Consider the following 285,986-nt stretch of genomic DNA (forward strand, 5'->3'; position numbering starts at 1 on the left):
TAGAGAAGATGGTTGGAGACTTTCTAACACTTGGGATCCACTTATTAAAAATTTAAAATCCCAAATCCAACAGACTGCAAGACCTAAAGATACAGTTAGTGCCTTCTGCGTGCAACCGGAACGCTACTCAAGATACCAATTAAGAAATCGTTGGCGGTAGTTGTAAATAATATTTCTTTTTAATTCGAACAGACAAATGTCCCCTTAGTCTGCCCGTGACCACGAACACTGCAAAGTGCTCGAAACGTCGGGATGTTAAAATAATTAATATACGCGATTAAATCCGTTAAAAACTAGTTTTATTTCAATGTGTAATAATCGCGAAAATCTAAGACAACATTAAATGGACTCCATTACCTTGGAGAACAAGGGGTGATGGCTATAGGCCTATAATTGGACGGGTCTGAGCGGTTACCCTTTTTAGGAATCGGATGCACCAAAGCAGTCTTCCAGGAGACCGGGGCGACGCCTAATGCATAGATTGCTGGAAAAGACGCGTTAAGACCGGTGCCAACTCGGGAGCATATGTCCGTAGCACGATTGAAGGGATGGCATCGGGTCCACTCGATTTATGAATGTTCAAGGAAAAGAGTGCTTTACGAACTGCACTTTGCCGGAATTTAACCTCCGGCATCGTGATATCACATCGCGGGATTGTTGGTGGTACTTGAGTACTTTCCTCAGTAGCGTTCCATCGATAGCGTTAAAAGATCAAGATAATTCAGTGGTGCTTGCGGGATTTGTATTCGCAATTTTTGGTAAAAATTGACGTGTTCTAACCCCCAAGGCATCTCCACTTCAGGTTGAAATATACTTCGTACTAAATTTAATCAAAACCCGTGTAGCCGTTAAAGCTTAACAGATATACAAATAGAGTTACTTTCGCATTTGTAATATTTGTAAATAGATAAAAGATTTATATTTAATGTAATCATGAATTTTGATAGTAACGTAAGTATTTGAATGTACATATGTACGTATGTGTATACTGGCGACATGTATATTTATATTTGTAGGTACGTTATATAAATTTCCTATACTTGCATAGCCATGCTCTACGATGACTAGCTCAAAGGACACACAAGAACTTAAAACCACTTAGTGGGCCACTTAAGCTTACCGACTGCCTACTCGCTAGTTACTACTACAATGCAGGTACTTAATTGAAAATGTTATGCAACTAAATTATCACTTAAGTGATTAGAAGTCTAGTCATCTGACGAAAACTAGTATACATTCTGAAATTCTGAATTCACGAAATATATGTCTTGCTGTAGTACTTTTAATGGAATGACTTTAATAAATTAACTGATACTGATGATGTGGTTCTGACATGCTTCAGATAATGCTCACGTCGGCCAGTCTCGACGGAGAGTGGCAAAGTGCCCAACCGCGCGAGACATAGACGCAATGTATTCTCCCTCTTTGATAATCCAAAATTAGGCAATCCAAGACAACTAGACTTCAGGTGCACCACCAATGGCTTGCCGTGCTTGTCGAAGCACGGAAGTGTTAACACTGCTAACTTCTAAGCTTTGAGCTACTTCTTCACCTTTTTTGACAGACAAACTCAATAAAATATTTTTGGCCCGACTTGGGGTTTGAATCCAAAACTTAGAGATCCACAGCCTTCTAAATAGCTATATAAACGAAGCAATCAATGAACCCCCTATTGAAATTATTACGTGTAAATAAATAAAGGAAAAAGGAAATATATAAATTAAATAAATGTTGAAAAGCATTTTTTATTTTTAACATAATTAAAATATAAATCTTGTAAAATTTTCGAATAAAATGTTTAACAATATACATATACAACACATATATATTTAACTAATCAGTAAATACATACAATTTCATCGAAGCTTAAAAGCCTTCCTTTCAATCAATACAATCTTATAATATATTTTTAAAAAACCTACATACATTTCACTAATGGCATCTCCCACACTAACATAATATTATATATTTCAACTTACGAAATAAAAATTTAACTCGGTAACAATCAACAAGGTATAAATAATTATATGCATCTATAGAGTAAATGATTATAACATTATGTAACTGATGCTTTTACATATAATTTGTAAATTGTAAAGTTACAAGAAACTTGGTAACTAAATAAATATATTATCTGTATATCATAGACACTTAACATTATATCAATTTGGCACAAATTACCAAAAAGATCGATATACAACTATGAAATATTTGTTTTATTTACCACACTTAACTAATGTGTATACTGAATCTTCATAATTTATTGCCTACGGAAAATACTGTTGGTGATAAAAATATGTAAGAGACCTATAAAATTTTTGACTGTTTTTTATAAAAACATTTTTTGTAATACCTCAATCTGCATAATTATCTTAATACTGCGATTTTGTTTCGTTATTTATGGAATCTCATAAATACGTCGTAGAATAAATCACTTACAAAATTGGAAATATTTTTTGAAACAGTTTTCAAGTTTTCTATTCTGTGACTATTACTCCATTAACATCAATATCATCTTAAAATAACTTACATCACCTAGACGATAGTAAAAACTTTTAGTATATTCTGGAGCACCATTAAGAGCTATTCTTAACTACAGCTCCACTGTGTCTGCACCTTCATCATTTATATGTAATATCTATTTTGGAGAGATCTAGTTTCCCTTGCAATATGCAAGCATAATCTTTAATTTTAAATAGTTTCAGTTTATAATAGTTTAAATATATTAATTCTAATATCATAAGGCTCACTTAAAATACAATGGTATTTCTTTATAATAATTTAGTTGTTTCTAATAGTTCGGTATTTAAAAATTTTATATAAAAATATTATTCAAGGCACAAATTTTCGTGAATTAAAATCTAAGGCACACAATTTGATGAGATTAATTTCGCTGGCCGTGACTGGTCCACATGTGTTCTTTGAATGTTTCCCTCATTGTGAATGATCGGGGACATAAATAACAACAGAGCCTATTTGTTAAATCCGAGTGCATTAACCTTACATGATACTTCAGAGCAGATTGATTTGAATATTTCATTCCACAATGTGGACAATCCCCACATATAGCTGCATGATTCGATTGCTGATGAGAAGTCATTGTTTGAGAAGTTGAAGCACCACCTGTTAAGCCTGTAACTGTTGACATTCCAGCCAATAATAATAATGCATGGGACTGTTCTTGAGTGTATGTTTCTGAGTCAGTCCCCTCATTATGTTCTGATAACAATACCTCTGGTTCATAATCTAGGTCAGATTTTGGTGATGGTTTCTCAGTCTTAACTAGTGAATCTTCATTAGGTGATATTTTGACAGGGCTTTTAGACAAGGTAGGAAAATTAACTGGATCAATGCTTGAATCTTTTGGTCGAATAATATTTTGTATATCTGATACATTTGGCACTTTTTTCAAGGTTGGACTGGCACATACATCACTTTTTGAAGGGTTGATTCCTTAAATACAGATAAAATAATAAATTATTTTACATAGCTAAAAAAGTAACAATACCCTATTGCTGGCCTAAGGTCTCCTCTTCCTTGTTGAAAAGAACATAATAATAACATGACTAGCAGTATAAGTTAATAATAAAATTGCTAATTTGGTTAAATTGATATTTAAAAAAAGAAGATTTAGAAGAGCCGAGATGGCCCAGTGGTTAGAACGCGTGCATCTTAACCGATGATTTCGGCAGGCAGGCACCACTGAAATTTCATGTGCTTAATTTGTGTTTATAACTCATCTCGTGCTCGGCGGTGAAGGAAAACATCGTGAGGAAACCTGCATGTGTCTAATTTCAACGAAATTCAGCCACATGTGTATTCCGCCAACCCGCATTGGAGCAGCGTGGTGGAATATGCTCCAAACCTTCTCCTCAAAGGGAGAGGAGGCCTTTATCCCAGCAGTGGGACATTTACGGGCTGCTTATGTTTATGTTATGATATTTAAAAAACCTTACCTGAGATTAAAGATCTGGCAAGCATACTGTTCTCATAGTCAGGTAGACTATCGTCATTCTCAGAGTTAATTGTTTGTGTGGGAATAGGTGAGGCATTTTCCTCATCCCATTCTGTTTTTATAGTAATTGGAATGTCATCTTGTACCTAAAATGAAATTGAAAGTGATTGTTTACCATTGATGGCCTTTTTGCACAATTGCCTATTTCATAATAAAGAAGATATATTAAACTGTTTCAGTGATGTCTTCAATAATAAATATTAAATTATACTATATTTTTCAACATTACCTTGGAATATACATATTACATTGTGTAATTAAAAAGTTTCAAAGACATAAACAATATAACTGTATAGCTATCATATATGTTGTCTGCAAATACAATTGCCTCCTAAATATCAGGTATCATAACTTATACATATAAATACATATAAATACTTCAATAATATTTAGAAATTGAATATATGTATATAAATAAACCAATAAGAATCTTATTAATTTTTATTAACTAAAATTACCTGGGTTGCATTTTTTCCATTAGTTGTCATATAATGTTCGTTTTTTCCCTCATTTTTCTTATCTATGTTATTTTCTGGTACAAACAAGTTGTCAACCTTCGTAGTTTGGGAACCATTATTTTTGCAGTACACATCACTTGTTTCTTGAACTTTAATCTTTTTGTTTCCATCCCCAAAAGACACATCATTCGGTTTATCAGATGTACTACTCCTTCTTTTCTTCAGTGCAGGGATTTTAGTTTCTTTATGAGCTACATGCAATTGTGGCTTTGCAGAAATTGTTAATTGAGTATACAGTTTGTTTGTTGCACTAGTTGTGAAGAAACTGTCACTCTAAAAAAATTTAAAATTTTACATTTATAAAAACTTCCACATTTAATGTTAACACATTGTAGAAAAATTAAACCTTAACAATTTACTTAATTCTACTAGAGTTTACTCCCTGGTTACTTAAGACCAAAGAGACACAATTGTCAACTGATAAATACTAGCACTTAAGCACTATGTATAGTATGAGACATTCTAAATACACCTTTAAATACTATACATAACATTATATATAATATTATACTTGCCTGTTGTGTCACTCCTGTCAAGCCTTTGACTTGTAGCAAAGCTGCTGTGTGCAGAAAGGATGATAACTTACTTTCTTCTATAAAAACTTCCCCTTGGTACATATATGACAACAAACTAAGAATATCATCAGCTGACACATCTTTTAAAATTATTACCGGATGTTGACATGGATTCTCCTGAAAATAAAATCAAATTAGTATATAATCTATTAATAACTTTTAAACATCCTTCAGGCAGTACTAGTGTTATAAACGTGAAGGTTATAATGTCCCAAGTCATTCACCTTGAACACATTCCTAAAGTACGGGCTGCATGCTGACAGTATTACTTTGTGGGCCTTGATATTTCTGCCTTCACAGGTTAACGTAACATCGACCAGATCTTCAGAGCACTTTAATGAATCCAATGCACTAACTATATTAGTCTGGAAGTTATTCCACCGTAAACAAAACTGGTCTGCCATAACTATATTGTGTTCGTTAGATAAATCTGAAAAACAAAAATACATTCGCTGCTTTTACTAACGATTGTAAGCAAACAACACTAAAAAAAGTTATAATGACTTTTACACACCAATTCACACATAACTTTACAAAACGCAGAAAGTTTTAATTTATGTATTTCAATTTTTATAACAGCAATAACTTTATAGAGACAATTTTACATGAATAAAAATAAAGTGCATGACCTCCAATGACACAGTCTTCTTTCACTTTTTGGGCCATAGACAAATTAATGTTTTTAAATGCAGTTTGCAACCATGCACTTTTATAAGGTATTCGGATACTCAACAAGAGACTAATGATAAGTGACCATAGAACATTTACAAGATTCGTCCAATCCTTTAAATAATTTACTTTTTTATTTTTAAATAGTAGTAATAGTCCTTATGTCATTGAAACATAACAAATCTTGATGATAAATAAAAATCGTTTTGTAAATACTCATAAATAAATAAAATACGTGTGTCTCGGGACGCTCGACATAAAGTGTTTTATCTTAAAAAAAAAACGTAGCGATGTTGGTTTGAGTGAGAGAGGAGTAGCCTGCCTACCGCTGACATATAATGTGTAAGAGAAAGGGAAGCTAGACAGACTGACACCGCAGCGTGCCGCGCTGTAACGCGTTACAGAACGAAGCGGCTTAGCCTCCTATAAGAAATTATTAATTCAAAACTAATCCATATTTGTTGATACAAATTTTACATGATTGAAACTAGAAAAATGGTATATTTGGTATTAAAAAATATTAACAAAAAAAATCTAAATTTTCACCTGTGGTGAATAATTCTCTTAATATAAATTTAGTAAATTTATATTATAAAAAGTCTAAAACAATAAACTATAAGAATAAAAGTACGTGTAAAATAATTAACTAGAATAAATAATATAATATTTTTTTCACCAAAATACTTATAATCGATAAAATGAAAATCAAAAGGGGGGCCAAATCAAATTTTATGTAGGTTAGATTAAAGAGGTGTCTTAGATAATTCTGGGGATCTAGACCCGAGAGAAGAGTATTTGGAATTGTTAAAAGTAATATCCAAATAGTAAATTATATAAATCTCAACTTACGAAAAGATATTGCAATTTTATCTCTTTTGATTAATATAATTTTAATTTCCTTAAATAACATTTTAAATTATTACTTACCGTAAATTCTAATCTAGAACGTTTTAGGATTAATAAGATTTGATCAGATCTTATATCATCCAATATTTTATTTTATTAGTGATGGCAATTATAGTCTGCCGGTAACTTCGTTTTGTTGGTGTTGCTGTTGACTGTTGTGTATCTAAAGAAACGTGCGCATGAATTGCATTTTAATATTAGATTTATAAGGTAGCGATAAAGTAGTATACGTAATAGTGTTCGTCGTTTTAGAAAGAAAAGACTCAATATAAAAAATGAGTAACGATCCCGAAAAGTTTGATTCCATGCTTCTTGCAATGGCACAACAACATGAAGGTGGTGTAAAGGATGTAAGTTGAACCTTATTTATAAATCGGTTTGGTCCAAATTTTAAAAGAATCTTCTAGAAAAACAATGCTGGTTTGTATTGATCCAATATGGAATTTAATAAATGGCAGTATTAAGTCCGTTTTTGTTTTTTTAGCCAGCTAATTAATCAATACTGATTGTAAAATAAAGAAATCGGAACTTAAGTCTGTAAAATACGAAAACACATGTACAGTTTAATTATGTTCTAATATAATGAACTTTGGTTTACTTTCAGTTATTGGGGACAATAGTTAGTTTCTTAGCAAGAAAAACAGATTTCTTTACTGGAGGAAAAGATGGAGAGTGGGAGAAGGTATGTTATTGTCTTTTATACATAACTATTCTCATTGTTATACTCGATTTTGATAATTTCTATTGAATGATATAGATTTACAGATTCCGTTGTATTTGATGTAAAACAAAAATATTATTTTGAAATATCAGTAAACTTGAAAAGAGAAATTAAGTGAAAACTGTGATTTATTTTTTAATAACAAATACATATGTAATAATAAAACATTTCCAGATAGTGAAAGACACATTTTATAAACATGCAAAGAAGGCGCAAGAGGAGGCGGATAAAATTAAGAAAGAGAAAGAAGAAGCTGATAGACGGCTTAAGGATATTCAGCAGAAAAAAGAACAGGAACGTTTAGCTCGAGACTTTGAACCGGCTACTGTGAAGGAACTTACAGAAGAAGAAGCTGTTGAGTTACAAGAAGATATTGATAAAGATGCAAAGAATAGTAAGTGTACTATCCCTCTTCCTTAACTATTTACTGGTGTATGTATGCTTCATTCTTCTTTCCTTAGATTTAATTTTAATTTATAAATCTTTATGACCATCACTCCTACCATGTAAACTGATTTACTAGTGAAAATGTTTGCTTAGTAATAATAACCTCTTGTTTAGTTTTTTATTCTCAGCCATGGTGAGAATTAACAGTAACAAATAAATATTTCATATTGCTCATATATTCATCATATGGACATTAGACATTTTACAACCTTTTCTTCTTTCTCTAATAAAATATATCAGTTTGATATTTTTGGTAAATTGTTTTCTATATTGCCACAATGAAAATTAACCTATAATGGTTAAGAACTTATCTACTAAATAATTATTAAATCTCACTGTTCAGCCATCAACTAATCAGATATTTTACTACGAACAGCAATTTTGGGAATGAAAAAATCAGAGTAACACTTGATGGTGGGTATATTGTCGTGGTAGGTTGCATAGTTGATCATGTTGTCGTTGTAAGAAATAGGTAATTTTTGTTAAAATCAATGGAGGAGATAATCTCTGGTTCTCAGGTCATATATAGACTGTCTGCCTGCTTATTAAAATTAATTAAAGTGAGTCAATCAGAACACTACCAATCGCAACGTCTTCACAAAGCTGGTGTCCTCTCCTATCTATCTTCTGTTTAATAGTTTAGTTCTACAATATATATATATTTGTTAATTTTATTTAATGAATTAAGTAATAAGTAAATTATAGTAAATATTTCTTTAATGTATAAAAAATATACGTTACTTTTTTATATAAATCAGATTAGTTAATACCTAAATATTATTATATTTAAGCTTTAATCCTATTTTCATATAGAATTCAACCTTTAAACAGAGATTTTCAAAAGGTTTTTTTGGAAAGATAAGATGTTTATGGATTGCTCATATTCATTGTTTTAGAAAACGAAAATGGCAGTGGTGATGTTGCAGCTACTGACGCCGAAATGGCAGATGCAGCTGAGGAGGATGATCCTAAAGAAAAAGGCAAACTAAAGCCGAATTCTGGCAACGGCTGTGATCTTGAACATTATAGGTGGACCCAAACCTTGGAAGAAGTTGAGGTAAGCTCTTTTATTATCCTGAAATAAACTGATTCGAAATGGTTTTGTTATGTATATAATAATTGTATTGTCTAACTATCTCTAAGTATTGTTGAAGGATTAAATTTATTTGCAAATTTCAATACCAGGACTTCCGAGTATGATATATACAAATTTAGGGTTAAAAACCAGATATTGCAAGACATTGAAATTATTTTTCAATATGGTATTTGCTCTAGTACACAGCCAAAGTTTAAAGTACTGGCACAGGAAATTGATCCAAGATTTCTTAAAAAAGTAAAATGTAATTGTAATGAAAAGTACAATTACATTTTCCTTTGATAAGAAAGAAATATTTTGAATTTCAACTATTTTAATTCTCAAATATAATTGTGCTAGTTATTAATATGCTAATATGGTACTTATTCCACTAGAAGCATTTTCAATTCTTGAGTTTTCATGCTGTGTCTGCCCTTGCAAGCAATTTTTTGACATCCCTAGTGCCGTGGACATCTTATAAGCTTATTTTTCCAAATTGTCATTTAATTTTGATTATTATCTATTTTTTTAAATTATTAACATGAAATCCTTTAATATACAAAAATATGAATTTAAAATAGTTACTCAATAAACCTTAATTGTATGAAATGCTGGCAAGAATGCTAGCAGTATTTCGCCATTGAATTGCAATTCCAATAGTCCAGGCAAAAAACGAACCAGCCCTCCTGTCACCAGTGCATGCAATAAATGATATTCTACTAATGTAATTATATTATTATGATATGATATAAGAATTAAATGATTGATGCGAATTTTGTGCATTAAAATAATTACATATTTTAAGAATCACATCTCCAAGAATCTAAATGATAAAAGTGTATAGCATAATTATATAGCCAATTAGCCAATCAGACCTTCGGTACATGGTTGCCTGGTTGTATGCGAAATATTTCTACCATTACAATTATCAGTGTTATAAATGCTTTTTCTTGCCACAATTAGTTTCAATTGTTTTGTGCTGCCTTAAAAAAATATCATGGCGAAAGTTAGGGTTTTATGCAAGCTTGTCAGTGTGAATACTTCTCAATTATTCTACCACCAAACATCAACTTTGCTTATTCTCGTGTTCAAATTTAGAGCATGAGTGAGCCTACGTAATTACAGGTACATGAAATCTATCATCCTATTGTTGGCAGTGCACTGACAGTGGTTTATTATACTTTTGCCAGTACCAGTGTCTATGGGCGAAGGTCCATCTAGAAATATTTATCATCATTGCTGCATTTGCTTGTCTATTTTATTAATATAATGCAATACATGTGGTGATGACTAGGTATATCTAAGAAATTATTACAGGACTGAGTCGAGTCAAGTAGTTATTACAATACTCCTAACTGAAAAACCTGACCGAACACAAGACCGCATTGAATATTAGAACTTATAAACTAAAAGTTTGCTCATAAAAACTATAATATTTACGACTAAACTATTTAGGAATGTTTTTACAAACCTCAAAGTATATTCAATGGTTGTTTTGCTTATCTAAATAGATAAATATAAATAAAAAACATGTCTTAATCCGTCAACCAATATTAAAATAAAAAACAGTTTATTTTTTTCAAGTCATTTAATTATCACAGGTTTACGTTATTACACCACATTCAATTAAATTAATTTATTCAATTATATCTTAAATATATCATTTACATTCTGATAAAAACAATAACATGCTATTGGTTTTTTTACAATTACTGTTTAATGTGTATGCAAATAATACTATACATAATAAATATACAATACTCAAAATTAACAAAAAGTCATACAAAAATAACAAAGAAAGTTCTTACTTCGTTTGTTAAATTCTGATTTTTATCATGTTTACTAAAGATGTATATATGCAAAACTGCGTTAATGCTTTACCACGCGCGTTTAAATATAAATAACAAGTGATTTTGACTATAATTTTACAAATAAACATTTTTCAAGTCTATTCGTAAAATTATATTTATACAATTTAGAAGAGGCAAAATAATATGGTAATACGAATTCAGTCTAAAATTTATAAAACAATCAAATAAAATTCATATTAAGCAAATAACTTTCTTTAAAGTTGCAAAATAATTGTTATTTTATTTGAAAAAAAATTGACGTAATCTTTAATTGTTTGCACATAGCATTTTTGGATTATTTTTAATTGTGTACTAACAATAAATAATGAATAACTAAAACTAATCGTACATTTGACTAATTATTACTAACTTGATATAGAAACAGTTATTATTGCACTATAAATAGTTGACAGATTTTACACATCCGTACGAATTCAATTATAATTGGGAAAAGAAAATCTAAACTTTGTAAACAAAGACGTATTGGATTTTATTTTCGATTTAAATTAATGTAAACTACCTAAAATAAATAAAATTAGCTAAATAGCAATGCTGATTTTGATATTTATATTTGGAATGCACAACTATGTTACACAAATATGACGTAACCACGACTTCTGTAGTCCTTCAGATCTAACTAGCAGTACTGGTTTACGTATTTTAAATTGCAATATTTAAATATATGTCTATTGCAATTCAGTTTACGATACAAAAAGTTTCTAGACATGTGAAAAATGTTTTTTTTTTGTCATAATTGAAATTCAAATTTCGAAAAAGGAGTTGCTACTAATTTTCTCGTATATTATATTCCATATTTCAGTTTTGTTACACATAAAAAAATAAGGAATTTATAATTACGCACTTATTATAATAATGTATGGGGTTAATATTGTGTTGTCCTTTTCGTTTTCTGTTTCTTCTTAGGAGTACTTGTACATACCAGTCTCTCTGCGCATTCGCACTGAAATTAAAATGTGTATTATGAATTATCAATATTTATGAATTTGATTTTAGTAATGATTTTTGTTAGTATATTAACTATTGTGGGGCTGGACTGCTTCTTAAAATAATCCTTTGTTTTTCGAACTATAAAATAGTATAAGTATTTTATGATATTGTCTGTTACACTAGACCAGACAGACTAAAAGACAATGTTTGTAAATATAATTTCATTCAGCCTTTTAATTGATAATGTCCAAATTAAGTTTTAAAAAAATATTACCATCCATTAAGTTTAAAGAAATTGTTTACAAACTACTCTTAGTCAATTATATATTATAATTTATTCACATGTGCTGTGGATCTTTTTTTTTTTTAAATAGTGTTAGAAAATTTATTAAGTATATTACGTATTCTAAAGGTTAATTTGATTAGATAATAAAAAAAATAGCAGGTACATACTTTCCACAAAACAAATAGCTGCCAGTATACAGGCGGAAAACAAAATTGTCATTGATATAACGAGGACCGTAATCTGGTGGGAATGATCGCAGCAGCACGACTTCGGCTCCTTACTGGGACGTTGCTTCGTAAATCCATTCACGACGGTAAAATGAGTTGAGCTAGCGACCGACATCGCATCTGGTCCAGCCATTGATCCTCTTTTTACGTCTGACCAAAACGTGTCAGTTGCCTCACGTTCCTCGGGTATTGAGACAACTGTTTTAGACATCGTCGGTTGCTTTACCAAATTAATCGATTGCTGTTGACTTTGGTAATACTCGCATTCCTCTTGCACTGAATTTCTGCCGTTCATCCGAGCTAAGTTAGCTGCACTCAACAACAATGACCCTGAAGACACGCTCTGAAAACGAGAACATTACAATAGACGCTTTAATATACAATGTTCAACAATAGTTTACTTTTCGACTTCATTGCATACATCTAAAGAGTTTACACGAGCACAAGAAGTGGGAATTTCCGGGTCGTACATCTGAAGTAGTGTGAATACTTCGGTAATTTATTGCGTGACAAATAGATTTTTTTTATCTGGTTATTTTCATTACGTAACACACGAAATTCAAAGGTTTACATCCGTGTTTACATTGTTGTTATGCTTAACATCCGTATCATTGTTCTTGATACTCTGCATTCTACAAGGATTTGCGTGATATTATTGCTGCTTATCCACAGTAATAGAATATATCCTTCTAAAAAATTTCCATATAAAGTGATTGGGTTTTTTGTTATAAAGCTAGAGAACAATTAATTCAAAAACACAAGTGAATAAAGTTCATTACAGTTTTCATTTAAAATGTAATGATTTTTTTTTCCAAATATTTATGAAATAATGATATTCGTGTTGTGTTGTTCATGTTGGGTTCGATACCCATTTATTGCGAAAGGGATAAGGGTTATATTACATTACGCTATACTCACGAGGATCGCGTAGTTACCGTCTTTAATAAAAGCGGTACTAATTTCGTATAATTCGTATTAATTTATCAAATATTTATTTCTTGAGATAAATTTAAAAGATTATAAGGGCATCTATTAAAGAAGTAATTTATGATGTAGTGGGATATTAATGAGACAATCATGATCAGCTTCTTACGTGTGTGCTGTGATTACTTGATGAGCCTTGGCTGGAGGCGGAGCCGCCGCGTGAACGCGTGTCATTGATGCTTCCATTATTACTCGCCAGCGATGGTCGCGGTATATGCCATTCCTTAGTTGGAATCTGAAATCAAATATTGTATATGAGAAGATCATCCATACGCCTTACTTTGATTTCTACAAAATTGTAACGACGTTATTCATTCCCCATATTGCCTAAGTGAGAACAAGCACGACTGACGAAACCAGAACATTAGTAGTCCAAACTGCGACATGGACTGAGTTGATTGATTTGTACGTAAAAGAAAAGCTTCGACTGTTTTATTCAAATAGTTCAGGCAGCAGACAGATGCTGTAATTGTTGCGTAATTCGATTCTGTTGGTGTAATGAATATCTACAGACATCAAGGATTACTTAAAAAAATTATGCTGCAAAAGAATAAAATGATCACATGAACACAAAATCTCATATTATACATTAAAATACCCTTAAAAATTTTATAAAGTACCACATCTTTAAATATGTAAGGCTATATTAGTCATATGTTAAGTTTTTGTGCTTACAACAAATTACATAACAAGCTAATTTCGCCGTGGGCGCATTGCTGTTGTGCAAATTATACATCGTATAAAAACTCTTTGACAAGTCACTTCATAGTAAAGTAAATAGTAAAGGTCAGGTAACACTGTTACAGACACATGTAAGTAAGTACGAGAAATATCGTGTCTTTTTTTGTATATTACTATTGTCGGGTAAGTTTCATCAATTTTAATTTTAGGTCAAGTTTTGTTCCGAGTCTGATTGATTTTGTCAGATACAGTGTTCAAGGTTCGCGTTCTCTTTATTTGCGGTCTTGTTTCGCCGACCTCTGGCGCAACAAATCTCGGATTTGCTTTCGGCCTCATAGTCCATTTTGTTACTTTGATAAGATGATGGATAGGCGTTTATGGTAAAACTATATGTCACAATAATTTTCCTTTATGGTGTTTACAAGGACGTTTTTATTTTATATATTAAAAAAAAATGCCACCACGCAATGTAATAGTAAACATATAATTAGTTACTTTTAATGATATGATTATGTTGACATATATCAACTGCTTAATATTAAAGATTGGATATACCTTAAAGCACTTTGGGCATATTGCAAAATGTTTTACTAAGTACGAAGAACCGGTTCTATTTCTGGTTAGCTATGGTTGTACCGCAGAGTAAATGCCTTTGCTAAAAGTACGTTATCACTTTCGCTTTTTATACAATCTTATTTAAATCAATTGTTCATTGACATTATATTATAGTTTAATCTTTTTAAGTCAGCCAATGTAAACGTTTCTTTTAAACCTATAGATAATTTCAATGACTTAATTGTTTTATATGTATACCTTGAGATACAGCACGAGAAGCACGTGCTAGATAAAGGATGTGCGCAAATGCAACTTAACTTTTAATTGCCACAAACACGTGTAGTTAACACACATGGGAGTTCCCATGCGAACAATTTGCAATTTACCATGCTTAAATACCTATTATGCAGTACGCATGTGATCTAGCACGTGAATTACTGAATATTTATTATTAATATTTATGATGTTGCAAATAGATTATATCTGTGTAGTCATTTTTATTTATTAAACTAATAATTTATTAGTCATGCTTACGATTACTGCGATGTTATCAAAAATAGATAAATATATATAACATTAAAACTGGCAATTGAACTGTGTTTGACTTTAACGGTGATGATCCAGTTAAGAATGTAATGGCAGGTGTATAGTTGTGTAACATGTCTGGTTCATCGAGTCACCAATTATGCAATAGCGGTAATCTCGACTAGTCTAATTGAATGTGCCCAATGCGTGTCAATAACGGTGCATTGTGATCAAGGAATACATCAGAGCCACAAGCACGTTTCATAACTATTTTGGATTAATTGTCCGTATCGCAAACGTTAACGCAACATATTCAACGAAGAAAATTATATTATATAATCCATCATAAAAAATTGCGTCGATAAATTTGCCGTAGCTAATTAATCATGCGCTTTTGTAACGCTTTTTTTTTAATTATTTCATTGCGTCTGCTTTCTTTGTTTCATATTTTTATTATAAAAATGTTGCGAGTAATTAAGCGTGTCTTAAGTTAGACTTAGTGCTCGACGCATAAACAATGCTATACTTACCATGATAATCAGTTAACGACCATCTAGATTGTTCCCCTTTGGAAGAGAAAGTGTGCTGTTCCATGTCTCTTCTTGGAACACTTTCGGTAATGCAAATGTCACAATGGATAACGGATTTTAGTTCACCACTTCAATGCGTTTAATTTTTTGAATATCTTCCACTCGTAATGATTTGTACAAGACATTGCATTACATATTCTCGGAACGAAAGTCTAACGGTTAAGGGGGACACGATTACTATAAGATTAATTTGAGAGTCGTTTTTGCTAAAGTTATTGATTTGTAAAAAAAAAAAACGACTAAATGTTATTGGTTAAGTATCCATAAACAAACGTGCAAAATTAGTATGTCATTATTTGATATGCTAATTTTACGCGAATAAATATGCTATTTAAGTTTAACGTAAAAAAGCGAAATATTTTAAACATCCAATTATCATATTTTATACGCGATTGCATGAGGACACCGTAACATAACTCATTGTTCACGCTGGTCACAAACACTGACATGATGCTTATTGTCGTCCTTGAACTCAATCGTCTGTATTTATGAAGCTAACAGGAATCGTGTCAATGCAAATTGCTTTGGAAGCTGCCTGACTACTGTCTGACAATGAAGAAGGTCTACCTAATGCATGGTTAAATTTGCTTCGCTATTTTTTTATTTTCCATCTAATAATGTATAAATACCGATAATCTTTCGCCTCCGGCTCGAGGTCCACCTGTATGAATGTGGTCTTGACCGAATATCTATTGAAATAAAGATCGCAGTATATTGTTCTCTAAGTTTCAGGTCTTTGTAACCGAATCAATTTTTATATTAGGTTTTTTAAAAAAGGCCAAATGATTCGTTCAAGTTATATTCTTAACATTTCATCGGTAATTTTCTGTTTTATTAGTGGATACAATTAGTGTTATTTAAAAGTAATTTGAAGCGGGATAAAACGACGGAAAAAAGTGGCCATGAATCAGGTTATTTATCCGGATTCTTTTATAAACTTTATTATGACATCATTCGTTAACGTCTTCAATTTACTTTTATAGTACTTTTCGTAATAATCGTGCTTAATTTGTTTCCTAGTGTTGTGTAATATTTTACTTGTTGATTAGCTTTGAGTGATACTATGATATCTGTCACATTCGTTGCTGCTCAAGTTACTGATATGTTTTGTCATTACAAATAAATACAAAGGAACCACGGATACCAAAGCGGATTGGAACTTTGTAAAACTTGGTTTACCTACCACAACACTTCCTGCCTGCGGTGTTAACTAGTTGATAAATATCATGTTGTCGTGTATAACTTGTGTAAATTGAGATTAAGGTCACTGTCATCAGATTTTCATTTATATAGCCACGTTAACTTATAGACAATTTTAGCTTAAATACATTCAGCTCTAATTAATTGGAGATCCTTATGTAACACGATGAAAGCTTGTTTTGTATATTTAGGTAACAAGCAACGTAACATTATGTTAGACAATGTTTTGTTGTCATTTCAATAATATCCCGCTTTAAGAGGTCAGTGAGCCAGTGTAATTATAGACACAGTGGACATAACTTCTTCCTAAGGTTGGTGGCAAATTGGCGACCCATGGTAACCCATTTGCCTCCTGGAAATAAATAAATAAATAATCGTATCGAAAATCACGGTACTCGATTCTCTTGTACGTACCACGACACGATCGAGGTAGACAAAGGTCGCCATAATCAACGGATACTTACTATTTGCGCAATTATGTTGGCGAAGTAACGAATAATATAATTGCAAGGTTTTATTCGCTGTAGAAAAAAATACTTAAATAAATTCAGATTCATAAATCTGGAATACAATTTTTTACTAATTTTCCGCTCGAGTTTAAACGTTTGCTACGAATTAAAGTTGTAAAGGTAGAATTATACATTACATTCATTTCACAGATCTATTATAGATTAGGCAAGAACATTTCAACATATTTTAGGGCTTGCAGAAACATAAGATAATAGGGACATTTTTGTCTAAATCTTTACATGAGATATGAATATGACATGATACCAAAAGCCCTTTGGAATTTGGAATGCGGATACATATTATAATTAAACAGAATATAAAAAAAACTACAAGCTTTGTATTGAGTAACGACCTCCTTTTTTAATTTGGTTATAAATAAATGAAATTAGATTCCAACATCAGATGTATCTCTTGCATATATCCAAAATATCCAATTGAATATAAAGTTAAGTCAGATATTTTACTGCGTTTGTTTGATTTCCGCGTTCCATTCATATTTCAAATTAACGAAAGAACGGATTACGCATGTGTATTTAATACTTTGCTGTTCATGTGTTCATAAAGTTTATGATAATGATGCGGAATCAAATTCGAAGAAAAATTCAGGCCGATGCATGTATCTATGCAATAAAAGTACGACCTTTTAATCTAGGTACAAATATTGATGAGTCATTCGTCTAAACGAGCAGATGCCATCATTTTTTTTTGACACAGGAACCAGAAGTTAATTTGCCTGTTATCTAAAGACAATACTTGAATTTTTATATTATTATAAATTTATATGGACGTACAAAAAATATTCGCAGTCAACTAGTTTAATTAGCCTTTTATTTAAAAGCTTAGCCATTTTATTAAACCGCGACGTTCAACCAGCCTGAATGATTTTCAGCAAGTACATGTTCCATTCATAAGTTAGTTTATATGCTAGGCTGTTAATTGAATGGCTAATTATACTATTTGTGTGCGTCATAATATATATAATATGTAATCGTTGGTTCGTCTCTTTCTGTTTCCTGAGTTGAGTTACTTCCGAAGAACTGTAGGTGCTGTTTGAAATTATTCACACAATAAAATAAATATTTATTTTATTTGTTTTGTCGAGGTAACGGCTGATAATTAGGATTCGGTGGGTAGCGCTGTAGTCAAGTTATTAAAAATGTATTTAAATAGACCAAAATGACGCATTCTCAATGTTATTTCGGATTTAGTGAAAAAAGTGACGCTTCGATTTTTAATACATTTTATTTTTCTCTAATATTTTCGTAGGCGAAGCCTCGACGTGGTCTGCTACTTATTTTTATAATCAAGTAAAATTATTATGAAATAAAATATTCTTCAAATAATATATATATAATAGTAACAGAAATGTCCAAAATTTTATTTATTTTAAGGCTTAACGTTATTATCTACATTAAATATACAATACTAGTTCGCTCATATTATTAAAAAGTCAACTACTAAAATAAATACTTTATTCATAGTAGCATTAAAAATCAGTTTTGAAAATCTGTGCCAGTTGTACGTGAAGCGACTACCGGTTCGGAATGTGGTATTTTATCAAATATTGCCAGTGAGAAGTAGCTAGTTTTTTTTCTTGGACTTATAGTTAAATTATTATCAAATATCCTGTGATAAAACATATCATATGATATGATGAAATTATGAGTCTTAGACTGACTGCTAACTATTGAACTTTTACTTTATTGTTACTTGTCCAAATCCTGAAGTCTTGAGTTTTAACCCTGAGAAAATAAAAAAAAGGCGCAGGATCGATCCTGACCACTTGGGCTATTGTCATTCCTACTCCTAACACAAGTGATAAGCTTAAAAGGAGGAGTAATAAGAACATTAGAATTCCTTACTATTTGGCATTGCCACTATTAAAAAAAAATAAAAAATTGTTGATTTTCTCTGTCTATATAAAATTATAGTAGCTTAATCTTGCTCGTGATATCTCCGGTTATGTTCCGGATTATGAGAGCGAAGGATTAAACAATATCTTTGCGCTTTCCCTTCGTACTTATACATATGTTATATTTTATATTCTTTTATTTACCCAGTCGGCTATTGTCTGTTGAGAATGGCAGTCGTGAAAGAAATCGATCAGGAGGAAATCATCGTCATGCTATGTCTGATAATTATGTTTTAAACATAATATTAGTACTTCAAATATGAATATGATTTTATTATGTTTGCATTGATAGTTACCTATGTACATTAATCTTGTCGGAAACTAGTATTAGTTTATCTTTACTCCTTAAGCTTATGTAACGATTGTCATTTGTATTATCCTACTGAAAATAATATTGTTACTATATTATTATTTAAAATACTTGTACACGTACATAATTGCAAAATTTTAAATTATGCCAAAATAAAATAAAATATGTGTTACAATGTAGGTTATGTACTATAATACTTTAATTTATATTTCAAACATTGCTCTTAAATAAAATAATAATACAATTTTGCGTAATGTCTTAATTGCGACCCAGTTATTACCAATAGTATCTCACTCTCTAAACATATGCAATAGGGCTATTGGTACATACACCATTTGAAATGTTTCTGAACAATTATTGTCTATGACAATATACAACGTTCAGAAAAATTTACATATATTTCGTCACAACAAATTTGTTTTGGCAAGAGGTTCACGAAACTGCCTTACCTTAGAGTAAATCTTTAACGAAATGTCAGTTACGATGTTTACGTTATGTTACGCTTTGAGTAAGCCCGTCTGGGTTGATACCACATATCAGCCATAAGTAGTAGGTATTCTTATGTTCCGGTTTTAAAGGTGGTTTTAACATCTCAGTTCGTTAGGCTGGTGGTGCATTGATTTTGTAAGAAATAGTTAAAAATTCTTACGGCGCCAATGTCTATTGGCAGGGGGGAACCAACTGGTCACCGCTACCTTGGTTCACCTGATGGTAACTAGTAACTACCATCAGGTGAAGAACTATTCTAAAATGCATATAATTTATATTCTTATTTGTTTTTAAATCATTTTAATATAAAAATACCAGTTTTAAGTTATTTAACATCAATCGGCTCCAATTTTCCGGATGACCTTATAATAAATCATTTATCATAGTTTACCGCTTTGGAAAAATACTATACAAAAAAATTATACATACCGAATATTCAAGTGTCCTAAAGTAACAGTTATGAATAATTAATTAATTATTTTTATTGAAAGTCATTGTAGTGGCCATTTCAAAAGTTACGTAGCGTATGATACAATGATACAAGCAGCATTGCAAATCTGAACACCGACCCTGAACTAGCAGGTAAACTATATTAATTCAATGCTATTGACACTGATAGATCATGAATTTTAAATATGTCATTGAAGTATTTCGAAACAAAACGATAACAAACATTTTCAAACTAAAAATAATATTCCCATTCAATGTACGATGTGGCGAGGCGTAGACGATCGCAGTTGACTTTATATTTTTTTTCGTCCCTCGCTTTTGTTTAACCAAGCGAAGTGCACCGTCCGGTGATCTGGTTTGATGTTCATTTAAGTCCGGGTGTTGTGAAATGTGAAGGCCGTCCGTCGAAACCAACTTAGTTCAGTCCCTGTGCCATTTCATTTGGAACTAACTAGCGTTATTTAGCCGGTTCCGTAGCCTTGCCTTTAAATTGCGGCTCTAAAAAAGACATCTATCTCGTAAGGATACTAGAATATTAGTCATTTCTTATTGTTCAGATGTAGCAAATGGCGGCTTAAGTTTTTTTTTATTAACAATCCGCTTTGTCTATATTAAGCTAAAATAATTAATCGGTTCATAAATGTTATAAATAATGTATTATGTTCATTTGCATTAATATATTTTTGTTGTTCGGAAACAATACGAAAAAAACAAATCCTCTCGTCTGATGGAATCTATTACAAATGTATGCGGATCTAATCAAATATGGTCGCTGATAATATTCATAATTCTTCCATTTGGTCCGGATCCACCGATTATAAGGTTTTTTTTTTTTATAAATAAAAACAAAATTCCTTATATTTCATTTTTGCATGTTAATGAGATTAGTCATATGATGTTAGCTAAATGTATTCATAAATAAAGCTTTATTAGCTTTGTTCATCATTATCATCATTGTGTCGACTTTCTACACTTAATTGAAAATCGTTCAACTTTATTTAAATATTAGGCAATAAAAACGGTGTTATATAAATACGAATTTAATGTCATTTGTTTCAGTTAATTACCATCTCAGATAGAATTATAATTATTTCGCAATTTTATGTGACATTTCATTTGAACGAATTAATAAATTATTATAGAACTAATGCAATGTTAATACTTCGTTTCTAATAGTAAATTCGCGTTGTGCTGAAGTTCAATGATCTTAATCGGCTTTTAGGTAACCGTTTTATGACGAAATAATGAAAGGTTAAAGAGAACAAACACCTGACATATCATAACATAACCTTTCAAAAATATGTATTACGGTACATGTTTTTCCTTATTTAATTGTACCGAATATCTTCATGAAAATTATAAGAATATATTTAAATTAATTCATAAATTAAATGACACTGGTCTCGTTACAGCTAAAAAAATTAATCGACCTCGAAGTTAGAGCTATTAATAGACAACTCCGATCAGCTGATTATTTAATTCATTATTTTAAATGACAGTACTGTCATAGTCCCAGATGGTAGCGAATGTTACTGGTAAAAAAAAATCTGTAGGTTTGATACTTCTACTAGTTATTTATCTAAATATGTATTTATAAAATAATTTATCTTGATTCCTGATATTTATCAAACATATTTTATAACGTTAGGTTTATTTTATAACGTATGTATTCGCTTCTTTTATTTTACTTTAACATTGTATGAATTTTTGAAAATAATATCAGTAATGACCCATTTAAAAAGAATAGTAATATTCCTATTTACCCCTCAAATTAAGCTTAAAGCTTGTGCTAGGAGTTGATGGCAACAGCTCAAGGGGTCGAACCTGCGACTATATCAAAATGCGGTCCGTCAACCATTGCGCTATTGGCGCTTTAACCCTTCAAAGTCAGGACGCTTAGTTAGTTGCATCTTAATTTCAAATATATTTGTAATATACAAAGTAATGTTATATCAGATTTTTTAACATCATCAAGCTTAATTATATAAATATAATAACTAGGGTGTATTCGATTGTATCCTCAAGTCACAAACTTGCCGGCAGCGGCGGAACTATCGTAGATGTAACGTCTGATATGCGTGGGTAACAACTATAATCTTAAGTTAAATAAAAGTAATTCATCCATTCTACTTTTTCACCGAACAAATTTATAATATACAACTTATAATTATATGAATTTTACGGTATGAAAGTGGATAAGAAATAAATATCTTTACAGACAATATATATCAAGGATAGAATATTCTCTTTGTATATATTATTTGTAAAAAAATATATAAGTAGTTTTATTTGATAGGACTGATAGGTTTTTGCAAAGTATAAATTTACATCTAAGTTATCCTTCGTTTGTTTTAACTGCATTGTTAATGGTAAAGGCATACATCACTTACCGAGCCTTTGACATCCATGATTTTCGTATTGTTAACTTCACGAATGTTTTGGTAAATTGCACTTATTACGTCACTGAACACTGCATTCACTTGGTCCACATGACTACCAGATTTGCTTTGGCTCTTCAGTGAATATAATTCAGGCTCTCTCGCCCTCTCCGTGTGGCCGGCAACGTCAAACGCGCCTGTTCCAAGCGGCAAAGCGACTAGAGTCGTACTGAGAGTGTTGCAACAATCTCCAAGGCTTATATATGAGATTGTACGCTGCCGGTCCAAAGATGTTTTTATTTATTGAATAAAAAATATGAAAATAAAATGGAATACAAAAAATTAAAATAATAAATATATATATTTAGTTTAATTTATTGTTTTGATTTTTAAGTATATTTATTTATACAAATCAACAGATTACTGCAAGGTCTATATATTATTAAATATGTTTAATGTCGTTTAATTTATTTTAATGCTAAAATCTGAGATTAACAATTTTAATATAAAATTACTTCTCTGACATAATATTCGCTCAAGACATTTCATAATAAAGTTCACGTAATATTAGCATTTAATTCCGTTAATACAAACGTCGCCTCTCGGTGGCCAAGTCAACCCAAGTCACTTGGCTACAGGAAAATAAGATGATTCTTCAACAAATACAGTAGGTAAGTCACGTTACACCGTGGGACAGTGGGTCGTGACGCACCCTTTACTCCACCGGTGGTTGTGCAAGAACAAGCAAGGACATATCGTCTATGTATTGAATCATACGGGATCGGAAGGTAACGATTACGATTCAAAACGTTACGCCGATTAAAAGGATGTACGTGCCCCGTCCAAGTTCAATGTTGTATGTTATCAAAAACTTTGCCTTCAATTCTTATTATTTGGTTTAAGTTCAAACAATTAGACGTACACTTTTATTTACAAATTACATATCTATATTTATATAATAATATCATTAGTTGTATATATCGTACGAAACTAAAAATATACATTTACGAAGTATACAAATAATTCAATAAGGAAGATCTTTTTATAAAATTTTGTTTCCAAATTCAATATATTTATTTAATAATCGAATATCGAATATGCTTCATAGAAACCTTGAAAATAATAACTTATTGTAAGTATAATGTTCAAAATAGTAAACAAGACGCCGAATTTTTTTAGAAAAGGTTAATAGTATTTTAGAATTAGTTGTCTAATTTTAACAATATCTAAGTAACTATTACAAAATATTTATATAAAATTAAATTTTAAATTAGCATTTGGAAGACAACGTCTAGACGGCAAACAATAATAATTAGACCAGCTAATCCGTAAGACGGTTTAGACACGTACAGGTGATAAAATATAGATAAAAAATACATTTAAATAAATTTAATGTTATGTTTATAAATAAGAGTACTTTATTATAAACGAATTTTCGTGCTCGGGTGGCAGAATCATATACCTAATGATTGTAATTTTGACTGACAATATAATTAATACTCATGTCGACCGCAGGTTGCCTTTTATTTTTTCTAAAGTTTCTTGACACCGATGAACGTGTATATAAAAATAGATACCGAGAATTGTCAAAAATATTTAACTAAATATTTGTTTTCTAAATTACATTGTACATATGTAAAGATTATCTTTTAAATTAACCGTACGTACGTGGTTGTGTGAGAAGAGAATAAGAGATATAAAAACATAAATCTTTGAATAATTTAGAAATCGTTATTTCGTGATATACTTTAATTAAATTTATATGATATTAATCAGCTTACTTATAAAAATATCCAAGCGCCCTAAGTCTATGGTTGCCATTGTAACACGTCGGTAATCGGCGTGTAATCGTGTGAAGGTGGTATAACACAACGCTATTGAGCGCAGTTACAACAAGGTTTTATAAAAAATAATAATCTAAAGTAACAAAAGATTGAAGGTTTGCTTTATACTTAATTTCTCAGTCGCACGCTCAGCTTCATCGTTATATGGATTGTACACTCGTAGTAAGTATCAATTTGTCACTGCCCAATATCACTTATTTCTTATCAAAAGTCTTTTAAGACCAACGTCAGGTTTTTATTGTTCTCAAATGTATATTGAACATGTTTTTATATTGCAGTCTGCACGTTATTAATGACGGATAATATATTTTTTCTTTGTCTAAATATTAATCTCTCTTTTAATTATCAAAATTAAAATTAAAATTATTAATTTGTTTATTTTTTACGATGTACATAATTTCATATATATACAATCGGTAAGTGTACAATCGTCAAGCTTATTGAATTCGCATATGTGATATGGATCAAGTTTTTATTTATTTATATTCCTAATTCTTATTATAGTATTTTTAATCTAATATTAAAAACCTAACAATAATACCTGTAAATCTAAATTTCCCGTTATAAAACACCCTTATAATCTTAACGATCTTACAAATGTTTTATTATTTTAAGTTGCGAAGATAAAATTTGAATTCCCCTTTGAAACAATACAAAAGCAGTGTGAACTTTATTAAGATAAATATGACATAATACAGCTTAACATTATAAACAGTTTTAATTACATTACATCCTCGCTGTCGGTGTGATCTGGCTGTTAATATAATATCGTTCAATTCCTAGTATTCAATCGCGCCTTCTACATGGAATCCCCCCAAAAAACCCAATGTGAACATTGCATTACGTTTATATAAATACATTGTCGTGTTCGCAAACATAGCGGGATGACCTGACAACACTCTGGAAAATCAAAATACGAATAAGATAGTTTGTATTGGATGAAATTATTACAAAATAATATTTATTGGAAAAACTGAAGTAATCGCCTTTAAATCTCCCAATTTTTGGCTCCTCTTTGCGGGGAGGTTTGTTTTCTTAAGAATATATTTTTTCTTGAAGAACAAAACTTGAAAACATTTAAACATCGCTTCTTAGTTAGTTTTACATCACAAAAATGAATTAAATGGAGTAGGTAAGTTATGTTGCAATAGTAATATAGTATAATTAAAGGGCGAGGTTGTTTCAACTTGATCGAAACAATCATCGTATGTGAAAGGTATTCTGCTCTCAGTAATATCTGTAATGCCAAGACAAAAATATTATAATTCTTATGCCTCTTATACGTCATAGATATTATTTAATGAGTCCTTACATAAATATGTTTTTTTTTTTAATAAACCTTCAGATCGATCGGCAAAGCAAGATGCAACATTACAGCATACTGTTTCTGACATCGCTTATGCGAGAAACCGCTAATACGAAATTCGTCAATTTAATGACGTATAAAATATAATACCCCGGTCCGGTTCAGTTGTCTATAAATTCATATAAATATCGTCCTTGCGAGGAATGCGAGGTCATCACGCCTTCGTAGTCGGTCGTGTTCTTTCGAGGCGCTCCTCTTGTGAAACATAATAATCGTCGTTTTAGACTTGGATCATTCCGTATTCTATGCATGTCATTATGATTGCGACCCGCACCTTGTTCTCGCGGACACAATCGACTCGAAAGGATAATAACTGCAATGACATTCGATAGGAATATACTAGAGTGAGTTTGTATAAAATAAGATCCTAAACGTCATGTTAATAGCAAAATTAATTCAGTTCCTTTTATCGAGAGTGTATGAGTATTGAACAGACGCTCTTGACTTTTTGTTCGATTGACGTATACGTTGTATAGCACATGCGCACATGATGATGAAATTATCTAATGATTCACGGAAGTGATCTCTCAATGGATATTAGATACAGTCGATCACTCTTAATGCAATTCTGGACTTCAATTTTTCGCGGAAACACAAATATTAGGAAACATTAAAATATTATCAAGTTATATCGGCGCATACTTATTTGTCAATTTTACTAGGCTCATAAAAGCACTTTTGAATCGTCGTGTTAGTGTCGAATTAAATGTAACGCTGCCTGCCACTGGTTCCGAAAGTAGCTTCTACAGAGAAGCTTCTACAGGGAAGGCAACTCAGTATTTAATCTTTACTTAGTTACTTGACTCTGAGAGTATAAAATGTAGTCTCTTCAAAACCTAGACGTTATTGAGGACTATTATCATAAGCTTCCACATAAATAGTACGGCTATTTCTAGTTACGGCTAGTTTTTACATGATATTATTAAAATCACCTGTTACTGAACTTTAAACCAGTTTCACGCAGTCGATTAAAATGAAATTTTCCATGCCATTTTAGTGCTGACCAAAAAATACACGGAGGTATTGATTATCTTAATTTTATTCGTGTTATTACAAACTAGCGACGAGCCCCGGCTTCACATGGGTGAAATACTGATACTAAGTATACTACAGAATGACTTTATATACAACGTTCACAGCTTTTTTTGTCATTAGACAATAAAAACCGCTATGTCCCTGCATTTTAGATCTGTCATATTTTCGAAAATATTCATTAAATTACATGCTGGTAAAGGCCATCTTAACTATTATTAAATGCATAATGTATTTAAGGTACTTAATTAGATAAGGATTAATGCTACATTGCTTAAAATCGCTTCGTAAGTAAGCCATTATTTCTCGTAAAAAGGAAAACCTTTAGGTTCAAAAATGGTTATTGTTGGTTATGCCTAAGAGATAGACATATACCGTAATTGACTTTTTTGTAGACCTTTTTAAGGTGTACAATACTGTAGTACATTATTTTGATCTATCTCGTAGGGTTCAGCCAGTGTTGGCAATGTAAGCTCAAAAAATGGGTTTATTTACGACATCACATTAGAAAATTATCGATGTTTATCTACTATATTATGCATGTATTATACATATACACCTTCCTCTTGAATCACTCCATCTCTCCATCTTAAAAAAAAACCGCACCAAAATCCTTTGCGTAGTTTTAAAAATCTAAGCATTCGTCGGGACACAGACAGCGGGATACGATTTTGTTTAATACTATGTAGTGATATAAATAAATTAATATTGACTTTATAAAGGACTAAATATTAGTACATTATAACATATTTTATACCAACTAAAGTACATTTGTATAACATAGGAACTTCAAAATAATTATGTACAAAATATGACGTCACACAAGATAATTTCGAAGCTTAATCCCATTTACTGGGAAACAATTTCTGAGACCGTTAACGTTACACACGCATTATACGTATCTTATAACCTTTAATATGAGTGTTATTGCGAAGTAAACCTTGTTTTTAAAACAATATTTAGTTATATCCGTATACGTTAAAAAGGATAATTATGATTTATTATGCATCTTTTCATAAAGTGTTGTTGTAATAATATTATGTGGTCATATGTTTAATGTGTAAAAAGCAAAATAAAGTACATGTCGTGACTTTTGTATCCATGCAAATTAAAAACGAGAATTATATTACTAGGTTTGAATTATATCGTCTAAAATAAGAGAATTATTCTTTTTCTTAAGAAGAAGTGTTAATACTCCGACAGATATAGATTTCCAACACAATTTTTCTTTTACAATTGCGAAAAGAAACATAAATATTAATGGAACACGAGATGAACTACAAAAATGAATAGGTATATTATACATTTAACTAAACTAAGAACAAACAGATTTTGTTCACTTCTACAAAAAAGGATATTGTCAAGTCATTTCGGCATTATGCTTATAACGCTGCAGATCTCCTAGATATTGCTCTATTTATTAGATCATATCACTATCTAAACATTTTAAATTAAAAAATAAGTTAATTTTTTAATAATAATATTATATATAAATAAGTATATTTTATTATGCTAATAATAGTTAAGGTTTACTGAATAAAAATATATAATTAACATAAAATTTACAAAATATATATAATATTTTGAATAATTAGCAAACGAGTATTTAAGTAATTGTAGACATTTCGAGTTTGAAAAAAAGCATAAGTTTTTAAGCATAGAAAAAAAAACGAAAAAAAAAAATAATGTTTGACTCATTATACATTTTGTTTCTCGCAGTTACGTGTACCATTACGTCAAGTTCTTCGTCCTCGTGACCTGACGGTGATTATTAATAAGCGGCACCTCAAAGTGGGAATTAAAGGGCAACCGCTCATCATCGATGGGGAATTGGATGCCGATGTCAAAATAGAAGAATCCACATGGGTGCTGCAGGATGGACGTAATTTACTCGTCAATTTGGAAAAGGTGATTTATATTGATACTTCAACCTCGAGTATCTAATAAACTTAATAACCTGTATTTACAACTATTGGACCTGTTTTTATACGAAACAAAAGATTTTTATTTCATTGTACTTCTAAACTCTCTGTATTCTGAATGTATGATAGCTAAGATTTGTATTGAAATTATTTCATTTTGTTTTTTTTTTTTTTGCATAAGGTTAACAAAATGAATTGGTGGAGCCGCCTCGTCTCGACCGATCCCGAAATATCCACAAGGAAAATCAATCCAGGTAAAATTGTTATTAACTTTTGTTGATCAGCATATACATTAATGAGTTAATCTTTCGTATTATGTTATAAAAAATATTCTCGTTATACGTATTGAGACTATAACAGAAATATTTTAACCGCGTACACGGAGATGCATTTAAAGATGGATCAACGACGATTAGTTATTAAAATAATATTTCATCTAGCTCCTCTACACGCCGCGCTGGGGCCAAAAGTAACGGCGAAACGTAGCTTTGTCATTTATAGAAATCAGAATTAAAATATTCAACAAAAGTAGTGGCTATATTAATTTTGTCTAAAATATATTTTTATAAAGAGAAATTAAAGTAAAAATACAAAGTTTAACTTTTGTGTCTCGATTTGTCTCTTTAATTGCAGACAATGCAAAACATTTCAATGAATTCATTTCTTGAATATAAAAGTATAAGCTAAACGACTAGTAACGAAAAATATTTCTAAAATTAGGGTCATATCTATAACAAACTAGCAGTAGGTCAACAATTATAAGGTAAATGTAAAAGTAGGTCTTGAGATTAAATTAATCATCGATTTGTGTCACGACGATACATTATTAATACATTTTATTTAAATTCCAAATTCTAAAACATTGAATAAATGAGAAAGTTTAGTTATAGCGATTCTGTAATAAGAAACTCGGAACTCATCACAGAATACGAGCGTTAAATGTATGTAACATGTTTTGACTATAATAATCATTATTAGGATACACGTATCAAAATTGCGTATCGCCTTAAGTCGGTTGTCAACATTTCACGAGTGTTAAACGAAGAGAATTCTTACAGAATCGCACGAAGTGTCTACAAACTTTTAAAGTCAAGGTTTCACGAAATTCAATAAGTTGACGTTATAACAGGAAAAAACATCCCTACTAATATAATAAGTACTCCAAAGTGGAACGATTTAGATGAAATTTGTTATGAAAATAGTTTGGTCAGTTTTTTCGGATATATTCAATTAAGAGTGTGAAAAGTGGGTAAATGATTGTTTGTTTGGCGAATCTATAATTTCTTAAGTAACGACTATGAAAATCATTATAATTTAACTTTTTGTTAATTCATATAATGTCTGTGTAATAACTCAACTTCCCCGAACAACAAGAAAGAACAAAGATTACCTAAAATAAACTTCACTTAGAGCCAATTAACACATGGATGAAGACTATTTTGTTATAATAAATTTCTAGCTAAACTTAATAATTCAATGTTTGATAGAGTTTTGCGATCATTACTTTAATTATAAATTTATCTTAAATGCATTCTGTAATGATAGAGCCTTCCGTTCGGATTTCCTACATTACCTAGTATATAAACATTCAAGGATGTCAAGATGTCTTTCTAAGTTTTAAAACTCGTGAGAATTAAATAAATACTATAATTACTTTGTATACTTTAACGGTAAACGACAATGCCACGTGATCAATTGATTGCTAGTGTATTATTTTTCTATCACGACATATATGTATGTATAACAATAATATACAAATAATTGTTTGTTTACATACATTAAAGAATTAAAAAAAGAATAATTTAAATGAAAGCATAAATATTTGTGATATTTAAAGAAAATACATTCAAAACTAAGTAAAATGCAAATCTGTATAAATACTAGATTGATATACGACAGAGCAGTAATATTCTGCTAAAAAGATACTACGTGTCTTGGCTGTCTAGTTATAAAATAAAGTAACATAGATTATTTATGATAAAAAGTGTGGAGTTAACATTTGTTTTTCATTTCGAATAAACAGTGTAATTTATCTTGTTGGCTTTTCCCGGTGGAATCTAAATCTTCCCGGTAGAACCGGTGGTAACTTCGCTTGATTTTGTAAAATAATGATTCAAAAGAGATCCTACACAAATAAAGTATATTTTGATTGATATTACATTAAGTAATATGTATTGAACCCTCTGAAAATGTTATACTTCTTTTAATAAATATATAGAATTCGCCTTGTTGGTTTACTTTTAAAATTTAAATAGAAACTTCATTGTCTCCCAAATAGCAATCGTATAGAAACATACTAGGCCAAGATTTATTGTATAGAAAGTTTTTGCCAATCATATTCGCAAACTTTTGTTTTAATGATTCGCACAATAAGTACTAGTTCTATTATTAATTGTACTTTCACACTATCACGGCTCGTACTTTCAGAACGGAAACAATCTGTAAAATATATTTTTATTTAAGCCAACCAATTCAAGCTAACAGCTAATTCATTGGGTTGTTTTAGTTTGTGTATGTTGCGCGATATATTCGAGGATTGTGAAACTATTTTGACTTATTTCATAAATGGATAGTTTCAATTGATTTTAATGTAATAAATATGAGTGGTAAATTAGGGAATTTAATACTTGCAATTTACTTAGGTATTTGGTGTTTTAATTTAAACATCGATTTTTCATATACAAACTACAAAAATCACTTATTTACTAAAAATAAATACAAACAAGACTAAAATTGTGTGTGTTGTGTGTATTTTTTAAATTTTGTATGGACCGTGGGAGTTGAAAAATATAATTTTATTAATATTATAAATGTAAATTATGATTGTTTGGATGTTTGTCCTTCAATCACGATCGAACGGTTGGACGGGCTGAAATTTAATAGCGAAATCAATTACCTCGTAGCATTTGATATGAGATATATTCATTATTTATTTATTTTTCATGAATATAATAGCATGTATTAAATTCGTAAGTAAGACACAAAAAAAGCACTGAGCGTATCAGACGTGTTACCATGGAGCGACAGCCAGCTGAGTGCGGGCGGATTAAGAATCAAATGCTATTATTCGTTTAGATTTTTTATTAATAATATACATAATCATCATAAAATCAAAAAGTCTCAAACATTCTGTCGATTGAACTAGTTGTTGTTATTTAAAGTATTTATTGTATTCTTCTAATATAAACTTCTATAAAATGTATCGATTACAAATATTTTTATTATAAATGCTACATAAACGCAATGAGTGGATACTGCCAATAATCGGATAAAGTACGAACATATAAAAATATTTAAATACTATTAAATCTACTTTAAAATCGATTAACCGTCTATGATTGTTCATATTATACTATAATGATGTAAAAATATTAAGTAAAGGAGAGAAGAGAATTCCGCGGATAAGCCATAAAGCGAATAATCCGCCTACAGATAATCGGAAGTTACTATAACCATATTGTACTTAAATCAACAGTTTTATCAAAATAAATCCATAAGTTGCAATACATATTGTTATAATTTTAATATTTTATTCCAGAACCATCAAAGTTATCGGATTTAGACGGAGAGACAAGAGGCCTAGTTGAGAAAATGATGTACGATCAAAGACAAAAAGAAAGGGGACTACCCACCAGCGAGGAACAGAAGAAACAGGACGTACTTAAGAAGTAAGCGATATATATTATTAACTATGGTCTTAGTCAATTTTTTTTTGCTTTATGAGAAATCCATCGGAAATTTGAGATAGAACTACAGGCTTGTACAAATTTTACAAATAAAAAATAAAATAAAAATGAAATCCACTCGTATACCCAATCGATGGAGTAAAGATAAACAACAACCTTATATTTTGAGTATCGACGTGATTTGCTAATAACTCAGTTATATTATCACGAAACAGTTGCTGTTAAATATATCTTTATTTAAATATTCTATTTAACCTCTTATATCCACTTTAATTTGATTTCAAAGTTCCCATAATAACTTCGCTGACATTCAAAAGGCAATTTTCGCTAATCATTAATAAAAACTATAGATTATTCAAAATTTCGATCAAAGTTATCACGTCAATTCAATGTCAAAGCAGTTTAATTGTCTTTACTGCTCCTGTAGTTGGAATAGGCTTGGTCTATACAAAAGCGTATAGGGCTATATTTATTATAAATACTTCGAACCTATAACATATAATTATATTTATACCATACGACTACAAAACAAAAAAGTACCTGTCTCTCGGACTTAAAAAATAATTTTTAAAAATAGTACCTATATATTTAAAAATTCAATTAAAGTATATTATACATAATAGTTATTTTTTGTGTAGCTTTGTATTTTTGTACTTCTGATTCGTGTTATTTAAAAAAAAAAAAAACATCATAGCTTCTAAAGTTAGCCAATACAATTATTGCGTCAACTCTAATAATAAAGTCAAATGTATGTATTTAAATTACACTTGTAAGTATTAACTAGAATAAAACAGCCTCACATAACCGTTTTCCTCATTCCTCTTTACGTGATCAATAAAGGTAGAATCATATTATTGGGCGGAAATGGAGACTTCTACATGCAATACATATAAAAGTACTTTATTAAATCGCCAAAAAGTAAAACTTATTATTCAACCTCTTATGTCAATACATTTCGCCTTGAAAACGAACATTTAACTTTTTCCGCAAACCACTGCCCAGACTTCAACGGAATATTTTTTTCATGAGATAAATAATATCCTATTTTTTTTTTACAGATTTATGGAACAACATCCGGAAATGGATTTCTCGAAGTGTAAATTTAATTAAAGATGATTAAAAACTTATCCAATTCTTCGATGTCGATAGCTCGCTTTATTAAAATAGGAGCTGATTATTGAGTAAACGTTGCATGTCGATTACATTACTTATAAATTAATGGTCGAGCAAACAAGTTGTCTGTCCTAAAACTTATTGAATTTTTAGATCTTACTAATCCATGTAAACCATTTATCTCGACTTAGGTAAAAGTTAATTTAAACTCGTTTACTAGTCAATAGTAACATTTCAAACGATTTGTTAATGGCTACTTGATTTGCTTGATAAAAATATTATTATGTTGTTTATATAATAAACAAATAAATGATTTTCTTTTATCGTTTCATTTTAATCCATTAAGTTAATTCTACTTTATAAACTTTTTAAACAGAACAAGTTTTTGTCTTGGTTAATATAAATTAATGCAATAATGCATTGAATGATAAACTACTTAAAATTTTTATTTACTTCTTTATATTGTATTTACTCTATGTTTATTTTCAAGGTCCTGGGTTCAAAACCCATATTGGAATATTGGATTTTTGTGTGGAGAAATTCTCAATTGCAGATCGGAGTATAGCAGTTGGCAATGTTTGCTTGTGCCCGTACCTGTAGCAAGTACGCGAAGCAGGTGGTCCGGCACCGGAAGTCCGTTTACATGTATAAAAATGTATGGCAACCTGGATGGCCAACTATTTTGAAATCATGTCCACTTTATGTTGTTACTAAAATGGTTATTTAACCTTTTATTTGTTAACTAGAGGTGTTCCCGATAATATATTCCTTATACAGAAACGACATTTATTTTCTATTTTTGGTTATAATGAATTCGTGATGTTATAATGAGTTTGGTTATAATGAAAATGGTTTGGTTTTAATGAATTCAACGAAACACCTCATTTGAAGCCTTTTATTTATTTAAGGAAACTGTCAAAAAAACAAAACTTACTAAAATATTAGAATTCAAAAGATTTACAAAATTTCGGTTAAAATCAATGCCGGATTTAACCTTAGCGCAATGCAGTTGACCCCTGTGCACTGTAAAAAATGTTACCCAATTATTTAAACTTCGCATAAAATTGATAATCATTACATATATATATATATGTTATACTTCTGTTGGCACGTTGTGGAAAAAATAATGACAGTTTTATGAAGCTCTCATGGATTGACAAGAACTACATAATTAAAATTGTAATCGCTAGCTAAACCAGCAATTATGTGTCAGGCGCAAAGTTTTCCCGCCAATATTTTCTTTTTTTTATAATGTTGCCCGTTTCAAAAATTGTAGCAATAACAGTAATAATTATTATTTTATTGAAATTAATTATTTGCAGACAATTAAAAACTATTTTTAATTATGTTGTAGCAGTATTTCTATATCTTTGAAATTTGAAAGATAAGACAAGCATATTTGATAACGAGTCGTTCTTGTCTTCCTAAATTTGCCTACCCAGCCCAGAAAGTATTGTAATTCCTGGATTAGTAAAAATAGTTGAATTAAATTATGAATAAAACACAATTTCACATAAGTGTAAAAGTCGATTCGATTTTTATTTTATTGCGGCGCTTGATCTTGTCGCAAAATTGTCATAATAGAAGCTATACCTATGTATTATTTAGAGTTTTCGTTATGTATAACGCGTTTTTGTCAGGAAACAGTAATAATAAACACCGTTGAATAGTTGGATTCTGAAACCGAGTCAGTGAATGAAATATTCCGATTAAATAATCTAAAGTTATCGTGAATTCTCTGTACCGTATGCAAGCTGAAAGCAGGGTTTTATTTTTATTTCTTGTATTAAAAGTATATATGTGTCTGAAAGATGATATGGTTTGTAAGAATGTTACTTGTGAGATGACGTCCGACAGATAAGTTTGGAAGAAAAAGACATACTGCGCCGACCCCAAGTAAAATTGGAATAAGAGCAGGAGAATGATGTATTAAAAGTATATATATTAGCTTTTATGGAATATTTTTGTATATTCTTCCGTTGAAATATTATATTACCATAAATATATTGTGAAGCAGCCAATACACCTATTTATTTAAATGTTTCGTGTAATGGCCTCCTAGAACTAATTTCATAAATAGTTCGGAGAGTTCGTTTCCGCAGGATAAATACAATTTCAATATATGACATGAGACTATGCAATATATAAACTAGCAATAATCTGTATGTGAGTTTGTGATTGCTTAAATGGAACTACTAAGTCTTCCTGCTAGGGCATACAAATAGGTGTCCCACTGAAAAGAGAGAACAGAGTTGTTTATTGTCCTGTTAAGTTTAAAAATGAGAGATATAATTATATCATCTGCAAACAGTACAATGCCGCAATTCTTATAAACATAATGGTTTACATATATTAATAACAACAGCAATATAAATCCTGTGGTACACCGTTTTTAACCTTCAAATCTCTTCATTAAGGTAGGAGGAAATAAATTGTCTCTCCTGTAGAGTTCCTTTTTATGCAGATTAATGTAGAACAGTTCTCGGTAGAACCTATTTTCCGAACCGGAGGTGAAGTGGCTTTACATTTAATTCAATACTGTAATATGAGAATTCAAAAGTAACTTTTAAGTCTACTTGAATAAAGAATATTTTGATATGATTCAGATAAAAAGGACTTGAACGACAGAAATGCACCTAACACTAAATTTAAAAGAAAACATTTAAAAAAATATATTCAGTCTTGCGTATCGAGAATTATGAACAGTGATTAATAAAGAAATGTTCGTAGATGTAGCTGAACCATTAGAAAATCGCATAGAATGTGTAAATGGTATATTATTATAGGATTATTACTTTGCAAATTTCACATAGCACGGACAATTTGTCAAGACATGAAAAATCACATTTTATTCTACCACTGTGTTTCTTTCAATTATTGACATTTTGTCATTTTACAAACATATGTAAGATTGTCAAGTTTCAACTGTCAATTGTGAAGTTTGAAGCATCAAATTGTCGAATGTCGCCTGTCGCCACGACATAACAAAATAAATAAATGATAGTATCTTTTTAAATATAAATATCATATAATTTTGCAAAATGGTCAGGACTGTGTATTCTCCCGAGCATTGTCTTCAATATTTAGAGCAATATGCAACTCAAGAAAACTTTGTATTAGGTTTAATATTAGGCCAGGTAATATATCTCTATTTCGGTATTTTTTTTTTCGTTATTAATTGCAAGTTAATTAAGATAAAATTCACCTATTAACAGATAACCGATGCACGTGAAAATATAATTCACTTAGCCCGTACACCCGACGACAAAACTGCTGATACAGTTTCAGAGGAAACTTACGATTCACAAAAAACGGAATCCGTACGAAATTTACTAGGAGTGTCAGAAGCATGGGTTGCGGATCATGCAAAACATGTAACACGTATGTTACCAGGAGGAATGTTTGTTCAAGGTATGCATTGCTTTTAATATTAAAATGAATTAATTGATAAAGTATACAAACTTTAAATAACTTGTAATTTTAATAAACTTAAGCCAGATAATATTATTTTATGTGATCTCAACTTGATTTTTATAGGTATTTTTATCACAAGTGATGAAGATGTCTTTGAAGATCCTAACCATTTTAGTAAAATTAAAGCTGTCCTCAATTTCATACATAAAACTTTAAGTAGCAATCAGTATATGTTTGGAAACTATCCTCATATGAATGAGAGACTCATACTTCATATGTCTACTAGTACTAAAGTACTGACATGTAAAAGTATTGAGGTGGGGTCAAGTAAAACTATGTCAATGAAGCCAGTTGAGTGGAAATTTTTGCCCAAGATGCAGCAATGGCAAAGACTAGACTGCTATTATGAATTTGATGATGTTTATCCAGTCATTGTCAAGAAAAGTGGTATATCAGTAAAGCAACAATTTCAGGTATGGCATAATACAAAAAAAAACATATTTAGTGTGGGCTAAGTTTATTTATTGCATAGGTATTTTCTTATTTTTTTTTACGAATACTTTATGATTGATCTGTGTTTTCACCTTATTACCTCTATCACTAGGAAAACTTATAAGCTTTTTTTTACTTCAAATGCCATATACCTATATTGCTTGAGAATGGCCTTTTTAATTTAAATAAAATATAGATGTTTGATGACTAATTCCCAATTTTAATTACTTTCAGCAAATACTGGAAGTTGCATACAAAACAATACAATCAAGTGTGATGTTTATTGATGGAGAGTTAAAAGATGGTTCTGATGCTTTGGAACAACTCATAAAGAAAAAAAGACTAAAGAGTAGTACAAAGACTACACAAGATGCTCCAAAATCAATGCATGTTTCGTTATTTGTGCCTTTTGTAAGTAATTAATAAAATAGACAACTTGATGATTAGATAATTATCTTGATCAATAAAATTATTGTTATAGTTAGATTTATTCATTGATTAAACAATTAATTTACCTTTATAAATAATTATTTTACATTTTTATGAGTGTTATTATGCAAACAATGCTTAAGATCATATTGCTCTTACATAACAAACTTATTGACAAAATATCTGTTTTTTTTTATTGTAGGAAAACAGCCTTCCAGAAACAGTAGAATATCTAGAATGTGATGGTAACATACATTTTAGTGGGGTTGTATCCTCCAGTGTGTTTATGTACCCAAAAGCAACAGTCAGTGAAGCTATCGCTGCAGTTAAACAAGATATCATCCGTTCCCTAGCTTCCCGTTTCACAATGCATTGTGATGCTTTGATTGACGATAATTTGTTGCCAGAAGGTAAGGTTATTTTTCATTTATATCTTGCAAAGTAAACTCAAATTATTACCATTACAACTATATTATGTACAAGCATTATCTACTTATACTAGTTACTATAAAATTCATCTAGCTTAGAATTTAAGCTAAACAAATGATTTGACTACTATAGTTTAATCAAAACCTGTCTGGTTTTTTTAAATATAAAATTATATAAAAATCCTAGTCTTAAATTAGACACACTTGCATTTCACAAAAAATAACCTACCAAAAATTTGATAGGAAAATATTTCTTTTTTTTTTCCTTAATCTAATTTAAAGTGAATATAACAACATAGATATTAATTTCTATAACAATTGTTTGATAATTTTAGTGATATTCTTTAAAATAAAAATAATTATAAGTCTTAAATTCATAATAGTAAGTTCTATGTATTACAGAGAAAGTGTGTTTTAATGAGCCTCCACGTCGAGTCTTGGTGCCTGTGGGTTCACTTTATCTTTGTGACTATCTCTTTCCTGGTGAAGCACCAGCTGAAGCCTTGTTGTCTGTTAAAGAGCTCCTCGACTTACAAATTACTGAAGGCGATGTAGTGTGTGATGTTGAAACACCTGCAGGTATTGTATTATATCCCAGTTATATATTAATTAATAATGATGTATTTTCTTGAGCTATAAGGTGTTTTTCTATATCTCAGGGACTACTTAGCAGATTTGCATATTGTTGAAAGCAATGCAAGCACATATGGTTTTTGTGGTACTAGTTGTAAGTACCTCATTGGTTTAGTTCAAATCAGGAAGCATGTAAAGCCATTGGTAATATGCCTGAACTCTTCCCGGTTGTGTTGGATTTGATTTGGATTGATGAGAGTGAGGAAATAGAGATTACACCTGTGTTTGCGAGCACACTTGTGCACTATATGTCCTGTGTAATTGGCTGATCTCCCTTGAGATGAGTCGCCGTGACGGAAATCTGTCAAGACGACATATTTCAGTTGTGCCGTGCAGTGTTACCTCCATTCAATTCACCTACAATCTACTTGCTTACTTGTTTCATAAAGTTAGCCATGTTGGTTGATGTTTATGGATGGATTATATATTTACTACTTTACTCTTTAGGATCGTAACTTAAAATTGTATCACTACATAGTATGAAACAAAGTCGCTTCCCGTCTCTCTGTCTGTCCATATGTATGTTCAGAACTTTAAAACTATGCAACGGATTTTGATGCAGTTTGTTTTAATAGAGTGATTGGAGGTTTCTAATGTGATGTCGTAAATAAATACATTTTTGCGCTTATAAGCACTGGCTATACCCAACGAGATAGATCAAAATAATGTAATATAGTATTGTACACCTTAAAAAGGTCTTCTAAAAAGTCCGTGATGGTATATGTCTATCTCTTAGGGATAACCCACAATACCCATTTTTTATCCTTTACTTTTTACAAGAAATAATGACTTATTTATGAAGCGATTTTAAGCAATACAGAATTAATCCTTATCCAACTAAGTACATTGTGCATTTAATAATCACTATGACACTGAATTGATTGAATAAGGTTGTATATAAAGACATTCTGTAGTATATTTAGTATCGGCATGGCACCCTTGCAAAGCCGAGGGGGTCGCTAGTAGGTGAGGTAGGTAGGTAAGCGAGGTAGGTAATGTGATATTGTAATTATTGAATGTAATGGTAATATTATTATTTTTAGATACTTCCGAGTTTGACGCTTTGGATCGCGATACAAGCAGTGAAGAACTTCTGGCAACACCACAGGAAGCTAGTCAGTTCATGTACATCACCGGCATTTGCTTTGCTATGTTTGTCTTAATAGTGTCGATATTCATACATTATTATGACGCAATTGTACAATTCATGGGCAAACTACTCACAAGGTCTTGAATTTGAATTTAGTATACTAAATATTATAAGCCTTATTTGTTATTATTTGTAAAAAATTGTTTACTGACTACATTATTGATGTAATAATAATTTTAAATATATAAAACATGATATGCACCTGTTTTGTACAGACTTTGCTGTGTAATTTAGTATTTAATTTTCCATAAATATATAATTATTTTTTCTACAATATTTTTATTTATATTCTTAACATCTCAACAACTTATTACATAATATATTGAGCCTTATTTTTATAAAGTCGAAATGAGAGACTGAGGTACCAGGATGTTGTTCATATAACTTTTACATAGAACTAAAAACGGCTCGTACAGCTTTTGAAAATATAAATAATATTATAGTGTTTTGCAGCTTTTAAAAATATAGATAATAATTTTGTAGTGTTACTTGCACTTATAAATTTAAATAATCCTTATTAAGCGCTTAGGTACTACAATAATTTAGTTATGACTTGTTATTGGTAGAATCTACATTCCGAACCGGTAGTAGCTTTACTTAAAATAGTTTGTTAAATGACGATTCAAAAGTGCTTGTAAAAGCCTACATGAATAAAGTATATTTTGATTTTGATTGCATCGAATATGAATAAAATCGATTAAATGTTTGAAATAAATTTAACCGAATCGAATATTTCAAGAATTTTGCGCGAATGATTAAGATGTTACAATTCAGTCTTCAGTGCAGGTTGATACATTCGAAGAGCAACATTTTGTATATGCTTTAAATAGGATAATCGCTAACAAGTGAGAAGTATCAAACGATTGGAAAAATAAATAAAAATAAAATGAAATATTATTGCTTTTTAGAGGCGAAAAATAATTTAATGAATTATAAGAGTTAATAAGATTTCTATTTTAGCTTTAAGCAACCAGTTGAAGTTACATATATATACATAGATATCATTATAAAATAGTTACATAATATTGTCCAGCCTAGCGAGTACAATATGTAGATCAATACCAAAAGTCGCAGTATTTTGGGCATGGGCAAGCACCACTGAATTTTCATGTGCTTAATTTGTGAAAATGGCGGAAAATGGAAACCTTGTTTCGGATTTATTATTCTACCGAACTCTCAAATACTCGCGAACATGAAAGATCGGTAACTCAGCCGAATACGCAAGTGTCGAATTCGTCGTGACTTGCGATATACGAATTTAACAAAAAACAAATATTTAAACAAGAACGTCATTTAAAATAATCATTGGATTTACAGCGCCATCTAGTGGCGAACTATAGAGTAAAATAAACATTCAATAATCCAATAGATGGCAGCCAATGAGATGATGTTGTAATGCTATCAATGAGAATTTCATACTTAACACATGTTTTTGTTTCATACGAGTAGTCATATGCTCAAAAGTAAACTTCGAGAGTGACAGAGAGATCCGATACCATACAATAGTATTTCGATACTACATTAATCGGTCGTATCGCATTATCAAATATGATAGTGAGAAACGACAAGTGCTGCCTTTAATGTGTGACTATACAAGTACACACGCTGATTTCTAATAGAGGACTAGTAATATTCAACAAATCGTCAACATGTCGCGCATGTAGTGTTGTTATTTATTTATTTAATGTTTGTGGTTTTTAACTGTTTGTGGATCTTTGTGTTACTATAATGAAGTTTACGAGGCAATGATTAATGAACATTAAAGAATAATGAAATGAGTTATTTATGTGTACGGCTGATTATACGAAAAACCGGTTTAGATACAAGTTTTCTGTGAAATAAAACTGAGACCGACTTTGTTTACAATGGCGTTTTCAATAAATAAACTTAAAAATATTTTGAATATAAATAAAGACAGTCAGTTAACGGGTAGTGGTAGCTTGGACCCGGAAATTGGTTTCAAATTAGCGTTACATCCAGTTAATAAAAATTTGTACGTGACTGTTATCGGCGCCCGGCATCTCCCATCCTTGTTTGGACTTAGTCGAGCTCATGGATACCTCGTTAAGGTACTCAACTTTGTTTTTATTTTTCGACAAAATATGTAAATTTCATTTGGAAATGTATTTTATTAAAACTAGAATACTTACAAGAGGTAGAGGTACTTACAGATAAAGATATCGTTAAGTAAGGTAAGTACAACACGCATAGTAAATCATCATGTTTTTTCACATTAAAAATTACTATTAAATGAGAAATTACTGAATATAATGAAACTCATAAAGTATTCACGGAGTTTAAATATCGCCTCTTGTCTAATAGATTTTCTCATTAGGGCTATTTTACATTCCATAATTTATAAGTATTAAGTTAGGTGTATAGGTACCTAGGTGCGGGCAAACGATAAGCGTTTCTATAAATGGATGTTATGACATAATATTAGTATTTACAAATAAATCGTTACTATTTCTTTACGCTAAATGACTGCTCAATAACATAAAAATCTTATCATTACAGCTGACTGCATAATCGCATTACACATTTGGAATCAGTAAATTTGAAGTACCTATTTCTAGCATTAATATCAATATAAGATAAGCGAAATTGTAATTTTTATGAAACTACATATTATCGCTTGCTTTGCTCGTTTTTTTATTTAACACAAAGTACTCCTTTCGGGCAAAGGTTTGCTTTCCTATGGAAACTTGGACATGGTTTGTTCTACCACGTTGCTTTATTGCGCTAATAAACACTTAATTTATGTATGTAGTAGGGAACGCTGATAAAAAAATACATTTTTTTGTAATTTTTTTTGTTCGGTATTGTATAGGTATCTTAAAAGTCTTATAACATAACATATTCGAGTTTAATTAGTGTTCCACATCAATTGTACTTATTCGAAATGCTCTTTTGATTCTATTTTTATATTATTACAAAATAATTAAATTAAATAAAACAATTCTTATTAAGGATATTTTGCGCTTTTAAATGTAAATGAATAACCTGTTCACTGCATGTCTCAGGTCTCCTCTCATTTTGAGGAGGTTTCGAGGTTATCAATGCCTACAGGATTGAAAATTCAAAATTGCTTGCCCAGGCTTTTGTTCACAATCTATTGTCATCTCTAAGTAATATAAAACAAAGTAGCTCCCCGCCGTTTTTTAAATACGCAGCGGATTTTAATGCGGTTTTCAACAATAAACAGGTATTCAATGTGAAGGTTTATATGTATAATACCTGCATATTATGGTAGAGAAAATCCGAGAATTTCAAATTTTATAGCCTTCTTCCTAGCGGAAAAATATGAAAATTTTATTTTTATGTTTGTTCTTCAATCTAAATTTTGTGTATAGACAGTACACAACATATCACCACTTATTCCTTTTTGCATGCAAATTAAAAGAAGTAGGTAGTATGATTAAAACAAAAGTAATTAAAGTGTATAAATGTACACCTTTGCTTGTGATTGTAATTATCGTCGTGCTGTACGCTTGATCATATATTATTTATTTAATCAATGTATAAAATTGGAATGTGTTCCGAAAATAGTACGAGGAACAGTTAAATGAAACCAAATATATGCTAAAAACGTAATTAAACAGTTACATGAACCAACACGCAGTACGTAGTAACGTTTTATTAACGTCGAGTTCAAATACCAAACAATTAGTCGACACATGCTAATTTACTGCTTAACTAATTTTAAAAACGCTATGTATAAATGCGGTGCGTATGTAGATTGTAGGTAATTAACTAAGCTTATTTCTACATTTTATTGTTTGTTTTGTAAATCAATTCTAATGATTTCCATTTTTCACATATATATATTTTAATAGTTCATATGATTTTAAACGTGTTTTACCAAATTTAAATAAGGCAAACACTTTAAATATCTATTTAATTTATGTCGGAATAAGTTATACGTAATCGAAAACAGTTTTTTTTAAAATAATTTACCATCATTCACAACTATGTATATGTCATGCATGCTTAATAAGCGATTATTGTTTTTTCGCTATCAGAAAATGTTCTACGTCATATCTATAATTTATCTTACCCGCACCATCGGCAACGTATTACGTAGCCCAACTTTGTTTCCCTATATATATTGTTTTACCTACCTGAACCAAAATATTTCATTAACATTTTAATTTCAAATTTTGAGGACTATAATAGGACCTAGCTACTGAACGGTATCCGTAAAACACCACTAAAATGTTATTAACATATTTATGGTAATAATTCTAATGTAATTAGGTACAATCAAGCGTTATTATGCGGATCCTTACCTTGCGTGTGGAATTTTGTTCGATCGTAAATTGAACGTTTAAGGAAATTTGTATTTTAATTACTGACGAGGCACAATATACATAATATTACAAGTTATTCAAAAACTATTCTTTAAAATTAACCCACAAAAATATGTGCGTATAAAATTTTTGGATGTTTGCTTAAACTATTAATAAATGTAAAAAAAAGAAAACTCTATTACTTTATTATAATAAAATGTATGTACTCTGTAGGTAATGTTTATTTGATTTTAGTCACTTGAATTTAAGTAAGATTCAATTAAATGTAATGAACATTAATTTAATAAAATTATTTTCATTTCGAAAGAATTATTTAATTGGAATAATTATTGTAATTCTCTTTGACTATAAAAAAATGAATCACGGTGCATTTTTGTTTTATTCGTCATTAGTAGACGGCGTCGAAAACCACCCAGTAATAAGGTAATTTCGAACCACATCGAAATATTTAATGAAAAATCTATCTATATATCGGTCATATGTAGCGTAGATACGCTACAAAATTAATTTTACTTTCAAAGTTCCGCTAACAGTTTCACCGACATTCAAACGCCCTTTTTTCCATAATGAATATAACAGATTATTTGAGCTCTCGACCAATAATTTTGCATCTATTCGATGTCAAATATTGTTTATTTGTGTTTTTTCCCTCTTGTGGTTGGAATGGCCTATGGTTTTTTTTGGCATCGGTGCTGTTAGTAATATTAACCATTCCTTACTTCGCCAATGATCCACCAACCTTGGGAACTATGACGTTATCTCCCTTCTGCCTGTTGTTACACTGACTTACTCACTCTTCAAACCGGAACACAACAATACTTATTGCTGCTTAACAGCAGGATATCTGATTGGGTGGTACCTACCCAGACGAAGAGAAGGGTTTGCACAAAGCCCTACCACCAAGTTACATGTAATGCAAATGTTTTATTGTTTATTTGTTTACTTGACGAGTGATGATGAAATGTCTCAAGTTAATATACTTGGAGATAGTGACTTAAAATTTCAATCAATTTTCAACTCGCTCTGTTACGAGTATAGCGACGCTTCAGGTATCAAATTACGTATTTAATGAGACGAAAATTATTGTCGTCGCACTGATCGGGCCGTTATCGTTGGACGATTAATTGAACTTGCCGGATAAATTATGAGTTCCGAGTTGACGATTTGTCGCACAGATCCGGTATTTTCCGGTTTAAAATCTTATCTGGGCCTATATTTTTAAATTTGTTAAGTGATTATTTTGTTATATAAAAATCAAAACAATGTATTAGTTTTCATAAATGTACCTTTAAAGTAAGGTTAAACGCTTTTGAAATAGGAATTGTGTTCAAATTTAAGATTTGTTATAGTACATTCACCATCGTACTAAATGTAAACCCACTTAGTGCCGGACGTAATTTATGAAGTCGTGATTATCAAGTACGTTTCACGGAAATTAAATTCTCGGAGGCACAACGGCAAATATTATTATATAGATGGATGTACAACTTCAACACCTCCTCTTCCCCGTTAGGAGTTGTTATTATTTTATTAAACGTTTAATGTAGATTTACATATGCACGTATATTGTTTACTTCGTTTTAAGTGCGTACTGTACGGTATTATAATAAACCTTCGAAGTCGTAGCCTCTGGAAGTTGCACTTCCAAAATATCTTGAAAATTTTTTGGAACACCAATTATTAAATCAAAATGATAATGAATAAGTGCATGTCGTAATCTTTACTATTACTATAAATGCGAAAGTAACTCTGTCTGTCTGTTTTTCTTTTTCTGCTAAACCACTGAACCAAACGACTAACCTAATCAAATAGATTAAAATAGGTATTAAGCAAGCTTGAGCCCCAAGGCCTTCCTTGGGGTCGGTGATCGGCCTGTATGATTGATATATTAATAAATAGTTTTCCCCCGCGCCTATGAAAGGCTTATCTCCTTAAATAGGCTAATTTTATACCTAAAACCTACGACCGCCACCTAAAGAAGTAAAATAACCTTCTAATCTAATATTGACGGTGTACTGAACTATTATCTGATAAGCCGTTTGACCTACGTAAGAATGATGGTTTGAGATAAATTAAAAAAAAAAATAGCATTACGAATTGATAAAATAGTATGCTTAAAGATTCGAAGTAGCATATTAGGTTATTAAAAATTGTTATCTTTACTTTATGAATGTTATCTGATATGCGGTAACAGTCATGCTGCTAGCTTAACATCATGTTCTGCGAAGCGTAAAGGCAGAGGCATGTAAGTGAAGGTCACCGTTTCGGTTCTTATACTAAATGGTCTAGCTTTTTTATAATCTTTGCTTTGCGCGTTCACGTTAATTAGAGGTGGTTTGTTTTGTGATTTCAAAAAATTCCAGATTATACATATTAACGTGATCCCTGATTATATTGCTGACTTCCGTTACCGTAACCGTATCTGATGAAAAATATAGAATAGCTTTATCTATCTTTTTTAAGCAAATTGCTTATATATCAAATAATAACTTCAAATAAACTTATTACCTTATTATTTTAATTCCACTTTCCTAATACCTAAACAATTTTATATCCTTTAATAAAACTATCCGAAACAGTACGATAATACAAAATGATTTCCTATTCCTGGTAATAACAAGGGCCGGATTAACCATGTCGAGTCCCCTAGGCAATGCCGATCTCGAGAAGAAAGGTCCCAGGAGCAATATTTGGCTTTCACAATTTCGTTAACAATTAATATTTAAATTAAATTTTAGCCTACCGATGAGCCGCAAGGCACACAAAATTTTAAAAACTTTAACATTCATTCTGCGAAAAAATAATTAATATTTTCTTAATTAAACTAAATAAGAAATGACAAACGAGTGTTATTTTTATTACCTTTTTGAACCAAGGAATTCATATTTTGTGTTGATTTAGAAATTAACCCTTATCTCTACTTAACTAAGTAACTAACTACAAAACTTGAATGAATTGTATAAAAAGTCTACTGTAAGAATAATATGTTCGTAACAAATATCTCAGAAACGAATAGGTACTTTGGTATATCTCAATCGGACTCTTTATACTAATATCGGACATTTAAACCATTTTCTCAAGAGATATGGAAAAGTTGACTTTCTCTTAATGTTTGTAATCGATTTCGCAGCTACGTTAGATATTGGGGATATTTTTAAACACAAAGTATGTAATAAGATTTACCTTTTGCTATGTCAGCTGTGTATGCGTAGAACAAACAATGAATAGAATTCAAGTTAAACTGGGCGGAGACGTATTTGTCTGTGTGGTTCAAAAAATATTGATTAACAAATTAATTTATTTTTGAATTTAATAAATCTTACATATTAAGATGATTTGGTTTTAAACATATTTTATATCCATTTTACTCTTCAATTATTTATATATAATAAATAAATAAATTAAATACTTGCATTTAGGCCTTAGGTAAATAAAAATTTCGTAGGTAATATTAAGTATCGCTTTGCTTTGTGAGTAGTTTAACATGTTTGTAAAATAGCTTATTTGTACATTTTTGGCAAAACTACGGTTTAAACGGCGTCACGATTTGATGGCGAATTTGTACAGATCCCGACGATATAAGAATACAATTTTTCGCCGAGGGCTAGGCTCCGCGCTCGTAAAGAAACAACCTAGGGGTAAGAACGACTTAAGAAAAACAGACCACATAGTTTCCGGAGTTAACAGAGTTTTCTTTGTCAATTTTCTGAAAAAACATCCACACATATGGATCTTTCACAAAATATATCATGTTACTCGGATTTTTGCATGACAAATGTTTCACGGCTTTCTTTTTTTTTTCAAAAGCAAATTTAGATTAGAAAAAAAATTTAAACTGTTTTTTTTTTTCTTTTTAAATTCGAGTACAAAGACATATCGAAAATCGTATTATTAGTTTTCATCTTTATTTGACGTGATCTATAAAATTCTCCTTCAAATCGTGTCGCCGTAGGAACCGTATAATCCCCCATATTTTAAGAAACTAGCCATAAAGATACTTAAATTAATTTAATTTTTATTAGTCAGTATCGGTCTTATAAATCTGAAAAACTTCTCAGAAAATCTCAGATTGATTTATACACACAGATACACTAGTTTTTTTTCCAATTTTATAACCATCCCTGAATTCCCAACAACATTTCGCTATGTTTTGGAAGTCACATTCTAAAATCTGGGAAATATTTTAGGTACATAATTGTTTCTGATTATATTAAATATATATATATATAAGGCAATAAAAGATACCTGAAAATGAAAATAATGTATTAAAATAACAATTAATTTTATGTGACCACGCAGTGATGGTTATAATTTTTTTATTTATATGAATATATACTATTCCACTTAACTACTTATCCACTCCAGTTCTACTTAAAAAAATCTTATAATAAATTCGGCAAAATTTAAAACGCATTTTTTTTAATTCATATTTTATATAATAGATTATTAAAGATCTAGACACGCGGTAGCGTGTCAGCCAAGTTCTAGTAACAGAACTGGCGAGCAGCACCGTGTGTAATATCAAAGATATCGCGCCAATTCAATGACGAAGTCGTTTATTTTTTTGGAATATATAACATATTCTCTATCTCTCGTATTCTTTATATATATATATATTTACAAGTTATAGTCTTGCTATAGTAACAAGTAAATAAACATATTATCAACGGCAGCGTCTACAAAATGTTTATGTAGTACTAGTTTAGCGTTATTTCGGAAAATCCTAAAGAAATTGACGACCTCTGTGGTCGAGTAGTATGTACACCGGTTTTCATGGGTAAGCCACTCCGACGTCCCGGGTTTGGTTCCTGGCCGAGTCGATGTAGAAAAAGTTAGTCTATGTTGTCTTGGGTCTGGGTGCTTGTGGTACCGTCGTTACTTCTGATTTCCATAACACAAGTGCTTTAGGTACTTACATTGGGATCAGAGTAATGTATGTGATGTTGCCAATATTTATTATATTAATAAACACCCTTAGGTGCTTTATTAATAAGATTTTTAAAATTAAGAATTATTAATATTTTTGTTGAGTACAACAAAAATAAAAATATTATAAAGTTTACCAATAAAATTATAAAGTTTTATTGGTAAACTCTAGCTGGTATATTAGAGCCGAAGGCTTAATAACTTGGTTCGACGATAACCATGTTATGCTTAAGTAGGGTATGATATTGCCAATGTTTATGAGTAAAGACGACCATTTATCATCATGGCCTATCTCAGTTATACCTATTATTATAGGCTTTACCCTGTATCATCATAAACATAAACAGCGGTTATAAAAAAATTACAACGCTGAGGCGATTGTTATCTTCTACCGAAAATAATAAAAATGATCAATTTTAGTCTTAGAAGGTACATACTGATATAATATGTACGTCAATACGACATAATTGACCGGCACAACTAAAAGCCATTAAACTAAGAATTGAATTGAATTGACATAATTGACGACCTCCTTGGTCTAGTAGTGTGTTCACCGGTTTTATGGGTACGCCACTCCGAGGTCCCGGATTCGATTCGATGTAGAAAAAGTTCATTAGTTTTCTATGTTATCTTGGGTCTGGGGTCTGGGTGTTTGCGGTACCGTCGTTATTTCTGATTTTACATAACACAAGTTCTTTAGCTACTTACATTGGGATCAGAGTAATCTATGTGATGTTGTACAATATTTATATTTATAATATCGTACATGTACGTTTCCAGTTTTCGTAAATATACTTATTTTAATTGAAACATAAAATAAAATTACTTTATTATATTTCAGGTCAAAATGTTTCCCGGCGATAATAAGTACGAAACTACGTTACAAGAAAGTTCATGGCCTATTTGGAACGAAGATTTTAAATTTCAATTAAAACAAAAGGATGTGAAGAAAGCAACTGATAAAATTGATCTTCAGAATTTAGTTGCCGGACATTTTATATCACTCACTATTTATGCATTATTAGAACCAACAAAAGCTGATGTGGATAGAAGAAAAAGTGCCAAAACTTTAGATTCGAAGACATCTAAACCAATGACTGAAGATGAACAAAAAACAAAACCGGGTAATCTATTTGGGAAAACATTTAACAGTTTCAAATCTACAAGGACTGAAGCGATTGCACAAAAGTCTATATTAGAAAAAAGACGAACTGTTGGGGCAGCTACATGGAATTTCGATTCGAAATTATTTCAAAACGATCTCAAGAATGGTTTAATTGGCACTCCCGATATTTGGAGGCCGATAAATGCGATTGCTAGCGGATTGTCAGCCGCTGATTCTAGAGTAAGTATTATAATATTTTTACCATAGCAAATAACAGAACGTTTTTAACCAAATTTGAGGAAAGAGAAAATTTTTCCTCTCTTCTATTTTGTTTATTGATGGCATTTAAAGTTCGGTAATAACAATAAAAAAAATAATCGGTCAACAAACGGGAAAAAAGAGTACTAAACTGTTTTGTCGCCTATTTACAATAAATATGTATATTAAACAATATTATAATAGAAAAAGTATCAAATCCAGCGACGTCTCACTCGTATTTCCCTACGGGTCAACTCGCGCCTAATTTTTCTGATGGGTTTTATTTAGGCTCCAAAATTTCAAAAACTTAATATATTGATACAGTTTAAATATAGTCTGTCAACGTTTGTTTGGAACTCGTACGGGACGTCATTATTTCTTGTTGATAAAATAAATTGTATGTATCAAATAATATCACTTATTAATATATTATGGTATAACTTGTATGTCCTGAAACTAGAAACTAAAATAAAATAAAATTTCCATATAAATATTGGGAATATATTTTGACTGAATTCGAAATAAAACAAACAAAACCGTCTCTTCTAACTCCTCTTCCTGTCCACTCCACTCCACCTATGTCTTTATTATTTCGTATGATTTGTGTTATTTTTACATAATATTTAATGTACTGCTTATTAGTAGATTTGAATATTATTGTTCATTTGTACGTTAATATTATTCACTCGTTAACTTTTAATAGCTCTATAAAGCATTGTTTTTGTTATGAATGACATCATCATTAACATTGTTGAATTCACATTTTTTTATGGCAATTCTGACTAAATACCTATTTTTTTACAGCAGAAGTTGTCTCTTGCGGTTTTATCCGCGTTTAGCATACCTCCTTCGCTCCCGTAGCCTCAGGAAGTTAGATATCAAATATCAAATTTTTCTACGGTTACTACCAGAAATAAGCGTTTCGAACCAAATAATAATAAACTCATCAGTTTTATTACATTAACAAAGATAATAATATAATTTAAGACACGTCTTGAGAATTAATTGAATTAAACATATGCAAATAAAATAAAACTACTTGTACGGTTACGTAAATTAGTTATTTAATATGTCATAGTTACTCGTATGTAAATGATATAGTTTTATCTTACATAAAACGTCAGTTGTTATAGAAGAACATAAATCCAATTAATGTATGATTCATCGGATTGGTTGACTTTTATATTCTCGCTTCTTTAGTGTATCTGACAATAGAATAGATTTGACCTCGACCGATCCCAGTTAGAACATGTACCCTATCATCATTACGCTGACGCAAGACGTCGACCTCGATTCATTTATTTTTTTATAAGATGCTTACATTTTACAGCAATTATGTAATTAATGTCTGGTTTAAATCCAGGCATACAGCTAAACTACGAACTATTGTAGATGTATAATGTTATAAAAATAAATATATCAATAGATAGATTAAATATGATTATATAGATAAAGAGCCATACATAATTGCACTGGGGCAGACCTTTTCATGTTTGATATCCTTTTACCTATTTTGGCCGAGGTAGCATTTCTCCTGGGATGTTAAACATCTGCGCAGATCATATTATAAATGCATAAGTGCCTGCGCAAACACACGTGACCTCTAATTTTTTAATCTGATAGAACGGAAAATCCGAACCAACGGCTTCCCGTGCTTTCCGAGGCATGACATTGACAACATTACGGATGACTGTTATGACGGAAAACTCAATGACTTTTTTACTGACCCGACTCGAGGTTGGAGCCCAGGATCTCGGGGTCAGCGGCCTCTTTATTTGTTTAAGCATCACCAATTGGCGTTTAATAAAGACCGTTATCATTTACCTACATCGATATCCTGGCTTATCATATTGTAAATTATATTTAATGGAAACGAAAACGTTCTCAAGGCTTAGAAATAAATTTATGCGATTACTGACATCGAAGGGAGTCACCGGCTCGCTTAAAACAAAATAAACAATTTCGGTTGAATATTGTTCGCGAGTTGTTTCTGTAATAATACAGTTATTTTCTTGATTTTTAAGATTATGTTTTTAGCCGCAAGATATTTATTACTTTGTGTTGTTTATTGAAATTGAATACGAATGTTACTACATAGTTAGATTTTCATCGTGATGAACTAATTATACCTTTATTAAACATGAAGGAATATAAAAAAAAAAAATCTTACTTATGTATGGTGATTTTTAAAAATAATAAACATATTGAAATTCTAAAATCTACAATAAATACTTAAAATTTGAGAAACATATTTAGTTGAACAATAAAATGAAGAGTAAATGCCAGTAATATTGTCTTTTATGAATATTTTAGCTGTTCCAAACATTAAAGGTTTTGTTTGTATTGAGCACTTTGTGAATTCTCTTTGTAGAATTTTCGACATAATATAGAACATTAAGATGATTCAGAACAAATAATCGAGGCTAAAATATTAGTAAATTAATATTATTATTATATAGAATCAAAGATAATATCGAAATTCAAAGAAAGATAAAATCACAATGTATTTTATTTAACAATACAATCAATAGTATTTATACGCCTCAGCATAACAACTGTGTTTTACATTGAGAAATGTATCGATTTCTCATAGTGCCAATGTCGATAGGTGGTGACCACATATGACCAGATGACCATTAGCCCGTCCGTGTCTATCTACTTTATATAAAAAAAAAACTGCTGAACATCTGGTCGAATAAAATCTAATTGTATCCATTTGCGGTAGTATTATAGGTTTAGACTTTTGTTAAAGAGATACAATTTTAGCTTTGAGCAATCAGCTCAAAGAAACGTCCTGATCAAATCTGATTTGCGGAATTATGTCTTCACAAATCACGCATTTACATATATATATATATATATATATATATGTGAACATGACGGAAAAATATCGTAAAACAAACGTAGCATTTGAAAATTTTGTACTATTCACTGTATATTTCATAAGAAAAATATCAAAATAAAATTATCCGTTAGTATGAAAAATAAATTTAATACTAAGTACTTTAATTTTGATGCTGTTAAATTTTATGACAGTTGCCAATAAGTAGATGTATGTACATTATTTAATCTTATATTTGACTAGCTGTTATCTGTCCGCTTTGCAACAAATAAAAAAAAGGAGCTGGTTCAAAGGAATTCAAAATTGAACAGCCCGTAACTATTTACGGTTCGCATCGATTTGTCATAACTCATACTCGACAGTTGTTACAAACGTATGTCAATGGAACGAATGAACGGAAAAATATATTATATGTATATATTAAATATAATTTGTTAATAAATAAGATATCTTATATAAACAATTATTTGATGCATACACTAAGAACGAAACGACGTGTAAATGTTATTTTTAGTGGTACCCGTTTTTTATTTATTTCGCCATCTGTTTTTCATATTAAATCGAAATTTAAGCATTAACTTTCGAGAAACTTAATTTATTGCATATTCTTAAACAATAAACCATTGAACGAAACGAAATAAAATAAGTATTAAGTATAATTTTAATTCTGTTCAAAAAGCATTGTTCATTCCAAATTATAAATATACAATATACATGTATGAATTATATTTTTTGTCTACAGAGAGAAAATAAGAAAGGGCAGCTCGAAGTTACATTACTGTACACGGCAAGTGAAGACGGACTAAATGATACGGTGCAGTTGACTGTAAACAGACTCAGGTGTTCAGTCCAAACTATGCAAGAGCAAGAACAATACAAAGGTAGGTACAGATACAATTAGAATAAGTCGTTTGTAAGCAATACTAATAGCTTGCATATGATATGCTGTTTGGATATTAATTATGTCAATGTTAAGTCTGGTTATATAAGGTGTCGTTTTGTTTTGTTGATAAGGTAAAGTGATTTAAATAAACCAGTGTTCGCTCAGTGGTCGAAATTCGACCATAATTATTTGAGGAAAGCATTGATAGTTTTGTTTGTTACGTACATTTTATTAAAGATCTTAAAATTAATATTTGGAACGCGGCTCACCAGACATGTCCCCCTAAATCTTTTTCTCTCTATCTGTTTCTATTACTCACGATTTTATATAACGTTATTTAACATGTTTCATTAGAAAATATTTAATTTTATTCAATTATTGTTAAACGATGTTAATTAGGTCTGTTATTTAATACAGGGAATATAGCGAAAGGAACTTCGTTTCAACCTTGTCTTCCAAGACACTTCTCTCTATTTTATTGATAACGATAAAGCTCGTCAATAGCTATCTTAATAAAAATGAAAATTGGTTGACAAACGAAGGTTTGAACTGGTTATTAAACTGTTTTGTTGTTGTTTTGTAAAATATATAGCTTTTGGTATTCTGTTGTTTCGAGAAGAATCTAGATTGAGGATTGATTCAGTATGAGAGATTTTTCTCATGATTTCGTAGACAGTGGACTCTGTTATAATTTTTAGAAAACAATAAGATACTGACTCAGTTTCGCTAAATAACCATTATTTATCCTTAAAACCAGGAACACAAAATTAGGATAAAAATGTAAATTATAATTTTGACATCGATAAAGATTTTTCCTAATTAAAATAATGTTATATCAACAAGTACGGTGTCATTTATTTTGTCAATAGGAATATTCAAATAACTATAAATAGATTACAAGTGCTGTTTCTTGTTAGCGCAGTTTGGAAAACGAAAAGTTGATAAACGGATTACTCCAGTTAAGCTTTGCATTAAAACTTTGAATCTTAGTTGATGTAAATCTTTATCGTTTCGTTGCTCTTCAAAGTTCGAGAAGTAAACAAAGTTTTAGCTATGAATATAAACTTGACGTGAAATAAAAACACGTTGCGATTTAGTCTTCTGTAGACCAGCTGTTAAGAATCTCTTCATCGGGCGTTACAGGATGAACTTTTCGAAGGCATTTACTTTCATTGACGTTCATTAAACACTTTTTCTTTCACTTTTGTATCGAATTTAATATGTAAGCAAATGTAATATAAGTAAGCAATCGATTAAATAATAAGTCGCTTTTCTGTATTGTTTAATACAATAATTTTGCACTTTCAAAGCAAAATCAAACCAAAAAGGTTGAGCTATGAATGAAATAATTTTCTATAAAGGTAATACGAAGGGACGTTCCTTTTTCACATTTAATATTCATGTTCTATTTGCAATCCAAGCTGGCTATAAGTTTAATTACAGATTTGAATTATCTTCATCGAACATTTTCATTCGTAAATAAAAAATAAATAATAAAGGTTCGAAAAGAGACAGATTCAAGTGATTTGAGATTTATTCATAAGTAGACATAAAGTAATACAATACGTAGAAAAAATTTAATTCCTATAAAGGCTATAGCTATAATCGGTAATTTTTTATTGGTTTAGTCGTGGCTTCCATATTATGTCTGCGCCAAACCTTACATGTTTAAGAATGGATTGCATTATCAGACGGACCAGTGGGCCGTGTAATGCTATTTGCTTATTAAAGAAGAGAGAGTAGGCTGGCGATGCTGGTGTTGAATTATAAACAGCAAGGTGATCGCAGCCTACTGACATACGTCGCAACGCGATGTAATGTATGCAAATTGCAAATACCTTGTCCTTTTTGTGATCGATGGATGCTTTGGAAGAGATAAATTAAGCCGAGATTGTATTTTAACTGAATTAAAAAAGATGCCCTACTATTATACTGAACTGTGTTTTATATAATAAAATCAAATCAATACCCTACCGCGATTTGTTTTTCGTTTGCAGAGATACTTTCTCAGTGTTTGTCACATTCATATTGGTTACGTTATATTATATAAATTGACATCTAGCTCCGTAGCTCAAACCCCTATTAAAATAAAATAAATTAGACTGTTAGGGTTATTTATGTTTAATAATAATAATCATCAATTATTTGGTCCTTGGACCGTACCCAGGATAGATCACATATAAATTATAAACACATAAGTTAATGTAATATACAAATTAAATTATTTAGTTATTTCCATGAACATGATAAATATTATTTAATAAAAAGAATTAAAACAGACTTAATTTGCTTGGCCTGAACTTAAAAAATAATATTGCTTTTACGTGGAAGTTTGTAAGAACAGTATAATTGTATTGGTATTTAAATAACTAAAATTTTACGTTATTTTTTGTTTTTGTCATGATTTTGTTTTGCAATCATAAATTGATCAATACAAGAAATAATTTAAGCATATATAAACTTATGGTCATCTAGTGGAGAGGACTCAAATATACAACTCAACATAAATTGTGTAGATCTAATAGTCCGATGTTTTGCGAAGTTTGAGTTTTATGTGGTATTTTAAAAACAATATAATTTATGTAAATCTACTTAATGAACAACCTACCCAGTTATTATTTTAATCTTATTTTTTATTGAGTTGTCTGGAAGAAAAAACTAATTAGCCGTAAGACTGCCACTTGTACATTTCTCATGGTGCTCAATAAAGTGTAAATAAATAAAAATAATTTACTTATAGTTTTGAATCTTAGCACTTGAAAAACGTATTACTACCATTTGGGATTTTAAACCGCGAATTTCGACTCTGGCGATTGATAATTTATTAAATTATTTTTTTTTGTATTAAACATTTTAATCTGGCAATACATTATTTTTTTTCAGCTCCCTTGTACCTGAAAGCGACTATATTAGAAGCTAATAAAGCAGAATGCTATTGGAAAAGTGATAGATTTGTCCCAACAATATCCGCCAGATGGGATCCGAAGTCGGCAACGGTGAAGTTAACGGTATTCAAAGCTAGTTTGAATAAAGTTAGCATTTATATTAGCCTCGGGTGTAAGACTAAAATGGCGAAGAAGGAAATGTTAGGGAAGGCCCATATTGATGAGAAATCTCCTTACTCGGACAGTTGGAGTGAATGTTTGAGGCAGCCGGGGATACCGAAAACGTTTTGGGTCAACTTCGAGTGATTTAATATCCTTCCATATAAAGTTACAAATATCTTTGAACGTTATAATAAAACAAACGACTTTGCACATTTAACCGTAAGGCTGCATTCACACAGTGGTCTGTTTTGCCGGATACGTTTTTATTTGGCTATGGGGTATGTATTGGTTCACGAATTCACACACGACAGTATTCCGGAACCAATAAAACACAACTCCAGTAGTGACGAATGCGTTAAAAACTACCCTGAAAATACGGACCTTCTGTGTGAATATGCATTTATGTTACATCTATGTGTGCATTGTTTGGAATTTAATGTAATTTTGAAATTCAAACAATATTAATGAATATTTGGAAATTAATGTATACATTCCCTTTGTTTAAATTCGGGGCATGTTACATAACAAAAAAGTATTGACAATATAAATTAACAATATAACCTCATATTTTTATACTTTATTTTAGTTAATGTTACTATTGTATAATGTAGCTGATAATTACGAAATGATTATATGTGATATAAATATTTATACTATAAGTGACTAAAAAATTTACTATAAACTTGCTATTATAATTAATCTGCAGCTATTTTTCCTTTAATAAATAAAATATATTAGTTTGTATGCATACATTATAAGTTAAATTGACACAAATTAAAAGACTTAGTAATGAGTATTTTGATAACCTAATATTTAACAAATATATTGATTATTTTTTCATTGTAAATTAGTTTTATTTTTCGATTTTCTTTCATTGTAGTTCATTGGCTAGTACTAGGCATTGTTTTCGACGTTTATGGCAACATTATGTTCCTCGTTGTAGGGTCAGTAGCAAAAGCAACGTCTGTACTCGTTATTAGAAAGGGAAGTATAGGAGAATACCTAACATTGCTTACTTTACTTACTTACTTTATACTTTTATTGTACACCACATAGAGAAAATAAATAAATACAGCATCGATCAAGCCTTAATAAAAGAATAAAAGAGGTGTACAATTTTGGCAACCTTATCGCTACATAGCGATCTCTCCAGGCAACAAACGGTGTGGGTTAGGTTAGCTCATGGAATATGAGGTGGGTGGTGCTGTAATAAAGAAAAAAACATGAATCTATTATTACTAGAACTAATAAATGCTTAGCTCTGTACTAAAATTATCTTAACAGAAAAACTTGTTGTAAAGTCTTATAATCGTTGCCTATGAAAAGGTTATACATTTTATTGGATACTAATAATTTTAGGATCACCAAACTATAATCTATAATACATTATATTATCTATTTCAGTCAGAGCGAGGCTATTTGCCACCTTTGACCAAAACATTTTATTGTGGACTAGTAGAAAATGAATTGGGCGGACAAATCGAATGGACTTAATTAACCTAATTAAAATCCCCAACCTTTCGTAAATCGACATTGATACTGATTGAACCCAGCTGCGTACGGGCGATAAATGTCTTTCAAGTTGTCTTCGTCAGCAAGGAATAAGGAAAGTTTGTAATTAACTTACTAAATCATTAGTCACCCGAAATTTAGTTTATCTCGTTCAGCGATTTAATAAAAATATACATTTTATTTAGATATATTTGTCTAATAAACAGGTAGAGTTGTTTATCATTAAAATTATATTTAATAATAAATAGCACAGATTATATACAAAACAAATGATGGAGCTCGAGGGACATTATTCCGCATGATCGGGAATATAGATTCCTGGCGGCACGAAACGACCCGTCTTTTTATTAATACGTTACTAATTAAAGTGACAACGCCTTTTTTGTTTTAATTTTAGATAAATCTGTGTCCTGTAGATACAGTTAAAATTTATTAAACTAAGAATTATTTGATAATAATCTGCTAATCCATCTATTTTATTATAGGCTCTTATTAAACTTCTCTTTTTGGCGTGTCAAATATGTTTATTACTGAATTTTAAACTAGTTAGTGATTCAACGGAATTACCTGATTATATACCTTTTGACGTTGATGATAATTATACCAAACAGAAACTGAGTATTACGATTTGTTTAAAATATCGGGCAAATAAAAGTATTTTTTAATTTATATATTTGTATTATTTTAAATTTAACAATTGCTTAAGAAAAATGAAATATATGTATAGATCAATTTTGTTTGAATAATTATTAGAAAGAACACTAAAATTTTGCGTGAACAAGGTGTTTGGGTAATGCGTGCGATTGAACCTCAACAAGATCACAGTGAATTTACAATTAAAACTAAACATTTAAACATGTCTTTATCTCATCTATACTCCTAATTCTCGTAAATGACGAGACGTTTCCTAGTAAAATTTCCTAAGAAGCGTTGTGATTTGAAACTCGATAAAGAAACGAAAAAAAAAAATTATTGTGCTTAACTTCTACCGGGTGTGATTGCACACACATTATTACAAAATCTATTACAACGATTTGTAATAATAAAAAATACTAAATTAGTATGCATAAAACTTAATCGGAGGCTTTAGTATTTAGTATAATGGCTTGATATAGGGCCGCAGATCCCGAGGTCTAGAGTTGAAACGCAGTATCGAGTCAACAAGTTATTGTGTTTTTCTGTCCAAAAATCGTGTCGGTTTTCCGTTCCATCGGATGATGAGATTAAGGGAATAAGGAGTACACTGGTGTACTGGTCTAATGTCATGTGCTAATCTCCTTTGAGATAGGTTGCCGTGGCCAAAATCGGTCAGGCTGACACCATCGTAAGTGACTGCGCTACGCCGTTTAATACGCTTTACTATTGACGTGATCAGCTTAAATCTGATATAAGTTAACGCTAAACGTAGTTAATTAAGTTACCCATGTGTTCTCTTTTTCCGTTCTGGCAGTCCTTAAATATCCCAATTCCCATTACTTATTAATCAAATCTTTTGAAAGGAGTTTAGAATATAGACTGCAGTCAAGGGAAAAATTAACTGTCAACATTTTCACTATAAATAAAACAGTGTTATCCGGTTTGGAAACCGCGATCTTTTGTTAATATTCGTATTCTATCAATATTCTAGAGAATTTCAGCAAACTATCGTAATCATTTTTGTATGAAACATCTATAAGCGCGCCTAGGGGTAAGACTGTCTCATCCGTGACTGCGAACGGCATGTCTAACAAAATAATCCATATTTGATTGCATATTTCTTTCATATTAGTTAAATACAATTAAAAGTAGGTATAATAATATGTCTTGCCTGGAATTTATGAAACGGCAAAGTTAAAAATGTCTGCGGAATTTTATTATAGAAACGGATACCTTGCTCCAAGAAGGATTTATTGACTTTGCGGTGTCGGAAACTTGTCGGTATGAGCTTATCCATACTTCTTGTACACATACAATGATTATCACCGATTTTATCAAAGTAATCAATGTTACTGTGAATATACCTACACAATATTCCTTTAAATATATTGTGACACAACAGTGAGTATTCCTACTTTGATAAAAACATCCCGAAAAGAGACTTTAACTCCAAAATTATAAATAGACCAGATTTGCTCTCTTTTGTAAAATAAAAACAGATTCAATATCTGCAGCATTACCCCAAAGTAATATGCCATATGACACAATACTGTGAAAATAACCAAAATATACTAGACGAGCGGTATCAATATCAGTTAGTTGTCTAACTTTTCTAACCGCGTATGCTGCTGAGCTGAGTCTTCCTGTCAGGGACGATAAATGAGGAATCCCCTGAAGCTTAGAATCCAATGTTATTCCTAAAATCACTGTAGTATTAACATTGGGTAGGGTAAAAACTACACATTTTGTTTTTGAGCATTCAAAACTACATTATTTACTGTAAACCAATCGTGTATCTGTGATAATGCATCGTTCATATCGTCATAGTCAGTTTTTTACCTGTCGAAATTAAAAAAATAATCGTACCCTACAGAATAAATAAATATTCGTTAGTTTTTAAGTAATGTTATAATTACATTATTATTGTAATCGAACTATTTATTTATTTTTATAGTTACATTTCATTTGAATTTTTACGACGTGCATGCACAAGCGACATTAGAAATACATGATGAAGTAGCATGTAAACCGTAAATTATATGTTAAACCGTCAAGTAGCCTTATATTTTTTTACAATATATTATTTTATTACAAATTTAAATGGAAATGTTTAAATTTTTGTTTCATTGTTATAGTAGAGGTGAAAAAATAAGAAAGTACATTTGTTATAATAATAATTATTACTAATCACTTTTTTTTATTATTGCGATGATCAAAGGAATATCATCGTTCACCGAAGTGACTATTCGTCCGATAAAATCGGATAATTGATTATATTCATCTTATCTTTATTTTTGTTATGTTATGTTTGAAAATTAAATGTTATTTTTATATCAAAACCAAGGCTATTTAAAGTGTTCACTTTAAATAGCGTAATACAGTAGAAAACAAGCTCTAATATTTAAAGAGTCACGTAGCAGTTTCGTTGAAGTAGCTATACCGTAAACGATGTTATGTGAGTACCTCCTCACATCACACTTGTAAATAAAAATGTTTCGTTTGTATTTACCGTCTCGATACAAAAATATCTTTTAATATTTTAAGTTACATTGTAATATTATAAGGTTTTATTTATGGTAAGCTTGTACTATATTTGCATGTATTTTAATATGTACCAAATATTTTTGTGACATAAAATCAAAATAATAAAGAATGCCAATCAAAGTCGTATAGAAAATTGTCGGTGTGGTTTTTATTTTAGAATTAGCAGCTCACCGCTATTAAAATGACTTTCACATACGAGCCTCGATATCACTTAGCACGATACTGATAATATTGTTAATTTATTTTATTTTATTTGATTACTTAACCATTTGTATGTGTTGGTCAAATCTCGCAACTAAATTGTATACCATTGCCACCAATCTGATTCCGTTCTTGCTGAAATTTTGCACTTACTTCTTGGGAGTGTCACAATATTAGTGTTCAAAAATGTATTCATTTGAGTAAAAAATTATCTTAATACACATAGACATATCTTAATATATAATTATATATTATACATTAATATTGTTAAACAACACAACAATACATATAGTATTGTTGTGTCGAAATACATGGTGTGAAGGGTGAGTGAGTCTGTGTAAATAAAGGTACAAGGGACATAACATCTTAGCACCCAAGGTTGGAGGCGCAATGATACTTGAAGGATTGGATAATATTTCTTATGGCGCTTATGTCTATGAGCGGTTGGACCACCTACCGTCGGCTAGCCCATTAGCCCGTTTATCTATTTATTGATTTAAAATCACATACCTATCCATATAACTATTACATATAAAGCAAATAATTCGCGCTAAATTATAGTTTATATTTTATTAGGACCAAAATTTATATCGAATAAGCTAATTACATTAAAATCTATAGTATCATAATTCATACATAGTGTTTGCACAAGTTGGTTTGATAGTGTGGTCTACATTACGATATTATCGTGATTCGCTTTGTTAACAAACAAGTCGATTTTGTCTCGATAAATAAATTATATATCCAATTACTTACTCGTATTTGTTTGATCACATATTTTAACATTATAGTTAATTTAATTCGATATGTTGGTCCGTATGTATGTATGTATGTATGTATGGTTTGTGATCAAGACCAATAGTTACTGGAGAAGTAATTAACTGTCTCTAATCCGAAGTAAGAAAATTTGTTCGGTAAATCCTAGTAATTACTACAAGATGTAATCCCCGCATTGCAGTCGAGAATTGCACGTGGTCTTTTAAACGATTAGACAAACCAATGTCGGAGAGTCGTTCGATTTTTAAATAAACACTAGTGGGACGCACGCGAAACTTCGCGTTTATTCAACAGACTTTTACAAATTTCGAAATCTCTGACAGGATTTGTTTTGATTTAATTTTATTTTAAACTGACGACGTCTGCACGTTTTACATTTATTTTATTTTTTTTTTACAGCCATAGCGCCGCACTCCTCCACCCTGCCAGTGACTATTTCGGCTTTCTAAAATTAATTCTTTGTTAAATCGTAACAATTTAGTAAATTGCTATCAAGAAACCACTTTAATTTTCTGTACATCTAAGGCTGAAGCTCTTCAAAATAAGACCATAACCGATGTTTTATGTGCAGCGATAATCCCATAATCACTGGGACAAAAATCGATTTTATAAGATTTATATTTATAAGATTTTTAAAGAATGAATATCTTCCAGAAAATATATAAGTAAAACTATTTTCGAATATCGACAGTGTATTAAAAATAGACTTTATAATAAAACTTGCATGAGGAATGAAAAATGAAAGCTGTATCGAATAACTGGCCCGCGCCGAGATAGGATATATTTAGCTTATATTACCTGCGGCACGTGATGCCGATAAGCGCGTTATATTCTGTCCTGGTTCCTGACATCCAACATAATTACACATCAGTTTTTGCGTTAACTTGACACTGGACATATTATTTTATAAGTCAAATTGGGTTCGAATTCTTGATCGAGCCTACGAAAAAAATATAATGTTCTGTCAAAAAAATTCAGAGTCTTCAGAGTTAATACTCAATAAAATAATAATAATTAGGAATCTGCTGCTGTGATAATTAGTTCACTGTAAAGTTTAAACTCATTACTGTGCCGTCTGACTAAGAGAATGAGTGCACCTGTTTTTTTATGCTCAAAACTTTTTCATCTCATCAAGTAGCAGTAGTAGTAATTAGTACCATCGTCTTGTGTCTAGTTTATGTACTCGTTTAAATATCAGTATTGTGTTTTTAGTCTTCAGTTACTATTTACAATATATTTTGATTATTACTATAGAGTTCCCTAGCATAGACCCTTTATATTTTAATTTTTTTATAATACCTCTTTTTTTTCAATCAGTAAAAACATTCAGAAAGGCACCCGGGCCAATGGGGTGGAAGTGTGTTATGTGGGATTCTTACCCACTAAAACCACTGAGATGGTCGTCTTCAGCACGGACTGGAGAGGCTTCGGGAACGATATAACGTATCCGCGGCCTCTCCCGTGCTGTGCTCCGCTCGTGGCTCAACGTAGCTTTCTCAAGGGGCGAAAGTGATCTCGCTCCCCGCATTAATTACTAGTGCGTTCGGCAGCAAGAGGCCATTGCGGCTGCGTCCATGGCCATTTAAGCCCCGGGCGTCGGGGCTGTGGAATGGCTGAGATGACATATTCGTCGTTTCCACCAAGAGGGATCACTCTAACATTACCTTCTGGTGAAATTATATCTAATTAGATACAATTAGATTAAGAAATAGACAATATTTCTAATTTTTACTGATATTCCAAACAGTTTATTCTTGTCATAATTGAGTACGCCCTTGTACAAGAATAGATTTGTTAAGTACTCCTCGTTAAATAGATTAATTTTAGTATAGATACGATGTTGGGCCTATACAATTAATATCTTCTAATATACTATCGCACAATAGGTACATACCTATAGAATTTATGCCAATCTACGTAATGTATTTTGTACGGCTAGTATCAATTTTGATGGCTAGTAACAACAGATTGTTAAAAATAAGGATGATTTTATGTTTTTGTGCACTTATAACTACAAGCCTAAAACGCGTCGCGTGTCCTCATTTAATCATCCACTTTTAGTTATGTCAGCCTTTTAACCTAAAACTGATAAGATAAGGGTGGTTGAGGCGTATCGGTGTTCGATTGATGGATGCGTTTAGCAAAAAATTTCAGAACATACTGTTACGACACCCTTGGGTTGAGCTGATGAGGTGGGCATCAGCACATTGGCAATATTCTTGTCAGCAAATTTAGCTGGAAACTATACTGCACAAAAAATGTTTGAAAAAAGGTGATGTGTTACCGAAAAACTATATGGAGCTGTTTTATGGCGTTATATATTATGAGGTGTTTTTTGAAATGTTGCTTGTAATCTGTCCACCATTCCACACGGACATGGTTTGAACAGTAACTATTTTTCATTTTTATTTGTATATAAGTAAGATATTATATTGTTTATTTGATAATGTATAGCCAATTAAGCTGACATACTCGTATAAGATTTTTTTATTGATGCGATGCGATAGTCGTAGTACAACTATTTATCATATAAGTAAATGTAATATACTTTTATATTTTGGTTTGAAGTTTGACCCCTTTGGCTCTTTTTTGATGAATTATTTTTCGGAAAATTTCACCGTGTATTAATTGTATGTTGATTAAGAATGAGATTAAATACCACCATATTTTTATGAATAGTTTATTGACAAGTATGGAAACAGAAGATTGTATTGTGTTATGATAATGATTTTACGAGTCTAGCTGATTTCATATCTTCGCATGAAAGTGAACCTCTATACTAGTGTTGTTAAGATGTTATAAAATATAAATGATGGGTTCATACATTTATTCATATAAAGAATGTACTAATTTGTGAGAATTTTATACGGGTTAGTGGTTATTCGGAGTTACTTTAAGGCGAGCAGCCACTTGCCATCAAATTATTGAGCTATACCTATCAATTTGTTATATAAAAGTAAGTAAGTACTTCAAATCTGGGAGCAAGTCACCGTAATTACCGCCATAACTAAGTTCCCTCATTTGGCAATGCACAGTCCCAATCCATAATGTCTTAATTGCTAATGTCTGTGACAATTTAAATTGACCGCCTGCTGATTATTACCCAAAAAAAACTATTATATGTGCCTTATAATTAGGCCTTAGCAAAGTCACTGGTAGAAAATTTGCCTATTAGGCAATATGTAAGGATTGTAAAATAGATAAGGTTAACAAAAGACGGGTCTCATACTCTTAAAGACTCATTAGTTAAGGCGGAGTTTTCAAACCTTTTTCTATAATGCTCAGAATTCATGCTAAAAATCAAACAATTATTCAGAACCTATAATATGTTCACACCAACAAAACTAAGTTCACATTTTGCTACTAATTCTTATTTTTACTTACTCAAGTAATTTAATAAAACTACACATTGTGTGCGGGGCTGGTAGTGCTACTTGATACGTGTAAATATTTCCAAGGTTAAATAAGCAACCACCGAATGAATCAATATGATTGTTTATTTATTTTTTCATAATATTATTTCATATTTAGATTTTGAAATAATTATATGAGAATGTCTTGACCTATTATGATCCCAATAGCTATTTTCTCTGTTCACTCCCTAAAAACAAAAACTTATTATCTTAAGATTTTAATTAAAGAATATTTATGTAACTCGCTTAGAAACCAATACTTTCGACTGATAAGTACAGTAAAAATATAAAACCATTAAGTCACAGATGTTAAGTGTAGGTGGAAAGTGTTCATAAATATACTCTCACTGATTTAAATACAAATTTAGAAGATTTTTAATCGTTTAATTGTTTAATAATTATGTATCACCAAAATAGAATATAAATAATGAAGATCTAATATGTCTTTATTTATTAAAGAGAATATTGTTAAATTTAAAAATATTGCTAGTTTTTTGTTTTACATTTGTCAAAGAACTTTTAATATTTTACAATTCGAGGTTTGTGTGAGTGATTTGCATCATTATACGTATGTTCTATTACATTAATAATAATAATTTTGGTAGAGTGCACGTTGGAAGAGTTCACCTTAATGTATCAAACTTGAATTTTAAATCGTCAAAAATATTCTTCTATTGAATTTTAGACGTCGTATTATTTTAGGCAAATCTCATTTACTTAACAGGAATATAGAAAGTTTTTTTACTAAACTATATTATATGAGTGTTAATAGTGAGTACCTACGCCTCCATTAATTTTGTTACTTCCAAGTAATTGGTGGTAGGGCTTTGTGCAAGCCCCTCTGAGTATGTACGCACCTATTCATTATATAGCATTATTGATTGAAGAAATGGTTAATATTTCTTACAGCGCCATTGTTTATGACCCATTTGCTCGTCCGTTAACCTATAATATAAAAAAAATTGAATAAAGTTATACGATATTTTTTTTATATTTTCATCTGTTTAAGCGTGTTCGCGTATTATTACACGCGACGCGTTTTAGGCTTCGAGTTTGGTGAACCCGTAAATACGTATATTTGTCCAATGGTCTAAAATCACGGATAACTCAAATATGTATCATAATTACTGCAAAATCTGTGCATCATTGCTGAGTGATACAAGTGAGGACTGTAAACACGGTTCATACCTTTTATGTGTAATTAATTATTTAAATATTTGTGCAAATGAAGTACATATAATAAGTCCTTTAAATTGTACACGTGTATCAATATCATATTCGAAAAATTATTATTACATTCCTTTTTCGGTATTTTTTTATTTTTTTTGTGTTTGTGTTTTCTAATTATGGAATAACAATTATTCGGTTTTAAGACATTGTCCACTGATGCGTCATAAGGGCTCCAGGGTTGAGCTAAAAGCCTCCATTAAGCACTTGAGAAATTTAGAATGAATTATGATATTTTACCAAGAGATTTCAGGATATATTTGTATGATATTATACATTCACCTTGGCCGGATTTCAATGCTAAATACGGTTAATTTATAAAGCATATTGTTTTGGGCAAACAATGTATTTTATTGTTCAAGTCTTAAGTGCCCTGAATGATTTTAAGCTTTTGAATGAAATAACTTATTTGTTTGTCATTTTACTGCTTAAACTTGCTTAAAAGATGTTTAATAATATTTTAGTAAGAAAGTACTTTATATAAATATTATATTATATTTTACTTTATATTTATTTTTTTACTTTTATCTTTTGGCTCAACAAAGTCAGAAGTAATAAATAAAACAACGATTTATTAGTGTGATAACGAATTCATTGTTTCAAACCACGAATAGCTACTTATGTAAATTATTAACAAGTCCTAGAAGGAGTTTGCTATGATAAGATGTTTCGCAAGCTCAAGGAAGTTTAAGCGAATTAAGTAGATTCAAAGTTTGTTCGTGGGTCCCTACTCTATTTCTAACTTATTACCTTCGCGACATAAAATACTTCGCACCCACGCCTATACCAAGTAAATAGTTTTGCAACAAAACTAGAAATCACCGAGAAGAAAAACACAACAAAAATTTGTTATAGAGGATTTTAACAGATGTTTTATTTTGAATCATCATGAATACTAACATAACTAAGTATTTAGTTATTACCTTTAGCGATGTGTCGGGTTTTAGTTTGAAGGTGAAGGCATTGACGCATAACTCGTCAGCTTATAATTCGTGGGGCATACGGTAAGACTTGTGTCTTATCGTCTGGACGTAAGATAATGTACTCGTAGGACAATGTCTTGGCTATATTTTGTTTTCTTTTTAAATGCTACGCGTCAGTGTCACTACAGAAACAATGGACATAATATCTGAACTCTAATCCTTTAAGCCTTGAGTTATAACATATATTGGAATCGTTAGAATTCTAAATATTTCATACGATTCATATGTGAAAATCATAAAAAATAATTTAAAATTTTCTATAAAATAAAACTATAAATGTACTCATTAAAATACTCTTACATCTAACACAGTAATATTTTTTACGATACTATTCATTTTCATTTAAAATTTTTATCTAGCATGCTGCTAAAATATACTATATATAAATATATAGTAAGTAAACAACGGCACATTGTATTCAAAATTTTTCATAGTAGATGTAATAAATAAAGACTACCCAATATAATTCAGACTGCTAAATAAGACCAGCCAGAAACAATTTGTACGTAAGTACGTACGTTGTATTTAATTTCCCTAGATCCTTAATTAATGGATATATAATCAAACGTTCACAAGGAAAACGTGATTTAATCTCTTCAACATTAAACGTCGAAAACGTCGAAGGCATTTAGATAAATTATTGCAAACTGGTGAACGTGCCACAGGTAATCAACGATTATGGAATTTGACGCATTTATTTCATATACATATTATATAATCGCCAACGATTATATGTCACGAAGACGTGACATGATTTCACCATAAATCAATAGCTTGTAATTGTCCCACTGTTGGGCTAAGGCCTTCTCTCTGTGTCTATCTGAGGATAGGTTAGGAGCTTATTCCACCACGCTATCCCAATCGTATCCCTCCGCGTTTTCATTTACCCAGAGTACAAGAGATTTATATACACAAATTAATCTCAAAAAAATCAGTGATGCTTGACGGGTTCGTACCCACAATCTGCAGTTAAGATTCAGGTGCACTAACTTTCACTATAAGAGTCCCGAATATACAATAATAATTAATGAGAGTTCCATTTTCAAATTGTCGGGAGTGCGGAGGGGGTTGGGTGGCGGAGTAGGTTATAGATATAAAAAGTAACCTATGAGTCTAAAATATATCTCTGTACCACATTTTCTTCACACCTGTTTAGCGTCTGTCGTGATTAAGTATCAAACATCTATCCATCCAAACTTTCACATTTATAATATTAGTAAGATCAAAGTAAGATACGATAAGTTTTGTTGATCCGTTGTTGGCCCTTACATTATTAATGTTATTTTTTTCCTTTTATTTAAAACAGACAAAGTTCGTTCTATATTAATCAAATTGTTTTTGTAACAGGTCACATTTAACTCCAAAAAAATCCTAAGAAGAAAATAAGTAGGACAATTCTGTGGAATTCATTACAGATTGCTGTTGAAGTTGTTTTTATTATAGCGTTATATTCACCGAAAAGTGTTAATGATCACGATGTTCATACTTAAGAAATAAGTAGATTGTATATAATTTTCTTCTTTTAATACCATTTCCTTTGGCATTATTTCTAAATGTTCATGAGTGTACATATAACATTTCTGTACTTTTATTATTATAATCCAAAATAGAGTAAATTTATTACAGATTACATTTAGTTTTTTTTTTATATATAATAATTTGTGCTTTATTTGAATTTAAATAATAAAAATGAACACGACCAAACAGATTTGCATATTCCAATTGAAACTTAATGTAACGATTGTTACCTACGACATACTTATACGATCAACTGATTTTTTGTGGCAAGGTATTCGAATTAATTTACAAATATGTATTACTGTATATAATATATTAATATAATCATATTTAGAATCTCATAGCATAATTTTGTAGATATTTTTACATTTGCAAAATAAGTATTTAGTTCATATTAATAAAAATCTCTTTAAAAGATAACACACGTTACTTTTTGCGTAATATATATTCTGCACAAGATTTAGATGGTATCCTTTTAAATATTGCCTTGAATATTTTCTTGGCGATTTTATTTATACCTGCGATCAAATTAGTAAATTAATTGAGATTAGCGCGTTACTTTTACTGTTATCGTTTATAAATGACTAATGATTATTTGAGTAAGAAAATTTGCGTCTATAACCCGAGGCGGCTTACAAATGAGATCCTTCGGTATGACGGATTTATAACGGTATCTATTGGGCTTTGAACTCTCTCGTTAATTTACAATGAGGATTCCGTGAAGTTAATTCAAATTGTATTGTAGAATTTTAACGAAACAATAAACAGTATTTATGCATACGTACATTTATTGAAATAACTTTATATGAGCAACGTGTAATGAAAAAATACTTTTTTTTTTAATTTATGTTATTATTATTTCTAGAATTCCCCATTTTGACAATAAATTGAATGAATGAAAAAATGAAATTAAACATAAAGCTTATGCTAGAAGTGGGAACAACAATAGCGCATTTACAGGTACTATCAACACTGAAAACTAAATTAATTAATAATATTTGTTGTATATTTAGATACGGCCAGGATCTGTCATTCCATAAAACGATTGCAAGAAAGGGGATAAACGGTTGCTTATGATAGTTGATGGATAGATTATTTACGATATTAGGGAAGAGTTCTTTCCTCCTATCATCGCCCGGGATCTACCGCCTTGGGCGATTGTTCTTTGGAATATACGTTACTGTTCACTTAAATAGATACCACACGGACATTGTCACATTCATTTATTTGTATGAGAAAAACTTTTTGACGTTTTATCGCGATCATTAAAGATTTTTAATCGCTTTCCTAATTTAAATAAAAACAAATGCCTATTTTAATAAATAATAAAAATCTAATTAAACTTAATATTTTATAAAGTCATTGTAAATATTGTTTAAGTAGCTCTTTCTTTTCAAATTGAGATTAGGGCCATATTTAATAGGGCTATATTTGTATTACCAAACTCTTAATAGATAATATTATCAGTCCTAACATAGATCCTATTAACCCAATTTTCGTTTTGGATAACGCAACTATTTTTAGTTTATATTTGTTAATCAGTAAGTTGTATTAGAATGAAAACATTACTATGTAAGATAAAATTGAGTACCTATCTACATTTTTTTTGTGTGAGAGTAACTAGTGAAGATTTGGATAGTCGGCGCGCGCGCAGTTCTGTATTGCTCTCGTTAGAAGCGTGTTGCGTCCATGTCTATGAAGTATCGTAGTGTGCATATCACTGGCTGATCGACCGAGAGACGATTGATTTAAAGTGTATTTATGAAATAAACGTCCAATTTATTGGGGTAAGCTAAACTTTAATTCAAATAATTTCTTAAACGTTTAAAAAATAATTCACAAAATAAATTAATTGTACACTTTAAATTTAGATATTTGAATAGTATATGAAGTTACAATAGAAAAGTAGCAGTATATTATAATTACAATGTAGTCTAAACACGATACGAGCACTATTTTCGACATTGAAAAATTGTTGAAATTAAAGTTCAGCTTGTTTAATGAAAGATATAAAAGCGATGTTTATGAAATGTGTATATACGTTTTATTTGAAAGTGATAAAAATTTAAATGTATGCAATACATTGTACATTTTGTTCAAATTAATAATAGCATCGCTTAAAAAAAGATATAATGAAACAATCTAGCATAATGATTATTGTATTACCGTTGATATTTTACCGTATAGGATAATGTGGTATAAAGAGAAAGAGAGAACTATTAATATTTGACATATATTAAGTTTAAGCATGTTTTTTAAGGTTTACACTTTTTTAACCTGCTAAATATTAATTGTCACGCTAACAAGACACATTATTTTTTTTAATTAATTACATAAATTATACAATTTATGCTATATTATATATCAAACAAGATATATAATATAGCATAAATTGTATTATGTACTTTGCAAACGTATTTTAATACCATATACATATATTGTATTGTGCTATAAAAGTGTTCATGAAAATGCAAAATCAGTAAAAACTTTTTTAAGTAACCTAGAACTAGAAAATCCGTATTTACTTACAAAAGTTGTACAACTTAATTATGTAAAGCAAATAAATATCCCTAGAGAGGTACTTACTAAGGTATTGAATAAATATATGTTAGACTTCGACGTTAACGCAGTCCTGTGCTTGCTCAATATCATTACCATTTTCAACAGAGATAAAACTCTATCGGTTCGTAAATTTTATTTGCGTATATTTTTCGGAAAAAACCTTTATAATAAAAAAAAATCTTAAAATCATTTTATGTTCAGTTTTGATGCAATCTAAATTAAATAATTTACAAATGGGCTTGTTAAGTAATTGTAAAGTTCGACGTTCGAGGTAGCCTCGAGCTTGCTTAACAAGATAGGTGGTCTCCATTTCACGGGTATTTGTTGATAATGCACAGATAATTATCCATACAAATGTTATATAATTGAATTGAGTAGATATTAGATTTTTTTTTACGTAATAAATATAATTTGATTTCATTTAAAGGATAATATTGCTATAGGTGGTTTATATTTTTGAGATGGTGTCGCATTAAGTAATACTATACTATACTATATGTTTTTTTTTTGGATACTTTCTTTCTACCGCGTGAGCACATATTCATTCATTTATTCATATATAAATGTATATATAATTAGTTAATATTAGATTGCCTTTGCATTTCTGTACCATTCGGTAGAGTTAAAACTTTTTACAGACATAATACATTACCGTCAAAGTAACATATAAAATTAAAATCAATAGGTATTAAAATCAACGGACGCCAGGCCAGCTAGCTAAATATAAAAAACGGTAATCGTATTCAAAAGCTTAATATGTATATATTTATAAAATATAATAGAATAACGTAAATATTTAATTATTACTTGGTTCGTTAAGAATATTATCGATATAAATCATAAAAAATATAAGCAAACCTTTTTTTTGGTAAATATTAGGCTTAGAGCGAATGTTACCAACATTCTCAACATCCTGTAGTTAAGAGAAAACGAATGATGATTACCAGAAGATTTATGGAATGTTTGATTATGAACTTGAAATAACGTTTTCAGTTCTTATTTTAAAATCCATTGTTTGGTATTTTTAAAATTGATGAAGTGCTTGCTCTTGACATTGATATTGAAAATCGTTAAATCGATGACCTATAATTATTTTAGGCATTTTATCCGGTAATATACGATTTAACGTTTTACAAAGTACATAAATTTTACTAATGTAATCAATAGGTAAATTTTGTTTATTCGTTTTTCGTGTTCAAAACTTCTAATACGATTGGAATGGAATTTTGAATTAATAATTGTTTCAGAACAGATGTAGGTAATATTTTATGATTATAATATGTTATATATTTTTTGAGATATAGCTTACTATGTCAACGTCTTCGGCGCACACATATTGATATCTTATTGAGGAAAGATAGATTATTCATTTTATTTAAAAAATATATAAATTATAAACTAACTTAATAATGCGCTTTGATTAAATTTATTTAGCACACAATAATAACCTTTATCAAAATAATTAATATACGTATTTATTATAGTATAAGTATTAGCCAGTAAACTAGGGGGAGAAGGTTTAGAGTTCATTATTAGCTTGACAGAATTTCATCCGACACATGCCGGCTTCCTCACGATGTTTTGCTTCGCCATCGAGGACGAGCACAAATTAAATGCATGTAAATTCAGTGGTGTTCGTTTAGTTTCGAACCCTTAATCTTCGCTTATGATTCACGTTTTCAAGCCACTGATTCATCAAGGCTCTTAATCTTAGGCATTCTGCTTATATTGCAGCTTAAACTGTAAACTGCAGCAGACTGCTAGGCGTCAAAAATGCAAAGTTTTTAGATATATTATAAGATATCCAAATAAAATCACTACTGAAGACTTGCTTGTAATATATACGGTCATCCTTACCTTCCATTGATTAAAACAATTGTCAAATATTTTTACAACTTCAGTCTCGTCAAACAATGTTATCGAGAAAATCCAAATGTATTTAACCTGGTTTTTATCTCTAGACGTTTGCTAGGTTGAGTCATTGAGAATATGTAGTAGATTAGCTCTTACACCTTAATTAATGTTCATTGGTTAAACATAACGACTCATAAATTTTCTCTCACTATTTCTGTCTTCCTCAAGGTTAATCAGATCACTGTATCGACGTTTGTCAGTTTTTTTTTAAGTATTTGTAAAAATATTTTACTTTGAATTCTAACAGAAGGACAATCACAATCAATCTAGATCAGTAACCGTCGTAAATATCTCAATATCCCTACTCTCCTGTTAAGGAGAAGCGGTTGAACGGTTTTTCTTCTTTTTCTTGTTTAGTGTTATCAATAAAAAAATGAAAATATATAGTGCATTATTAAATTTTATAAATGCATTATTTTTATTTTTAATAATAATTCGAATGAGTTATACATAAAATGTAAATGAAAACTCAATGGAATTCAAATTTCATTTATATGTTTGCCTGAAATTGCTTCAACTATAAAGTAAATTTGCCTACCGCCTGACAATATTGAAAACTTTTTTATGAAATATTTATTGAAATGATTAATGTTTTTGTGAATTATTACTTTTATCTATTAACATATATTATATTATATATTTTATAATGTATACCTATATACATATAGTCCTCGTATATTATATTTTTTAATTGTTTGGAAACTTCATACGATGCTGTATGTATTCCGGATGGATTCCATTGTAACAAGACGCGGGCGTGGTTATTGATAAAAAAGTTAAAAATCTATCTCCAAGGTTAAACTTTATACGAAACGAGTCACGGTCATAGCTTATATTGCAATTAAATTTTGTATATTCCATAACATATTATATGACAAACGATTACAATGCTTTGAAATAAAGTGTCTGAAACGAAATACTTGCGGTAAACTAACGCAAATCTAACATGTGTTATTATAAACCAACATAAATGCCTGTTACGTAGTTTACAAAAGTTTTATGTAACGTACAGCTAAAAATAATACACCTAAGATAATATGAAAATTTCCGGCAGTGTTGCTATAGCATCAAAAGTTTAAATTACGAGTTTATTATTTTTTGGTCTTGTATAGATTGCGAAATTGTTATCCATTTATTAGACAAATTGGTTTTTCTATTATATTACCTATATAAATAAAGCTATCGACATTCCACTGTTTTTTTTAAAATAAGGCATTCGTGTATTGAGCAAAAGAAACTTCATCAACTATTAAAATATTATTAGTAATATCGTAACCAACGATGCGGATGATAGTTCGCAATTTTATGGTCATAAATTAATTTTCGTGGATACGCAGTTTTTATGTTTGAAGCCAATAAAGTTAATTAATGGTTAATTTATGCAAGTGACGAATAGTATTTTGTCCAAGGTTGGTCGTGGTTGGGCGAAGATGCGTAGATTTACGATCGCGTCCAACGATCCGCGACCGATCGTTGCGTTAGAGACATACCGATAGTTAAATTAAAAGTTTCCGGCAAGTGTGTGATTAATTGCTGCATTTCATAATAGTATAATAATGTTAAACGAACCAATGTTTTTATTCAAAAATGGCATATTTTATTGTCGTATTAGAAGGTTGTCTTTGAAGCTTGAAATAAATTAATTTGTGGACATTTGATATCTTGGTATAGCAGGTATATTTCTGGGGTAAGAACCTTAGTTTAGGTTATTTATAAATTAATAAAAGTGAGAAAGTTTTTGATTTATTTTAGGAATTTCCATAATTTGTTTGTGGATACAGGACTTTTATATTAATATACTAGTTTTTATACAAATATAATGTGAGCTCGTGACTTCGTGCGCGATTGAATTTAACAAAAAAGTTATTTTTGTAGCTTAAGTTACTCTTTATTACATCAGCTTTCTACCAGTGAAAATCCCGTCAAAATCAGTCCAGCCGTTCAAGCGATTAGCCGGAACACACAGACAGATAAAAATTTAAAAAAATGTTATTTTGGTATAAGTACCGTGTGAACATACATATTCATTTAGTAAAAAGCGGTTATTTTAATAATACAAACAGACAATCCAATTTTATTATAAATTGAATTTCATTGGGTATCAAGATCTTTACATACCTTAGTAGGATTTGTTACAAATATTTCTTGTACAAACGGGTGATTATGGTGATGGTGATCTTATCCGCTAATTTCGGCAAAAGCGGTCTATATCAGGAGGGACTAGCCAAGTATACAGTTTACAGTTTACTCTACGAGTGAGCACAAAAGGTGCACTCACAAAATTCGATGGGACTTCGAATTTGTCACATGTGCTTTTCGAGGAACGAAAGGTATGAGTACCAAAATCCAAATTCGGAGCTGCCATTAATAATTTAATTTAGAAAAAGCCCTAATAAGTACCCAATAGCTAGACCAACTTGTCATACTTTTAAAGTATTATACATGTATTTAACCCGTGTGGATTGCTTATTTATGTAAAAATGCGTAAAATATGCCTCTAAAACAATGAGGTATTCAAAACGTGTAACGTAACAGCTTAATCAAATATAGCAACATTTGTTACTGTTACCACGACAGTTGCGCTACAAATGATTTATAACTGTTTGCTTAAATTATATTATAATTTAAATCTGAAATTCATATTCAAATTCAATTCGTACCTATAATTGAATGAAGCATTATAATCTACAAAGCTAAACATAAATGATTTAGCCCTTAAATTACCTTACGGTTGTTAAAGACAAGATAAATAAATAGAAAAGATCAGATTTTTTATATTATTAACGTTACCATGTTGCCTAGCCACGTGACATAATTTTATTTCATTTAGAATTCGAAAAATATGTGAATACACAAACAATCACAAACGTGAAATACTCCTGGCGGCTTTAATATATAAAGATAAAGAATCTTGAATGGTGATTTATGATATTTGATTAAATCACTTTTGCATAAATATAATAGTTTTTTATTGTTTTCTTCGATATCTTCGACGTCTTTACGTATTGGTGTCTGTAGCTGCACTGGTTACCTGTAGACGATCATACAAGAGCAGACTAAATATCCAGTGTTTTTTCACCGCCTATAAAAAGAAACCAAGGTTACAGTAAATTGCAATATGTGGATGTTAATTGACATATTCTTTGATGTTTATTTAATTTCGACGAATTATACTTTTTAAATCGACTTCTGCCCACATTTATTCTTGCATAAAAACTTTTATTTATCTAGATTGGAATTAATGAAAACTAAATTTCGATTAATTAAAAACGTTACATCATTTTTTCAAAGTACGGTTTCCGTAACTAATTAAATTAAAAGTTATGAGAGCGAAATTATTCTCTTTTGCGATGCGATTTTAGAACAAGAACCCAGAAAGCGTTAAGGCTGCTTCTTTTGGTAATTAAAAAATAAATAAAAAATGTATAGAAATGTTTGTGTTATAAAGGTTAGGCTATTATAAATTTGTGTGTCCGTGGGTAATAGAAAACTTTGGAAATGAAATGCATTCAATTCAAATGTAAAAAATAATCCAAGAAAAAGAACGCTGCGTATATTTTGCTGTTTCTTCTAAGGTCCAAAAAAGGGGCCCCTTTTTTCCGAACCGGTGGTAGTTTTTACTTCGACTACCAATAAATAAGTGGCATACTTCTGTACTAAATAAATTAATTTGAATTTGTCCGTAGTAAAAAGTGATTTCTTTTTAAATGTATCTAATCTCTATGTAAAAACATGGATCTGCTCATACATTACAAGGAAACGTAAAAAACCCATGTACAAAATCAATAAGCATTCCTCATTTTCATAACTTATTTTATATTTGTTTATTAATATTTTATACGAGTATAAGTATGCAGTTACAGATTTAATATTTTCACTTCACCCTTTTAAGTATAGACGCGTGGCAAACCCTTTATATCCCTTGACCTATCGATAATATTCGTAAACCAAATTTTCGTAGCCTCGTAACCCTATTCTTCTTAGTAACCTTTAGTCGCGCCCACCGCCCATAAAGATTGAAATTTGGTACTATATCTGATACCTTACACAATCATTATCTCTGTCACCTTTTTTTTGTTTTTGCGAAAAAACGCATTTACTGGTTTCATATTACCGTGATGACCACGACAAACACACACGGGGAGAACAAGTGCATAGCGCCGCCGCCATCTACCCGGTCTTCTTCAAAAGAGCATGACGTTTATCAGACTCGGCAGCGAAAGGCCTTCGACGATAATTGCCGCCAAATAATGCCACTGGAGTTTCCACCAAAATCCATCAGAGTATGGCGCGTCGTGTCTAGAAGCGAACCGTATTCATGGCAGTAGGGCGACACCTTCCGCCTGGCTATTACAATGCAGGTACTTACCGATTCAACCGTAGCTGGTACGCACCTGCGTCTCACTGTTAAAGGGACCTCATAACCCTGCTCCGTCGCCGCTTGTTCTCGCCTCTACTCGGAATCAGTACACTTCCGGGAATACCTAGGGCTGATGGATGCCTGTGACAAATCTCACGAATGTAAAGTGTCACAGCCGTCCAGGACAGTTTCTGGTTCTCCTATTTTGGATAGCAGGGTGACCTAAGGCGGCAGCGGCGTTGAGGAATCTAGGGCCGATTTAGACAAAATGCTCTTCGAAGTTCCGTCTTTTGTCCTGGACCAGACCCAGATATCAACTGGGCTTGCACCTAATCACCGCCCCCCTGGGGGCCCCGACGTGGAATTGTGCCCGCCGCCTATGGTAACTAAGACTTTACTTTGTGTAAGGAGATAGAATAGAATAATCGTGTAGGAGAATAATTAATGACACTTTATTTTGTACCACCAACGTCAATAGTTATTATTTAACCGCTTGCTATTCTCTTATTCTAAGAACTAAGGTTACATAAATACACTATTGACAGTTAAATGGTATTTGATGTAGTGCTAAGTAAATAACTAAGTTAAGTAACTTTGTAGGTACCTCACTCGTGAAATGTTGAAAACCGACTTACGATGATACATTGATCATTGATCGATTGATGACATATTGGCGCGTGTATCCTTTAAGTTTTAAATTAATTTTGGTCAATGTCGCATATCGCCTTCTAACATTTCTCGTACGTACTTTGCGGTGAGTTTCGAGTGTGCTCTTACATAATAGTTCGTTCATATATAATAGTAGAAAAGTATCGCGTTACTTAAACGTTTACGTAACGCAATTTATTTGCGACAAAAAAAACAGAAAGATAAAATATCGTATACAACTTAAATCGCCTAAACTGACTAATTATTCTATATAAATATGAACTTTTTTTAATTCCTATACAAATATTTTTTTGGGTACTATATACCTACTTGTAATAACTACAGGATAAGGCTTTGTGCAACCTCGTCCAGGTAGATACGGCCCGTTATCACATATTTTGATGATAAACGGCAATACTTGTATTGTTGTGAGTGAGTCAGTATTTATAGTGTTGTCTTAGATTTTCGCGATTATTACACATTGAAATAAAACTAGTTTTTTAACGGATTTAATCGCGTATATTAATTATTTTATTTTAACATCCCGACGTTTCGAGCACTTTGCAGTGTTCGTGGTCACGGGCAGACTGAAAACGACGACGAAACGTCGGGATGTTAAAATAAAATAATTAATATACGCGATTAAATCCGTTAAAAAACTAGTTTTATTTCAATCAGTATTTATAGTGTTTAAAATGTTTGAGTGAACCACTGGGAACATAACATCTTAATTCCCAAGGTAACATTCCCAAGGCACATTGGCGATGTAAGGTATGATTAATATTTCTTTTGGCGTAAATTTCAAAGGCGGTGGCGACTTCTTGACTTTGATCAATCCTCATCGAAAATTTGATTCATCAAATTAACAATTTTGAAGGATTTAAAGTAACCGCATAAACTCATAATACATTTGTATTCACAAAAAATACTTTTATATTATTAATTACGGGAAACGTTAAAAACTACAATGTCATTTATTTGAATCTTATCGGAATTTAAGGAAGTAACAAGTTAAATAGAAAAAGATAATAGCGCACAATTATACTTCACAAGAATAAGGCTTCCAAAAATTCGAGATCTGGTACAGAAATGATTTGGGTTCATTTTTCATTACCCTGGGGCCTCCGAACTGGGTAATATGATCTTGTATTTTTATAATGTATTTCCACTAAATAAAAGTCATTCGATTTTTGCAGCAATCTATCAGCTGTATTTTTTATAAAATATCAATTAAATTAATAGAAATTTAATCTGAAAAAATATTAGATAAGAAGTTCCAATTAAATTAATCATTTTGGCAAATGGCCTTAAACATTATGCAAGAACATCAAGTCATTTATGCACACGAGCAAGATAAGTACTGCATGACAAGTAACTTTCAGTTTTTTAAGTATACATGTTTGTATGTATATATATAATATCTTATATATAATTTTTCTATATTATTTATTTATCAGTCCTTGAAGCTTAATGTTTGTTCTCCGCGAGAGCTTCAGTAGTTAAAAAGAAATATGTGATAAACTTCAAATCTGTTGGTGATTGTTTTTTTAAGGCAGAATAAATGCATCCAAAAATATTAATCGAATATATGGATATCGGGGATATTCTGAGCGTGGCATCTGTCGCCTCACATGCGGTCAAACTGACCTTATGTACAAGCGGCGCCGCGCACTTCATTTATTCGCTTCTGTTATCGATTGACTTACATATTACAAAATATAAAAAATCGAATCGATCTGATGTTATTTATGAAAAAAAGGACAGTCACTATGAATATAAATATGTCGTTTTTCATTTGCTTCCCTTTTTTTTTCTCTCGCTGGAAGAACGCTTTACGCGCTTCCCCCAAGTGATGGTAAGGGGGGGGGGGTACTCCCCGGAGCCCTGGACACCCAGTGCGCCCAGGTACGCCGGGTTTAATTGATTGAAAAAGACTTGCTACACTTGGACACTAAATACTACGCAATTATGGCATATCTCTCAAATATATATGGTTATAGACATGTATACGTTGCAATTTTTTTATACGTAAAGATATTTTGTGGTTGTTGTTATTTGTCTTGGTAGTCAAATGGCTAGCTTATACTGTCTACGACTTGCAAAACTCGAGGTATTGTGTTCAAACCACAGCCTCAATAAAAAATAATTGTTTTTCATTTCGCAATTTTCTCAAAAGTAGCCCTAGGTCGGAGGCCTGAGTTGGCAGTACTAGCACATCCCCACGTTTTGCCTTCCCATGAAATGAGTGAGGGAATAGAGAATTCATAAATGGTCACACATACTTATATACACACAACTATTTTATTCTAGAGGCTAGACTCCCTCTCACCGTTGTCAAAATCCGTCAATCAGACATCACTATTATATACCTTCTCATTCGAAAATCAAACTGGAATACAGCAATACCAATTATTGCTGTTCCGAGGTAGTACCGTGCATACCAGAGGCCGGTCCCAACCAAGTAATAAGTTTACATTAAGACGTATTTCTGTTTCTTTTGATGATGCTTCAACATTCAATATTTATATATTACGGTACAATTTAATTGCCCGTAAAAAATTGCAGAAAACGTTTCACTTTTTGTAACATTAAAACACCTTTACTCTGATTTTTTAATGTAACACAGATGGAATGTAATTTTTATTGATTTGTTTTCGCTACGTATACTTACGTAACTTTATATTAAATTTTTTATACAGTCAAAATAATTTTTTTTCAAGTAATCCGTTCACAGGTACGTTTTATTTGGAAGACAAGATCTTCTTTGAAAAACTATAAAAAAACAATATTAGACATATTTTTTAAAGAATTATATGTGTTATTACAGTCAGGCAGTTAATTAAATTCAATTACGAAGAAATTGCCGAAAGCGAGTCAGTAAATACGTGGAAATATATTTTATTTATATTTTATTAAAAATGGAATTTGTAGAAAATACAGCCTGTACAAATTTAATGAATAAAAATACCAAGATTTTATACCGTAATATTGTCAGAAAAATCCGCAGTTCAATTTATTCGAAAAGTATGTATCCTTATCAAAATAAAGATCATTTACATTTTCAATATTTTGTAAATACTAATAATAACTGTGTTCTATTCTTAATTTATATTATAAATTTTAGAGATTTTTTTATAAGCTATATCAATACAAGACTAAGACAAGTTATGTGATAGTTTTTGTATGTTGGCACTCGGCATTCGAACCGTTTAAGCTAAAGACTCAATGCTGATTCCTAGACTATTTATAGTACTATTTTGGTTTTAATATTTATCTCTTTATTGGCTCGTTGCTGGTTGGTTGCTGACTGCAGATGCTGAACTGAGTTTTTCATTTTTTAATTATTTGCTATTATATCAGATTATGAGAGTAGATCTCCGTGACCGAAACCTGTTCCGAAGACATTACCATCAACTTATTATTATATTATATATAAATCATAAATCTTAACCAAATTATTCAAAAGATTAATTATCAATAAAATTTTATTAGATTACAATGTCCCAGGGAAGAATGTATTTACTTGGGGAAATAAGTTTTATCCATAATTTTTAAATTTTATAGTAATAGAATAACAGTATCGCTATAGATTCTTTTGATTTGAATATAATCAATTTGTCATATGTCATAATACACATCCATCATCATATATAACAGAGTTTTAACGAAAAGTGTAAAATCAAAGCCCGTCTGGGTAGATAACAACATCACATATTATACCACTAAATAGTTAGTATTCCGGTGTTCCGCTAGCTCGTTGACGACGTAAGTAAAATTTTATGCCATCCGGAAAATAAATTCTTAAATTGCAAATATCTATAGCAACTGTATATATATGACACGTCGCTGGACTGCCACCTACTTAGAATAAAAAAAATAATAAGAAAGTTATTATTTTCAGGTACATGTCACGAAAATAATCAGAATTTGGTATTCTCCTTATAACACCCATGTCGACTGTAACGGGACACTTATGGTACGTACAAAATATTTTATGGTTAGACAATTTTCTTCTTGACCCACATCGCTATTTTTGGCTAATATAATTTGTCTGTCTATGCTATTGTGAATAAAATTATGACACGATGCCATATAAATGTCATCTACAAATGGTAAACTTGAATAAGAGGTGTCAACGAGTAACTAGCGGTTACTAATTGCATTGTTCTTGGTGAACACACCAAGAACATCTAGATGCTAGACGCAATAACAGACATTTAAATCGAGGCTAATCTTTCCTTTTTAATATTTTTACAGTTCTTTATTCTTAAAAAAGTATTTATAAATAATAAAATTAAAAGAAACTTTAGAAAAATATTGAATTATTTGAATAAGCATTTGAGATGTTCTTTTTTTTAAATTACAATATTTTTGGACTTTAATATAGTAACGAAAGGAAACTGTAAATCAAAATTCGTTTTGTTGAAATAATGATCACCACAAATAATGTTTTAACTTAATAATGATTTTAAACACAACTTTAACTATACTTTAGCTATTTTTCGTACGATCAAACAGATTTTTTTCATATTTAAAAGGCGCAAAATGTTGCACAACACGACGTCAATTTATTACCACTTTTTGTAAATTATGTTTATTATTTATAACATGAATTAATAATATTTATTTAACACGTGTGTAATTGTTACATGCCAGTATTTTAACGCATTAAACATTTTATTAAAAAAACTTACATTACCATAAATAAGGTTAATAAATTCAATTTGACATGATACGATAAACAATCATAAGACTCTAATTAATTTCACAACGAAAGTAGACATCTTGAATGGGTGTCATAAAATCTTTACGATGTCGTACAGATGTTTGAGTAATACATATATCTGAAATAAATAATATATAATAATTTTATTTATTGGCATAACCTAATGTGACTAACATTTTTATTAAATGTATTAATGTTTTACAATAGAACGAAATCGAATATATTTACCGAATTGTTTCTTTTACTTTTATAAATGCAAAAATAACTAAAAAAAAATGTCTGTCTGTTACGTTTTTACGGCTTAACTACTACTGAACTGTATTTGATGATTTCATAGCTAACGTCTGATAATCAACCTCTAAAACGCAATCGAAGCCGCCGGCGACATCTAGTTTCTTATAAATAAATTACTAATTTTTCAATGTTGATTAATCATTTTTAGGGCCTAATTTATTTAAAAAAAAAACTCAGTCAGTACTTACTTTGATAATCAACAAATTGTGTGGACAATCTTATTAAAGAAATGTAGTTAAGACTTTATCCCTTCTAATTGTCTACTAGTGTTGCACTCGCCGCCTGTAAATTCTAGATAATTGCTTAACAGTAGAACGATCTTATTTAACTTCGCAACTATTATTGAAACTGGATGATGTAAATAATTTCCTCGTTTCTCTTCCGTACTGGTTATTTCAAAGTTGCTTGTTGTTTAACAGATGTTGAGTCCTGACTCTATAGAAATAATTAGATATGATGTGGATTCATATTATGTTAATATTGTCTCTGATCATCGACAAGGAATTATCTCGAGGACATCGTGTGAGTATGACCTTATTTAAATGGCCTATTTGAATTTGATATCCTATTGTTATTTGTTATCTCAGTAATGTACAAAAGTTAATAAAATTTTAAAAGGACCATTGTTGACATTGCAAGTGGCATTGCATTTCCACAAAAATCAAATGGCGTTCTGCCAAATTGAAATATGTGTTGCTTGTTCAATATAAACCATTGCAACCATTGTGTGGTAAATACATGTTTAAAAATCGTTGACCCAGTTAACTAAACGTCATATTGTTAACGTGTGCTTTTATATCGATTGAATTACATCGACTAGATTTTACAATACGTTTTCAGATAGAACCTGAATTCCAAATGAATGCAAAATTAGAGAGTTCAAATAAAGAATACGTTGTGGAAAATGGTACGATATATATTTTTTTTACTATCTTCAATAATATGAATGTAAGAGTTTTCATTTTGCAGCGCTTTAAATTTTAATGCTTCCAATTTTCTCACGAAATAGTCTGTGGGTTAAACGCGGTTATCTTTTATAGTCTCATTTCACTTGAAGGTTTAAAAAAGTCTTCGTATTCTGAATGGGCGCGTTGGAGTGCATGCCTCGGTGGTCACAAAACGAGGCGGCGGCACTGCTTACATCGGCACATTTGTGGAGATTCGCTCCGAATACAAGTCGCAAGGTATTCTTATAGCAGAAGCGTACTGCTCACATTAATATATATTTTTTTTATTGTAACAGATATATTCTATATTAAGCAATACTTTTATTTTATTATATAGATTGTTACTTTCTTAGGTGGAGCCCGTTACATTTAAAATAAGTCAATAATGTTATTTTATACGTAATAGTAAAGTAACAACACATAAAAGTACCACTGCTGATCTAAGGCCTCCTCTTCTATCGAGAAGAAGGCTTGAAGCTTATTACACCAAATTTGGTAGATACGTAGGTGGCAGGATTCTATTCCACACATGCAGATTTTCTCACAATTACTGGGCCGGTTTTAAACCCGCTTTTTCCAAGCGAAGATACGCCCGTTTTAGCCACTGTACTATCTCGGTTCTTCTTAATAAGGAATCTAGTATTGTTTGTAAATAAACTAATATATATTAATGTGTACAGATTAGTCTGATTAATGTTTACAGTTGCGGTGTCTTACGTCGGACGCACAAGCCGAGCAAAATGCAAGGAAATGACAAACAACATATACTTATGGTAAATTAATATATCCTAATTATGGACGACTAGTACTTATATTGTATAGTCGAAATCTTATTACCTATATAAATACAAATTATTTTAGGCGAGAAAACTCAATTTTAAAGTTTACATGAAGTATTTTCTGTGAAAAAATCTCGTAACGGATTATATTTAAAAGAGGATCAACAAGGGATTTATTAAAATTAATATTTTGTAATGAATAATTTTGGCTGTTATCACTAAGTATAATTAAAATTTCGTCATGCGAATCTTTTTAAGAATGGAAATAAAAGCAAATGTATTTATATCTACAATTTTCTAAAATTAAGCTGTAATTTTACGTATCATGACATGATTTTAATATATTCTATATATTATTATATAAAATTAAATTATTCGAAATAACGTCAACGAAATATATTTGGTTTGATGATATATATTTGTATTACATGGTTAGTAGAATTTATCTTTTATCTCATTTATGCGTACATACATATGAAGTTAAGGTAGCAGCCTAGAAATGTCACACAGATGGACTTGCTTACTCGATAACGTATCTTCAATACGGTTTGGTGGATACATATAGTAATAACATATTAAAATATCAAAATACCGTTACACCTTTTAAGTATGCATGTGTTTGGATATGGATATTTTTTAATTTGTCTTTAGGTGTGATATATAACTATTAAAGTAGTTCATAGCTAAGCAATAGAAAATTGTTCTTAAACCAAATTGACAATGAATACTATTAAAATGATTGCTTCAAAACAACCTGAAATGCCAATCCAAATAAGATCTATAGTGTATCGTTTTACTCATTCATTATAGTCTTTGTGTTAAATCATTGGAACAGTCATATTAAAATGATTGTAATTTGGTAGTTGATATATTTCATTTGAAAAAAGGATATTATACTTGTCCGAATCTTCTCGGTACAATCTACGTTTCAAACCTTTAGTTCCATTTAGCTTTACATTAAAATTGAATCGCATAACACGAAGATTCAAATTTGTTTCTACTAACCTACTTGACTAAGGAATAGTAGAAATTATTTTTACGTTTAAGTGGTAACAGATATAATGTTTAAGTGGTCCTTTTATTTCTTCAAATATATTTTTGGATATAAGTTATAAAAAACGCACTAAAATTTTACGTTACATCTATTATGTAATTTGTTTCAAACGAACCTAAATTATCCATATGTAATAAAAATAAAACCCGAATTTAACACTATCGTTACAATAAGACCATCGTGCATGTTGTGTAAGATTGAACCAAAAATAATTTAAAGAAGATCTCGGATCTCGGATCAGAAAAATACAGCAGAATTTTTTTTTTATAAGCGATACAACATTTTACTGTTATCGAGGCAGAGGAAAAAAATTCGTATCGTATTTTAAAAAACAATTGGCGAAAGGCTCATTTGAAGATTGGGTAATATAAAAAAACAATATCACGAATGACGACATTGAGATAAATTTCCCTACTTTGGTGTTCGCAATTCCATTGAATGCATAGAAGTAGCATGTTCACTTTATCTCATAGAAGATTGTGATAATTTTGAAAATGTCTTCGAGGAAAGAAAATAATAGGAAATTCATAATTGAGCACGATCATTAATATGGGTTGATTGTTGGTATTAAGACGTCTTATTAGTCAACAACGTGATTATTATTCAAAATTATATAAAAATTATAATTAAGTTTAAGTTTTATATTATATTATTCTTAGTGGATGGAAAGATACTTCCTGATACTTAAATGGCTATAAAATGAATTTAAGATTTTTTTAAAAAAAAGATATTCATGGCATTGGTATAACAATGTTTCGTAGTAAAAGTTAATTTTTCAGTCGCACGTCAATAAAAAAAAAGACAAGAAAACGGTTCCACGAAATGTTAAGAACTCATTTTCAAGTTTTAACGAAGGATTAATTATTTTGGATCAGATACGTAAAATATATTAAACGGAAAATATACAACAAATTTTGTTGAAAAAAAAATTTGTTCATATTTTCTTTGTATGTGTTTGTATTATATCCTGTAATTATATTCTATTTAATATGTCTTGGTGTGCTGATAAGTATTTTTAATATGAACAAGTGTATCGTTTATTTTTGCTTTGAAAAAATATAATTAAATTTGAAGACTTAGATAATATTTCTGTGTTTGATATTAGTTTTTATTGTATTTAAAACCCTAATATAATATATACAACATACTTTGTAAATAATAATTTGTTTTATATATGTTAAAATATTACTCTAACTATAAAATACTTTTAATAAGATTAAGATAAAGTAATTATATGCCAATGTATTAAATACGGGCTAAGTGATCAAATTACTACATTCTACAACAAAGATTTGTGTTTTTCAAAGTTACATGAGTTATATAGTTTTTAAGTTTGTTATTTACTTAATGTTTTGACATTTTAGTTGAACCACTTTTAAACTTTTATAGCCCAAGTTACGGCAGCTGGATGCAAAAGACGTTCAGAGAAAGTTTCTAGGATTCTCTCCCTGGAGCACTTGGACTCGATGTTCCAGAAAATGTACTACTATAAGGCGAAGGTACTATTTTATTCTCGTTATTTAACGTCATTCGGGTAGGTCAGTTATAATATTAAAAATATTGCAAACCGCTTAACATATAATAATTATTAATATATAATAAAACTTTTGAGTCCGAAAGAAGTATAATATTCAAATAATAATACTTAAACAAAGTCTCTGCGAAAATATTTATCTCTTTCTCGTTTTTTCAATTTGTATTCTGATATCTCTGAGAATTTATTTCTAATATTTATTCTGATAGTTTTCTTCTTAATCAATTCATTCAAATATCGAGATATAGTCAGTTGACAAATAACAAGTTTCGCTTTCATTAAAAATATAAAAGATTTGGTTAAAGATGCCAAATAGATGGTCATCGAACTTTTTGTAAATTTATTTTGCAAACGTCTACTCAATCTTTCTTGGACTCGACGACAAACCTATTAAGAAGTTTAAATTGATTTATCTCTGCAACTCGTATTTCGATAATCAATTAAATAACAACACAATTATAAATACAACTGTATTGCATAACACAAATTTGACTACATTAAGTTTAACAATTTTCAAACTTGTACTATCATAATATTGGACAAATGCATTGAAACTACATTTAGCACATTGTAATTGCATTTCGTAGACATTGTTTGAAGCCAGCTGTATGCGGACGAAAAGTAATACGACAGTCTGCGTATTGCTACTTGGAGGATAGCTTTTGCTATCAGTGGATTCGTGGCAGAATGCAGCGACGAAAGGACCCAGGTGAAATTGCACATAGGTATCCAGCTAACAACTTTTATCTATTAACCCGTAACGACTTATGTGCAGTTACTGTATTCAATAAACGATTCGTTTTGATTGTAAGACATAATTTAAAAGTGTTTCAATGAAGCACGTTTCGTAAAATTTGCAGGAACTACTTTAACAGATTTATCTATTAACGCTTTAATACCATTTGTTGTTTTACTCATAACTCGAAAACGATCGGCTACTGATGTATCATGTAATAACGATTCGTAAAATACAGTAACCGGGCGTTAATCGATTACAATGCTGCAGCTACACCTATCCTACGCATTATTTAAAAAAAGTCATATTTATCATAATTGCAATACGCTTGATTAACAAATAATTTATTAACATCATATTTTATTTCAGAGTCGGACATTATTGTTTCGTATTAAAATTTCCGATAATAATAAATAAATGATATGATATAATTTATCAGTATAAAAGTGAAATATGAATTTAAAATACGAGATGTTCCATTTTTAAAATGTAAATGTCATTCCATCTGTGGAACGATGTCATTTGGCAGGCTTCCGGTTATTGGCCTAACGAATGATGCCAAATTAAGCTGCTTATTAATTACGCTGCAACTGAAAAAACCTTACCTTTAAATTTCACAAATTAATTTAAATTTTATCGCCTCTGCTAAATATGAAGTGATAATTAATTATTTTTATGTTCAAAAATTAGCTGTTTCCATTTTTTCTCATGATTTTCGCATATCAAGTTTTTATACGTACTACATACATCGTACATAATTTATTCGTAATACTACTACTATTTAGGTGCTATTCGTTTTATTCCTAATTAAATGGAAGTTAAGTAAACAGCTATGTTTATATTAACTGTAACAGTATTTTTTTTGAATGTACGACCTGTATTGATATGTCTGCAAATGAACTATTTGTGTATTAAAAAAAATCAATTTATATATATTTCTCCGTTTATTATTCTACGCTAAAATATTTTATAATTAATTTCGTAGAATATTATAAATATCACATAAGCTCCTTCGAAGAATACCGTTAATCTTTTCTGAGCTTTTTAATACATAAAAAAATTACGTCAATATAATCATTTTAGAAAATAATGTCGTTGAGACTATGCCCGAGCCAGTGCCAGCTATACATCCAGAAGATTCTCGAGCGCTATCCTCGAAACTACCACCTTGCGGTAAACTCGGCAGATACCGCGGTTCTCCGTATGGTCGACTTCGAGCTAAAATGAAAGAAATGGTCCGCATTATAGGAGGTAGGGCAGCGCCACCGGGAAAGTGGATTTGGCAAGTCGCAGTCCTAAATCGGTATAAGGTTAGTTAATCGATTAATGTGTTGTTTTTTTACATAATTATACCTCATTTTTGCTATCAATTGGAAGCTGTAACTTTATGGACTCACTCAATATTTTGATTGCCTCGTTGATCTAATGGCTGGTTGTAAAGTCACATATCTCAAGGATCTGGTTTCACACTCGCAGACGGTGAAACGTTATTGAGTTTTTTCGTCAATAACCCTGAGTAACAGATGGGAGCCTGGCAGAGTATACTGTGCTTCAAAAAGCACGTCTTTCCGTGTCGAGTTGGATTTGCCGTCCAATCGGATTATGAGAGTGAGGCAATAGAGAGCATCTGTGTTTGCGCACTATAAAATATCCTTTGTCTACCGACTCGACTCTCGTCGTCTTGCAGTCAGTCAGTCAGTCAGGCCGGCCGGCCTAAAGGCCAACTGCAAAGGTCAAAGTCAGTCAGGTCGATATGATTACCTACTTCGTTTATGTCATTTCAAGTTAAATTAAACCCTATATATGATGCCAAAATCGAAATCTATAAAAAAAAAAATATATATTTGCTCTATCTGTATCGCCGCTAACTTATTCTGAAGCATTCGATGGATTTTGATGCGGTTATCATAAATAAATAGCGATAAACAAGGAAGATTTGTATACACACTATGAAAATATTTTCACTATAAAAAATTGCTGAACAATGATATTATATTCAAAAAACTGTTTTCAAATCAATTTTATGTTTCTCATTTATGACATATTTATGTAAATTATTACATAAATATACCCACCGAACATTTTCTTACTAAGCACACTTCCAATTTACTTTATTAATAAATTTAATCCGTGCGAAGCCAGGGCGTACTACTAGTATCATATAAAATCGTAAGCTAAAGTGAATATACTTTTAATATTGAAACAACGAATTCTCATAATGAACATATTGTGTTTTAATTAAAAGAAAATATTAATAAAAGGCAGAATGTTACAATCATAATTTTATGAAACTGGGCGTAAGAATTTCACTTACCTACAAAGTTTCTTCGTTAATATCGAGGCAATTTTGCGACCCTCCTAAAATAATTAATGTTCCGCAGTGTTTAATCACATCTGCTTTACATATACTAATAAAACATTTACATTATTATGATATAGTTTTGAACAAACATTACACATTGTTTTTTATCTATATTTATCATTTTGTGCAGGTCGGCTATAGACGCGATCACAACTTATCCACAATTATTGATCGTTAAAAAATAATGATTTCTCATATATCCGCAAAATTTGTATAGTCGAGATATTTCGATATTAAATCCGTAAAATTCAATGTCGTGAAGTTTAACGGGCAGCCATGTTTGACGTTTACGGGTGCAATCAGAATGTGTGTTCCAAATAATAATTTCGCGCAGTTATTAAATATAAATAAAAGTATTATATTATAAGAAAAGTAAATGATAATCTTTATTTGTTTAGTCTCATTTATCTTATCCGAGTGAATACGGGTTTTCATATAGTTATATATATATAATATTTTGTTATTATAGGAAGCTTTTTGTGGTGGCACATTGGTAGCATTACGGTGGGTGGTGACAGCGGCTCACTGCGTAAGGAAACGCCTTTACGTACGACTGGGGGAACACGATTTGCTCGTGCGCAGCCACGGTGAGATCGAGATGAGAGTTACTGAGGCTGTCATACATCCCCACTACGACCCAGACACTGTCGTAAACGATGTTGCTTTACTGAGGTAACTATTCAGTTCATTAACTTTGAAATTGTTCGTTGAATTGAATTCGTCTTGAGAAAAAAATTGTTTTCAATAAATTCATATGAGAAGTTTCTTATTTTTTACATTGTGCTGCACTATTATATGATTATATACTAAGATGTATACATATATTTTATTTTACAAGGACACGATTTAGTAATCATTGTCGAACTGACACTAATGAACTTTGAGAATTTTTGGCCGTTGTTAAGAATAGGGATTTTTGAAAATATTCTACAGATTATAGTGGTTTAAAATATTATAGAAGTCTTATTTATTTGAAGACACCTAAAACAATGCGATTTTTAGGTTAATTAAAATATTTATTTGACCTCTAAAAACGCTATATTGAATATTAAAAAAACAATAATTTATCATAATAAAACTAATATGAAATAAAAAGTAATCAGCTCCGCTTATATTATATTTTAATACTAAAAATAAGTCAGCTAGAAATTATAACAAAAACCACGAGAGATATTATTTAGTCGAGTGAAATAAAAAAAAATCAGACTAATTTATTGCTCCGCCACCCGTGTTAAAATAACAGGCCTTTGTGAAGACCACTCCAGACGACATGTTTCAGTTACGATATTTAAGATAATATTTATTATCGTTGTAGAGAGATAATTCGATTTTTTTTCTGAATACTCTCAACTCAATGTTTGTTTGGTAAGATAATGTTGTTACAGATTATTATTTCTTGATATATATGTACTCGTATATAATTATAGGAATTTCATTACACTATAATAAACTTTAAAAAATGTAATTTGTTTTTAACTAAGATCTGGTACGAATTTCAGAATTGTTCAAAATATTTTCTTAAAGGACAATGTTCCGATTCTATACATTGTTCATCTCATACCAATAGCGGAGGAATTTTTTCCCTAAATACCAATTGTAGGCCCTGAAAACAATATTTTTTGGCGGACACCAAAGAGAAAAACAATTAAATTTAAATGAAACAAAATAATATTTATTTTGAGGTTAAGATTAATCAGGTTAAGTAAGTGTTACTTTTTATTATTTTGTATTATTAAATGTGATTTAATAATGTGAATTATAATAAAAATTATACCGATATTTGGCATAATTTTCTAATAACTGAATTAAAATACAGACAAGAGTAAGTGCATATATATATATTCGTTTATCTAGCTTTTATTTGTGCCAAGAAGGCACAGATTAAGTGTATATATTGGCATATAATATACATTTGACAGTTGATCGATATGACAGAAATTAGGGATGCCCATAGAACCGATAATATTGAACCAATAAATGTTTAAAAAAAAAAAAATATTGAGTAGCTACCAAATAAATAGATTTGTATTTTTTGGCATTTCATTGTAATAGTTAAACACTAAAACTAATCAATCGATTTCAAAAATTCTTTCACCTATATTATATATCTGTGAGTAAGATAGGCTATATTTTATTTTATATACACTCTCGTGAAGACGGATATCCTTCACACATCAAAAAGACTCGTGAGAAACAGCAATAAGGCGAATTTTTCGTCACAAAAAACATCCATTAGATACGTAATTATTTAGTAGGGACTAAACATTTAGTACCATGATATTTTTTATTTTTATATTTATTAGATACGAGCAAGATTACCGTTTAGTATTGATATCCGTAATAAGTATATTAAAAACATATGTAATATTAATAATAATTTTATGTACATTGTATGTGATAGTCGTGGGACGATTTTCGACAGTCTCCTTTCTCATAGGGTGTTCGCTTATCTACGTCAACATAGTTAAGTTGAAAACATCGTTTCAGCTGCTTTCTTGCTTAAACTATAATGTATACACGAAAACTCTGCATGTAAGTTTTGTAAAACATTAATTTGTAAATTAATCAAATTTATATAAGCTTATATAATTATAAATTTATATAATTATATATAACAATGATTTTAGTTCCACGGAGACAAATACTTTATATCATGTTTATTTTTTATAAATTTATAGAGATATAGGATGGGGAATATATTTGGAAAGTCATTAAAAAACTGATGATGGCAAAGCCATACCAGATAACATATTTTTAAAGTAGATATAAACACCACCAAAACCATAAACCAAAATATAAAATATTTTTTTACCATTGTAAAAAACTCCATTTTTCATTTAGGACACATGTAGAAAATTTTCTTGTCCGTAAAAAAAACCTTTATGTCTGTGTTCTATATGAATGCGAGACGTAGATAGTGACGAAAAAGCCTCACAAGCTGCATTCCGGCTTTCAAAAACTGATGTCTTCGATTCATCGGGTCGTGCAAAAAATAACAAATATGGTGTAGCTGAACACCTGTCACTAATATCTATATACGACATAGGCATACCAAAAAAACGTCGAAAGTGGGTCACCATTATTTCCAAAGTTCCCTGAATACGGCCCAAGTTCTGAGTTTAACCCTTAAGAAAAAGAAAGACGGCTCAAAAGATGTTTTTTTTTTTTAACAGAAACAGAATGATAAAATAACAAATGTACTGTAAACAATTTTTCAATTTAATTTTATATTGGATTTCCTAAGGAAAATTATATAAGCTATTGAATGAAATACCTAAATAACATTTAACTTGTTATATGTTAATACTGCATATATATAATAAAGGAATTTCCTCTTAGGGATAAGTTTTTCGAGTTAGTAGATTACATGTGGCTAAATGTCATGTGACACATGCAGGCTTTCTCACGATATTAACTTTTACCGCTTAGCACGTATTATTAGTATTATTGATTATATTTATATAAACATAATTGAGTGAATATAATTTCACACCAAGTTAAACAAACAATTTTTAGCACTTATCACGGTTATACTTTGAAATAGTGACTTTGAGAGCAAGTTCGTTGATAGGGATTCTATAAATTGCTGTGTTTGTATGAATTGCTTTAAATATATAAATTAAGATGGCAACATATTTGATATAAAATAAGAGACACTATTTTATACCAAAAAATATAATAGTTTCAGTTTAAATCTTCAGTTCTTAAGCTCAAGACTATCGTTTTAATTGTTTTATTAATTACATTTCTTGTAGTTTTATAAAACTCAAGTCAATGACACTCAACTAATACTAAAAGAGCTAATCACTTTCAAAGATAATATACCTTTTTTAATATTATTATTTTTATTGTTAATCTGTGTAAATATAACTGTCAAGTTTATAGCTCATTTTATGGCTTTGTTCAGTGCGCAATTTAATATGGATTAAGCATTCATTGAAATGACATTTAAATTAACTGAATAGTTGATGATGTACAAATAATATTATGATAACATTCCTCTAAGCTTTGTGACTGTTTCAGTCTAATTATAAAAAGCAATTAAGTTATTATTTTTTGTATAATACAAACATAAAACACAAGGATGCCTATGATATGATCTCTTCTAGAAACCGAGGCCAAATTGTGGATTACCTATTATGTTGATAAAAAAAACTCTATTTTCTTATTGGTCTATTTTTCTGTTAATAAATTTTAGGTGACTGCCTGCTGTGTAAGGTAGCGATTACACATCCCTGATTTGAAATGCACAAAAACTTTGATCCGACCCTAATACTCTTTGTGGTGGCTTCAGTTACACAATTCCAATAAATAAATAATGAGACTTTTTAGTCTTGCATTATATAGGTATATATGCGCAACCGGATAGTCTTTCTTGATAATGGTGACCTTGGCTGAAATAAGTTAGAAGGACATCATCAATTCTTCGTGAAGTTCCTGATTTTCTAATTCACAGATTTATTATTGTAGTTTTGGGAAAACATTGACAACCATTATTCAGCTTTATCTGCTTTCCCCTTGAACGAGTTTACTGGTTGCAGTGTTTATTCACTTGTAGTAATGGAGGCCCAAATATGCCCTTTTTTATTTACTGAATTTACGAATAAATACCATTTGAACGTTGAACGTTGAAGATTTGTTGACGTTATATATAATTTGAAATTATAAAGTACTTTATAATTTGGCATATAATCTAAGACTGCATCTAATTTAAAAATCAATTAACTTACTACTAAAGTTAAACAAAATATATTATTATAGCCACTATTTAAAATCTTGGTCCGTAATCCTTCGGTTAGATGTTTATTTTTATTATAAAAAGATACGCAGACGCAAAGAACTCGCCAGTTCTTTGAATGCGTCTTTTTCAGATAACTTTTCACATTGATTATAGATTGCCTGAGCCAGCCAGACCCGACCTAGGACATGGAGTTGCTTGCTTACCCAAGCCGCATCAGATATTACCGCCACATTCGACATGTATAATATTAGGGTGGGGAAAGAAACGCCCGACTGACGTACACGGTACGAGAATACTTCATGAAGCTCAGGTATTTATTTAAATTTTTAGAAACTGTTGAAATAAAAAAAGAAATTAATACAATTATTGATATAAATTTTAAAGATTCACTTCTTAAAATATTTAATAAACGAAATAAACGGTATTTTACAAAACATATTTAAAATGTATTATAGACTAATTTATTCATCCTTTTCTATTTTGGATTCTTAGTGATTTTATGCTTAACATTAAATTTCCTGTACAAAAAAACTTTAACCTTTTCCATTGTTGTTATTAGTCTAGACTTCTAGCGTACGCAAGAAATATTATGATTACATTTTAATCTAATTAGACAAGACAATCTGGCTAATACTAGACTGTGAAGAGTAAAACGTCTGCCTGTCAGTCTGTGCTCAGCTACTGACTCTAACCGGCAATATTTGAAATTAGATTGCATAATGAATTTATTTTGGTACATAGATGTATATTTTTTTAATGTGAAGTTTAATTTTTTTGTGTTACAGGTATCCACGATACAGCAGGGCGTTTGTCGTCGCTCTTACTGGCAATATGCTATAACAGACAACATGATGTGCGCAGGGCGTGGTCACCGGGACTCTTGCGCCGGGGATTCCGGCGGTCCTCTGTTATGCCGGGACCGGAATATGCGATACTTTTTACAGGTAAAAATGATATACGAAAGCCATCAAATATGATATGTCACGTAAATATTAATGCCGGGGTAATCCGCCGCCGGGGCAATCTACCTTTGAGAAGGAGAGCTACCTACTAAATATGAGAAAGTTGTTGGCAGAACTTCATCTAACACGCAAGAAAAAGCAAGTTTAACTAACGAAGTTTTTTTCAGTACAAGATAAATTAAACACATCTCGGTGGTGCTCACTATACTTAAATATATTTAATAGATTTACGTATTCTAGACACTGCGTTATCTGCGCTTAAACACATTTACTATTTGCAATATTACTTAAAATAATATCTTTAAATAAATATGCAAAGAGGAAAAATCAGTTCAGTACCTTTTTATCCTGTAATTGCGTATCGATTTTGTTAAATACAGTAGTACAGTAGTACAGTACAGTAGTACAGTAGTACAGTAGCAGCCCGTAAATGTCCCACTGCTGGGATAAAGGCCTCCTCTCCCTTTGAGGAGAAGGTTTGGAGCATATTCCACCACGCTGCTCCAATGCGGGTTGGCGGAATACACATGTGGCAGAATTTCGTTGAAATTAGACACATGCAGGTTTCCTCACGATGTTTTCCTTCACCGCCGAGCACGAGATGAATTATAAACACAAATTAAGCACATGAAATTTCAGTGGTGCCTGCCTGGGTTTGAACCCGAAATCATCGGTTAAGATGCACGCGTTCTAACCACTGGGCCATCTCGGCATTTTGTTAAATATTGACGAGCATTAGTTTTATCAATTAAACGTATAAAATTATCGAAAGAAACAGAAATTCAGATATATCTTACTCTAATAACGATTATGAGTTATACGACCGAGCGAATACTAGTTAATAATAACGCAATTATTTTGCGAATAATTAGTAAATAATGGGCAGCAAATAATATTCTATATGTTTTTTTGTTCTAAAGCAATTCCCCTGTATGGCCTGATAATTAATTATACTTATAAATATATTTTATAAAGGCGGAGAAAACTGTACTCGAAAGCAAGTTATATTTTTACTTTTGCCGTCTATTTCAACGGTCGTCCGAGAAATTTTAGACTTAGAAAATTGACAATAATATAAGTGTAATAGAAATTTAACGAATCATGTTATTTCGTTTCCAGCTCGAGCTTAAAATTGCAGGCGATTTGTATTCTTTCGAAGTCACTTTTCTTGGCACAGATTTTAGATTTTAAAACTTAAGTAAACGAGGTTACAATAAACCTCATTTTTATCTCTTTCACTGTATATTTTTATAAAAAAAAATAACAGACTAAACGTATTTTGTAATTCTTTTACAAATATTGCAGTTATATATGTTGTATGAGTAAAATTGAAAAATATATAAGTAAACGTTAATATTGGCCGTAAAAAAAGATATGTTTATTTGTGACAGGAATCTTCTCGAGCGTAGCCATGAACGCTCGAGAAGAAAGTTGTTCCATAACAACTCAGCAAAGTTTTATCACAATTAAAAGAATGGCTTAGGATGTACTGGGCTTAGGACAAACACTCATTTTTATTTATATATATAATTGTTTGCAATTACTGCTACAAAATCTTTTCTTTTTCAGGGTATTACGAGTTTTGGTGACGGATGTGGTAAACGAGGCAAATACGGAATTTACACAAGGACGTCCGGCTACGTGTCGTGGATGCGTGAAGTCATGAATAACAATTACTTCGACGACTGATTATAAAGATAATTAATCAAAGTGACATTTGAGATGTTAATTTTTTTATTCGGAAATTTTCTCAGGCAGAAGCTTCAATTATTTTTTACAGGCGTTAAAGAGGAACTTGACCTATCAAAATACTCGTAAATTATTAGCTATGTTTATAATATATTTTGCATACATAGCTATTATGTACAATCCTCGTTATGAAATCCGCTTGGCTTCTAACAATTTCAATTGTTAATTGCTTTAAGTTCTCGGGCAATTCTATGTTTGTTAAACGAATCGGTAATTGTTTTCGTACTCCTCAAAGTCATTACATCAGAAACCGATTGTATTATGAATAAGCAGAAAATTGTTCCCATATACAAAACATAGTCAACTTCGAAAATTACGAAACGATTTGTATAGTGACGTATGCGAAAATCTACTACCGTTCATCAAGCAAAACGGACCGCTTCTTGAATACATTAACAAGACATTAAGAATTCAACTTGAATTAATACTGAAATTTCTTTAAGATTTATATATTATGAGATACTACATTAGTATCGAAAACCATATTACATCTTATTTTCTATCATGATCTTTAAAACGGTAAAATATATAATTTTATTACTGGTTTTGTTTCGGAAAATATAATTGTGAATATATCCAGTGTTTCGTACTGTTAAGACAAAGATATATCGTTATATTGAATTCGTATTAATTTTATCATTACGCTTGAATAGTTCGACGTTGCAAATCCTATTACGGCTTAGTACTATAGTCTATTGATAGACCGTGCTGCAAAATCAATTACCAAATCTTTTACACACACAATTTAGTCTCGATATTTATCAAATAAAATATTTGAATGACGATTATTTTGTATACAGCAAATTAATTCAATGAAATAAATAATTGTTTTTTTTTTTTATATATATACTTATTTATATACACATTAGAACATGCTTACCACAAAATTGCCTGAACCGATGTAAAATTTTAAATCCGTAGTATAATGGAAGTCATTCTAATTCAGTTTGATCAAATAAAACTTAAATATATATATCTCGTTAAATAAAAGCTCTCGCGAAAACGTATGCAGCCGTGGCTCAAGTTTCCGCAGCGTTAATGATATAATAAAGGAAATTTAGTATGAATCACTTCCATTTAGTTAAATTAAAAAACTAAACTGCTGTATTAGAGAACGAGAGGAACAAATACTGATATCACTTTTCTATATTTTAACTATTGCGAAGAACAAAATTATATTCGATTTTGTAATAAAAATAGAAAATCATTTTTCTGTGAATCATTGTATTGGGATCAAGATTTATGTTATTTTAAAAACACAAACATGTTTTTATATTCGATGTAAGCTTCATTTAAAAAAAAATGTTTTGTATTCAATATTTATTATATATTTCGAACATTGTTATTTAGTATGTATACACGTGAATAAAGCCTCTCTAATTTAATAGTTTTTTAGATGTTAATCCTAATAACATATTTTAAATTATTTAATTTTACAGAAAAACTTCGGTTGTTGAAAGTGAATATTTTATAATAAAAACAATTCGATAACGTAAAATTTGTCAAACATTCTTGTACATATGCTCTTTGCCTCTATTAATCCTTATTTGAATACCGAATATCAAAAGGAAATTCTGATAATAAATATAAGATACGTACAAAAGATATCAGAAATAATTTTGTAACAAATATTTCTGCAAAAGAATTTTATATTTCTGCATCTAATGGGTCTTGTTCATCTATTTCCTGCGCTACATCGAGCAGCCATGGGATTAAGCGCCAAATGCTAGTATACTGCGCCGATTGTACTCCCCAGGGACGACGCTCTTCCTGAAAAAATACAAACATTAATTACTAAAAATTTCAAAGTATATTATTCAAAATTTACCATATTGATTGACGTTGTGCTACTATATACACGTTATGTACTTAGATCTATTTTATTACTAGTTTATCAAAATAAATATTAGCCAGTAAAAATACATATTCGTAGCAGACACAAAGTGACTGCTACGAATTCTTCTATGCTTTTATAGTTTGTGATTTCTTCTATGCTTTGAATATCTCGAGATAAGGGGTAGTGTCAACTACTAGACCGATAAGAAATGTTAGCATATTTTTCTCTTATACATTATGTATAACATGTATGTATGGACCCATCAAAGATATAAATACAGTTTCTTAACGTTTCTTAAATCAGTTATTTCGAACATGTTACGTTTCTGTAGAGATAAATTTGGCTTAACAAAATGAATAAGGAATTTTCTCGAAGGTATTTCTCAGAAACTATGACGATAATAATAAAATACTTGCTTTCTGAAAATGACTTCGGCCTATGTGAAATACAATATTCTTTCATGTTGCTGTCAAAAATTATAGTCACAATATAAATAACATTACTTTGCAGAATTTGCTGATTATGAACGACATTATCGGATCTCACACGAATAATAATTACATGTCTCGGCTATTTGTCTGCATGGGTGAAGTATTTACCGTATGATAGATTTTTTTAATAATAATAAAAATACATATTGTGTAAAAAGCCAAGCGACTTGGCCGCCATTGCCATGCCAGTGCCGACGTAATATTAATATGTTATGTCAAATAGTCTAATTTTATTTCAATTCAAAGGTTTCATACTGTGTGCGAAACAAAATGAACTAAAATTATTTTTTATCATTTTCCTATTTTGTAACACAATAATATTTACCGTGTCTAATCTTTTAATGATATGTGTATGTATATTGATGGTCTGTATAGCTTTCAAAATATATACATTTACTCAACATAGTCACTATATTGACTGTGCCCATCCTGAAACTATAATCAATATTTCGACACCTACAATTTATACTACGCTAACTCGAATTTTAGTTAAAATCGTTTTTTTGTGCCAAGTTGCTTAAAATGTGTTATTTTATATGTATTAATAAAATCGTGAAGAAATATACAAAATTAACGAAGTCACAAAATTTATACAACGCTAACTAAAGGCAATTTTTTAAATCAATCGATTTATATTACGCTAACAATTATTAGCGGAGTGTACGCACACTTTCGAGTTAGCGTAGCATAGCGTTTTAATTGAGTTTGATGTGCTTACAAGTTTTGGTCATTCAGTGCACATTGATTTTACTAGCTAATTATAGTGCATTATTTTAAGTATCATTTAGCAAAAATATTTATGAATAACAATTTCAAAAAATGGTACTTATTGAAGCACTATTTTTTTTTAAATAAGCGTCTTGTTACCCTCTTTACGAAAGAGGCAGATGTCACAGACAATATGAATGAATTTAGAATGTTTACTAGGTTTGTCATAGTTGTATAAAATCGCCATTTAAGAATTGTACCGGCCGATTCAAATATCGAGCCTGCTCTGAAACGATAATGATTAATTCGACGGAGAAGAATTTAAAATACAGTTTTTATATTCCCGAAAGAAACAGTATAATGTAAATCAGGTCAGTTTATTTCCAAAGGCCCAAACTCAATTATTTTCGAAAAAAAATATAAGCTATTTTATATATAAAATTAGTGTAGACTTCAAGAATTTTTACAAAACATTTAATAAATATATATAAATCTTAAAATACTAAATTCAAACCTGCAAATAAAGCGCTATTAATTTTCCTCCCACCAAAAGGAGACTGCCGTGAACGGTATCATTCTCTTCCTTAATATAAGGTGGCAATGACAGACAGTATACATTTTTAACACTTTCTTCATTAAAGAGCTTCGCATTACTGAAATGTAAACACAGAATTAATCTAGTTCAGTTACGCTTAGAATATACATGGATGTACTAATTATGTTACCGCACCTGTAGCCGGAGTTTCCAGGACATGAATCAGAGAACACGAGACTTTGGTACAACATCAGTGGATGTAAAGGTAGTTCGGAAGTACTATGTCTAGTATCGTATCTGCAAAATACGTTCAAGGTCAAAGTGGGAAGATAAGTTCAAATATAGGTTCTATTCGGGTTATAGTTACGATCACATTAGATTTACGAAAAGTGGTTTAGTCTTGATATCAAAGGTACTTTTAAAAAGCAATGCGACCGATATGTTTTCGATCCTTATCAATAAAACTGCTGAAGTTAATTTATGTGCATAAGGTTTATTTTAAAAATAACGATGCCTCTTAAGCCGTTTCAAGCAAGAAATCATAACTAATATTATTTTTTATTGCCGATGTATCTCAGTCTAAGGTATTTATTTATTTTCTAAGCGGCGGTAAATTTTCTGTCAATCAATAAGTCATTGTAATATTTTTACGTTGAATAAACATTGTAATCTTTAATTTCACATCTACCCATAATAATATGATGCAATTATTTTGCAGATGTTATTAAATTTAAATTTTTGGTTAAAATACGAACACAACTTACACATTTCTATGAATATTCATACAATAATTATTTTACAAAGCGATTCGTATTTAAAGTAACAGTATTTTACAATCGACTGATTTCTTTTAAATATATAAATTTAATTTGAAAAAGATTTTTTTTTGTTTTTATACGCACGTATTGTATTGATATACATTCAATGAAAACATTAAATTGGAAAAACTACAAGGACAGTAGTGTTGCCAGTACAGTACAGTGTTTTCAGTGTTATTGGTATATTATGGTGTTACTTATATGATTCAATACAATTTCATTCATACGATTCTAAAGACAATAAAAAAAGCTTATCTGCTTATATTTATGTATAAACAGATAAAGAGGGGTTAGTATAAACGCTTAAGGCATATTACAGCGTACATTTGTACATCTCATCTCAAAGAAGGGGGATAAGGACCTCCTAATGTCACAACCAGGACATTTACGGAATAATACTACTTTTATTCCTTTTAATTATTATATTTTAATATAAATCGTAGCACTGTACATCTTCGATCATTCGTGTCGGGAAATAAGTAAACTTATTATATAATATTCTTCATAAGCAAAATAGACCTCGGTTTTTATTAAAAATGTCTAGTAAATATGTAGCAGCTTGTAAATGTCCCACTGTTGGGCCAAGGCGTCCTATGCTCTTGAAAAGAAGGTTTAGAGCACGCTGGTCTAGTACATGTCAGTGGATAAATATGTAGCTGATTTTTATCCGACACCTGTAGGTTTCTTCACAATTAACTCATTTGATGATTACCAATAGTTGAATTATAAACACGAAATAAGTACATGGTAGTTAAGCTTGCCCGAGCTCTGAATTACTATTACATTTTCACCGTAACTTGCGGAGTGAACCTCGGGCAAGCACAATAAAATTATTGCCATTTACTTTAATAACCCAGTTGTCATTACATTTTCATAAAACGTCTAATACGCGTTAATTATAATTGGCATTTTATTTAGTGTAGTATTAACTTGGAACTAGTAATTTCCAAAATGAATATCAATTAAAAATACTGAAACAGGCAATCAATTTTCAAACTAGGTTAAATATTAAAGTATACTTGTTTATAAGTGTATTAATTAAATGTAGAAACCGATCTAATCCCCAGCCGACGGCAGTTGCTAAAGTCCCATCAGGGCCAGCCACAAACTGATGTGACATTAACGATATTGGCTGCCATCCATTGCAGGTGTTTGCCATTGAACTTGCTACTTGAATGACGCCTGAAAATATTTATAATTTATTAGCTAACTTGAAATATTATTGCATAATATAAATAAAATGTAAAATTCAATTGAAAATATTTTAATCCTGAATTGACACCCGCCTGGAGCTAATTTTATTTTGCATTTAAATTCTACTCTGAGGCGGTTAAAATAGTAAAAAAAAAGTAAAGATTTTTTTAGCGCTTTAAAATGTTTTCGCTCGGTTTTTAGCAGTGTTGAGTGTCAGAGATGGTTGAAATCAAAATATAACGGTTATTTTTTTATCAAGGGGATAAAATGTATCCGGGATTATTTTGGGTTCTTTGAAGTTGACTCTGTATATTTATATATATATCGACGATTAGCTGAGCGGTTGAAACTTAAAATACGCAAAAAGTCTATTATTGCCTAATATTTAAATATTTTACATTTAATTTTGATAAATGGCATAGTACTAAAAACATATTGATACAAACTAAAGATAAGATACATGTCTGTGGAGATAAAAATATAACTATGAATTATTTTACATATATATGTTTGTTTTTAGCCAAAGATTACCTATGTTATAAACTTGTCGTCGAATTTTATCTGTTGGCTTGAAACGAGGATGGAGGAGGCTTCGTCGGACGTAAGCAATTCGACCGGGGCGTCTCCAATGATTGCTACAGTAGCTTACAAAAGCCGATCTCCCATCTATTCTAAGATCCTTGTGGTGTAGATATAGACACGTAGCTGACGATACTAACCAGTGAGAACTAATTGAGGCACAATCACAGTGAACCTTTAATATAAAATTTTGTGTAAGTCACAAGATTTACTTCACATATCCTATAATATTTAGGTGATAATTATGTCTTACTTTTAAAATATTATTTCAATTTTTACGTAGGTTTAAACAAATAAGAAATAGACAAAAGCCAAAATCGCTATATGACTAGAAGCTTTAAGGATAAAAAGAGGTAAAATGAAGTAAAGTTCTCACAATGGACTTGAGGAGAATGTTTAGACCTTATTCTACCACGCTATTTTATTGCGGGTTAGCTTACTTAGGAGTATACGTGTGTCGAACATTTTTATTCGATAAACGAGATGAATCTATTACAAACAACAATTAAGTCTGTGAAAATTCAGATATGCTGGTCTGAATTAGATCCCAAAATGTTTCATATTAACGTGATGCCATTGGGCCATATCTACTGTTAAAGATTTATAATATATTAAAATAAACGTATAAATAACTTGTGGAAATACGTATAAATAATGTATAAAATAAGTATTCTGAATTGGCAATATTTGCTACGTAAGGTGCCTTTATAAGATATTTGAACAAAGATGTTCGTACATAAAAATCTCATTTCTCTTTTCACTGAATAAAACGCGACAAGCTGAGGCGCGCGACATTTGAACTTTATTGAGTGTTGGATACTGTTACAGATGATCTATGTAAATTTGTAGAATCCCTGTAACTTATTACATTTCCACGTTTTTCTTATATTTTCTATTAATATTTTTTTAACAAGGTATCTTAATGGCAAATAATATTTAATATAAGATTTATCTTTAAAGTTTCTTAAAAAGTTGTTCTTTTATATGGAGTATAATGGAATATTCATTATATACAAGTAATAAATTAACTGTTTAACCAACTTCAAGCAAACAAAGAGGTTACCTCATTCTTTGTACAAACTCTGTCATTTATGTACTGGAAAATTAAGTTTTCTGTGGGAGGATACTTGCCGTTCCTTTGTTCGCATTTAAATTTAAAGAGTTTTTTTTTTGTTCTTCCTAAACGCATATTTGAAAAAAGTTACAAATAAACTTTTATAAATAGTTCTGACCTTTTTAGCGTTCCAGCTTAAATTTTGGTATCAAAATAAAGTTATGTTATAAGTTATTAAGTTGTTTTGTCGTATGCTTAAAGTTAAATATGGTAAACATACCTGGGCTGGTTCATACGTATAGACAGCAACAAAAGGAAACTCTGACCAGGAGGCTGATTTACTTAAACACGGAAAATTCGTCGAAATAGGAATTGCATTTGGATTATTTATTTTACTTGTGGATGTAGAACTGTATTTTTCAACGTATTTTGGTGTTTCTCTTTTTGTATCATTAGGGGTAACGTATTTTTTTAAAGATCTTGTTATATAATGGCTCTTGGTTGTATGGACGCTATTATTCTCTTTATTCAAATTTACATTGGCATTTCTTCGATAATAATTACTTTGAAGTTCATCGTTTTTTTCGTTAAAGGACAACGATCTTGGAGGGTCGGTGTTGTTGTCATATATCTCAAAAAATTTTATACGATCGTAAGCCGTTGTTGACTCAAATTTCCTTGAATCTTTTTCAGTTGAAATTGATGAACTTCTATTTCTATCATTTATTTCTCGGGATAGGATGTTTCTGTTTGCGTTTTTATAAATGTTTGTTGAAGTTTTATAGGCACAAGTTCCGTTATTAACTTTTGGACTGTTGGTAAATAATGTATACTGTCTGTACTTTGTATTATCATCGTGCAGCGGTTTAATTAAATATTTTGATGATGCAGCATGATTATCTCTACTAAATTTAATTGTATTTGATAAAACTTTCTTTGATAATATCATAAAATTTTCTGATGGAGTATGACAAACTGCATCATTTAAACGTATTAAAAACAGCGGAGGACGTAAAAATGCAATTTTATAATTATTAACAAAATTTCTAGTCGGATATATATTTACGTTCTCTGAATTATCGAAATAATGAAATTCTATGTAACTGGGAGTCGATGTTTGTAAATTTGTTGGGATACGTGCAAGCTGAATTGAATATTTGTTTGGATTTTGATGAAGTAATAAAACATGATGTCGGAGACTAGTTTTGTTAGGTGCAGTTTTTTCCGTAGTGTTAACCTGATTATTTGAGGTCTTATTACTAATTTTAATATAAGTGTTTGTTTTCTTTGATAACAGCTTGTCTTTTTCAAATTTATATTGTTTCATTATTTCCACTTGCAATTCGCTCGTTTTCATGTGCCTTGTATTCGTAGAAACTCTAAATTTATCTTGTTTCTTATTTTCATGACTAAAATGTATATCTCCAGCACTATACACTTGTTTATTTAAAACTAAAATAGCTACCATAATTTTTATAAACACTGTTTCCAACATGTCAATAAAAACATTCTTATAAAACTTTTGAATCTAAAGGAATTCATATAACTGCACGTCCCTAGATAAAAATCTTCTACATATTTTGACGTAATGTCATTTTCTATACATAAATAGTTTAACAAAAATAGGTTATATTCATTATAATTATAATGAAATTATAGAAACGAAAAGTAAAAATAGTTTATCACACATAATGTATCGTGTTAATTTATAGAGAAATAAAGCAAACTCTTTGGTTTTTTTTTAATTGTTATTTCCTGTATTTAGAATTAGGCTGACGTATATATCATTGGGTATAAATTTGGAAAGATTTAACTTTAATCATTTCAGTGATATGTAGTATAATAGCGTAAAGTATATTATGTTTATGATTTCAGTCATTATATATCGATTGTCATAAAATCGCTCCAAATATGTTATCGAACGTAATAAAGCGTAATGAAAATGCTTATTTGATGCTCGACCAATCACCAGATACATAACTTAAAATTTATCCACTATAGAAATTTGTATCGATATTATTATTTTTGTATCACAACGAATTTCTTTTTTGTAGTATTTAATGTATATTTAAAAAAAAAGTGTCGTTAATCTATTTCTTTACAACTGCACAGTTTCAGCTGCAACTGAAACTGTGGAGTTTAAATAGTCATGAATATTTTTTTGTGTTTCATTAGAAGAAATATATAAATATAAAATGTCATAAATAATTATATTATAAGAAGTAATACATATTATTAATATTATAATGATGAATGTTAAATTTTAATTATAAGAGACAAAGATTAATTATTATTTAATTTTATTAAATCTTAATACCTACTTTTTTTTTACATTTTACACAATTATTTATCACCAACATTATAGTTAGCACTGTTTTGAGATTTTTTAAATATAATTTACTAGAATACTTATGTTTTGAAATAATTAAATTAGGTTATTATTATGTTATATAAATATTATTCTGGAGAATGCAAATCATCATACCCTAACCCCAGAATAAATATCAGACATCAGACTTCATACGAGCACAACATCCTACAGTTTTATCGCTTAGCCAATGCAGAAGTAACCAAATATAGCTTGGCGTATATTTGAGCAATATATCTTTATTTAACACATATTATATATAATCGATTTAACTGCTTATTACTGTATATGTCTATTCTATACGTCCTCTTATTAACAACAACTAGTGGTAAATGATTTATAATTTCAAGATTGATTTCAATACTCTAAGTACCACATACTCTGCATATTATGACCTACGTTCTATTCCAACCACAAGAGGACAAAACCCAAATAAATAATATTTGACATCGAATTGACGCGATATTATTGGCCGAGAGCTTGATTAATCTATGATATTTATTTTGGATTTGCAAAAATTGGCCTTTTGAACGTTGACGAAACTGCTATCGTAACTTTGGACATACAATTGTAGTGAAGTGAAAAATTGTTGTATTATGAAGAAAGATATATCAATTAGGAACTGTTAGTCGTATAAAATAAAGCTCAGCATTTATTAGTAAAACGAATTAATACGTAAATCGAAGGTTTGTTAACTAATATGGCTATAGTTAGCTTATAAGATCAGAGTATACTTTATTCAAGTAATCTAGCTATAGCTACAGGATAATGTCCAACTGTTTATATGTAGTGTTTAATTTTAATATGAAAATACATATTCAATTTCACAATAAGTAATCTGCTGGCAAAACTTATTTTATTAACGATACAACAAATGAAATGAAAACACAGTTGAGGTATCATTATCATAGGTTATGAGTTTCAGCCAAAATTATCATTAATAAGAACTATTATTTAACATGATATTTTAATGAAACATATTTTCGTATGTGTCTGAAGAAGACTATCTAAACAAAAACACTGCGGTGTCTCGGGAGTTAGTTGCGACTATAATTCCATCATCTCGAGTTTATATATTCCATCTATATCGTATTATATATGGGGTTATTAATTAAATAATATTAAAACAGTGCCATAAAAAATCCACATACAATACAAAAAATCGGACCACTAAGAGGCACGGACACGAAAGTGTGACGAGGAAAAATAATAATTAGAAAAATGTTCCGAACGTTTTCTATTTATGGAATATTTCGTACAATTTAATTAATTTGTATAAGCTATTAGAACAATAAAGCAATAAAACGTAGTGGTTATATAATCTTAGTTGCCAACCGCCATTGAAATAATTTGGTAATTTTAAAAGTGGCGAGTTTACCGCGCTCATTTTGGTACTTTATCAACTTTTAATGACAATATTCAGTTCAATGATAATGACATGAAATCGTTTATTTCAATAGTTTACTGCAAAAGATATTGAAAATATAAACGACCCGGTTGCCGATAAAACTTGAGCGATACAGTTTTGTACAGTCAATGGTGTGACCTACTCATTAGTGTCGGGTTTGGCATTGCCAAAATAGCTGCAAAAAATGCAATACATATATATAAACGAGCTATTAAATTCATTCACTCATTCATTTCACGCCGAATCGTTGTGGATTTAGCGAACTTTTTAATTTCATACCGCAATACAGGATGTATCAAAGGGCAGTAAATTTACGAGGCTTCACTGATTGTTCCTTATTAATGTTGAATAGTTCGTGAGCTATTCGAAAAGAATATTATGTTATCCAACAACAGAAGCTGTTTACTAGGGTCTTTAATTGTAATCACTAGTTAAATCTTCTTTTTCGCTTCGGTTTTGTTGCGGCGGTTGAACTCGGAACCTCGTCAGGAGTAGATATTTAAGTCATTGCATTCAGATTATAAGTTAGTGTGATGTTTGCAAGTATAACCATATTACATTTATGATAACATTTATAATTTTCACTGTAAAATTATACTTCTCTCGAAGAACTCATTTGAAATATTAAAAACTGATTTTCGGTAGTACGCTATTGTAGTGCTTGAGTCTTTAAATGTTAGAATTATATTTGCTCGCATAGGTCGTAATATTTCAGATACATTTTATGATCCGTGATTTGTTAGTATGTTTTTTACAGTTCATTCGCGTGAACAGAACTGATCGTCATAGTCTAATGTTGATAGGTATAAATATGACCAATCAATGCGGATACGTTTGTATAGGGATGGTTATAGAATATTCTTTTTTAAATTACATCAATCCTTTCCCCTTTTTTATTTAAAGCCCCGCGAAGCAGGTGGCTTACAGCAACATACATAAAGGTAATTATGATTTTTCTTATTATCAACTATAGAACCGTCCAATAATAATTAATGAGAAAACTCAACCGGTAATGTATTATATGTTTTATTAATTACTGTGTAAGTCTCAAAGTTCTGTGAAATTTCCTAATTAACGATTCAATCGAGTTAAGCGTGTACCACAATGATCCGAAGAAACGCCATTAAATTGACAATTAAAAAAAAAATTGGTTGAACTTTCACAGATAATTGTATGAGTGAATGTTAAAGACAATTACTTCCACGTTAATTAAAATACTCATATATTTTGCTTCTGTAATTGGATTGTTAGAGATGTTGTTTAAAATGTACTTCTTAGTGTGGTAGGGTTTTGTGCAAGCCCGCCTGGGGAGGTACCACCCAATCATCATATATTTTACCGCTAAGCAGCAATACTTAATATTATTGCGTTCCAGTTTGAAGGGTGAATGAGCGAGTGAGTGAGTGATTTATATCAATTATATCAAACTAATAATACATCTATTTCTCGTTAATGTTATGTACGCTTGTGTATATAACAGTGAGGGTATCACCCTGAACATGATAATTTGTATGTTTATTACGTATATTGTAAGTATAATTATGAAATAAATAAATAAAAAATAAAATCAACTTTTGTCCAAATTTACAAAGAATATAGTTACAGTACGATATACTGCTTAAAGAATTTACAGCATCATTTCTTTTTAATGATAACAAAGATAATGTGTTAGATCACGGGCAAATACTATTCAATAATCTAAACTTTGATTAATTCTTTATGGTAAACTTTCGGGATTAGTTATTGATGAAAATCGACCCTTTTTTTTAAAAAAGCAATAAAGTACAAAAATGTAAACTGACGTTATTATTAAACGTTCCGTTTTAAGCGAAATGTAAATTTAGTATGTATTGTAAATTTAGATGTGATAAACTTCTTACCAGGCAACAATACTGTTGGATAGAAAATTAATTAACTTTGCATTTAATGAAAGAAAACTTATGTGTTTCGAATCTAAAAAAAATATTAATCCTATCTTGAAATTATCCAGTAATTGCAGGTTACAAACATCAAAATGATGATGTGAATCTTGACGCAGTTGGCGTTGGCTGGGGGGTTAAAATAGAAATTTAAGAGTTTTTTTTTAATATCTCATTCACTCCAACGTAAATAATATTCTCTTTAACTCAATAATTAACTATCACTCATGACTACTTTCCTTTCACAACACTACTTAAATAATTTAAATGTTCATTAATTCCTATAGTTTGTTATAATTCCCATGAATTCGTTTGTTTGAGATCAGCAATTTAGCAAAAAATAAGTAGGAACTGCCGAAGCGATCTTCCGGATACGCTATTCATTGCCGAACAGGTCTGTTATTTTTTTTCCTACCACGAAAAGCTTAATAAAGCAGATGAAAGTGAAATATTTGTGATGTAATATTGAAGCTATAGAAGAACTCGTTTAAAAAATAACTTTTACTTTTGTTTTTTATTTTAGCTTCGAAGTAAGTAAAAACTGTAAAAAAAAATTTGGGGTGATTTCGAAAAAATGTGGGTGGAAAATGACATACTCACCTGGCAACACTCGGCTTGGGCTTACTTTTGCTTTAAATATTCTTGTTTTTATTTAAAGTATTAATGTTATTGTTGATTATTATTTATTATAATAAAGTAGTATTAGTACTATTTCTTATTTAAATGACTTTTTTACCTCTGGTTGGTAAGTATATATATATTTAAATAAAAAAAAGAAACGTCATAATCACAACATATAGTAAAATAAATTCACATTAGATGTGTCAAATTAAAAGTTTCGTTACTAATTCTAAATCAAAACCAAGTAAGTAATATATTCGAGTAAAAGCGTAATTTTATGCAAAGATATATTAGATCTTCTGAAAAAATTGAGTCTTTATAAAAACAAACCGTTCTGTACGTGTGAATATAATTTAATTTCTCTTAAGCGGTTGCACCGATTTTCATGGTATTATATTTATTTATGTTTGAGTCCCTGGATGTTTTAGATTGGACTTGGACGAAGTCAGGAAGGACAGCTATTTACATGGTTTTGTCTAGAAGCCATTTTTACGATGTCACTACTGACCTAACCCTAAGCCTAAATCCCTTTAAAACCACAGGTTTCAATTTTATGAATCGATAAGTTGGTTTATCCATCGTATGCATTTTTTACATTACATTAACAGCCTGTAAATTTCCCACTGCTGGGCTAAGGCCTCCTCTCCTTTTGAGGAGAAGGATTTTGAGATTTAAGATGAATGCGTTCTAATCACTGGGCCATCTCGGCTCAAAGTATGATCAGTCAGTAATATGTCCCCACAGACAAAATAAATACGTTACCTGGCCGCTACATATAAGGTTTTCCCGCAAACGTGTACCGAAAACTGGCTTAAAAATCATTCGTTTTCTATCAACCAATGAAAATTAAGTGAAACATAAGATAATTACCAATGTATTAACTTTATAGGTGTCACTATCAATATGAATTCAGTTCCTATTGCATTGAATAAAGCAGCAATGCGAAAGTACGAAGACCTCGAAATACCTTGTGAATCTATTTTAGTGGCTTATGTATGGGTTGACGGCACTGGAATTAATTTACGCTCGAAGGATAGGACTTTCGATTTCGTGCCTAAATCAAACAAAGGTAATGGCTCTCCTTATTGGTTTATCATCTGTTTAATTTTCTTTGTGTAAAGATAATACCTATTTATATTTTCTTCTTTATAGTTTAAATTGGTAACATTCATTTGTAATTTCAAAATTAGGAAGACTACTAATAAATGAAATTTATATTACCTTTATTAAAACATAGAGGTATATACAATGTCAGAGATATTCGTAGTACAAATACATAAGAACCGAGATGACTCAGTGGCCAGAATACATGGATATTAGATTAGGGGATTACGGGTTCAGAACTGGCCAAGCACCATTGAATTATAATTTGCTCAATTTGTCTATATTTCATGCTCGGCTGTGAAAAAAACTCGCTAGTAAAACCATTTATAGAAGTAAATATGCCACATGTTTAAAATAGTTCCTAAACAGGAGACGAAGTTAACCCAGAAGTAGGACAAATTTGGGTTCTAATTTTTTAAAACTTTTTTTAACATAGTACAACCATTCGGCAAACAAAGTCATTTAAACGTACGTTTACTTGTAATTTAATTCGACGGAATTCATATTTTATAATAATAATAATAAAATGAAAAATATAAGCATTCCAGTTATTACACCAAGTCACTTATATCTACACTAATTACTTAACAATTTTTTTTTTTTTATATATTCATACTAATTTGACTAAAAAATTTAGTAAAAATAAAATTTATAAAAAAAATAAACAAAAATAAGTTTAAATCTATTTAGGAAGTACAAAACATCTTTAAAATTCTGGAATATATAGAATTGTTTGAATATAGTATAAAAGGGATCACAAAATATGTCTACATCTCGACAACAAAGTAGGAAGTTATTTAAAAGTTTAACAGCCCTAGCAGTGGGGCTGTTGCTAGCGTGGGGAGAATGCCACATAGGTCAGTAACAAAATAATCTATGTTGCCGTCTTCCAACACCACGCATATATTGGTCGGGAACATACAAATATATGGATTCACGTACAGCAATGCTATCCACTCTATTCACTAAAATTAAATAGTAAAATTTTATATGTGCGGATTCCCGCCTAAGCTGAAGTGTATCTAAACCTACCATTCCTGATACAAACATAGAAGGATAGAGAAAAGGGTAGTACCCATATTTACGTTTTAATAAGTATCTACAGAATTTACGTTGAATTTTTTCTAGCATTATAGTGTACATTGCCTCGCGCGGAGTATCTAATACTTTACATTAGAGGAATGTTTATATGTATAATACATGCACAATATACTAGAGAAGGTTTCTGAAGTGATGTCGTAAATGAACACATTTTTTGCGCTTACATTGAAAATGCTGGCTTAACCGTACGAGATAGATCAAAATAATGTACTACAATATTACACACCTTAAAAAGGTCTTCAAAAAAGTCTGCAATGTCATATGTCTATCTCTTAGGGACAGCCTACAACAGCCATTTCTTATCCTTTACTTTTTACGAGAAATAATGGCTTATTTTCGAAGCGATTTTAAGCAATACAGCATTTATCCTTATCCAATTAAGTATCTTAAATGCGTATCTTTGTGTGTTTAATGTAGATCAATATGGCCCATTACAGAACGTAATTTAAATGAATATTTTCGAAGATATTATAGATTTAAATCGCAAATACATAGCGATTTGTATTGTTGAAAAACTGTGAATTTTGTAAGACATTCTGTAGTATATTTAGTATCAGCACTGCACACGTGCAAAGCCGGGGCGGGTCACTAGTATATGATATAATAGCATAAAATTATTAAAAACATTAAAATTATTAAAAACTCGAGCAAATTTTTTTAAATATAAGGTAAACATTTATAGATTGTAATTGCTTAACAAATTTTACTAAATTGCTCGAAGCCATTTGTTTTGAAAAATGTTTATATAAGTCATAAAAGAAGTATAAATAGTTTGATTCATTTTAATTGATGATGAACTCATCAACCTAGTTACCGATACACGCGTCAAGCCAGCCACCTACTCCCAAATCCTATCTAACAAATCTAGCGGTATCTCATATCTTAATGAAAGGTGATAACAAAATAAAAACTAGCATTTTTTTATCGTCTGACTGGCGACAGTGTAATAAAAATATTGCATAAATATATAAACAATACATTAATGAAAAATGTATCCATGTTCCACAGATAGACAGGCTGTTTTATAAATATTTTTACGTATACGTAAACACAGACACTTAAGTTTTACGGATTAATTATAGGTATGCATACATAACATAAACCTCACATTTATTTTTTATTTTAGCTATCAATATAGTATTAGTACCAAAAATATTTTTGAAGACTGCTTTAGTATTTAATTGTCGCATTATTAAGAGCACTCTACTATATTATAAAAAAATAAAAAAGTATTGCTTTATATTTCTTACCTTTATAACGAGAGGACAGAGCTTTATATTAAATACTAAAAAGTAGCCTATATCCTTGCTTCAGGTTCATTTGGTATCCTAATTTCATCAAATTCAGTTGAGTGATTTGGCTAGGAAAGAGCAGCTATACGATGTCTGATGGGGAGCCCATTTTTCTATATACAGTTAGGCGGACGTACAAATGGGCCACCGTATGGTAAGCGGTAGATGAGTGGATGGTCTAACTATCCAGTCTTGTAGCAGCTCTTCGGTACTACAAAGTAACTTATAATAATACCGTAAACTATGAAGGCAACCCCGATAAGTTATATTGTAAGTGTGATTAAAATCACAATGTTCACAGTTGAAATGTGAATTTTTATCTGTTTGATTGAGGCCGAATTCCGCTTATCGTAATGATAATTAGAATTTCCTCTTTTTCCATTTTTGAATTGAAAATTTTTGTCTGTTTATTTTTAATGTGATTGTTGCGGTTAATATTGTGTTTTTGTATTAAATATCTATCTTGAACCACGTATGCAGTACGGTCGCATGGGTTTGTCGTTATGTTGGGATTATATCGTTTATTTATTGGTTAAGTTATGTGACACGTTCATAGTTGTTAAAGGTCCGACATTATAAGACAGAATCACATCACTAGAAATTATTGGCCAGAAAGTTTTTTACAATTTAGTTAATTAATGCTATAACTTAAATTTGAAAAATTTATAATTAAAGTTGTATATCAATGCTTATTCACTGAACATAATGTAATTTAAAACTTTTAATTAACTCACGACTATCTAAATTATGAAGACTTTTCAGTACCAACAATCTGCAGTGACTATTGAGATATTGATATGCACGTATATTCAAATTTCTTCAAATACACTCTTCCAGTATAAGACCATATTGAAAGGTATAGGTATAGAAATTTTATTAACAGTTATCAGTTATTTTTAATACAATCTTCTTTTCCGACTCGACACAGGAATAAAACATACAAACATAATGTAATCTCATAAATAAATCATTTAATCGGCTTATAACTGACCTGAAACTATAAATTACTGTTATATAAAAGTTCCATAAAAATCAAATCAGTAGTTTTTGTGTACTAGAAAAATCAACAACCTATAACAACAACGTACTTACCTCTATCATTTAGATGTAATAATTTTGAATTTCTATAAATGCAAAGATAACCTTATAAACGATTAGTTATTAATTAGATATTAGTTATTTTTTTAATCAGCTTAATATTTATTTCTTAGCTATTTTAGTTGATTAATCCTTTTAGTATTTTGTATGAAAGAATTTTCTTAAGATATAGTTAACGGGATTTATTAATCGTATGGATGAACACGTAAATCTTAACCGAAGAGTACGAGTTCCAATCTGATACATGTGATTGCACCAGCAAGCATTGGACTATCGTAGTCGAATAAACTCCAAAATATCTCCTCCAGAGGAGAGTAGGCCTTTATATACTACATCACTTTTAAGTCATACGTACGATGCAAAAATTCTTAGCGTTTTTGAAAGCAAAAATCCGATATGACACCCGCGCGTGTCTATGTACTATGTAGATTATGTTACTAATTTAAAAATCTGTAAGCCAGTTAATACAACTGAAAATAGTTTCAACCTAATCTAAACGGTATAGAAATGTATATTAAAATCAGATATACAATGTTTTTACGTGATTAGATAAACAGATATCTGAAAATTTAAATTATACAAAAAATGCGAAAGTAACTCTGTTTGCAGATATCGTAAGCGGTAAGCAGTATTATTATATGTAATAGAAGAGTTTGTTGAACAAATCTATTGAGATCAAAATATTTGTTTTATCGTCAAATTCACTTTATTTTAATTTATTCTCGAATACTTCCAAGAAAAAGTTGACGAAATTGGATTTCGCTTTTTAATAAATTTGAAAAATAAATTACTATACTTTGAGGTTAATCCATGAAATAGCTCTAGAAATATTTAATTGAAATTTTAATAATATCTAATTATACGATAATACCAATTACCTTATGTGACTTTAAAAAAAGTATCTCTTTGATTGAAAATTTACTGTTCATCAAAATTTTGTTATAAGAAAGTTGCTTGTTAATTTTAAATGAACTACGTACCTTCATTTTATTACCATATTTATTTTAATTCCATCAGGTCTAGTTTTCGTGTTACAGCTACTTCCCACAAAATTAAAAATTAACCGTTTTTGTTTCACTTTCGCATTCAGAGAATTTGTTTATTTGAAGAGCGTAGTGTTTTGTTCTGTTTTTTGAGTTAAGTGATTTTTAAATAATGTCATGAAAGTGTAAAAATTGTCCTGACAAGTTTTGTTACATTTGTGGTGACATTACTTTCAAAACTCAGCGAAGTATTTTGACACCAATCGTAATTAAGTTATATGAATAGTATTTTGACTTTTCCATCGGATAAAAAGACAAAGCGTGGTTTCCAGACATCTATTGCGTTACATATGTGGGCCACTGGATTGGCGAAAAGATCTCGATCTATGCTTTTTGCAATCCCTATGATATAGACGGAACCAATGAACCACTCATCTGATTGTTATTTTTGTCTTACTGATACAAAAGGTATTACAATTAAAACAAAAAGCAAAATTAAGTATCTTGAGAATGCATTTATACCACCTTTGCACATAAAGTTTGTGCTTATGAAGAACTTCGTGAAAGCTGTGGACAGGAGTGGTGACGGCTTTTTATATTTGAAAGCAACAAATCCTAAGCTCAGTGAAGCAAAAATTATTTAAGCTATTGATGAAAGATGATATATTTAAGATAATAAGATAGATTTCTTCATTCAATTTTAGACTTCTTTTCTCAAAATTTGGGCGTCATCAGCGATGAACACGGTGAAAGATTCCATCAAGACATTTCTACAATAGAAAAACGATATCAGGGCAAGCCCACGTGGAGCCCACGTATGTTAGCGGATTACTGTTGGACATCGAAACGAGATCTTCCTGAAGCAAAATACAGACGAAAATCATAAAGTAAATTCATAATAATGTTGCAATAAATCGAAATATCTTTTTTGATAAAAATTCAAAAATTTGTAAAGTGTTATAAAATGGTATTACTTGAATTGATATATTTGAATATATTTAAATATTTAAATTGATATATTTAAATACTTGTATTGAGTATATTTTGATTGTTGCATTTAAATAATACACTTAGAACATTTATTTTCTAAAAAGCATCTGGTGCGGTAAAGTCGCCTGAGGATTCGTGATTTCTCAGGCGAACCTTTTTATATACAGCGACGCTTTCATATAAATAATGAGATGCTGAACAGCACAGCAGTGGGAAAAGCAGGTACACGAGTGCATTGTACATGGCCTTTAAGTAATACAATTATGTCCTTTGCATATACTTCGAAACCTTTATTTTTTTAGTGTGTTATACTATCAGGATTTATATAATTGTTTATCATATTATTCCGTTATAGATATTTTTCTATCTATATTATCAATTCCATTCTCAGTTACTACTACAGTTACAGTATTTTCACCACTGTCCCGTAGGAAATCGATGAATTCATATCTATTGTTAACAAAAACTATTTCAATACATATGTATACATTTTACATAGATAACAATCCTTTGTGCACGCGCTCGTCATCTACGTCCAGTGATTTACCAGACACTCATGCAGAACAATCATCAACGTTATCCGTAAACTTATTTAATATTTTAAAACGTTTAATAATTATGGCTAGTATTTTTATTATTAAAGTGTGTCTGGTTGAAGTTAATTTTTTTTTTGCATGGAACACGACCCATTTTATACGACATTTTTTACATATACCACCAGTACCAGTTTAATTATATAAAGTAAATACAAGAAGAACAACAAGAAAGGAATTTCCCGAAAATTATAATTGATTTTTTTATTACACAATTCTCTGGTGGAACTGACAACTTGTGATGCAAGACTAAGGATTAATTACGTTATTACGGGTGCTTAAATTTTATCCACACAATAAGAAAATAAATTACTACATGTGGTATAGTCAAAACTATAAACTAGTAATAAAACTAAAATATAAAGAAAGAAATGTATAGAGTTTCGTAACTGTTCATTTACAGCCGTTCGATTTTTGGTAATATTCATAGCGACAATAATGCATTCTTAAGGTTTCATAAATTTAATATCTATTATAAGAACATCGGCATATTGTGTACCTATCTAGAACAATTCGAAGTTTTTTTGAATATCGTTTGTAACTTACAGATATTTTTTTAATAGATTTTTGCAGTAGTTATTCATTTTGACAATTAAATAACTGATTGAACATCAGTTATAAGAAATTATATATCTATAGGATTTTTCCTTACATCAGGTTTAAATATTTGTGAGATAGTTTAAAAAAAATGTGAAAAATTGATTGAATGAATTAGGTTTATACACTTAGTTAACCGACTACTACTATTCCTACTCATGTGGTTTCATTTAAACCAGACTAAGAGTTCGAATGGCCTAAAGATTTCGCAATATAGTACATTTACTTCTTCCTGTTTTTTTTTTTATTTCTATCAAACGTGATATTGTCCCATCCATACGGATGACGCACCGTGTACCACCGTGTACGTGAGCTTGTTATATAAATTTATAAAAGTTATAATATTCTTACTCTAAGCGTTACAGTCACAACATACATTTAATGGTTACTTAGTATAAAAATAAATAACTTCACAAAATCATTTAACAACTTATTAACGTCCTTCAATGACAATTATATAATATACATGTATGTATATTTTTGTGTAATGGGTTTTAAAATTGGCTGCAAGACCTGATAGAAGACTGACTGACCCATAGACATATGCAACTAGATTACATGTGCGTTTCTTGAAGGTACCGAGTCATATCGGTTCAGAAAAACCGTCGGCGAAAAATGGTTCCAAAGGTTATCACGCTGTTGTGAATTACAATGTTGAAAAATTTGGAACTCTAACACGATCCGATGGGGGAAATTCAGCAGCCATCCAAACAATTTTTCGGAACGTTATCCGGGAAAACGCGGTGGAAGATGCAGATTGATCTTACATAGAGCCAAGCTCAACGTAGAGCCAAAGGATCGAGCTGATAGAAAATAACTTGATCGTTGATAATTTGAGCAGCACTACGTTGAATGTGGTTAAATGAAAGAAGCTGGCACTGGGTGATGAGATCAGTACTCCTTATGGGGCTGAATTTGCGCCTTGTAAAGTTTTAGGTAATTCGGCGTTTGCACATCGAACGCCGCATTGCCTAAAACATGCTGAACTTTTAAGAAGCCAATTTCGCTTTGCCTTCCAAATTGTCGTTTAACTGAACTATGCCAAGAACGCCCAATACTAGCCGTGGCAGGTAGGGGAGTGTTCTTAAAACGAGTGTATATAACGGTAACTTTTTCTTCAGTATTGTTGGGTTTGAATTGAACCAAGTTTATTCGGCTGCAGTCTTAGCGTTTATTTGAATTATAACCTATAGATTGGTTGTAAGCAATATTAAAGGATTTTTTTTTAATTCTCGTCTACTGTCATGCGTATTAATAAAGTCAAGTGATATTATTTTAATAAAACTACCAATAGGTACTGGAACCAATCAGGATAATATTGAAGGTGATTATATTATAATAAGCATTTATTGTAGGCAATTTTTTTATGAATTAGCATATTCGATTATTTACTTGGAATGATTAGGTCTATTCATCGTACCCATATTAAAATAATAAGCCCTGGATAAATATCTCAAGAAGTCTATTGAAATAGGAGCTTAGAATTAATGATTTAGGAGGGCGACGGCCAGGCAGGCCACAAACACGTGATAGTTTTATATACAACAACAGCGGTGTTGAGGGAAGTCTTATTACATGGATCTTAATGTAGGATATATAACATTAAAACGGAAATATAAAAATAAGTGGAACAATTTAATTGTTAAGTTGTTGAATAATTAGCGAAATTTTATATGTCGTGAAAAAATGCCGAAATTGCTATATGTAGGTGGGTTGTAGGTGTAGGTGGTAGGTTGGTGGAATACACATGTGGCAGAATTTCGTTGAAATTGATACATGCAGGTTTCCTCCCGATATTTTCCTTCACCGCCGAGCACGAGATGAATTATAAACACAAATTAAGCACATGAAAATTCAGTGGTGCCTGCCTGGGCTAGAACCCGAAATCATCGGTTAAAATGCACGCGTTCTAACCACTGGACCATCTCGGCTCCATCTGTTCTTGTCGAGCCATAAAAACTGCATTGTTCTTTTATTTTAGTTTTTATTATTTTTACTAAATAAATCTACTTCCTAGAAAAAACATTTCAATTTAATCTGACAACACCAATCGATATTCATTATGGTTTCTTGTTTCAAGTCAGTATCAAATAAAAATTCGAAATTGATTTTATATAAGTGTATAAATTACACCTTTTTATGGGATGATATTTCGTAACCGTTTTGTATCTGTTTTTTTAAGAACGTTATATTAACGAATTCAAATATCTGAAGTAGATAAATAAATATCTGTGCTTCAGACATGAGCGCTCTTTTCTAGGATTCACATAATCATAGCTTACAATATTTATTTTTTAAAAATTTCTCGTTTAAATATATTGCTTAGAAGATTAAAAAAATAAACTTGAAAATTTTATATTGGATAGGCTCGCAATAAAAATCTAACCATTTATTTTAAATATGGTTATGTATTTTCAAAAAATTCAAACTTTTAATACATTTTATGTAGTATTTCAAAAGCTCTAACTTGTCAATCAATCAAGGGAGTTTTATTTTCATGAAACACGATCTATTGAAATTGGACGTTGGATTACGTCAACTCCAAAATTTATAGAAAATTCACATCGTATTCATATAAAAGATTTTTTACATCCAAAAAGTGACTTATGTTGAATGCGCTTATCTCAGGAACTGCCTATAGAATAAAATTTACACGGATAACAGTGCTGATTATAACTTCATCTCTTAACTACTGAGAAATTAAAAAAAAAACTACAATTAGCCCTAATATAAATATATTACGGCTATAATTAATAAAATTAATGGTCTATTTTATTCAACGATAGTAATATTATATAATAAGAATAATATACAACAAATAAAATTTATTAAATGAAACACAAAAGATCAAAAATTATAATAATAAAAGAGGAAATCAAAAACGCAAGGGCGCAGAAGAAAAAATGAAAAAATCATTTGTTGGTCTAATGGCTTGATATATAGAGCCGCAGATTCCAAAGAGTTAGATGAGTGTCACTCTCGGACCACGAAAATACGATTTGATGCATATCTCTTGTTATGATTTGATACGTATTATGACTGTGTTAATATATATTTATTCTTTATGGTAAATTATTTGCCATTAAGAATATAAATATAGTTATATATGAGCGTTACAATAACATGTATACATATTAGACACTATGTAACTCACTACTATGTGACGGAGCCAAAAATCCCAATTTCGATATGGAAATTTTATACGTACAACTAATTTTAATCGATGTTACGTTTATTTTCCAGATTTACCAATTTGGTACTTTGATGGGAGCAATACGTTCCAAGCCAGCTCTGACAACTCTGACACGTACATCTTCCCAGAAGTGATTTATCATGATCCGTTTCGACGCGGCAACCATTTACTGGTTTTGGCAGACACTTATCAATACAATTACCAGCCAACCGGTTAGTAAAGAAGTGTTACTGATTACGTATGTAATTTATTGTCTATTATGTATGTAATTTGTAATCTATTCTTAATGTATAAAACGTATGATTTATTTATATTTTTCTTATACTTTATAAAACTACAATTGTATTAATTACTGGTATAATTTATATAAATTTATTCACGTTATCAACTATTGCACTTAATTTAATAATAAATACTAAAGCGAAGTATAAAATCGCCTCAACATTTAGTGTCGAATAAACTTTTTCTAGCACTTGATAAATCTAGCCTTTAAAATCTATTTACATTTTTTTTCTTTTTCAAATGTTAATATGACTTAATATATGAATGCAGATGGACGATTGTACAACCTGTCGGTTAGTGGTTACCACCGTCCATAAACATCGGCTCAGTAACAAATATAAATAATTCCATATTCCGGCAATACACCGCCAATCGTGAGAATGAAAACAGACATTATTTTACCTCTCATGACTATTTGTGAGTGAATAGTGTTTACTCAGCGAGCTTGCACAGCGCCCAAATACCGAGTACAAAACATGCTGACCGATACACCGCTTGCACATGTTTTATCACATTTAAAGTTCCTTTATATAATATTTAAAACCCAAGTTAGTGGAACAGTTTAAAAGTTTATACAGAAATATGGTAGATCTTCAAAACTTATGATTAATGATAAATATAAAGAAATATAGTAAGCAATTTAATCGTATAAAATATTAGAGCGTTTCCAATGTTATAATAAATAAATGGAATTAGAGTGAATAAATAAATAAAATTAATATAAGACTAATTATATAATTGCTTATTGTATTGACAATAGTATAATATTATTTGCTTATTTTTTTCATGACAATTCAACCGTATTACTGAAAGGAAATTATTTCTAGTTAGTACTTCCTGCACAATAACTAGAGCGTTCGTTATTTCCAGAAATATTTATTATTGTTGCTATGAACAATATATTGAATGTAGGTACTTATATTTGTAGAGTAATTCTATACTATCGTTAGTAAAATATTGAATATGGAACATTCAGAAGAGCATGAAAAAGTAAATTTTATATTTACTTTTGAAAAGTTATTACCACTTTCCTTAAAGCAAAAACAAATAAATAAGAGACTATGACTTTTTTAATCAAATTATTAATATAAGTTTGAATTGTTTACTTTGGTGTATATAAATATTTCATTGCTTAAATCTTACGCTGCACTATGGTATATTTATACTCACTATAACACTCTTTGTAGCATCCAATCATCGAAAGAATTGCACATTAGTATGTGAGAAGGGTGAAGTAGAAGAGCCGTGGTTTGGTTTCAACCAGGAGTTTTTCTTAACGACAACAGATAACAGACCACTGGGCTGGCCACCGGGAGGCTTTCCTGCCCCACCTGGCCCGTACTATTGCGCGATCGGTGCCAACAAAATAGTTGCTAGGGATCTAATGGAGTCATTCTGTAGGTAAGATCGAATAGTTATATTATACAATGACATTTTTTTAATAATTAATTGTTTTATATTACTTGTTTATATTTATGATATAATACTATACAGTGTTCGCTTATGAAAAAAAACATAGAATACAGATCAGGAAGATGTATAAGAGGCAAGACTTTAAGTGACAAATGTAAAAACACTCTTTAATCATGCTCTTCTGCCGGTTATACGCTTTGCCTGCCTTATATAGTAGTTGAATTATTCAAGTGTACATGGGTGGCTTTATCCGATACTACTAGGAATAGCGACAAACGCGCACTTTAATAAGCTATTAAAATAATAGATAATAATTAGAAAAAAATACTTGAGAAATCTCTTTATTTAGTTGAGAGACAAATTCCTTGATTTTATAGAAAAACATCCGGTATTATTGCATGATCTGCTACTGTTGTATAACAACAAATTCTGGGTAATGATATTAATATTTTTCTTTATTTCAGTGAGATTGTCAATTACATAATCCAATTTATTTTTCATGCCGTGAAAACGGATAGAATTCTTAAACATGTGGTGTTATCTCACACCTCCGAATTTCTTGCTCGTGCGGCAACGCAAGGCTATCCCAGCTGCGGAACGTCATAAATAGTATACGCAAAGCCTCCACCCCCATGTACCCAGTGTTACATCCTATCTTATAAGCTCTAGTTATGAGGCTCTCTGCCCTCTCCTTCTGGACCATTACGGTCTCACAGAAGGAGGCTACGGTCCCGATATTATTGCTTGCCAGGAGAAGTCTGACCCGGATCAGTCTCCCCGCGCAATCATGCGCCGTTTGGACATGGGGCATGCTTGCAGCGTATGCTGTACCACAGTCCACGTAACAATAGATACATTATCATCACCTCACCTTACATAGGTGTTCTCCAAATATGAAATCTCCAAAAAATTATATGGAAATCTACAAAAACACTGTTACACTAAATATATACACTCATTACAACAAAACATTATTTTATTGTTTTAGTTTATGTTCAACTTCTAATAATAATTTACACAACGCTCTAACGGTATATACTCACAAGCTTCTGTGTGCGCGGTATTACCCGCGTTTAACGTTATTGCTTCGCCACCGAGGGTGTTAGCGTGATGTTATATACTTTATATTTATCCGCAAAAAGACTTTTTCTAATTTTACAGTAAATCCTGAAAAAATCTCGTACAAACAAAAATTAAACAAACTCTTTAGCTTAACATCCATTTAGTTTATTGTGTGTATTCATCATTAATTTCCAGTATTACTGACATTCAAATGAAATCATTTTCTTTATATGAAACAGAGTATAAAATTGTCTAAGGTTCTCGTGCTGGCATATTACAAAAGTTGTTTTTTTTTTTATAATAAATACTGTGGCATATATGATATCAATATACATCAATATAAATGTACGGCTTATTCAAAGAAAAGTTGTCAATAAATACAAATAATATTCCTTTGATTTGATTTTTGCCTCTGTATTTTTCTGACTACATTTTTTTTATTATTTTAGTCAAAATAATTGCGTTTACTGTATCAACTTGAATTATTTATATTTAATTTATTCTGACAGAGTTCATTAAATAGGGAGACAAAATGTCTTATTGACTAAGATAAACAGAAGTTTAAATTGAAAGTGAAACTTGACGGGATGAGATAAGATGTCACAAATCAAGCGATAGTGATAATTATTTGTCTTTGCCAAATAAACATGGCAATACAGAATATAAATTTTAAATATTTATAATTCTTTATCTATATTTAAAGTTTACAAGATTATATGCGAAATTAATAATAATAGGTACATGAATTATGGTAGTGTATATTAATGTTATAGATGCAAGAGTGTGTTTTTTTTTTGGTATATGAAGCAAGCGAGCAGGATGTTCACCTGATGGAAAGTTACTATAACCGCACATGGACATCGGTAATACCGGGGGGCTTGCAGGTGCATTGCCGGCCCTTAGGAAATACGTTATTTTTTGAGGATCCCCAAGTCGTTTGCAAAAACCGTTGGTTTGTTCCGCTTTTACGCAGTATCATACCCGTGCATAGCTGTTTTATTGACTAGTAGCAGTAGCATTCTCGTATCGCGTGCCATATGGTAACCATTCTATCAGTTATTGTAGTTTACCATTGTTTTCACGTGAGATAGAGCGCCAGAAAGAGCGAATGAATATTTGTGTTATTATAATACTCACCGAATGCTCACCGAATCGCCGTCTGTAGCGTGCCTTTCGCGAACCGTTTGGGGACCGGAAAATTATTCTCAGTGACAATTACTATTGCCGCTCCGTGCATGATCCATGTCGGTGTTGGTCAATGATGGAAAGGTCTAGTGGGCAAAGTATCCAACCACTATAATATAAATAATTTTATTTTTGAGCTCCTAGCGCATGGTGTGAGATGACTATACCGGTAGAGGGCAGACTTTTTAAATGTATTTGGAATATATGGAATACATTTATATATTTGTATACCAATTATTCTGAAATAATTAAATCACTATATATTAAGCAAACACATGTTTGTGTCTGGAACAGCACATTTGTCGCTATAGCAATAATGTCCTTAAATAGAGGATTAGTTTGGTATTATTAACCCTTAAAACTTTTATACACTCGAAAACCTTTTTGTCATATTATGAAGTCAACTGTATTACATCACTTTGAAATTGGACGCAATGGACAACGCTATTAATTTATCATAAATATAATAACATTAAATCGACATCGCCCGTTAGAACCAAATACTTAAACCTAGTCAAGCACTGCTGATTGTGCACGAACTTAACAATTTGAATTTAATTTATATCAGCTGCGAAACACAACATCCTATGTACTAAAATGTATTTTTGAAACAAAATACTTCATAATATAACTTTCATATGTTGATATGATAGTTTCGTAAATACATAATATAAATATTACATAAATCAATCAAACTATATGCGTGCTTTCTACAGAATTGGAATATTTTACTATCTATGATTTTATTCACGGCCAAGAGTCTATAAATTTTTTTATGTCCGTAGGTGTTGCCTTTATGCGGGTGTGCGAATAAACGGCATTAACCCTGGAACCACTCCTTCTCAATGGAATTTTCAGGTAATTGCGTCATCGGCTGAATCGTACCAAAGCCCCTTTAAATATAATTTAAAGACACGTCTATAAATTGCTTCAAAATTTAAGGTTCGAATAATGCTTACTACAAATAATAAATAAAAAATATTCAATATATCTATAGCAATAAATAGTTATAAATACCCCCTGATAAGTAAATTCCTTCATTATTATAAAGGTATTATTCGATAAGAACTGTTTTTTTTATTTACTAATTGATAGTCGACCGTTTTGATTTTTTATTTGAGCTTATCCTGTATTTATCATTTACTGGTATACCTTTACTGGTATGCGGACGAGCAAATGGATTACTGATGGTGAGTCGTCACCATTACCCTTAGAAGTTAACCGTCTCTTACATAGCTAATATTACGCCACTAACCTATATACCTTTGCCTCTAAGTGTTGTAAATTCAAAATCTCTAAATATATTTAAAAAACGATTAAGAACCCATATATTAGAGGATTTCACTGAGCTTGCTTAATATCATTATCTGTTATTATTTGTAATATCTTAATTGTAGTTATAATTTTAAAATTTCCTTTGTAAGCGAACTTTGTTCTTTTTGGAAATAAACTTCTTAAACCTAACCAAGGGAACTGAGATCTTATGTCTCTTATGACTGCAGCTACTTACCCTTCAAATCGAAATATAACAATATTTAGTATTGCTGCATGGCGGTAGAATATAATCATGATGAGTGGATGGTACTTACCCAGACAGGACTGCACAAAGCCCTACCACCAAGTAAATTTGATTTGTTAAAAAAAATTTAACACGAATTTATAAAAAATGCATAGAGGTTTATAATATCTATTGCAGAAACTGTTTCAAATGAATATAATCAACGAATTTAGAAACATTGTTATTTATTACTTTAGCTGAATCTAATGTAGATGATTTAAAATGAAATGTTATTTTATCAGCTATGTTATCAAAAAATATTTCAAATAATTTAAAAATTTACTTCTAATTCAGAATTTGTGTATCTACGACCTGTGTTCAATTTGATTGGTATTATTTCCTTTTTAGGTTTTCCTCAAACACTTCCAATAAAAACCCCTGTGTCCTTTATTCCATCATCGGAAGTCAAGATTTTGTTCTTTATGTATAAAGACTTAGTATAAATGCATATTGTTTTAAAAATTTTGGAATAGTTATTGACGCATTCTAGAAAGGCTACGTTTCGATTCCACTGCTTCATACCATATAGGTCGTATAATTTATTTCTACTATTATATAGTAGCCCAGTCACTAAACTTTAATTTTGTATTATTATAAAATGATTTCATTTTGTCGTTAGATCTAAATTAGATAATTTACACGCTCCAATATCTTTAAAACAATTTAATTTATTAGCCGTTATTGGCCTATAAAGATATTTTTAATATTTAGCTTGGATGTATATTTATTGTGTTATAAAATTTGTTTGTATAATATAACATTACAAATACATTAGGTTTCAAATCTATTTTCTTTGCACAAAGTACGATTTCTTACAAATATTCTTACATAATAATACAGAACTTTTTGAAAGAAAGGGTGACAACCATTGTATAGACACGAGGAGGAAAGATAAACTAATAACACCTAGTTTCCGACTTCGCAAAGTTAATACACCCTTCTTGGGGCACGGTATTCGTCTCTTTAATACGATTCCACAATTAGTTTAAACTAATCCTATTAAAAAATTTAAAGTACATATAAAAAAAAAACATTGATAAATAAGGCACACTATTAATTAACACAATATTATTTTAATGATAAATAGCGAGGGCCCAGTATTTGTTGATTTCTAGGCAGAATATATAAAAATTTAATTATACTTTTATGACATACTCTGTAATTAAAATGAAATAGAGTAACTGAGTTTCTTGCCGGTACTTCTCGATAGAAAGCATTTTCCGATCCGGGGGTATCTCTATATTCTTCAACACTATAAACTATGACTATTCAAAAGTGCTTTTATGAGTGTACTTGAATGAATTTTTTTTTTTTCTTTGCTTTATATGATTCATGTTAAGCACTCTTTTTCTTCTTACCCGATAGATTCCCCTATGACTAGAATTTGCTGTAGAGCCAAGTCTACGCCATCTTATAATAAATCTTACGCTAAAACGGCCCCGGTTTCTAAAGGACATCCATCAAACGTCTTAAACTAACTGTGATATTGATATGATATATTATATAATCGAGATTTTAGTTTATCAACAATAAAAGTTATTTTTTCTACAAGTTTTTTTAACTATATGATTTATTTGACTAAAGATTTTTGTGTATCGGTTGCAATTTTGTCAGTATTCGAGAAAGTTTGGGGCTTATCAACACCTTTTCTCTCTAACTATAAAGTTATTTGAAACAAACATACATAAATAACAATAAATATATACAAAGTTAACAAATTTTGTAATGTAGGTAAATTATACGTGAGTACTTAGTCAAACGAAACTTTAAACATAAACATAATTAGTATTCGATAAAACATTTTTAAATATAAAAAGCCGAGATTACTCAGTGGTTAGAATACTTTATTTTTTGTCTATAATTGCGGATCCTAACCTGGCCAGAGTACCTCAAAATGTACATACTTTTAAAAAAAACTCATTCTCTCATATTGCAGTTTTCAAGTGGATAGGTTACCTTTGTCCAGCAATTGGTTATTTAAAGACTATTACTTTATTTAAAAGTATAAAGTTTGATAATAAAATATTATTTCTGTTCAGCTTCTAATTTAAAAATATATTGGCTATGTGAATAATGTGCAAACTCTTGTTTTACTGTTATCAGGATTTTAACTATAACATATTTGTTTGAATATTAATTCACATAAAACCTGATAACATAATAGCTATAGGCCTATCAGAGAAAAAATTCCACGTGTACAAATAAACAAGGCCTTCGGATAGTTGTCCTTCAATTTTTATCTGATTTTCTGATATATATAATTCTTAAATTTTTTTGTGTCGTTGTATGTTATTTATTAACGGAATTATACATTTTTAATTTTTATAAAATGCGTAAAAGGGCGATCTGTTGATCAGTGGTCATCACTGTCAATAGATATATTAACCATTCCTTACATCACCAGTGCGCCACCAATGTTGGGAACCAAGATGTCATGCTTCTGGTGCCTTCAGTTACACTGGTTCACTCCCCCTCAAATCGGAACACAAAAATACTAAGTATTGCTGTTTGGCGGTAGAATAGCTGATAAGTGGGTGGCAACTACAGAAACGGGCTTGCAAATAGCATTGAGCCGAGATGGCCCAGTGGCTAGAACGCGTACATCTTAACCGATGATTTCGGGTTTTTAAGAAACTTAGCGAAATCAGAAAAGAGCTCAAAACTGCCCGTAGGTATTACGTCAACATTAGTATCTAATAAGGATCAAAGGGAATATTACAGGAAGTGCTCATTTTTTAAGGAACTTATCAAACTGATTTATATATTGTTAATTTCTTAACGTCCTTCTGAGCGATTCCTTACAGGTCCATACTTTCATCACTCTCATGAATGGTACGCACAGACCAAAACTGCAAAATAGCTTTGTACGCTTTCTGAGTCGTAAAAGTGTAAACACTGCTAATATCCTTACTCTGGCTTGCTACTCGAATTCCTTAGCTAAAAAACTCGATAATATCTATCGGTGTCAATCGGGGTACTTGAAAGCGTCTAAACCATTATTACTTAAAAAAAATATAACCCAACACTTTAATTTGCTTTAAACAAACCAAAAATATCTTTAGCCCCATTTTTTTCTTAATACAAATGAAAAAGATCCAAATCATACAAATGAAAGGAAATTAAACACTTACATCATAAGTCGCGCTAACACAAACGTCCGATTGTCCGAGACCCCAAAACAAACTGGCCACTTTTCAGATAATCGTGGTTGGTCTTTGTGCAAGTCCGTCTGGGTAGGTACCACCCACTCATCAGACACTCTACCACCAAACAGCAGTACTCATTATTATTGTGTACCGGTTCGTAGGGTGATTGAACCAGTGTAACGACAGGCACAAAGAACTTAATATCTTAGTTTCCAAGGTTGATGGCGCATTGGCGATGTAAGGAATGGTTAATATTTCTTACAGCGCTTTTGTCTATGGGCAGTGGTGACCACTTACCATTAGGTGGCCCATATGCTCCTATGCCAACCTATGCCATAAAAAAACATTATAAAAGTATATACATAAAATAAATAAATATAAAAATATAAATCTAACAAGACATATAATGTTCAATCGTCACTACATCGTCAAACGTTTACTAGGTTGGACCAAGTCCAGGGATCAAAGCGGCTGATGATTTATGGATGGCTCGTTATATCCTCAGTCGGCTTGCTGAGGAATATGGAACTGTTGCTTCATTTGAACCACAACCGATACCCGACTGGCCTGGAAACGGTACATTTGTGTACTTTTCGACCAAAGACATGAGAGAAGAGGATGGAATTTTGTAAGTAAAATAAGCTTTCAGAAAAAAAAAAATTTTTCTTTCAATAAATACTTTGGTAGAAACTAATAATATACATATTTTTTACGTTAAATAATCAAATGATTCAACGAGACTTTGATATAATCTCTGTAATCCCTTTGAACCTGGACACAATAACAAAGCTTTTATCTTTGTTTTAAATATTAAAAATAAAATATATATCTTAGACATATATGTTATTTTCGTATAGAGTTATAGAAAGAGCAATAGACAAGTTGTCACGACGTCACGGCATTCACATCAATGAGTACGACGCGAATAACGGCGCTGACAACACTAGACGACTCACCGGCAAGAATGGAATGCCTCATATACGCGACTTCACTGCGGGTAATATAAAGTTGATTACAAAGGTTCATTTAACACTTGAGCTAAAACGTAAGACACTTATCATGTAGTCTATCGCAAAACAGCAATACTTTGTATTTTTGGGTCCGGATTGAAGGCTGAATGAGTTCTTAGTTCCCAGGGTTGGTGACGTAATGGTGTTATGAGTAATGATTCATATTTCTTACACTAGTAAGGTATATGGGCAGTGGCAACCACTTACCATTAGATGGTCAAAACACTATGATCCAGTGTGCTTTGTTGAAATCCACATGTGGCAGAATTTTATACGATACGTGCTATTTCATTTCCGATCGAAGTTTCCTTTACCACCGCGCTCTAGATAATAATAATTCATCACACGGCTGCTCTGACAAAAACTGAACTGCAAAGTGAAAAAAATACAGCTTGTGGATTTTAACGATACGATACACTATAAGGTCAAATATGTTAAAGTCATGATTAGGTCATCATTTGAAAGTTATTGTACAATAAAGGAGGCCTGGCTGCAGAAGGATATCATTAAAACTAAAAATGGCTTAAAACATTGTGTAGATGGTTTGGAGAGATCACGACATCTCTATTTAGACCAGCTGTATTGAAAGTTGAAATTGCTCTAATAATTGCCAAGCTTCTTAAAAAATAAAGAAACTAACATATATACATAATTGATGAAAACATCACGCTCATTTTTGGGACAGTCGTGTAATTTAGCACATTAAGAAAACTCCTTGGCATTTGCCCTTGACCGCGCATTCTTCGCTTAAGATTCACGTTTTCTAGCCACTGGTCATGCTCAACTAATATCGATAAAGTAATCTGTGCTCATCGAGTACAACAAAAACTCTTGAAGTAAATAATTGATTTTGTATCGTGCTGATAACGATGCAGTCAATACTTATTTTTTTATAAATAACACTGCGAGTGATTTTGTATGTTTACTGGCAAAGAGTGTTTACTTATATGCTACTGATATTACTATATTTTTATACGAGAATTTCGGATTATGAGAACTAAATATGAGAGTTGTGAAATATACAGTGTTACTTATGAGCACAATAAAATGGCGTTACTATAAGTAAATATACAATCAATTTACGCACGCTCATAAAATACGTATATTTAAAGAGATCGCTGGAATATTTCGACATGAAACTTGTACCATTATATTTAGCGTGTTTCAGAGGTTTTTGGCTTAACGTTATCATTTAGTGTAATTCAACGTATAACGAAGCCACAGCAACTTGACCCTTGGTATACTAAAAAGATTTTAATTGGCATGTTAGTAATGATGTTTATTTTTTCAAATAGATATTTCCTTAAATAAAAGGAAAAAGAATCGACCAAACAGATACCTACTGGTGACTTAATCCATGTCAATTAAAAGGAGGATATTTTTGTTATTACATATCTTACAAGGAGAACACGAGATTAATATTAAATAGCTTCATATAGAAATACCAAAACTGTTAATAAAACAAAAATACTACAATAATGCTTATAAAAGGAACGCTATGTAAAAATAAAATTGCATAAATTATTATGTGAGCATATTTCAATGCTTGCAGTCAATGAGATTAACACTCTTTTGTGCGAAGTATTTAATCACAATGGTATTGTGTCAAGGAATAATAGGGTTCGTTTGGATTATTAAAATACAATGCAAGCAAATATTCCGAATGGCAAAAACATATAGGGATTATTTATAATATAAATTAAGTCCTAATACTCGGTTTATTTAATTAATCAATCTTTATTGTACATACCAGTAATCGATTTTTTTTTAATTACGAGAAACGAGTCGATATATGAATCGTTACATTAATCGTTATTTTAATCGTTTTAAGCATTCACATGTTATGTACAGTCGGGGTAAGAAATGGTTCGTCCCCTTAAGGTCTATTTTCGTGTGCTCAGTATGCGCTATAATCTGCTTTACCGATTGAGTATGACATATTGAGTTAGAAAAGGTTTGTCACCTTAAGATCTATTTTCGTGTGCTCAGTATGAGCGATAATCTGCTTTGCCCATTGAGTATGACATATTGCGTCGCAATGTACACTATTCTGAACCTAGTTATCATACTATGTTAGATTAATTTGATGTGCAGTTTTCTGTTTAATGCTTTAGTTTCAAAATGTACTAAGAGTTTACGACTTGATAAAGGAATGAATTTGAAAACTGACGAAGGTTTTCTTACTCCGACTGTACATGCGACTTCGAAACTTACAGAGACTTTTTATAGGAAAAATATTTTTTTTATTAATTAAAGCAACCGGGCATGAGTCGTTTAGGTTATTATATAAGTTTAATATCGATTTGTATCGTTATCGTACTTTCAGATTAGTTTTAGTATTGTTTACAAGTCGTTCAGTCAATTCAGGCTTGCTATTTACCGATCAGAAGATAAGGCAAAAATTAATAGTCAGTAACTACATTATAGATATTACATTTAATCCAATGTATGAAGATGACCGATACTAATGCTTAAAAAAAAATACTTTTATAATTATTATTATACTATCAGTGAATATAACGAATCGTGTTTTGATTATAATTACTGGACTTAAAAAACAATGATATAAGAGCCGCCTAACAATGTAAAAAGCCGCTGGATCGATCTGAGCCCCTGGGCTATTGTTATCCCCACATCGAAAACAAGTTTTAAGGAGTAAATAGGAACGTTAGTAATTCCATATAATGGGAGCATTATTGTTACTATTCTTTAAAATATATACATATACATATGACGGCGACTGCGATAGATCAGCGGCACGCCCATCATCGTTAGGAGCTTCTGGTACAGGTTTCATGGCGTAGGTCTCAGGCAAAAAAACCACGACGATACGATATGACAATTATTGTACCTTATGTAGGTAATTAGCAATCACAATTTATAAAGTAGGTATATTATAACCATCCGAGTTGCGTGAACCAACGATCCCGTTTGGAAGACCCAAACTGTATCAGATACTTGATACAGATAATTAGCTTCCGACTCATCGCTTTCAAACGAATTCAAAATGTGACAGTAGTTCCTTCAAACGATTCCGATCACGTGACTCATTATGTCATGGCGTTCACACCCTACAGATACAACAAAATCATCTAAGTTAATAATTCTACATAATCGACGACATGTATATGTATATTGTCAGGTGTTGCAAACCGATGTTGCTCCGTACGTATTCCACGGCAAGTATCTGAAGACAAACGCGGCTACTTAGAAGACCGCCGGCCTGCTGCGAATGCTGATCCATATCGTTTGATTTCTATTATACTCAGGACCTGTATATTCGATGAATAGAAAAATATGACTTCCGACATGTTAGGAAAATTTAACGCTTTTGTTTTGTATAACTATCGTGAAGATTAAACTTTTCATTATCAAATGTTTAAGTGGTGTTTTTTTTTAATTGTTGATTTATATTTATGTATTATTTTAAGTATTAATTTTTACGGAAGCTTTCCGTTTAACTTTGGATTTCTCAGATTCTGGTTCTGTTATTGTTGTTCTTTAGTAATTTGTTAAGGATAAAATTAATCTAAAGTACTTATAAACTCCTGAACAAAATTTATTTACGAATTTATATCAAAGAAATCACTTAGGGTTATGTAAACAATCAAATGTCTGGGTTTCATGAAAGTAAAGAAATAAAAAATAAACAGAAATAAATCTGAATGAATCTGATGAATGATGTGTCTGTCTTTGTAGATTTTTTTCAATGATTGTATAGGTTATTGGATTATTTATATTTGGTATCCGGGAAAAATGGTCCACGTAACTACTTGTCCACGTATTCCCTTAACACACAGTTTTATATGAAATAAAAAATTGAAAAATTACGTTAATATATCATTTAGGTAGTTTGTTAAACCATTAAAAAATGTTTGTAATAAATAGATATTATTAATGTTTTCCCAAGCGTATTTTTTAATAAATGTATTTGTTTAAATCTTCATTTTATTAAACGCTTTTTATCCGTTTTAATTGATTAAATATTCGAACGACTCTTCATTAAAATATAATATATTTTAGATAATAATAATTTTAACATTAAAATATTTAGCATTTACGATACAATATACGTGATACGATAGTGTCGTTCACGCTAAATCATCAGGACAATCGATTTTTATATTTATTTCAAACTATTGATTTATTATAAAAGCAGTTTACTGTTTTGTATAATTTTTAATTTTGTTTGAAAAATAATTTAATTTTAATCTAAATATGTTAAAATGTTTACATGCCAAACTTACGTAAAGAGTTACAAATTAATTATTCATTTGTGTACGGTTAAATTTTCTTTTTATAAATTTCGTAAAAACAACAAATGATGCTTGAAATATTTTATTATTAGACTTCAGGGCACCGGACAGACTACATAACGATATTTAAGGTGAGTGTTGCTAAGTTTGACAACCTTATTTATCGATAAATACGATATGCCGACATTTATCGGCTAAGAGAAGTAAGTCTTCTCTCTTCGCAGAAAAGTCAAACAGAAATAAGGATTCATTCTATTACACAACTAAAAGCAATATTTATTATGAAGTCGAAGAAACAATCATGTAAAAATATTTTTATATTTTAATTTTTTGGGATGTATTTATTTTAATTTGAATATAACATCAAATAGGTAATTAATTTTAATTAAACATTAAGTCAGTATCTACGCTGGTTACGCTATATGTGTATATACTATGTGTGTCTATTAAAACTTCGCCATCTTTGGGTGTCTCGTTCATAAGGCTCCCTCGAGAGCCTGATATGTAAGAAAGTCAACGAATTTATAAAATTTACACCACTATAAGGCCAATATAACGCCAAAATATTTCGAGTATTTTATGAGACAAGTGTTTTATCAGAGATCGAAATTCGATCAATTTGTATGATATCTATTATTTCGAATTTAATTTTTCTTGGTAACATTACACGTCAATAGCTACTAAACAAATGAAAAAAAGTTTCCTATTTATATAAAGACATAACATAACTGATTTTATATATTTTGCAGTACTCGAAAATTCTAAGTAAATTTCGTTCCATTTCTCATTACGAAATCTAACATTTTGGATGCACGTTTAATACCATTGTTAATGATGAGGTATGAAAGTAAATTTCGAAGATAATATACTCCAAATTCTCTAACCAACTCAACTTCTCTAAGACAAGAGTTGCCTATGACATAAGTAGACGGTGTGACGTGTAGTTTCCGTGTAAATTTGATTGATACATTTCTTTATATTAAAATCAAGTCTGTTTTCATTACACTACTATAGCAATCTATTTATATCGCTTTGTAACAGCTAAGTGTGTTCATAGTTTGGAATGAGTAGGGTCTTTAAGAATCCTACATTTCCCCGAACCAGGTAGACAGGAAGAGGAGGAGTCCCAGTGACGACAAATAGGGAAAGCCTTTAATTATTCGTTAAATATGGACAGAAGCCGAATGCTAATCATAAGGTATATTAATAATATACCAACGTCAGAAATAACAACGTCAATATTAATCTAAATGATAATTAAGCCGATAAGCCAAAGGGTGAGAATAAAGGGTTAGTAACTAATAGTAAACTACGCTTACAAGAGCTAACAATTGAGACAGTTGAATAGTTTGTCAGATAACTAACCCTAAGTTATCTCTCCGTATAGTTATCCGTAATGTCTAACATAACGTAATGCTTAAGATATCAATTTTATGGCTCTTGTCATTTGTATTAATATAATCTTAATCTTTGATTTATTACATTATATTTTTAATTAGAAATAAAACGATGCTGGTATAACTACACTACAAAAGTACTTTGGTAATACATAAATCATGTAATTAATAAAATTTTATTTCCATCTCAATAACAATTGAGAAAATAGATGATAATATTAACAAATAGTCTACGGCTGCCATTTGGGATTTTTTGTAAAATACCTTCGTCTTTTTTATAACAATAACAAGCTTTTGGCACTTAATTCATTTTCTCTCCATGAAAAACCACACACCGTATCACATTTCAACCTAATTCAAACATATATTTCTTTCTTAAATCAATCGTGGCGACGTATTTGAGACGAGAGGAGTACCAAAAAAATTTACAGCGCTTTTTATTTGTAACCATAAATGTAACCATACCATATTCTTCAGTATATTTTGCAAAATATGTGCAACACGAAATCAATTATCAAACTGAATATTGCCGTTCATTGTAGATAAAAAAGGATAAAATAAATAAATATATAGTTTGCACTGAGAGGTGCGTGTTAATGTGAAATCGGAAATTTCGCTGGCATTAGGCACGTTCTGAAGCTTCCTTAATGAGAACTAAGGATTGGAAGTTTAATAATCTTCGCTTGTACTATCTGTGTTATAAAAATAATTATCTTTTGGGGACATATCACAATTATTTGTTTCTTAATATTGTGGCCATCGATTTCTGAAACAGCTGCCAATCAAGACCTCTATTTCTATAATGTCAAAGTAGTTCGATGTGACAACAATCACGATATTACTTTTGCGGAGAATTTTTCAAAAGAACACATTACTTTTATGCGTGACTTATTTGACGTTATACATATAATTGGTAAAAAAACAATTGCATAAAAACAGTACTAATAAATTTAAATATAAAAGTGCAAGAAAAACATGTAATCACAGCTTTAGACACATATAATATGCACCTACATATTATGATTATAGAACTTTCGCTACGCTTTATCGCAAGGATGTAACCTTCCGTTTGAGTATGTAGAACTTATATTATAACGTGATTAGTGGTTGAAGTTAGTTTAGTAACTTTAAATTGATGAAATAATATAAATTCTAATTAAAATACGTTCACGTGGTAAGGACTGAAAATTCAGTTACATTATTTGTTTTAATACACATAGATAGCCTTATATGTGGAATGAATGTTTCATAACTACAAGTAGTTACACAACTATTACTATTTATATAACATTGCGGTAAGTTTCATTTAAAAATATATAGCAATATTTATTCGTACGATATCGCTGCAGTTGGCTTTAACGTAAGATGGAAATATTTTTCAAGTACGGACTTTATTTCTCAAGCTGTTTCTATCGAGAATTTATATACTTGAAGAATTTAAATAGCACATTAAAGTAATATAAGGTAAAGTAAATTGATGATGAAATTGATTATGTTTAAAACATCTTAGTTTAATGCAAATAAAAATAATATTATTGATCTAGTAATATCATTAAATGCAATTCTTTATCCGATGGTCACTTATCAAAAGTAGGCCGATCCATTACTTATTTTCTTAATAATGTAATCAAAGCCACATATTTGGAGAAGGCTAATACGATTCATGGTCTAGCTAGTTATAGTAAACAAAGATGTAGATATTTTTTCTTCCTAGTTTCACATTCATTGAATTAATGAATATCAAGTATAAAAACATATTCACTAAATATATTCCAACTATAATACTCGTGAGTTTTCCAATGTTCATAGTTGATGGAGAAGTGGCAGTGGAATCAATGCTCAGTTGTTTGCATCACAATATTTTATTTGGAAGGTAGACAAACCTACCAAATTCGTCACGCCAATAATACAAAACTTAGTACGATACTTTATGTCATTGCATAAAAATAGTGCACAAAATGGGCGATTGTGATGGCTTATTTAATTATTTTTATTGTTCATTGAACAAGCTAATTCTAAGCAGCTTAGCTCTACTGGGATATATTTCGCCAAACTACTATAACGTTACTTGTGCCAGTAATATTAGTATCAGTAGGCGTATTCATAATACAAACAAGAACACAACAAAATTGTATGTATTGATACTCACCCAGACGAGCTTGGAGAAAGCCCTACCATGATGGAAAGATAAGATTTTTAATTTACTTTATCATTTTTTTATGATATAGGTAGGCGGACGGGCAAATAGGCCACCTGATGGTAAGTGGTCACCATCACACATAGACATTAGCCCTATAAGAAATATTAACCATTCCATGCGCCATTCCATTAAATGCGCCACCAACCTTGCAAGCTAAGATATTATCCCCCTTGTGCCTGTAGTTGCACTGGCTCACTCACCTTTCACACCGAAACACAACAGTATTAAGTATTGCTGTTTGGGGGGCTTGCACAAAACCCTACCACCAAGAATCCAAATCGGAATTTGGTATACTAAGATTTAGGATTTTATTTTAGCTACAAGCAGACTTCACTGGGCGCGTTTGGAATGCAACGTCAAAACATTGGAACGTCTCGTCCATATACACGGAACACAAATTCTAAGGTTCTTTGTTTTCCTGAGGTGAATTCCAATAATTAGATTATTAGAGAAACATCAGCAGAGTTCAATTCGGCATCTAGATATTTTGGAAAGTATTTCATTTTTTAAGAAGTCTGCTAAATTAAAATTTCCACGGTACGAATTTATCATATCCGACGAAGAATTCTTATTTAAAAATTATATAAAACAGCGTCGTTTTTTGTCTTTTGTATGTATCTTCAATAAATTATTCATACATATGAGGGCTTCCTTACGACGTTCACCTTCGTTACCGAGAACGAGAGCTCCTCGCCTGGGTTTGAACCCACAACGGCAACCTGTACTCGAACCACTTTGTATTCTTGGCTCAATTCTATGTATCCAATGTTTGATTGATCTGTTGTACGAAAATAAATCTCAAATTTCCCAAAAACCTCGTTTCTCTAGAATAGGTACTTAAAAAGTATCCTATATTTATTTTCAGCGCTTAAGTTACCACTATTATAATTTATTTGTCAATTTACTGGAAATTTTATTTATCTGTAATAAGTACTCAATAAAAATGTGTCTTATATTCAAATTCAGCGCTTAAGTTATCACAATTATAAATTATTATTTAAATTTCGATAATTGTATGTAAATTATTTTTTTAAATTGTATTAAAAACAGACAATATAAATCCATACTTATTTCAAAATGGTCGTCATATGTTATTGAAATAATTTTTAGCTTCTGAAAACCAATAATTAAACACTGAGTAAAATGATTAAAACAAAAAAGTTTCTCTAAAAGAAAAGTATATTTTCTTATTATTATAATAATAAACAATTAGCAACGAATTACGCACACAGGAAATAGTAAGTTTAAGAGCTATGGTGCGGAGGTGATATGACACATAATAGAATCGTCATATCACGAGTCGGAGTATTTTCAACAGTATGTGTTCATTTAACATCCATCTCTTTTAACATTCACTTGTATTAATTTACAAAATTCCAATGACACTTCTAGAATATTCAATAAATAAATCAAAGCTTCTGCTGATATCATAAGCCTCATACCGGAAATTTTAGATTAAAAATATTTTTGTCTTATAATTATGTTTTATTAAAATTGTTCATATTTAATAAGAATATACTATATTACACAGCGGAAGAACAATTACATAAAACAAATTAAACTATATAATATTATGTTAGAAAATGTCTAATCGCTAAAAGGCGAAAAATACGGCAACCTTAGGACTGAGGAAATGCTCTAGTGACGGTTTAGATGTACACGTTATATATTATAAGATAAATAATAATAATTGGTGGTGTCAAGTATTGGTAGCGCTTTGTGTAAACCCACCAAATAGAAAAAAATAGTGTTTGAAGGGCTAGTGAGCCAAAGAAACTACAGGCACACGGGACAAAACATCTGAGTTCTCAATGTTGGCGGCACTTAGGCGATTTAAGGAATGGTTACTATTCCTTACTACGTCTATATCTTTGAGCGATGGTGACCACTTACCATTAGGTTGCCATCCGTATACCTTTTTTTATAATATATATATATATATATGTATATATATAGTAGTATTTCCAAACATATTAAATTTGATAAAAGGTCAAGTCCTCTATTGTAAATTGTTTCACTGCCGTACCTCTGAAAACACGTAAAGTCGCTGTTGCACTCTTCAATCCGATAAAAAACATAAAACTTTCGAATGGATATAGAATTGAGATCCAAAAATAGTTTTTTGTTTCCATATTTTTTTATTATAAATCGCCAACTAACGATTGAGAAGTCTCATTTTCATGTACTTTCATGTAAACAACTCAATACCATTTCGCAATCAGTAATTCAACCAACAACAAAATATTGTAGACTCATTTCTATGACATAGTTCCAATACTATAAATTTAGTTTTTATGAGGGTTAAATACAGAGCGTTGTTAACCAAGACCCCGTAGCTAGTCGTTAAGTTTGTAATTAACTTTATCAACTTCAGTTGGAATATAACTTAGTTCGAAGGAAATGTATAGCTGAATATTAAAAGCATAATTATGATATTACCATAGCTATATTTTACTATGTTGTCACTGTATAGGATAAATAAAACTGGAGTGGAAAATAGTGCTGTTTTACATTTTTAGAGGTATTCTCCTCTATTGACATTATTGCATGACACAAAACTTATATATGGTACGAAAGGCCAACGAACTTTGCCTTATATAATTTTACCAGCTAACTTTACGGAATATATCTAGTGATAAACTTCTGAAATCTGGAAATTATTAATAAAAGTACAGATAAAGTCGACGTATATTTCTCATATTTGTATTAATGATTTTAGGTAGGTTGGAATGAATGGATTTAACAAAGGTATCAAGCTTACAGTTCTTGGTTTTGGTTGTTTAAAATGGCCGATTTGCCATTACAGTAGAGATCTGTAACTGGAAACGTGATTGAAAGGAATTTACGTAATCCAAAACAAAATACAAGTATTAAGGAAGCAATCCAATTTAATGCGATTACCAAAGATTGAGAGTTCAAACCCGGGAAAGCATTTCATGGGCTTAATATGATCTCATGCTTGGCAAAGAAAGAAAATATCGTCAGAAAAATTAAGTGTTAGATGAAATTATATTAACCAATTATCAAGTGTAATGTAGCAGCGAGATTAAATAAGCTACAAATCTTCTCCATGTCAAATGTATATTTTATTTTAAACCTATTTAATTGTATTAAATTGTATATAACTACCGTAAAAACGTACATTCACGATCAGTAGTAGCATTCTTCTTGTAAAATTGGTGTTCAACAGTGCACGAATAAAATATATTAATGTATTAATATACTAATATTATTAAATATATATTTTTGATTCTGATTTTAATAGAATATTTTTCCGAGCGCTTTGCTTAAATCAATACCACATACCATGGAAAGCACCGTGCACCTTGCCGTGAAACTGATATTCCTGTACCATCTAATTCTTTCCTGTCCTGGTTGGTGGCACATTGACGATGAAAAGAATGGTTAATATTTCTGACAACGCGAAAGTCTATGGGTGGTGGTAGCATCAGGTGGCCCATTCGAAAGTCCGCCTAATTATAACATAAAAAAAAACGAGTATATTGAATTTTTGAAATAAAAATGAAATGGAGCCACCGCTACATTATTATTACTAGTTAAATTATACATATTATACGACTACAATTTCCATTTAATATAATTATAGTCCTAATAACTAATAAACGTTTCGGTAATGCCATGAATTCGGCCACAAGCATCAAAGTCGAAAAGTTCTCTGAAATTATTAGTGTGTTGTTCAAATAGTAAATATATTTTGATGTTTATTTACTCGATTTTGGTATCATTAAAATTACGTATTACGGCTAATTCATAGTTTTTAGACATTATTACTTGACATTTACGGCAAGCCCACTCGTAGACCAAGCAAGCTAATTAGGAGTAGACGATTTACTACTCGTAATTGGCTTAAGTTTTGATATCAATTAACATAAAGCTACAAATTGATTAGCAATTTTATTGATTAAAATATTACGCTTATTATAGTCACTATTTACATTTAAATAAGTACTAGCGAATGCTAAATATGCTACAGAATTTCTTTACGAGTATACAACGTTCACAGCTTTTTTGACATTAGACAATACAAACCGCTACCTGCATTTTAAGTCTGTATCCCCTTTTTTCTGTATTATCTTCGAAAATATTAATTTAAATTATTAATTAATATAGAGCCGTATTGATCTATATTAAATGCAGAATGTATTAAATATCGCATTTAAAAGTAAAGGATAAAAAATGGTTATTGTGGGTTATCTCTATGAGATAGACATATACCTACCATCGCGGACTTTTTTATAGACCTTTTTATCTATCTCGTAGGGTTCAGCCATCGTTTGCAATGTAAGCACTAAAAACTTGTTAATTTAGGCCATCTCATTAGATTACTCTAAAAGTATAATTGTTTTTCTAGTACAGTATGCAGGTATTCTACATATAAACCTTCCTCGTGAAACTGCATCAAAATCCGTTGCGTAGTTTTAAAGATCTAAACATACACATAGAACAGACAGACAGCGGAAAGTGACTTTCTTTTATACTATGTAGTAATAGAGCCCAAAACACTATGAAAAATGAAAACCTAGGCTAATAATTGAGACTTAAAATCTTCTTACTAGATTCCCAATGGGAAAGGTATTATTTCAAACTGAAGTATTGACCTAATTTATTTCATTTTAAGACATATTTTTTTATTCTCAGTTGACCAAATTTTTTATCGTAAATATACTTATTAATTCTGATAGGTTATATAAGTCTAGCAGGTTTATGTCAGTTTAAAAAATATAATGAAAAGAAGAGGGCCAATTAAAATATTTAAGATAACGTACCAAATATTTATTTTTTTCACAATTACGTTTGAAATACGAATATCCAATGTAGACTACATTTGTGCGTATTAAGTACATAATTTTAAGTACAGATATTAGTTATTATTTATTTAATTTTATTAATTCGTAGGGTTTTTAGAGCCACTAAGAGCTGTGGATATTGACGACTACGCTTAACTTACAAAGAAAAATTCCTTCGTCAAGCCTTACGACCCAAGGGAAACTTGTTGTAATTGGAACTGGATTCGAGCTGCTCTACCGAGTGTCGGTGACCGCACTTTGAAATTATGTTTACATTCGTGTCAATCAGTTTGCTTAGTTTATTTGAACTATTAAAATTAATTATAAAAATATTTTGTTGATACCTACGATATGACAACAAAATATTACATTATTGGTGATCAAACTCGGTAGATCTATATTAAATTATAGCTTTATAATTAATTTAGTAAAATAGAAATTCGAAGCAACTTATTAGATTTGTATGGAAACGGCATCTAGCTTTCAACGCGACGCAAAAGTAAACGAAAGAACAACCGCGAACAGGTGATTATTTATTTATGTTTTCAAGTGTTTACAATATATTACAGTAGCATCTAGTAACTTTGCGGTCTGGTTTCTTTGAAATATACATTAATTTATTTTCAGCATACTACTATATCATTGACGGGAAATTATATCGTTAACAGGTAGGTATGCTTCTTTGTTCAATTTTTATGCTATAAACGTCGATCAGACTAAGACCACTGGCTTTTAGCCAAAACTAGCTTCGGATCTCGGCTTCAATGAAATATGTGCGTCGTTTCGCCTACGGTATTGAAATTGATAAAGGATAGACAGTAATGGGGACGTGAACGTCCGTGTATACTGATTATATGTATTGGTGCTACTTTACGACTATGTGAAATAATATGGTATAAGTAAACTAGAAACAATGATCTAGGGTAAATAAATAATAAAGTAATTCTCTCTTAAGCTTCTACATCATTTATTATTTATTCTTTTAAATTGTTATATAAATTACTTATTAATAATAAAATACAAATGATAGCGTAAAATTTTTGGGAGCAATAAAATACATGAACGAGATATTATCACAAACAAAAATTTAATTTATAAGTCTTATTATTAGAATTTAATTGCCAGTAATAAAAAAAAAAACAATTTTATATAATAAATCAACATACTCCATTTCATCAAAAGATACCTTTAACATTTCAATAAATACTTATTTTAGATATTTAAATATAATATTTACACTTTATTATCACATAGCACATCCGTGAATTCTACTATACTACTATTTGGAAATATATACAATTCGCTGACTCTTTCGTCCCCAATCGGTAAATCGCTGTCGCCGAATCGAGATCTTCTAGAAATGTCTTTAATGCGGTTGTCGTGTTGGCATCCGTTTTTAATCATCGTGAACTCTTCTGATTTCAACACTCTACATGGATTTTCCTTTTGATGATCTCTTGTTTGATTTTTTACACATTGACATTGATTTTTAGCGGCCTTTAGAGAGTCAACTGGCGTTATGTTTATTGATTTCCTCGTTGAGTAAATGCTTCTTTCATTTGTTGATCTTATTGACAAAATTCGAGTTCTGTATGACTGTCCGTCCTATGAAAAAGATAAAACTCTTCAATAATGGTTTTAATGTTAAATTTAAATAATAAAATCATAGCAATCTCACCTCATAACTATCATTCGTGAATCTATTACGTTTTTGTCTAAACGTAAATCTTTGTTTGAATTCCTTTTTGAACTTTTCCTGCAATGAAGAAAATGAAATTAAAAGAATTATTCAATACACAATTCATCCTAAACTTGTAAATAACAAATTTTTGCAAATTAAAATGCAAATATTTTTTACCTAAGCAGATTCAAAGAGAAGGGAAATGAAATAATTAATAATGAATATTTAATGTCTAAGAAAAAAATATCGCGTTGAGTCCTATTTAACAGTAGTTCTTAATTAACTTTTTATTTTTAGGATCATGCGTGTATAAAGGCAATTATATAAAATTTGTAATTAGTTTATGATTACAAAATAAGCCAGTATAATTATATACCAGGCAAAAATAAGTTCAACCTTATTACATATATTATTAATAATTTCTTGAAGGTCTACGATAGACCCGAAAGAAACCTATCATCAATTATAGATTGTTAAAAAATAATGATTTTTTAGTCTATAACGTATATTCGCAAAATTCGTATAATTGAGTTATTTCGATATTAAATCCACAAAATTCAATGACATGACAGTTCAAAGTGTTTGACGTTTACGAGAGCATTCAAAAAGTGTGTACCTAATAATAATTTCGTCAGAGGTACGGTAGTTAGTATATTTGTATTTGTTTAGTTATTTATTTTACTCAAACAAAGCCGGGTTTTTTATCTAGTAAAAGAATATTTAACTAGGTACAAAAACATTTCATTGAATTGTTATTTTAATTAATTTTACACAAAGCTTGCATCGATTCATCGAATCTTTCAACAAACCATTAATACAAATCTACTTATTCTCTCGACCATGATATAAATTTAAGCTGAATAAATGAGTACGTTCAACATCTTTTAACTAAAGAAATTAATATAATTAAACTATAAATACATAAAAACGTAACTCATAATGGAACTATGTTATGTTTAGGTTTTTTTTATTTTATTTCGTTATTAATAAACGTGTAATGCAATTGTATGCACTACATAATAAATAAATATATCCATGGATAATTCTACTTACAAATAGTAAATTTATCGTATTACCTATCTGCTAACACAACGATCTTTATACCATAATAATAACCAGGCCAACAATAATGAGAGATGTCCTTTTTAGTAGACATCTACTAAATTTCAAGTCTACAGGTATTTGTACCGCAAAATCCGTAATAACGTCGAAAATTTGAATGTACGTTTAGATTAAGTTAAATAAAGATGACGGTTTACAAATGAATCTTATTATAAATTTGTTTTAAGCGCTCAGATTTGGAAAAGTTATATAAAAAAAACGTGGCTAGAATTTCTCCTTAAAATGTCTGATAAACATGAATTCGATTATAAATCTAAAGATAAAACTCGTAGTCAGTATCTCGAAGGTCTCTATAAAAGTCGTTTCGGCCCTGATTTAATGTTAGTTAACATGGATTACAAAGTACGATGTTGTATTTCGTTTCATAGTACGTTAAGTTTCGATGAATTTACCCGTCATTAATTTTGTTTTTCGCCCCTTAGAGAATATTTTTAATACCTACTATAGTGCAGACTAATTCGATTTAATGTATCCATATAAGACAAAATAAAATGATTTGATAGATTATTCTTGAATGGTGAGTAGTCAGACTTACAATATAATTTACTTATAACTTTAATATTTTTTTTTTTATTTCAATCGATGTGACATAATAATGAAATAGTCAAATGTTTATTTTAAACTACTTCTGAGGTACAGGCTATATATACATAGATAAAATATTTATTTTATTGCCATTTAATATCTGGGAATTATATTAAGTTTAATATCTGAAATAATTATGAAATCATTGCTTTTATTAAAAACTGATTTTGTACATCCTATTCGGCTGATAAGCCTATAATTTATCTGTTTTATTAGCAAGGATATTTTGTATTGTATAAATTTATTGAAGGCAAAAAGCATGATCATAGTATCAAACAACTAATATTGTAGAGGAAATAAAACTATAGTATACCAATGAACTGATTAATACAATGAATCTTACTCACGTTATATATGGCGTAAATGAAAGGATTGTAACAGGAATTACTCATTGCGAGCCAGTCGAAGCAGAAGAAAATCACATTTATATATCTGTACCTGTAAATAAACAAAAACATAAATATGTATGTATGTAAGATATTTTTAATAGCAATATTGAGAATTAAAGGATTATTTTTTAAATGGAATAGCAATTTCTTTCTATTGCAAAAAAATATATATTTATATTGCAAAATATAAATATATATTTTTAAACGAATACCTAAATAAATATATTTAGGTATTAATATTATTATTAGGTCAAAATTAGACTACGGTTTCAGACGAAATATAGTGGCCGTGTACTACGTACATGTGCCCACAATGGATATCATGCAAAATGAGTCAACGTTTCGATAAAATCACTCTATTTTCAATTACAAATGTCAATAATAATCATAATAAGTCACTTAAAATGAACGTTGAACCATTGAACACAACACAAGTCTAAGAAACAAGTGTACGCGTATTGGCGCTCAATGTCACCGCCTAACTGTGTCATCAATTCCATCGCCCACGAAGAAATTCGGCAACTCTTTTCTTCGCACCTGAAATAAATGGAATTATCTACCAGCACACGTGTTCCCCTCCTCTTATAACGGGGTTTCTTCACACGAGGCGTGAATAGGCATCTTGCGAGCTGGCATGGCGAAGGAAACTAGTGCAGTTAATTCTACCTGACTGTACTGGCCGTCTTCAAGTTTGGACTTCACTAATACTTTCCAACAGGTGGAGTGGAGTCATATGCCTCACCGGTGAGTAAAAACAATATTAGGCAAGTAGTGTCACGGCCAAAGTTCACTAAGCAAGCGAAATTAAAGCACGCCGACCACTCCTAGACACATAGATTCCGCACAGTGCCACTTGATAGCACTTGACCTTCGCTGCCGGTGATAAAATATGTGAGAATATAAGAGAATATCTTCCAAAGCCCGTATTAATGACAATACGACTTATTATTATAAATAATCTTCAAGGTTTATAAGTAGTTTATAGATAGCGTAAGCGAAATCCATGTTTATTATGTGGGTACAACATTGCCACGCGTTATCATCGAACCAAACTAGTCTTGTTTTTTATGATTTTTAACCACTAGCTCGGAAGAATAATATGTACTTATAATATAGAAAAAAATATTCACGTCTTATGATAACAATATAATGCATTACGATTATATGTAATTAAAATATTTATGTTTTTGTAAATTAGCTAAATTCGTACTCGTGGTCGAAAACAAAATTAGATATTATTTTTTTCTCAATGATTAGGAAAGTTTTCTAGAGCAGCTGTAATTTCGATTAAATTTTCGATAATTTTATCAAAAGATGTTATTTTTTATTTCTTTAATTATTTTAAATTTAATATTAACATTTTTAATTATAAACAGAAGTTACCTTCAGTAGAAGAACAAAATGAAGATAAACTTTTTAAATAAGGTATTAATTGTATTCTCCCCATGTTATGAAAACAAAAACTTAATGAACTTCAATACAAACGTTTCACAGCATTAGATTCAAAGAACAAGTGCGTACAACTCAATTCATTATCGTTGCCAGAATAAGCAGCAAAACAATATTAAAAGAGTTGACTTTCATGTTTAACAATGGAAAAATAATGCTCTTATACCTCACGAAGAATGGGGTTGGAAAGTAGAAAGCTGCCTAAAACCAATAAAAATGACACAATCTTGAATCTTTGAATGACGTAAAATCATATTTTACTCTGCAAAAAATGCTTTAGTCTTCACTTGCATCACGTGAAAGTGACTGCGACAATCATCCACGGGCGGAAGGGTGATGTGCTAGTGAATTAAATTTTATGTTATTGTCTAAATAAATACATCAGAAAATTGATATATAGTTTATGTGTTGTTTTGTTATTTAAATCAGAAAATAGTATCTAGTTTACTTTCTTATATTAACTGTAGAATACGAGTACGCTAAACAGTTTTTTTTGTTTGTAAATAAATGTTTAAATAATGTAAATTATATATTCACTACAAAAAGTTTAATATTTTTTTTTTATTGTAAAAAGCGATTGCATTACATCAAATATGAATGTAGAGATGTTTTTTTTTTTTTTTTAAATGGCTTTTGTCGAATAGACACTGCAAAGAAATATTTTTAAATGTTTTAAAAAAATAAAATCATTTCGTGCTTAAGGCCTCAATAACACTCTAAAGCTGATTGTACAATTAAACGGTCTGCGTCACTTTCTGCTCGACTCCACCGAATATTATTTTTGGCCTGTTTTATCGCAGAGAAGATTAATAAACCTATTATTATTTCTGCTGTTTCTCAAGAACTTCTATTCAGTTATATTTGGAGGCTTATATTCTTGAAATAACTTATCAATTGAAGTATTACTTATACATCTATGATATGTCTCAGACGCTGTAGGCATAAAGAAGAAAACGTCCATTTTTATTGTGCGTAGAATAGCATAAATATAATACTTTTTATACAATGTCAAATATATATATTTATGAATATACACTAGGGGACAAAATACACATAAAGTAAAAACGTAACGCATACATATTTCTTGATCCACATAGTGAACTTTTACGACAGAAAATTTTATTTTATAAGATATATTTTTATTTATAAAATATTACATTATTTTATATAACTAGACAACACTTGCTACAAAAACTATGATTGTAGTTTATGTAAATAAAGAAATAACACAAATACTTACTCATTTATTGAAGGAAAAAATGACTGAAGCAGCATATAACTCTGTAGAGGCAGCCAGCAGAGTGCGAACAATGCTACCACTAAAACTAGCATTTTTATTACCTGCGTGAAATCAAATGGAAATTAATAATTAACTTTTAATATCATAGTTATATTAGAAGATTATTTAGATTTTATTTTATTTTATATGAGATTTTACCATGTGAGAACTATGACTGTGTGTGTGGCCCGTATTTACATTTGTGTGTTCAGTAATGTTTATAATATGATTTTTTTTTACTGTATAATCTCTGGTTAAATAGAAATAGTTTTTCAAAGAATATTTTAATAGAAGAGCTGCTATCATGTATTGCTACTGGAATTTCTTGACAAAAAACGTGATAACTTCATTTCCAAGCTCGGATATTGTGCCCCAGAGACTCGCCGTCTACAGTCTTTTAAGCTAGCCACTACACCAATGGGGTAGTAAAAGGCAAAGTGGGCAAGGTAAATGTTTACTCGCGAAATCTTCGTAACCAAAAGAAAATATGAAATCTGTCTCATAGGTCTGTATGATGTCGTGCGACCTCTGAGTGAAATTATCGTCAGCTCAATAAAATGTCAAAAACAGATTATTGCTGTTATAAAATGGTTCGTATCTTGAACTTCATCCAAATATAGATATCTCGAACAAAAATACTTTTAAAACCAAAATAATAAGCTTATCGGGTGAATTAGATAAAGTTATTTATGTCTCCGTAAAAAGTGATCACGTGATTGCATTATATGATACGTATTCAGAATGATTGATGACGTTGGAGAGCCGCTAATTCATTCATGCGTCGTATTAAAGGCTTAAACGCTTATGACGTTTCAAGAATAAACGATAACTATACGGAACCATTTACCCTTACTCTATTGTAAGAAGTCAATAAAATCTGCCTTCCAAAAGTTAAACATATGGGCGTAAAGTAAACGAAGAATAGATTATTATAAACGCTTTCGTTGTCTCTCAGAAATAAGTAATAGAAAATTTAGACGAAATAGCTTAAATCCAATTTGGTACTCGTATCTCGACGACCCAATTTGGAAAAATCTGATGAAATTGCACCAAAAATCTTGTAAGCTCCTTCACTCGAAATTGGCACCCTCTTGGGAGATTACGACTCATCTCTTATTGATTATCTACCCACATACACTCGAACAGAACATATTGAAGTTTGTACTTATTACGTATAAATACTTAAAATATTTTATTAAAATGCATTTATCGTTAACGTAGTTGAATTAAAAAAAATTATAGTACCCTAAATAAAAAAAAAATCAAGTGTTTAAAATAAGAGTCCATTTTGACAAATGTCGTACCCGACGGTAAATGGTTACCAAACTCCATTTATCTTTGACGTTCAAATCATACAAAACAAAGATATTGCTGGAGAATAAATATGAAGCAATTTGTTAGTAGAACTCATAAGAGGGTGGTACCTTTGTTTCTCGCTCCTAAAACGCATTACGCGTTTTCTTGTTGTAGGATAAGTGAGGAGGGCTATGTGGGACTCGTTGATACCCAGGACCCCTAGTGCGCCCTAGTACAACGGAATACCCACTATAAAACCAGCGATACTCTCTCCGTCTTTTCGGCGGATACTACGGGATCGCTTTTGCATGCTACCGCGACGGAGTAAAGCCAGACCAGGCTTCACAAAGTTAACAAGAATGAGAGTTTTTTTTAAACCTATTGTATGTTCCGATTCGTATTCAGTGACATTTCCATAACTGAATAATGAATATTAGAACATTTCGGTGATGTTTGGAACAGCGCTACTAATTGATATCTTTATCCTGACATGACAAGAGGTTTTTGTGTTCTGTTATTTAATACGTATGCGAATTTCGTACATCGGCAACATGAAACAATCGTATTTACGAAATCGATTGGCGAAAGTGATTTGTGCCTAAAAAATTGAATTTTTAACGATATAATAAATTAATAAATTTCACCAGCGTTTTTAAAGACAACGATAGTTACAAACGGTGCGAGCGGGACAGAAAATAAATAAGTTGTTTATGACTAGGATTTTCGTTTTAAGGAATACAGAGCAGTTATAACCCCTCACAGTGTTTTTCATAATAAGATTTTTATACAATGGTTTTAAATCAATTTGGTAAAAGCATCTCTATATTATAATACTAGCGGTTATCTGCCAGCTTCGTTGGAAATTAAAGGAATTCAAAAATTAATCGCCCATAACCATCGACGGACGATTCCGCTTCAATTAGTTATAGTCTCATACCGACATTTTCAGTAGTTTTCTCGTAACGAAGTCGTAAATTCGAGGTTAACCGATGCACAATATTTATTCTGAAGTAATGAAATAACATATCATATTATGACACGTGTGCGAATTAATGTAATAAATATAATGTAACTGGATTGTGGCGAATGTAGCAAGATTGTAAATAAAAACGCACAAAGATTCGAATTTGGAATGTTTTTAGGTTAGGTTGGTTATATTAAACGGAAATTATTTTTTTAATACTTCATTCACAATTTATAGTCAGTTTACATTCTCGCTAAATTTATTATAAACTTAAAACTATTATCCCATGACATACACAAATTAAACTTTTAAATTACATACATACATAAACACAGCTCTATTATATATTCTTCGATTATATTTTGTGTATATAAGTTTACAAGAAAAGAGCATTTGTATTATTTCGTTTTGTCCCTATTTTAATATGAAACAAAAAAGTCCTGATTTTGTTTCGAGAATGTTTAAGAATACACAACAAATACTTAAAAGGTTACTTTCAAGAAACATATTTTTATACTTTCATAGAAATATCATGTATAAAAAATTCTGTTCTTGTCATTTTGATTAGTTAAAAGATTAATAATACTACTTTGTAAGTTTAATTTAATGCATATACTTATCTTATTTAATACATATACTTAACAAAAAATTGTAATTAGGAAATTAAACCTTTTAAAATTTAAATAAGCTATTGTTGTGTACAAAATTTTAATGAAATAAAAAACGCAATTTTGTTGGTCACAAGCTTTAGAACGCAAAAAAAAACGCATTTTCTATTTATAATATCTGAATCCACATTGAAACAAGGTCGAATTTTAATAAATAAGAACCTTACCTTCTTTTTGTTTTTCATTTGATTTGCATCACGAATTTCTTGCGCGTTGCCAGGTGCACGAGCACCCCATAACTTCATCGCCATGTGTGCGTAGGCGAATGTTATCACGAATAGTGGAATGATATACTGTACAAAAAATAACATTATTGTTAAGACACTTTATTGTACAACACAAACAAATTCAGAAATCTTAGGAATAAACAATATGAATGAAATAATACTAAAAATAAAACAGAAATACATATACAAATAGTAGATAATTATTATTTTTTAACTTTAAGATATAAAACGCTTGAGTAAAAAAAATATTTAAAAAAAGATTTAACTCGAAAGCTCATGGTTTAGCCCCGCTTAAGAACAGTCTGTATGGGCATTTATCCAGGACGATACCAGGCAAGATTTTCATCTCAAAGTGGTGCAGTCATAAAATTATTGATTCATAAAATTTACTTTAGTTTCTGGTAATTTTATATGATATCATTTTAAAGTAAATATTCTGAAGTAAAATAAAAAGTGATTACGTGACTCCTTATTAAGGATATTTCTAAATGTTTTTTTTTATTTCTCGTATCTCTTAAACAAGTACGGTAAATAATGAAACAGCTTATTTATAAAACCATGAAATCATTTACAACGCCGACACGATATTATATTCCAAGAAATAGATATCCATAATATAATTCAATGTATTGTATAGTAACGATTTAGTCAAACTTTGGTATAACCTATTATAGGAACTCCACAATTATTATCATTAACCTCGGAAGGTATTGATTACGAAATAGTTTGATATAAATAACTGTCACTGCTTATTACTGTATCGTACTTTTGTTATTACTGTATATACACGGGTAAATATAAACTTATAACACTAAATTAAGCTTCTTCGCAATGTAAATACATTTTTACTTAACAAAGGTATTCAATTTTGCAATAAGACAGGAGTACTACTAATATGATTGTAAATACTATATATTTTTATGTAACTATTGTTTTAGATCTATAGCGTCGGATACATTTGATTTAATCTTGACGATTAAAAGTATTTGAACATTACGTATTTCGATTTTAGATACTTACTTGAAAAATATATAATAGCAGTCTGTATATAGCTAAAGAATGAGATCCGAATTCCGTTGGCTCACAAAATGGTTTCTCATAGAATAGCTTGGAAACTGTAAAGATAATATAACACTTGAATTAATAATAAATAATCTTAAATTTCAGATAGCAATAAAATAATTTTATTATTTACATTGTTATAACATGATATTAATAATCTTAGTAATGTAATTTAATGGTACACTTAGTTTTATTAAATTAAACAAAGATTCTGTCTTGATATTTAACTTATTCCAAAATGTGCTCAAAATGTATGAGTATTAGTCTAGTTAATTAATTCTGAATTTAATTGATTGACAATTAATGTCACGAAAATGAATTTATTTTAAGAGTAAATTCATTTATAGTTAATATTAAGTATTTTCACAAAAAAAAGTTTTGTTAATTAAATTTGGATCATATCGTATAATAAATAAGAAACATTTAATAGTACTGTTACATTTTTTAATATTATATACGTATTACAAAAGCAAAACAAAGATTTCACTTTATAAATAAAGTCAATTGTAGTGTAAATATATATATATTTTAAAATTTACCCGGCTCTTGTTCTTCGACCATGATCACTTCCCACGACATAGCCATAGGTGCAGCTAGCGATAAGGCGAGCACCCATATCAATACTATGATCACCTTGGCAACTCGCTTGGACGTATGTGCGCTTAAAATAAATTACTTAGTAAGGAAAATTACTATAAACTGATATTTATTAGGAAACAAATGAAAATTAATTGCTGGCTATAACTATATTATATATAATATAGGTATGTATATATATTATATATAATATAGGTATGTATATATAATATAGGTAGGTGGAAGGGGAAAAGGAATTACATCACCAATATGCCACCAACGCCTGTGCCCATAGGAATGTAGTACACTTGCTTACTCGCCCTTCAAAGCGGAACACTAAAATACTAAGCATCTATTGCTGTTTGGCGGTAGAATATCTGAAGATATATTTATTATAGACTTTTATATATATATGGCTTTGGGCAAGGTTGACTGGGTAGATCAGATCGGGTATTTTACGTAAACCAATATGTTTAATGATAAGCGCATCAGGTGATTAGGGAACATACAATTATAATGTTATTCGTTGCTGAAACATTGAATATGTACAAATACTCATTCACCCCATGTAAAAAAAATTACGCAAGAATAAAAACAAAAACAATAAACGTATATGATGTACCGACTTAGATTGACTTATGTATGTATTTTACACACACATAAATAATGTCAATTCATTTGTTTGCTACAGTTTTAGTATATGGAATAAATTTAAATTTGTTCCTTTTGCGTGGCCTTCTATACATTCGCGTAAAGAGTGATTGCACGCTGTAAGTAATGGTATTATGTTTTTCACTTCTTATTTTCTTTCGAGGTAGTATACATAATTTTTATTTAAGCATTATAGTCTTTACAACACTCAGCTTATTGATTAAATCTACGAAAACTAGTTCTTGTAGATTATCACGAAGTCTTTTAAAATAATATTTTGATATGTCAATTAATCTTGAAGGGTTCCGCTATATATTAAACAACACACAAATTCGCATTATCTAAGTTTTACAAATAAGCAATTTACAAAATTATTAGTAAAATAACTAAATTGAAAAGTATATTTATATTCTTGATCTTGTTATTACTAAAAATTTTATTTAATATAAAATTAATAAAATGATATACTGTGTACTCGAGACTAAAGGTATATTAAATGTTTCCGAGTAAAATGAAAAAAAAGGCAATGTGAGTTTATATGCTACATCTTAATTTAATATGCAAATGAGGCATCATCTTTATTTTTCTTATGTTAAAAATAACTCAAAAGATTTAAGTAAATGCAAATTCAATGTTAAACCACTCACTCTCAATAACTTCTTCTTTTGATTGAAATATGAACGCGTATTTGAATTTCAGGTGGAACCATTTGTCTGGATTTCAAGTAAGTAATTTACCGATATCGTGCCTCGGTTCAAAGACCCGAAAACGATTTTAGGTTTCTTCTTTATTATAATTGTCAGAAAATACAATAAAATAAGGAGTGTATGTTTGAATATACAACAAAAATTTTATATTTTTTTGATGAGCAAACTTCCCGAAGTTGATCACGTCTCCTTCGGTGATCTAGGTGTCCAGCCTATGGGCCGTTATCAACTCCACACTAGCACTGCACGAAGTCATTCCCTACAACGCCCACGCAATCTGGGATCAGAAGATGTTACATTCCTTTTACTTATTATTTCTTCTCCGGTTGGAATACGTGAATAATAACCGACGATTGCGGGTTAAACCCAGGCAATCACCATTGAATTTTGATGTAATTTGTTTTAATAAAAAAAATCGTGTTTCGTGTAAACCGGCTTATGTCGAATGAAAATATGCCACAGGTATACTCAGTCATCGTTGGAGAAGTGTGATAGAATAAGATTTCTTCTTCTCAAAGAAAGGAGCCTTCAGCATAGCTGTGGGGCATTTAGAGACTATGTACGTTATATTTATTTCTTATAGCACTCATTGTCCTTTTCATTAAACTATGAACAAATTACTTAAAATATTGTATAAATGTATTATAATGTATTTTTGGATGAGAAAGATATAGGAAATGCATACCTTTCGTACTATTTCTTCAGGAACATACAAAAAATAATAAGATATTAAACGATTGTAATTACAGCGTTTTCGTTTTTGTGTTTGTGTATATATTATACATAAACGTATCTTTATTCAACCTTCTTTCGTATTTATCATAAATTAATATTGTCTGTGAAAGTATATGTTTAGATTTTACATTACATTTACAATACTTCTGTATTGATTTTACGATTAAAAAAAACACTTTCATAAATTGTTTTGCAAAATAATTGGCTTTTGATTCATACTTAATTGCATATAATGTAAAAAAAATATAAAAACGGTTCTCTAATAAGATATATAAGAAGAAAATGGTGGGCAAAAGCGCTTTTATCAATCACAGCTTTATAAAAAAGACAACTTTGGTAAAACGAGTTAGGTAAAGTAGTGTAGTTTACTAAAAATAAAATAAAAATAAGTTCATATATCTGTATATATATATGAACTGATGAATCACGAAATCTCAGAAACTATAACACCTGGTATAGACATAGTGTAGACTAAGAACGGATTACACGAAACTTCAACTAACGGGGTAAAACGGGGGTTGGAAGTTTGTGTTTTTCGGAAATTGCGTACGGGTAAAGCAACAGTTTCAGCTATTATCCTAATAATACAGGCAATAACATTACCTATGCTAGTAATTAATGACTATATGTTTTTATTATATTAATTTATTGGACAAATACACTTTCAAATGACTATATTCAACATTAATATATTATTTAAGTGGTAACTCAAAACGGTAATTCTTATGGTAACTTCGTGTCCAATAAATTGATATAAATATTTAAATAAAATAATATTAAAGTATAATTAAATTATAAATAATTACTATATGTTATAAATTTTACTTAAAAAAAGTTAATGCAAGACGTGTACTGACTACTTCCTTATTTTATAAATATCATGATCGGAATATAAATAGCTTTTGAAATAAAATTTTTCTTCGAAGAAAACTTCCGAAACTAATCCATTAAACTTTAAAAATAGTCTTTAGAATGCAAATAAAATATAATTAGACATCTACTTATTTTTTATCTGTAAAAGAGAAGTAAATTTTTCATAGCGGGAACACGGTTTTATTCCACAACTGTAATATTCATTATCAAGTTATATAACTCTACATTTAACTGTATAACATTTTATACAACTGATAATAACTAAAATTGCTATTCGATGAATAGCTTGTAGTATATATATATATAATATATTTAGTAATAGATAGATATATATATATATATATTTTGTGAATACGTATTTTCAGATCATGTAATTCTTATATTCTAGCCGCGACCCTAATTTTTGTAGGGGTGCGGAAATAAATATTCCAGAGCAATGGCGAAGCTTATCACGTTCAAAACCTCGACCTTCATCTAACGGACGCGAGAACAAAACAAATTAAACGAAATAGCCGAAATGGTTAAGAATTTTATGTCAGCGTACTGAAGTAATTGTTTTGATTCCAAACATTTAAAGAAACAATTTTATTGATTTGAAGCACGATGTGTATTTATTAGTAGTTCAGAATTACTTACTACAAGTAAATGCAGATAATCACTCAATGTTAGTTAAAGTTAACCAGAAATAATATGTTGCTTCAGACAATAAATAATTTTACAACTCACTAAGTATATATAATATACAGAATCTGTAAAATTAAGTTCAGAAAAAAATTATTACATTAAAAAAAAAAAAAAATTTACACGCTATGTGCTTTTTACGCATAAAACTTAATTGAAGTCAATTATTGACGAGTAAAACAAAATCCTAACAAGATGTAAATTTATTTGAATTTTTATCGTCTTTCCCTTACTCCATAAATTTAAAAAATAACGTAATATAAAACCAAAGTTGCTCGGTTTCAAGAAGATTTATGTATAATCCGATACTTAATAAAAGTCAAAAAGTAAATAAAACGTTGTAAATTTATATATATTTTTTTTATATTTATGTACATATTAATTATTAGGTGTAGAATTTTCTCGGTGTATAATTGTTAATAAGAAATAAAAAGTATAATAATAGCATTTTTTCAGGAAATGTAAGTCATAAGACAAACAGTCCTAAAGACTTCATCGAAATACCAAGAGACCAGTACAGTCAATAGAAAGCTTAGAAAGAAAATCACGCCCGTACCCCAGGTGACGTCTTTCCAATGTTACGTTGCAAAACGTTGAATAATTGTAAATCTTCGTTTATAAATCTAAAGAGGCACCTATGCTTGAAGAAATATGTGTAAATTAGGTGTTCTGAGGACGGTCAACACGGAAGCTTCTCGCTGCCAATAAAAGCATTCACCTTCAGCCCGTTGCACTAAATGACTTCGCGTTGTGCGACATAGATTGAAGAGAATTGGGGTTAAACTATTATACTCCGTTGAAAACGAGATATTTCTATATAGTAAGAGCTAACATCACCGAGTGCTTTGTAGAATAGGGGAACGTTCAGCTGCATAAGGGGAACGTTAAGCTAATTTATTGAAATCTGGAACCTCCATATTTTGGTAATGGACAGCTATTAATTCTTTGGATCGAATGGAGTTGATCTTTGTCGATAATTGCACATTGAATACATATCGGTTCATACTAGGAATCCTGATTCCTTAGATGAAATTTACGGGACGGCTCGTAAAAAAAATCTTTTTAGATGACTTTGCTCTCCAATTTGGCCATGTGGAAATGTACATGGAAGTCGTCGAGATTTATTGTTTGATAGGCAGCTTGAAGTTTTGACTTTAATTGCATAATGTATGGCTTGAATATTCTCCAGCAATAAATCAGGCCGTTCTATAAACCTATGCATGGTTTTATGAGAAAAATTCACACGACCACTGATATTAAACATTTTAACAAGCTTTTACGTTATAAGTATAAATAAATTATGTTTTGTTTGTTTTCTAGAGCACGGTCACGACAGCCAGGCATTTTGATAAGCTATTATGCCAATCGTTTATTTTAAATTCAGTGACAAAATCGACGCTTACGACTCATAGTCTAAGATCCGAACTTAAAACGATCTTCACCGAGCTGAAAATAGAATGAGACATATTTTATAACAAATTTAGTATATTAGAAAATATGTCAAGAATTGTCTAAAAAAATCCTGGACAGAGTATTTTTAATTATTTAAAAAAAATATACATATTTTTAATTAAAAGTTGTAATATCAAGATTACAAGATTTTTTACCTTGACTTAAAATATCAAACGTATAGAATGTACAGTCGTTGGATTGCCTATTCTTTGCCTGGAAAAACTACTCTAAGCGGGTATGACAATGTCAGTTACCTTCTTTTGCTTGATAATAGAAAAAAAATATATCAATAAAAGCGTTGTTTTATTGCGAACTCGTTGATATAGGGTTTGCTGCAAAATACTTAATCAGGGTTTGCGAATTTTAAAGATTAAATTTTAACGCGAATGAAAATGTGTGACGGAGAGGTCCTAGTTGAACATAGCGTGTAATAATTAAGGACACAACATTCTATAACCGATGTTCTTGTAATTTTATTCGGAAATATGAACAGTCTGAATGTACAATTTTTCTAGCTACTTCAGCGTCGAAAGGCGATTGAATTAACTGATATGTTATATTATGTTAGATTACCCTATTACAAAAAAAATATATATGTAAATTATATGTGGCTCAATGCATCTGATTATGTATATGTGTTAAATTAAACCCTGAAAGGTACTGTTGGAATTGAGATGATTTTTTAAAACCAACAGGTTCTAACGGAGATCAAACTCCTTTGAAAATCCAGGACAGTGTCGAAATGGAAGAAAATGAGAAATAAACTAATAATGATGAATTCGAGAGTAAAAATAATCCTTTTAGAATTAATTTTTCATTAATATAATTTTTGTACTTATGCTGTTTTGTAATAAAATTTTCAAACCTAATAGAAGTTCTTTAGTCTATCTTTTTTATTTAAATTTTCGACTGTCTACTTTTTTGTGGTAGTTATATATATTTTTAGTATAGTTTGTAAAATGTCGATTCAAAAGTGCTTGTAAAATAATACTTGAATGAAGTATATTTTGATTTTGATAGATTTTTGAATGTAATAACTTATTGTCTTCTAGCGAGAATCATTTTAAATTTGAATTTAGCTAAATTCAAATAATTTCTTAAAAATATATGAAATTATTAGATATTATCATTATTTAACTCAAACTCAAATTCCTTTATTCAGTATAGATAGAAGCATTAAACTTACTTATTGGTACTCAAATTAAACACTACCACCGGTTCGGAAAAGAAAATACCCACAACATCATAATAATTATTTTTTTTATTCTTATTAATTTATTATTGGTAATATTATGTTTTCTATACTGACAAATATTATATTTATTTCATTTTTAATGGATTACTAATTTGGTTTAAAGTAATGCAATTTTAATAAAATTTATATTTGATTATAGCACATTAAAATTTGAACCAGTAAACTGGCAGATATGGCAAGATGTTTGATATAACGCATGAGAAAAAAGTAGTAGGTAGTGTTACATTATGAACAGAAACGAATTTTCAAACACGGTTAACCTTTATGAGGCATTTTACAAATACATTTCATTCAAAGACACGCATTTAAGAGTATTCTCTGAACACTTTATACATACCTCAATGGAGTAATTATAGCCCGATGTCGATCAACGGCAATTGCAGTCAGAGTAAACACGCTGACGTTTACACTAAGTGCTTGTACGAAAGGACAGAATGCGCACATGAAATGTGGTAACAGCCACCGCTGGAGTAACGCAGCTTGAAACTAAAATTAAACTTTAATTTAGTCTTATATTAAATACAAGAACAAGAAAATCAAGCTTGTCACATCAATAGTCTAAATTTAAAGCCGGTGAAACTACGAAGCAGAGATACTTATGTAATATTATAACTAAAACCTTCTTCGAAACGCGTTGGATGTTCTGTTATACAAGTTTTATGCTTATTGGATTAGTAGTTTTTTTCAGTTAGACATTAAGAACGTGTCCAAAATATAAATATTTTTACGAAAATATGTTACAATTTAGAAGACAAATATGGTTTTTGTAGGCATTCAATTTACCTTACGATATTTTCCTTAACAGCCAAGTCAACCTTTTCCTTAAGAGGAAACGCCTTAGCCCCGTGGGACACTTACTAGCTACTCTTGAGGTGTGTTTTTACATTTTGGGTTTATTTATTAATATATTTAAAAAAATATTGACTAAATTGTCTACATAAGTCGCTTTTTCTATATATATTTTTATATTTTAACCAAGTTCCTACTGTAACACGCCAAGACATTAAGAAACAGTTGGCCGTTCCCGAGCTCACGACATGACTTTAAACGCTTTCGGTACGAATGTGTGTATAAAATATGGTGAGTGTGTATAACAAGTTGTATAAAAACTTACTTGGAATGGTACAGCAAATAATCCTATGACAATATCAGCTAATGCTAAATTAGCTATATAACAGTTCGTGACACTTTGCATTCGGCGTGATGTGCCGACTATCCACATGACGAGAAAATTGCCAACAACTGCCAACACTGAGATCGATCCATATAAGCAGGACAGCAATACGATCAAACCCGTGGGAACGTCGTATAGTTTGTCTGTAAAAAATAATAAAATTGTAGTACCTATAACCATACTAGTTAAGTACTGACAGTGATTATATTTAATGTAGTCGATCGATGAAATATAAATAATACTTTTATGTTTTATATAGGATAATGTACAGATGTACATAAAAAGTATTTATTATTTTAAAAATAAAAATAATAACTAAGTTAGTACCTATTAAATTTGTTTCTTATTAGATACCACAAAGCATGAAAATTCACTTAATTTTTATTTAGATACTAGGTCTGACACATACGCAACTGATGCATTCATAGAAACACATTCGCTGTGCGTAAATAAAATAAAACCGGATTCAACCTCATTAAAAGTTCATCCGGAGTTTATATATAAACTTAGAACAACAAATATCAAAACTTTTTGATAGGAATATTATTAATACAACAATTTCTCTAAAAATTGGCACTACAAGGATATATTAATGACATTTATTGCTACAATTTTAGTATCAATAAATCGTGATGTTGTAAGGAAAACAAAGTGAGTTGTGATAATAAAAGTAGACGAAACGCGGCTCTCGCGTTTCACATAAAATGAAGGAACTAAACACTTGTGGAATAACCAATGTTGTCAAAAATACATCACATTTCTCACAAAAATACAATTTATGTGTTTATATTACACATTCATGATACTACACATTTAAAATTATCGTTTTTAACTGTGTACATATAATTAAACTCTTCGAATCATAAACTTTCAATTCTCCGAACGAAAATAAAAGTTCTATAACTTTGTTTCTCAGTTTTACAATATTGCTCCAAATTACTCAAATGAAATCTTGCCTAACGTTACGTTTATTTTAGCTTTTCTCTGGTATATAAACGCATAATCCTTGATTACTTACAAACGTACCTAGCTATACTTCATTTTACAAAACTTTCGTATGACGGTCTTTTACCTTGTAGGAAATTTCTCAATTGTATATTTGTCTTATAATACTTCATTTTTGTCTAAAAATTCGATAGTTATGACTTTTTATAAATTAGACCCTCATGTAGTTAGCTTTAGTTTTTATAGTGCCAAATTTACATTTTAAATTCATATACGTGTTGGATAAACAGATTATTAAAGGAAATAAAAGCAAATAAAAAGTATTTTTGAAGGAAATTAAAATTTTTGATGCTTTACATAACCTAAAATTTGAAGCTATTTTTTAATTTAAATATGAAATTATTAGAGCTGCGATAGCCCGTTGGTTAGAACACGTAAATTTTAGCTGATGGTTGTATATTCTAAGAGAGAGACGCAAGCACCGCATTCATCTAGTACTCAGCTGTAAAGAAAAATGTCGAGGATATCTACATATAGTGGATGAAAATTTGCCATGTATATCGTCCAACCAATAATTAAATGTAAATAAATCATACCATATGTATCATTTGTGGCATTGTGTCCCAAATATTCATGTATTGTAGCATTTGTCGCCCAGTCTGAATCATCATCTTGTGTAGAGCTGGTCGCGCTGTAAAAAAAGACATTTATAGAATATAGCAATAAAAATCACGGTAAAAATGTAAGTCACTTTATACGCTTATTATTTTAACATTACAGATTACAGAATGTTCTCTTTATAAAATAGGTAGATGGACGGTAAAATGTGCCACTGTCAAACTCGCCATAGAGATACACGTTTACGCATATATGTTGACGTTTTCGTTAATTTCATATGCTAGCTAGCTAGCTAGCTAGCTACAATGGTTATGGTAGCCTTTCATCACAATAAAAAGCATCGAAATTAAATTTAAGTTAAAGAAGTTTAAATTAAATTTAAGCTAACATGTGACGAAGAAGTGAATAATAAATAATAATTTATTTTCAATACAAATATGATACAAACGCAAGGTCAAGGATCAAGGTACCTAAACTTAAAATTTATTTTTAAATGGTATGCTAATACGTTATTTATATATAGTTAATCTAACTAATTCTTCAAAGTGAAACACAACAATCTTATATATTCATAGCGAAAGCCGATTTTGACAATAAAACCGGTTATGGTCTCATTCTGAAGAGCTCCAGTCGTAGATGTGCAGAAAATTAAATAGGATTCTTGAGTGCGATGTAATAAATTGTTACAATTTAACAAGGAATTAATTTTAGAGAGAGGAAAAAATGTACGAAGGTTCTAAAAGTCTTTTGAATGAGACCCTCTAGTATTAAGTTACTATTGGGGAGAATATGTTACGAGTGGCTGTTATATTTATTAATAAAAAGATTTGTCACGGAAGTGTTTGCACAAAGCCAAGAACAAAACGTTTGTAAACGTAATTTTCTAAATGTTTCACTTCTGTTACGGAAATTATTCATAATTATAAACATTTAAATTGGTAGAAGTTTTAGGTTAACGTAAGCAGAGTTTGGATACCAATTATTATTATAACTGGTCTAATCTTTCGGTTTTGCAATCCGAGCCCTTAATCGTTGTACTTTAGTTTAGTGTTTTAAAGCATTATTTACATTACGTATAATAAATAGTTAGCTCATAAACCAATTTAGTAAATATTAACGGCTTTATTATCTTGAATGTCGAATAAATGATAACAAAAAGAGAAGAGATCAGTGTTTGACCGTGACAAACTTAAGTACTATAGATTTACAATAAACTTGCCATGGAGTCCTAGAGATAAAGTTGGCAAGTAGACACGTCTGGCAAAAATGTGTCTACTTGCTGACGCATTCGAAGTTAAGAAAATTATACTGTTTGCTGATGTGTATCTCAATCGCCTGGTGTATTTTAAACGGCCTCTAAATGTTGGCCAGTATTTGCTGAAAGCGCTTTCCAATGTATTTGCATAGAGCATATAATAGCATTGAGCGTGCAACACACGTAATAGCCTAATTTACGCATTTTCGACTATTTGCCACTAATACGGTGCAATTCCAACTGCATCATATTTGATCAGTACATATAACCGTCGTTTAAATGAGTACATCCTAATGATACTTTTATTAGGTTTCATGCGCAGGACTCGCCTTTAGCTTCCACCGAGGTAGTTAGCTTCTTTTGAAATCGGTGGTTCAGTTTTGACAATCTCAAAGTAAGTGTTGTGCTTAGATGTTTTTAGTATAAGAAGCGCGTGATTTCGAGCAACAATTGTTAGGTACGTATAAAAATTTGTATTTATTTATATAAGGAATGCAGACGGCACCTGGTAAGAAGTATAAAATATTTCTTATTTACTTTGATCAGTAGTATATTATCAACGCAATATTTGTAAGCTGAAACTTATTTCTTGCCTGTCTATGATAGACCCGATCGAAATATGTCCACAATTATAGATCGTTAAAAAATAATGATTTTTAATTCGACAACATATATCCAATACATATATCCAAAATTATTATAATCGAGATGTTTCGATATTAAATCCGTAAAATTCAATGACATGAAGTTCAACGGGCGGCCATGTTTGACATTTATGGGCGCGTTCAGAAAGTTTGTTAGAAATAAAAATTTCTTGTAGAGTTACGGTAGTTAGTATATTTACATTTTTTTAGATTTATTTATTTAACCGAACGAAGCCAGGTTTTCATCTAGTATAATATAATTTGATTTATAAATTTTCATATATCGCTTTAATTTCTCCACAACATTTCATTATAAAGGTTGTTTTATTAAGATCCCTCGAAATATTCTGTCACGTTAATTAAATATTTGTTTAATAACATTTTCATAACGAGTTAAGCGGTTCTTTATTGAACATGGCTGAATGTTTAAATATACATGTTAAGATGTATGTCATCTGTATAAAGACAAAGATAAGATAACGATACAAAACGGTCTGTAATGCTTGGTTTTGACCGCAGGAAGTTCAGTTCATACAAATAAATTCCACATTAATCATAGAACATAATTGTGATATGTGAAATTGCCGACAGTAAATATTACATTTTAAGGATTCACCAATCAAAATAGAGTGTTAGAGTAAAACCGTTTTCAATAATTTATAATTGTGATACGAAGTTTTTACAGAATAGTACTAGGAATATAAAGTAGAAATTGTCTATATCTAAATCCCAATATCTTTGATCGGATTGTATTATTATTAAAATCTATAGCTTAAATTACTACATGAACGAGGACGAGCTCTAGTGTGGGACGCTACAGGCGTTGACACGCTGACCCCGACAAACGATCCAAATATTCTTGTCTTATTCTTGAATAGTAGTGCAAAAAGCATAATTAAAAGTAACTCGCCTTATTGTTTCCACTGGTGACAAGAGGGCTGGTTCGTTTTTTATCCATATGATCGGAATTGCGACTCAACGGGGAAATGCTGCTTGCATTCTTGTCGCCATCCCGCGCGGTCATGATTTATACAGTAACTATTTTTAATTCTTCATGTTTATAATTCTTATGTAAATTATTTTAATAAAAATTACAATAATACACAACAATTTCTGTACCTAAAATAGGATAGATTTTTTTGGGCCCACAATTAAGCAGCGTGGTAGAATTACCTCCAAACCTTATCCTCAAATGAAGGGAGGTCTAAGCCCAGTAGGAGGTCATTAGCCTGTAACTATTTTTTATTTAGAATATAATATTATCTATATGACACATGATTATAATTAAGCGCGTAAGGCTTTGTAGGATTTAGTAGTTAAATAGATTGCGTAAAAAGCCTTATTGCCTGAGCGTGTTTACTTAGTATATCTGAAGGCACTCATTGAGGTCAATTAAAAAATATTTATGATATGCATAATGATATTACGTTCTATTCAAATATTTTAATATTTGTTATATTGTCATCTATTTTATTATTTATTTATATTGTGGTTTCAGTCCTTCAGTTATATGTAGACATCATTATTATTTTTATTTTTTTTCGGGAATCATACAGCATAGTATGCCACACAAACATTTGATACCAAAAAGTCTTACATAAGCCAACAAAGTTTCTACTGTTACATTAAAACATGGAGTAAATCTATTAAGATAATTAATAGATGATAAAGTATATAAAACTAAGTTAAAAAAAAAAGTATTTTGATCTGTATCAAACAAAAATTATACCGTTTTTATATATTACAGGTTAATCGTAAGGACCGTTCGTTTATATTAAATTTTTGAATTACAAACACACTCTTAATAAAATCTTATAAGCTAATTATATTATGTATTGAATTGTAAATTGAATGTCCTGTTTACAATTTTTCGACATCGTTCAATCCTTCCAGATTGGATATGAACTAACTTTCCTCGCAACTTATAGTGATACATACCCATATTTACATACGTACTTAAATATTTGAAGAATCAGATCATAAATAAGAAATACGGGTCAATAAACTTTACCACATAGATATAAAGAAATTATACATACAACACAACATACAACGAGATCTTTAATTTTGAGAGTGATATGCAGTGATATCTTGCGTGACGCGACATCGTTACCCGCTCGTATTCTCTCGGGTAATAATCTGCGTGATATTTATGAATAAGGGTTTTCCGAAATACCGACCGACTTAGGTCGTACTAAAAACTAACCATCTGTCGAGGGAACATTACGTGTTGTAATGTACCGTGATCTCACTTTCGAATTCAAAACACGAGCTGACGCGACCCTCACTTTAGATATATAACATCGACAATCGTTTTGTCGTATTAAAATATATTTTATTTAAGTAGAATATTATTACGAGTCGTTAGAGTAAGTTTGACCCTTTTATCAACAATCTATAAAAATCGTTAGGTAGTATTAAACAATCCAGAATTAAAATACAATAATTAAGTTTATTCCTAGAGACGAGTACTAACTCTAATCATTACGGAAATTAGTCGAACATGTAAATAAGGCTCTTATTTATTATTAAGAAAATTATCTTTAATTAACATGACATAAGGGTTTCAAATCAAAACAAAATATATCGGCCTTTTTAGAGATAGTCTCCCATTAATATATTAGAATATTTTTTTTATTATTTTTTGATTATGGTCGAATTGGCAATTATATTGGGCGATACTAGTATATATATAGATCGGCACAGACTTTTTTCTCCTATACTTGGTTACTTATTTTCTTTAATTTAGAGCTTTAGTGTTATCAATTATAAAAAAATGGAAATAAATAATACGAAAAACAAAATATTCCAAACATGTACTTTAAAATATTTATTCCTCATTTATAATAATTATGCTCAAATTTCGACCACTGCGCGAACACTACTCCAGCGGCTATAACTGTTTGAGTATTATTAAGTATTTTTACTAACTTATTGTTGCAGGTGCCTGTCATGGTGTCAAAATGTATCAAAATGCAACACAGAAGATACTATAAAAACGTTTTTCGCGAAAAAAAATACTCACACATATAGCACCTTTATTCAAATAAAAATAAGCATTTAGTCTGTTGCTATATTAAACTCACAAGCTTGAGTAAATACGAAAAAAAATAATTATATATTTATTTCTTCAAAGCATTTCTTTTAATATCTAGTCGCATTCTTTTTTTAAATGTTAGTGGAATTTCATATAATGTCAATGCTATATTCTTTGGATTCGCTTAATGATGATGAGTTTCACAGTAATGAAAACCACCTTTGTACGATAAAACACACCAGGTAAGCTATCCCGCATGTTTTATGATTCTGTACAGCAGCGTTTAATTATCGGTTTATCTTAATGGATATACTCATAGTCATAATATTAGTAACAGCTCGTGAATGTTGCACTGTTTCACTAAGGCTTCTCCTTCTCAGACATAGTATAGTTTGGGAATGAGTTCCACCACAATGCCACATCGCATTTTCATGGCAAGATATCATATGATGCAGTTTTCAATAATTATATCGTTCACGTGTCACGAGTAAAAATATATAAAAAATATATTTTGAAGCGTGTAAATACTGAGTGGCACTTGTCGAAACTTGAGATCGGCATCTTAGATTATCTTTTTATCTTCATTTTCTGACCACCGAGCCATAAAGCTCGTAATGGATATTAAAATTAATGTTTTATAACAAAAAATAATCTCTGTTCTTTTAACTTTACATTTAATAAATTACCGTAAAATAACGTTTCAATAGTATTAATAAAAGCCTACCTGAATAATGAGTTTTGTATTTTGTCGGCAAGAAGATAATTAATATATTAGTCTCTTATTCAGTAGGAAGTTGACTTCCGTAACAATGATTATGAGGATGTATGAGTAACAAAATACAGGAACTTCTATGCCAAGAATTTCATGTAAGCAATATAAGGAAAAATCGTAATCAGCGTAAAACGTCAGTGCAGGATTATGATATCCTGAGTATTTTCGTACGCTCATTCATTACGATTTACTATAGCATTACAGTCCCCTTCGTAAAAATATATGTGGACGGAGAATATTACACGCATGATTTGCTATACTTACTGATTTCTATTTTATATTATTGGAAATTTAATTTTTATGTACTAAATATATTTTGATGCGAGTCAAGCCGTAGCGTGCGTCCGTTGTACGTCGCCAGGGTCAGTCGGTTGTGGTGGCCTCCCGTAGCCCGGGGATTCTTAGCACCCCCCATCCCGCCGTTACCACCGTCGCCACCATGACGAGTAATAGCGGGACCGCCGGGAACTGGGGGCCGTGGCTTACCTGTTTTCATTTCATTTGGGGGTATTGCCCATAATCGTCACGCTGGGCAGGCGGGTTGGCGATCGCAGGACGCAACCTCTCGCACCGGTGACGCTGCTGCCCGGTACCGGCCTGTGGTATTTAGCTACGCCTATTTTTGATGGTTATACCGCCATCAGTCGGTCGCCAGAGCCTCGTTTGCTGATCGGCAGGATGCACCACGGGCAGGTGAGGTTGGCTTGGAGCGCCAAGGTGTAGTTTGCGCCCCCTTACATCCCCTGGTAAAATTTGTTATTGTTTGTGTAAAAGTTGTGGAAATCTCCAGTGTGTCGAACAGGGTAGCGTACCTAATTGTAAAGCTCACCGAGAGGTACAGCCTCAAGGTGGTGCAAGCGTACGCACCGACCTCGACACACTCGGACGATGAAGTGGAGGAAATGTTCGATGATATATCGAGGGCTCTCCATTCCACCACGAAAACCCACTACAACGTTGTCATGGGGGATTTCAACGCTAAAGTGGGAGTACAGAATTGTAGCGAATCGGTAGTAGGACCCTATGGATTTGGAAGCAGAAATCATAGGGGGCAAATGCTTGTCAACTTCCTCGAACGAGAGGGGCTCTTCTTGATGAACTCCTTCTTCAAGAAGCAGCCCCAAAGGAAGTGGACGTGGCAAAGCCCCGACACTATGACCAAAAATGAGATCGATTTCATCATGACGGACAAAAGGCACATATTCAGAGACGTCTCAGTGATCAACAGGTTCAATACTGGTAGTGATCACCGACTTGTCCGAGGCTCTCTGAATATCAATTTTAAGGCCGAGCGCGTCCGTCTGATGAAGTCTACACTCCGACCATCCCTGCTCCAAACCATTACGGGATCTGAAACGTTCCAGTCAAACCTGGAGAACCGATTCGCTGCCGTGAAAACCACAACAGACGTAAACCAGAACCTCAAAAATGTAGTGAGAATTCTCAGGGAAGAAGGCACGAGATTTTGTAGCATGCAGCGTAAGGGCAGAAAGTCCAAACTTTCGGAAGAGACTTTAGGGCTAATGAAGAAACGACGTGAAAACCCACCTGTCACTTCGTCCGAGAAACGGCAACTAAACCAAGAGATCAGCAAGCGCGTACGACACGACCTCCGGTGCTCCAATACTCTTACGATTGAAAGAGCCATCGAGCAGAATCGGGGGTCTAAGGTGTTCGTATAATCTCTTGGAAGAAGCCACCTGATGAAGTTGACCAGTTCTTTCGGAAGTAGAGGACTTCTACGGCCGGTTATACGCATCGCATGCATCTCGACCTGATCCCGAAAATGAGGATCCTAGAGCTACATTAACACGCCATTTCACCGAAGACCTGCCTGAAGTCAGTATTGGCGAAATCGAGATTGCTCTTAAACAGCTTAAAAATGGAAAAGCCCCTGGAGAGGACGGCGTTACAACAGAGCTATTGAAAGCAGGAGGTAAACCCGTACTGAGGGAGCTCCAGAAGCTTTATAACTCTGTCCTCTTCGAAACGAGAACTCCGGAGGCGTGGAGTAGGAGTGTGGTCGCCCTGTTCTTCAAAAAGGGAGACAAGACCCTGCTGAAGAACTATCGACCCATATCCCTAATGAGCCACATCTATAAGCTGTTTTCAAGAGTGATCACGAACCGTCTTGCGCGAAGATTCGACGAATGCCAACCCCCGGAACAGGCCGGATTTCGGAGCGGATACGGCACCATAGACCACATCCACACAGTGCGGCAGATTATACAGAAGTCCCATGAGTATAATCGGCCCCTGTGTCTTGCATTCGTGGACTATGAGAAGGCCTTTGAGTCGGTTGAAATCTGGGCTGTTCTGGAGTCCCTGCAGCGTTGCCAAGTTGATTGGCGATACATCCAAGTGATGAGATGTCTCTACAAGGCCGCCACCATGTCCATCCAAGTACAGAGTCGGCAAACGAATCCCATACCATTGAATCGAGGAGTGAGACAAGGGGACGTTATTTCCCCCAAATTGTTCACTAATGCAATGGAGGACATGTTCAAGACGCTGAACTGGAAAGGGCGTGGCATCAACATCAATGGCGAGTACATCTCTCACTTGAGATTCGCAGACGACATCGTCATCATGGCAGAAACGCTGCAGGACCTACAACAGATGCTGAATGAGCTGGCTGATTCTTCTATGCGCATCGGCCTACGGATGAACTTGGATAAAACCAAGGTCATGTTCAATGAACATGTTCTACCGGAACCGATTGCGATACACGGTACCGTCCTCGAAGTTGTTCAAAAATATGTCTACCTCGGGCAGACATTGCGATTAGGTAGAAACAACTTTGAGGATGAGTTGAATAGAAGAATTCAGCTAGGTTGGGCAGCATTTGGGAAGTTACGACGAATCTTCACATCGTCGATCCCACAGTGCCTTAAGACGAAAGTCTTCAACCAGTGTGTCCTACCCGTCATGACATACGGAGCCGAAACGTGGACACTCACGACAAAGCTGGTCCACCGGGTTAAAGTCGCTCAGCGTGCTATGGAAAGGGCTATGCTCGGAGTATCTCTGAGGGATCGCATCAGAAATGAGGTGATCCGTCAGAGAACCAAGGTCATCGACATAGCCCACCGGATTAGTAAGCTGAAGTGGCAGTGGGCTGGCCATATTTGTCGTAGAACCGATAACCGTTGGGGAAAACGTGTTCTAGAGTGGAGACCGCGTCTCGGCAAACGTAGTGTAGGACGTCCTCAGGCACGGTGGAGTGACGATTTGCGCAAGACGGCTGGCAGGAGCTGGATGCGAGTTGCCGAAGAAAGACCACAGTGGCGTGCATTTGGGGAGGCCTATGTCCAGCAGTGGACGAATGCGGGCTGATGTGTGTGTGTGTGTGTAAATATATTTTATACACAGCCTCGTTGATAAAGTGTTTATTGTTCAGGCTTTATATCCAGAGGTTCCAGGTTTAAGTTTCGTATCAGGCCAATAAAAAATTATTTGATTTTTGTATAAAGTTATCGTCAGCGCGAGCCTAATAAGTTGAATAATTGCAGAAAATATGACATTGCACATACTTGTGGTTAGTATTTGCGAGTGGAAAGGATATTATGATTATTATTACAATGATAATATTTTTTTTACTATCTACACTTTGTTTCAAATTCCGTTAATGTATAGCATTAACGAAATTTAAGAAATAATAATAAGTAATGCTTAAAATTTAAGTTTACGAAATATACAGAAGTGATTTTGTGATCATAGATAAGTTCTCTTTGATTCTGGCACTTAATCTTGATTCAACTCAAATACGACGATGAAAACAACTGTTTTTTATCAAACGTTAAAATATCATAAATTGAAAAAAATATGATCTTTATTTTTTATTTTTCTCTTTCGGATTTGTTTGATCTTTAAGCCATTTTCAAAAGATACTAATTAATTATATTTCAGGGCCAACCAAGCGCGTCACTTACGTTGATCAGAGGAACCCTCATAATTTTTGATAGATGACCTTTTCGTTATAATCTTCGTTTTCCTGGCTTTTGCAGTTGAGATAACAAAAGAATACAACGTCGGGACAAAGGTTATACAAAATTACTTTATTAGTATGGATCTGAAGTTATGATTTTTTTAATGAGTTTAATTTAAATTTAAAACTATTTTTAAAAATAAAACCATTTTAAAATCAATGAAGTAAATTGCGTACAACGTTGATTTGAATTCTATGTAATAGTTGTTATACAGAACGCAATTTATTTCTATTAAATACAGTTAAGCAAATTTCATTTTTTATTTTAGGAATAATAAAGTAGTGGTAAAAAAGGAAGTGAAGTTTAAGTTTTATCGAGTCAAACCTTTAACCATAAAATCTAATAAAATTACGTATTTATGGCAGAGTACGATGGAATGGCCATCCGATACTCCCTAAGAGCGCAAAAAGCGTAGATCTTAGGTTACATAAAAATCCCAATAGGCTATTACACGCCCAACAGGAAATTTGAATTCATAACTTCAAAAGCTGCAGATGAAATACAAAAATGAAAGAAATTTGCGATTTCGCACAACGCATTGAAAAGTTGCAAATTCATTTGTATATACTTAGCTAAACCATGGAGGCCTTGTGACACGTATAAGCGTCACGGTTTTCTCAGTTACGAGATCGCATCTTGCTGATTCGCAGTTTTATATTCTGATCCTTAAAGTATAATAATTCACAAAATAAAAAAAATATAAAAAATTATAACAAAGGTAAAGCTGTTTATAAATAGATTGCTTCCTAATAAATTATAACGTTTTTTTTTTTAAGATTTTTATAAAAGGATAATGTACAAAGTTATAGAAAAATATTGCTAAATTATATTAAGGAAATAAGCGGATGGTAAGGTATCATCTACATAAGAAAAAAAATAAAAACCCTTTGGTCTTGACTTCATTGAATCCTATCACAACAATCGACCAAAAGCTGTTATTTATAAAAAAATGTCTTTAAAAAAAACAAATTTAATATTTTTATTTAAGAAAAATGAGTATATTTTATATTTTCGATAGAGCCAGCGCATTCGTGATGATTGATGACAGGTCGGTACTTACTCGTACATATATGTAGATTCCATTGGCGTAAAGTTTACATATACGTATTTGATAAAATAAATTCTATATTTTGCCATTGGCTTGGATCGTTTCTTTTATATATTATTATAATAAACAAAAATAATGGCGTAAATTTTGCATAATTATGTCCGGTATTCTAAACAATTTGACGTACCGGGAGCTCATAATTATTTGTATAATAAACTTAAGAGCCTTGAAATATGCTTAAAATCAAGGATAATTGTAATTTTCCTTAATTTTTACCTTCTTATATTTAAAATAGAAACGCCTTTTCATTCTATAAATAGGTACATGCTATCGCAGCCCTTTCGTGGTTATTTCAGATATCTTAAATGGTCAGTATAATGTATCAGTATGGATATAATAGTTTTGGCAAATTATTCTTTTAAAAACAAATGTCTCCGCGATTGCAGTAATGTTATACTTTATAGAATTTCAAAAATATATAACATATTTTAGGGTTTGTTATAAAATTTTATTTCTAAATATAATTATAATTCTAGTATACGAAATATCATAAAAAATACCATAGATATGTATACATCTGTATTTACCTAAAATTTTATATATATATATAAATACATTGATAATTAAAATAAGTACATACAACTTAAAATTCAAAATGAACAGGTATAAGTCATGACCGAATGGAATGGTGGCAAGTATGCTGGAAAAATTTACCCTTTGAATCTCAATTCCAATCGAAATATAATCGAATCGAACGAAAAAAGAAGCAGCCATCCTATCACCAGAAGGGGCAATAAGACGAGCTGTTACATAATTTGTAAAGCTTGTGACACTATTACTTACGTCAAGGCTAAAATGTAATATTACTATTCGTAATAGCTTATTGATTTTATATCGAAGTGAATTAGGCGACATAATTACGTACCCGCAATTATATAAAAAAATATTGCTATTATTAAATAAACTTAATCAATTGACTGATGATGTTTGTTGATATTCAGAGCGATGTTATAAAGTAGAAAGTGTTGTTCGGTACTAATCGTTTAATTTATTGAATTTTTCACTGTTTGAAAACTTTATATATATTTACATATCACTTTATCATATACAAATATATAATAAATAAAAATATATACATATATAGATAGATTTATTTATTAAACCATGTAAACATAAATTCATAAAAATGTGGACAGTTCTTGAAACGGGACTCTTATCTTGAATAAATATATATCTTTGTGATTATCTAATAATTTTATAATAAGCAAGGCCGCTTATATGTAATTTTTCTAATGCATATTAAACAAAGGAACCATACAAAGTAGACGTTAATGTTTACTCTTTCTTATCTATTTTGGACAAGGCACGCCATCTTCGTTCAGAGATAATTACTCAATTAATTATTATTAATTAAATGTATCTGTATGTTACTGCTTGTATTCGGAAATTGCTACATGTAATTACTGACTGTTCCCTGCGGTTTCAGCCTTTTTGGGTTTATATATAACTGTTTTATAGAATTGCTGTATAGGTTGAGGTTAATGGTTACGGCTCCGCTCTTTAGGTTTGAGCGTGTTAAATAGTATATACCTTTCCTCAATAAATGGAATATCTAAAGCGAAAATAATTATTCAAAACGAAATGGTATTTTCAGAGATTAGCGTGACCATCCATAAATTATCTGTGTATTTAAAATGTCGTTAAATATATGGTCGCAAAATATCGTACCAGTATTAACGTTTGGTTAACCTAAAATAAAATTTCATTTTGAATCTACATCCTTAATTCCGGTAAAATATCGTAGATACATCAATCGGGTATCATGCTGTGCTGTGTTGTGTTCTATATTTTAAGAAGTAATTAATAAAATTTCAATATATTATGTAGATTTGCTTGCTTTGAATATTTTGCCAAAACGATATTACAAACGAAATAAGTACCTAAGAAACCAGCCATAGCCATTACTTATTACGATACTAAAATGTAGGCTAGAATATAGTTACAAGGAACTTTTAAATTATTCATTCATTCAACGTGAATAAAATTACATTAAAAATATATTGAGAAATGGTTTTTACATCATGAGTTTTTTTTTATAAAATATTCCAAAATAAACTATTTATGGATATTAAGTTAGTAAACTAATTTAATATGATACTTCATCATGAAATGTTTTTGTTAAATTAATATCAAGAGTCAAAAGTGTTTTATCGTAATATTATCTCGAAGAGATTTTGATGGAGAATAGTATAAGGCAACTTGTACCCATATAAATATTTTCGTATATATTTACTTTGTTACTGCTTTTAAACTATATATCTAATGTTGATATTTAAAATTTACCAAAATATTATTACAATACATTAGATTTTCTTGGTGGTTTGTGCAAGCCCGACTGGGTTGGTTTACCAACCACTCCTCAGATATTCTACCGCCAACCAGCAATACTTAGTGTAACGGGTAAAGTGAAGTGAAAAATGAGTGTTGGAGAGAAGACGCTAGAGTGAAGTGTGAGGCTAGTAGAGAATACCGCGGCGATTGTGTGGGATATATAATGGGTTGCTCGAGGAATCAATTACTCAGCAGCATTAAAGTAATATTAAATAATTACCAATATGTAAATTATTGTATTTAATTTGTGATAAAGTGACTATTTTTATTTTTCCCGGTTGCTTAACACCCAGAAGTTGGTTAAAAAACCTACATCAGTGAAGACAGCCGGGACAATAATTAAAATTGAAGAAAATACCGGATTAAAATACGATAGCGAAAAATATATTTATAAGGAGGATGTTACAATCTATGATTGGCACTAAGGTAAATTCAATACTTAATGAGGGTGATCGTGAAAGTGGCATGATCAAATTAATTAATACTATCTAATAAATTAATACCGGATTTTGTTCGGAAAATTGATCAGCTCGTTTATATTTATAAGTGGCCTGAAGTAACGAAATATTTTAATTAACAATCAAAATTGCAAGGCCAGACTCAAATTTGGTACAATCGCGTAGATTCTTATGATCATAGTCGTGAAGAAGGGAAATTTATATTAATTATGATTAAGTTTCTTGATGAACTTAATTCTCGAAAGAAATCATAAAAAAAATCTATGACTAAGGACTCGTACTACTACCAGGAAAAGTTAGCTATGTGTTTTAGATGCCAACTAAGGATTACTTAACCGCTGTTTCATGTATTATACGAGGCTTCCCTATCCAACAACAGGCCCATGCGCAAGCTTATCAGTGCAGCAACCCAGATGCATTATATAAAGTGTTTCGGATATGTTAAGATATGGTATGTTTGGACACGTTGCTCGTTTTGCTTCCATCGCGAATGAAGCAAATATAAAGTTAAGGGATGTGTATTCAGGCCTATACATTGTTAAAAAGGTTCTTAATAATAGTACATATGAGATAAGATGTATCAAAGGCAAAAAGGGATATAAAAAGTTTTCTGATATAGTCTCTGCACGTTTACTACGAGCTTAACATACGAGTAGCGTCCCAAATTATATTGAAAGTAGTAGCGATTAGGAAATTGTTATTAGAGATGATTTAATTTACTTGTGAAAGAGCTTGAGGTACAATAATTTCAGGATGTTCGACTGTTACAAGTAAAGTGAAGTTAGGAGCAGGTGTTGGCGAGGAGGCGTTACAGTAGCGGTGTTAAGCGTGAGGCGAGTACAGGAGATTGGACGGGGATTGCCTGGAATATATAAATGGTTTACTCGGGATGGAATCAATTAATCAGCAGTGTTAGTGTTGTTAAATAATTACCGGTACATAGATTTATTCATATTTGTATAAGATAAAGTCATATAAGAAAAAAAAAATTCTGTTTTACCTGAATGTTTTACAGTATTGTTGTGTTTCGATTATTATTGAGTTGTTATTCACCAAAGGGATATTTTCAAAAGTAATTAAATGGCTCTATCCTTAAGCACCCTTAAAATTCCAGTAATCTACTATAATTCCACTCAAAGGCACGCGGAAAGCTAAAGAAGATTGATATCGAAAATACGGTAATGAAGAATCTTTAGCTTAGGTTAAAAGCCTAATTATGTTTTTTAAATGACAAGTACTTGAAAATATGATGTTATACGATATCCTCTTCTACTAAACTTTATAACTTTAGCAGCTTATAAATATTCCACTGCTGGACTAAGGCCTCCTCTCCCTTTGAGTATATTTCACCACGCTGCTCCAATGCGGGTTGGTGGAATACACAGGTGGCAGAATTTCGTTGAAATTAGACACATGAAGGTTTCCTCACGATGTTTTCCTTCACCGCCGAGCACGAGATGAATTATAAACACAAATTAAGTACATGAAAATTCAGTGGTTCTTGCCTGGGTTTGAATCCGAAATCATTGATTAAGATGCACGCGTTCTAACCACTGGGCCATCTCGGCTCTTATCTTATCTCGGAATTTTATAACGTTCAAGATACATACAATAATTCAAGATCTTACATCTTCAATCATGAATCTATACTTAATAATAATAATAATATTATAAATTCGAAAGTTACTCTGTTAGTACTCTGTCACGCTTAAAACGCTTAATTAATTTAGATGAAATTTAGTATGGCGATCAGTCAGGCTACTTTTTTTAAATCATCCATCGATTGCGTGAAAAGAGGCTCACTTTTGTGTGCTATATATAATTTTAAAAGCCGCAGGTTCAGCCAGTTTAAATATTTAAGTTATTTTCGATTTACTTTCAATAAAAATAACAACGAGTTTATGCTTTATGAATTTAGCTGTAACGTAAAAATATATTAAAACATTTTTCAATTACTTAGAATGAACTGATATATACAATTACATATATATACACATATAACAAATAATTAAACTTTTTTCAAACGGTATGTTTTTGTCGTTCGAAATATACTTTATGTTATGTCATGTCATGTCATTATTATCATCTAAATTAAAGTACACCTAGATTTAGTTCGTTTGTACAAATTATTTTTCATGTACACTATATTGTTTTGGTACTTATGATATTGCAGTCACACTTAGAATTATCTTTATGCTTAAACCTCTTTAGATCTCATAGTCACATACTTTTCTTCATGGAGTTTTCTTTTAAATGTTTTTATTCTGGTAGAAATCTAGAAAGAATAACTTCGAGTCTTTTCTGTTTGCAAATGCTTTTCTCAGTAGAATCTACATTCAGAAATAGTGTTTTACGTTTTAATATTTATCTTATTTTATTTGTTAAATGGTCATTTCAACCTAGTGACTTTCTACTCCTAAGTTAAAGTTTATATTTATAAAATCAAAATTATTCCAATCCTAACTACAATCTAGTTACCACCTGTACATGTCGGAATAAATTGAGCTTGAACTGGAATAAATATATTACGATTCAATATACTATATCCTTGTCCAGAGCTTGCTTGTTCTCCTCTATTTGTTGTAAATGTAATAAAATATTTACATTTATTGAAATATAACTCCACATCCAAACAATCCACACATCAACTGTGTAAATGATGTTACCAAAACAATGCCATATTCATATCCAGTCAATACTTTCTAATCACAAGGTAGTTGTTATGTCGGTCATAAGCTGTATCACACTAAACGTATATATTCAGGGGCTTAAGGGCAACAGATAAACCGCTTGGTTAAGTAATAAATTATCCAGCCTGCAGCCTCAAATCCGAGTGCAACAAGGCATGGCTTTACTTCACAATCATATGACACAGCAAACACTATTTGTAGCGTTAATCGTATTATTATATTTTGTTGTAATCAAGGGTTTATATTCTCCTAGTATATATAATATGGTTACATGCATGCTATAAGATATTTACTCAATAGTGATTTTTAGGTCTCATTCAAAGCTACCAAACGTAATCTCAATATAAATATTCTAGAATTCGAGATTGCTGCGAAAAGCCATAGTAAAATTGAATATTACTCGATTTCATCCATTGTGCGAGCGATCACTGTCAAGAAATGATTCATGATGTATAATAGAGGTTTCTATTGTGCTCTGAGGGAAATGTTCAAATAAGATTTGTAAACCTTTTTAGTTTCATATCGAGGCTTAATAATTTTATTTGAAAATTGAAAACCGTCCCATATTACAATTGCCAAAAGATGGATAAATTTTCTTTGGCTTCTAGCTTTCCGTTCCTAACGCACGCAGCTGTCTCGTGAAGCTTCGATAGGGCTTGCTACTTCGATCCTCTTAGTTTGACATTTCAGTTAATAACTGTAATTTTGTTATGATTATAATAAGGTTATATTAATAACGCAATAATAGTGCCACGTTACGAGGAGCTACGGCTCGTCAGTGACAAATTGTATCATTAAAAATATGTGTAAAAAAAAATCGCCGACGTCCCGGTTATATAAACAAGTTTACTAGAAAAAACAATCACAATTTTTTTTTGTTAAATAAACATCGTGGGGAAACCTGCATGTGTCTAATTTCGACGAAATTCTGCCACATGAGTATTCCACCAACCCGCATTGGAGCAGCGTGGTTGAATATGCTCCAAAACCTTCTCCTCAAAGGGAGAGGAGGCCTTAGTCCAGCAGTGAGAAATTTACAGGCTGCTAATGTATGTAATGTATGTACAATAGTAATTTTATAAAAAACATGGCATTTGATAGACGTAGAAGATTCATAGTTAAAACAAAACAGTCATGAAATATGTATGTTTTTATTATAATCGTTTATTATTTTCGTTTTTATTGAAATTAATTAAATATATATAATTGTTGAACGAAAACTGAGTGACGTGTCAAGGAAGTTACGTCACCAATCAGATGTTGTAAAAAAGTAAGGGCCATCCATCCAGGGTTGTTTCGGTAGTAAAAAAATTGAGCCGCCAGTTGCGTCCTTGATGAATTTCATAACATTTTTTGGTATAAAACTAAAACTGAGTTAAAAAGTATCCTTCAAATTTATTTTAAATGTTTTAGTAAATGGCCGATTATATCAGAAGTGGAATAGGGTATTCCCTATCCGACTTCTTTTATTTCTTAAGAATGAATGAGTTTGTTCATATATATTTTAAAACTTAACGTTTCTTAATTATTATTTTTAAAGGCTTCAGATTTTAAGCCTATATGTTTTTTTTTCTTACGTGGTTAGTAGTAGGAATTTGTAAATGATGTCAGACCAAAGCCGTGAAAGACTTCGCCGTTAAAAAGGACGACGTCAACATGGCCGGCATCATGTCAAGGCTTCCGATAATATTAGACGTCAAATAGATTTGATTCTTAAGCGTCTAAATGTATTGAATAACATGCAAGCACCGTCACTTGATATGATTTACTATTTTATGACTGATATCGGATTTTCCATAACTTTATGAAAGTGCTCTTTTCCATCAACAAGAAGAGCGAGAACAAATGTAAAGACTAATTTACCACAAGAGAACGAGGACGTTATTATGTCAGGAGAGGCCGTATTGTTGAACGAAAATTGAGTGACGTCACTTTTCAGACTTAATATTCTTCTATCTATATATATCTATAAAAATTAGGTGTTGTTTTTGAACGCCCACCACGTAAAATCTACTAAATATTTTGTCATGAAATTTTTATGAAATATCATTGTAGTCAGCGTGTTTCAGGGTTTCAATATAATTCAACGTATGACGTAGCCACAGCAATGCATGGCCGGGTCTGCTAGTAGCTATATATAGATATAAAGAAATAAATGTTACAAATACAGTTGTATTAATAGATATTCACAATATCTTACCGTATATGCATCGTGACAATAAAAAACTTAACTTTGAATATCAAGCAACCAAATGAACAATAACTTATACGTTTTATTAAACATTGCAAATACCGCACCTTGAATTAACATCATACGTGAAAGTCGCTTTCACCCTCGTAGTATACTTTTACCCTCAAAATAACTACCACCTCAGTCTAATAGTCTGATATCCTGGGTTCAAACGCCGGCTATAACTAAATTGTTTTTGTTTTTTTTTTTTGTCTAGATATTTACATCAGGTGCCTGAAATTTGAAAGATTACAGTGCTTACGCCATGTCTCGGAAATTCGGTTCTTTTAGATTCAATTATGTATGATAGCATGTTTTGTGAAGTTGGTTAGCCTCGCCATGATAGTCACGGGTCATATCGGTAGAACAAAATCATATTATCGCCCTCTTTAATTGTAAATAATAATGAAGATTATTATCTGTTGAAAACCGTCATTTTAATTTGAAAGTAAAACTTTGGTGATACATTAATATTATGACGCTTATGTTCACATTTTTTTAAAATAAATACATGCATATATAAAGCAGTTAACTTTTAAAAATTTAGACTTGAAACTCGAGTATAAACCAGTATAGTAATACAGATGGAATTTACATGTTTTTATTTTCAACGCCAACTTTATCCAAACGCCAGCATATTATTATTTTCTATAAATAACCAATCAATAGTCACTCACAATCAAATAAACGCATCACAATAAAAAAACTGTATTATATTTTAATTTCCGAGAGCAAAGCTGCTGGTAGTGCAGATAGATAGCGGTAGATTTATGTCCAATCAATATCAAAACGCTCCAGAGAGTTATGATGTACTAAAACGATATTGAAACCATCAAAATATTGTAAACAAAAAATTGACCATTTGAGATAACATTAATATACCGATCCCAATATAAATATTTGTTATTTATCTAACAGTATTAGTAGCTGTCAAATAAATAACGAGTGTTTGGAGTAAATTTGCAATAACACATAATAAGAACGTAGATGCCTAAAATAATCTATCAATTGGTGAAATATTGTCTGTTCTGATCTATTCTAGACTTAAACTTAACTTAGAAATATTAAATGTTTTTTGTTAAAGTATTAAACGATAAATACAACGTTGTAAAGAAAAATAGCTCCCATTTGAGCTTTGTATTATTAATCGGTATCATAAATTTATATTGTGCTATAAATAAGCCGCAATGAATCAATCTTTTGTTTTTTCCATATCTTCCATTGCATCAATCTCTAACAGAGAAATTATAGATTTGTGGGACGTTATTATTTGATCGGTTATATTGATAATTCAAAACTTTGAATAAATAATCAACAGAAAATTCATTACTATACTAAAAGTACTATACTATATATAAAAGTACCAGAAAATTGAAAATTTGAATATTTTATGACGAGACTTGCATATTCCCTTTTATTTAGATTGAAAGTCAACAGCATCACGAAATCAGATATTAGACTTTGTTTTTTCCTTTTAGTGTTTTCTGCACTTATGTATCACAATTTGTACAAAATTTATTTACAAAAGTAAATACATTTTGTAATGGTCGAGATAATTTTATTAATAAAGACATATTTTGAGGAGCAAAATTAAATTATACGACCTCGGCATCTACCAAAATCAAAACCCAAATATACTTTATTCCAGCAGGTTTTAACAAGCACTTTTGAATCGTCATTTAACAAACTATAATTAGTGAAGCTACCACCAATGTAGAATGTACCACCAATGTTAATGATGGAAGCATTAAAATAGGCTTGTGATTACTGGGATCGCTTTTGTTTCGAGTCTTATAAAGTGATAAAACTTTACTATATTTTAACAAATTAGGAAATAAACCTGCCCTGACTCTTATTAAAAATTACTGCTATATACAGAGCAATATCGTATATGATGTTATTAATAAATTTTACCAAAATGTCCCATATTTCGTTAGTTTTTTTTAATATTGAGCATTTTAAATAAATAAATAATATGAAATTTATGATATCTATTCCAGAAACTGTTTCAAATAAAGAATCAATAACGCATTTAGATGAGATGATTGTAAATGAAATTTTATTTTATTAACCATGTTATCAAAAAATATTTCAAATAAATTTGCAACTTCTAATTCAGAATTTGTATATCTACTACCTGTGTTCAATTTGATTGGTATAATTTCCTTTTTAGGTACCAGCAATGGTAAGCGTCAAAAAATTAAAAAAAAAACTTTATCATGTATGAGCATGCACTTAAATTAGGCTAAATTATAAAATGTCATAATTGTAACTTAGATACTGAATTATTTCTGTTTATAAATTTTATTTTAAATATGTATTTTAGTTTTATTTTCATTGGGTAATGTTTTTAATTAATTTTGTGGGAGTTTTAAAGAGCGACCTTTAGTCCGAATTCGTTCATGTTCGAATACGAATTTCCACCAGCGTCCTTTATGGAAGAGCCGAGATGGCCCAGTGGTTAGAACGCGTGCATCTTAACCGATGATTTCGGGTTCAAACCCAGGCAGGCACCACTGAAATTTCATGTGCTTAATTTGTGTTTATAATTCATCTCGTGCTCGGCGGTGAAGGAAAACATCGTGAGGAAACCTGCATGTGTCTAATTTCAACGAAATTCTGCCACATGTGTATTCCGCCAACCCGCATTGGAGCAGCGTGGTGGAATATGCTCCAAACCTTCTCCTCAAAGGGAGAGGAGGCCTTTATCCCAGCAGTGGGACATTTGTGGGCTGCTAATGCTAAAAAAAAAAATGTCCATTATGGTCATTTGCTTCTTCTTTCGTCATCGTTGCTTTGAAATATGTTCCTGGCTACTATATTTGGAGAGCAAATATAATGGTAATAAAACGATTTTTTTGTTTTTAAGGCATTTTTGTGGAAAAAAATAATATCTAGTTTTAATTACTAATATTATTATATTTAATATAGTAATATATTGTTTTAATATTGATAAATAACCAGTGTTTATTCGTTTTTGAAATCAGAAGAAAAAATAACATTTAAATTAATACTTTTTTCTAAATAAATTTTTGAATTTGCGTTTTTGACTTATTTTGAAAAAAGCTAAAGAAACATGATAACTCAAAAATGGTTCGCTTTTGCATCATGCATATGGGGGTTAAAATTATCGCAAATATTCACCCCTATAACTTCCTTACGGGAATACGTCGAATTACCAATAACCCTGTATAAAGTCCAATTTAACTGTCTGATAAAAAATATACGACTTTTACAGATTTTCCGAAACAAAATTACTTTGAATCCCTACTTCACTTAACTTTTATTGTTTTGGTTATAACGTTTTTTTTAGCTCTTAGTAATAAATCTAGTTTGATAAATTTAACATACAAAAAAAAATACATTACCCTATCTAACTTTCATTGGTTATATACTCTTTAGACATTTATTTAATTTTTTTGTTATCACTTTACCCTTTTCAAACTTCCAACACGAAGGTAGTCCGTGGACACGACGTGTAGTGCTTTTCATCGCTATAAAATAAAAATACTACGACTCATTTCCTTTCATTTTTTTTATATATTATATTTCAATACAGTATTATTTCAAACCAATCTCATCGAGTTGTATAAAATATTATCTTACTGACTCAAGTTTTAGAGTGTAAGCCGATAATATGACGAATAATAAGATTTCGTTTTGTTTTACTTTAGACTCGAGTTTTAAAATGACAACCCAACAACAAAATAATTCATAGCTTATTCCAATTTCAAAGAGTAGTAAAGACCTATAAATTTCTTGGACATTGAATTGATATGACAATTAGTCGAAATCTTTAATAATTTATAGTGTGAGTATGGACTCTTGAAACAATTACGTTTTGGAAATCGGTGATGTTTTTGGCAATACAGTTAAAGCGAATAAAGTTAAGTTGAATAGGATTGTGTTATAAATCAAGAACAGTTTTTAGTTTTTAATTTCTCAAATCGCATGTAATATGTAAATCGTAATTATCGATTTGCCTTCTAAATTAGTTCTCATCTTTAGTGAATGTGTAGAATTTGGTACGTTTCCAGATCTATGTGAAATTAAAAAAAAGTAATTCCATTATATGAGTCTGGTGATAAAAATAACCCACCTAACTATCGACCAATCACAAATCTGAATAACAAAATATTTGAAAATAATCATGATCAATCAATTATTATTATATTTTAACTTTAAAAGACTTATCAAAAGCTTTTGATTGTATTAGGCATGATATTCTTTTAGAAAACCTTAAATAATATGGAATCAATGGCCGCCCTCTAAAATGAATTTCCCCCTACCTTAATGAAAGAGTTTTGAAGGTTGTTATTAACAAGGCAAAACAAATGGCTCTGGAACAAATCGGTGTACCACAGGGTTCAATTTTAGAACCTCTGCTGTTTTTAATATATTTAAATGATTTATTTCTTTCCTTCTTTAGTTATTAAGACTTGCGATGTTATACTGTTTGGAGATGATAGATTAATTTTTAAACATGATAACAATACAAATAACTATGACAATGGAAACAGTGTTCTGTTGAAGATTTTAGGTTGGTTTGATATTATAATCTAGTCCTAAATGCAAAAAAAACTAAATTTATATTATTTTCATTATCTAAGTTCAAATTAAATTCTTGGCGGTTATATCAAATAGTGAAAGGCTTGAGTTTGTTACGTCGACGGTCTTTTAAGGAATTACCCTCATCTCCAAAATCTAGTGATCAAAATCCCCTTTTTTATATCCCCTAAGTATGCAGGGAAACTATGTATTGCAATTTATTTATTAATCAAAACAATGCGACAATGCACAGTACTAGGCTAGTTTATTTTAGTATTTTTTATATAGTCTTATGTCATATGGAATGTTGTTTTGGGGTATAACCGTAGATATTGAAATTTTATGTTTTGTCTAAAATAAACCTCCGATCTATTTTTAATATTCGTTCTAGGACAAAATTACGTGAAACATTTAAAGAAATAGGTGTATCTAGTAATTGCTGCTGCTTCACAATATATTTATGATAATATACTGTTAATACGGAAGTATATACAAAAATATTCCATAAAAACTGGTATACCCACAATTAATACTAAAAATAAAAACAAACTTGTAACCCCTGCTTTCCGCTTGCACACGGCGCAAAGAAAGTTTTTTTGCAAATTATATAAGCATACTATAATAAAATGCCGGAAAACATAAACAATTTACAAATTAACATACTTAAGAAATATATTCAGTCAAAATACGTCAATAAATCTTATTATTCAAATATTATTATTAGTACTATATAAATTCTGTTTTAAAAGAATACCTTTTGGTTAAAAATGCCTGGACTATCGCTCGTTTTCCAACACACACTACTAAAATAATTGTAAATCTGGTTATTTAAAAAAACCACTATACGAGTTTCTTGCCGTTTGTTCTCCATTTAGGCTGTTTGCAGAAACGGTGATAAATTTGAAATGAAAATACTTTATTGTAAAGTTTACTTGAATAAAATACGTTTGATTTTGATTTGATTAAATTTGAATTAATATTGTAAGAAGACCAAAATGGAACAGCACAATTTTGCTTTACATAATATCATGAATTTGATCTGTTACATTTCAAGCAACCAGCGTTTTCGTGCTACTTGCCTTTTGTTGATAGCTTAAAAATAATGAAGTAAACGTTTTTTTTACAAAATTAAAGTACTCATTTTATCCAAAACTTTAATAAAAAAATAAATTGCGCAGCTCCGCAAAAAAAGGCTAATCAAACAAGCAAATTGCACTACAGTCGAGCAACAGTCGTATATAAGAGCCGACATTATTATTATTCAAATTAGTTGTTGCGACGAACCTCGTCCTTTTCACTGAACAAACCTCCTTCTGAAATCCCTGCAGTTGATGCAATATTTGCATCATCTGCTTGTCTATTTTCGTAAAATTTAGCTTCTTATTTTCATACTTTACATCTTATCAGCAGAAGTTGGTTTTATATTTTGCTTTTATTAAAATTGTGACTTATTATTTTTCGGTATATCTGGGTTTGTATAAAATTGGTCTTCAGAGACTCTACTGACCTCAACTGGCTCAACGGAAAATTGTGGTTATTTTTTAGTATAAATGATATTCGACAGTATTAGGAATATTTAATATACGACTGATATTCCTCATTTAATGGTATAATATTATCTAGACACACGATAGCGTGTCAAGCCAAGTTAGAGTATAAGAACTGGCGAGCAGCACCGTGTGTAATATTACACGAAGTATTTGAAGTCAATTTTGACCCCCTCATAACTCAAAAACTATTTCACATAAATGTGTCAAATTTATCTCACATATTCATATGATCAATAAATATGTTATAGATTTAAATGCTACTTCTACTGCCTTATTTCCAATTAATTATTATTTTTTAAATATTTCTTTTATTTGGCTGAATATGATAACAAAAATTGTGGTAATACATGCCTTTTATATTAAAAGTTGCAGAAAGATTAATTAATTACAGAAAAACCTTTGAAGTCCTTTAGTTAAAATTATATTATATTTCAAGGTCAATAATTGAAGTTGGTAAAATTCAACCTACATACTAGGTCTTAATGAAATTGGTAAAAACTTCCATTTTGGTATTTATGTTAAAACTTTATTGGTTAATGAAGAACTTCCATAAATATTGGTGCCTTAATTTTCACCATTCATTACATCGCTAATACGCCATCAACATTGGGAACTAAAATTCTGTACCTATAGTACACTGCTTATTCACTCTTAAACTAAAACGCAATAATACTAAGTATTAGTGTTTGGTGGTAGAATGTTATACGATGAGTGGTTGGTGCCTACCCAGTCGATCTTGCCCAATACCCTTCCACCAAGTGAATGTAATGTTTTAGTAAATTTTAAAAATCAACGTAAGCTACTTATTTAAACAGCAGTGACTAAGTAAAAATATCAGTTCTTTTTTTTATATGCACAAGTTGTCACGTACTTATTAGCCATTGAAATCTCTTAAAAATAATATTTTACTATGTAATGGTTTTATTATAAAGGGAACTGTTGATTTTAATTTAATAAAAACATTTCATTATGAAGTTACTTGACAAACTAAATTAGTTAATAAGTAAAAGTTTATTTTGGACCGTTTAATAAAAAATCTGGTTGTAATCTTGGTAAGGTAATTTCTCTATGCTGAATTAATGAATTCATAAAAATTATCCTAACCTTGTGAGTAATGCTAACTTTTTAGTAGCGTAATATTATGTAAAGGTGTCCTGTATGAATGATGTATGGTTTCTTAAAGCGTAAAACCTCTTAAGGTAAGTACTTTAAATTAATGCCTCGTTGGTCTAGTTGCTAGCTTAAAAGACCGCAGACACTGAGGTTTTAGTTTCCAACTGTCGGGTAAATATAACTAACAATATCTCATCGTCTATTAAGGATCTTTAAATTGAATTTGCTTAAATAAAAAGATTGTTTGAGATTGATTCGATATATGCTAATGAAAAAACAGCTCAACAATTTCTAAAAAAGGCTTTTGCTAGCTTTCCACAAGATATTAAAGTTTCGGAAGGTCTACAAAATCGTTTTCATTTACACGATGACCACATATAAAACAGACAAGCGCAGGCAACGTAAGGCTTGAAACCTGTATATAAAATAATATGCATTAAATGATTTGGAACAACTTTTTTTATTTACAGTAAACAGTTTCTATATAAAGATTTGAATTTATAAAAAAAATTTTGTTCGGTAATATCAAATCACCTCAAGAAATATTGTTTGAAGTTTACCCTCAATATACTTCAAAAGTAAGCCAAAACAAATTAATAGAAGTTTTGATATTTGACAAACAACAAGACTGCAAACTGAATATCTGTGCCGGCTAGCTTAGAATTTCTGGAGTAGCTCGAAATTCAAATTTCAGCATATTGCTTTCAAGCGGAAACTTGACAAAAACTGTTAATATTTTCATCATATGAGACACGGCTTCCTCGATATTCAACTTTGCCTAATCGGACCATTTCAACTCCAAAACAAATGAACTTCGTTATGTTCAATTCTAAGATTAAGCACGTGCATGTTTATATTGTATTTTAAAATAATTGTATAGTTCTGTAGAATATGTATGAAATATTTTCAGCCACCAACCGACGGCTGTTAGCCACGCTATAATAAAAAATGCTGAATGTAGTACAGAATAATCAGTATTCATGCCATTAAATATCTGTAGTAAAACACCTTCAAACGCAGGCTGTTAGACATTATATCCTTTTGGTAGACCCGCATGGCAAAAATGAGCCAGCACGAGAAAACGCCTCCTACGACGCGTTTGACAAATTTCAGCGAAAAATTTCCTATGTTAAATCCGAATGGGTTTTACGGCATAAAATCTTATCTTATTGCCTTGTTCAAGTATATTGTACACAGAGATTTTTGTTCAGAAAACCTAAATTGGAAAACATTAAGCAAGGAAATAGTGGCTAGATTATTTGCGACCATCTATCTCGCAGATGTACAAAATTTGGACGGAAGATTTGTGTCTTGTATACGAAATAAATGAATTGTCAGATGGTAATCTCATATCATATATAATATATCATATCATATGCAAATTAATTATTTAAGATTTTTTTTTTATAATATTAATAAATTTCTCAATGACACGAGAGGGTCAACGCGCTTGGACGTCACGGTAGCATGCGAAAGCGATCTCGTGGCGCACGCCGAAGAGCTAGGGTATCGCTGGTTTTTTTGTGGATATTCCAGTGTTCTAAGGCAAACTTGACGTCCTGGACATCGGCGAGTACCACATACGATCTTCACGTTAAACAAAAGACCCTAAACTTCACATTAATTTCCTTGAATTTATTCTTTCCTGCACTCAATTATTTGGTTTGAATTTCCTTATAATTTAAATGTTAAAACAAATTAAATTTATTTTCATGATCTAAAAAATTAAAAAATAGTTTTTGTATGAAAATTGTTGTATTAAGTTTAAATAGCTATTTTTTTATTAATTTATTATTCTATACTTGTTTCTTCAACTCAAGTATGGATTCAACTCCCATTTAAATTAAAGTAATATTTATATTGGTACTAGTCGTGCCCGGGAGGCCTTTTAAAGTTTCAGGAACTTTCGTACTCGTACTTATTGTATTTTTAGTATATTAGTTTAGCACCGAATTGAAATAACATATTCGATTTGCTATACATATAAATGAGTCGTCTTTGTTGATTTGATGAAATTTCGGTACTTTAATACCAGAAATATTTCAGATCATAAGAATAAAATAAACTGTTTAGTACATATTCTTACCGTCACTTAAGAAATTTCAAGTCTTTAATTTTTTTCTTTTATGCAAAAACTTGCAACTTCAAAAGTCGTTGTTACATAAGTGTGGACGGTTGCATTTTGCCGGCTGAGTGTCTCCATAGAACTGGTGCTACTCTAATGTGCCGTGCATTTCCGTCTAGAGCTATCCAATAATAACTGAAAATTTTGAGATGTGCCTTATTTTTGTTTTAGTCCTACGTGCAAACCTAGTTTTCATCGGTTTGATAAACGGTGTTAGAAAATATATCAGTCAGTCATTCAGTAGCGCCTAAGTATTAATTTTTCAATAAGACAAATACTACCATTTAAAGTACATTGATATTTTAAACGTTTTTTTTTATCCTAAGCGACCTCTTTCTAGCTGGCATGTTTGCATATGTTTTTTTTTTTTTAAACAACTTTATCTTTATTTAAGAATAGATAATCATTTACAATTGGGAAGATCTTTTGAAAAGTTATATGTAAAATAAATGTTTTTTTTTCTTCATAACATTAATAATAAAATTATTATATAATTGCATTTAGTAAAGATCAAATTGATCATGTTGCCGACGGACTGCGAATAATTACTTTCATTAGCATTTCGAACGCTGCCCACGATACATCTGTTTTGAAGTTTAAAATGCCAGTATGAAGTGTAATAGTGTGTAAAAATAGAAGTTCATTTTTGTTTTCGAAGTTCATTGGGTTTGTTTTCTATTTTAATTAATTTTGAACTTGTTTTTACGTTTTAGGTTGTATTAAGTTTTGTACCATGGTTTTGTTTCCTTTAGAATATTATGTTGCTCTTACTATTTCCTGTAATGGGTTGGTATATTGGTTCTTCATCATTGTTTTATTATTTTTCAGTAAGTATCCGTAAATACGGTCCTTTTGATACAACATATTTTTATTTTGGATTTCAGACCAACTCGCACTAAAAATCTTATCTTAGAACACGTAGGTTATGTAAAAATTATAGGTCACTTTTGTCCACGTTGTGTAGTAGTATTTTTCTATGTATGGAAATCTTGCACATCAATTATTGTGAACTTATATATCACATACTCGTAGTTCACTTCCTACGACGTGACGTACGTAGTTATTAGCGGCCACAGAATACCAGCGTTGAAACTCATCACAACAATGATTTTCAACATATATGCTGAGTGGCTTACCAATTTGGGCATCACACATTGTTTTTTTTTTATTTTATTTTTTTATTTTAGTTTGTATTCTTTATTCTTATACGTTCCTTTTATATATATTTTTTATATTGTTTGCATAAGTTGTGTGTGTGTCCAAATAAAGATTTTTTGATTTGATTTGATTTGATTGAATTATTTGTAAGATAATATATGTAATCTTATTATAAATAAATATATATATATATTTATAGTATAATATTTTAATATACAATACTTAATTAATAAATACAATTTATTAAGCAAGTTTTACTTCTGAATTTTTGAAATCATTTTTCTTCTAAGCCTTAAACTGTTCCACCATAATAAGAAAATCAAAATTTCTATAATCAACCGCCTTTTAAAATGCACGCAAATAACTATTTACATTCGTCTAAATTATCAAAATTTAATTAGATTCATACTAACTTACATACAAACTTTGTGCTAGTGAAGCACTATACATAAACGTACAATACCTGAAAATTGATAGCAATTAATAATAAATAAATGTACGAGAGCACTTTTAATTAGTGCAAAATGACTTCATTAACTATCTATTCGAGCGTATGACTTGATGTTCCTTCCAATGCCTTTTACGAAACTAGATGCATCAATCATAATTATATAAAAAAATATATTATTCGAGCTGTGAGCGTAAAAATCAAACACTTCAGTAAAAGCCATGGTTGTAAAAGTAAAGTTATGCTATAGTTTTTATATTCAATAAGCTTACTTTAAATCTGTACCAATATTACTCTGCGTGATACCTCTTCACGCTTAGACCTCTGAACCGATTTAGATTAAATTTGGTATGGAGACTTTTCCAGCGACTTAAAGTATCTAGTTAACCCTTTTTACTCCCGCGAAAAGTCCCGAGATATGACTATATAGGATACATTTTTATTTTACCCTCGAGAAGGTAAAATGGGGGCTGAATTTCGTGTGCTATAGGTAAAGTTTTATAATTTCGCGATGAATCCCCAGGTTAGGTTAAGTAATTAATAAATATCACAGAAACATAGACGTATTTGTACACAAAAGAACAATTTATAGTAATTGTTATAGATATTGACGCTAGCTTACAAAATTTAGTACGTTTTTTTAATAAAGAATCACAAAATCGAACACGGGCAAAAAATTTGCAAATTTAATAAATATTTTAAAAGTGTTAAAATCCTATTAGTACTTACATACGTATCATGAGCGTACGTATTTTGTATGCATGTATTTGTATTAAAACTATTGTTTGTGTTTTTGATATCAAGCACATTTCCGCCGTTTTTTTTTTTAAATAGAAGCGTACATATATAATATGTATTGAAAAAGATGACAAGGTGAGGCTTTACTTAAACCATTAATACAAATATTTATGATAAATTAAAAAAAAAACACACATGAGGTTTCCCAATAGCATTCTAGCAAAAAAAAAATATTATTTAGGTAAACAGTTAGGTACCCAGCAGAAGAAATTTATTTTATTTAGTCAATAAGCCAACTGTATAATATGCTAGTTGTTACCAGCAGTTTTGCGCGTTTTAGGTGATGGTATTCAATTATATAATATCAAATTTCTTCAAATTATTTTAGTACTTTGACTGTGAAAGCGTAACAAACGGATAGACATAGTTACTTTCGCATTATTAATATGAATATGGATATTTAAATAGACAAAATTTCTGTTAACATTATATTTTCATAACTTTATAATTACCTCCAGACAAATATAACTCTGGAAGAGTTTTCTAAGTCACTTCTACATCTCACGTGTAAGTTTAGTCACTTCGAGCATTCTCGAAACACATGTGGTTGCAAAATAAATATCTCTTTTTTTATAAATAAATGTACCCGCTTTCATATTATCACAGAAATAGTATTTGTTACGTAATAAATATATTGTATCATATAAATATTATTAATCATTAATCCATATTGGATTTTAAGTTGTTTGGAAAGAGCATAGCGTTGATAGATATATATTATTATCTTCGCGTTTTAGGCTCAAAAACTGACAAATATTAATGCAACACTACTCCACTGAAAATAAAAGTAGTAACCTTAACTTATTACATCCAAAAACATATTATGGTGTAAAAATATGGAATACTAGTAAATGTTTGATTCATAAGATTATTTAATCATGATAAATTACTCTGTTTCCAATAAAATATAATTTTTAATCTAAATAGTCATTACTTACGTCTAGGGTTATATTAAATCTAACGCTACCACCGGTTCGCAATGTAGGTTCTAACGAGAAAAACCGGCTGCAGTAGCCGATTTAAACTTTTATTATATAGGCTTTATTTATTTGTCACCTTTTAGTTTATATATATGAAATGTCATCTATTTTTATCGTACCCAAATTAAATGGTAAAGAGGAAAAATTAAGACACCTTGAAGACTTCCATCTGCAAGATGTCCGATATACATCTTATAGTTTTTAATTTTACCGTTCACACGAATTACGAACCTTATAAAAAACTTATCCCGAAATTTGCCGCCCTAGGTTCACTCCTTAACCTGCTCATAAATCCGTCATTGACCGGTCAAGACTCAATTCATTTTCTATCAATCAACAGCACTAATCCCGTCTACATCGGCTAAAATAATACGATAAATTATACCTGAATATATTTGTGATTTTCTTATATAAAAATGTGACTAACATTAAGCCCTTAAATATATACAAATATGAATTGACCATTTCTTTCTTAACATGAAATTCAGCTATTAGAAATTTATTAGTTTAAAATAAATAGGTGTTTATGCTTGGCTGTTTGTTGTGATATTTATATCACATTTGCAAATATTAATATTGAAAGCTAATATAATCTTGTTACGACAGAGTATATTTTAATTACAAATTTATACCCTCTTACTAATTTTAAAGCTATAACATGATTGCGTCAGTGAATATATTCACTGCAATTCATGCTTTTAGCAAAGATATTTAATAGAAGTATTTAAAAAATCACATGAGAATTAAATTTTACCTATCGAATTCTGTTGTTGTTCCTTTCCTGAAACATCTTGTAAGTATAGGTTTGACGTCACAGAGCCTGCTATGTTCATTGTATATGTCCATGTATATAACTACATGATTAAACTTTACGATTCATGTTTAGAAATCTTATTTATCACTATTTGTATTACCGACTAAGCAATTATTGTTTGAATGTATTTTAAACATTAACATTTAAGTTTTTATATAGTTTACGGGGTTTGATCACCTGTTTATCTTTTGCATTCTAGTCCCTAAAGAATTTCACTAATTTCAATGCTAATTCGGTATTCGGTTTAATGACAATATTTTGTGGCTTTGTTTGAAAGAAATATGTTCTATTGTTGAAATATTTTGGCAGTTTCTCCTATAAATATTGTTAAGGAGGTGATTTGTTGTCTTCTTTTTTCAAATGTGATATAAATTCAAACAGAAAGAGAGCAATTTTATCTTTAACTAAACATCCGTTTATTATAATTAAGGCTATAAGTCTTTACTAGTTGAAGATAGCCAGTTGTAATTACTATTTACAATACTACAGTTTTAAAATATACTCGAAGTGTAAATAAAATCGATTTTACTTTACTAGTTTGTTTTCAAGATAATTCGTTTCATTAGATCGTTTATTGCAGTCCATTTTTGACGACGCTCTCACTAAAAATGGACAAAATACGCGTGAATCGAAGTTAATAGTAATTTTATTATATATTGCATCAAGCAATATTATAATTGATAATACATAAATATTCTTATCGTTCATCTTCAATGTTAAAACCAAAAATAAATTCAATCCGTTCCAAGATAAACAATGTTGAACTCCGGGATAGTTAACGCATCACGACTATTAAATAAATCCTTTAGACCTTCTCAGCTTCTAATTTACATTATGTAAATAAAAAATGAGTTATTTATGAGTTTGAATATCATATGCACTTACTCTAATTATAATAAAACATAAATAAGCTGATCATATATATAGGTAACATTTTATTCAAACAACTTTGGTTTTAAAGAGTTTCATAAAAACTGCTTATATAAGTATAAGTTGAAAAACGCTTCGATGTTAGCGACACATTTTCGAATGACTATTTATTTAATAACGATAGGAGTCGGACTCGATCTACCATAAAAAAACTTACCTGGTGTCCATTTTGACAGGTATTGGTGATGAGTTTGAGGTTATTACGATTTCTTTGTTCTTTCTCCAACGATTCCCAGCCTCGTTTCGCTAACGACTAGGCATACAAGTAGCACACAGCAAGACAACCGCCTTGCCGTTTGTTTGTAAAACGATTAACACGCTTGCTCCTGCTTCCAAAGTTGACATTGCGCATTTACTGATTTTTTAACCTTGCCGGTAATCAAATTATTTCAGTATATTTGATTAACTAGATCACTTCACGTTATTTTTACCACTTATTCTCTCGTTTTACACTGTTTTATTTTTTAATGTTTTTCATGGTTTAAAGCAACACTTAGAATTGGAATTGTTTAACCACATATATCACTAAAGATTCTATTACACATATTATTATTTTCTTATACATTACTTAGGATTCATATTAAGTTATTATTTTACAATTAAATCGCTAAGAGTTTCGCGCGTGAAGTTTCAGGAGTGACTGTACGGAGACGCGTATTGTCACTTTGCTCGTTCGTAGACGAATGCGCGCTCCGTGAGCATCCACCCTACACTAACAATTTTTGCGAAAAGGTTATAAGCGTCGACGTGCTAGATGAGTGTTTAAATATATCGTTGTTAACTATTGACAATTATGATGATCGATCTACAAAGATGATTATACAAACATCGTCTAGAATCAACTGTTTAAAATTTTGATTAGTTATTTTACTAAAAATTTCAACTGCCACGGCAACACTATAGTCAAGTCCAATTTAATAAGAATTCAGTAAATTAAAAATAACAATTTTTTTCATGATATAGGCTGGTGGACGCCCTTAGTTAGACATTGGCGCTGTAAGAAACATTTACCATTCTTTACATCATCAATGCCCCACCAACCTTGGATGTCGCTGTGCCTGTATTTACGCTAGCTCAAACACCCTTTAAACTGGAACTCATCAGTACAAGTATGGCTGTTTTGAGTTATAATATCTGCACAAAGCGATAACACTAGTAAATCTCTATTTATCTATCTCAAGTAATTCTTTTTAGTGAATATAATACGTACGTATGCTACGTATATAAAATATAAAGAACAAGATTACGTATATGATAATTAACTCTGAATTAGTATACGATAATTTTGATACTGGAAATATACAGAATATTACGGGTATTATTTGTATACGACTGATAGAAAAATTTATTAAAAGAAAAAATTCCTTTCGGTTTTTCCCGATTTGCACTTAAAATTTCCCCGTAAAGGGACATTTACCTCGTAAAAAAAAATATTCAGGAGTCTCTTACAAGGCCATTTAAATAAAATATATTTTTGATTTTGATTCTGTCTCTTTCAAACTTCGTCAAACAGACGTGCGTCTGTTATTTTTTAATTTACACATTCTTTATAAGCAATAAAATGTGTAATAGCTTTATAATTAGTTTCTTTTAAAATTAACTCGGAGATCTTGGATCACTCCTGCGATCTATCGCTATTTTACCAATAATTACCTAATTGTGTTTTTCATTCCTCGGTCTTTTTCATCAGGGAACATATGAAATGGTCTAAGACAAATAACATATTAATTTGTCGTATACGTTCATGGGGTTAAGTTAACCTTTTATAATGATCTCGATATAAAATTGGATGTCAATATATTTAAAAGATTTAACCGACAGATGCAGATTTCCTTAAACAAACGAATAAACCATATATAAACGCAATGGTTCGTACTCGTATTTGAACCCATGATCTTCGTATAAGATTCACCAGCTTTAAACACTGAATCATTTGGATGTTTCCGGACTTATAATAAGCCGCATATAGATGAGTATGTACCTATGTACAATTGCAAACTTTAATTTGGGACCAATTTAAAGTTTAATATCATACAACGAACGAAACGAATATGTGTATCATATGAGTTATTATTTTATCATATAAAAATGGTCGTATTATAATCGCTTTGCGACGTTCCCGGGGACAAATGTTCTAAGATATCGAGTGGGTAGAAAAGTTATTTCCATACTTTTCCAACCAAGATTTATGAACAAGACCGGCTGTTCGCTGGTATCTCGGATGTCTACACTTCTTTCTGACAATATTATATTGTGGGAAACATATAATTTGCATAAACAAAAGAATTTTCATGTTTCGAACATTATGTTTCCGGCACTTATGACGTTTTTTTATTGAATACACAAATGCCCGTCAATGACTCATTTAACAAAAACGAAAGTCGTATAACAAAGAGAACAAGAGGGAAAATGGTACGGAACTGTTTTGTCTTTGACTAATTGTACACAGATGTTGATGGTTTTGACGGCTCATAGTTTTTTTTTTCAATACAAAGATTAAAGGAAATAATATTTATCGCTAAAAGGAATGAATTCTTTTGAACATCATCATATTAATATAAACAGACTGCCTCGTTGGTCTAGTGGCTAGATATAAGGCCGCATATTCCGATGGCCTGGGTTCAAACCCCAGTTTGGGACTATAGAAAGTTTTTCGGTTTTTCTATCGAACATTTTTCAGTAATTGCCAGGGGATTGGAATTTGGAAGTTTACACTCTCGTGCTTCGGAGAGAGCGTAAAACAGTTAGTCTTTCGCTTGAACTCTTTCCGGTCGTATGGAAAAAAGAGTGCACCTGAGTTTGCGCACTCAATTGTGTACTATATGTCCTGCGTAGTTGGCTGGTCTCCCTGGCTTGGCCGTCGTAGCCGGAATCTATCAAGAACACATTATTGTTAATGTAAATATCTTCTCAAAAAAACTTGTTATGGTATGTTTTACCATTTATAACCTTATTATTCATAAAGAGTGAAAAATTTATGAGACGCAAACTTGAGCCTTTGACTGGAATTAAAAGTACATAAAAAATGAATCAAAACTTTTTTTTATAAACTGTACAACTCAAATTCTTACTAATTTACAAAAGTAGAATTTTGTTTGGATATTCCTTGATGAGATTCCAGTGAAAAAAAAATAACTTATATAAAAAAAAATTAACTATCATAACCTTGTATTTTAAATATTCCAACAGAGTAACAACTGACTATCTTGCCGGTGTTCCTCAGTAGAATCTACATTCCGAACCGGTGCTATTGGTAGCTTTACTTAATATAGTTCTGTAAAATGATGTCTCAAAAGTGCTTGTAAAAGCCTACTTAAATAAAGTATATTTTGGTTTTTATTGTATTTTAATTTACGTCCAGCGAAGCGGACGGATATCAGCTGCGTATGTAGGTATATTATATTTTTGTTTAATTTAAAACGTAAATTGTTCATCGACTGAGTTACCCAGTTTGAAAATATAACGCTAAAATTAAAATACGAACGAGCTCTATTGATATTTTTAGAGGTTAAAATTGTTTATTTTCTTTTTTGTTTGGTATATACACTTGAACACAATGAAATAAGATCAGACTAGCAAAAAAACAGTAAACAATGTATGTACAGGTAAATACTAATGAATGCACGCAGCATTGGCTTTAATTAAGCACTGCTTGGCTTAAAAAAATAATATTAACCGTATGTAATTATCTAGCACAAAGCCATAACACTTAACACAAGTGATAGTGAGAGTATATTTTGATCTTAGGCAAAGGATCTTTCACGAGTTAAAACGAGGGATCTTAATCTTTTCATTTTATGGGATAATTCAATATTTTTTTATATCATAGAATGAACATTATCGGCAGGATTATCGATTGTTTATTAGTATCGAAGTAGATAAATAAATGGGTAGTTGATAATTTCGAAAATATTTAGATAGAAAACAGACTAGGAAAATGTTATGTTTAATATGATCTGCTTGTATATCAAATACAAATACTCTTAACTGTACGCTACATTAAGAAACAATTATAAATAAGGCTAGGGAAGATATAAGGTGGATTTATCGCTAAAAAACGATCACTTTCAGACAACCTTCGAGCATACGACTCGACGTGGTAGCCGCGATTTGGAAGTATCAACTACGACAATACTAAAAAATTATTGAGTAATTAAATATGATATACTAAAATAAAATATACATATACCTACGTACATGAATATACTATCTATATTAATTTTATTTATTTATTCATAGGTACACAAACAGAATACAATCAGAACATACATTTAAATTATGGAATTACACAATTTTGAGCTAGATTACATTTCTAAGCATGTGTACACGGCATACTCGTATCAATCATATATCAATGCAGTCTGGTACTTTTTTATGTAATAATCAAAAATTAATAATTACAGCAATTAATTATCCAAATAACATTGAATATTAATTACTATTAAACTAATAACAATACATCCATTTGAATTATAAGACAAGAATTATATACAAATATATACAAGTATGTAAGTATAATACGTATTGGTTTTATCTACTTTCTCTTGAACCTCTGTAGAATTCTTCAGTCCCGTTTGACCGAAATCTTTTGTGACCGGATTTTCATTTTATGTTCTGAATGTTATGTATTAAATTCAGAATAGCTTCTGCTTGTTATTGCAGGTTTTTATGTAATTCATACTCTTTTTTTCGCGGGAAAAATTGCTCTTATGCGTTTCCCCCACGCGAATTGGGGAGATATGTGGGCTCACCGGTGCTAAAGGAGCCGGAATACCTACTAAAAAACCAGCGGTACCCACTCTATCTTCTCAGAGGGCATCACGGGATCGCTTGCGTATGCTGCCGTGACTCCCGATGGTTGGCCGACCTTAGCGGACCTCTAAGCTAGAGGAATTCCCGGGGTACAGAGAACCCCCTCTTATCCTAGCGACGCTTACAATGTTGGGAGGAATGTAATTTAGATCCTGCAGTATGCAACGTATCTAATGTATCTAAATAAATAATGAAAGAAATACCAGTATTCAGTATTTTATACCTAGTATTATCTGCTAGCTGAATTTTACAGCTCGGCGATACGTTGATACGGAAACTGGGACAAATAAACATACCCACTGTCACGTGTATTGATAGTAATGTACTTATATAAAACGCACATATGACACAAAACTTAATAGGTTCTCAAACATTATAAGCAGTTTGTACTTGACGTAATAACGCTAATGATATCCTAACGAAATGGGAATACCTTTTATACTTCGTATTGTATTTTGTCTCAGCAAAGAGAACCTACGGACAAGCTACTTCATTTTATCGTCTTGTCAAAGCCAGCGATTACCAATCGTCATTTTATTTTATTTTATGAAGTATTTCATTTTATATAAAAAACTGGAACGCTGTTATACTCAACTTATTCCATACATATTGTATTTCTTGCGAAGGAACAATCAATTAAGTAAAAATCATAACAGTGTCAATGACCATGCATGTAGGTGACCACTTACCCCTGCCTTCCTACGTAATTGCAATACTTCAGAAAATATTAATCATTATAATTAATAATTTAAGTAACAATTCGAACCATAAATATTTAAAAGACACATATTATATTATATTAATATTAACTTATTAATTTAATATAGTTTAAGTTTATAGAATTATGAGCCGAGATGGCCCAGTGGTTAGAACGCGTGCATCTTAACCGATGATTTCGGGTTCAAACCCAGGCAGACACCACTGAATTTTCATGTGCTTAATTTGTGTTAATAATTCATCTCGTGCTCGGCGCTAATTTCAACGAAATTCTGCCACATGTGTATTCCATTCCATTACCAATCCGCATTGAAGCAGCGTGGTGGAATATGCTCCAAAGCTTCTCCTCAAAGAGAGAGGAGACCTTAGCCCAGCAGTAGTAAATTTACAGGCTGCTAATGTAATGTAATGTAAGTTCATAAAAAAAAGATTTATTTTAAAAATGGTTTTATTGGTTTCTTTTTTCGGTAACATAGAAAAATTACATATAAAGCAACATCATAAAAAAAACATAGGGTATTTGTGAAATGTATATGAGTGTTAATTCGTGTAAAATTAATTAGGTCAACGTAGACGGAGTGGAAATTGTAGGTACGAGCACTTTTCTGGCGAATGCTGATAAAACTATAGCTAAGTATACAAAATATAGTGAAAACTTTGCAAGCAGATTTGTAGACCTCAGTAATGTCTAGAGGGAATTCTGGGAAACCTGTCATTTCTGAGAATAACGTTTAAAAAATGGAAGTTAACAGCAGTGCTATTCTGTAAAAAATCACTTCGTATCTCACTTGTAAAATGTGGACAACTGATATATGTGACAATACGTCATTTTAATGTCAATTTCGGGTATCACATTTATACATATTTCATTATACGCTCGTGTTCTGCGTTGAATTTCGAATTTTTTCTAAGAATAACTCTTATATTTTAAATAATTTGAATGACATAGTAGAGAAATGAGCCGTCAATATAATTATATCGAAAACTTTATTACCATCGCTCTAATAATTTGCTGAAAAAATTTAAAGAATATTTAAGAATAGGGAGACAGTTCGTATTTTTTACATGAATATAGATATTCATGGATAAGCTATTTGGTTACTAGCGCTGAGATCGTTGGACGTAATGTTGATGATAGTAAACTTGTTTTTATCGTTTACAATAAGTCTCGGGGTAAGAGCGTTCAAACAAACGGTACAAAATTATACAAGTGCACCTTAAATATTTAATTTAAATGGAGACGTCCTCTGTATTTCCAGTTGAATTGTAGTTGTAGTTAAATTCGAAAAATTTTGTTTTTGTTTTGTGCACTTCAACTGCATAGTACTTAGTTACCTACTTTTCGAATTATATACATAATTACTAATTACTAAATAAATATAAGTTATTTTTTCTAATATCTCATGTAATCATATACCATTAATCGCTTTTAAATATATATCGCACATCAAATATATATTAAGACTTAAATATTATACGATATAATCTGATACGAGCAAACAATTTTATTGAAGCTTGGAGATTGGAGATGGAGAGCTTCAAATCGAAGTATCGATAATTTTGTGCTGTCAATTAATTGAAGACAGATACAAAGAAAATATTCATTTTTTTCAAAAAAAATATTTTAATTTTATTTCAAGACAGCGACTAAATATCAAATCCTAACACCAAGATATTGCTTCTATTGACTACGTATACATCGTCAAAGCTTTTGCATGAATAAGTACTTTTAGATCATTAGCTTGGAACCTCAGTGAAGAGACTTATAAGACCTTTTGTTATATTGTATAAACTAGATGACCCGGTGAACTTCGCATCACCTTATTTACATTTAAACAGACCCAGAGCGTCTGAAGCAAGTATATTAGGATGTGCTTCGACAGGTGTTCCTTGTTTCCGACGCTGAAAAAATTCGATGATGCGCTCCATATGTATTAGCGTGGCATTTAAGCATACAGCATAACATCTGATAGAGAAGAAGCCGTTGCTTAAATATTAACATATGTTCATCGACTTAACAATGTAGTAGTGGTATAACATGATGTATGTGAGTTTCAAAAGTTTAGACAATTTTGGCGAGCATATCATAACATAACCATTGTCAACAATAACATGACCTTTGACATAACTAAAGATCCATTATCCGCAACTGATCGCCGACAATACAATGACGGTGTTAACAATCAGGTGTCTTGGTTATCGTTTGGAAGATTTACTGTCGATTAGATAGAATGAGTCGTTATTGCACCATTTTCTTTGTCACCAATTCAATTTCGAATCAAAAGTCTCATCGGGGATTTCGAGATTTTAGCTGAAATAATGGAATCGATTTCATCTAGTCTATTTTTTCAACTAACAACTTGCCCTTGTGCTTGTGCCCAACACGAGTTGTTTTATAATGAAATTCATAAGAGATTTTAACTTTTGTTTAAAAACTCTGACAATGCGCTATCAACTCGTGTTTTGCTGGGTAGCAGTTAATTTGAATCCATTGAGGTTTAAAACTTACAGGTGAATATTTTGAATATGTCTGAGCGGCTATATATTAATATATAATTATAATTACGGAACTGAAGATGTCCATACAAAAATATAAATACATTTGTGTTTGTACTATTTCTTTTCAAACCACCGCCGTATTAAAGAGAACAAAATAAAATAAAAATTTATTCAAGTCCGTATTTGAGTTTTAGTAAGACTAACGAACCTCAAAATATTTAGATTACTTCATAACCAAATAGCCAATCCAAAATTAATTTCAAATTCTCTAGAACCGTATCTTAAAACGCGCTCTTAAAACAACCGTTTTGGCACAAAACTCCACCTCCGCTTTCGTCATTTATTTAATAGAATAGGTATGAAAATTAATAGACATTTACATTGATTCATCATAGACGTTTCGTAAATTAATTATAAGTTACTTTACATTATTACCGATACACCGTCGTTTATTAAATTACGAGTAGTATTTCGGTTACTAATTTAAGGCATGTAGTGATTACGTAATTTTAATTAAAATTAATGTTTATGTAGGTAAAGTTTTTTTTGATAAGATTGATATAAATTTTGTCACACTTTTTGTCACGCACAGTTTGTGCTTTCATATTGGTAAGAAGGATGAGTGAGTCAGTGTAACTACGAACACAAGGGACATAACACCTTAAATCCTCAGGTTGATGGCGCATTGCCGATATAAGGAATGGTTAATATTTAAAATTGTGACAATGTCTATAGGCTTTATTCATAAACCTAAACAAATAAAAATTAATAACGATAAAAAATTTATATTCACCACAATGAGACTTATAGCACAGCGATAGAAATGGTGAATCATGAAATAATAAATTATGGGAGGGATAATTACGTACGTTGATTTGCTAACAGAACATCTAAATTCAATTTTATCAGAATACAATGTTTGCTTAAAAAATGAGATTTTAAATATGAACTTAATGAGATATTTATTGGTTTATTTATGTAGAATAATTATTTTGAATTGATGTGATGTGCGTACAGATATACGAAGTAGCAATAGCTAAACAAAACTTAAATCAAAATGATTTAAACATAAACTAAATAAAAACAAAAAAAAAATACAAAATACGGACTTATCCCAATGAAAAATCTCTCCCAGCCAACCTTTGAGGTACTGAGAGGAGAATAAATTAAATTGGTAGATAAAAAGTGTACAATATTAAAACAAAACAAAAAAATAAATGAAACGATATTAAGTCTAAAAAGTCTTATAATAAGAAACTATTGTACAAACAGATACCACAACGATAAATTACAAGGGTGTACTTTCGTTCAGATGGCACAGTCGAAGACGGATCTGAATTTTGGTATCTACATATATATTCTTCGACGACCTGATAACGAATATTAATAGGCAAAACACCCAACTATTTCATTTTCAAGGTCAAATCTAGAAAGAAAACGATTTAGACTTCTCACGTGTCTGTAATAAATACTCATCTTATAGACTGAGAGCCAGTTTTCCGCAGACTTACAGTATAGTAGCAAACTCTATACTAATGTCTAACAAATGGACTAACTGGAAACTAATGGAACACTGGCTCTTAGACTATTAGAGGGAAATGGGCCCTACAAAAGTTTTGAAGATAGTCATTTTTGTTTATTACAACTTTCGTATGGAGCCCGTTGTGTAGATTTACGTAAGAGTCCCCTTAAAAGGAATTTTGGTGTCTCGCAATGTTTTCTTCAAATCAAATCATGGAAAATTCTAAAATTTATTTTATCACGCGGCCGAATATATTTGTATATTTTTCCTTACATATCTCATATCTCCATTTTCCCCCATTAAAAACACCCTTACTTACACATACACGGGCACGCAAAACGCACATGCGCGCGCACGCACACGTACCATATATTTAATATATATTAATTTTGTAGGGTTAACTAACTATTAAATACTCATTTATTATCTCGCTGCAAAAGATGAAGTTGGGGTTGTGGATGTAAATGACCCAATGAGCTGAAAGGTAGGTGATCACATCCGCTCATAATCATTACCGACAATGTGACGACAATGTGCCATACTATTATGATCTAAGATGTTATAACCTTTGCTCCTGTAATTACAATCGCTCAAATCGGAACACAGCAATATAAAAATATTTTTGCTTGAATTTAGACTAATTACTATTATCAACATTATCAACAAAACAATAGTAATTGTTTTTGGAATTGTCTAATTGACGGTCAAATAGACATATCAGAAAATTCTTCGATATAACGTATTCAGAGAATTCGTCCTATTCCATCCATTATATCCAAATCCTATTGATACAGCAGAATTCTTTGGCATTTCTTCAGACAATAAACTAGTTTGAAGCCGTCATAATAAAAAGTTGGCAACTAGTCTCAGCTCTGCAGTTTTTGCACTAAAAAAATAATTCGTAACCGATGCGGATACGACTCGCCCTTATACTATACTTACTTCAAGATTACGAGAAAAGCGTTCTACTTTCAGGTTATGCTGACGAAGCCATGCAAACGAAAAATTCTTTATGGAGTGAATATATAATACATATAATACCTATAATGCCTAATATACCTATACATGCGAAAATGAATTTATTATTTTGTTTGTTTTTTTTTTTTGCTTTTATGTTTGAAAATATTATTTTTAAATCTTTTTTAGACAATTCTATACAAGCCACTTTCAACATCGTAATTTAAATCAAACTTTAGTTTTATAATACTTATATTTGTCTTATATTCAAAAAAATCACCTGATTTCTGTTCATTTTTATTTTGCTAGGAGTAAATTTTATCCGAGTCAGATAAAACCAATTTATAAAAAGGCAGCAATTAAAATATTGCTGAAAACGACTAAAAGTTGTGATGCTATGTGAAGAGAGTGACACATTACTTCAAATTGCAATTATCAAAATATAAAGTACGAGTTGTCACTTATGCACAGTTTTTTTTTTTTTGTTGCTTGAACTAGGCAACTGTCTTGTTGCTTTTTGACAAAAGATTATTTTTGTAATGATTAAATTACACTTTTTGTATCTAGTTAATAATATATTATTTTTAAACTATTTTATAGTTAAAATTAAATTTAATAGTTCTAAGAAATCTGTCTAATATACTAGCAGAAAAATCTTTTATATAATATGTTCATTTTGCTTTATGATTTTTAAGGCATCTCATGTCACGGCACGCAGGTTTGATGTCCGCTTGAGAGTTGCGGTCAATAGATGTTGGCAGATCAAATTTGACTTTAGTACACGTCCTTTACCGTATCTCGGAAAGTTTTTTGGCCCTTACATCTCCGGCTATTACTATGCAAATTTAAAAACAAAATTATGTGCCGTCGTTTGTGTTAGTAATTTTAGTATTGGATACAAGCCTCTTCTGAGTATATTTTACGTGATAAAGCGCTATTGCTGCTCGACATTATGGTGTCAGACACAGTATATACATTATACATATATACATAATGTAGATGTACAGTGTATATAAAATATAATTTTCATGTATCATATTGTTTTACGCTTACCCGAAAACTTACTCATAGTCTGACATTCATGAAAGGTTTTTAAAATAAGTGCAATAAATAACGTAGACAACAAAGATAATATAGCTAAATCCGTATGTATATAAACTGGAAGGAATGAAAAATATATTTAGCATAGTTTTAATGGAAGTATTTAATGGAAGCTAATAAAATTATGCTGAAATCATTAATTCATTACCATCGATTTTCTGTTTCTACTTGGTCACCTTCAGTTAAAGTTATACCATTACGATTATTCTGATATTTGAATACAGATAAAACCTTACAGATACCCTTTATTTTCTGAATATTTTCGTTGAAGATTTATTAAACGTCGACCCAATATTCCGAAGAAAATATTATTTTCTTAAAGAAATGTTACTTATCGCACTCTATATAAGGCTCATTTTGATGTCACTTAACATGAAAATCCAATTTTGGTACCTATACTTTTATTTATCAAATAAAAAGGTCTTAGTTTTCTGAAACCTAATAGAGTTTTTTATGATACTAAGTGTTTTTAAAGTATCTGGCAGAATTTTAATTTTTGTTAAGTGAATAATCTGTTACTATAAAAATATATATATATATATTTTTCTTTTAAAACTACATATAAATCATATGACTACAATAGCAGTAAAAAAGGTAGTGATGAATGTATCGTATACCCTGTCTTCTTCTGTAAAGTTTAACTGTAACTTATTTTAAAGTATGTATGTATTTTATGATTCATTTTATTTTGTAGACCTTTGAACATTAAATAAATAAAATAAAATAAAGACAAATTATATTTAAAACCGAACCCTAAAACTCGATTATATTTACAAAAAAAGGTTTTGATGATTATTATTAGAATCAAGAAAACATACTCTCAATACATACATGTGTTTAATAAATTGTTGGAACTCATTGGACGGATGCAATCAATTCAGTTAACTGGTTAATTATAGATCAGTTTTAAAACAAAGGAAAGCATAAAACAGCATACAACAGCTTACTATTTTTTATAAATAAATTCGAATCATCGATACCTGACTTTCTATTTTGAACGAATTTTAAAATTTTTGTTAATAATTGATAAACTTTAAATTATATTGATATACCCCTATATTAAAATGATTTGTATTTAGAAAGCATTTTTTTTTTGTTTTATGTTGGAAAAAATGACAACAATGACGAAGATAAATATGACAAACATGACAATGAAAAATACATATACATAATTAACACACGACTTGCGTTTAATATTAAAGTATAAATTAGCGTCTAGTCCATGACAACAGAAGAGACCAAGCATACATTTTTTTTTAATTGTTTTATTTAAACTATTGAAAGTTTTTTTTTTAAAGCAAATTTAATGAGGCTATACAACAAGTCAGTAAAAACATCATAATTAGAACGAATACTATTATAAGAGAAACACATACGGTATAAAGGTGAGTGGCTAAGAACATTTGTTCTAGAGGTAGAAACACAAAAGGTCTTACAATTTGGCAGGCGACTATTTGAACGAGGGTAGGAAAATTGCATTGCAGGATATCGGACGATTCAATAAATCCATGAATTAACTTGTAAAAAAAGATAATGTCGCTCTTTTTTCATCTAATTTAAAGTGAGCTTGCTCTGTAAAACTGAGTCTCTGTGTGTACGATTTAAGTTCGTGACATTTATTATCAGTGTAAGAAAGGTTATATAAGAATCTATTTTGAATACGTTCAATCAATGTGAATCTGATAGCAAGGTAGTGTGGACACTACACTACAATATTCCAGGATATTTCGAACTATGGTATTAAATAAATGAATAGCAACACTCGGTTGCCTAAATATTTAACCGAATATCAGTGTACTGTAAAAATAAAGTACATTTGTTAGTGGCCAGGCTTCAATGCTAGCTCGTTATTTTCGACTGTTGAATGAACAATTACTTTCAGTAGGTTCAGAAACCATATCGGAATTATTCGGCAAATACTCGCTGAGGCCATATATACGACGTTGAGAATTACATTACATTGATTATAAACTTTCATAAAACAATGAATTAATATATTGACATAAATCGAAGATTCCTATGGTATTATAATAATCAATATGCTAGTTTAAATATAATAATATTTTGATAGATAGCTTAAGAGCAAAAAGCGAATGGCAATCGGCAGAAAGCGTACTGATAGAAAGTGACTACAAACGCCCATGAACATCTGCAATACCGGAGGGCTCGCAAGTGCGGTGCCGGCCTTTGAGGAATCAAGTCGACTTCAAAATATCAAATATCAAATACTGGCTATGACAGCCTTCACAAAAGCAGCAGTATGAGTGAATATAACAAACGGTGTCTTTTATCTGTCAACTTGCAAACTTGAGTCTTATTGGGGTTAACCAAGTTTAATCGGTCCCCAGTCAGAGACTTTGCTTAACAAAGACTCGATTTCAGGCACAAGTTAGTTCCGATTCTCGTCGACAAGTCCCCAAGAAATACTATCGTAGCCGGTGCATAATGCGTCTACAGTGCTATCGTTCGCATGGCAGTGATTGTTACTCGTTTATACTCGTAACAAGTCATTGATACGAGTATGTAGAAGGAACCGATTAAGAGTTAATACACAGCTTTGAAACCCTAGAACGTTTGAACCATTTTCTAATATGAACGTTTTTATTATTTTTTATTATTTATGAAACATATAAGAAAACTAAATCACATATTCACAAAATACAGACACCTGAACAATTGCCTTAAGATCATTATCTGTATTTTCTGTCTTAAAAGATATAAAAATTAAAACGAGAGGAAAGAATACCGCAACTTCCAGTTTGCAACAAAATAGCTCGATGCATTGGGCCGAGTATAATTTTTGAATAGAAGAAGAAAACGCAGATAAATTTCCAGGTATATCACGCCTGTCGAACCAAGAAGACCTAGTTGATGAAGCAGCCTGTAAATTTCCCACTGCTGGGCTAAGGCCTCCTCTCCCTTTGAGGAGGAGGTTTGGAGCATATTCCACCACGCTGCTCCAATGCAGGTTGGTGGAATACACATGTGGCAGAATTTTGTTGAAATTAGACACATGCAGATTTTCTCACGATGTTTACCTTTACCGCCGAGCACGAGATAAATTATAAACACAAATTAAGAACATGAAAATTCAGTTGTGCCTGCCTGGGTTTGAACCCGAAATCAGATGATGAAGATGCACGCGTTCTAACCACCGGGCCATATCAGCTTTTCCTTTACATTTTTAAAATATTATTTGATATAGCTTCAATATTGAAACATAGCTCAATCAAAAATCTTGATTTAATAAAGAATTGTATACAATAGCTTACAAAATAATTATCAACCCGGTGAAGTCGGGTAAGATTCATGACTAAACGTAGGTATTTCACAAAATTATTTTATATTTCTACGAACAAACATCACTTTATCATATACATATTGAAAGTGATCAGTCAATTCTTTAATTACTTCCAATTTGTTTCTTAAAGAAATGTGCTGTATGGTTATATAAAACAATACTAATATCACATCAAAAATACATATATGGTAGGCGATATCACATGTTAGTTATTAGAAATCAATTACAATTATATAATAAAATCATAAAATATTCTACTCGATACTAAGATATTATGCCTATTGAAATCGAATGATTTTATTTACGAACAAACCATTATTATCATTTAAATCTGATAAATATGCTTATGAATAGAGCGATATTGCATCACACATGTCCTAGTTGAACAAAAGGACAAAAGCATTTAGGCTCCACGATTTAGTATTATTGTTCTCAGGTGATCAGTGGACCGAATCAACGCTATGAATTTAGTACATCTATTGGTTGCTCTACAAATTGTCGAAGTTAAAGGTAAAAACCAACTATTTTTATAGGTACTAGTTTGTTGAACCGATTTTATAAAACAGAACACCTTTTGTGTTATCATAGAAATGGTTTTCAACGAGTACTTTAACATAATATTTTATATTAATTATATTAAGCCCGTGAGGTCTCACCCTTGTTAAACATTACTATTTTATCCCCGTAATATGATACTATGTAGTACATAATTGAGCTACGCTTAAGTTTATAGGAATGTGGACACAGGTACACACACAAATACGCACCCACACGCATAACACTGACATATACACACACGCTCATACGCACACACGCACACGTTAATACGAATATCAATAACATGTGGTAAATGAATGTAATAGGTTTGTATATAGTGTTGCAGAAGAGCGGGGCCACCTGCCACAAGTAACTTACTAGAAAGGTCCAACTTTCAGATTATACTTTTATAATATGTAGCAACTGAAACAAATATATTTCAATTTTTATTTATTTATCAAACAGTAACCTCTGCCTTTTATAAGTTTTTACCGAGTTCAAATAAACGAACTCTGTCCTTTATAACGATCAAATTACAAATGTTCTCTCATTAAATTGCATTGTAAAGGGTTAAACAAAAAGTTTGATGATGGGTTTAAATGTGTCTACCTCCATTTTATTTACGAATTGTTTGGTCAAAGCACAATGTTTATATTTTTTTCAGTATTCAAAGTGACACAAGCCAAATGCAATTTGTCTCCATGTGAAGTACTCGAGGTATTGACCACAGGCCGTAGACCCGACTTACCAAACAGTGGCTGTACAAACGAACTCCATTGGCGGAAACTCGACCGACGATTACAAGCTATAGAACAACCGGGTAAGTTTCTATTATCTTTTTTCTATCATTATATGTATCTCTATCTTTCATCATCAATGAGTTACACTATTCTGTTTCTTTTATAAAATTAAAAATAAATATGTGCCTATCATGAAAATATTGCATTAAAATATTACTTGTAAATGAATGCCCTTCATCAGTCATATGAAATGAGATGTTACGCCAATTATTTATACTCACCACCGACGCATTAATTATACTCACCATTTCATCCGAAACACAGATTTTCACAAGCATTTCAGTATATGATTAACATATATCCCAAGGAAAGAGATGAACGTACATATTAATAAGGATTTAATAGGTCCAGCCAATTAAAAATAATCCTAAAGTCTACGAGATGTCAAAGGGCTCAAGATAACTAAAGGATGTAAATATAAGAGATAGAAAAAATACCTATATTTATATATTATATGCCTTTTACTAAATTTTATCCTCAATTCAAACGACATTACAAAATCTGCGAATCTAAAAATGTCCCGATTTAACATGTATAAATATACAAGAACATACATGTAGATATATGTCACTGTATAATTGTATTAAGGCTTAGATTATAACTTTATCCTTTTAGATAGCCGAGATAGCCCAGTGGTTAGAACGCGTGCATCTTAACCGATGATGGCGGGTTCAAACCCAGGCAAGCACCATTGAATTTTCATGAGCTTAATTTGTGTTTATAATTCATCTCGTGGTCGACGGTGAAGGAAAACGTCGTCAAAAAATCTGCATGTGTCTAATTACAACGAAATTCTCACAAACCCGCATTGGAACAGCGTGATGGAATGCTCCAAATCTTCTCTTCAAAGGGAGAGGAGGCCTAAGCCCAGCAGTGGGAAATTTACAGGCAATTAACTAATCAAAAAACAATACGGTAATTGTAAGCAGAATGTCTTCATAATTTTTGACAGTTTACAATTTCACGAGATACGAGTAGATTGTTATCTAATAATTATTTTTTGCATTAAAAATTTTTGCGGTTACGTATATTATAGGATTTAATAATTTAATCACACAGTATCTGAATTTTGAATCACAGTATGGTCTATAAGTTTTGGGCAGTCACGTTGGCGTCAATGTTCCAAAGGCTTGTGTAGATGTGACGCAACTCATCGCTCGCTCAAGTGTTGGCGAACTGGACTTACAACTTTATCCCCAGATTTGATAGTACCGGCTGATTTGTATACTATGTAAGTAGATATTTAACTAAATTTAACTTTAAATCAAATGAGACCGCTACTTACCGTGGTATTCCGAATTCTTAAGGCAAATTTGACAGATTTTCTTCTGATTTTTGCATATCCAAAACAGATAAATCGTTGACGCTCCCATTGTACTGTTAATTTTAAATCACTCTACAAAATAATCCTTCCAATACAAGGACCCCAAATATTTGTAGAAAGCGTTGCCGGTAAAAGGAACTAACCAATCATGCGTCTCTGTCAGCGTCTTAGTTATCTTTTCAGCCAATATTTTATAGAATAGAGTGCATTTTTAGCTTACGGTACTGGATAAAATCATAAATTCTTTGGAACTGGCGTATCGAGCCAGGTGTTGAAGCGCACTCTTGCTAATAAAACAGTACTGCTAAAGTGAAATCGTTCGCAGCTGTATATGCTGCTATAAAATGACTATAGGTTCTAACGACATTAATTAAATCCATTATTTAAATTTTAAATAACTTTTCTGACATCTTAAAAATAAATTATTTCCTTATAATTAAACTATGTAACCGTCTCTTTTGTCAAATACATACAGATTTTTTTTAATAATTTATTTTCGTTATCAGTAAAATAATAAACATTACTTAAAACACTGTTCAAGAAGCGTTGTTATCGCGGCGGAATGTCTGAAGTATGCTGAGTATCATACTGAAAATGTTGATTTATAATATTATAATATTGAATAAATTATAGATAAACATATTCACATGCATGTGAACTAGGTTGTTTGTTAAAGAAACACTGACAATATCATTTCAGAGACCTCGGCACAAACAGACTGCGCACTTTGCATAAAACCACGTTTAAAGGGATGCGGTCGTTAACGGAACTGGACATGTTTGACAATCACGTCGAATTCTTACCTTCTGGGATCTTCGATTCCCTTGTTAATTTACGGATATTGTAAGTATATGAGTACTTCATTAGGCTTTATATGTGAATAACATCGAGTTATCTACTGAGACAGAGGTTATCTCATTTCCGTAGGGAATTTATATAATTAAGGATTAAGTCGTGTTATTAGAATAACCCACACCTACTTCTTAGGTATTATAAAGAAACATTGCTAATAGCCGTGTTAACAAGTTAGTATAAAATTAAATTGTATTTTCATTTTCATCATCATCTTCATAGAAAAAACATAATTAATTTCATACACATTTTTCCGCAATGTCGATATTAAGAAAAATAAATATCATTTTATTTCAGGCGCTTGCAAAGAAACTATTTAGAAGAAATCGACAGCGAGGCATTCAGATATACAAAAAAACTATTTCATGTTGATTTGTCTAACAACTTTTTATATACTCTGCCTGAGAGGCTATTTGTCAACAATTCCTATCTAGAAACCATCGACATTTCAAACAACCAAATCATATACATACCTTCCGACACCTTTGTTGGACTTGAATCGCTCACAATATTAGATTTGTCAAAAAATAAAATTCAACAAATAGAAAATGGTACATTCAATTTGAACAACCTCCAAATTTTGAAATTGTCAGATAACAAAATAAATAATATAACGGAAAATGCATTTGAGAACCTCTCTTCTTTAGAAACATTGCTATTGGATAAAAATAACTTACAAAATGTTCCCACGAATTTATTTCGTCGTTTATTTTGTTTGACGTTCTTGGATTTGTCAAACAATCATTTAATTACAGTAAGTATTAATTTATTAGGAGTATTTTTAATGAAATTCTTAAAGCATTTTATGGTTGAGTAACTATAAAAAAAATCTACAACTTTTTTGCTGTACTACTTTAATTTTTATTCGTAAATCAACTTTTACTCGTGTCCTTTTGTGAAATATACATTTTCGATAAACTAATATTATAAAGGCAACTAAATATCATTAAATATATTTTCAGTTAACTGGCCTAGAGTTCCTGAAGCTCAGACAGCTTCGCACCTTGGACTTAAAGGAAAACTCCATAACAGAAATCCCTGACGATATTTTCTTGAATTGCTCTAATTTAGAGAAACTGGATTTGGCAAAAAACAAATTACGTTTCTTGAATATCTCAGCTTTCCATGGCTTAGAAAATCTTACATCGCTTATACTGTCTGACAATCAAATTTATGAAGTTCATTCGAAAACATTTTCAACTCTCAAGAATCTGACGACCCTGTAAGTCATTAAGAATCAATTTATATGTAAACGTTTAGGAGTAAAAGTTTCGCATTATTATTATATTTATAATTTTGAATACAAAAAATTATAGGATATTGATCCATGTGGCAACGTATTTTTTGAAGCCCCTTATTGTTTCTTAGATGCCCTTCCTGTAATAGAACCCTTATATTGACATACATTAGGGTTTCATCATCATTTCATAAGTAACGTTGAAACCACCGGTTACATAAATATAATTTAGTATCAGTATATTAGAAAAATATTGTAATTCAGTATCATTAAAATAATGAATAAGAGTTTTTATGTTAAAGTTTTTCGTTAAAATTTACATAATTTGTTCATAGCTCATAATATTGTATAGTCTTCAAGTTCTTTTAAAAAATATTTAAATAATATGCCTATTATATTAAAGCTCCTGAGATAAATTTCTCGATTGTCCTAAAAAGAAATTGGACTGCGCCGTTCTTGAACATAAATAACAAAGAAAGACTCGGATCCCTTTTCATTGCTACAACAAGTTGCAACGATTACCGTACTATAATTACTCTTTTAGAACTAATAAATTACGCTTACAGAAACTTCTAAGCATTTCAGAGTTTAGACTTTAATAGCATGTTTTTTTGTTTAATTTCTTGGTATTATAAATATAGTGTGTTTCACACAAAACTGTGATATTGAATATTTGCCTAAAGCAATAAAAACATAATAATTTACTATTAAATAATAATAATAATTATACATAAATATTATATGTAATGTGAAAGACTTAGTAGCTGAAAGAACAATCTATACCAATAATGCAAAAGCAACTCTGTCTATCTCTTTATTTCTCTATCTGTCTGTCTGTCTGTTATGATTTCACTATTAAACCACAAAATCTAATATGATGACACTCTATATGAAGTAAGATTGAAAGCCCGAGGAAGGGCATAGGCTACTTTTTTATGCAGCGCACCAAATACCTAGCGGGGGATAGGTTTCTGGTGCGCTTCCTCCCGACCCGCGTTTGAAAACTAGGTTCAAATATACCCGAAACTTGATCGAACAATTATCAGCTACGGGTTCAGCAGATTTAATTTTTAATGGAATAATTTGTATATATGAAACGAAGCAAAATAATCACACTCGAATACTTTTTCTGACTCATGTCATTTCCAGCAAGAACGAGCCATGCCGTGGCCAGCATCATAAGTTATAGTTATTAATATTGGTGAAAATTTTCAGGTATTTGGACAACAACATGTTCCCATCGCTACCGTCTCGAACACTAGACTATATGCCGAAGCTCGCAAACGTGAAACTATCCAATAATCCATGGCATTGTGATTGTCATGCTCTTTATGTGTCTGCGTAAGTTTTTCCTTCCATTTTAATTATTAACAACTACAACTTCGAGTTACTATTCGTTGACGTTTATACAATATTCGTAAACATTGTGTATGATTATTACATGTATATTTTTTCGATTGAAAAATATTAATGGCTAAGTTTTTTCCTGTTCTGCTCGGTAAAATAAACATTCTAAACCAGTGCAATTATTTCGGTAAAATTAACTTTGTAAAATGAGCATTTAGAAGTGCTTGTAAGAGCCTACTTGAATAAAGTATGTATATTAAAATTTTGATGTAAATTGAAATTTAATACAAAGGCTAGAATTGAATGAAACTTATTATATAACATTACTTTGAATTGCTCTATATGCCATTGTAATAATACAGTGAAACCATTATCATTTCATTTTACGTTTTTAAGAAATAAGTAATATTATACAAACATATATATTATAATATTACATGTTATCAAAATATTTTTATAATAAAAAGTTAAATTCGTCGCTTTTATTGAATTAAAAATAAAATAATGATTATATGATACGGTATATATAAATATTAAGATACTTCAGCACCAGTATATTAGAAAAAATATGAATATACTTGAATATTTTTTAGATGGGTGCGCTTGAACGAAATGAAGATATGGGATTATTCGCCTACCTGCGTATCTCCTTGGTATTTAGAAGGTCATTTTCTTAAGAAACTAAAGTTTCCTGAGCTATGTTCAGGACAATGGGCCAGCATGGTAAATCTTTCGCCACGGCTGCCAATGCAGCAGCTTCTCTCTCTCAATGTCAGCGTTAACAGAAAACCTCAAGGCAGCATAGAACATCATGGTGATATCGACGGCTGGAACTAATTTAATCGAATTGTTTCTTAGATTAATATAATAGTATTGAGTGTATATTATTTTAAACATATTTATAGTCGTATTTATACTTTATTTATTATAATTTTAATTTTTTCATTTTGAAGCATTAAATTTACTTATAGATAGTAATAGTACTACCACCAGTTAACGGTTCGGAAAATATTATGACCTGAAATAAACGGACGAAATAAACTCAGCGGTATTCTTTGTATATTTTTGTAATTCTGCGCAAATTGAGGAGGAGGCTATCGTTTAATATCCAAAATGTGCTTTCCATGAACTCACTAATTATATATCTATAAACTTCTGGACACAGATGTTCCTTTACAGTTGCTTTAAATTTTTAAGCGAGAGCTATTTATACCTTTTATGACATCCTGTTGTATACCCGTAAATGAATTACTGAGCGAGCCTATGCCGTTGGATAATTAAGTGTCCAAAATATATATTCTGAATAAAATAGCTTGAAACATAATATTTAATTTATATATTACAGAATTTTATTTATTATCTAGTAAGAAATCTACTAAGACAAAGGCTTTTTTCTATGCAATATGAAAATCTAACATCTAACACCCAATATTTAAAATAAAAAAACAATCAAGTAAAATCTTTATGTCAGTGGACTGATAAATATATTTAAGTGGAAATATCCTTTAAGTATATTTAGTGTAAAACTACAAGCGTAGTGTACAAGTGTAGATCAAGAAACACATTAGATATTCTTTTTCGCCAATTAAATAAAAAACGTAATAAAATAATTAAAGGTTAATAAAATAGAATTAAAATGTACCCGTGATTACCCGCTTGGAATTCAAGATATACTAACTCACGCTTTTTATCGTGTCTCATGATTTAATATATCGTAAAATTTATATTTATTAATAAGAATAATTAACATAAGTCATTAAATATATACAAATATGAATTAAAAATAGTTAGTAAATAAAAAAATAAAAGAGTTACTAACTTAAATTGTTATAAAATGTATTAATTAAGTTCAAAATATATATTAAGTATATATTTTATTAAAATATAGAAGTCTAGTCTTTCAATGTTTTTTTTTTTTTTTATTAGCGTTAAGAATTTTATATATTTACCACTCCTATTAATATTATATTAAAATAATTATTAAGATGAATAATTAAAATTACGCTCAAATTCTTTGAACAATTATTACATAGAAACACGTAGCATTTGAGGCCAAAAAAATTTCATTATTTCTTATATTATTGATAGACTTCTTTTTCTTTTTCTAGATTGCCCGTCAAGACGTTTTGCGGAAAAAGTTGGATTTAATTTAACTGTGAATGCGGCGTTATATAAACATTAATTTAGGTAGTTTATATATATGTTACTGTAAATGCTCGAACTACGGTAAATCTTAAGATTTTCCAGTAAAACCTAAGATTTACCGATTATGAATGGTAAATTTCAACAAAACTTTGGGATTCGAACTTTTACCATCATTCACTTGGTAAATCTTAGGACATGTCGGTGAATCTTAGGTTTTACTGGAAAATCTTAAGATTTACCTTAGTTCGAGCTTTTACAGTAATATATACATAATATATAGCCTATGAAAAATTATCTGTAATAATTTACCTTTCAAATTATGAAAGATTTTTTCAAATATATGCTGTGGTTCCGGAATTTACTTTACGCATAGCCGCAAATTGTGGATTTCGCCCTCCTTCTTTATAATATTGGTATAGATTAGCGAGCCGCTCCGGCTCTGAATGGGTGCAATTTATTAATAAAGAGATGCAAAATGAGCTCAGAAAATTTTAAGTAGGTATGTTTTTTTAATTTTATAAGTTTTATATATTAATTATTTTGTTACCAATATTGTAAAACATAGTACAAAATTTGTCCATGGTTTATAGTTTAAAAAAAATAAACATTTTTTTATTTTATTTTTGTTAAAGCTAGTTAGTCAAACACTTGATTGATTTTTTTGCAATCGGCTATATTAAAATCAAAATATAATTTATTCAAGTAGGCTTTTACAAGCCCTTGGAATCAGTCATTTTACAAAACTATTTTAGTGACGCTACCCCAGTTGTAGTTCGGAATTGATGCGGATTCTACCGAGAAGAACCGACAAAAAACTCAGTAGTTACTCTTATCCAACATTTAATATACAAATATATATTAGTTAGGCACAATTATTTATATATACTGGAAGTCAACAAGTATTAGCTTCTCGCTTTTTATCATCTATTATAATATTGTATTGAATAATACGTTTTTTTATTAATGTATTTTTACAAATTATTTGAATTTGTTTCTTCTAAGGTTTAAAAAGCACAATTTTAATTTACATTATATACCCACGATAACTCTCATATTCATAATAAGGATTAAAACTAATTGGATATAATAGCTTCACAAATAGACTATTGATTTTTAACTAATCTGTAACAGATATAAATAATATGGAGTGAACCTAAGAATAAGGATTCATGCTATCGCGAACCTTCCTGCGGGCCTTTATAAGAACTACAATTTTCTAGTACATTGTTTTTATTTATGGTGTAGTGAGGCTTAGCCAGCGTTAACCATCTAAGCGTATCAAAATCTGTTCAGTGGCTTAGAAGTAAGCGGAGATACAGACACAAACAGAAAGTGCCTTTGTCTTATATTATGTATACGTGTAGGTAATAAAGATCTTAGATAATTATAATCAAAATTTTAATGAGATATTTTTTATGAGAGACATCGATATTCTATAGGCTCTTATATTCTTAGTGACTCAGAATTCACTTTGATTTCTATCACGATTACTAAATCTTGCTACTGTAAATGCAAATATTAAGGATGTTAAAATCAAAATATATTTTATAAAAGACTTTTTTTTTTAAATTTTTGCTTTTTCTTTTCAATCACCATTTTGAAATATTACAAATTATGTAATTTTAAAATATTACAAAGAATTTTAATCTAACTGGAAAAAAACTTTTCATGAGAAAAAGAAAATTTCATAAATTATATAAATAATATCTACAAAAAAAAACCTAAGAGGCATGTATGCCAACTATGAACGTATACGAAATAAAAGCTTTTTCTCATTTATATATACCAAAAATTATTTTGTTGTACCTCATAATATCTATGCCTTGATTGATAAGTATGCTATAACGATAGATAAATTTATTAATTGACAAATATAAAAAAAATATTGGGCTTTTATAACAGAAAGATATTAATTTAAATCCAAATAAAATATAAATCTGATTTCGCTTCTAAATAAGGACAAATTTATTTCGATGAAACAACCGTCGTTTACAAAATTATTAGTGATTTCTTGTACTAAATCTATAACTTGTATATTATGAAAGTTAAGGTAACTCCTTGATGTGAAACTGATTAGTATGCCGCGATGGCAAGCGGCCTGTCGCTCCCTTATCATACCGTCATGCCTCCTACATGCTTTCCATCATACTGGCTTGCTCATTATTATAATAATGATAAAAAATATATATTAATTTTATAAATTGAATTCATTAATCATCAATTTCTATGTTTTACGTCTACCAAGTGTTCCATGACGATCACATTTCAAATTTTAAGGCAAGTCAATTTAAATCAAACACTCAAATTATAAAACAAAACGCAGATGAAGCGCGCGAAACGTTATAATGAAGAAACGAATGAGAACACAAGATCAAAAACGAAGTCCCGGTAGTGTGTGTAGCAACAAACAATTCGTTAATTAATAATTAAAATTATAGCACTTTTGATGTATTAACAAATAAAATTGTCCTTTTGCACTACCGACTATTTATATTAATTTTGTATACGTTTTTGTTGCTTTATGTTTCGTACGCTCTCTTTGCCTTTCGTTCTATAATCCAAGCCCATCGACTTTGATAGCGATAATGAAGATAGAGTTAACGTCATGATTAATCGAAAACTTATACTAAATATAATCAAATATAATTATCTGATAAGACTAACAATTATCACAGGATATATTCGTGCCTAGGTCATTATCAGACATTCCAAAGCCTTTTCCACAAATCCAAAATTTAAATACAAAATAAAATTCTTTATCTCTTAAAAACAAAAGTATAATTAGTTATTTGGATCTAACAAATATTTGTTTACTTAACTTATCAATTTAAATATTTAAAATAGTTCTTTAGATTGTCTGACTGTCTGTCTGTTCAAATCATCCATAAGTAGTCATAGAAGGTACCTACGTTTTTTTCCAACTTCAAAAATCATAAAAACCAAACGAAGTAGCATTATTATTCTTATTTCTTATCAATTATTACTAAAACATAAAACTTTATAACATTATGGTCCATACTACGATTAGTTTATCTATACAATATAAACAAAAAAAAAACATTGTCGTAAATATCATCAAAAAATTATAAATTTGTTGAGTATAGTATGTCATAGTGTCATACAAATACAATGAAAGTATATGAATTATTTAAGGTACTGAAGACAAAACATTTTGTATTTATCATCAGATGTGAATCAGAAATAAGTATACAATATACTAGCGATCCGCCCCGGATTCGAACACGTGCGAATGTTCGAAGTTATTAATAAAGAAAACGATATTGACATAAAAATATAATTTATACTCTATAGCATTTAGAAATAATGTAGATTTCTATCAGTGAGACAAAATGGAATTTGACCATTAATCATAATATACATAAAAATAAATACTACAAAAAAGTGATACTACAAAAATATTATCTACTTATTGAAAGACTACATAAAACATCAAATTAAATCAATCAAATCAATAGATATATATTATAAACTTGTTGAGGTATGTATTTTATCTTCTAATGAATAAAACCGACACAACTATAAACATAAATGTCTTAGTATATTTATGATTAATTATTTGAAAACTGCTGAATTCAACAATAAACACTATCTCTTATATGACACATTTTAACCAATATGTCTATGTACATTTTATTACTTATAATTCAAAGAATATATGAAAGATAATGTATTTATTATATTTCCATACAAATATATGTATCGATAGATTGGCAGCTAATAATTGTCACCTTTATCTGCACATACGTGAACGTGATAATGATCACAAAGATAATAGTTTCGTGTAAACTTTAATAATAACAGACGTATTATTTGTTATTTTATTAGCATTTAATAATTCTAATTATTAATTGGTTTTAATAAAGAATTTAGTATAATATTGTAATTTTTTTATGTATAAAAGTGTCGCATGTTTTATTGTTTGTTGTTGTGATGTGATATCGAACAATTTACGTTAATTGAAAATGGGAGATCGCGGTATATTATTTTTTTACGTCATTATAACTACGTATCTACGTGTGAATCACGGTAAGTATTTATTAATTTTAACTGTTTTAACATTATCAATTCATAACTGCAGTGCTATTCTCTGGGAACTTACTTCACCGTGAAATGTTGACAATCAACACGAAGTGTTACTATTTTTATTCGGGTTTACTTTAAATGTTATAATTGTAATAGTGTGTCACAATGTCACATGTCGTTAGCTGTCATTTTACGATCGTGTGTTAGGGTGAATTACAAGTACTCTTACAGAATAATCTTGATAGACACATTTGCGTCAAGGCGACGATTTGAATTAAGCGAATTGAAAGAATGTTTTGAAACATTTTCTCTCTCTGATATTATATTTTCTGTTGTGGTTCCATTGTGAACATCTTAATGGACCTTGCTATATATTCCATTTTTCTTCCTTTTTGAAATGAGAATTCATAAAATAAGTATGTCTTAGAATTCTCATTAACGGTTTTTTTTATTTCGATATACATATTTTATGATTTTTGTACTATCAACAAAACATTTTGAAATAAACTTTAATATATTTTGAATTTCCCATTAGCTTCCCCGAAAAACGTTCAATTCAAATGTCTGAAATAATATATTGTGAATTTGTAGAATCCTTATTTTGTTATTACTCAGAATAATATCGAATTATTTTGCAGTATCATTATTTTCAAGTGACCTGAAATTGGGTAATTTCGTGTAATTTAATACCAACCACCAATTTCGATAACAGAATTTCAATCTCGAATCGGAAAATAAAATATGAATTGATATAACTAATACCGCGTGATATATTTAACTAATAGTTTTAGTACATTAGAAACCAAACGTTTTAGAATTACGAGTAACGAGTCGTTAAAGACGTCCTAAACTTTGTCGCCACTTACACGTGACTTCGAAACTTACATTTATTAACATTTTTTATAGGGATGCTTTTAATTTGCGCAACATAGACAATCCATAACCAAGACAAATCATTGGCGCAATGCAACATTGTATGTAATGATTCATATTTCTCACAGTGCTTATTTCTATAGGGGTAGAGATTACTTCCCATCAGACTACCCATTTTTTAGTCTAACTACAAACAGAAAATTAAAAAAAAACATATATTCAATATAAATAACGTGTATAAAACAAATTACAAAGGAACAAATATTTTCATAACTTTCTAATACTAATAATATTCATAAATAACGTAACGTATTTCAGGATGTTCGATAGATGGAATCCCAAATTGGTTCGTGCCTCAAAATCAACGAATACTAGACACGGACAGTGGTATCATTTACAGAAGATCAACTTCAGGCATAGAAGGTTAGTTTTTTAATTTAATATTACAATATGTCTAATTTCAATAAAATTATGTATCCATCAATCCGCAATGGAGCAGTGTCATGGAATTAACTCAAAAACCCTCCATAAAAGGGAGAGGATGCTAAGGCATCCTCTCCCCTGGCCTAAGGCCCAGGCGTGGGGAGATTTAAAGGCTGCTACTTTTAATTTTATATATTAAATCTATTCTTAAGAAAATATTAATTTTAAATATTGCTTGATTGCAATCGTAAGAGAAAACATAACATTTCAAATTTTTGAATTGGATTTGTATCAGTCCGCTTAGATTAACTTTTAACCTAATAAAGCTTAATTTAAAAAATATATTTATCTTAATACATTTAAGTTTTAAGCACATTTGTTGATTATCAAATCTAAATTCAATTTAAAACAATGAACAGCCATGGAAATATTGTTTTATTCAGTACTAAAATGTAAATAAATACAATCTCATTTCAATCTGTCTAGCCACAACGCTACGTACAAACTGTCACACAGCATGATATAATATGTATGTACATAATCATTGATGCGTTAGTAATCATGTAACTCCTGAACAAGAATACATGTATTATGTCTGGTCTCTGTTGATAGCTAGGATACGCTAGATGGCGCTGTAGATAAATTATAGACCGAAAATAATAAAACAATATTAATTAGGTATTTATGTTAGTGTTGTTAAAGTAAATTATAACAAAATATTTATCCGATATGGAATTAACTGTAGAAGTATTTATTATATGTATAAAACAAAAATGTACAATTCTCATTTAATGCAGATGAAACGCTTAGCACAAATAGTATTATAAAAGAGTAATGGTCTATTTGCGATTTGTAAGAGACCATATTTATTCAGTACTAAATATATGGGTACCGCCTGGGTAGGTACCACCCACACACACACATTCTGACACCAAAAAGCAATACTTAGTATCTTCTTACCAGAAGGGTAAGAAAGCCAGTGAAACAAGGGACATAACATCATAGATACTGGGGTTAGTGATGCATTGGCTATGAAAGAAATGCTTAATATTTCTTACAATGCCAATTTTATGGACGATGGTGATCACTTACCATCTGGTGACTCACTTTCCGGTCTGTCTACCTATACAATAAAAAATGTAATTGCTTAATCGAATGTTCATTTTGAAAATGCGATGTAGAAAAATAAAAAAATAAATACAATAATATTAAATACACATTTTACGTTACAGAATTAATAAGTGTTACACATAGAACAGAAGGCCTCAACGGAGGACCTTACGTCAATGTGTCACTAGCAAATTCAGAGCTTACTATTTCGACACTTGATAATTTCAAAACATACGAGGAAATTGAAACCGCACTGTCCATCGGTTTTACAGCAATGTTTCGATGCACTGATGGTAGCTCGAGAATTTTGGTAAATATTGCACAATATTACATTAATGAATGCTACGCCATGGTAACCTTACTGGATAATCTCCAGGACAATGACCAGGAAGTGCAGTCCAGTGATGAGAAAAGGCTATTGCGTAAACTAATTTATATAAAAACTGCCTCTACGCCTCGTTCTTCAACCATATGCACTTCATAATAATTATATATTTGCTATTATTATATTTTTAATATTTGTATTAGCTTACGAGATATCTTATAATGTTTGCGACGTTAGCCTTTAAAACTGAATAAAAACCTATAATTTGAATATTCAGCATTAGTGCACTATCATTGGTTTTATCCTCTAGTTACCTTGATTTACCTATTTTTTATTTTTACAGGTTTTTAATATAGACATAACCGACACCAACAATAACGACCCTGTGTTTAAACCGACAAACAGTTATGAAATCACAATAGCACCTCCAGTCCCGCCGAACTTTTTACTTACTAACTGCATAAATGATATAATCGTCAGGGATATCGACTTAACAACGGAAAGGATTGACTTTGCATTAGAAGGGAGTCCATTATTTGAGATAGCATACGATAATTCATCTACGGTACCGAAAGAGTTCAAGGCGACTTTGAGAACAACAACATTTATCAGATCGATCCCTGAGGCAATAACTTTCACAATCACAGCCACGGTAATTTATTATTTTGAAACATATGTCTGACTTTCCACCGCACGTAAAAAGTAATAAGCGTAATAATTTTCAAATAAATAATAAATCTATTATTATTAATATATAATATTTAATTGGTTATATTTATGTAACTTTGTATTTTCTATTTAATACTATATTTACACTTATCGGAATCTATATAAGATAAGATATAGAGGGAATTTTGTATAAGATTCCGTTTATGTAAGGCATGCTTCCTTTAATGATATTGTATTCCAGTATTTCCGAGAAGGAAGAAAGTAAACAGGAAATTAGGAAATAGACATGAAAATAATACAAAATAATAACAAATGACAATTTCTTATTCGAAAAACTATTTTTTTATAAAAAAATAAAATCTCGAAGCCTTACTTAAATTTGCCTTAGTTACTTTTTAATTAAAATATTTTGTTTAGGACGTAGATAGAACTGGTGATAGTCGACGAACAGCAACCGCTACGGTTAAAGTTTTAGCAGACAGCCAGTTCGAGTTGCCCGACGAGCCAATTTTCTCGCAACCCTTCTACATAGCAAACTATACAAAAGAACATGAGTTCATTCTACAAGATTCCATTTATCTCCGCCAAGGTTACGACAGTGAAGTTGAATTTAGTTTGGACGGACGTAAGTAATTGCTACTGAATTACATAAGTTCAGTAGACATATTATAAAATATTTTAATGGAACCACTGAATTGAACTGAACATAACGTTTCACTTATATTCTAGAATTTTCTGAAAATTTCAAATTAGTTGCTAATGGAAACCAAATAACCTTCACTGTTACAACTTTATTGCCCGATGAAGCGTTTCAACAAAGAGAAATCTATCTCACAGTTATAGCAGAAAGAGATTACACAAGTGGGGCGAATGCTATGATCGTTCTACAGCTACCTGAAGGTAAGTGAGTACATTACGTACATCTACATGTGTATGTGTTCATTATTTATATTTTAGGAAAACTAGAAACTTAGACTGTCGCTAGTTAAAGCCGGGTTTTATAGATTTTTATCTGAAAACTGCAATCGCAATATTGAAGAATTAATAAAGATGTTCTCGTATATATTACTGTTATACGTCACAATAATATTACATCACAATATAAACATATCCTAGTTTAACGAATGTATAGCTTATCTGTATTAAATTTAAAAACGTTTTAAATTTGTATAAAATCTCAGCGAAAATTATATACGTTTCTTTGAAATAAACATAGGTATTGCTAATATCATGATATTTTAAATTAAATATAATTAGCATATATTTAATTTAAAATGAAAACAATGAATGAATGAATAAATGAATGAAACAAATTTTGAAACAATTGTTTTACTATGTAAAGTTCGTAGACTAAATACGGTTTTTGGAGTTTCATGCATTTTCATGTTTCCTAAACTCGGACGCGGCTATTTTACCTCATTATGATTATGTAGTTCTTTAAGTGTGATTTGAATACGAGTTTTAAAATTATTCAAATTATATTTATCATTACAACTTTTCCATATTTCACTCAATCTGATCACAAATAAAATAACAAAACAATTTTTTATGATGATAATAATCACTTATCAGCATAATTTGATAATTTTTATATGCATTTACATACGTTTGGATATATATTTTTATGTTTTTTTATTTTACATTGAAAAATGTATATAAATAACAATCATAAGTTGCATTAGTATTAAATCCACCTTTTAAAACAATTGCGTGTAAGTTATTATATTTTGTGATAACATTATGATAAATAATAATCGTGTAAATAATAATATATTTACATATAACAGCTTAGTAGAAACATCATAACTCTTTCAAGTCGTTTATATTACTTTTAAAGTGAGTTTGTCATACGGAATTCCCCTTATCAGATTATCATCTTGATACTACGACCATACCATATGATAATTAATTTGTATTTATAATTAATTTCGTGTTTGGCGGTGAAGAAAAATATCGAAACTTACTTGTTGTATAAAATCAGATAAAACTAGCCAAATTTGTATCCATCGCTCCGCATTAGACAGTGTCTTTTGAGGATAACGTTTTAAACCATTATTATCCCAGCAGAGTGATATTCACAGACTGTTCCTAAATAGAATTCTATATCAATTATAAAAAAATATTTGATACTTCTTATGTGTTATCTAGCAATAATAACTATGTATAGCAATAATCGTTAAGCTTCTTCGTAAGGGATTCCCCTTTAAATTTAAATGTCACATTATAGAAACATAAATATAAAATATACATATAATATGTATATATAATTATATATATACTTTGTTTGAACTAAAATGTGAATTTTGTAATAAATTTAGTTTCGGTAACATCAATCAATCTATATTTAACTAAAACAAATATTATCCGACGACGTAAGTTCGAAATGGCTCAAATTGCAGACTAGCTAGTAATCGGAACACAGTAATAAATATCATTAGTGACTACGCGTTTTTATACATAATTATATCTGTATCAGTATAATATGGAGCCCGCTCCAATTACAGGAGAAGTAAAGGCAACAAGCGAATCTGATTTTGTTCTTAGATTATAATCAATGGTATGATTTTTTATGGAATTGTTAATAAATGGCGGTTTGAATGTCTGCGATGTTGCGTATGGAAGTTTGGAAGTTACATTTAGTGTCGCGTATAATGCATTGTTCTGATTTCTAAACATTAACCTACCCTACAGTTATAAAAGCGTTAGACCTATTTAAAAATAAATATACAATAATATTTAATCAGATGTTTTTGTAAGCGATAAAATTGTTTCGAAACTCGATTGCACTCCAGGGGTAGAACAAATAAGACCACCTAGAGTCAGAGCTAACAAAGTCGATTTATTTATTTATATATAAGCTCAAAAAGAATTTGCTCAAACATAACATATATGGTAACGATGTTTCCAAGTCATAACAACATTAATAGCCTGTAAATTTTCCACTGCTTGGCTAGGGCCTCCTCTCCTTTTGAAGAGAAGGTTTGCAGCATATTCCACCACGCTGCTCATTGCGGGTTGGTGGATACACGTGTGGCAGAATTTCAATGAAATTAGATACATGCAGATTTCCTCACTATGTTTTCCTTCACCACCGAACACGAGATGAATTATGAACACAAATTAAGCACATGGAAATTCAGAGGTGCTTGCCTAGGCTTAAACCCCCAAACATCGGTTAAGATGCACGCGTTCCAACCACTGGGCCATCTCGGCTCAAGTCATAACGAAATCATAAAATTTATATAATTCTATGGGCGATACTAAATAATGTTACACAGAATTATTAGCAAATCGAAATTTGTAATTTAATATTTGTTAATTTTACTCCTTTTTCTATTTAAAAAGGTTACATAGTGTGTTGTTACATTATTTCGGTATTGTCAGGTAAGTTATGATTATTTGTAGGCATGTAATCATTTTATATTAAAAATAATTTATTACAAGAACGAAAACCACACTTTTTAATATGTATTTTTATTTATATTTCATTTTATTTAAAATTAATTTTGTTTAGGTTTACAATAAGATTATATATAATTCAGTAAAACAATACGGTATATATATATCTTCACTGTTGTGAAACCAAATGGCCTGACAGATAGAGAACAAGGATTTAAATTAAAGGTTACGAGTTCAAATTCGAACTCTTGATTTTTTCCTGTGTTATGTGTGTGTGTTACAATTCTTTTTATGCTATATTTTTAAGAAAAATATCGTGAGACAACTTGAATCGGAAATAATTCACATGCAGCCATTTTTACCACTAGTAAAGCAGCATTTGTTATATTTTCTTATTTGGTAAACAAAACAACGGAATTTTACACATGGTTTTATGAATTGAAATGGAATATGTAATTCAAAAGATTATACAGCGTTACTACTTATTACAAATGTATATCATTTATAATAACGCAGTATAATCTTTTGAATGTGGCTTTTTCGCATGTTTCTTTGCAGCTAGGGAACTAAGATTTGAGAAGCCTTTGTATAGTGGAACTTTGGAAGCGTATTCTCTAACTCTAGAAGCTATCATTTTAAACATAGGATACTATACTGACATCATTTTTAATCTCACAGGAGGTAAGTACAACTTATCAAGCGATGTACCATTTAAATATCGATAAACTCTTTTATTCGACTGCCCAAGAATGGTTATTTGTACATAAGTGAGTTGACTTTTTACACCATAACTATTAATTGCCTAAACGGATTTATGAGGTATGAGATATCATTAGAAACATTACATCGTCCCAAAAGAAACTAGCTTTAAAATATTTTTGAAAATTGTCTCAATTGGTTTATTATTTGGGGAGTCGTATTTTTTAATTTAAATCTTTTAAATACATTTTATTAATTTAAATATTTATAGAAAACTATTCCACTAAAAAAATGAATTAAACCAAAAAAACATTGTTCAACAGAGTATGAGAATTATTTTACTGTAAAAAATACTCAGAATACAGTATCAATAGAGTTACAACAGGAAGTTTCAGAAAATATCATAAGGGAAAACAATTTCATTGTTTTGATCTTGGTTGCATCTGGTGTAAACGCCATAACAACTTCGGCGACAATTTTCCTGGAAATAGTGAAGCCTGATTTTGATACACCTGTTTTTAGTAACAAAATATATAATGGAATTTATTCAAATGATACAAAAGTAAATTTTCAAGATATTAGCTTATTTCAAGGCTACGATGAAACAGTTACTTTCGATTTGGTGGGAGGTGAGGACTAACAATACATTTATTATATTAAAAACTCTGTAATATTAATTTTCAATACAATGAATGTTTACGAAAACTATAAGCTTTATAAGCTTATTAAGATTCATATTTGATTATATGGTTAAGTCGATATTATAATATTAACTAAACAACAATACTGAAAAAATACGACCTCGAATTGTTGGAAATGTTTTTTTTTTCATAAAATTAAATAAATTGTTTTTTTTTTTTATTTCAGATCATGCAAAGTATTTCTCGATGGAAGCAACTACTAATAATATTGTGCTAGCTTTAAATTCAACCATTCCTGAAGATCTCATATTTGATGAGAAAGTAATATTATTCAATATTGTGGCTGAAAAGCCAAGGACAGTCGGTGCGAATACCGCTGTAGCCCTAAAGTTTCCAGAAGGTAAAATACGTATATGACCCCATTTATATTTAAATTTTAGATTCTAACCTATATCAATTTGGGCTTGTTCATTTAGCAAATATGGCAGGGTTATAAAAAAGTTTACTGTTAGCTTTACATTACACATTTATGTTACAGAACTAACACAACCTACTATTTTAAAGTTTACTAAAAGCACTTACAATGGCGCATTAAAAAACGGCATACTAACAGTAGAAGACATCATTTTAAAATCAGGATTTACACAACAAACAAAATTTGTATTACATGGAGGTGAGCAATACGTAGTTTTTATGGAAAAATAGCACAAAGTTAAAAAAAAATATATATATAATTTAGCCTTAAATATATACCATATTTATTTTATTATTAATATAAATTAAATTGAAAATGATTTCAGATTTCAATCAAGACTTTACTATTTCAAATGAAAATAACGTAGTAACAATCGCAATATCGAATTCAGATTTATTGGAAGAAATTGAAAATAATAAATTTATCGTATTAGAAATAGAAGCAACCGGAGAAAGAGCAGTACCCGTAACAACAACTGTTATTATTGATATTCCAGAAATTATAATTTCATATCCAGTATTTGAAAAATCATTCTATAGAGGTTCTTATACAAGAGATAGTGGATTGGAATTCACAGAGGAAATATCTCTTCAACAAGGTTATGACAGCAGCGTCAAATTTAGCTTAGAAGGAGGTAGAAATAAGTCGATCTTTAATTGATGAAAAAATATTGTCTAATATGGATCATAATTACGTTGAAAATTCTGCTAAACTTTTTTTTTCCATGACAGACTATTCACAGTGGTTCTCCTTAATACAAAAAGATAATTTAGTTACACTTATTACAAATAAAACAAATCCCCTACCTGATGATATAGTTGACAAAAACAGTCACTTGCTGTTTACCGTAGTAGCTGACAAGCTTGGAACTGCTGGTGGAAGAGCAGCAATATATATTGACTTACCAAAAGGTAGATATTTAAGAATTTTTATTATTAATCATCTTTAGATATAAGGCAAATGCATTGATTCAAATTTAATTGTAAATCACAGTACGACTGTAAAAAAGTTGATCTAAGCAATGTTTTGATTTAAAATACCTAATACTCTGGTCTATTAGATTATATATGCTTTTGTTTCAATACAAATGAGTGATGGAGTTTGTAAACACATACGTCATATTATAAATTTATTATTTTAGAAACAAATGATCCTATTGTACTACGATTCGAAAAAAATGAATATATCGGAAGCATAGAAAATGATTCTTTAGAATTAGAACCAATACGACTGTTGAATGTATATGACATATCTTCAATCGCATTAAACTTATCAGGTGGTAAGTATGGTTCAAACCTAAATAACTTTTAATTTTTACTATCATTATTTGATTAATTCAGTTTTATTTTGCAGAATTTGTATCATATTTTAGAATTAATGAACAACCCGATTCAATAACGATTCAACTCCTCGATATACCTAAAGAATTGATTGAAAGTAACAATTTCATTGTACTCAATATGGAAGCATCTCACCCAAATGCTATTAAAGGCCATACAACAATTATTTTGGATATTGTTAGGAATGGAGAACCTCAAATATTACCACCAACATTCGAACAAGCTTATTATTCTGGAGAATATTCAGATCAAGAAGGTTTAATCTTCACAAACATGATTAAACTTAGTCAAGGCTACGATGAAACCGTTTCCTTTAAACTCGAAGGCGGTAAGTCTTTGATATTACTAATTATTATTGAAATAAATTAATATCAAAATTGTATAATATGTTTATTTTTTCCAGATAGTGCTCAATGGTTTTATTTAGTTAAAAAGGATGAAAACAGTTTTTCACTATCCACTAGAAGTGACAATTTAATTGAGGTAGCAAATCAATTTCCTCTAATATTTACAGTCGTCGCACACAAAACTTTAACCGAATCTGTTCGTGCTGCTATTATTATTACTCTTAAAGGTGGTGTATACAAAGATTTTGTTTATATATTATTATATTGCTAACATAAGAACGAAGACCACAACTTACTTATTGTTATAAAAATATTGTATGTAAATATTTTTATACATTAACAGATTGCTACAGAACATATATTGAGATGCATCTGTAATTTGAATATCAAATCAATCAATCAATCAAAATATACTTTATTCAAGTAGGCTTTTACAAGCACTTTTGAACTTCAGTAGTTACTGTTTTTCAACGTCTAAAAATACAGTCATGTTAGTAAATACAATCATATATGTATGTTATGTCTTCTGGCTGGAAGTCAACAAGCATTAACTCCACGCGCTTTATCGTCAATATAATCTTGTATCGAATAATATGCCTTCTTTACTAATGTATTTTTTACAAATGACTTGAATCTATGAAACGGCAAAGCCAAAAATTTCTGCGGGTTTTTTAAATTACTGGTTATCTCGTAATTGGTAAGATTAATTTAGCGGTAATCAATCTTCACCCAGCGTAGAGAGTAGTCGATTTTAGTCAATAGTGTAGATGATAACAAATCCGTGACCTATTGTGTTTACACTTTTATTTTAGATTCAATCATTTTAGATAACGTAAAGTATTACAAGATTACCGATATACAAGAAAAATAGATAGCCTTTAAATTTTTCTTGTTTACATTTGTTACATTTACTTTGTGTTGATATAGCCTTACGTATAACATCATGTTATTCGACACAGATAATACATAACTTTTTAAGGTGTAATACTTACGAGTACAACTATATTAGTAGTAGGTATGTGTATATTATTTATTTATAGTATGTACTCTCGTTAAAAGCGGCCAGTGACATCGCATTCGTAAGTGACTTTTCCCAATAGCCATAATAAAAATCACCATAGACTTAGGCTTTGCTGAAGCCTCTCTGGGTAGATATCACACACTCATCACAAATTCTACCTGTTTTATAAAAAAACGTCTATAAATTTAGCAATACATGAGATCTTACCCGGTTATATTACCAGCGAATGAAATAATGGCACTTGACTTAAAAGCATCATCGTTGAAGTCTAGATCATCGACCGCTATAATAGTACTCCACATCAAAGTGAACAAAACGCTGGTGAATAAAATTTAATTTTGGCAGTCATTATACCAAAGAGGGTCTAGTAGACTTCAGTGAATTAAAAACGTTGAACGTGACGACAAGATCAATTTCATTCGTCGTGATTAATTAATAAATTCACAATTTATTTTAATTGAATTAAGTCATTAGAAAATAAATAATTTACATTTATTTAATATCTCAATTTAAATACTTCGCTATTATACTCGCTATAACACTTATCAATTTGATCATATTACATAGCATAAAATTCTATAGTCTTGTTAGTTCGATAATTCGATAATTCAGTATTATAGATTTCACCGGTTATCCCGAACCGATATGACTTGGGAACTGCTCTCTAAATTTTTTTGTAAAATCGTAACAATTTAGTAAATTGCAATTAAGAATCCTTTTTATCTTCATCTACGGCTGAAGCTCTTCAAAATGAGACCATAATAATTTTTTTATGTGCAGCTGTTGTCCCATAATCGCTGGGACAAAAATCTATTCTTATATATGATTATGTATAATAATACAAGACCGACTAATGATCGACATTAAAAACTTTTTAAAGCATTTTTTGTAGTTGTTGAAGTCAATTTATTTTTTATTCATTATGTCTCATTTTTTAAAACTTTATAACTACTATGGAAACATAAACACTTACACTCTCATGTGTGTCTAAGGAAACTGTTTCATGTGCAATATATAACAAAGCTAATTAAAATATCTATTAAAAAATTAAAACTACTTGATGCTTGTATAATATTTTTTAGAAGTATAAAAATATCTTTAAAGTATCAAAAACAACGTAATAAATTATATGCCATGCATCGTCATTAGTAACATGATTTATATACGGATTTTAAATTAAATATTATATAGTTCCTAATTAAGCAGTTTTAATTTAAAAATACATTTGGATTTTAATTTAATGTTAATTGATTAATAGCAAAATTGTAATGCATTATAAATGTATGTATTGCTTTATATTTTAGAATATACATTCCTCCTTTGAGATATATTTTTCAAATAGTGTTGCCAAGGTAAACGTTAATACATCGGCGCTGTTTCCAATGGAACTCGCACACATAGCGCCCACTGTGCATGCAGACGACTCTAGCTCCGTGCTGCTTCTGATATGCATGCTCTACGCACACGCTTTCCGCATCATAAGTGTATGATGACGTAAGGAAGTCATAATCAAGTAAGCCTCAATAACTCGATGACATACGGGCCTCCCTTGTAATATAAAATACGCAGATTCGATCCAGATCCTTATGGTTTACGTCGTTATGCTTAAATTGAGGAGGGCAAAAGTAATATTAGAAAAAAACAAAAATTAACAGAATCTAAATTCAAATTAAGCTTTAATAGCGGAGAAGTTACTTTAAACAAGAAATAAATTTTATATACGATTAAAAAATTATAGTCTAACTTCGGAAAATAACCTATTTATAACAAGTCGTTATTTATCATGATCAGTTATAATGTGTGTTAACTTATCATAAAATTTATCTTGATGTTTTTTTTTACTTTAAATATGACAAATTATACAACAATTAAAATATGATTGTATCTAAATATTCTATGTACCTACTTAACACATAATATTGGAGACTAATATTTTAATGCTTTATTTTTAGAGACTATCAAACCAGGATTATTATTCAAAATATCTACAACAAAAATTGACGATAAACAAGACAATTCCAAAAACGGTGAAATGTGATCTAAAATATTTTAAATTTTTTGTGTAACAAGATTCTGAAGACTTATTGGGGACATGGTAATTTCTACGTGAACAGAAAAAAGAAGGGAAACAGACCGAGACCAGCAATTTCATATACTTTTAATTCTATTTAAAAAAATAAAAATCTAATTTTAATATCGTTTTTACTTGTAATTACATCTGAATTCTGTAATTGTGTTGTTGTATCTAAATCTGATACGGCGATTGAAAATCTAAGCAATAATAAAACGAATATATTCTAATACTTATTGATTGATCATTCGCTAGTATGATGTACATACGTTGTAATTATATTATACTATCGAATTTTACTAATTTAATTTAAGTGTGTACTGTAATACTGTGTGGTTTTCGTTCTTATTATAATTAATTAGATATAAAGTTAAATAAAGATTACTATTATAAGTTTAGTACATTAATTTTATTTTTGTCATATTTTGTTATTCCCGATCAGATACCGAGGCGGCATTTAATAAAGTGCTTTATAATGGGAAGCTCGAAGATGGCGTAGTATCTCACGAAACGATCACTGTATCAGGATACGATGGCGCGAACATACAAATTATTGGAGGTAAATAATGTAACTTGCAATATTAACTATATACCTTTGAATATAATTTATTTGTATTATCATTATCATCACATTTTACCGTTAGATTCATATAGAATATTTGAATAGAACCCGTTAAAAAAAAAAACAGCCTTAAGCTTAATAAGGCCTCAGTGTACACAATCGGTACGTAAACATATATTGTATGTGGATTTACCCAGCTTGGTAGCGTATCCTTTATGATATACTTTTTATTATAGCCCACCGGTCTTTATTCGAAGTCGAATTTTTGAATGGCGATGTAACAATACAAAAGGCCCCGTCAGCGGTTCTCCCAGTCGGACTCACACACATCGCGTTGACGCTTCAAGCGAGCCGCGCTAGTGCTGTACTTCTGCTAGACATTATTGATTCAGGTATGCCAGATTGATCCATTCGATCAGTCAATGTTTTAGTCGAGAACATGTAAGAAAGTGAAATATAGCACAGATTTGGCCAGTTGGAAACTTAAGTTTTAACCATTTTATCTTTAGAATCTGAAACCGAAGCGGCATTTAGTAAAGTTCTTTATACTGGAAAACTCGAAGATGGCGTGGTTTCTCACGAAACGATAACCATATTCGAATACGACGGCACTAGTGTACAAATTATTGGAAGTAAGTACTAATAACCATTTATTCTTAATGTACACTTTACATAAATACAAACATTTAATTTAATTAATTAAATATATTATTAAATAAGTTTTAAATTATCTTAAATATAAAAATGTACGTATTAACAAATTGCACATCTAAGGGAAACGTACGAGTATACTGAATATATTTTTGATGATATATAATATATTTGTCTTTCGTATTGATAGAATCCTTGCTAATCCTTTTTTTTTACTATAGCTTACGCAACTTTATTTGAAGTTGATTTTTCGAATGGCATTGTCACGATACGCAAAGCCGCGTCTGCGGTGCTCCCAGTTGGACTCACGCATATCGCGCTGACGCTTCAGGCGGGCCGTGCTAGCGCTGTACTTCTGCTAGATATTACAGATTCAGGTTTGCCGAATTAATGTCGCTTATTCAATCAGTCGGTGAATATTTTAGTAAAGCAAATCAATCAATATTTGTTTATTGATACGAGCAAAGTAAACAACATTAGCATGATTTGGCCAATGTTTCAATTTTTGACTTGGTTTTCCTTCAGGATCAGAAATCGAAGCAACATTTAGTAAAGTACTCTATAGTGGAAAACTCGAAGATGGCGTTGTATCTCACGAAACGATTACTATATTTGGATACGATGGCACGAATGTACAAATTATTGGAGGTAAATATTATGACAATATAACGATTGTACTTGAATTTAAATCTAATTATGTAGATATTATTAAATTTAAGTCTATGAAATATGTACCACTTTTTTTATTCTAATTTGTGAAGGTAGTAAAATAATTTTAAAAATTGTATTACATGTTATAGTTCCTTTTTTTTACTAACTATATAACTAACTCTAAAACTTTAAACTCCATCTTTGAATAATATATTACACATTAACTTAAATAAGAGTAAAGTAGAATATTTCTTACCATATTACTGATATCATTTTTATTATGGAAGATATCTCTTATCTATAACTTGTCTTTAAATCTTTGTTGCTTTGTAATGTAACATACCATAATTTTAATGTTCTAGTCCACGAGTCATTATTTGAAGTTAATTTGTCGAATGGGATTGTAACAATACGCAAAGCCGCGTCTGCGGTGCTCCCAGTCGGACTCGCGCACATCGCGCTTACACTCCAAGCGGGCCGAGCTAACGCTGTCCTTTTGCTAGATATCACTGATTCAGGTATACCAAATCAATTTTATTATCTCCAGTTATTTGATATTAAGTCAGCAACTGGAAATATTTTTATTATAAAATGAAATTAATTGTTCTTCTCCAGAATCAGAAACTGAAGAGACATTTAGTAAAGTTCTTTACAAAGGAAATCTGGAAAATGGCGAGGTGTCACACGAAACGGTTACTATATCCGGATACAAAGGCACTAATGTACAAATTATTGGAAGTAAGTATTAATAAGTATTCTTTCTAAATTCACGCGTAATAGTTATAGTCTGCATAATAACATATAGACAATTGAATTAGAAAAATAATATCTATGCCTATATATTTCAACCATAAAATTTACTTTCATGTATAGACTTGTACAAAATTGTAAAATACCCTTGCCACAAGAGCACTTGTAGCTAACCATTTATAAACCATTTATAAAATTTTAGCTTACGAGTCTTTATTCGAAGTTGAATTTTCGAATGGCATTGTCACGATTCGCAAAGCCGCGTCTGCAGTGCTCCCAGTCGGACTCACGCACATCGCGCTGACGCTTCAAGCGGGCCGTGCTAGCGCTGTACTTCTGCTAGACATCACAGATTCAGGTTTGCAATATTAATGTCGCTTATTCATTCGGTCGGTCAAAATATTATTTAAGCAAGTCGATTGGTTTTTTTTATTGGTAAAAAAAAAAGTAAACAATATTATCAGTTTTTTGGGCCGTGGGTTCAACTTTTAACTTGTTTCTTTGTCAGGATCAGAAATCGAAGCGGCATTTAGTAAAGTTATTTATGATGGGAAACTCGAAGATGGCGTTGTATCTCACGAAACGATTACGATATTCGGATACGAGGGCTCGAGTGTACAAATTATTGGAGGTAAATAAACTGTTCTTAGATTTAAACCTATTTATGTAGACATTATTTAATTGAAAACAATTGTAACCTTTAAACCATGAAATCCTTTTTTTGTATAATTGATACAGATAATAACAATTTTGAAATTCGTATTCGATTTAATGATTATTTTTTTATTCTCTAGTTAACTTTTAATAAAATTTTACAAGCTTTAACTCAAGCGATACCATGAATGAATTCGAACATTTTATATTGAATCATTAATATTAGGTTTATGATTGTTATATCATAATATATATTTTTATGTATCTGAGGTAATATGTGTAAATCTCTGATTCCAACTTTAAGTTTATCACATTACCTTTATAATATTATATACTCAAACTCAACATTTATTTTAGCCTACCAGTCTTTATTTGAAGTAAATTTGTCGAATGGAATTGTAACGATACGCACAGCTGAGTCTGCAGTGATCCCAGTCGGACTCACACACATCGCGCTAACTCTCCAAGCGGGCAGAGCTAGCGCTGTACTTTTGCTAAATATCACTGATACAGGTATGCCAAATCAATGTTGCTTTATCTATTTAATCGATATTCAGTTTACAAGTGGATGGGCTTAAAATAAGAGATTAAATTATTACTTATTTTCGTCTTCAGAATCTGAAACAGTAGCGTCATTTAGTAAAGCTCTTTACAAAGGAAATGTGGAAAATGGCGAGGTGTCTCACGAAACCGTTACTATATCCGGATACGAAGGCACTACTGTTCAAATTATTGGAAGTAAGTATTAATTAGTATTTTTTCTCAATTTACACGTAATAGTTACATTCTTGCATAATAACTTATAGCCAATTGAATTAGGAAAATAATATCTATGCCCACATTTCAAACATTATTTTTCTTTCATTTATATACTAAATATATTTGTAAATGTATACAATTCTGCTTAATAAATAATGCATGCACTCCATCAATTATAGGTGCAACTTCGAAAACGAGACTAAGAAAAAACGCTCAAAGCGTAGAAAATATTAATGTTACGTATAGATAAGTTAGCGTTACAATCAAATTCGACCTTAAAATTTTAGTCTCCTCGCGACCGATGAATTTTTTATTTTATATTGATATTATAATTATTTATATAATAAAATATATATAATTATTTATATAATAAATAATAATAATTATTGCTTTAAAATAAATGTTGTTATTTCCCCTCCAACGAGCGTCACAAATCTTATATTATTAACGCATTTGTTGTTTATCGCATATAAACTCTCTTAAAAAATATTGGTTCTCCAACGCCAACTATGTAACTGAAAAATCTACAATCAATGCAATTTCATTTGTTAATTTTACAAATTGTAAAATATCCTTGCCGCACGTACACTTTTAGCTAACCATTTATAAAATTTTAGCTTACGAGTCTTTATTCGAAGTTGAATATTCGAATGGCATTGTCACGATACGCAAAGCCGCGTCTGCGGTGCTCCCAGTCGGACTCACGCATATCGCACTGACGCTACAGGCGGGCCGTGCTAGCGCTGTTCTTCTGTTAGATATAACAGATTCAGGTTTGCAATATTAATATCGCTTATTCATTCGGTCGGTCAAAATTTTATTGAAACAAGTCGATAAGTTTTTTTTTTATTGATATTAACAAAGTAAACAATATTATCAGATTTTTAGCCCGTGGATGGCCTCTTGACTTGTTTCTTTTTCAGGATCAGAAATCGAAGCGACATTTAGTAAAGTTATTTATGATGGGAAACTCGAAGATGGCGTGGTATCTCACGAAACGATTACCATATTCGGATACGACGGCACGAATGTACAAATTATTGGAGGTAAATAAACTGTTCTTGGATTTAAACCTATTTATATATATATTAATAAATAAAAAACGATGAAACCTCTGTTGTAATTCAAAATTATTATTTTCTATATAAGATAATAATAATTTTGAAATTGTATTAGTTTTCGTTGATTTTTATGTTTTTTTTTAGTATATTTTAACTTTCAATAATATTTTATAACTTTAATTCAAACAACACCGGAAGTGGATTCGAACATTTTATATCATATTATTAAAACTAGGTATATGGTTCTTATGCAAGATGTCTATCACGTATCTAAGTAATCTGTGTAAATCTCTGATTCCAACTTTAAATTTATCACATTACCTTTGTAATATTATATACTCAAACCCAACATTTATTTTAGCCTACCAGTCTTTATTCGAAGTTAATTCGTCGAATGGCATTGTAACGATACGCACAGCTGAGTCTGCGGTGATCCCAGTCGGACTCACGCACATCGCACTAACACTCCAAGCGGGCCGAGCTAGTGCAGTACTTTTGCTAAATATTAATGACACAGGTTTGCGAAATCAAAGTTTTTTCATTCGTTTTATCGATATTCAGCTAACAAGCGTATCAGTTTATTATAAAATATTAAATTAATAATTATTTTCTTCTTCAGAATCTGAAACTGAAGCGACATTTAGTAAAGTACTTTACAATGGAGAGGTTAAAAATGGTGTAGTATCTCACGAAACAATTACTATATCCGGATACGATGGCACGAATGTACAAATTATTGGAGGTAAATATAAATCATATTTGGACGTAAATTCCGCAGCTTTGTCTACTCGCCAATCTGTATATATCTCTCGTTTCGGTCAAATTCACATGATTTTTAATAAATATTCGCAATCAGTGAGCTTTTTGTGAAACATTTACAATATTTTAGGTTACGAGTCTTCATTCGAAGCTGATTTATCGAATGGCATTGTGACTATACGCAAGGCTGCGTCTGCGGTGCTCCCAGTCGGACTCACCCACATCGCGCTGACGCTTCAGGCGGGCCGCGCTAACGCTGTACTTCTGCTAGATATCACAAATTCAGGTATACCAAATTGTTGCTGTTTAATTTGAACAACGAATATAAAACTAGCTAGACAAGTGATATTTTATTGATAGAAAAAATTAGGCCACAGCCTTGATTGGTCAGCTAATAATTTAACATTTTCTTTTTTTTTAAACTATAAAGTTCTATAAGAAAACTAATGTTAACTAAAATTGAACAATTATTGCTACAAATATTTAAAACGGAATATATATTATGTTTTTGATTTTTATTTGGTGAAGCTCAATATTTCGACATTATCTACGAATGTCTTGTTCACGAGACTCGAGCTCCATCAAATAAAAATAAAAAACATAACAATTATGCATTTTAATATAAAACAATAATTATATTATTCATGCAAAGCTTACTTTAGCATGAAATCGATCAATATATAATCCAGTAATTTACATGTGAAACAAATTGATAGCTACTTAATTATAATTAATCGAGTTTATAGCATTAATATAATGATTAAGCTATTAGAATACGAATTATCTATTATGTAAAAAAGGCTTTGGAGTAATATTACTATATTATGTTACTATACAAATTTAGATAGATATTTGTGTATATATATAATTTATTTTATTACTACTGTTAAAAAAGTATAATGCTTTGTTTTATCTCACAGATAGATGTATGAGATCGATACATATTAGTGTTGATAAAAATGTTCCTTAATAAGTGTTGTTAGATTAAGTTCTGTACTGAAGAATTTAATTATAATTAAAAACACAGAGACGGATAGTTATCTTCTATATCCTTCCAGTATCCCTAACTTTTTCTAAGGAGTGGGATATTTATTTATGAAAAAAGAACAGTTTAAAATTACAGTTTTCAATTAAGAACTTGACTCCATGGCTAGGCGTAATTTATTGAAGGGGGAGCAGTAACGTTTAATAAGGAGAAGCTTGTATAAGAATGAACCTTAATTTTTTTCTCGTTAAAATCTTAATTCTTTTTTTCTAAATATTCAGACGTATAATGTTTTTGTAATGAAAACAAAACCTTAATTCAATTATTTTTGTTCTATTCTTGAAATTTTTTTATTTTCTAATATATTGAGATTTGCATTACACGTTTTCATATTAGCTATAATTGAAGCACATTCTTTGGAATAAATTTCATGTTCATTTCTTTTTAATATTTATGAAATGTTAATTTTAATCATGTATTTCAATATTTTGAATAACAGTTATTAATTTATTTTTTATATACCAATAAAGAACTTGAATAGAAATAAATTGAAAGATGATTTTCATTTAAATTAAGTTATTATAATTTAATATTAAACCAATGATACAGATAAAAATGCCCAATGCAATATTGCATGACGTTTAAACTTACCAAAACGCTGAATTTAATGGGCCATAATGGTTTACGAGTTTTATTTTTAACTTGAAAGGTCACAATAACCATACGAACCGCAAAACCTCATTGCGAATGAATATCTCTAAACTTTGTTCATTACAGAAGATACTGTTCCACCAGCGGTGACATTTAGTAGAACGTCATATTTCTTATGGGCGGATATAAATCAATCTGGAGTGGTTGGGAGAGTTCAAGCTACTGCGGAAAACGGTGAAACGATCTCGTACTCTCTTCATATTGATGACGATGGTAAGTGAGCGGTTTATTTGTCATGTAATATTTTAAGCAAATAATACTTGAACAACAATCGTTGCCACGATAATACGTAAGGAAATATTCATTGTAATTATCTTTTTTATATGAAGCAAGAAATCTTAACATTGAAACGTCTGTGAAATCATTTACACTAAGGGTCCTTATTAATTCTATGATTTAAAGAAGATATAAATATCATAAGTTATAATTCTAGAATAATTTAATTTTCTCGATTATGTAGGTACTTGATATATAATGATAACCTACAATAAAAGGCCTAAAGCCTAAATGTTATTTATACAAAATATGTTTAAGATTTAATGAATGTTAACTACAAGAATCACCATTTGAAACATATGTTAACACACACATATGTAAACATATATTTATATAAATAATATGTAAATATTTCATGTTTCAAACAGTTGTTGACTCCCTAAACTTCCTTTTTTATCGCTTGTTATCAGATTGTTCATCTTACTTTCAAATCCTAAAAACAAAAGGCAGATAGAATGCACAAAACATCAAAATGAAGCAACAAAAGCGAATACAAAATACTATCACTTTAATGTTTATTGACAAAACTTTTGTATTAACAAAACGATGAGTTGTTTCGTATTTGTAGACGACTTTGTTATCGCTTTTGTAGCTTCACTTTAATTTTTCGTACACTCCATTTGGCTTTGGTTTTATAATCGGACATATTACAGTTATTCAAGTGACCTTCTCTTTTAGACGTGAGTTCCAATCTTTAGGCATTCGATTGTCATACCCACGAGTGTATGCATTGTAAGCAAACACAATTGGAGTTCAAATACTTGCCTTATGTCCTTTATTCATTGACAATGACTATTTCTGATATTAAGCGACTATCAACGGCTGATCAATCTCATTCAAAGGTAGTGTGTGGATATACAGATAAGGAGATACCTACAAAGTCTAACATAAATATCCGCATAATTACAATTAATAAGGTGGAAGTCAAGCTAATTTTGAAGCCTAAAACGATATTTTTTTATTTTCATTTCTCTTATTTAATAAAATAAATCTTATTGTTTTAGATTTATATTTTAGTTATAGAATCTTCTTTATAAACAATTTAAATAAACATTTTGGCAATTTAGATCAATAAATAATAACTCCTAATTCATAATTCGAATTAATTTATAAACAAAATCCAAAAGGAAATCAATCAATCCAAGACTAAGAAACTTCGGGCTGATGAACCCTCTTGTTTACAATGTAACTTTAGTGGTTTTGCGCCTAAACATTTAATTCGCATGAATGTCGATACCGTAGTATGAGTTAATAATTGAAATAGTTTTGTAGGCGTAACATTATATTCTTAAGTGTATTCCAGGAAATGAGCTCCCAAAGGAAATTGCCCTTAGGCGCTCATTGGTTATTTCGTGTAACCTTCATTAACCAAATCATTTCTTAGAATTGTCTAATAAGCATTTCGTCTTCATTTATCACTAGCCGCACGCACCGACCAATGAAGCGCGAGTACTTTGTTTCCAAGGAGTTTGAATCGTGAAATGGACTATAGAAATTTATTAACTAATTTGTTAAGTTAGACATAATATTATAATATGTTACTTACTTTGTCATTAACAGTAGGTAGTTAATAAATAACTATGTTCGTTTGTATGATTTATTTGTTTATGTTGTCTTAAATTTTAAGACTTCCCGTTGTTTCTATAGTTATAATTACGAACTGAAAACTTAAAAAAATATGAGAACCCAAGATTAATATTGCCCGATGAAGCAATAATATGTAAACTTAAAACTTTCTTTCAACATTCTTAAAACATTCTATACAACCCTAAACAATTACTACCATATATTCATAACTTAAATAGATTTATAATGAATACAATAAGATAACAGTGATTCGACAGAAAGTCTTTGACTTTGATAATTGTGATTTTATAATAAATATATAAGGTCGAAGTACGAACTTAAACGAAACTTCGTGACTAAATTAACCTTACTGTTTTAATATTAACTGTCGCGTCCTTTCGATCAATAAATATTTTATTTTTAAATTATATTAACCCGAATGACCTGTGTCATGTTTATTTCGTTTCAATAGTATTATACGATATATCAAATTAAATGTTGTCATTTATACACTGATATACTACGATAGGGCTTTTGCACTATAGATTTTTGCTATTATATGTGTTCAGAATTAAAATTTTTAGACGATAATTTTGGATTGGATAATTAATCATTTAGTCAAAGCTTTTGGGAATTACTGTTATTACTTGTAATATAATTACTTTAAAAAAATATATATTTTGTTATTGAAAAAAAGTTCAGTTATTATTGAAAAAAAAAAATCTATTTCAAAGTACATTAATGATTAATATTTTTTTCCAGATAATCTTCGAGAGCGAATTTCAATTAATAACGAGGGTGAAATCCTGCTGTCAGCTGCAGTCCAATCAGGCGTATACAGTTTTATCGTAACTGCCACTGCCGAAAATAGCCGAGTTAATGCAACCGCTTCGGTGAGAGCCTTAAACGTATTATACATATTATATTACAATTGTATTCGACTTTATTCGGCGCATGCAGGTGCAGTATTTGAATTTGAATATTATACTCGTACCGTCTAAATGCTACAGGAAATACTTTAAATATTTATGTATATAACTTGGTTTGTACATACACATTAAAACATTTAATAATTAATATATTTACAAAAATAAAAGACGTATAATGTAAATAAATTCTTACAGCAATGATATAAAATAAATATAATTTATACCCTATAGTAAGAAATAATGTAGCTTTCTACTAATGTTTTTTTTAGATTCGCATAAATATTTCCATACATACAAACAAACAATTATTACATCTTCATAATAAGATAAACCTTTAGATTTATATACTACTAAACATAGTGAAATTCTTGAACTGAAATTAAGCTTAAGCTAACAATTTTATATCAGTATTATGTAACGATTCAGCAAAAAAAATACATTTTCTTTTATAATAACAAACCGTATTTTTCCCATCCATTACGTTTAATTTGCCACCCTTATACGCGATATCTTTGCTAAGGGTTAAGGTTCAGTGATGAAAGAAAATATAAAATCATCGTACAAAAGTTACGAACCCGCTTTAAGTTCTCGTGTCTCACATTCAAACATAGCTATGACTAATCTTCCGCTACATTTGTTTTTCACGAAATGTCACGTTATTCTGCTAACGGTACCTGTTTTTAGCTTAATATTGCATTAACTCTTTCAGACTGCATGCTTAAGATAATTTTATAAATAATTTATATATTTTTTTTCCTTGTTTTCATGGAATATCACTCGATAAGCTCATTGAGAAATATTTTATTACTTTTACAATATTTTCAATACTTTGTATTTTTATATTGAAACGTGAATATTACATGCTATTTCAATAAAAAAAAAAAACTAAATTGTTTTAATACAGGTATTGCTGCGAGTTGAAGCTCTACCAGAGTGTGGCAGTGAAATTGGTCTACCGCCGTTAATAGTGTTAGAAAGACCAGAGGAAGAACCACATAAAAACTTAGTTGCTTTAAATAGAACTTTGTACAAAGATTGCCGATATAATCTTTTAAACAGCTGGCCAGCGGATCAATCATGGCTGTATGTCGACGAAGAAGGCTTGCACGCGAAGGCCATCGACCGGGAGCACGAATCAATCGCCTTTATGACTTTATCTCAGATTCAAGTAGAGCTAATACTTCAATGCGACAGTGATGAAGTGTCGGTCACTAAGCGTTCATTAAACACAGAGAGATTTCAACAAGGGCCTGATAAATATGGCTCTAACAAATGGATCCTAGCCGACACTATTGTCTACGATGCGAGACGCAGCTTTGTGAATCTAATCGTTACTGATATTAACGATAATAAACCCATTTTTGAAGGAAAGGAAAATGAACCAGTATATGTCGGATTCCCAGTTGCAGAACTCGAAGACACGATATTACCACGAGCTTTGACGCAACTAAAGGTAAGAGGCTAGCATATTGGCTGGCTAGGAAAACATATTGTGGAAGATATGCTCGTATTTAAGAAATGGTAGATATGCGCAAATAAAAAAAAACGGTTTGGCCTAGTTAATTGAGCACAGCACTTCATATTAGTATAATATACCTGAGAACTAAATTATTTGCTCATACTTGGGATTGATAAAAATCATCTAATGTAATTTAACGCTATAACGGTTTTTTTTTAACTTTTTAGCGTATAACTTAGGCTCTTTAAAAACAAACACAGAAATAAAATATAATTATAAATATTTTACAAATATTAATTTTTGTATGATGAAATAAATAAGCTAATTTACAATATTATATTGAAATTTAATGATAATAATAATAATACATTTAGCATTTAGATGTAGTTTACCTAATATCGTGTAGTCAATAACATCTTAATGTTATATTGTAAAGAAATAAAAAAATATTTTTGCATTTAAAGTTCAAATATTTCTCTTTCAATATTTTTCATTTCCATATTCAAGTTTAAATATTTAAATATATTAATATGATTTTATTTAATAAATAAAATGCATATGCAATAATGTATGAAATAACATTATTTTAATTAAACGAATCGAATCAAATCAAATCAGTCCGAAGTTTGGAAATTGGCAAGGCTTAGACTTTCGTCTCTCGTAAAGCAGTTGGTTCTAGTTGAACTCTTCCGGTCGAGTCGGATTTGCCATTCCATCGAATCATTACTATCAGAGTGAGGGTAGACACCTGAGTTTGCGTATAATACTTATGCACTTTAATGCACCGCTGTATGCAGTTGGCTTGTCTCTCTGGAGAAAGACTAACTAAAAACGCAAAGACGGACGAAATTTAAAATTTAAACATTTTGTGTATAAAACATTTTTATGCTTTATGTATATAATAAAGAGATTAAACAAACTTTCTGAGGAGCTCCCGTTCCTTTTAAAATTTCTACGGGCTCGTAATAAAAATATATTGCCCTATCTCGATTTTCTTTATTTATTCAATCTTTTTAATGTCTTCGACCTGCTGTTCGTACCTTTGCCGAATCTTTCTACTCTCTAATGAAGAAATATTTATAATATTAAATACAATTATAAACCACGTAAAGTGACGTGTACTTTTGTATATTCTAAAATTTTAACGATTATTAATAAGGATTTCATTAAACTTGATTAACTTTTGTTCGTCATAAAACAATTATAAACAAAATTATATAATGTAAACAAAAACACTATAAAATGCTAATCTTCTATTGAAACCATTTTTCTTTCTTCAATTTGATTAAAAGTCAAATCGTTTGATTACTTAAAATCACTTAAAACATTATATATACGCTGTAGCGCTTGTTAAGACGGTTGCAATTAAAAATAATAACTAGACTTTTCCATATTATGCAATAGCAAATATATAAAACCTAAATTAGTTCCTTCAATAAAATCGTTCACAGGCAACAGATGCAGATATTGGAGAGAACGCAGCTCTAATATATTGGAGTACAGAAGACAATCTTGCCGTGGCGCCGCAGACTGGCTTTGTACACGTGCGCAATAAAGCGCGCCTAGAAAATAATTCTCGACTTACTGTATATGCGACCGATCTGAATGGAAAAGGTCTTAACGGATCGTTGGACATTGTGGTAAAGTATCTGATACTAATTAATGTTATCTACTGACTGTTTTTTTTTTTGTTACTTGGCATTCCGACGTCTATTATATAAATTTATTAGAGTGGAAAATGCTAGTTAGGGTGTAAACGAAATACTAGTAATAATACTTATGTTAGCTTAGTAGCTCTGTTATAATTTGAATGAAACGAAACAAGAATTTTGTATAACTGGAATTTTTGGTGAATTACCATCAAAACACACCCAATTAATTATTATTAGAAGTTCGAATTAGTTTTTAATATTTATGCGTATTTATGAATATAAAATACATAAACAACTTTATCTATATTATTTAGATGACACGAATTCGAAAATTATATATATATAATAAGTATATAATAAGTATATTCGACTGAATAAAGATGTCCGTTGAATAATCGATTTCGTAAAAAAATACATATAGCATATGTACTTAAAAATATTGATGAAAGAAATAGATATATTATTAATTAATAAAATATAAAATTTCCTTATTTAAATATGCACCATATACAAAATTTAAAGAAAACTGAATTTCTTAATTTACAAACGCAAACTAAACCAGTTTCTAATAGCGGTAAAGCCACTTTAGATGACAATATTGTAAACTTTTTAATGTTGACAAAACTTGTTTTTTGCCAAAAGATACTAAACATAAGAATAACTTTGACCCCAGACGGCTCTGCCTCTGATTTATGTTATTTCAAGTTCCATATTTGGTACAACTGGACAATGTATATATAATAAAACTTAGCAACATGCGACCTAACGACGTCACATCTAACTTAGTTTTTGATAACATATTCGAATAATTTAAGTAAGATATCATAAATTTTCGTATGTCTCAACATTCAAATATTTCAATATATTTTAAATTTATCAAAGCTCATTTTAATAAATTTGTATTTTTATGCATGAATACAATCAATATTGCTTTGTTTCATTTAAAATAAACAAAAATGCATTACAAAAGGTCAAAAAAGGTTAAACCTTAAAACGTAGATCGACATAATAAACACATTTTAGTATAAGATGTAAATTTCATAATGATATCTTCATACGTTTTTTTAAGGATAATATAATTTAATTACCTTTTGTGTGTACAAATATGTAAATAACATATGCTCTCAGTGACTAAAAAGTAAAAAAAAAACAATGTAAAATTGAATTCTCTTTATAAAAGGTAATACTTGTCATGCAACTCAAATAACGCGTGACCCCAAAAATTCTGAGTTAAATAGAATGGAAACTAAAATTAAAGTCGGGATAAACAGTATTATTTACCAATATTTTAAGTTGTTAACCTTAACCGTATGCTTAATGTATTTATTTTTTGCAAAGTCAACAGCCCGTTTGATACTCACCGGTCTTGAAAACAAATATTGTTTAATGTTTTCAATAAGTAAAAGAATTATGGTTAGATCATTTACGTTTATACTTCTCTTTTTAGGTAAAATTACTAACGAAAAATCAAATCGCAGTTATAACTGTCCAAAACGCATTCTTAGACGATGAAGATACCGTATTAAATGACTTGAGTGAAGCTATTGGATACGAAATAAAAGTGCTAAGGACAGTCGTAATATCGGAAAATAATGAAGATTCTTCGAGAAAGAGACGCGATGTTGAAAGTAATTCTGGTGCATATTTGCAACTCTACGTGTATGGATTACGGGAAAGTCAGCCAGTTGATGTGTTACGGCTTACAAGGTATCAATATCTGAATTAAGTTTTTTTAAATAATAGATTTATAATATAATTTAAGATAAAAGAGTTATTCATAACATTTCTATTCTGCTTTCAGTGATATACATAACAGTAACGTTGTGACCGTAAACGTAGCCAGAGTATTATCACTTGAAGATCATCTTGAAGGTCTCGAGATATGTCCGATTCCGGGACGTGACACTGGTCTGTTCGTAGCCACCATAGTTCTAGCTGTACTGCTTCTCATAGTAATTGTAGTGATTTTTGTCTGGTTTATCCTGATTAAGAAATTCCAGATACACTTGAAATGGTAAAATAACTGTTATTTTATATAGCCCTTTATAAGATAAAAAGTTTTATACAAATAAAACTCTATGTTTGTTGCAGGAGAAAAAAAGAAAACTATGAACAATTTAACGATTCTAATAGTGTAGAGTCTCGAAATAGTGTATTAGAATCACTTCCAAAAGTAGAAATTCAACCGAAACCAAGACTCAATATAGAAGAGTTAAAGCGGAGTGAACGAAGACTCCAAGAAATGCTTGATATTCCAGTACAAGAATTTGAACCGGTTAAACCAGTAAATACTGTAAAAGAGGTGACCAATGAGCTTCAAGGTGAAACAATACTTGATATACCTAATCCTATTCCACCGTTACCTATAGTTATACAATCAATCGATAAATTAAAAACCGACAATGATGAATCAGAAGATGAAGACGAATTTGGTGAAAAAAAAAAAGAAAAACCACGAAAATCAGTTGTTACATTTAACGAAAACGTTGAAAAAATCATTCATTTAGAAGATGATTACGAAGAAAGGTCGGAATCTGATTTGGAAGTTTATAAATTTTAAATATCTTTACTATAAACTCAAGAAAAAAAAAGCTTTTTTTATATTTTAAAACATGTATATACATTTTTATTCAAGAAATACTCATGTGATTTTTTTTAACTTGAATTTTTTTTATTAGTTGTTTATTTTAAATAAAAATATAATGTTACTACACCGGTAACTTTTTGAGTCATTGACCACTTTACGGCGGACCCTAAGATAAGATTATACATTAAAATGAAAGAATTTATCTTAACTAACATCGAAAGGAGAAAAGTAGGTGGCATGAAAGGTGGAACACCACAAAATATCGTTACTAAAACACGACATTAAAATGAGAAACGTGTTATTTATATCAAACACGATCTTCTTATGGTTAAAATTCCGCACGAATCCTTCAAAATTTATGAATCTGACACATAAACATATGCTTTCGCAAACATTTTTACAGTTTTTTTTTTTCAAATTTAGATAAAATAAAGCTTTTTCCAAACTCCGGTCTCGAATATATTAAAGAAATAATAAATAAAAGCAAGTTGATAAAAAAGGTAAATCTCGACAATATTTTAACATTAAAAGCACTGTCCACACAAAATGATAATGACCTTACACATATTTTTACAGTTATCCTTTTGGCGAAGCATTTTAATAGAAATTTAAATATTCAGCACACCATATAGAATAGATTATATCAAAATTGTACGTCATGTCGTTTTTCCATTTATTTAACAGTTTATTTTAACGATGTTTTAAGTTATAGACTATTTAATGGTTATAGAACTGGGTAGGTGAATAGTAACTAATTTAAAAAATACGACTACGCATTAGTTACTTCAAGTACGACTTACTCATTGGTTATTCTACTGTCATACATTACGTATCGCTGAGACAAATTGAAACTTGAGTGACGTCATCTTAAATCCCATTGTCGTTTGTGTGAGCACTAACCGCCAGTTGGCCTATTTACTCATGTTATTTTCTATTATAATTTAAGAAAAAACAATACCTAACATGTTATATATATTTATATATAAAGTTAATTGTTTGTGTTTCAACTAATAGTTGGTTAATCTGATATCAAAAGAAAAAGTTTTGTATTATACAGCTCGTTTATTAAGAAAACTTAAAGACTTTAATGTGGCAACACGCTAAGATTCTTCTTTTTTAATATATTATACGTTATACATTATTATACCTTAACACCTTATTTACATAATGAAGAAATAATTCCCCTTTACCGTAGGTTGTCTGGTAGAAGAGGACAGCCGTTAACATCTGCAATAACCCTTAAATTTATAAAATTGTTTATTTTTGCGGACATATATTTTGTTAGTTTACGAGGAAACAATATTTTACGTGAATGAAATAACGATGTATATATATCAATAAGTATATAACAAAGCAATGCATTAGTTTGTTCATCTGTTTTTTATAATATTATATTAATTATCATTATTTACAATCAATAACGACATTTATAAGATATTTTTTTACGTAAGTTATTTCGTATGATCCTTGGTAACGCCTACGCAAACGTTTTTATTCTAGTATGTAATCTTCTTAGTCTGTTGATTGATCGTCACACCTGCTAATTTCTTATATGTTAACTGAAGTGCACCAAAGAATTATTTAAATACAATGATGACAATAGAAAGACAAATGATCCTATTGTTTTTTTTTATTATTATTTAATAGTGTTGTATCATATTTATAAATATGAGATATACATATTACGAAAAATAAAATTGTAAATTATATTTCTTTGGTAAAGTTATATTAGAATCATTAGGTTAAAGAAATCAGCAATAATTAAATGAGGAAAATAACTGCAATATTTCTATTAAAAATTTTATCAAATTAATATAAATATGTATTGATTGATCTTAGAGCATTATTTACTCCGTTACAGTCTGAAAAGATGTGTTAATTTCTATTTTATCTAAACCAAACACATAAAGTGTTTCTTAAGCGGCAAACAAAGGCTTTCTTGGTACCAAGTGTGGCAATGAACCCATATTAAAACTTAAGCTATTGTGAAGTTACTGAGTCACTGTATTTCTATGGATTTAGACTGGTGACATTGAAAACATTTATATTCTTTATAAAACTACCATATGGACTGTTTATAGGTTAGAAATCAAAGCCTCCTTTAAATATATCTTTAAATATTTTATGCTGTTGTCCTTTAAATGTAATATATATTGAAATGACAACATCACAAGTTTTGTTACGGTTTTTTTTTTTAATTACTAGTTGTCCGTCCCGCCGTCGTAAGGGTAAATTTATTTACCTATGTAATGTTGAAGTATTCAAAAATCATTTCTTAGTGAGCCTCTATATATAGTTATTCAGAATGTTTAAAATTTCTGTTAGAGTTAGGGTAAAACGCCCTATGCTTTTAAACACTAACCGCTAAACAGAGAGAACAGTCTGAATTATGTTTTTTATTTCTTTTTAGTGTTCTTTCCTTTTATCAATTGGAGGATATCAATGACTGAACATCCTGTCCCTATCCAATAAAGTTCCGCTATTACAAGATGCTGATATTTCTTGCAATGCATATACTACTAAGAAATTTTACTATACTTAGAGCGGCATAAGTTTGCCCAGATGCGAAACTACGATATCCTAAAGAGATCAATGGGTGATCCACCGTTAACCGTACATCGACTATGCCCAACTGAAGATAACAGGTAGCATATATGTATCTTCCAATGAATTACATGCCTAGAGATTTGAAAAGGTGTCTTCCATCCATGACAAAACTCACTTTGATCGTAGTTACGGGTATATCAGTTTTATATATTCACTGTTTCCAATTATATTTTCCCTGGGAAAACATGTCCGCTAAGTATTGTATTTGTTAATTAAAGTTTATATAAATTATTATTTATTTATTTATTATTAAGTCCAATTCGATGACCTTGCCAGTTGGCTTTCCAGGTCAGTTCCATCGAACCCAAACTTATACCTGAAGAAGATGAGAAGTTCGTTTTTCCTTCATACTACTTTACTTCATATTTTATCTAAAATAAAAACACAATGGAACATAAAAACTCAATTTTGGTGTTCGATAAAGTTTCATCATCTACAATGTTGCATCCTTAGATAACACATACCAAAATTTTCATTCTTTCGGCAACAATGTGACATTTATAACAATTAACACTCCAAACATTTTTTTCAACAATACTGTTTTATTGGACAGCAGTTTTATATACAAAATTAAAAAATAATTAGGATCGTTTGGACTTGATACGTTATTCAAGCAAAGAGGCAGTATATAGATTTTTAGATAACAGTTAAGCGACGATTAGGATTAAAGATCTTTAATCCCATAAGAGATACAACGCCGTATTTTAATCATTAAATTTACTTTAATTTTAAGTGGGTAGTTTTGAATAATATGTTGCGATAGTTTAGTCTTGAATACACACGCGTTTTAAAGTACATTAGCAGCCCGTAAATGTCCCACTGCTGGGATAAAGGCCTCCTCTCCCTTTGAGGAGAAGGTTTGGAGCATATTCCACCACGCTGCTCCAATGCGGGTTGGCGGAATACACATGTGGCAGAATTTCGTTGAAATTAGACACATGCAGGTTTCCTCACGATGTTTTCCTTCACCGCCGAGCACGAGATGAATTATAAACACAAATTAAGCACATGAAATTTCAGTGGTGCCTGCCTGGGTTTGAACCCGAAATCATCGGTTAAGATGCACGCGTTCTAACCACTGGGCCATCTCGGCTCGCGTTTTAAAGTAAACAGACATATATATATATATATATATATATATATGTCGGAGAAGCAGGACGCCGATCAGTTGGGTTCGGGGATTGATCCGACATTTGTAAGACTATGTAGGCGTGCAATGGAGATATTCATAAAATAAAAGGTATTTAATATCGTCTAATCACTGTATTCATTAATTCAATAATCGTACACCACAATAATATCAAAGGATTACAATAATTCATCTCGATTAAGAGCAAATGGGTTTGCAAGCAACCATCGCATTCGAGAAGCTTGTCAAAACATAACGACTCGCGTTGCCATGGCACTTACAACTCCATTCGGGGTGACCCGCTCTTAAAAGTAAATCAGCCATCAAACATTATTGCTAACTACTCGATTCATTAATTATCCAAATCAACAACCAAAGTAACCACGCTCCGATATATATATAATAGTACTTGCCCCTTATAGATAAACATTATTCCTGAGCTAGATTCTGATTTTTGGTAAAACTAAGAGACTTGACTACGACAACAACAAAAAAGTTCTGTATGTATCTATATGTGACAAATTGCATGGAGTAAATGTTTGAAGGCATGGCTGTTTAAATATACAAATTTTTATTTATATTATAAACTAGTTTTTATTCACACAGTATATTTTTTATTTGACTATCAAGTTCCTAAACGGATCTTCTCAGTAAAATCCGTTGTAAGTAAAAATTAAGAGCCCTAAAGTACTTTTAAAAGTTAACTCTTGGAAGTAATAAAACTATAATATAAATATATATTTTGATACCTACATATGTGAGTATATTTTGCGCTTAAACTCAAGTAATATACGTTGAATGTGTATTACCAGAATAAAAATATAAAAAATATAAATGGCGTGATTACGACCTAAGCTAAAAAAGGTGCATTTTACTGACCATTACTGATCATAAAATGTTTTATCTCCCGTAAAGAAATTAAAATCGCATCCTTGGAAACATTGACGACAGACTTCTTAAACTTATATTTATTCATTCAAGTGAAATTTATAAAAATGATATTGTGTAATAATAAATATAAGTAAGTCTTTGTGCACGAAACATTGAGTTCATTAAGAATTACTTACATCAAATTCCCTCGAAAAGTTTTTTAAATGAAATAATAAAAGCAATACTTGAATACCCAGATACCTTTACACTTTGATGAACAATCATGTATATTATTTTAAACTTAGTGTACAAAAATCATTAGCTCTAGTACTTTCGTTAACTACAGGCTCGTGGTAAAAATATTTTAATTTTTTTCTATAAACATTTTCTTTCGCCGCTAACTTAAAATGTAACATAATTGAATCAGTCCTGGTTTTGAATTTGCAACCTTAAAATATGTTTACAACATGTTTTAGCCATTAAGTCATATTGGTACAGTCGTTTTGAGTGATCTTATACAACTTAATTTAAAAAACGTGTAAAAAAAATATATCACCTAATTAGTTCGCTAAAATAATACGAACTTTCATTAAAACAGAATCATATGTACAAATAGAAAATCCATCATTAATTTTCTATAAACAAAGTTGTATTAGTAAACAATTCAGCACAGTAGCTCATAAACAATTCCGAGCTGTTAAAGTCACATGTTGCTGATTGCATTTTTGTTCATATTGTTAATTTATTATGAGTTTAATATTTTTCTCAAGCAACTGATATAAAGACAGAATTATTTAACAACACAACACATTATTACATATAACTTCTAGTAGTTTGTGTATCTTAATGTCTTCGTATTTAGGTATTATCTTACGAAACATCCCCGCTAGCTACTTACTGTAATACAAAGTTTAGAATCTTGTAAGACATATCCTACATGTTTCAAATAGGATCTCATATCACACTTCATATGGGTTTGAAAGTTATGGTCGATAAATGATGTGTAATAGATAACACAGCGATTAACATTTGCGAGTGCGAAATATATACATATATTATACACAACATTACACAAAATACATGAAAATGTCATATAGATATAGTCTACTAGTTACCGATCCCAACTTCGCGTGGGTAAAATAAGGGTTCGCTTCAAACGTTTGTATTGTCATATATACCAAAAACCTCAATTCCTAAATCTTCTTCATGAATCAATCCGTCCAATTGGTTAAACTCATATAAAAATGCGTTCGGTAGCTTTAGTAGCGGTTAGCGGCGTCAATAGCAGTAGTGGCGGAAGTTTCCTTAGTGACATGATACAATTATAAATATTATGATCATACCGAAACAGATCAATTGGACTCAGCGTTGCGATATTTTTCTTATATTTAATTAGAAAATACTCGACTTTTTATGATTTATTTGACAAACACTAGGACACAATTTTTCACTCAGATTTAGAGGCCACTAAACGCGTACTGTGCCGCCGTGACTTGCTGCTGGCTGGGTTCCCATTTCAGCAAAAACGATATTAATATATTTAAAATAGACGATGAGTTCACAGGGACAAAATTCAGGTTTAACTATTTAAAATTAATTTTTATATAAAAGGTTCTGACCGCTGTTTCCACAAACTTATAGTCAACTTGCATTTTTCAGTCTTAAAAGCAATCATATTAATATGTTCCACATAAATTTGATATACTAGGTAGGGATATTACAGAATCGAAAAAAACTCCGGAATAAAATAAAAAATACAAACATTTTTTATATCGTCCAACTAAAATATTTCCCAATGATAATAATCTAATTACAATAATTTCTCTAAGATTCCCAAATTGTGGTCCGGTGGTTATAACACGTGAAGCTTAGCCGAAGATTACGAGTTTAAATCTATGCAAGTACCTCTGAATTTTCGTTTGCTTTATTTGTATACCTTATTAAAGCAATGGTGCAGCGAAGTGGTAGAAGCTCCAAGTATTCTTAAAAGGATCAGACACCTTAGTCCAACAGGGAACATTTCCAAATTAAAATTATTACTTTCGACTAACTTCCCGAAACTAAACTTATTACAAACAAGTAATATAACTCTTAATAAACTCATAATAAGATTATGTATTTATCTTAAGATGATTTACAGCAATAGCAACAATAGGGATAAATAACATTTCTGACTACATAATCGGATTAAAACAATCTGTTTGAAACTACATAATATCGACCTATATACGACAAAGTATATAATATATAATAGTATATAAGTAATAATGTAAGTACGTGACGTATATGTATTGGCTGATAAAGTAAATTTCATTGTCGTTATTGCTATAACAATAATGATATTTAACTGTATATAGGTTAAGTAAATAAGTTCTTAGGACAACAAAGAAGTGATATTTTTAAATACGTCTATTGTAATGTGTAAAAAAGACCTTTATTAGAACGATCTTTCAAGATGTCTCGTCTGATTTGAGCAGTCATTTTTTTTAAATTGTTGTTGTTAATTATTTAAATAATTGTAAAATGGAATTATTTTCAATTCCATAATTTAATTTGTTCAGTCTAATGCTGACAAACATACTCATATTAAGATTAAAATTGTAAATTTTATTTCATATTTTTGTTAATTTATTTGGTATAACCTAAATTTCCATGATATATATATACCTATATATATATATATTGCGACTTCAAACGCAGCTTTAAACTGTTTTATATATATATTACATATTAGAAATAATCTCCCCTCATCCCACATTTTCCGAATTTACACATACAATACACATTGTCTACAATAATTTGAAGTAACTGAAAACATGTATAGCCTGTAAATCTCCCTTTGAGGAGGAGGTTAGGAGCATATTCCACCACGCTACTCCAATGAGGGTTGGTGGATTCATATGTGGCAGAATTTCGTTGAAATTTGTCCCACGCAGGTTTCCTCACGATATTTTCTTTCAACGCCGAACACAAGATGAATTATAAGCACAAATTAAGCACATGAAAATTCAGTGGTGCTTGCCTGGGATGAACGTATTGTAACCATTTGGCCATCTCGGCTCTCTGAACAAACTGAAAACGCTTAAAATTAATATTTATAAATTCCTATTTTTAAACTAAATGCTTAAAGTGACTTACCTTTAAATATAGATATACTTTTATGGATTAATCCTACAATTTGGGACATCTACAAAAATTACCAAAAAAATCGAATATGGATTAATTATAATATGAAGTAATCGGACCGACATATTTTCTCTGAATATGTTAATATACTAAACTTTATTTGAAAAAAATATGCAACGTATATTCATACAATTTAATTAATTTCCATGAAAGTATGAGGAAAATAATATGATAATTCTATGTCTATTATATACTTAGTTATTGCGAACGACAGAAACGAACAAATAGAAATATACTTCTTTGTTATATAATATTCGTTTTTATTTAAATATTAAGATGAATATTACAAGTAAATACTAATAAACATAATATCAATCAAATCAATTTATACATTTCAAAACGTAACGCAGTTTGGGTTTTATATTTTCCTCAATTGGAAAAACATCTATCTCTCTATAAAACTGTTTAATTTAAAGATCTTGAGTCAAGGCTTATATTTAAAAAAATTGCTAGAGGAATTGAATTAGGAGTTGATTACTTTTAAGAAGTTTGTGAAGTAATTAAACCGTGCGATGACCCGCTCTTTGGCGAGTCGGTTTTACCGACCGAGATAAAACATTTCATTCGCATTTAAAAGCTGCATTTTAATATGAATACAACATCGCGGTTCATGTTAATTAGTTGGCGAAAAGAATATTATTATATGTTTACAGTAATTCATTCCCCAATCTCAATTAGTATAAATATTTTGTTAATGTTATAAATAGATTCAATAAACGAATTAGATGTAGCAGAAAGTTCCCTTATTCTCCTTTTTTTTTTAATATGTTAATTTTAAAAAAAGAAGTCAATCTGTACGTAAAGAGCCGAGACGATCCAGCAGTTAGAACACGTGATTCTTATCGATGATTGCGGGCTTAAACTCACGTAGGCACTACCAAGTTTTAATGTGTTTTCAATTTATTTCTTACTTAACAATGTACAAACGAATAAAATGTTTCGTTTTAATTCTGTTTCACGTGCGTCCACAATTCGAACATAATAACTATGGGGTAAGGCAACATAATTGCTCGTAAAAAAAAACCAGCAGTCATTATGTATAGTCATAGAGTACTAGTTATTATTATACGTTAGAAATACGCTTCTATCGCTTTCAATCTATTTAATAGTTAAACCTAAAATTTCGATTGTGATGCTGACTGAAAAAAAAATTACTGGGCACATTAAGAAAATATCTATCAAAAAATAATAATAACATCAATAAAAAATACACGCAAAGAAAGATCTCTTTATTTAAATAAATACAACAAGGTGCAATGCCTGTTTAAATATAAACTATAAATGAAAATAATAATCAGTATAGTTGTATGTTTCGTTTATAATTCAAAACACATTCCCATCTTAAAATGAAGACTTTCATGATAAGACAACGGAAACACACGTGCCTCGATTTACTGAACATCATACAAGCCACGAATGCTCGCTTCAATACACCTCTCTCTTTGTATTTAACTTCTGGTTATAAATATACAAGTGAGACTGTATTTTTCGTGTTCTTTTAAAAATAAACATTCGGAAGCAATGTATGAATATTTTAGCATTTCGATTCGATTGAAAGCCGATTTTAATAATACTTTTTTAATAATTTGCTTATACATTGGGAGTGAAAATTTACCATTGAAGAAAAGTTTATAATAATAAATAATTTACTAGAAATTTTAATTTTTGGTTTTCTTAAAACTTTTGTCATTTAAATATTTAAAGTGTAATTCGTATCATATAAGAATACAAAATGTCCTAATTACTATTTACAATTTATTCCAAATTAATCATTTAATACAGGTATCATATAATATTCTGTTACACATGTAACAGAATATTATATGATAATGTTATCAAAGGCAAAACATACAATAAAATAGGAAAACCCTGGGTAACGACCAACCCTTACAAAATTTAGCGACTGCTAATTATATCATTTAAAATAATAATAAGCTACTTTTTTTCACGCAGTGAACGTAATCAGAAATTTGCCCAAGTAAACTGCGCTATTTAAGATTGTTACCCTGAGTTTTGATACAACGCATTATTGGCTAGATCTCCTCCGAGGCCGAAGGAGTCGTACTCTTCAATAATACGGCGGCATACATCAGCGCGAGCTAATCCCAGCTGCCATCCTCCTCAGGATCGGCTAAAGACACGGGTGGACCCCATCTCACACGTCCACGTACCCCGGGTATCCTCTGAACTGTAGGCGCCAGAATTCGTCGGAAATGTTTATAAAAAATATGTACACTAACATAGCACTATTATGATAACGTCAACTATTAGGGAATGTATGTATTTGAACTGAATTAATTTTATTTATTAGTCAAAAATATTTGCAAGGCATATCCTGTACATATTTCGACATAATCACATTATTAATAACGTATCCAAATGTATTTTGCACTTAATTCAAAATATTTTTATTGACATAATATTACGACATAGTGAATCATACTACATAATTAACAATAATATTTATTTCATATTTCACTGTCAAAATAATTAATATGTGTCGAGATAGCTATAACGAAAATCCGTCTTTTTATGTAAGGATGCATTTTATTTGCAACACAATTCATTAATAATTATAAGATAATGCAAAAAATATGCAAATTACTCTTGAAATATCGAGTATTATTTTTTTCCGACTTATTTTTATCATAGGTATAAAATATTAAGCTCGACTAGAAAAATTACATTTATTGATTACTTAATACAAACTTGAATGCGTCAATCACCTGAAAAATACCGAACGTATCAGTATACTGCCCAATCGAGGCTTTATCGTCCGTATATGGCTATAGACTATTAACTTTTTGATTTCCGTTGATCCTTTCCTCTTTTTTTCACGCTTATTTAATGCCTAGTATGGTATAAACACGAGACGATAAAAACAAACAAATAACTAAGCTCAATTGATCCTACCTTGGGCAAGATATTTTTTTAATAAAATCCTGCAGATACTTTTACTTTTGCCATCTACTTAATAAATTTAAGTCACATAATAAACATTAATAAATAAGACGAATTACTCAATACTCTATTATTTAGTTTATGAAAAGGTGTAGATATCTATCCTCTTTAGACATCACGAAAATGTAAGTACAAAATATTTTCCTAATTAAAGAATGTTAGTTTTGCTGTCACTAATAAAAACCACGTAATAAAATTAATTGCTTTAAATATACTTTTTATTTTTAATTAATAACAATAAATCGTATTTAATCACCCTGCCCATATACTTTATTGAAGAAAAGAGTAGTTGCCAGAGTATAAAGGACGTAATAAGTTTTTTTAAATCATTAGATATTAAGAAAACGGCCGATCTGTAAGAGATCTCTGTTAAAGTAGTCAATTCAATAATTGATGTTATTGTCTTGTTATATTTCATAATTGTGTTCTTACTCGCATGTTTCCCGAACTTATGAAACAATACAAAGATCCCAATACTTAATTCGGGTAGTACTTCACCGTCCCAATAATTAAAGGCTCATCTCTGTACAATTAACTCTTAGTAAAATCTTGGAGAAATAATTACTAAATCAAATCAAGTTGCTACACAACAAATAATTTGGCTTTTCAAGGGGTCGCTTGATAACCGACGTTGATGTATAGCTTCGTTGGAATTATATGCCTTAGGGGTATTTTGTGATTTGTCTAAGGCCTTTGATTGTGTGCAACACGAAAACATTGGTCAGGAAGCTACGTCATTATGGCATTGAAATACTGTATTAAATCTTCTGATGTCGTATCTGAGAAATGAGCGACAATCGGTAATAAATATTTGACCATTGACTGATGTTCGCTTCGCCTTGTGAATATTAGTTATTTCTTAGAATTATTTATATTGTATTATAGCAGTCTACTCTGGGGTAATGTAACCGTTATTAATATCATTTTTGCATTGCAGAAGATGGCTATTCTGAGCAAAAATATGCGTTAAGATGTCAATTTATAGAATAATTACTATCTATAAATAATGACTGTCGCTTTTCAATTTGTTTTTAATAATATTATGTATGTTCGCAAAAACGTAAATGATCTTTCGAGAAATTGTGACGTCCACTATTAATACCAGGAAAAAGAATACACTAGTGATTTCAATTAGCCGATAACACAGGGTTAGTAAATTTTTTGTGGGCGATGTATACGTTTTTAACAGGATCCCATAAAACGTTCAAAAATATTAGAAAAGTCCTTTCTATATTAAATAAAGATTTTTGACTGATTTCCTTGCCAGTTATATAAAGTCGAATAGACATTCCAAGCAGACGGTAACTTCAAGTTTAATTTAATCTTGTAAATCTTGTAAATTTCAAACGTGCTCCTAAGTAAAGGAAAGTAGTCCTAAGCTAAGTTAAGTTAATATAGATCAATATGGATCTTCACAGCATGTAATTGAAATGATAATTTTCGAAGATATTGCAGATTTAAAACACAGGGACATAGTTTTGTATTGTCTAACGACTGAAAAACTGTGAACGTTCTGAGATATTCTCGCTAGTTAAAAATGTAATAATTAAAATTGTTATATATAGTAAATTGGATGATCACGTGGCATATTACATGCCGACTATTTGTGAATGCTTATTTTCTTCGATTCTACGAATCGAAAACAATTAATATTTACACTGTTCACTTATAAAGTGAAACTTCATGGAATGTAGCGTAAGTAAACAAATACAGATTTTCCAAAATCTGATTGATATTGCTTCTCAGTATCAGATCAGTACATTGCCAATAACATAATATATGCCATATTATATTAATTATATATATATATATGTATATACTTTTTTTAAATTAATGTAATACTTTTTCTAATTTACATGTAATAAACTTAGTACTTAACATTGCATGAAGTTTATTTACCAAATATAATCAATAATTATAAGTCCTGCTGAACGATTCCTGTCACAGCATATAATCGCAAGTGTTATTAGCCCGACCGGAGGTTTGAACCCAGAACCTCGTGCATTATTATATCTAGCCAATAGACTGACGAGGCAGTCTTTAAAAAATATATATATTTAAAAAAATAGAATTTAATACAAAAAATTACTGACTATAAACACATTTTGTCACAACGATACATTCCAGTTGTCGAGTTGTTCTTCACTTTCACTATAATATTTTATACGGAGTTTTTTAGTAAACGTGCTCAATTAATAAATTGTATTTTAAAATAGTTTTATTAAATTAATAAGTAGATAATATTGAGGATATTATTCCAATATCTGTAAGATGAAGTAGTCAACAAGTTCGTTAGATGTGTTCGTCTGGAGATGACTTTAATTACACATGTTCTACTCACATTTGTTTTTAATTAAATTCCGCATAGTAATATTTTTAGACTTAAAATATGATTAATTCAAAAATGTTAAGTATTCCTTCTACTTTTATATTTCATTATAAAGCTTAAATCAAATATGATGTTGTTACCAAAACCAACTCATAATTTTATTATGCAATACTATTTCACAAATAATTTTATTAGTCTAGGTCAAAAGGTTGGTTTTGATATATCAGATAGCAGCGTTATCATAATCATCTTCAATTTATGATAATTTTTCAAGCAAAATGTCTAAAAATATTGAAATTATGAATGCATATTATTCAGATAGAATTTAGAATAATACCTTAGAAAATTCTCTTACATATCACACTAACCGGCAAATGGATATGCTAAAAATTATGTCGTTTATCACACATGTGTATATGTTTCATTAAAAACCCTAAAGTAGACTTTGAGAAAAAAAAAAAACCAGATTTATAACATAACATATCTGTGTTCATCTAATATCGAACATGGAAACGACGAAAATGTGATAATTTAATTGCCACATCTTTATAGACGAGGTCACATAATATTTACCTATTAATAAAATTACGTAATCGTAGTTCCGTTTATTTTATCATTTAAAGGAAAATATATTTTATTCTATAAAAAAATGCTACATATCAAAGTTAAACGAATAATATAGGTATATAGTTATAATAAATAAATATTCATATACAATTCAAGAATTTTAGGTTTATATTGATTGTAATTAAACGATACTGATAAGATACGGGCTATTCGCAATCTTGAAATATTTAAAAAAAAATGTCTTGATTAATGAATATTTCGATAGTTTTAAAAAAAGTTTTATAGTTTTTAGACTATTTTGATATATGTTTACGCTTAGAATATTTTCATTTATGTTAGAGCTGAGCTCATCGAATTCACGTCGACGATGAAAATCAAACCGGTTTATATAATAATAATTTGACTTATATAGAAATAGTATATTTCGTAGTAAAATGTTTTGTGGTAATTTTAGAATATACTATGTTTTGCTTATGTTAATAATTAATTTAATCATAAAGTGTTAAACAACACCTACGTAACCGAATAGGGGTTTAAAATTAGAATTTAAGCTGCTTAAGAGCACGCGCAAAGCCAACAAAATTTCAGATTTAGTATTTATAAGAACAGACACCCTCACCTTCCTCACAAACCCCTGGTCTGAGACCTATCTTAAACACCCACAGTATTGTGTTTTTTTTTTTTGTACATATTTTACTTTAAAACTTTAAATTATTGTGAAGATTATTGTATGATCATTTTAACAATTATATAATAATTATTAAATAGCACTGGAAAATAATATGTAGTGGTTTTTCGTAAGAAGAAAATGTAGAAGTTATCAAAAGCTTTTTATCATTATAAAAATAAAATAAAAGTTTTTAACAAAAAATCTCTAATATCAATCCTAGATTATACATAAATATAAAGAACTATCCCATTTTTGTGTCTTAGTAACCTTATATAGGTTATTAAGAAATAAAAATTAAAAAAGTGAAAAGATTAGATTAGAGGACGTGTTCTGATTTGATTTTTTTTTTATGTTTTTTATCAAACACAGCCGTTAAAAATTTTAATTGAACATCACTTTATGTTTCCATCTACAAGAGATATTTAAGTAGCTTCCGACATACATACATACATACATACATATATCTACTCTCGTGGCTACAAAAACCAATTCCAAATGTGACCCGATAAGTGGTCACGTGGGTTTCAGATCATTCCCTGGCTATTTTATTTGCTTTTTTTATTTTTTTTATTAGATAGTCTGGAAAATGGGTTCTCTGATGTTGAGTGATTACCACCAACCATAGACATAGGCGGTGTATGACATATTAATCATTCCTTACGTCACCAATGTGTCACTTGGGACCAACCTTGGGAATTAAGAAATTATGTTTTTTTTTATGTGATAGGTGGCACGCGAGCATGAGGCTAACCTGATGGAAAGTGACTCTGCACTGACATCTGCAACACCGGGAGCTTGCAGGTGCGTTACCGGTCTAAATGTCCCTTGTATCTGCAATTACATTGGCTCACTTAGCCTGCAAACTAGAACACAATGATATAAGTAATTCTGATATGCGACAGTATATCCATTGAGTGGTTGGTACCCAAACAGACGGGCCCACTCAAATCTTTACCAATAAATACGCTACTTATCTTATATATTTTTTTTTATATTTTTTGTATAAACTCCATTATTTTATTTAACGAGCACTAGTCCTCGTGATGTTTTGTGTTACGAAATAATATGTAGTCTCCATGCGGCGACGTTCCATCAGCACCGCAGTAACAAATTAACCAGGCAATAAATTAGGGTACCGTATTAACAATCTAGTTTTTAAATGCAGTATGTTAATGTGGGTGGACTTGTCTCTTCATGATTGTCATACGTTCGGTCGTTTACCTCAATTTAGCAAGCTTAGTGGATATCAGTGCTTATTGGGAACATTATATTGATATTTTATTTTAAACAAGCTATTTTTTAATGCTGATAAAAATACTACAGAATGTTTTTATATACAACGTTCACAGCTTTTTCAGTCATTTTAGGGCCATATTGATCTATATTAAAGGCACAATACATTTAAGGTACTTCATTGGATAAGGATTAATCGCTTCGTAAATAAGCCATTATTTCTCGTAAAAAGTAAAGGATAAAAAAACCGCATCCTAATCCGTTGCGTAGTTTTAAAGACCTAAGCATACATAACATAAGATAAAATAAACGAATTGTATTGTATTCTAGTTTTCCCTAAAAATCAGCTAAGCCAAAATGGTCAAACATTTTGCCGTATGGGGAAACGATGCAGACCGTTTTTCTCGGAATACATAATCGTTTGAATAAAAGATGTCTACCGCGCGTGTGAGGTCTTACTAAAATGCCGGTTAAATCCCTTACTGACAAACGAATCAAGTTGACCTTTGCCCTACTGTGGCACATTACAGCCATGACTGACATTTGTTGACAAAATATTACATAACGAATCAAGCAATTACAGGACATATCTGAAATATGATCCATTATTAAGGATTAACTATTAATGTAGAATTTTGAGGGATAAGAAGGAATAGAAATATAATAGGAATATTATGTATCTATCACTATCACTATCGCGTGCAATTACAATTGCGTAATATTTTAGAACAATGTCTTGAGTTAAGACTCAATTTTCAGCAATGAGTGATTTAGATAAGTCTAAATCACTCATTGCTGAAACATCTTAATGCACTCTGCGGGCCAATCATCGTACAAACAACTCACTTTTTTCAACTTTTAATCCATTTAATCTTACTCCGCATAAAACTTAACCCCGCGTATAAATTATTAAGCTTTGTAAAAAAATAAAACTCAAAAATGGCACAGACTCAACAGGTCTATAAGATACTATTACTAAATAATAAATACTCTTAATAAATAGTAAAAAACATTTAACCCAGATTAAAAAAAATATAAATCAATTTCGATAATATAAAAACCTATAGTATTGGTAGCTTTTTATGAAAATAATTTCTTAAAGTATTCATAAATATGACATGAGGCATTTGACATTTGACAATAAATAAGAAAGTACTAAATAATTAATTAGATGATTAAAAAAACGCTTACATTATTTATCGTATGTTTACTCAATTCTGTAATAACAATAATTAGATTTAAATTATTTTTGAACTTTATTGATAACATTGATATTAAATAAGAGGATACTTTGATTTTTCTGTACAACATTCTGAATCGTGTGATTTGTAGTAAGGCTTTATATAAGTGATGGAAGTTCCTTATAGAAGACTTTTTACTTTTTCCTGGACCAGCAAGGTGTTAAAATTTAAGATACGATATAATTTTGTGATAAAGTACGATTGTTATTGCTTGTTAAATTATTGATAATATATGATATATAAATTGTGTTTTTGCAATTATCAAGATACAAAGCTAGTATTAAGGTAATTGGTGTTAATGCAAATATTAATTAATACAAAATTACGATCACTACAGCTATTATAATGGTTAAATAAATATTTGTGCTTCATATAATCTTTTATTCTCTTATAACCTTAAAATTTTCTAACGGAATGCGTTAAGTCTCTATAATATTTATCTAACAAATTCATCTGTATAGTTTATTCTAATCGAAGAAATAATGAAGATAAACAAACCTTAGACCTAAATATTCTAAAAGCTTGTCTAAATTATGGTATACAAACAGGCCTTGATTAAAATGTCTTCATTTATTTAGTTTCGTCGACATTCAAAAGGCAATTTTTTTTCCAAATTAATTTTTAATATCGCAAAATTATTCAAGCTCGCGGCTTTTATTCTGTTATGGTTGAAATAGACCATAGTCATTATTACGATCTACATATATATAAGTTTAGTTTGTTTGTTTGACAAGAAGGTGCCCAAACCCGTGTAGTTTCTTTTATCGTGGCCATAAATATCTCATATATAATAAACAGAATACATACTCTTACAAAATATTAACATCGTATATTATTGTTTGTTTGAAAAGTATAAATTGAACCTGAAATGTTATGCCAATCTCATTAGTAGTTTTTGCGTGAATCCGAAAAAAATAAAGTAAACGTACTCTTTCAAACGGTACTATTGAAACTCATTGGATCGTAATCCTTTTTGGAATACATGACGATTGCAGATTGCAATTTTTATTTCATTAATGTCAATAATTGACAAATATATTTCATGTTTTTATTATTTTCCTATTTTTAATAGTTATTTTTTCTAATAATTTGGTATTACAAATGATAATTATTTTTGCTGTTTTAGTTTTGTACAATATGTCGTATAAGAAAAACTCCGTTGCATAGTTACTTAAACTTTATTTATTTTAGTAGCTTCTACAAAGACAATATCAGTAAGATATCAGTAATTCTAAAATTTGTAAACTGTATTTGTCATTGTTCCTTTATATCAATAGACTGTTTTTGTTTTTATTTAATTATACGATTGTCACCTTTAGTACTACGTTTTTTGCGAATCCCGCCAACGCGACGTCTCGATTATTGCACCGTTACAAAATCCTACGTTCAGTCATAAATCAATTACCATAATGAACGATTACAGTATTATAAGTTTATTTACATAAAAATACATATGTTTGACGACCTCCATGGTCTAGTAGTGTGTACACCGGTTTTCATGGGTACGCCACTCCGAGGTCCTGGGTTCGATTCCCGGCCGAGTCGATGTAGAAAAAGTTCATTAGTTTTCTACGTTGTCTTGGGTCTGGGTGTTTGTGGTACCGTCGTTACTTCTGATTTCCATAACACAAGTGCTTTAGCTACTTACATTGGGATCAGAATAATGTATGTGATGTTGTCCAATATTTATTATTTATTTATTATTATTAAATCATTTTTGTTTTATTCAAACAAACAATAAGAACCAAGTCTTTGCGTGCACAATAGCTTGTTAGTGTATAATTTGATATTAATTTGACATAACCTTGCACAATCGAACAAATACAAATTTAGATATAAAAAAAAATTAAAGCCTCATCGTATCTGCAAATTTATATTTTTTTTCCAAACGCTCACAAAAACGGTTAAAAGGGTAAGTATGAGTAATACATTCGAGGCCTTGACATGCAGTAAAGGTCAGACGCATGAATGATTCGATTTTAAGCGAATATAATACCTAATAAAGAACCAGTCAAAACAATCTAATATACGTTACAATCAAGTCATTATAATTTTTATATCAAAAGACATTATAAAGTTAAGTTCTCTAGAAAATTTCGCCGAGGTGGTAAACACTATCCAATTGTGCATATTATAATGTGCGCACAGACATGAAAGGTGTATGTGTAAATATGTATGTACTTTGTTTTTGTATGTATGTATGGTCTCTTTCCTTCCTCCTGTATGTGTGTATAGATGCATGGTCTCTTTGTTGCTTTTGATCTCTTTAATCGTGCCAGATGGTGACATTAACAGTGCCAACTTTCTAAATTCGTGCACTTACTTACAATTTTCTCGACGGCAAAACAAATTAATATTTTATAAACCCGAACTGAGATTTAACTATAGTATATACGTATATTCAAAAGCTTATATTTAAATTTAAGCCGAAGGTGAGTAAGGTAAGATAAAACTGACAAATATTTATTTTTGAAAACTTTAAATTCGACAATTTAGGGCGTTTAATGAATATTGTTATTAAAAAACTGCTTAACCCTTGCATTAATCGGTCAATTTTGAAGTAGAAATCGTATCTTTCGTTAATTTCGTTGAAGTATATGTTTGTAAAACTACTCACTTTATAGGTACCCTAGGTCTTTTTCTTCCCGTTGAGTGGTAGAGATAAGGCCGCAGATCCCCAATGTCTAGGGTTGAAACTTTAAGTCGGGCCGATAAAAGTTTTTGAGTTTTTGTAGAAAACATTTCAGTAACAGCCCGAAGTCTCTAATTTGAAAGCTTTACGCGCTTATGCACGGGAGTGTCTACACTTTCTGTGTGTGTAGACACACCCGTGCCTCGGAAAGCACGTAAAGCACGTTGGTCGTGCGTCTGAATTCTTTCTATTCCTATGATATGTATTGCATAGGTGGCCACCGTGGCTGATATCGGTCTGGACGACATTCTCATTATCCTCAACATGGCATTATCTGTACACCTGACGACGTGTATGCAAAACTTCACAAAGATCGGTTGAGTAGAAAGCGTAAGAAACAAATAAACTCACGTCTACATTTATAATATTAGTTAGGTTTCGCATTGTTTACATCAAAATAGTTGAAATAAAAAACTCACATGTCCTCCTTTCAAGTTTCATCTAAATCGGTACAGTAGTTTATCCGTAAAAGCATAACTGACAGTCACTTTCGGAAATATAATGTTACTACTACTAATATAAATTAGGTCGATTTATCAGAAAGGTAATATGCGTGTTCAAAGAACAACCGAATTCATCATACAAATACATTGCTTATTCAATTTTAAAATTTGTATGATAAGCAATTAAGTACCATTTATCTATTACAAGAAGATAATTAATTAACTTCAATTAATGTTTGCAGGATTCCCGATTATTAATACAAACGCATTGAATGCATTCGCCTACAAATCCTATATTGTTTGACCTAAATATAGAACATTAGTTGCCGATACTGATTAATTGGTGTTAGGGCTCCGTGCAATTCCGTCTGAGTACCAACCAACGTCATATATTCTACCAACGACCGGCAATGCTTGATAATATTGTGTTCCGACTTTAAAGGTGAGTGAGCCAATGAACAAGGGATATAACGTCTTAATTCCCATGGTTGCGCAAATTTCTTACAGCACCAATGTCTATTGGTAGTGGTGGGTCAATTACCGTCAGATGGTTTTTTGCCCGTCCGCTATATTTTATCTTTAACTTTTAATTAAAATTGACAGAAACATAACATCATAATTATTTTTGTTTCGTGTATCTTTATTATCGCACAAATTTCGTTAAAAAATATTTTCAAAACGGACCTTATTTTTGGATAATATAATAAATGAAATAAATAACTGTAAAGTATTCTCGGTTTATCCTGTTAAGGAAACGGACATTCTGTAACATATATATCGCATTATACTTTGTCACATCTGCCCCAACAATCCAAATAAGGTACAAACTAAATCACGAGACCCTTTTCATCCTCGCTCGTTTCAATATCGATACATAAATCGCTTCAAAGTATTGTGTCGTTTGTATTTTAAGATTTTATCGTTTCTTTTATATTAAGCATTCTGGCACATCCCTAATGGATAATCAATGTATTAATATTATCGTTCATTCGTGCTATTTTAATTAATATACCATCCGCAGTAACAGTCACTTTAATAACCATCACATAATAAATAATCTTATTGGAAACAGTGGTCAAACCAGTTAAATCAATTATCATATAAAAGTTATAAAAAATTACCGTTAGTCACGGTATTAGCGAAAAAGGCTATTAAGCAAAGCATCGACGCGTGTTTTTTTTAAGTCGACACCTCTTTGAGTTATTTGAGTTAATTTTAGATATAGATCTGAACAGCAAATGTCTAAAGACATAATTATATTTAATGTTTTATTTATAGACGTAATAGTTGCCAAATCGAAATGTTAATAGGTAATGATTAATTATCCGTATAAACAAATAACTAGAGCCGAGATGGCCCAGTGGTTAGAACGCGTGCATCTTAACCGATGATTTCGGGTTCAAACCCAGGCAGGCACCACTGAATTTTCATGTGCTTAATTTGTGTTTATAATTCATCTCGTGCTCGGCGGTGAAGGAAAACATCGTGAGGAAACCTGCATGTGTCTAATTTCAACGAAATTCTGCCACATGTGTATTCCGCCAACCCGCATTGGAGCAGCGTGGTGGAATATGCTCCAAACCTTCTCCTCAAAGGGAGAGGAGGCTTTTATCCCAGCAGTGGGACATTTACGGGCTGCTAATGCTAATGCTAAAAAAAATAAACAAATAACAGGTTATATGATATCCTTAAGAAACTAGCGCTACGGATTTTTTTGTTACAGTTTAAATAAATACGAAAACGCCTCTGTTATTATTAAAAATATACATAATTTGAGAAAAACTTTTATTTGACATGTATTTGTTACACTAAATGCGTATCATATACCTTCATTATACATACCTTCTGCGGCTCCATCATGAAATTTTCGTCATCAAGTGTACTACATGGAAATGGTGGAAACAAACCACGCGCATAAAGTACTTTATTATGATTGGTAGTAGCTATTATTACTAATAGTTTAAATAAGTATTCCTTCACTTTTTGTATCAACTTTTTTAATACCATTTTCTGATCTCTTTCAATAGTTACGTATCCGGTAATTATTTCCTTATAAACATTAATAATTTGTTTTATTAAATGCAGTATATAGGAATGTGATAACCATGACTATCAGATATGTTCAAGTAATCACGTTCAGTTCCTATCAATAGGTCTGATTTTCTTTCTAATTCTTACGTAGTTTGCGATGTTAGACTTTGAAATATAGCTCTCTCTATAGAAATCAGAAAGGCTTCTATACTGCGAAAAGACTTACCGAGAATGAAAAAATTTTATGTAATCTTTATCTATTTAATTTGTTTTAGATCTTTCACATTATTTCCGGTTTCTTTGACTATTCGATATTTTGTTTCTAAATAATCATTATTTTATATAATCACTAGCGACCCGCCCCGGCTTCGCACGGGTACAATGCTTATACTAAATATACTACTGAATGTCTTTCAACGGTCACAGCTTTTTTGTCATTAAACAATACAAATCGCTATATCCCTGCATTTTAAATCTGTAATTACATGTTATAAAGGGCCATATTGATCTATATTAAATGCACAATGTATTTAAAGTACTTAATTGGATAAGAATTAATGCTGTATTGCTTGAAATCGCTTCCAAAATAAGCCATTATTTCCCGTAAAAAGTAAGGGATAAAAAATGGTTATTGTGGGTTATCCCTAAGAGATAGACATATACCATCGCGGACTTTTTTGAAGTACTTTTTAAGGTGTACAATAGTGTAGTATTTTATTTTAATCTACCTCGTAGGGTTCAAACAACGTTTGCAATGTAAGCGCAAAAAATGTGTTTATTTACGACATCACTTTAGAAACCTCTAAAAATATCAGTGCTTCTCTACTATATTGTGCATTTAATATAAAGATAAACCTTCCTCTTGTATCAGTCTAATTAAAAATCCGACGTGTAATTTTAAAGATCTAAGCATATATAGGGACAGTCAGCGGTAAGCGACTTTTTTATACTATGTAATGATATTTATATAACAATTATGTAAGTAAATTATTTGTATATTTTGTTATTATTAGTATTAACATTCTTGTATTTCTGATAAGGATAAAGGCTGACTATCAGAGAATGCCTTCGGGCATTAAATACGCCATTTGTTAAAACATAATTTAAGTCAAGATTTAAAACAAAATTTATAAACTTTTTTTTATGTTCAATAAAATAATATTATACGTCGATAATATATTCGAAGGAAAATATATTTTTCATATTTTAATAATACCCGATCTTGGTTATCAATTTTTTTTTTCTCTACAATTTAAAAAATAAGTGTAATTTTTAACATTGTAAGATTCGTTTTTTTTATATCTTCAATATTAGTTTAGATCACTGCTTTTTTTTTATTTTAGGGTTCCGTAGTTTTAATTTGTATAAACAATCGAACACCGATACCCTTAACATAGAAGTGTGCTAAATACCAAATAGAACCCAATAGAATTATTTCATTGGACATTTATTATTGCAAAAGAAAAATCTATGTATAATAAAATAAAAGTTAATGAAAATCACTGGGTCAGATGTGTTGTTGCAACGTCATATATAAAAAGTTGTATAATTCAAATACCAAAATCATATACCTAATAATTACGTATTACAAACATAATATTTAGGTGTTAAATATCTATTTATGACATATTCCTACAAAGTAGATATATTTCCGTGAATAAAACTACACGTTTTAAGTTTCCTAAAGTTCGAGTCCCTGTTATTATCAGGGTTTGTCTGTATGTGAAACTTTATATTGTTTGTACAACTATATAGTTTTCTATTTTATTAATAGCTAACGGCAATCCTCGTATTTCGGCTCTCGACCTGTTTCTATAATTTGTCTATCGCTTAAGAAGTTTATAGAGTTGTTTACACATATGTATGGTAATTTTAAATGTGTACGTTTTTCTTAAATAAATTCATCGCAATGAAGACAAACACTAAATTTCAATTTCGCAAACTTGTTATGTTTTTGTTTCTTGTTGTTCCTATTAATATTGTAAAGAAAATTAATATAAATCCCTTTCGGTTAAGGGGTTTTTATAAAAGGAAAAATTCTCTCAGCTCTATATAGTTCACATAACACTGCACAAATCTGTTCTTTTATCTCACTGCACTAATTATTTCATCGATTGATGAGGCCTTCCTGATAGATTTCGGTAGCGGCGACCACTCTCGACGAATATTAGCTACCTGGGCAAGAGATATCATAGTAGTCAATTGTGTGCGCGATTGCATTTGGACTATATTTTACCTCGGAATCATCAATAAGATTGCCTTCGAATGCTCTCATAGAAATTGGACTTTTATTTTTTTATGATATAGGTAGGCGGACGGGCAATAGAGTCACATGTTGGAAAGTGATAATTATTGCCCATAGTTACGCTTGACTGTAAAAAATATTAAACATTCCTTACATAGCCATGTGAACTAAACGGTTATGTCCCTTGGGCCTGTTACACTGGCTCACTCATCCTTTAAACCAGAATACAAAACAATACTAAGTATTGCTTTTTGGCGATAGAATACCTGATAAATGGGTTGTACAGAACTGTACTGTACCCAGACGGGCTTGCACAAAGCCCTACCATCAAGTAAAACGATGTATTTATTTATAATTAAATAAATTACTATTATTATTATAACATGAACTATTTGCTCAGATATATTAGGAAATACAATGATTTTACGAACCAATTATAATAAGGAAGAACTGTAATTATTCTTTCTCCACACATTGAGCAAAAAATAATATCAATTAAAAATCAATTTCAATCATCTCATGACGTTCATTTTAGTAGAAGTCTAAATTTTGTAATTTGTAATTAAGATATTTTTAATTTAACTTTATTTAGGTACTAAACAGTCATTAAACTTCCAGATAAACGCCCCGAAAACCACCTCCTCAATTAGACAACGGCGAATAAGCGTACCATTACTGATACCAACAATATTATGTATAAAAGTCATATGTCATTTGTAATAGTCTCTATTCTGATTATACCAAACGTTAGGCTTATTGATATAGGTCCTTTTGGCAACAGGCCACATAGTTAAATAGTGAATACTTTAGCATATTAAAATCAACTTTGATCATTTATAATTAATAAAAACCGATAACATTTAGTGTTTATTACATTACAACCACAGATAAATTAAGTAATTAACTTGTTCATTGAACTGTTAAATACGAAAAAAGGTTGTTTTTCATTACTAAAACTAATATTAATAAATATACATCTATATAACAGTTAACGATTTAATAACTTTAGAGACATGTATGATATTAAGTCAATTAAAAATATAATATATCTCAGTTTAAATTAAGATATAGTTATTATTAACTAGCAAAGAACTTTACATTATACAATGCGAGACATTTATTTACTAATATTTTTATTTTATTAATTGCAATCGTTATATATGTAAACATGTATTGTACCTTTTATTCCTATTATATTTTTTAATATATTTTATACCCGCGGCTTCAACGGCGTAGAATCGAAATTCAATTACGTAAATTCATTGTCATCGCGCTATTTCGCGTTTAGGTCATTTTATAATAATAATAGATATTTAAATTATAGATAAAAAATGTAAACATTTAAGAAGCACCGTAACTTTTTTCAATCTATACAAATATTGAAATTTTTTACCAAGCAAGCTTGAACCCCAAGGACAGACAGAGTTTCGCTTTTCTAATATTAGTATAGATTATAATATGAAAGTTTCGTATTTTATTATGGTTTCTGTGCAAACACAATCTATATCACATAATATGTTGTTTTAATATTTTTCTAAAGCTTACCACGCATATAAAACATTTTGCTTTTACAGGATTCAGGACAGCGTCATATGCTAAGTTTTTTTTTAAAACGCCTGGTATGCCAGCAGTAAAATAATTATTATTAATAAATGACAATTGTTTAATTATTTTAGTAGTTAGCTACTAATGTTCTTAAGAACGCATAAGAAAGAAAAACGTATTGTATTTACATTTTTTTATTAATATATTAAACTGTCATTACATTATCCTCACTTTTAAAATGTCTGTTTTATATGTACCCGTACGAAGTCGAGGTGGCTAACTAGTGGGTGGGGCACGAAAATAATCCCGCAACCACGAATCCATAGTCATTTAATAAATAAAAGGAATGGAATAGGAAACAGATTGAATGTGTACGTAACTCGATTAACCCTAGGGAGCCGGCCGGGTATCTTATCGAAGATATAGAGTACAATTTTAAACTAATTTATAGGAATATATTATGAAAGCCGTAGTACAGTCCCTCAACTCATTATTCATAGACCAGTTTGCAAAGCAGTTGCAACCGGATTTTACCGGTATAAAAGATGAATGAGCCAGGGTATTCACAAACACAATATACTACTTTTCGATATATAGCAAAATCCCTTACCTATCTTAGCAATACATTATGTTTAATATTAAAAAATGATTTGAAACTATATCTTACAAAACAATAACCGAGATGCTCTAATGACCAGAAGACGTGAATCTTAGCCAATGGTTATGGGTTTAAAAGCAGGTAAATACCACTGAATTCTCATAAACATCTATTTATAATTGATCTCGTGCTCTGCGATAAAGCAAAATATGCAAATATCGGACGAAAATTTAGCACAAGTTTATCCTATGCTCCACGTCTTTTCCTCAAACTAAAGGTGGTCTTAGCCCAGCAGTAGGACATACATCTGTTAGTAAGCTTAAGTACAAAACGGTTGAACAAATGACAAATTTAATAATGAATCAAATCAAAATCTTTTATTCAATATAGCAGCATTACAATTACATATTGATTCGTTAATAAAAAAACTACTACCAGTTCGGAAAAGAAAATAGGCTGACTTGAGAGGATCAGTCAAAGGGAACTAAGCGGGTTTGTGGTTTTTTTTTGACAATTTGTAATTGTTTTCGTAACATATTTAATGTATGAAAAGAGGCGATCATTTTATTCCCAAGTTATCCACGATGAACTTACTAATTTTATAACCTTTTGGACACAAGCGTACCTTTACCAATTATTATTTCATTTGTTAAGAGAAGCATTTTGTACGTATATATACTATACATTATTCATTTGTACAATGAATCTTTAACATGGAATTTCGAATCGAAAATGTATCTGTCAGTAGGTTATGAAGCCTCCACGTATCGGAATGTGGAATGTTCCAAGAAAAAGTGCTAATATAACTTAACGTTACCTTATTAAAAATTTTATGGTTCGTAATAAAATATCAACTTGTTAATAAATACCATATTGAACTGAATTATAAGTAGTAGAGATTATTAAAACATTTGTGTGCTTTAAGGATAAAATATAACATTTTATAATTATTTTTTAAAGGTATTATAATACTAATAGTTTTCCTATTATTAAATATGTTCAGGCTATAAACAGCTACGTACTTCAATAAAGTACCTTTTCCAAAAATGAAGATCTGTTATTATTTATCAATCATCATAAAACAATTTAATTTATTATAAGCCAAAAACAATAGTAATCAATTTAGTAATTCCCGAAGTTAATTACATAAATTCGAATACATTAAGTATTAACCAAATTTTAAATGTCAAATTGGCTCTTATGGGTTACATTTGAATCGTTATTTCACACCGTCGAAGTGAATGGGCACTACCTTTGGTTCGGAATGTAAAATCTACCGTAAAAACCATGTAGTAATTCTTTTAGACAAATAAATTCTATAAATATATACTTTTTTCGACGAATTCCAAATTGATGGTCTTGAATTATACATCTTATTAGTTGAATTAGAATTTTTAACGTAGGATTTTAATTAATAATATGTTGAATATAGAAATAAGAAACAATTACATTGCACGGATGAACGGATCCAGAACGCATGTAACTTTATGAAGTATATTATACAATTTAAAAATCAACTTAAACGATCGAAAAAGATTCTCCTGATAAAAAAAGAAAGTTGACTGATTACGTTTTTCGGAACGCGTCCTTTAACAGTGCCACTTGATTTCAATATAAACAATTGTGAACGCCATCAATCTTTCCGTACGTGTCGTCCAATACTACACATACTGATTGAATAAAATATCCGGATAATGCCTTGATGATAAATGGGAAATTTAAAAGCTTTGGGAACATTCCCTACGATAATAAAATATATTTTAGTCTCATAAAAAATATTGAAAGTGGAATATTTCAGTGGAATTCAGTATTCATAATACGTAATTTAAATTATTTCGCTATTATATTTATGCCGAAGTTCTTTATATTTTTATTAATATAACACAATTGTGTGGAAATTAAATTACATTATTTATGGATATAAAATTAAAAAAATACAAATAATTCCAAACTTAGAAAATAAAAATACAAAATCTTTATATTTTATAAGTTACTAACTATTCTATATACCGCTTATATTCTTGTCAAAATAGACGAAAAATATAATATAAAAATATAATATAAGTTAGTTCGGAGTATATTTACCCAACGTTTTAACTAACTAACATTCAACAAAAGTCCCAACTTTATAGACTTGGTAGTACGACAAATGTACAATGTGCATATTATGTATATATTTATATAATAATATCTTTATATAACGCGGATGTCTAAATTCCTACACATTCACACATTAACACAATTAACACGTAAATATGAAGAGCACAGTACCCACAAAAATACGTCAAGTTGGAATACACAATATTGTTAATTAATTAGACCATTTTAGCACATTGAGTTTCAGTGATAATTTTGTTATAAATAAATGAAGTTGATTTTTCTACAATAAAAACTAAAATAATGTTCGTTTTGGAAACGAACAACAGTAATAAGTGATGAGTGAAAATATATGAAGTCAAATAAAAACGAAAATGTTTTATGTAGAACTTGTACTATTTAAAGCTTTTTTTTTCTTTTTAGCTATTATTACTTTCTTACTTGTATCATAATATTATAAACTAACATTTTTTAAAACGCGTTGCATTTTCTAGTATTAATTTTATGTATTTTGGTATAGTTGATAATATTGTTTTTTTTAGTTGAGCATTACGGATAATAATCTACTGTCCTCGTCTTTCGTAGAAAGAAATTTAAATTCGGATCTGATGGTAACTTTCAATTTTGTAAACTAACGATTCTAAAGTTCTTATAAGATCTTGAATAAAGTTTATGTTTATGACGATTCTTTATTTTAATGTATAGTGAACTGTGAAAGAGAACAAATGTCTCGCAAACACTAGCGAAATTATCTGTTGTTGTTTTCTTGGTCTGACTGAAAAAAATTAAGCAAAGAATTTTAACAATAGCAACACAATAAATCATAGAAGTTTCTAGCACTTTTCACATGCTGTTTGCTCCGCAGCAATCAATCAAATACCAACAAGATTTTATC

The 285,986-nt window shown here is 30.4% G+C and overlaps 11 protein-coding genes across 16 annotated transcripts; 7 read left to right on the top strand and 4 right to left on the bottom strand.

Moving 5' to 3' along the window:
* Positions 1–1,737: 1,737 nt before the first annotated feature.
* On the bottom strand, positions 1,738–5,766 carry LOC125064310 (protein abrupt-like). 2 transcript variants are annotated; one of them, XM_047671276.1, is made up of 6 exons: positions 5,738–5,766; positions 5,333–5,538; positions 5,049–5,225; positions 4,474–4,806; positions 3,957–4,101; positions 1,738–3,453 (listed from the first exon to the last, which is right to left on the bottom strand). In XM_047671276.1, exons 2-6 carry the CDS (start codon positions 5,510–5,512, stop codon positions 2,885–2,887), a joined length of 1,404 nt encoding a protein of 467 aa, XP_047527232.1. In that variant the 5' UTR covers positions 5,513–5,538; positions 5,738–5,766; the 3' UTR covers positions 1,738–2,884. The 2 variants fall into 2 exon arrangements, with proteins under 2 accessions (XP_047527232.1, XP_047527231.1); XM_047671275.1 differs by having other exon boundaries at positions 5,623–5,762.
* A 1,031-nt stretch (positions 5,767–6,797) lies between these two features.
* On the top strand, positions 6,798–33,831 carry LOC125064207 (nuclear migration protein nudC). Its single transcript, XM_047671145.1, has 8 exons — positions 6,798–7,033; positions 7,288–7,365; positions 7,579–7,798; positions 8,748–8,908; positions 28,783–28,971; positions 29,167–29,239; positions 32,524–32,653; positions 33,730–33,831. Exons 1-8 carry the CDS (start codon positions 6,959–6,961, stop codon positions 33,779–33,781), a joined length of 978 nt encoding a protein of 325 aa, XP_047527101.1. The 5' UTR covers positions 6,798–6,958; the 3' UTR covers positions 33,782–33,831.
* LOC125064208 lies at positions 10,586–23,039 on the bottom strand. The gene is made up of 4 exons (XM_047671146.1): positions 22,834–23,039; positions 13,331–13,456; positions 12,178–12,580; positions 10,586–11,737 (listed from the first exon to the last, which is right to left on the bottom strand). Exons 1-4 carry the CDS (start codon positions 22,849–22,851, stop codon positions 11,697–11,699), a joined length of 588 nt encoding a protein of 195 aa, XP_047527102.1. The 5' UTR covers positions 22,852–23,039; the 3' UTR covers positions 10,586–11,696.
* A 2,907-nt stretch (positions 33,832–36,738) lies between the features above and the next one.
* On the top strand, positions 36,739–40,560 carry LOC125064067 (protein odr-4 homolog). The gene is made up of 7 exons (XM_047670844.1): positions 36,739–36,921; positions 37,000–37,195; positions 37,322–37,671; positions 37,925–38,101; positions 38,322–38,529; positions 38,950–39,126; positions 40,224–40,560. Exons 1-7 carry the CDS (start codon positions 36,826–36,828, stop codon positions 40,412–40,414), a joined length of 1,395 nt encoding a protein of 464 aa, XP_047526800.1. The 5' UTR covers positions 36,739–36,825; the 3' UTR covers positions 40,415–40,560.
* A 1,353-nt stretch (positions 40,561–41,913) lies between these two features.
* On the top strand, positions 41,914–58,465 carry LOC125064014. The gene is made up of 4 exons (XM_047670779.1): positions 41,914–42,399; positions 50,408–50,911; positions 54,514–54,652; positions 57,538–58,465. The coding sequence occupies exons 1-4, from the start codon at positions 42,196–42,198 to the stop codon at positions 57,843–57,845; spliced, it is 1,155 nt and encodes a 384-aa protein (XP_047526735.1). The 5' UTR covers positions 41,914–42,195; the 3' UTR covers positions 57,846–58,465.
* A 13,708-nt stretch (positions 58,466–72,173) lies between these two features.
* Positions 72,174–100,251, top strand: LOC125064232 (transmembrane protease serine 9). The gene is made up of 13 exons (XM_047671178.1): positions 72,174–72,299; positions 83,898–83,972; positions 85,436–85,538; positions 85,857–85,923; positions 86,074–86,200; positions 86,667–86,736; positions 89,186–89,295; positions 89,918–90,039; positions 91,150–91,376; positions 92,898–93,100; positions 97,323–97,479; positions 97,955–98,113; positions 99,701–100,251. The coding sequence occupies exons 3-13, from the start codon at positions 85,470–85,472 to the stop codon at positions 99,818–99,820; spliced, it is 1,431 nt and encodes a 476-aa protein (XP_047527134.1). The 5' UTR covers positions 72,174–72,299; positions 83,898–83,972; positions 85,436–85,469; the 3' UTR covers positions 99,821–100,251.
* A 1,176-nt stretch (positions 100,252–101,427) lies between these two features.
* LOC125064242 lies at positions 101,428–108,597 on the bottom strand. Its single transcript, XM_047671191.1, has 6 exons — positions 107,377–108,597; positions 105,995–106,217; positions 105,322–105,451; positions 103,647–103,748; positions 103,431–103,569; positions 101,428–101,650 (listed from the first exon to the last, which is right to left on the bottom strand). The coding sequence occupies exons 1-6, from the start codon at positions 108,589–108,591 to the stop codon at positions 101,528–101,530; spliced, it is 1,932 nt and encodes a 643-aa protein (XP_047527147.1). The 5' UTR covers positions 108,592–108,597; the 3' UTR covers positions 101,428–101,527.
* A 5,003-nt stretch (positions 108,598–113,600) lies between these two features.
* Positions 113,601–137,402, top strand: LOC125064181 (glutamine synthetase 2 cytoplasmic-like). Its single transcript, XM_047671101.1, has 8 exons — positions 113,601–113,656; positions 114,302–114,481; positions 124,414–124,575; positions 125,833–126,046; positions 129,091–129,163; positions 133,453–133,637; positions 133,867–134,006; positions 137,162–137,402. Exons 1-8 carry the CDS (start codon positions 113,611–113,613, stop codon positions 137,308–137,310), a joined length of 1,149 nt encoding a protein of 382 aa, XP_047527057.1. The 5' UTR covers positions 113,601–113,610; the 3' UTR covers positions 137,311–137,402.
* Positions 137,403–147,653: 10,251 nt separating this feature from the next.
* Positions 147,654–200,746, bottom strand: LOC125064093 (RYamide receptor-like). The gene is made up of 11 exons (XM_047670881.1): positions 200,205–200,746; positions 167,048–167,142; positions 165,447–165,649; positions 164,670–164,818; positions 157,942–158,063; positions 157,361–157,455; positions 156,281–156,406; positions 153,147–153,247; positions 150,416–150,506; positions 148,359–148,436; positions 147,654–148,285 (listed from the first exon to the last, which is right to left on the bottom strand). The coding sequence occupies exons 1-11, from the start codon at positions 200,213–200,215 to the stop codon at positions 147,914–147,916; spliced, it is 1,443 nt and encodes a 480-aa protein (XP_047526837.1). The 5' UTR covers positions 200,216–200,746; the 3' UTR covers positions 147,654–147,913.
* Positions 200,747–215,408: 14,662 nt separating this feature from the next.
* LOC125064217 (carboxypeptidase N subunit 2-like) lies at positions 215,409–221,939 on the top strand. The gene is made up of 8 exons (XM_047671160.1): positions 215,409–215,466; positions 216,158–216,313; positions 217,374–217,524; positions 218,317–218,460; positions 218,767–219,223; positions 219,432–219,691; positions 220,922–221,047; positions 221,647–221,939. Exons 1-8 carry the CDS (start codon positions 215,418–215,420, stop codon positions 221,888–221,890), a joined length of 1,587 nt encoding a protein of 528 aa, XP_047527116.1. The 5' UTR covers positions 215,409–215,417; the 3' UTR covers positions 221,891–221,939.
* Positions 221,940–227,126: 5,187 nt separating this feature from the next.
* LOC125064156 lies at positions 227,127–256,701 on the top strand. 5 transcript variants are annotated; one of them, XM_047670995.1, is made up of 38 exons: positions 227,127–227,245; positions 228,434–228,538; positions 229,771–229,958; positions 230,317–230,625; positions 231,060–231,267; positions 231,372–231,542; positions 234,600–234,722; positions 235,064–235,369; positions 235,608–235,781; positions 235,920–236,054; positions 236,182–236,490; positions 236,588–236,767; positions 236,998–237,135; positions 237,210–237,524; positions 237,600–237,770; positions 241,078–241,194; positions 241,434–241,589; positions 241,707–241,829; positions 242,070–242,225; positions 242,374–242,496; positions 242,862–243,017; positions 243,115–243,237; positions 243,452–243,607; positions 243,758–243,880; positions 244,261–244,416; positions 244,519–244,641; positions 245,280–245,435; positions 245,586–245,708; positions 246,085–246,240; positions 246,343–246,465; positions 246,613–246,768; positions 248,245–248,391; positions 250,783–250,913; positions 251,854–252,402; positions 253,860–254,048; positions 255,508–255,767; positions 255,862–256,074; positions 256,152–256,701. In XM_047670995.1, the coding sequence occupies exons 1-38, from the start codon at positions 227,182–227,184 to the stop codon at positions 256,618–256,620; spliced, it is 7,080 nt and encodes a 2,359-aa protein (XP_047526951.1). In that variant the 5' UTR covers positions 227,127–227,181; the 3' UTR covers positions 256,621–256,701. The 5 variants fall into 5 exon arrangements, with proteins under 5 accessions (XP_047526951.1, XP_047526954.1, XP_047526952.1 ...); XM_047670998.1 differs by lacking the exons at positions 243,758–243,880; positions 244,261–244,416; positions 244,519–244,641; positions 245,280–245,435; XM_047670996.1 differs by lacking the exons at positions 242,070–242,225; positions 242,374–242,496; positions 242,862–243,017; positions 243,115–243,237.
* Positions 256,702–285,986: the final 29,285 nt, after the last annotated feature.

This window comes from Vanessa atalanta, chromosome 5 (assembly GCF_905147765.1).
Source record: "Vanessa atalanta chromosome 5, ilVanAtal1.2, whole genome shotgun sequence".
In the NCBI taxonomy this organism is placed as follows: Eukaryota; Metazoa; Arthropoda; class Insecta; order Lepidoptera; family Nymphalidae; genus Vanessa; species Vanessa atalanta.

Coding starts and splice junctions, on each gene's coding strand:
- LOC125064181 (XM_047671101.1), top strand. CDS start 113,611: ATGTGTCAAATTAAAAGTTTCGTTACTAATTCTAAATCAAAACCAA. Junction 113,657..114,301: donor TAATTCTAAATCAAAACCAA/GTAAGTAATATA, acceptor TTAACTTTATAG/GTGTCACTATCAATATGAAT. Junction 126,047..129,090: donor CTAATGGAGTCATTCTGTAG/GTAAGATCGAAT, acceptor TTATGTCCGTAG/GTGTTGCCTTTATGCGGGTG.
- LOC125064208 (XM_047671146.1), bottom strand. Junction 12,581..13,330: donor CAAGTAATCACAGCACACAC/GTAAGAAGCTGA, acceptor TCTCGTTTTCAG/AGCGTGTCTTCAGGGTCATT. Junction 11,738..12,177: donor AGCTATTTGTTTTGTGGAAA/GTATGTACCTGC, acceptor TTTTAATTTCAG/TGCGAATGCGCAGAGAGACT.
- LOC125064232 (XM_047671178.1), top strand. CDS start 85,470: ATGATGTGGATTCATATTATGTTAATATTGTCTCTGATCATCGACAAG. Junction 89,296..89,917: donor TGTACTACTATAAGGCGAAG/GTACTATTTTAT, acceptor TGCATTTCGTAG/ACATTGTTTGAAGCCAGCTG. Junction 97,480..97,954: donor GAATACTTCATGAAGCTCAG/GTATTTATTTAA, acceptor TTTGTGTTACAG/GTATCCACGATACAGCAGGG.
- LOC125064067 (XM_047670844.1), top strand. CDS start 36,826: ATGGTCAGGACTGTGTATTCTCCCGAGCATTGTCTTCAATATTTAGAG. Junction 38,530..38,949: donor CGATAATTTGTTGCCAGAAG/GTAAGGTTATTT, acceptor TATGTATTACAG/AGAAAGTGTGTTTTAATGAG. Junction 39,127..40,223: donor TGATGTTGAAACACCTGCAG/GTATTGTATTAT, acceptor TATTATTTTTAG/ATACTTCCGAGTTTGACGCT.
- LOC125064014 (XM_047670779.1), top strand. CDS start 42,196: ATGGCGTTTTCAATAAATAAACTTAAAAATATTTTGAATATAAATAAA. Junction 42,400..50,407: donor CTCATGGATACCTCGTTAAG/GTACTCAACTTT, acceptor ATTATATTTCAG/GTCAAAATGTTTCCCGGCGA. Junction 54,653..57,537: donor AGAGCAAGAACAATACAAAG/GTAGGTACAGAT, acceptor ATTTTTTTTCAG/CTCCCTTGTACCTGAAAGCG.
- LOC125064310 (XM_047671276.1), bottom strand. CDS start 5,512: ATGGCAGACCAGTTTTGTTTACGGTGGAATAACTTCCAGACTAATATA. Junction 4,102..4,473: donor ATGGAAAAAATGCAACCCAG/GTAATTTTAGTT, acceptor ATTTCATTTTAG/GTACAAGATGACATTCCAAT. Junction 3,454..3,956: donor TGCCAGATCTTTAATCTCAG/GTAAGGTTTTTT, acceptor TCTGTATTTAAG/GAATCAACCCTTCAAAAAGT.
- LOC125064242 (XM_047671191.1), bottom strand. CDS start 108,591: ATGTTGGAAACAGTGTTTATAAAAATTATGGTAGCTATTTTAGTTTTA. Junction 105,452..105,994: donor ACGACAAGTTTATAACATAG/GTAATCTTTGGC, acceptor AAATATTTTCAG/GCGTCATTCAAGTAGCAAGT. Junction 103,749..105,321: donor GTCGGCTGGGGATTAGATCG/GTTTCTACATTT, acceptor CGTATTTTGCAG/ATACGATACTAGACATAGTA.
- LOC125064207 (XM_047671145.1), top strand. CDS start 6,959: ATGAGTAACGATCCCGAAAAGTTTGATTCCATGCTTCTTGCAATGGCA. Junction 7,034..7,287: donor ATGAAGGTGGTGTAAAGGAT/GTAAGTTGAACC, acceptor GTTTACTTTCAG/TTATTGGGGACAATAGTTAG. Junction 7,366..7,578: donor AAGATGGAGAGTGGGAGAAG/GTATGTTATTGT, acceptor AAACATTTCCAG/ATAGTGAAAGACACATTTTA.
- LOC125064156 (XM_047670995.1), top strand. CDS start 227,182: ATGGGAGATCGCGGTATATTATTTTTTTACGTCATTATAACTACGTAT. Junction 243,881..244,260: donor GAGTGTACAAATTATTGGAG/GTAAATAAACTG, acceptor CATTTATTTTAG/CCTACCAGTCTTTATTTGAA. Junction 245,436..245,585: donor GTTAGATATAACAGATTCAG/GTTTGCAATATT, acceptor TTTCTTTTTCAG/GATCAGAAATCGAAGCGACA.
- LOC125064093 (XM_047670881.1), bottom strand. Junction 165,650..167,047: donor TGCCACAAATGATACATATG/GTATGATTTATT, acceptor TATTTTTTACAG/ACAAACTATACGACGTTCCC. Junction 150,507..153,146: donor TTTTTTCCTTCAATAAATGA/GTAAGTATTTGT, acceptor GTTTATTTACAG/GTACAGATATATAAATGTGA.
- LOC125064217 (XM_047671160.1), top strand. CDS start 215,418: ATGAATTTAGTACATCTATTGGTTGCTCTACAAATTGTCGAAGTTAAA. Junction 216,314..217,373: donor ACAAGCTATAGAACAACCGG/GTAAGTTTCTAT, acceptor TTTGAATCACAG/TATGGTCTATAAGTTTTGGG. Junction 221,048..221,646: donor CATGCTCTTTATGTGTCTGC/GTAAGTTTTTCC, acceptor AATATTTTTTAG/ATGGGTGCGCTTGAACGAAA.